The 288,358-nt window shown below is 42.9% G+C and overlaps 7 protein-coding genes across 11 annotated transcripts; 2 read left to right on the top strand and 5 right to left on the bottom strand.

Moving 5' to 3' along the window:
• Positions 1-1,363: 1,363 nt before the first annotated feature.
• LOC137262138 (small heat shock protein p36-like) lies at positions 1,364-22,014 on the bottom strand. 3 transcript variants are annotated; one of them, XR_010954891.1, is made up of 3 exons: positions 12,168-12,351; positions 2,553-5,144; positions 1,364-2,257 (listed from the first exon to the last, which is right to left on the bottom strand). XR_010954891.1 is itself a non-coding variant. In XM_067799917.1 (2 exons), the coding sequence occupies exon 2, from the start codon at positions 5,112-5,114 to the stop codon at positions 4,158-4,160; it is 957 nt and encodes a 318-aa protein (XP_067656018.1). In that variant the 5' UTR covers positions 5,115-5,144; positions 21,901-22,014; the 3' UTR covers positions 1,364-4,157. The 3 variants fall into 3 exon arrangements, 2 of the variants coding, with proteins under 2 accessions (XP_067656018.1, XP_067656017.1); XM_067799917.1 differs by lacking the exon at positions 12,168-12,351 and adding an exon at positions 21,901-22,014 and having other exon boundaries at positions 1,364-5,144; XM_067799916.1 differs by having other exon boundaries at positions 1,364-5,144; positions 12,168-12,378.
• A 20,753-nt stretch (positions 22,015-42,767) lies between these two features.
• On the bottom strand, positions 42,768-78,919 carry LOC137261873 (uncharacterized). Of its 2 annotated transcripts, none has more exons than XM_067799680.1 (2): positions 78,820-78,919; positions 42,768-45,348 (listed from the first exon to the last, which is right to left on the bottom strand). In XM_067799680.1, the coding sequence occupies exon 2, from the start codon at positions 45,321-45,323 to the stop codon at positions 43,992-43,994; it is 1,332 nt and encodes a 443-aa protein (XP_067655781.1). In that variant the 5' UTR covers positions 45,324-45,348; positions 78,820-78,919; the 3' UTR covers positions 42,768-43,991. The 2 variants fall into 2 exon arrangements, with proteins under 2 accessions (XP_067655781.1, XP_067655780.1); XM_067799679.1 differs by lacking the exon at positions 78,820-78,919 and adding an exon at positions 69,344-70,467.
• Positions 78,920-96,782: 17,863 nt separating this feature from the next.
• On the bottom strand, positions 96,783-98,949 carry LOC137261996 (uncharacterized). Its single transcript, XM_067799799.1, has one exon. It carries the CDS (start codon positions 98,604-98,606, stop codon positions 97,782-97,784), a length of 825 nt encoding a protein of 274 aa, XP_067655900.1. The 5' UTR covers positions 98,607-98,949; the 3' UTR covers positions 96,783-97,781.
• Positions 98,950-102,522: 3,573 nt separating this feature from the next.
• LOC137260903 (mucin-4-like) lies at positions 102,523-112,268 on the top strand. The gene is made up of 3 exons (XM_067798442.1): positions 102,523-102,563; positions 104,512-104,620; positions 108,942-112,268. The coding sequence occupies exons 1-3, from the start codon at positions 102,523-102,525 to the stop codon at positions 112,266-112,268; spliced, it is 3,477 nt and encodes a 1,158-aa protein (XP_067654543.1).
• Positions 112,269-113,326: 1,058 nt separating this feature from the next.
• Positions 113,327-241,943, bottom strand: LOC137261169 (low-density lipoprotein receptor-related protein 4-like). Its single transcript, XM_067798874.1, has 37 exons — positions 241,810-241,943; positions 179,888-180,028; positions 164,284-164,403; positions 157,249-157,362; positions 154,513-154,629; positions 148,942-149,067; positions 148,609-148,725; positions 148,125-148,256; positions 147,382-147,498; positions 146,460-146,585; positions 142,981-143,106; positions 142,609-142,839; positions 141,030-141,186; positions 140,566-140,783; positions 139,888-140,064; positions 139,395-139,520; positions 138,695-138,903; positions 137,825-138,012; positions 134,942-135,143; positions 134,358-134,547; positions 133,913-134,044; positions 133,607-133,744; positions 132,722-132,980; positions 128,914-129,076; positions 128,167-128,389; positions 127,614-127,745; positions 126,955-127,132; positions 126,305-126,523; positions 124,626-124,720; positions 124,081-124,229; positions 123,570-123,714; positions 121,254-121,364; positions 120,622-120,697; positions 120,366-120,433; positions 119,994-120,084; positions 118,600-118,747; positions 113,327-116,299 (listed from the first exon to the last, which is right to left on the bottom strand). The coding sequence occupies exons 1-37, from the start codon at positions 241,853-241,855 to the stop codon at positions 116,093-116,095; spliced, it is 5,514 nt and encodes a 1,837-aa protein (XP_067654975.1). The 5' UTR covers positions 241,856-241,943; the 3' UTR covers positions 113,327-116,092.
• Positions 241,944-242,248: 305 nt separating this feature from the next.
• LOC137261548 (centriolar satellite-associated tubulin polyglutamylase complex regulator 1-like) lies at positions 242,249-264,011 on the top strand. 2 transcript variants are annotated; one of them, XM_067799311.1, is made up of 10 exons: positions 242,280-242,703; positions 243,264-243,366; positions 243,971-244,101; positions 245,552-245,636; positions 250,535-250,620; positions 251,312-251,504; positions 251,829-251,938; positions 253,248-253,302; positions 256,085-256,141; positions 263,416-264,011. In XM_067799311.1, the coding sequence occupies exons 1-9, from the start codon at positions 242,655-242,657 to the stop codon at positions 256,122-256,124; spliced, it is 852 nt and encodes a 283-aa protein (XP_067655412.1). In that variant the 5' UTR covers positions 242,280-242,654; the 3' UTR covers positions 256,125-256,141; positions 263,416-264,011. The 2 variants fall into 2 exon arrangements, with proteins under 2 accessions (XP_067655411.1, XP_067655412.1); XM_067799310.1 differs by lacking the exon at positions 256,085-256,141 and having other exon boundaries at positions 242,249-242,703.
• Positions 264,012-264,666: 655 nt separating this feature from the next.
• On the bottom strand, positions 264,667-285,508 carry LOC137261547 (kinesin-like protein KIF18A). The gene is made up of 19 exons (XM_067799309.1): positions 285,438-285,508; positions 283,981-284,369; positions 281,497-281,654; positions 280,059-280,163; positions 279,577-279,687; positions 279,135-279,332; positions 273,959-274,056; positions 273,615-273,690; positions 273,222-273,296; positions 272,651-272,739; positions 272,009-272,168; positions 269,874-270,038; positions 269,540-269,661; positions 268,635-268,852; positions 268,403-268,474; positions 267,125-268,256; positions 266,720-266,841; positions 266,401-266,566; positions 264,667-265,891 (listed from the first exon to the last, which is right to left on the bottom strand). The coding sequence occupies exons 2-19, from the start codon at positions 284,339-284,341 to the stop codon at positions 265,831-265,833; spliced, it is 3,489 nt and encodes a 1,162-aa protein (XP_067655410.1). The 5' UTR covers positions 284,342-284,369; positions 285,438-285,508; the 3' UTR covers positions 264,667-265,830.
• Positions 285,509-288,358: the final 2,850 nt, after the last annotated feature.

Here is a 288,358-nt window from a genome sequence, read left to right as displayed (position 1 = left end):
TTGTGTTTGGCACCACAACACAATTCCACTAAAGTTGCTGGAAAGCCTCCCAAATTCACTAGAAAGCGTGAACGACATCGCAACACAATTAGCTCATCTTGCTGGAAAACCAAAAGAAGCAATGGCACTTATCTTGAGGTCACCCTCCCAAGGTCGCTGTGGAGGGGCAGCTGCGTTCCAGGCACCTGTGAGGGGGAGGGAAGGTGTGCAGTGCTTGTAGGGTTAGGAGCAGAGTTGGGGGTAGGGGCAGTTTACAGGGGTCGGACTGCTTCTAGGGATTGTCTCCGGCAAATTCACTTGGGAACATTTTCCACAAACAGATCCCATTCATGGTGACGTTATCGTTTTTTTCTCTACAAAACATAATTAGCGTTCTGAACACCCAGGTCTCTAAGCCTCCCTGAACACCCATCCCTTCCTTATACATTCTGTCTGGGAACACAGAGCGAGTTTTTCACACATTGGTACTCATACAATTCCCTGAGATCAAAGCCCTCACCAGCAATCGCCTCATGTGCTGTAGTTGTCTCAGCTCGCCCAGTGAGGCAGTTAGCATACCTGGCACTTCGGCCACAATTACATATCACGACATGGACAGCTATACCGGGAGATGTGGCGGCATAAATGACCCACGCAGTGCCTGTTCTGAAGGTGTGGGGCCACTTGGCTGTCGGCTGCACATGGAGTTTGGTCATGCGACGGTACACACATTGATACAACTGTCATTTCGGATGGAAATATTTGTTTTTAAACTAAACGCAGCATGGTGAAAACTGTATCACTTTCACATACAAGAGCTGACCATGGGCCTCTGGCATTATGAACTATGTAAAAACATTGAAATATTGGTGTGCAAATTAAAGATACATTCAAATGTCTCAGTCTTATACACTTTTATAGTCTGTTTGGCTCAAAAGTGGACCGATGAATTGCAATGTAACTAGAAAACAAATAAGCATACCATACTCAGTGAAACGCTGATCATAATCAAAACATCATACCAATTCTGTGAGGTTTTTTTTTGTCCTAATGATATATAAGGTGTTTAACAAACTGTCAATAAAATATTGACACAGTTCACTGTTTATTGCGAGGGAAGAGGGCAGAGAAAGGCACAACCAGGTGTTGGAGAAGCACGTGCACAATTGTCGAGAAAGTTATATATTCATTAACCTATGTTGTGCTGTCTCCATGCTCCCTCGCACGTCTGGCTGTCCCTTTCTCTGCATTCCTCCCTCAAATAGAGAACTGAATGAATATATCGCTCATACAGGGTCCGACTGACGTAAATTCCGGAATGTCGGAGATTTACTGCATGCCCCCGCACTGTAGATGTACATGCAGCCAACAAGAACGGAACACGAACCTGTTGAATCATTTATTAACATTTTACGAAGGAATATAATAGACGTAACGGAAGTGTAGGTTGACTTATCTCCCCTTGATGATATTATTGCCGATAGGATTTCAGTGTAACATCTTCCAGGTTGCCATACAACTGCAAGCTCTGTCACAGGTACACATTCGTCCTCAAGAGGTACAGACATGCGTACCGGGAATCAAAGGGAGATAACTCTCCGGATATAACGACAAGGAACGGAGTAACTGGTAATAAAGATGTAATTGACAACTATAACATGTTTTGTTTCAACGTATATAGTATTACACACCCAACCGTTTATCAACAACAAGACTGATACCTGAAACGACAACTTCCATGGAAGTGAAACAAACAGCGGAACCACGTGGACATCGAGATTGTAAGTAAATAGAACACAATATTCCAGAAAACAAATTAAGATTGAAAACTGTAGTATGGATTCTGCAGAACGGTGATAACAGACTACACAAGACAGCAACGATGATGGCAGTTGATAAAGCTGTTGGGGTCGTCCCCGATATAATACTGAAATGTGTTTAGGTAACCCACGTTATCAGATACTAAGACAGGTTATTAAGAAACCCGGACATCCATCGGAGAGTAAGATATATTGGGTAAGAGAACCAACGTGTACTGGGTACTAACAAAGGTTGTTAGGAAACCCACATCTGTGGACTATTAAGATCATTTATAACGAAGCCAGCTGTAATGTGCACTAAATTAGTGTATGGAAATCCTCCTAAGTTGGGTATTGACAGAAGAAATGAATAAATAACAATAGGTGTTTCAATCCTGATATTTTAAAATCAATCTTCACTCTGTATCCCGTGAACGAATTACGATGTACCTGTGACCTATATCTGAGCAGGGATCCGCCTATGCTGAGGGGAGGGGGTGCCTGCTGATTGTTGGTTGAGGCAGCTCATCACGTGAGTACCATTTTGATGTGTGTTGTTGATTTAGTCGATACTAATAAGTCGTGTACGGCAACATCTATATGTCAGGTGAAAGTAATAACAGACAGTAATCTGGAACGTCAGGATATAACGTTGACAGTTCTAATTTGACTGCATTTACAGTTGAAGTCTGACTGCAGTGACAGTCTGAGATAGGGACTGAGCTAGGTAGGGTGGAGTCGGGACAAGAGTGTCTGTCTAGTGGAATCCCCCGCTCATATACATATACACGGTGTCTGTTGGACGGACGCCCGCACCTGAAGTTCAAGATACATAATTATGCATATAGTGAATGATTAATTCCCAAGATATCCCCGACAGATGTTATGGGACAATCCCCCCACTCCTCACAAAAGTAGTGTTAGTCCTAACCCCCCCAAACATGCAAACCCCTATACATAACCGACACGCTCAACCGAAATAGATCATCTCTACGGCTCAGGTTGCCATGAGATAATAATATAATGCTTGAAAAGTTCAGTAAACTTGAAAGAGATTAATTCTATTTTGGCCCTGAGTTATCCATGTTTCATTCAGCGAGATTCCTGGCATGTCTGGAGAGGCACTAGTTACCAAGCTACAGAGGTTCCGTACCCGCCACGACAACCATTGTACCTCTATAATTGCTGTCACCAATCTGGTATAATGACTTCCAATGGTGTGTTTACTATGTGAGGTTATAAATTCGTCTGGGATTTCACTTAACAAGTGCTGATACTAATCACACACATTCGGATTTCTAATGTTTTTACGGATAATTTACCTAGTGACGAAGACCAATTCTGGGATAACCTCAGATCGAGGTTTGCCTGGACAAACGCAGCGAACACTCTGAACGAAACCTTCATACATCATGGCAGATGCTTGTCGACAGAAGGACGGACGGACAGACAGACGGACACTTACAGTGAGTGAGTCAGGGTAGTACACTTTCCCTGATGACATATAGTATACAGTTTGTATCATATTTATTGGCTATATTGCAAGCACCGCTGAAACCACTATACCTGTGTGCCTCAAATATACATAGACTAGAAACTATCACAGTTCTAATAATCAACAAAATATGTTTAAACAAGTTGAATAAATAGCCTATCTGTATATACATATCGAGTAAGTTACTGACGATGTCTAAAGCTAGAGCATTACCAACAGCTACATCACAAAACACTGAGGCGCAGCCATCTTGTTTTCATGTCAGAGGAAAGTATAGGCAAACTATCTTCATCTACATCCAGAAACGCTGTCGTATCACACGTATACGACTTGCTGTTGTTGCTGTTGCTGCTGCTGTTACCGGAAGCAGTACTCCTAAGTCACACTTGGAATTCTGGGAAATTCATTAGAATTGTGGATGTTACACTTATACAACGGTCAGGTGTCGTGACCATATTGTACGGGTCCACTCGGGGGCTCACACGGGACATAACTCGCACAAAAGCACATTGACTGCCCTTGGACACAGCGTGCACCCCTCCCTCTCTCTACTCGACGAATATATGCGCTCCATTTGCACATAATTGGCACGTTCCGTGGTCCGAGATATTTAATCACCGATACTGAAGGAATCGCTGTCATCGTATTGAATCGAAAAGCTTGTCTGGTGATATCAAACATGCATCGGAAGCAGTCGTGAACTTGTCAACAATATCTTCATGACATCTCGCGTGATGACATCACGTGATGAGGATGAAAGCGTCATGACGTCATCGCCCCTGGAAACATCTACACCTCCAGGGGTCTATAGACAATATATCCATAGCTTAACAGCAGAACCGTAAATGTGCAAGTTCATCAAAACATGCGGTCATGTGTCCCGCCTATCTCCTGTGCACGCTAATGGTCACCATTGGTCTGTCCTGGCTGTCCGTGATGGTGACGGCCGAATCCTTGGTAACAGACACTTTCCTTACATTAGAGCTCTGGGTGACGGCATACGACTTGCGCTGAGTCTGGAGGGGCTTGAGTGGGGCTTCTATCGTTAGCTGTTTGTCGTCTGCTATGTAGGCTGTGATGGTTGTAGGGTCGACACTGTCAGGAAGATCGTATTCTTTATTAAACTCCTTATGTAGTGTCCGGTTCGTCATCTTCTCTTGCCGCTCGGCGTGGACAATCAGCTTCTTGTCCATAGTTTTGACAACAATGTCCTCAGGACTGAACTCCCCGACGTCCACCTGGAGCCGAAGTCTCCTCGACCCGTCCGCTTCCGTTATGATGGGATTCTTGACGGGTGTGGCGACACCCAGTGGCTTTGACGTGGTGTCGCTCTGGATAGGAAGCATTACCTCCCTTTGCAGCAAGTTCTGCACTGGTCCCTCAATACTAAGTATGCCGTCCTTGCTGAGAAGACACTGAAGCTTATCTGGGTCGACCTGGCTAGGAATGTCCACCTGGCGGCTGTATTCTCGACTCACCGTCGAGTTGGAGGTCTTCTCCTCGTGGCGGGCATTCACAATAATCTTTGATTGCTGAACTTTGACCTGTATCTCTTCAGCCTTGAACTCGCTAACGTCAAATCTGACCTTGAACCTTTGTCGTCCCTCACTGTCCGTTTCAAACAACGTTTTGTTATTGTCCATTTGAATAATGCTAGCCCTCTTTTCTGAGGGTTTAAGAGTGAAGAAGTCATGGCGCATCTTCTCGAACTCATTTTCCCATTCTTTCCTCCGCTGTTCCATCCTGCTCTCCATGTCGGTCCACAGACTTATCTGACGGTCCTGGAAGTTTAGATCATCTCTCTTTATCGGAATGTGGAGCTCAGATCGGAATCTCGCCATCGTAGCTTGTAGGTGGAGGGGACGATGCGCCTGAAACAGAGGAAACAATTAAATCATGTTGCATAACGCCTCTACCAATATGACGTAAATATAATATATATAATGGAGTCTGCAACCACAACCCAGTGATTGATGGAATGGGCATAGGCAACTCTCGGTCGTCTTTTTTTAAATTTATTTTTTGTTTTGTTTGGTTGGTTGGTTGCTTTGGTTTGTTTGTTTTTTACTGTATACAGAGCCCAACCACAGTGGAGTCAGTCAGTGTGTAGCTTGCTGGATGGAAGGTAAATAAATTTAAATTTGAGTGAGTGAGTGAGTGAGTGAGTGAGTTTCCCTTTTCAGAAGATAAGGCGAACTTGATACCTAAGCATGTGGTACTGACGAGAAACATGTTTGATAGGATGTAAGGGTACGAATCAGACCGCCAGTCACACGTAGACCACTGACTCTCCCCCAACAGTACATCTGTCGTCCAGATAAGTACACGGTAAAATGACAGAAACATGAAACATATTTCTATACAAATATCGGTTGCTACTTCCTGTAACAGGGAACAGCCCTTTTTAAACAATTACATTTGTATTGAAACACGTCTCCACAACTACAGAGAGGATACAGTTCTTGAGTCTGGCAACTCAAACAGACATTGGATTAGTCAAACGCTTAACTCAAGTTTCCAGCTCATTCTTAAACTGACCATTTGCGACAAAAATGATACTTGCTCCATCAACGTCCTTGGTGACCTTGATCATCACAACCTCATTTCAACAACATCACTGGACGAGAGTGTTGCAGGTTACTGTAACCCAGCAATCCCTCATGGAATTCACTGCAGGGGAAATACTTAAACGCTCTCTTAATTTGCCAACTTGCCAACTTTGTGTACAAGCACCAGCAGTTTTCCATCGTTCTTTATCCTCGGGAGATCTCAGTCAGATGGTAAGATAATTGAATGCAGGCACGTTAGAAATGGATGTATCATGGGCGACCGTGTTTCCATCTGCTTTTACAGTGTAGTCGTTATCAGCATCAACATCGTGCACGGCTATTCAGCAGCTTATTTTCTAAATATTCCCCACCCGAAGGTAAATAAACAATGCATGAAGTATACGATAAATGTATCACAGGTAACGCCATGGGGCCATGTGACCGTTAATCTGCCATCTCCTTGTAGATCCTGTCATCCTGCACCTCCACACCTAATTGGGATAATTAATAAGGTTATAGGTTATGTTACAGCATTACAGGGTAGACAGGACCCCACAACCGAAGCATGCAGGCACCGACAACCTGTTTCTCTCCATGGCTGGTGCTCCTTTGTTATGGCGGCAAGTCCAGTGGGGTGACATGGGTACCTTGTGTGACGTCACCGGTCATATCCTTCACCGGTACATGGCTTCAATATTAGCTAACATGTAAAACCATAATCACTCACACTCGTTCTGCTGTCACTCTCTCACATACCAAATCGTGAGGTCTCCCGGGAAAAAGCAAGAAAAGAACCGACAGGTCTTAAAACACTTTACGTCTTCAAAGGACCTGTATAGTGACTTGTTGTCTGTGAGTTCGTTACTTTAGATCTGTGAGGAGTGTTGAATCGGGTACTGTAGATCAGTGTGTTGCTACTTCTGGAGGGCTTTGATGTAGATAGGTTACACCCTTCACACCCCGCCCCACTCAACCAGAATGGCGGGTCAAAACACAGGAAAGAAAGCTTCCCTTTGTACAGCAACAACCGTACAGATGATGGAACATCAGAAGCTTCTTCCCAAGAGGTCGACACTTGAGGATGTTCTTCAAGATACAGATGTACTGGGTTACTCCCTGTCTTCCCCCTCAAGCCGCCCCCCTACCCTCCCCTCAAGTCCTCCCCTCCTTGCAGTTCACTAAACAATATGGGAATGTAATCATATAGCGTCATACAGTGCCAACATTACTGTGTACAAATGGTTAACGTGTGTACACACGGTCACCGCAGCCTGACGGCATGTTGTACTTGTGGAGGAGCCAGCGTCCCCACGGGCCAGGGTTGTATACGCTGCCGTCTCCTCATGCCCCGTATGTTAGGTACGTTCAAGGGGAATATCAACAAGAAGGTGGTTTGCCGGCCTCCAGGAGGGATTCTTGGAACAAGTCGGATGAACTCGGCAAATGTCACGGATTCTCCATTGTATACACGGATTCCAGGCTCACAGAGACGAGAGTATTGATTTTCTAGTCTTCATCGGATTAGAATGTTGCATGACATAAGACACAAGACTGACATGTGGAGTAGGTGCATGACATTAGACACAAGACTGACATGTGGAGTAGGTGCATGACATTAGACACAAGACTGACATGTGGAGTAGGTGCATGACATTAGACACAAGACTGACATGTGGAGTAGGTGCATGACATTAGACACAAGACTGACATGTGGAGTAGGTGCATGACATTAGACACAAGACTGACATGTGGAGTAGGTGCATGACATTAGACACAAGACTGACATGTGGAGTAGGTGCATGACATTAGACACAAAACTGACATGTGGAGTAGGTGCATGACATTACACACAAGACTGACATGTCGAGTAGGTGCATGACATTAGACACAAGACTGACATGTCGAGTAGGTGCATGACCATTAGGTTCACCTGCAATCTTTTCAGAAATCAGTGCATACAAGGTAACCAATCCTGTTCAGAATTAGTACATTGAACACATCCTACTGTGTTTTCGGGGAATAAATTCCATTTCTTTGGTTGCCATCTTATCACAAATAGACGCTGATACTGAAATGTCTACAACGTCTATTTCTATCTTATTTCTTCAGGAAATTACGATGAAGTATTTTCCAAAGTTCCTGCGATATCGATTAAAGACCTCTAGACGTGATAAACCCTCTGAACTGAGGGTTTCGACCTACACATGGCAGTAAACACAGACACTGATGGGGGAAGCAGGTGTACTGTCTCCCAGGCCATAGGCAGTTGTGTGAAACTGTTAATACAAAATACGGCTTTGCACGCACACGTGAATTTGACGACTCTGATATGTCAGTGTAGTCATACTGTCTTCGTCTTCAGCGCACTGTCTTCGCTTTCATGAATACAGTCCAGTCTCACGATGGAAATCGTGTGCAACCGCAGGTGTACAGTGTATCGTGTGCAAGCCACACCTATAGACTGCATCGTGTGCAACCGCAGGTGTACAGTGTATTTACAGTGTCATGTGTGCACTCTACCTTGGTGTGAAACTACAGTCAAGGTGTTGTAAACAGTCAACGTACTATTGTAAACACAGTCAACGTACTGTTGTAAACAGTCAACGTCCTTTTGTAAACACAGTCAACGTACTGTTGTAAACAGTCAACGTACTATTGTAAACACAGTCAACGTACTGTTGTAAACAGTCAACGTACTTTTGTAAACACAGTCAACGTACTGTTGTACGGACACAGTCAACGTACTGTTGTAAACAGTCAACGTTCTGTAGTAAACAGTCAAAGTACTGTTGTAAACAGTCAACGTTCTGTAGTAAACACAGTCAACGTGCAGTCAGTCAACGTATACCATCACCAGGAACAGTTTTTCCCACATCATAAGCTAACATTACTTGGTTCTCGTCGAAGTTCAAGTTCGTTTGTAGTATCTGGGCTCCATTCCACAAAGCGAAGTATTAAAGTGATCGTAACTTCTTCATGGCGAGTGCTGTGGCTGGTGTGACGAACGGGCCTGCAACTCCGGCCCTCGTGTCTTGGCGAGCATTAGATAGTTTAAACTATATATAAAAAAAAGATTTAGATGACCTGTAGATGTAGAAATCTAAGACTGGCAATGTGTGAACTCCTGTATAAGCCTCAGACACAATGCAAGTCACAGTACCAGAATCTGTCGGTTGTAGTTTCACCAGAGTTTGAAAGGTTTCACCTTATTCACTTCGGTTCTGTCCATCGTTAAACTGACACCTTTTGATTTAACTGAAATACTGCTAAAACAGTGTCCATCCGAACTCAATCACGCTACCTCCTGGCAAACGCATGTGCCGCGATTAAAGGAGATCTGACATTTTAGACTGAGAACGACCAATCGGCAGAGGGTGAAACAACTGCACTAGTCGGCTTGAATTTCAGGATTGACCCGTGATGTGGTAAGACAGTCGTGCCGGAGAGGTGAGCTACGAGAGCTGACAACGAGAGGGAATTCCCCCTAATGCTACATGACAGGCCAGATCTGTTGAGCTGCAGAATGAGACGGGTGTTCGGCTATGCTATGCAGTACACACAGAATTAGAGTGGTAAGTGTTTCTGAGGTATTTTCAGGGCACGTATTGAAGCACTTGTCTATTTATGGTCCCGTAAAGTGGAAATGAGGTGAAAACAACTATCAGAACGCGAGTGAGAACCGTGTCAGAAATAGGAAGATTGTGCCCCGGATTGTAACCAGGTTATGTAATACACACCACGCTCTCATTAGTCTCTATACATATAAATACACATACAGACACACAGACGTACATGAATAGCGCGGCATCAATCCTCCTTGATGTAGAGTGTGTGAGGGACCATGGCTTGACGGTCAAGTTTAACAATGTCCCATCAACATCAAGAGGGGATGTACCTGTAGTTGGCTGTACACATTGTTGTACTCAGGTTAGGTTGTACAAGCTGTAGATATTTTCATCACAAAATTGAAAATAAAACATAGTTCGACGTACGCTTAATAACTTCACAAACTAGAATGTCATGACTGATATTCCATAGTTTGACTTTCACTAAATAGCTTTATAAACTAAAACGTCCCAACTGATCTGCCATAGTTCGACGTACGCTTAATAACTTCACAAACTAGAATGTCATGACTGATATTCCATAGTTTGACTTTCACTAAATAGCTTTATAAACTACACTTAATAACTTCACAAACTAGAATGTCATGACTGATATTCCATAGTTTGACTTTCACTAAATAGCTTTATAAACTAAAAAGTCCCAACTGATCTGCCATAGTTCGACGTACGCTTAATAACTTCACAAACTAGAATGTCATGGCTGATATTCCATAGTTTGACTTTCACTAAATAGCTTTATAAACTAAAAAGTCCCAACTGATCTGCCATAGTTCGGCGTACGCTTAATAACTTTACAAACTAGAATGTCACGGCTGATATTCCATAGTTTGACTTTCACTAAATAGCTTTATAAACTAAAGAATCCGAACTGATCTGTCATAGTTCGACGTAAGCTTAATACTAATTTCAAAAACTAAAATATTCCGGCTGATATCCCATTGTTCGACGTACGCGTAATATTTTCATAAACCAGAATATCTCGACAAATCTGACATAGTCCGACGTACACTTGATAATTTCATGAAGTAGAATGTCCCTACTGATCTCCCATAGTGAGACGTACATACACGTAATGTTTTAACCATGATGTCCCATCGAGTCTGCCATAATTATTCAATATGTTAACGTCCACTCCTTCATTGTCAACACGGTGAGTTCTCCGTCACCGTGCTTGCCTCAACAACATCGACTGCTGGAACAGCGTAATTAACATCGGCAAATACCCGTCACTGAACAAATGCGCCTCTAGTTTAACCGGAACACGACAAACAAAATCCCAGTAACAGCAGAGATTAGCAAGGGGGTACTACCGATCATTTCAGCGATCGGAATATTTCCTCCTTCACACAGTGCTTTAGGAAGTATTAAAGAACTTCTCAACCTGTACAGCAGCCCAATAATATTTTGGGCATTGTTTGTATTATCTGGAGCGCAGCTTCACTGTCAAGTGTTTTTCAAATACTTCCAAAGAGGCAGGAGAGCGTGATCCCACAACTAGGATGTTAAACTCGTATCTCCATGCAGCCAGTTGCCCCGCCGAGACGGATATTTTCCTCATTGATCAACACAGAAACACCTTTCCTTGTTATCAGTATGCATGTATGTGCTAACCAGCTGCAATAACAATCAATAACACCCCTTGTCAGTAGTTACTGGTGTTGTATGTACACAACCAAGTATGTTTGTCAATATCTACTGTTAAACCAGTATTAGAGACAGATCATGTGCCATGTGTCAGGCTCTTCATCGCATGGGCTGCTCAAGTCGCTCACAGCATAACTAGGGTTGATATTGTCAATGGACCACATTGTAAGGGTCACCTATATTCGTGGATGTGGGCGTTACAAATCGACCGTAAATAACCTCAACATTCCTGTATGCCTGCGTCAGATGTTGACATAGGACGTTGGTCAGATCTACTGTTGTAGTCTATATTGTGTAGTAAATCATTCACGCTAACGGTGCTATGCATAGTCACAATACGTACAAATATCTTCCTGTCATTGCAATGAAATTACATACTGTCAATAACATATGAATGTCACAACCATCGCGTCATGAAAACACAATAGTTTCATACACTGGCGACTATAATAGACCCTTATTCAACACTGAATCTCACCAAGGTCTGCATTGCAACAGGTAACGCCTCATGTGACACGTGCTATAGACTGTAACCAGTGACACATGCATCTATATCGATCACTGTGTTTATTCCCGACACGTCAACTAAAGTACGACGACACTGACGACCCAATAACTAAACATAAATATCGATGATATCACCCAGCATGATATTTATGATATGCCTTCAGTCGACTGGTACGTGGTTGAAAGCGAGGCATGATTGACATATAAGAGAGAGAAAGAAATTTGATTGACAGATATACACGTGGTGTCAATTTCTCCCTCCTGTCACTGATTTCGTAATTCAGGTGTTTGCTTCAACAAGAACGGTCCGTTTCCTGGTGTGACGTCATCACAACCCAGCCGAATATCATATAGTAAATAACTTCTGTCGTAAAACTCTTCAAATATAGTCTAAGGACCTAGTATTAGGCGATGTCATGTTGCATGTATGGCAGTATCGCTACATCTGGGGCGGCCCTTTCCCCACCCTCCCTGTCTAGGCTACCTGTAAACATTGTAATTAACGTACTCTAATCTACCGTTCGGTTTCTCGACTTATCAATATAATGAACAACAGTAAAACACTTACCCCCACCCAGCATGTTCCTGATACAAGAGACGCTATTCACCCTCATTATTGTATCCTGGTCCACTGACAGATGAAAGGACGCCGCCTATTGATGGTACCTGACAGGTAATCAGCAGGTAAGGCACACTCCAGGTGTGTGACGTGCCAGTAACGGCAGACACAGCCAACACCGCCCGAACCGACTTGGTCGGCGACCAGCTACGTCTATCCCAACCGCTCAGCCAACCTCGGGGACGGCACAGCATGGGGAGATTCCCTCAATATTAGACTTACTTCAGTCCCCGATACAATATATGTGCACCAGAGAAACAATCCCCATAAGACGGGAACATCTAGATAGGCCATGGGTCTGGATGGATGAGTGAGTGAGTGAGTGGGTGAGTGAGTGAGTGAGTGAACTAAAATAGGTTTTTAAAGACTGACAGTTCATTGAGGCTCATTTGTTCAGTTTTTGAAATTTGCCTGAGGAGAAACCCCAGGCGAATGAATGAGTTTAGTTTTACGCCGCACTCAGCAATATTCTAGCTATATGGCGGCGGTCTGTAAATAGTCGAGTTTGGACCAGACAATCCAGTGATCAACAGCATGAGCATCAATTTGACAAAACCGATGAGATGTGATGACATGTCAGCGAGCCTGATCATCCGATCCCGTTGGTCGCCTCTTACGACAAGCATAGTCGCATTTTATGGATAAGCCTGTATTTGTCAAGACCCGTTATACCCTGGATCAGGCACAGTAACCAAGGGAACTCGGAATCTGAGTGTGGGCTTCGAATTCTGTGATCAATGTTTGTTGGCACGACATAAAGACGCCTCAGATCCCTCCAACAACCTGACACCTTTCATCCATACTCTATCTCCACAGAAGCATGAACGTATCTGAGTCTGTAAGTGACCAGTCATGTCCCGGCCAATCTGCTAACAGAGCTACAGCACCGTGCAGTAAATGACCACACATCTGGTACCACGTTAGTCAACCAACACTAAACCCATGGAAACCGCAATTCGCTCTTCTCGGGGGAATCAGCAAAGCGTTATTTTACGTGGATTACAAAGTATGACATTCACAATGTATTATAGTTCTGGTGTATCCCCGAGGAGAGTCTACGCTCCCATGTAGCAAGTCTAAAACTACCCAAGCGATGCAGTTCAGTAATATGATTACAATGTGGAAATAATCACTTAATCTGTAACGGCCGAGAAACGAGCAATGTGGCAAGAACGTGGTGATTTATAAGCGATTCTCCAACCCCGTGACGGTGTTCTGGGGAGAGGTACCACAAGACACTCGCTTGATGGAATCGATAAGTCTTTACAGAACCATGTCTCTTAGTATAATACAGGCCATCTCAGCAGGCGCCTGCTGCGCTTATGAATAATCGGGCGTTGATGATACGCTGTTTTAACAACTTGCTGGTGATTAAAACGTGTTATGGCACGGTTCACCGCGGGAAACGATGGATTCGGGCTGTAATAAACCTGCTGAAAATCCCCCCCAAGTGGACCAATCGATGGAGTACCGCTCACATCCTTCTGATCACACCAAGACATAAACTACATATCTGTTTTGAGTGGGAAATGTTGGAAGTCTGTGGACTGTTGTGCCATGTCCGAGTTCTTCCCTGTGAAAGAGCACAAACATTGCCAACACCTGTTTTTCTCAAACTGAACCATTTGTGAGTCAGTCAATCAAAGACGTGCAATGATGACATACCTGTTTACACATGGATGATTAGCAAGTAGCTTAGTGGGTGAATATTGTTCCCTGCCGCTCTTTGCAATATTACATCAGATATGCGATTCACAAAGTGTACTCTTTCGAAGAATAGAATCTGCGTGGTGCAGTGGTAAGAGCGTCCACCCGGAGAGCGGAAAATCGTGGGTTCGATCCCCACCCGCGTCACACCAAAAGACTTTAAAGTATGGTATTTGCTGGCCCCTGCCTGGCGATCGGCATTAATGAGTACAACAAGGACTGGTGGGCCCCGAGTCAGTATAATGGGTCTGAGTAGGGTATTCATACATAACTGCAACATGGCATCTCAATGAGCTAGTACTATAAAACCAACTTTCTAAAAGTCCGGGTCAGTACTAGCAGTCACACATACACATGCATGCATGTCGTCGTATGAGTCACGTCAAACCCAGTTTCACTTCACCTCTCCTTTACCGCTATGTGTCTGTATATATAGACCTGTGTGTTCGGATGTGGAAACCTGCCAGGGTGTGATGTGGGGAGGGGGTGCAGCAATAGGTGGAAGCAATTGGAGGGAAGCTGTGGAGCCCTGGGGGTGTGAAATAGGCGTATTGAGGTGTGAGCACAGCGCAGTGAGGAGTACTGAGAAAGCTGTGAAAGATGTAGAAGACGCAGTGAGATGGAATTGCCTGGCGATGTTGGTTAACGTCCGGCGTATGTGGACGTGTGGAGGTCGTGCAAGGTGAACCCTGGGATGTCCGATGAACGTGTCCAGCGAGGCAATGTTGGCCAGGTGTGGTGTCCTGGTGTGACTGATCGGGAAACTCTTGTCTATATCACGCCTCGCCACTGTAAGGAGGACATAGCCGGCTATACCTACACATCAGCTGAAGGATATATGTCCGAGCTGGGCAACGTCCTTATACGCACTGTGGTAATGGGGTAGTCAAGTAGTTTAAAGCGACGGTTCGTCACGTCGAAGAGCAGGATTCTATTGCCCACACAATGAGTGAAGTCCATTTGTTGGCGTCATTTCGGTAGTCTCTAAGCCATATCGTGACGAGAATACAAAATGACCGGATATCGACACGTTGTTTCATTATGCAGGTATGACAACGGCTTTTAATATCGGTATGACCTTGGTATGGCGGCATGGTCATGTTTATTTCTGTTTATTTATGTCTGTGTCACCACTGTCTAGCTAGATTGGCGACTTCACAGATGGAGAAGGAGGAATGATTGAGTGTGTGTGTAGGGATATGGAGGCGATGTAAGGAGGCCATTTCCAGTGTGATGAGACCCGCCCTGGTCTTCCAGCTGCTGGTTGCCCCGACCTGTCCGTCTGACTACAGACCTTCTCCACTGAGCAAACACTTCCTCGTAATTCCAATATCAAATCAATGGCTCAATCAGATGTGTAAACACGAACGTTCTGCTGTGGGGCAATAGCTTAAGAATAAACGTCCTTCTCAAAAACCCGCATGTCGTAAATGTTCCGTCTCTTAATCCTGGCAATACGATAAATTCCAGAGCTAGGCAATCATGTTCAATCCATATGACAATCTGAGGGCCCGGCAATTTATCAGCTGACTGGTTACCCTACCAATAGAACCCCAATCTGACGGTAATACATCCCACCCCTGCAGCAGATCCTCTACCCTCTGTGCAACATCTCATGTTAAAAGTCTGGCGTTACGACATCGATTGGATATAAATACTGCAGAAAGTGGTAATACAGGCACGATTTAATGTGGCTGACCCTCTCTTAAAGCCAGAGACCTCTGTTTGGGCAGTTACAGCCTGGTGTTCCTGTCAAGACCTAACGCCCTGAGCAGGTCCTAGGTTGTCTGTGACTAAATAGTTTACATCAAAGCTCTGAGTCTGAGGAGGGGGGCTATGTCGTGTCGTGTGTGATGATGGTGAGTAATCGTGTAGACGTGATGACGTACAGGAAGGAGTGCCTACTGGAGAGGTTGGAGCCACTGAATTAACGTCGTCAAGTCTGTCTTGAAATTGGTAGGATTCTTCAAGGGCACTAAACCACTAAGTCAGTTCCTGTCAGTTATCCAATTCCATTAACAGCCACCTCAGTACCATGGCTGACGACCCCGCGGGGATGATATTCACCCCCCCCCCCCCCCCCCCCCCCCGGGGATGTAGAGGCCGCGGAGAATGGGGGAAGGCGCAGATGAGTTGTGATCAGTTGTTAGCAAGCCGGCGTAAGCATTACCACTGTGTCATGGCATCAAATCCGGATCCAAATAAGGTGACACAGACGAACACTCCAGCCACTAACTTACCCAACTACTCCGCCCTTCAACGGCTTCAAGAATCGGGCATGGTGGTATCTACTTAGCTGTTGTCTAACAGATCTAATCTTTATCTAATCTTATATCGCCCTGGGTATAAACACCACAAGTCTGTAAGATGTCATACCATCCCAACACCTGGCACATGTATGCGCTGAGGAAAGAAGCTGCTCCCTGGGGTACGCCTGTGGTTAACCTGTGTGACTCCACGATGGCGGATCTTACGGCGAATAACAGACCTTCCCAGCAGGTCAGAAATTTCGTCAATACTTGACATTTGCTGGTATTATACTGATAATATGTTGTGAATCCTGTTACAGAGTATTGCACAGGGTATTGGGAAAACAGGCCAAACAGTATTGCAGGTTGCGTATGACGGTCCAAACAGTACGGTTGCCGTGGCCCAAACTGTAAGAATAAGGACATCAACCAAGTCGTGCACTAATGTGGCTGTAATCTGACTATTTTGTATCACAAAAATCTGAGAAAAACACCAGCACGTTCTTTCAAGCATCAGTGCTGCATCACCCTGTAACTCCGGGTGTCTGTCCACATTCCAGTATGTGCAAGGTCACGAACAACCAATGCAGCATGATATGCCTCCACCAACACCAACAGCAATGTCTAGATATGAGACCTGCCTGAAAGAACGCACCCTCTGAAGATCCGAGTTTGAATTTGTCTTCAGTACCCCGTGCATGTCGTAAGAGGCGACTAACGGGATCAGGTGGTCACACTCGCTTACTTGGTAGACCCTGTCACCAAATTGCCCAGAACGATGCTCATGATGTCCATCACTGGATTGTCTGGTCGAGATTCGATTATTTACAGACCGCCGCAATATAGCTGGAATAACGCCGAGTGTGGCATTAAACAAAAACCAACAAACCTAAAGGTAGCAACCCAGAGAAGAAATTGTCACCGTGCTTAGAGAAAAGACCTTCTCTAAGGCACACATTCTTGTACTGACCCATCTTCCGTCCGCTATTCATGTACACGTCTGTCGGCGAGGGAAAGCCAATATCTCAGCGGATGCAGTGGATCAATGGGGACCGCCTTCATGGTCTGGGTTCCGTCGAATATTGCTTGAGCATGTATGTGACAACACGACGGTATTTAAGCTAGACGGGGTGGGTCGGGTGGACAGGGAGACGAGGAGGGTTTGTCACCGGTACTACAGACACGGCGAGTAGGACAAACGTGTCCATAGTAAAGAGTGACGTTCGGAAAAGAGGAAAGATCCTCTGGACGCTGTGATTCGCACTGCATAGGTGTTCCATAGTGAGAGTTGTAGGAGATAAAGATTCGACTCCTGATTTTGATACAAGTTTATTCTATACTTTAACCAGGTTCGTGGACTTTATCAAAATGGAAGCGTTTGCGATATAAATCACTTTCCTATATCCGCAATTCGTATAACCGCCCAACGCTGTCCCGTGTACAGACAGCGACACTGGCCGAGACGGAGACCTGGAGACTATGTTCGTACCAGACCGATGGTCGAAAGTTGTGAGCAGGTACAACTGTGGGTGTCTCCCGACTTTTCGTATTCCACCCGGGTACTAGTCAATGACCTTCCTGCACGGGTGGGTATCATCTGGACTTACAAAACCCTCCACATCTTGATTCGGTCACCAAATGACATTGAGACAAAACAGGTGAGACCCGTTGGAGGTACGTGCTCCATGTGTGACTGCTGCCTGCTGCTGTTGACTCCTGCTGCAACAGTCAGGGAACTCTAGGAACCAGACATGAACCATGTTTTGGTCGAGTACTCCACGTGCTCATACTGCAGGCTGCTCCTCACCTGCGGGTATGGCGTCAGAGGAAGGTACCTAGGTCACGTGGCTGAGACGACAGACATCCCACACCCACCTTGCACACCCTGACTGCGTCCTTGCCAATGGTTGAATCAGGATTACATGTGTCGGGCAATAATGTACCATACACCCATTCGTATACTAGATTTACTAGACGGGAGATAAATATATTCGACACCTTCAGTTCTGTAACTTTTATTCCTTTCTTATTATTTAATTGTTAATAACAAAAGAATGTGGTAATGTATTCGGGGGTTAGGATCTACTGCGCCACAGTTGACTGGACTAGCTTCACCAGACTAATCAGATAACTGTGTGTACGGGAGTTTCGTACACTATTGTCACTTACCATGTTTATGTCATTACGTCTATGTATAGTGACCCCCGCCTCATTCACTCATGTCTGTACAATCCAGTGTTAGTTTCCATGATGAATAAAAAAACGTCTAATGTGACGTACACGTACATGTCATCTTCCCATGTAACTTCAGTTCCTTAATCTAGTACGGCTGATCTAACATGACGTATCGCTCACCGTGTCAAACTAATGACGCAGTCCACCTCACTTCACAATCTTACGTGACATACCCTGCTGTATATCTATGACGGCGTGAGTCATTTCAACCTACCGTGACAGTTCACGTGCTAGTGACGGGAGGCACATCGTATGTTCTAATATACTTATGTCGGAACATGTATAATATGTACCCGTGCAGACAACCGTTCAGGACGTACCATGCGACTGAGCTAACGTATTTATAAGAGAGGTCATGTAGCGGGTCGTATACATATGTCAGACCGTCTCCTTACAGCCCCCCATGAGTTGAGTCGGGTGTTACTGCCTATAGGGGTTCCGTACAAATCTATCGTTTCCCGGTCAGTCAGACCGACATCGGCCTGGAAGTATACTCAGCCGTGTTTACTCAACCAACACTCCCTCCACCAGTGGCTGCCCATACTGCTTCAGTACAAAGGGAAGTCTTGAAATATTCTTATAAGATCTGAAGGAACCGTTTCCTATAAACTAGTTTTGAGGTAAAATATTTTTGATTGATTTTTGAATTCAAACCTTCCTGTAACTGGTAAATGAATCGTATGCAAGAGATGCTGTTGTTGGTTTGGGAGCAGTTTTATCGTCTTTATGGTAATTGGATAAAATCGAATTTGTGTAGAAAATATTCAAAACTACGGAGGCGTTTCGAACTCAATGGCATCATGAACAAAGAGAGCACCGAGCTCTCGTACTTGACTGAGAGCAATCAGTGGATCTTTCCCCATGTTTATGAGGGAGTAAAGCTAAGCTCAAACCATCAACGTTGAATATTTATTTGTGTATGTCCAGCTTATTTGCACGAGTTTCCACATGACCCCATCGGGCCACCGTACATTCCGCGAGTAATCAGGTACTCAACTCTCGTTAATATTTTCATTCAGCTAAGTCGGATAAACTATGTTCAAACAGACTACAAACTCCAGGGAACAGCAATCGACTGGGAACCGTCTAGAATAGCTAGCTGTGCTACGTTTTGGTGACAGTAGCCAATACTTTCATCTGATCACATTAACTAACAACCTGTTAGTGGCGAGACATGGACGCGGTGATTAACAGTATGGTGTTTTCGGATCTGGTGGAATCTAGACAAACACTTAGTCCCTGAATAGTCACCTATTACATGACTTTACTGGCCTGATACTTTACATGCACGATCCGCTGCACACGGAACTGACCAACTAACCGCCACCCCACCGACCTGGGTGCTGTTGTACAAAATGATCTTACCGTTACGGTGACCGTAACTCCCTTACTTCAACCGTCCTAGCGCTAAGGTTGCTTCGTACAATCCCAGCCTGAATCTGCCACCCTCATCCCTAGCTCCGTCCTACACCCAACCCCACCGCAGTGGCCTGATCCCCTTCCGCCCTGTACAACTCCCTATTTACTACCCACACTATCCTGAACACCTTCCTGGACAACCCGATCACTCCACCATCTCCGACCACAAAGTATTTCCGTACCACTGAAACTTCATTACTTTATACCTTCAACAACTCTCGGTAACTCCATCCCGCCAAATAAAGACTGAGGGTACGTCATCCCCTAGCCAGGAGACAGCGGCTCACAACAGGTGCGTGCGGGGAACAACATCACTACATCACTCCAACACCACGTGTACACAGTCGGCAGCATCTACTACCTCATTCACATCAGCCCATGTCCACAACTGCTTAACAAGACAAGCGTCGTCATCATAGTAACAGGTAATACACAAAGCAGATACATGTTCATCATCATTATGAATACACTGGAATGCGCGGTTGAGTGATGGAGGACACACATACTACTCAAAAGAGATTAAGAACACCTAATTCCTTCACGCTTCGATAGTTCATCTGTCATGTCCTGACGATTCTTCCATATTCCCGTATAGTTATTCTGTCATGACATGGAACAGTGTGAGTGAGTGAGTGAGTGACACCAGGAAAGGGCTTCACATATTGTTCTCATGTGGGGAATCGAACCTGGGTCTTCCGTTTGACAAGCGAACGCTACATGGAAAATAAAACATAATGATAAGAACATGGGGTTCCTTAAATTCTTATGTGTTATACTTTATCCACAAAACTATAAAAGATAGATGTTTTTTCACATTTAGCCGTGCATACGACTTAATCAATATTCTGCTCAGCAACCATCTACTAACGGAAGATCTTCCAAGGCCCCAAACATTCCAGTAATGTATATGGCCACTTAGTGCCAACTGTTCTACAGTAGATAGAGGCCAGAGATCAGCATTAGGTAATGGCAATTCCTTCGCCACGAGGGGGGTCCTATGTAGTCGTTTTGTTGCAAAGTCACATGAACCACAGACCAGGCACCGGCTAGCAAACTACATCAAGCTCTTAAACAGACGACCGACCTTGAAACTGACACATTCATCACTGATTTCAGATTTGTGTCACTATCCATTACAGAAATGAGGAATATAATTTATGCCATTTTCCTGGCGCTTTACTCCCGTGGAAATCACTCTAGAGTCCCGAGTAAGATAAAAAAAGTTAAACGTGAGATAAGTTGCTGCCGTCTACTCCTCCCCGGCCGTTATCACAGTAGGGGGCTGGTTCCGTGTGTGTCGACCACGCCCAGGAGCGATGGGAATAGATATCTCTCACTGACCCACTGCACAAGTCGAACAAAATCGCCCACAGCAGACAGAACAATGGAAACAACGCAGCGTATGTTCGTAGATATTGTCTTGGGAAATGTCACCACTGACAGAAACACTGCCTGTAAATATACTTCATGTACTGACACCGGAACACAGACACTGATACTGAAACAAGAATGAAAGTCTGTTGCCCTTCAAGAAATCAAGGGAAACCGGAATATTTATGCTACTTAGAGTTATTCTCTAGTACAGGAACAAAAACAAAACTGACATCACTCGGTAAACAAATATGACAGAGAGATTATATTTAGTATTTTTATAGCTCCTCCATGCGATATTGCGTCTCTAATTCTGCACTCGGCAAAGAATATTTTAGGCTAACTGATCTATTTACCGGCTGATTTGCAAATACATTCCAGTGCTACATTTATATTAAATAACCATTCCTGAGCACCCGTTTTATTGCTCAACAGTCCTACACGGTGTCACTCAGCCATCACTGCTGCATAAAAAGTGCAGTCAAACCATCGTCAACTCCCTCATCAAGCAACAGTCATGTCGTCCACCGACCTTAAAAACAGGGAATAAAAGCTCGTAACATCATGTCACGTGACAGCCGTCAAATCGATATCTGGATCTGATCGGAACCAGTGTGATGTGTTTGGCGTGAAATCAACGCCTTTCACCAGCGCTTGAATCGTGTCATTCAAAGACACCAAGGCAAGAGAACGGGGCTTACCTGGTAGGATTTCCTTGTCGGTGTCGATACAATCCAATGCGAGAAAAATCCAGTAAAATGTAAACCTGTTTGGAAGCTAGCAGACGACCGATTCCTACTCTTGTTTTACTGGGTGCAACCGCTAGCAGGGCCAGTCTATTTGTAGAAGTAGGGGGTGAGGGATGTGGTTTGGGATCCTCCCCACACGGAATCTGAGCAATGCTGAATAATTCTCGTGTTTTTGATATCTGTCACTACTCTCGGCCAAACAGCCGCTACAGCTGCACCCAGCCAAGATGGCGGTCGGCACGTGCGGGGGCAGACGATATGTGGGTAGAATCTGAACAAAATGCACAACCTGTACTGTTCGTGACGTCATAATAAAGGTAATTTGCATAAATGAATTAAACGAGTAATACTCGCGTGTAGAGAAATGTGTATTTAATTTATAAAATGTGTTTGTTGTGGTCGTTGAAGAATCTCCTGCTCAAACTCAGCACCGAAAACGTCCCAGTACAAATTCGGTGCCTGGCTAGAACAAAATGAATTAACAGTCGTTGAAGAATCTCCTGCTCAAATGGCATGAAAACTCAGCACCGAAAACGTCCCAGTACAAATTCGGTGCCTGGCTAGAACAAAATGAATTAACAGTCGTTGAAGAATCTCCTGCTCAAATGGCATGAAAACTCAGCACCGAAAACGTCCCAGTACAAATTCGGTGCCTGGCTAGAACAAAATGAATTAACATCAAAAATGGCGTCACTGTGAATGCTGACTGAAATGAACATTTCGTCTAAAGTACTTTTAGCTTTCATATGGTTGTTTCGAAAACAAATGTTTACAATACCAGATATAATTTATATATAAAACCGGAAAAAACAGAACACATTCTGGGAATATGTGATGAAAATGTCAGGGAAGTACAGTTCTGTTATCGAGTAGGCCTGGGAGGTATAGGTCCATGCATGTGTAGGCCAGGGAGGTATAGGTCCGTGAATGTGTAGACCAGGGAAGTACAGGTCCATGCATGTGTAGGTCAGGGAAGTATAGGTCAGTGGATGTGTAGGCCAGGGAAGTATAGGTCCATGCATGTGTAGGTCACGGAAGTATAGGTCCATGCATGTTTAGGCCAGGGAAGTACAGGTCCATGCATGTGTAGGCCAGGGAAGTATAGGTCCATGCATGTGTAGGTCAGGGAAGTATAGGTCCGTGGATGTGTAGACCAGGGAAGTATAGGTCCATGCATGTGTAGGCCAGGGAAGTATAGGTCCATGCATGTGTAGGCCAGGGAAGTACAGGTCCATGCATGTGTAGGCCAGGGAAGTATAGGTCCATGCATGTGTAGGTCAGGGAAGTATAGGTCCATGCATGTGTAGGTCAGGGAAGTACAGGTCCGTGGATGTGTAGGTCAGGGAAGTGTAGGTCCGTGGATGTGTAGACCAGGGAAGTATAGGTCCATGCATGTGTAGGTCAGGGAAGTATAGGTCCGTGGATGTGTAGACCAGGGAAGTATAGGTCCATGCATGTGTAGGCCAGGGAAGTATAGGTCCATGCATGTGTAGGCCAGGGAAGTACAGGTCCATGCATGTGTAGGCCAGGGAAGTACAGGTCCATGCATGTGTAGGCCAGGGAAGTATAGGTCCATGCATGTGTAGGTCAGGGAAGTACAGGTCCATGCATGTGTAGGTCAGGGAAGTATAGGTCCATGCATGTGTAGGTCAGGGAAGTATAGGTCCATGCATGTGTAGGCCAGGAAAGTATAGGTCCATGCATGTGTAGGCCAGGGAAGTACAGGACCGTGAATGTGTAGGCCAGGGAAGTACAGGTCCATGCATGTGTAGGCCAGGGAAGTACAGGTCCATGCATGTGTAGGCCAGGAAAGTATAGGTCCGTGGATGTGTAGGCCAGGGAAGTATAGGTCCGTGAATGTGTAGGTCAGGGAAGTATAGGTCCGTGAATGTGTAGACCAGGGAAGTACAGGTCCATGCATGTGTAGGTCAGGGAAGTATAGGTCCGTGGATGTGTAGGCCAGGGAAGTATAGGTCCGTGGATGTGTAGGTCAGGGAAGTATAGGTCCATGCATGTGTAGGTCAGGGAAGTATAGGTCCATGCATGTGTAGGCCAGGAAAGTATAGGTCCATGCATGTGTAGGCCAGGGAAGTACAGGACCGTGAATGTGTAGGCCAGGGAAGTACAGGTCCATGCATGTGTAGGCCAGGGAAGTACAGGTCCATGCATGTGTAGGCCAGGAAAGTATAGGTCCGTGGATGTGTAGGCCAGGGAAGTATAGGTCCGTGAATGTGTAGGTCAGGGAAGTATAGGTCCGTGAATGTGTAGACCAGGGAAGTACAGGTCCATGCATGTGTAGGTCAGGGAAGTATAGGTCCGTGGATGTGTAGGCCAGGGAAGTATAGGTCCGTGGATGTGTAGGTCAGGGAAGTATAGGTCCGTGGATGTGTAGGCCAGGGAAGTATAGGTCCATGCATGTGTAGGCCAGGGAAGTATAGGTCCATGCATGTGTAGGTCAGGGAAGTACAGGTCCATGCATGTGTAGGTCAGGGAAGTATAGGTCCGTGGATGTGTAGGCCAGGGAAGTATAGGTCCATGCATGTGTAGGTCAGGGAAGTACAGGTCCATGCATGTGTAGGTCAGGGAAGTACAGGTCCATGCATGTGTAGGCCAGGGAAGTATAGGTCCATGCATGTGTAGGCCAGGGAAGTATAGGTCCGTGCATGTGTAGGCCAGGGAAGTATAGGTCCATGCATGTGTAGGCCAGGGAAGTACAGGTCCATGCATGTGTAGGCCAGGGAAGTATAGGTCCATGCATGTGTAGGCCAGGGAAGTATAGGTCCGTGCATGTGTAGGCCAGGGAAGTATAGGTCCATGCATGTGTAGGCCAGGGAAGTATAGGTCCGTGCATGTGTAGGCCAGGGAAGTATAGGTCCATGCATGCGTAGGCCAGGGAAGTACAGGTCCATGCATGTGTAGGTCAGGGAAGTACAGGTCCATGCATGTGTAGGCCAGGGAAGTACAGGTCCATGCATGTGTAGGTCAGGGAAGTACAGGTCCATGCATGTGTAGGCCAGGGAAGTACAGGTCCATGCATGTGTAGGCCAGGGAAGTACAGGTCCATGCATGTGTAGGCCAGGGAAGTACAGGTCCATGCATGTGTAGGCCAGGGAAGTACAGGTCCATGCATGTGTAGGTCAGGGAAGTACAGGTCCATGCATGTGTAGGCCAGGGAAGTACAGGTCCATGCATGTGTAGGTCAGGGAAGTACAGGTCCATGCATGTGTAGGTCAGGGAAGTACAGGTCCATGCATGTGTAGGCCAGGGAAGTACAGGTCCATGCATGTGTAGGCCAGGGAAGTACAGGTCCATGCATGTGTAGGCCAGGGAAGTATAGGTCCATGCATGTGTAGGCCAGGGAAGTATAGGTCCATGCATGTGTAGGCCAGGGAAGTACAGGTCCGTGCATGTGTAGGCCAGGGAAGTACAGGTCCATGCATGTGTTGACCAGGGAAGTACAGGTCCGTGCATGTGTAGGTCAGGGAAGTATAGGTCCATGCATGTGTAGGTCAGGGAAGTATAGGTCCATGCATGTGTAGGCCAGGGAAGTACAGGTCCATACATGTTTAGGTCAGGGAAGTATAGGTCCATGCATGTGTAGGCCAGGGAAGTACAGGTCCATGCATGTTTAGGTCAGGGAAGTATAGGTCCATGCATGTGTAGGTCAGGGAAGTATAGGTCCATGCATGTGTAGGCCAGGGAAGTACAGGTCCATGCATGTGTAGGTCAGGGAAGTATAGGTCCATGCATGTGTAGGCCAGGGAAGTACAGGTCCATGCATGTTTAGGTCAGGGAAGTATAGGTCCATGCATGTGTAGGCCATTGAAGTATAGGTCCATGCATGTTTAGGTCAGGGAAGTATAGGTCCATGCATGTGTAGGCCAGGGAAGTACAGGTCCATACATGTTTAGGTCAGGGAAGTATAGGTCCATGCATGTGTAGGCCAGGGAAGTACAGGTCCATGCATGTTTAGGTCAGGGAAGTATAGGTCCATGCATGTGTAGGCCAGGGAAGTACAGGTCCATGCATGTGTAGGCCAGGGAAGTATAGGTCCATGCATGTTTAGGTCAGGGAAGTACAGGACCGTGAATGTGTAGGTCAGGGAAGTATAGGTCCATGCATGTGTAGGCCAGGGAAGTACAGGTCCATGCATGTGTAGGTCAGGGAAGTATAGGTCCATGCATGTGTAGGCCAGGGAAGTACAGGTCCATGCATGTTTAGGTCAGGGAAGTATAGGTCCATGCATGTGTAGGCCATTGAAGTATAGGTCCATGCATGTTTAGGTCAGGGAAGTATAGGTCCATGCATGTGTAGGCCAGGGAAGTATAGGTCCATGCATGTGTAGGTCAGGGAAGTACAGGTCCATGCATGTGTAGGTCAGGGAAGTATAGGTCCATGCATGTGTAGGTCAGGGAAGTACAGGTCCATGCATGTGTAGGCCAGGGAAGTATAGGTCCATGCATGTTTAGGTCAGGGAAGTACAGGTCCATGCATGTGTAGGCCAGGGAAGTACAGGTCCATGCATGTGTAGGTCAGGGAAGTACAGGTCCATGCATGTGTAGGTCAGGGAAGTACAGGTCCATGCATGTGTAGGCCAGGGAAGTACAGGTCCATGCATGTGTAGGCCAGGGAAGTATAGGTCCATGCATGTTTAGGTCAGGGAAGTACAGGTCCATGCATGTGTAGGCCAGGGAAGTACAGGTCCATGCATGTGTAGGCCAGGGAAGTACAGGTCCATGCATGTGTAGGTCAGGGAAGTACAGGTCCATGCATGTGTAGGCCAGGGAAGTATAGGTCCATGCATGTTTAGGTCAGGGAAGTACAGGTCCATGCATGTGTAGGCCAGGGAAGTATAGGTCCATGCATGTGTAGGTCAGGGAAGTACAGGTCCATGCATGTGTAGGCCAGGGAAGTACAGGTCCATGCATGTGTAGGCCAGGGAAGTACAGGTCCATGCATGTGTAGGCCAGGGAAGTACAGGTCCATGCATGTGTAGGCCAGGGAAGTACAGGTCCATGCATGTGTAGGCCAGGGAAGTACAGGTCCATGCATGTGTAGGTCAGGGAAGTACAGGTCCATGCATGTGTAGGTCAGGGAAGTATAGGTCCATGCATGTGTAGGCCAGGGAAGTACAGGTCCGTGCATGTGTAGGCCAGGAAAGTACAGGTCCGTGGATGTGTAGGTCAGGGAAGTGTAGGTCCATGCATGTGTAGGCCAGGGAAGTATAGGTCCATGCATGTGTAGGCCAGGGAAGTATAGGTCCATGCATGTGTAGGTCAGGGAAGTACAGGTCCATGCATGTGTAGGCCAGGGAAGTACAGGTCCATGCATGTGTAGGCCAGGGAAGTACAGGTCCATGCATGTGTAGGTCAGGGAAGTACAGGTCCATGCATGTGTAGGTCAGGGAAGTATAGGTCCATGCATGTGTAGGCCAGGGAAGTACAGGTCCGTGCATGTGTAGGTCAGGGAAGTATAGGTCCATGCATGTGTAGGCCATTGAAGTATAGGTCCATGCATGTTTAGGTCAGGGAAGTATAGGTCCATGCATGTGTAGGCCAGGAAAGTACAGGTCCGTGGATGTGTAGGTCAGGGAAGTGTAGGTCCATGCATGTGTAGGCCAGGGAAGTATAGGTCCATGCATGTGTAGGCCAGGGAAGTACAGGTCCATGCATGTGTAGGCCAGGGAAGTATAGGTCCATGCATGTTTAGGTCAGGGAAGTATAGGTCCATACATGTGTAGGCCAGGGAAGTACAGGTCCGTGGATGTGTAGGTCAGGGAAGTGTAGGTCCATGCATGTGTAGGTCAGGGAAGTACAGGTCCGTGGATGTGTAGGCCAGGGAAGTACAGGTCCATGCATGTGTAGGCCAGGGAAGTATAGGTCCATGCATGTGTAGGCCAGGGAAGTACAGGTCCGTGGATGTGTAGGTCAGGGAAGTATAGGTCCATGCATGTGTAGGTCAGGGAAGTATAGGTCCGTGCATGTGTAGGTCAGGGAAGTACAGGTCCATGCATGTGTAGGTCAGGGAAGTACAGGTCCATGCATGTGTAGGTCAGGGAAGTATAGGTCCGTGAATGTGTAGGTCAGGGAAGTATAGGTCCGTGAATGTGTAGGTCAGGGAAGTATAGGTCCATGCATGTGTAGGCCAGGGAAGTATAGGTCCATGCATGTGTAGGTCAGGGAAGTACAGGTCCATGCATGTGTAGGCCAGGGAAGTATAGGTCCGTGCATGTGTAGGCCAGGGAAGTATAGGTCCATGCATGTGTAGGCCAGGGAAGTACAGGTCCATGCATGTGTAGGTCAGGGAAGTATAGGTCCATGCATGTGTAGGCCAGGAAAGTACAGGTCCATGCATGTGTAGGCCAGGGAAGTACAGGTCCATGCATGTGTAGGCCAGGGAAGTACAGGTCCATGCATGTGTAGGCCAGGGAAGTATAGGTCCATGCATGTGTAGGCCAGGGAAGTACAGGTCCATGCATGTGTAGGCCAGGGAAGTATAGGTCCATGCATGTGTAGGTCAGGGAAGTATAGGTCCATGCATGTGTAGGCCAGGGAAGTACAGGTCCGTGAATGTGTAGGCCAGGGAAGTACAGGTCCATGCATGTGTAGGCCAGGGAAGTACAGGTCCATGCATGTGTAGGCCAGGGAAGTATAGGTCCATGCATGTGTAGGCCAGGGAAGTATAGGTCCATGCATGTGTAGGTCAGGGAAGTATAGGTCCATGCATGTGTAGGCCAGGGAAGTATAGGTCCATGCATGTGTAGGCCAGGGAAGTACAGGTCCATGCATGTGTAGGCCAGGGAAGTACAGGTCCATGCATGTGTAGGCCAGGGAAGTACAGGTCCATGCATGTGTAGGCCAGGGAAGTACAGGTCCGTGAATGTGTAGGCCAGGGAAGTACAGGTCCGTGAATGTGTAGGCCAGGGAAGTACAGGTCCATGCATGTGTAGGCCAGGGAAGTACAGGTCCATGCATGTGTAGGCCAGGGAAGTATAGGTCCATGCATGTGTAGGCCAGGGAAGTATAGGTCCATGCATGTGTAGGTCAGGGAAGTATAGGTCCATGCATGTGTAGGCCAGGGAAGTACAGGTCCGTGGATGTGTAGGTCAGGGAAGTACAGGTCCATGCATGTGTAGGCCAGGGAAGTACAGGTCCATGCATGTGTAGGCCAGGGAAGTACAGGTCCATGCATGTGTAGGCCAGGGAAGTATAGGTCCATGCATGTGTAGGTCAGGGAGGTAAAGGTCCATGCATGTGTAGGTCAGGGAAGTATAGGTCCATGCATGTGTAGGCCAGGAAAGTATAGGTCCGTGAATGTGTAGGCCAGGGAAGTACAGGTCCATGCATGTGTAGGCCAGGGAAGTATAGGTCCATGCATGTGTAGGCCAGGGAAGTACAGGTCCATGCATGTGTAGGCCAGGGAAGTATTGGTCCATGCATGTGTAGGTCAGGGAGGTAAAGGTCCATGCATGTGTAGGTCAGGGAAGTATAGGTCCATGCATGTGTAGGCCAGGAAAGTATAGGTCCGTGAATGTGTAGGCCAGGGAAGTACAGGTCCATGCATGTGTAGGCCAGGGAAGTACAGGTCCATGCATGTGTAGGCCAGGGAAGTACAGGTCCATGCATGTGTAGGCCAGGGAAGTATAGGTCCATGCATGTGTAGGTCAGGGAAGTATAGGTCCGTGAATGTGTAGGCCAGGGAAGTATAGGTCCATGCATGTGTAGGTCAGGGAAGTACAGGTCCATGCATGTGTAGGCCAGGGAAGTATAGGTCCATGCATGTGTAGGTCAGGGAAGTATAGGTCCATGCATGTGTAGGCCAGGGAAGTATAGGTCCATGCATGTGTAGGTCAGGGAAGTATTGGTCCATGCATGTGTAGGCCAGGGACGTACAGGTCCGTGAATGTGTAGGCCAGGGAAGTACAGGTCCATGCATGTGTAGGCCAGGGAAGTATAGATCCATGCATGTGTAGGCCAGGGAAGTACAGGTCCATGCATGTGTAGGTCAGGGAAGTATAGGTCCGTGAATGTGTTGACCAGGGAAGTATAGGTCCATGCATGTGTAGGCCAGGGAAGTATAGGTCCATGCATGTGTAGGTCAGGGAAGTATAGGTCACTGGGTGTGTAGCCCAGGGAAGTGTAGGTCCGTGGATGTGTAGGCCAGGAAAGTATGGGTCCGTGGATGTGTAGGCCAGGGAAGTATAGGTCCGTGCATGTGTAGGCCAGGGAAGTATAGGTCCATGCATGTGTAGGCCAGGGAAGTACAGGTCCATGCATGTGTAGGCCAGGGAAGTATAGGTCCATGCATGTGTAGGCCAGGGAAGTATAGGTCCGTGCATGTGTAGGTCAGGGAAGTATAGGTCCGTGAATGTGTAGGCCAAGGAAGTATAGGTCCATGCATGTGTAGGCCAGGGAAGTACAGGTCCATGCATGTGTAGGCCAGGGAAGTATAGGTCCATGCATGTGTAGGTCAGGGAAGTATAGGTCCGTGCATGTGTAGGTCAGGGAAGTATAGGTCCGTGAATGTGTAGGCCAGGGAAGTATAGGTCCATGCATGTGTAGGCCAGGGAAGTACAGGTCCATGCATGTGTAGGCCAGGGAAGTATAGGTCCATGCATGTGTAGGTCAGGGAAGTATAGGTCCGTGAATGTGTAGGCCAGGGAAGTATAGGTCCATGCATGTGTAGGCCAGGGAAGTATAGGTCCATGCATGTGTAGGTCAGGGAAGTATAGGTCACTGGGTGTGTAGCCCAGGGAAGTATAGGTCCGTGGATGTGTAGGCCAGGAAAGTGTGGGTCCGTGGATGTGTAGGCCAGGGAAGTATAGGTCCGTGGAAGTATAAGGAGAACATGTCCGGGACGAATGATAACGGGCTCAAACTAACCTTGTTTCCCTCAATTAATAGCCGATTTTAATGTGCTTTCCTACAGATTGGAGAGAAAAATTGTTGCATGGGGAACGGGAAGATGGACAGACGCGCAACAGTGAGGGGGAGGATGACGGAGTGCAGTGAGAGAGTGGAACAGAGGAGAGAGGGGTAGAAAGGATGTGAGTGATCTACAGGGAAATCTCAGCGTCCAGACCGATAACGCTCCCCCGACCGTCCCCTGCCACTGATAGTACCAGCCCTAGAGGAGGAAACGGTATGTTTCACAGACAACCATCAGTAGAGTTGGAAGACTCCGACCTTCCAGTCTGCCCTTGTGGAGAATTAATTGGGCGAGTGTGTTACAATGGTGATATCATCAAGGATTTATTAATCTCAGAAATGTAGAGAATTTCGTGTTTTATCTGGCTTGTAGAACGCCTCCACGAATACTTTACCACAGGTCGCTGGTCGTTAAATGCTAAGTGCTGCACCGGCTGATGTGGGTAATTGAAGCTTGTCCAATTTATATCATTATTTTAAGTGTCAAATGTGTTTCTATTGTTGCAAGGGGCCAAAGATGTGACACTTAATATACATATTAACTCGGGAAAACTGGACAAAGTTTTACCAATATTTTATAACTGTATGTGTTATTGAAAGCTGGAAATTTACAGACCAACTGACCACGTTCCTCAATGTTAAACCTGTCAAGGGTCACAGTGACAACAAACATCGGACTTAATCCGTGACCAGTATCTCGAAAGCTTACAGAGCCAAGGTGCAATGCATGTATCTGTCTTTATGGCTGTTTGTAGTTCACGCTGGTCAAATCACGTGCGTGCCACGTACACCTTCGTGGCATACTCGCGAGTAGCCATCGATGCCTTGGTCCTTCTAAATGACATAATCTCAAGCCCACAATAACAACGATAGCGAAAGTTTTGTCTGTAAACGCGACAATCTGCGATGGCTGTAGTAAGTGTATAATTCGGATGAATTACGTTGTGAACACTCTGCTGTAATATAACTGTGTACAGTATGCATTATATAAACGCTCTCTGGCTTGATGTGTAGAGTATTTAAAAAAGACATTACGTTGTATAATTTTGAATGGGCATCCTGGTTTATGTAGTATGTATAACGAATCTACGTATGATGTTTATGTTTTTCGAAAGCTGATTAATAACTATAACTGTGACATGTTATCATTGAATTATCATGTAAGATCATCCTGTGACTGATGTACATGAAACTGCTTGTTTATTTGCTCAGGTGTTGTGTTGTGTGTTGGTTGGTATAGTCAGACCTCTTGCCAAGCGAACCAAAAGCACCGGATCGGGAATATTTGAATGGGTCCCAACTTCCAAAGAATTTAACTATGGACAGTAATTGTCGACCCTGCCCCTAGATGGATGAGCGGCACCTGTTCTTTCGAATGTGAATGTGAATGAATGAGAACTCAATACCATCACACACGCACACACGCACACACGCACACACGCACACCTGATGTAGTGGAGGTGATTGTTGTGGTGATGTGTCATCCTCATTGTGTGTGAATGGACCTTATATTTGACGAAGTAGGACCTCGATCATCATTCTAGCCCAGCTCAATCAGTTAATGTCATCCCAAAACGGGTCATATGTATTATTGATATTGTTATTATTTGTGACAGTATGCATTTTTATTATCATTTTGGCAGAGAATCAAACAAAACGAACATTGGATTGGAAACAGCTAATAAATTGAGATATTTTTCTCTTAGGAAATTACTTAAAATGAGTTTCTCGATGTCCTGTCCCTGTGGATTACGGCGATTACTGGTCACTCCGAGACTTCAGAACTGGACGAAGCAAAGGTTGGATCCTCCCCGCGGTGTCCTGTTCAGCATAGGGTTGGGATAGTATCAGTACTCAGTGTTGATGGCCTACGCATCTGTCTCTTTAATCCACCACACAACTACCAAGGACAAACAACCAAGCATCAGTGAATACTGGGTTAAGTTAAAGTAGAAAAGCAGATATATGACCATGCTGATTGGAGGAATGCCAGGACGCCATTCTTGAGTAGACACAGCGCTGTCTGACCGAGATGAAACCATGAAGTTTCATGGGTGTAAAGAAACACGAGGACACGTGTGTAAAGGAAAACTGGTATCTGACGGAATAAAATGACACGCGTAGAACAGAAGACCTTGCATATGACGCGACGCAAGGACACGTGTGTAACAGAGGACCCTGCATGTAACGCGACGCAAGGACACGTGTGTAACAGAAAACCTGTATGTGACGGGTCAGAAGGACACGTTAGTGGAAGACTTGACACAAAGGTATGTGTGGGTAAATATATCTGAATATATGGATGCCGTCACTTGGTGCCACTGAAGTCAATGATAAGAAAATTTCGTGAATTGGGAACATGAAGAATGAGGTCTATGATTTATGGATATACAACTTCTTTTATTCAGTGAGTGCGACGTTTCGACATAGATACCATTTGCTTGACAACGACATTAGTATCCATGTCGAAACGTCACACTCACTGAATAAAATAAGTTGTATATCCATAAATCATAGTCCTCATTCTTCATCCACTCAACTTCTAGAATGCCCATCAAAGATGAATTTGGAACATGATACATTATACTCATCCATTCCAGTCGCCAGCAACACAGCTGGGCATACACCTAGAGTTATGACGACAGAAACGATAATGTTGAAAAACGTGCACTCACTGCGAAACAATTGCATGTCTCCTCTTTGATAAGAAGTGTACACGTGTTGTCATCAATTTCGTACCGTTAACGAGTTGTACAGGTGGCCATCACGTTGTACATATCTCATCATGTGGCTCATGTTGGTTAGGCCATATGTTGAATAGTGCTACCAGGGGTGACGCAGACTCGAGTAGTGCTACCAGGGGTGACGCAGACTCGAGTAGTGCCACCAGGGGTGACGCAGACTGGAGAAGTGCTACCAGGGGTGACGCAGACTCGAGCAGTGCTACCAGGGGTCACCTACACTCGAGTAGTGCTACCAGGGGTCACCTACACTCGAGTAGTGCTACCAGGGGTCACCCAGACTCGAGCAGTGCTACCAGGGGTCACCTACACTCGAGTAGTGCTACCAGGGGTCACCTACACTCGAGTAGTGCTACCAGGGGTCACCCAGACTCGAATAGTGCTACCAGGGGTCACCGAGACTCGAGTAGTGCTACCAGGGGTCACCCAGACTCGAATAGTGCTACCAGGGGTCACCGAGACTCGAGTAGTGCTACCAGGGGTCACCCAGACTCGAATAGTGCTACCAGGGGTCACCCAGACTCGAGTAGTGTCACCCAGTTTATACCAGCTCACTCATGGTGAAACGTCCAAACTGAGTTTGTGACAGCCAAAACCAGTGACTGATATCAAGACCAAATCCGTTTCAGGGCACGAAGACATGCACTATACTGAACCTGACTGCAGACAGACTCCATTCATGCATGGGGCAGTGTCAGAGTGAGCACGCGCAGTGTCATATACATAATAAACATTACTGCTCGTGAAGATGTCACGTGTTCAGACCCTAGTTCCTGATGTCTCACCTCAACTACCTACTTCGACCCGACAACCACCTCCATAACGATGCACTGCACCCTCCTCGTGCCAAATCCCGACTTCTAGCCTACACGGCATCCTCGACAACCTCCGTCGACCCACCCGGCCATGATATTGGTGTGGTCAGTGCGGTGTAGCCAGGGAAGTGTTTAAACGGTTAGTCGTACATTCCCATGTGGTCAGGCCACGTGGCATACACGTGCAGCAAAACCTCAGATGTACACAAAAATAGCGGAGTATGTATACACAGTACCATTACCTACACAGTTATTCCACGTGCAGATGATGTCGGGAAAAAGGGTCATGTGACGGTGACCATAGTAGAACAGGTTTTATCCCGAAAAGATGATGTGCACCCATGATTTTATTCATGGGTTGATATATACTGGCAATAGCCCATTTGCTCAACAGGACATAACAATGCAAAATGGCCATGTTTTTGTGGGAATTAGTCATGATACTATCACACGTACACAGACTCCCCGTGATGATTCAGAAAATGATCGTGTGTCTTCGTTATTGCATGGACCAAATACCAAGGATCATCACTCGTCTGCAGTCTGTTCCTACACAGAGTCGCTAAAATTGCTGAAGTGATGAAGCTTGTTGACAGCACAGCTTAATGTACGTTGTTAATGCAAATAAAGGCAATTGGAAAGCAATCGTGGAAACAGATCACAACATTGTTCAAGTTTTCTGCCTGTGCAAATGAAGCAAATGTAGCGACAGAGGAACACATTCCTTATGATATCTAAGACAAACTTGACCACTAGGAGCAGAACTGCCTCTCAGTGAGGCCATGACTGTCATGGCATCCTGAGTGTGGTTAGCATTGTCTTTGCCTGAAGTCATGACTGACATGTTGGATGTAGCTATATATGACTGACTCACTACTCTGTAACTACAGCCATTACACCATTCCCTTGGCACCAGCTGTTACTGTAGGTGTATCGTTACGCGTCCTGTAGAACAGTTAGGAACACAATCCTCGTGATAAGTGCCTCCCCCGTGCGGGAGATGTTCATGACCTCTGTTCACGTCGCACACCGACTCGCACACATCTCACGTGCATTATATAGCTGTGGTGATATGCACATCAAGATATCTACACGTGCAACATCTTCAGTACAGCCACGCGTGAGACTATCCGCTAACACGTCGCAACATCCACAAGGTGATGCAAGCCAAGCTTGCTTGTGGTCCCAGAAATAAATCTTATTTTCTGTCTTAAAGGAATAACAAAATATGAAAGGAGCCCGCAAAAAGTCTTTATTTTCCATCTTTGAGAAAGTCTGTGAATCAAGTGCTCAGTGGAAGGAAACATGATAAGGTTCAAGTGCTAAGGCAGACTACCAAGTTTACTGAACACAATGTTTAAGTCTGTAAACACCATATATAGTCTTAGTTACTAGTATGTATGTAGTATGTATTTGTGTCGGTCACTGCTGTTTACGTGGGCGTCAACGGCCGCGCCCTTGCACACTAGAGTGACTCGAGTGGAAGCCGAGCTCTCACTTCATCCCTCCGTCACCAACGCCACGCCAGTACTTATCATCCTGGTTTCCATGGTGACAACACGCAACTTTTGGCTACTCTCGGACAGGAAATTTGAACCGTGACGAATGACTACATCGTTGCAATGTTCTGAGCCAAGGAGAATGCCAACTCAAATCAGGGCTGACCTGACTTTCTTGCATCAGACAATTCCACCAGACGAGTTTTTCTGAATTTATAGATCATACATGGACTGCCACAATCAAGCATGTCTGTGCATCAAAGAATCAGGACACTCGCAGCGTACCGTCGGATCATAAACATATGGTATGGACAAGGGAAGTAGCACATGGTTTCTAGAAAACATTTAAACCCACTGCAGCTAACGCCACAGACTGATTTATTGACGCAAGGCGTTTGATGTGTCAGAACTAGCAAGATTTAATCTTCATCTCACTGGGGCAGAGTTGCACCTTCACAAACAACCTTCTTACTGCGGTGGTTGGGAGGGGTGACGGGGGGCGCCTCTGATCAGTACACCGAGGTACTCCACCTCGACCTGACATGGGTTCCGCCGCGGAGACTGAGTTTGTTGTTCTTTCACTTAAAAGATATCGCACACTAATATACATGGAGTTATCTCCCGTAGTTGACCTTTTGCAAGGGGCGTGGCGAGTCGGATGTTTACATTAATGATCACGACTTTACCGTCTGGTTAGAACTGGTGGTCATCGGATCCTGGTTTGACCTCTGACCTTAATTAAACTATTTCATTGATGGCCATGATGAGGTAGGTGTCATCTATTGTGACATAGTATATAGCCAGTAAAGACCGAGGGTATGTACGTCTTTAATCGGTTCTGAGGTTGTGATGGTGCATCGCTCCTGTGCATGTTTCCGCAGCATGGAGTTCCAGTGATGTGTTCCATGCCGATGCCCGGTTGGGTTTTGTTGAAGACATTATCTAACCACATACATGATAACACTTTATTCTGCCCCGAATTCCGCCTGCAGAATGATGGGGTTAAGCTCCCTACACCGCGCAGCTGGAACTCCGCACTGCACCTACAGTGCCTGTGTCTTGACTATCGCATCTCGACTTGCTCGCCACGTATCTTAGTGTTTAAGATAGATTTATCGGCAGAGGTGATACGAAAATAAACTTAATTGTCGAGATGTGTTGGCCAGATCTCTGTTTTTTGTTCACCAGACTGCGAACACATTTGTATATGTAGCAAAATTAGTTACAGAACTTTGGGACAGCCTCTTTCTAGATCTGAGCAGTAGCTCAGATTTATTAAATGTACCGCGACACCATCTGATACAGCATCACAAACATCACGGTACAGCATCATGGATGTACCTCATTATTTTGTTTTGACCCAGGTGTGAAATAGATCAAGACATCCAACAGTCAGATCGCACTTTACATGAATTAAACACCGACAACAGGTAGGGGTGGTCTAAGTTAACGCAGGTGCACATGTTTCACTGTTCCAACTACTGTGTTAAACCCCTTGTGATACAAAGTTAACGCAGGTGCACATGTTTGACTGTTCCAACTACTGTGTTAAACCCCTTGTGATACAAAGTTAACGCAGGCGCACGTTTCACTGTTCCAACTACTGTGTTAAACCCCTTGTGATACAAAGTTAACGCAGGTGCACATGTTTGACCGTTCCAACTACTGTGTTAAACCCCTTGTGATACAAAGTTAACGCAGGTGCACATGTTTGACTGTTCCAACTACTGTGTTAAACCCCTTGTGATACAAAGTTAACGCAGGTGCACATGTTTCACTGTTCCAACTACTGTGTTAAACCCCTTGTGATACAAAGTTAACGCAGGTGCACATGTTTGACTGTTCCAACTACTGCGTTAAACCCCTTGTGATACAAAGTTAACGCAGGTGCACATGTTTGACTGTTCCAACTAGTGCGTTAAACCCCTTGTGATACAAAGTTAACGCAGGTGCACATGTTTGACTGTTCCAACTACTGCGTTAAACCCCTTGTGATACAAAGTTAACGCAGGTGCACATGGTTGACTGTTCCAACTACTGTGTTAAACCCCTTGTGATACAAAGTTAACGCAGGTGCACATGTTTCACTGTTCCAACTACTGTGTTAAACCCCTTGTGATACAAAGTTAACGCAGGTGCACATGTTTGACTGTTCCAACTAGTGTGTTAAACCCCTTGTGATACAAAGTTAACGCAGGTGCACATGTTTGACTGTTCCGACTACTGTGTTAAACCCCTTGTGATACAAAGTTAACGCAGGCGCACATGTTTCACTGTTCCAACTACTGTACATGTGTTAAACCCCTTGTGATACAAAGTTAACGCAGGTGCACATGTTTCACTGTTCCAACTACTGTGTTAAACCCCTTGTGATACAAAGTTAACGCAGGTGCACATGTTTCACTGTTCCAACTACTGTGTTAAACCCCTTGTGATACAAAGTTAACGCAGGTGCACATGTTTCACTGTTCCAACTACTGCGTTAAACCCCTTGTGATACAAAGTTAACGCAGGTGCACATGTTTGACTGTTCCAACTAGTGCGTTAAACCCCTTGTGATACAAAGTTAACGCAGGTGCACATGTTTGACTGTTCCAACTACTGTGTTAAACCCCTTGTGATACAAAGTTAACGCAGGTGCACATGTTTGACTGTTCCAACTACTGTGTTAAACCCCTTGTGATACAAAGTTAACGCAGGTGCACATGTTTGACTGTTCCAACTACTGTGTTAAACCACTTGTGATACAAAGTTAACGCAGGTGCACATGTTTCACTGTTCCAACTACTGTGTTAAACCCCTTGTGATACAAAGTTAACGCAGGTGCACATGTTTCACTGTTCCAACTACTGTGTTAAACCCCTTGTGGTACAAAGTTAACGCAGGCGCACATGTTTCACTGTTCCAACTACTGTGTTAAACCCCTTGTGATACAAAGTTAACGCAGGTGCACATGTTTCACTGTTCCAACTACTGCGTTAAACCCCTTGTGATACAAAGTTAACGCAGGTGCACATGTTTGACTGTTCCAACTACTGTGTTAAACCCCTTGTTATACAAAGTTAACGCAGGTGCACATGTTTCACTGTTCCAACTACTGTGTTAAACCCCTTGTGATACAAAGTTAACGCAGGTGCACATGGTTGACTGTTCCAACTACTGTGTTAAACCCCTTGTGATACAAAGTTAACGTAGGTGCACATGTTTCACTGTTCCAACTACTGTGTTAAACCCCTTGTGATACAAAGTTAACGCAGGTGCACGTTTCACTGTTCCAACTACTGTGTTAAACCCCTTGTGATACAAAGTTAACGCAGGTGCACATGTTTCACTGTTCCAACTACTGTGTTAAACCCCTTGTGATACAAAGTTAACGCAGGTGCACATGTTTGACTGTTCCAACTACTGCGTTAAACCCCTTGTGATACAAAGCATTAATTGCTATTTGAAACTATGATCGTATGTTAAACAACCTAAACTGGATGAGTTTCTGATATTCAAATGTTGACGTTACAAGGTAGAATTATGGAGATTCGCATTCTTAATTTCACTTCATTGGTTTACTTTTCTGTTTAAAGCGGGGAGGGGTGGTTGGACGGTGTGACCACCCAATCACACAATGACCACATCATCCCCGAAACAGTGGCGCTGTAACAGGCAAACTACTCTCGCTGGGAACACATTACAGACGCGCACCTGCAGGCCACGCAAACACAGCTAGGTTTTGGAGACGAGTCCCTGAGTTTATAGCATTAGGCAATACACAACTAAACAAGCAGGGATTGCAGACTAAAGTCAACACCATTACCCCGACAATGTCGTCTGACAAACCTACAACAATTTCACTGTAACGCAGTTCTATGCGTGGCATTGTCGAGCAGCACTGGTACATCAAATGAATGGCATGGAACCCGCCCAGACCTGTCACTTGCAAACCTGTGGCTAATTAACGTGTGGATTTTCAACCTGCGACCCATCAACCTGTCACCGTGTCCTTTCAACCTATGGCCCACCATTATGTGGCTCTTCAACCTGTGGCTTTTCAGCCTGTGGCCCATCAACCCATGGTTCTTCAAGCCGTGACCCATCTACCTGTGGCTCTTCATCCTGTGACCCATCATCTTGTGGCTCTTCAAGCCGTGGGTCTTCAACCTGTCGTTTCCATTTCAACCTCAGGTATATTGGGAGATCTATTTTCGTAACCGTTTATGTTTTTTACGAACTTGCTCAAACTTTCCACTTCTGTTGGCAGCAGGACTTTTTGACTGAGGAAAAATGTATAAGAAGTGTTCCAGAGTGTTACATCCTGCGGTGAACGACGAGATCAGCTTCTGGTACGTCAATCACACTGTGTATACTGCATGTACTTCATTTGGGCTATATACTGCCTTATAGTTTTATAGTCTTGGATTTGGGTTTGCGAGACATGGCCCTGCTAACGAGGTGATCGTTGTGTACTACTGGGTTCCTCTAACCCTCGACCCGGCGTATGGCCATGACAGAAACAAGCGCAATGGTAACTGTTCAAGAGGTTCAGTGGTTGCAAGGTGTTGATCATTGCACGTTAGAGGTGTACGTAACTGCATATTCGTGTACGCGTAATTACGTCTACGTGTTCATTTAATTAAGTCTAATTGTAAGTACGCATCCCTGGAATGCGCCAACGTCTACATGTAAGGACGTCCACGTGTTCGTATAGGTACGTATATGTGTAAGTACGTCTACATGTAAGACCATCTACGTCTACTTGTAAGTACGTCAACATACAAGTACGTCAATGTATACGCGTAAGTGTACATCCACGACTCCGTATAAGTGCCTCAACATGTACGTAAGTCTGTATGTAAGATCATCTACCTCCACGTGCAAGTACGTCAACATCGATATGTAATTACGTCAACGTGTACGTGTAAGTACGTCAACATGGATCTGTAATTACGTCAACATCGATCTGTAATTACGTCAACGTGTACATATAAGTACATCTACGTCCCCGTGTAAATACGTCTACGTTTAAGTGAGTGAGTGAGTGAATGAGTTTAATTTTACGAGGCACTCAGCAATATTCCAGCTATATGGCGGCGGTCAGTAAATAATCGAGTCTGGACCAGACAATCCAGTGATCAACAACATGAGCATCGATCTGCGCATTTTAGGAACCGAGGACATAGACATGTGTCAACCAAGTCAGCAAGCCTGACCACCCGATCCCGTTAGTCGCCTCATACGACAAGCATAGTCGCCTTTTGTGGCACGCATGAGTTGCTGAAGGCCTATTCTACCCTGGGACCTTCACGGGTCTCTACGTTTAAGTGCATGCACAAGAGTGAGTGTAGGCATAATCAAAACTAGCACTAGTAGTATGAACACACAGTGTCTGTATACCACTGGGTGTTGTGCGTTACTGTTGTTAAGTTTGATATACCTAGGATTTCTACATTGTGTTTCATACCTCTTCATTAACGCGTGTAGTGTACATACACAAGTCTCTAGGAGGAGCCGACTGATTTTACGGACGCCACAAACACTTGCTTCGACAGATCGCCCCCAGCGGAACATGTTCGTAAGTTACATAAACGTCTGTAAAATCGTTTCCCTACTCTATATCGTCATTGTCCAAATTAACCAGTTAAAATCAACGCAGGTATTGTTGAGTTTTGTGTATGTATTCACGTGTGTTGTTAGTGTGACAAATGTCTGCTGAAGGTCCTACAGATCATACAAAGTAACGGCGAGCGGTGGCGGCGGTTTGCTAGCCTTGGACAGCGCCTCGTCTAACTAAAAAATGTTAAAAGCCATACTCGATCCAACCTCTTGGTGCTGTTCCCACATTCAGCTGACATGATGTGTGATACTTCCAGGCCGGCGTTAAACACACCTATGACTATTCTAGTTACACCTGGCACTGTTTTCGACTAGACATGACTAGACTCGCAACCTCTCAACCGGATATACTTGTATGTCGTCTCAGGTGGACAGTCAACCTCATATTTCATCGATTCGTGTTTCTACCATCAAAATGGCAGGTGACGATTTGAAAGCATGTTGTTTAAAGCAGATCAGGACAGAACTTGCCAAGAGTGAAGCGGCCATATTTGCTTTACAACAATTCTCTGTAGAGCTAGTGTCACGTCAATGGTGAAAGAAATGTTTCCCAGTCAGGACACCGATTCTTGTGTAGTCCAGGTTCAGGAAGTGGTATGCTCGTTGGTTAACCCCCTAATGTAATCTGATTGATTTCATATGGCAGTTTCCTGGGAGTCGCCTACGTCCGCTAGTCGTCTGCTGGTGATCTGTTGTTTGTAGATGGTCTGTCGTTTGTCGTCTGTCCTTTGTTAGTTGTCTGCTGTTGGTATGTCGTTTGTTGTCTGTTAGTGGTCTGTCGTCTGCCGATTGTATATCGTTTGTTGTCCGTTGGTGGTCTGTCGTCTGTCCATGATCTGTTGTTTGTCGCCTGCTAGTCTGGTGTGGACGGTGGTGAAGGCAGTAACAAGGGTTCAGGAAGTGGTCTGGTGGTTGATTAACTCACTAATCTGGAAATCCTCGTTAAAGCTGACAGATATTTCATATTTCTGTTCCCGGTCACAAATGTATTATGACGTAGTCCCTATCATGTAGATTTCATCCATCTGTCGGTCGTTTGTTTGCTTGTCGTCTGTTGGGGGTCTGCCGTCTGTCGTATACCATTGGTCTGGAGGCTGCTGGTGGTCTGTCGTCTGCTAGTGATTTGTCGTCTGCTGGTGATCTACCATCTATCGTATGCCAGTCGTCTGCTATTGGTCTGTCGTCTGTTGCCTGCTCGCTCCAGCTGCACAGTCTAACTCACAGAGACGTGACTCATGGAATACATACTTTATTTACAAAAGGTGACAATAAATGTATCAAATAATATAATAAAGGCATCTGCAGTTGGACGTAAACTAATAAACGAAATGCATAAGATATTGTCTGAGTGCTGCCTCCTCGTGCCAGCACCGAACATGTGACACCTTAGTTGCAGTCAACAATACTGCACCCAGTAAGCATCCAGCCATTAGACACAGATCTAATGTCCAGCTGGGCTAGGAACTAAATGAGAACAATTTCCGAATAACAGATCTACTCTTAAGTAGAAACAGATCTACTCCAATGCAGTAATGTCCAAGTCTACTTACAAGCAGTAACAGATCAAATCTCCGAACACCCAGCAGCGGCTGATTCTTCAAAAGAGATTTGGCAGTAACATGTCTATCAGCATATCTAACAAATCACACTAACATTCCTTGAAAGAATTTGCTAAAACATGAACTTACGTCTTATTCTCTGGCTAGATTAATATTTTCCTATAACAATTCCCAAATAACATTATGACCTTCAGAATATCTAGATTACGTCACGTGACTGAATGTCAAGTGATGTCCATGTGGACACGCGCACACTACACGTCACCAGCTCATCCTCCCGAGTCTAGGGCTACATTCAAGGGCTACGTACAGGTCTGACTAACACGGTGATAAATAGACACTGTTTAATACAAGACAAGAAGTCCATCATGATATTGCGTCCGAACCATGACGACTTAATACTTGGCTACTGATCACAGGAGGTCACTGACCCTTTGTGTTGTCTATGTGTAAATAAGTTATCGTATGTATTATTAATATGAACTCATGACAAGTGTTTAAAAAATACCAACAAAATATGACGAACGGTGCCAATAAAAAAATGTTCCATCAAGGGAGACTACTCTTGTAGGAACAGCATAAAGCAATGCACCACGGTACAACACTGACTACATCACTAATGGTCAAAGGGAAATAACTCGTGATTGCTTTGGTTATTCGGTTGCTTTAAAAATATCATCTGCAGTGAAAGTTATTGGTACCACATGATCAACAGGGCGATCTGGAATCTCTGAAACGATGATTGCACATACACCAGCACCAAGACACAAGAGTGGGCAATCCTGCCCCAAGTGTCCACACATCAACATCACCTCCTGGTTCAAACAGACAGAATGTTACCCACAAGTCATTCGTCCCTCGGAAAATAATATCCTTCTCTTCAACAAAGTTCACACGTCTACCTCCCTGTCATAGGCGAGCTGCAGTGGACTCCTCCGCCATTGGAGTACTGACCGGAAGTCGTCTGCCTGTACGGAGCCTCAAGGATAAGTTTCCCGCCCTCAGTGAAAAAGGCCTTGACGGTGTATGGGTCCACGTTGTCGGGGATAGCGAACTCTCGACTCATCTCGCGGGTTGACGTTCTGTTGCCCGACTTGACCTCTTTCCGAGCTGTGATAACGATCTTCTTGTCAAGGGTCTTGACAGTTAGATCTTCCGGGTTAAAGTCCTCGATATCAGCATCGATCTTGAACTTCTTCTCTGTGAAGCTCACGGGGGAAGCAGTGCGCTGCGTAGATGAGGAATTGAAGGCAGGTGCGTTGAAAGCTTGAGGCGTCTTAGAATAGCTCTGTCCTTGGTAGGGAGGAGCTTGGAACTGCCCAGAAGATCCCGTGTGCGACGGATATTGACCATACGATGAGCCAGATGTCTGTTGAAACTGACCTGAGGAAGGGGGAGACTGGAATTGCTGGGGTTGATTGACAGGTGAAGGTGTAAAATGTGCTTGGGTCTTATAAGGCGGTGTAGAAACCCTTTGTTGTGATTGTGGATGCTGGAACGATGCTGGTGAAGACGTTCCTGAATGATACGGGGAGTGAGAAGCGTTAGATGATTGGGTGATGCTAATCTTTGTTGGCGTACCCGAGGCGTCCCGCAAATAGTCGGGCGCTGGTACAGGTGCATCTCTCTGATAGTCGGGGGCTGGTACGGGCGCCTCCCTCTGATAGTCGGGAGCTGGTACGTGCGCCTCCCTCTGATAGTCGGGGAGCGGTACGGGGGCATCCTTCTGATAGTCGGGAACAGGGATTGGTGCTTCTACCGTCAGTTTTCCCTCGGGGGAGATGCTGCACTGCAGGGCAAGAGGATCGATCTCCTTCGGAATGTTGACCTCCCGGCAGTATTCCCGACTCACAGACGCTCCCCCGCTGTTTTCCTCATGCTTGGCTTGGACGATGATCTTATTGGCATCCATCTTGACACTGACCTCTTCCGGTTTGTAGTCCTTGACATTAAACCTGGCCTTGAACACGGGCTGACCATTCTCGTTCTTCTCAATGACGCTCTTTCCGTCGTCGTGGCTCTCGGCGATGCCGATCCTGTCCTGGATAGGGTCGAAGCTGCGTTGTGTCCGGTCTGGCCTCATGGAGAAGAAGTCGGAGGACATCTTCTCTATCTCATTCTCCCACTCCTTCCTCCTTCGCTCCATGTCATGTTCCATCTGTTGCCAGATGTCGTCTTGACGGTCTTCAAATCCAAAAGAGTCTTTAGTGATGGGTATGCGCGTTGCCATATCGCTGCACGGAGCTCGTCAGTACCTGAAACATGGAGGGACTACGTTAATACACCTTCTCTGTCAGGAGATATAACTGCCTAGACAGTAATTATATCAATAGATGTAGTTCTATGCGTTATCAATACACTTATCAACAAACTGTTTCCTATTACAGTCATTCCCCCAAGTCGCATTACAAACCTTAGCTAAATCTTGAGAACATAGAGCGTTTCTTTCAGTTTGATCTGAGGATTTCTCGGCGCTTCAACTAATTTGACGAAAACATCGAAAAGTGCAAAAGCAAGAAACTTCGTGTGCGTGATGTCCCTCTGTCGGTTTTGTTGAGAGTACAGTACCCTCGGACTGGTATGCTTGCTTCGTCTGTACGTTTATATCAACCCACCAGTACATGTCCTGAATGACACTCAATCTCCTTGCAACCCCTGTCCTCACACACCATTATACTGACTAAAACCCGCCCAGTCCGTTGTATGTACCCCTTTATACAGAGAAAACCAGGCAGGAACCAGCAAGTACCATAGTTTAACGTCTTTTGGTATGACGCAATCGGGGATCGAACCCGCTTTCCGGACGGACGCTCTGACTAATGTAGCACTGCGGAGTCCCTACATATGTTACAAATCACGTGATACGTGTCATATCACAATAATTAATCACTCGAAATGTCTCCCAGTCTGCATCGGTCTTCCTAGACGTGACCAGTTTACTTCAATGACCCAGACACATCCGGGTTTTTCATACCTTGCCATACTCCACATCAATATGGAGACTGACATGTTCATACAACTAAATGCCACAACAGTTGTATGTAATAAATAATTAATTCTAACAATGTCGGTCATTATCCCCGGGAAGATATATAACCTGAGGCGGTCATGCCTCTATATGCACGCGGTATGGTTGGATGTGAGTGAAATTCCCTTAAATACTACCACTTGTCAGATTTCATTAAAATCTGATGTGAAGTTCATATCCAATGTGTTTCGTGAAATTGAACGGCTTCTGTCACAAAGTACTGATCTAGAATTAAAACGGAACGCTGTTACTTTTCACATTCTGAAGTAAAATAAAGAACTGGTCACATTTTCAACTGGAATGAGATTCTGTCACAATTTCGAATTAGGATTAGGCACCGGTACCGGCACCGGATTAGGCACCTTTGAACTAAAATGTGACATTGGTCACACTTTTGAACTAGTATGTGACACTGGTCACACTTTGGAACTAGTATGTGACATTGGTCACACTTTGAAACTAGTATGTGACACTGGTCACACTTTTGAACTAAAATGTGACGTTGGTCACGCATGTGCACGAGTCGGGTGTGGCACCTATCCCGGAAGTCGGAAATGTCAGCTGTTGTGACTGCGTTAAGTACACTTACAGATGCAGGAGTGAATAAACGAAGGGTGTTCATTCGTGTGGCGGAAGGAACCGGTGTAAGTGATAGGTCAGATATTATTATCTCTGACAAACATCACATGCAATTCTGGATTAGACCCGCGGTGTACGCTCACCTTCATCGGTAGTAGGAAGGTCACAGCACGTGCACACGTGTATATCACTCCGCTCTGACCGCATCTCTCTTCTGCTATCAAACGCTGACGCCGCACTTAAAAATAGACCTGATCTAGCACGTGGACTAGGTATCTATGTATATATCAACTACAGTACTGCAACATGTGACTACCGTCCCTGTTTGTGAGCACAGTACCAACTCAGAAATATGTCAAATATTTAGACATATACAATTCTACTTACATGATGTTGCCACCATCTCCCACTGGACATATAAAGGTTACAATGTCTACATTCGTAATGCTTAATGCTTAGCAGCGCGTTTCTAAAAATACCGTCCACTTGACCCCCATGGCTTGTAGTGGTTCCGGTGGAGAGTTCCATGCATGTAAGATGCAGCCATGACAACAGGCAGGCTGAAGACCGGCTCTATCCTGGCTTACCCCGATAACACAATGTCGTGCATGTTTGCAGCAGGGACGTTGGGAACACCGTTAGACTAACGCTTAAGTCTCTTAATAAAATATTTATGATAGAAACAAGCAAACCCATATTAATTGAAAAGGCGCCTCAGGTAGAACCGGAGATTAGGAACTGCAGACTTTCTTCATTTAGTCAGTGCAGACAGGAACTGTGAGCCAGACAAAAACATCATACACACAATGTAACATGATCTTTGACAAACTTATACATGTAGTTACGAAATAAGAAGAGAAATAATTTCCTGTTCATCATGTCAGAGCGCTCGGGTCAAGGTTTGAAGACAAGAAATATTTTAGAAAGAGGCGGTTGGTTACTCGTGCGCCAGTGTTTGGTGTTACTGGGTTCTTTTGTTTCTCACTGTGTTTTCTCTATACCTTCTGCATGATCTCGCGATGTTTGTTCTCAACACCACATAAAACTTTACTGAAGCTATATAAAGAATGTACGTAAATATTCGAGTCTGGTTCAAACGCACACGTTACTGATATCATGGACCGCCATTTTAACAAGTGGCGTAAGATGACATACAGCAGGTCTGTCGGATCTTCATAACAATCTGCTAAATATTACTGAATACGTCCGCTCTCTCACTGCGTCAACCCAGGGCACACGAGTTGTTAATGCAGCACAGAGCCAGCGATGTTCAAATTCTATGGCCTAAGGCTGAAGTGCCAGATAATGGCAGCGTGACTCATGGCAGCAATAACCTCCATCTGCACCGCCCTGACCCTCATCTACACCAACTACAACAACACTACCTCATCTGCAGTGTTAAAGGGCGTCTGCTGTCATAGTGCTGCTGCATCCCACGATGTCATGGAAACTGTTTAAAAAGGGTTTATAGGGATCCCTTTTGAAGGGGGATTAGAGATACTACTCTGAAAGTATGAACACGCAAGATCAACAAATTTAAACATTCAGTTACTTTCTGGGTGTTTACGTTTCTTGTCCCCTGACTCCTCTGTCAGAAGTCGCCAGGTACTCCTCAAAAGGGTGAATCTATCACAAGACATAAGACAAACTGGCGTCTTGATGTAGTGTACCGCCTACATACACAATCCACAAGAACAGGGATGATTCAAAAAGCGGGACCATTCACATCAGTCTGAGTGGATAAGTGAGTAGAGAAGATCTGATTCGTACGGAATATACTACATACAACGCGAACAGTATTTTAACATGTCACATAATACTAAAGCGAATGATGTTGTTGGCACAGAGAACCTGCAGCGAACAGCATTGTAATGTCATAGAGCGCTTACAGAGAACAGAATTGTAATGTCAGTGAACACTAAAAGAGAACAGAATTGTAATGTCATTCAACACTAAAAGAGAACAACGTAATGTCACAGAGTACTTAAAGAGAAGAACATTGAATTTCATAGATCACTTACAGAGGACAACATTGTAATGTGACTGGGCACCAAAAGAGAACAGCATTGTAATGTCATAGAGCACTTACAGAGAACAGCCTTATAGAGCATTTAAAGCGCACCATTTACCAATGTCACTAAGCACATATTTTAAACACCACTGGAATGTCATAATTATTTACTGCGAACAGTATTGTAATATAAAGTAGCATCTGTAATGAACAATACAGTAATATAGATACCTGTATAGTCTGCGACACCGACGTGAGTAATTGCGGAAAGAAATATATCATTGTTCATATTTCTTATCACTCGAATCGTTTGACACCAGTGAAGGACTCACCTCGACAGCACCAATATAAGTAATTCAATAAATCTACAAGCTTCAGTATAAAGCCAGATATTTGTTCAGCCCATGAGATAATACACCTGTATATACCGAGTGACCTTCACCTCTCATCCAACAGCATACTATGTCCCACACCACAGTCCCGACCGCCTGACGGTTACTAAGCACAATAATAAGGAGTTATGAAAGTAGTACTTGGAGGTTGTCCCAGGTGTTCGTGCACTTGTGACTGCAGTAGCTTCAGGTATGGAAAGCCGTCCAATAGTGCAGGGCTGGGTGACTTCTGTAGGTTATGTTTGTGATGCGGAGCTCGGCTCAGCAGCTTATAAGTAGTACTATTATGCCTGGAACTAATTATAGATCAGTAATACGACTCTAAGTATCAGGTGCTTCACCTTACTACGATGGCGGCTAATCGGCCTGGGGATACCGTTCACTGATCCGATGAAGCGTGCAGGCCACACGAGGTGTGGTGGTAGGTTTATTTGGTGTGTAGTATTTAAGTATGAGGACTGGGGTGGCGTCCGGGGGGGGGGGGGGGGGGGGGGGGAGTCGCAGTGAAGTCCCGACCACACAATCCAGTGATTATATCATATTATGAGCACAGTCCAAAAATCGGGAGACCCTCACAGGTTGTTTTAACCATAAATTCCCAAAGACACCTTCTGGTGTTGTTGTAACCAGAACTCTCCACATAGGACCAGTACAGGTTGTTGTAGCCTTGGATCACCCAAGGGAAACAAGTACAGGTTGTTGTAGCCTTGGATCACCCAAGGGAAACCAGCAGAGGTTGTTGTAGCCTTGGATCACCCAAGGGAAACCAGCAGAGGTTGTTGTAAGCATGAATCCCCACTGGGAGACCACCACAGGTTTGCTGTTACCATGGATACCCATATAAACACAACCTCACGTTGCTGGAGATCTATTGTAATCAGAAATCCTCCTGAACGTGCAGTAGGGGGTGGACTGGGGATTTTGGGTGGCTGAACCAGCGCTGATCACAGATAACACAGCCAATCGTGTACCGACACTTCAGACGCCGTGCGTCCAGTTCTTCGTTGTCCCCAACAGTAGGGCTCCAGGTGTCCAGGGTGATCGACGTCACCGACTTCTGTCAAAGACTCTTACACGCTGTGTTCAGTTTCTCTTATTAAATATCATTGATTAGTCTTCAGTTGTTTTCGGCAGAACTAGCCATTAACTGATGCCTTAACGACGCAATTATTCAAACAAAAGGCCGTCATTATCGACTTACCGTTTAAGTATGTATACACATATCAGACAGAGCATCTCGGTAAAACATAATCACACATACATAGTCACACATGCGACTATGTGATAGCAATCACACAGGTAAATGACACGGCATACTTACATGTCTGCCTCTCGGTGGACGGGCAAAACCTAGCTGTGACTACATCTTGTGCAGCCTTTATACCCTCTGACATAAAAGCCCATGCAGCACAATACCTGTATGTTACGATGGTGAGTAGGTATGACGAGAGTCCTGACAGGGGTCAGTCACAGCCCCGCACCCTCTCGGGCCACTCAACATTACCGGCCAACATACATGCAGGAGTTGTTGATCAGTCATGTATAACCAACCCACTTTGTCGATCTATATAGTTAAAACACAATGAACACTTACATACCATCAGCATTTCACTGTACAGCAGCACATATATTATATTGCAATACAAGGTGTTTGTCCCGGCATTACACAGCGGTATAAAGAGGTCTGGGGTGCGTATACATTGTTGCACACAAGTCATCGAACTGAGTCAAAGTCGTATTGGAATTCAATCTGGCAGTATTTATCCAGGCATTATAACTCAGTAAACAAGTTAACAAGAGGGATATGAACAGTTATTATACCTCTACATACAATGCCGCTGACTTCAGTCATTCAGTCAGGGCGACAGAGGAAAGTATGAATATCTACTAATGTGCGTCTAAAGCTGATACTCTATCAACACTTTGGGTATGCTGCGTTGGACTCCAGAATTCAGTCATCTGTGACGAGCTGAGGGGGCGTCGTCGACAGTGAGGATGTTAACGCCATCTCAACCGCCACGTCATATCATTGCGTGTCTGTCGGAAGTGGTAGGAACGTTTGAAGTGAAGCAATTTTAGACGTCTACCAACGTCAATAAATATCACCACCATCTGCCTTGTGTTGGAAACATAACGAGCATCGGCCGGGATTCGAACCCTGGACATAGGTTTCTGACACGGCAACGGCAACACCAGTTGCAATGCTATTCGTGGTTACATTTCAGTTCTGTGACGTCAAAAACGCTGACGTGAACCTACACTAAACACTACACTAAAACCTAAAGGGGGATAACTCTACGGTCAGGAAGAAGTATCGCCACAAGACTTTCTAATGAAATGTTATGCTAAATACGCCTTCACTGGGTTCATCATAAACCGTAAATTGTTTAGAGAAAATATTATTCACTGAAACAGATACTTACTGTGTTGGGTGAGTGCAACACCAGATTAATACCACGTGCCTGTGTGTCGTTTCCAGATATATTTAGGCCACGGGCATCAGATGTGCACTAGGTTATCCCTGCCGTAAATAGACCCTAACATATCCACAGCATGGTTTATTTCTGAAACCTGTCATACGAATAACCGTGGACATGATGAACCAAGCGCACGCGGCCCTGTAATCTTTCTATAAGCCGTGCGTGTGCGTGTGCGTGTGCGTGTGCGTGTGCGTGTGCGTGTGCGTGTGCGTGCGTGCGTGCGTGCGTGCGTGAGTGCGCGCGTCGTTCTTGTCGCCGGGTCTGATTTTTATAGATCTGACATTCAGCTGAGATCAACACCGGCCGTATAAGTAGCCCATGGATACGGAGCTCTGTATACCGCTACAGACTAACACTGACAAATAGTCTAGTCTTTCAACTGTCAAAGGTCTACACGTCGGCTTGCACTGCCTGTTAAATTACGTTGCATCTATAATCGTCAGATTAAATCTTTCCTCTTCACTTGATCCTTCGGAGACTAAGTCGAAATATATGTTTCGATCCGAACTGATTTCCCAAATCCTAACAGCTGAATGCCAAATATTCAGAGTTAGTTGGTATACAATTAAAGACACAACATGACAAGGCCCTGTCTTTAACACGGATTAAAAGTAAGACAGCAAGCTCCAAGTGGTCACTTAATGACAACATGTTGCTCCCTGTCTGTCTGGTAGCGCATCAAACCAGATTACCCTCTGACAATGCAATCAATAACGCTTATTACGGCGGAGTAAAATGTACACCGTTTAACGCAATCCACTCAACACAGACACACAAGCATGTCGCCACAGACAGCAACATCGACGTGATATAGACACGTGCTGTCGCTCACTGCAGGCTGCTGTCAGTCACTGTCAGAGAGGAGAAGCAGGTAATTAATTTGCCCGAGAGGCAAATACCTTGAGATACCAGCTAGTATATGCACATGCACTTGATGTACTTAAGAAATAGTGATGATGCAGACTATGTTTATTCTGCTTGCCCCTTCTGGATCATTGAATTAATGAGAGTTATTAAACGACCTGCTTGATGGACATGCCAGCGAGAGACAGGGACAGTTGATTAACCTACCCATCACGTGACCGGTGTTAAACACAATGTGTGTTATCACTCACAGTTATGCACAGAAATGTATTAAACAGCAATTGTTGAAAAAGAAGAACAATCGTCGAAGCTGTTGTGTTATTGGCTGGCCCCGGATAGACTCACTAACTCACTCATTTGGGTGAAGATTCTGGTACGAATTGATCTTTATTACCCTATGCTTGTTGTAAGTAGCGACTAACAGGATCGAGTGGTCATGCTCCCTAACTTGGTTGAAACATGACATAGTATCCTAACTGCGCAGATCTCATGTTGTTGATCACTGGATTGCCTGGTCCAGACTCGACTGTTTACAGCCCGCTGGCATAGGGCTGGAATATTGCTGAGAGTGACGTTAAACAACAAACCATCACACCTACATTTTGCGTCAAAAAGGACTTTCAAAGAGATAAACGTCAAGCCGCTCTATATAACACTTATGGCCACTGATAAACTTCTGTATTTGGATTTCATGACATGCATACATATACAAACACATAAACTATATCATAAGTGGTTTGGAAACACGTGTAGCATTCTCATGTCGGCCGTGTGTGGCACGTGTATGTAAATATGCTGCCTTCCTGATAACTAATGTTAACACTTTCCACCCAGACACAGTCTCAGACATACTGAGAAGTAAGTGTTGTCATGATAACATTACAAAACATTAACCTGCGCCATATTATCTGTGGACTGAATACTCGAAGACCGTTACCACCACACAAACACGTCAGGCGTTTTACAACATGTGCAGTTGGAGATATTAATATCACATCGTGTGATATACCCGATATATCCGCTATACTGGAACACACTGTTTATATGACACTGCACGTGATGTGTAATACAACGTAACACTGTGTAACAAAATTAGTCTGTCGTACAGACCCTGAAGTATATATATCCAGGAAAGCAAACGCCAGTCTAGAAAATGTGGCAAATCTAGAAAATGGGGCAAGTCTAGAAAATGTTGCAAGTCTAGATTTCCATAGCTTCTGAAAATGAAAATGAAGAAAGTCTCAGGGCTCCATTTCATTATATTATATTTTTTACTAAGAATATTTTTTTCAGTAAAATATGTTCATTTCAGAGACTAGTTGTTAGTAACAAAATGTAACAAGTGTGTAACACAGTGTCGTCTGTCAACGAAAATGTCTGTCAACTAATGAAATATCAAATTACAACGGTGCACAACATTCTAGTCAGTTGCGTGGCATCTTGCGGCACCGCCTTAACGCTGGGAGAACGCCAACTGGGACTCAAACTGAAAACTTCGGGAAACATGAAGGGACCAAAACTGTGATCAAACTCACAACTAGCTAACTAACGCAGCTCCCCACACTGATAAAACCTATAAAACAGCACTTAGCATTATGCCAACGATCACTGACATGAGTATACATCTACACGCATTTCGTTTCAAGAAAATTCCATAACGATGACTCTTAGTAGATGCTAAAAAAGAAAGACATACCTTAAAGTGCAGAGCGACACATGAGTGAACATTTCCTGAAAGTAAAGTCTGGGTCTGATTTGAGGTGTTCTCACTCATGTGGTTTACAGATGGGAGCCGCCTCCCGCACATTGTCATGTACAAAGCCATGGTGAAACCAGGACAACCTGACACTGTCTGTGTAATGTACAAAGCCATGGTGAAAGCAGGACAACCTGACACTATCTGTGTAATGTACAAGGTTATGGTGAAACCAGGACAACCTGACCCTGTCTGTGTAATGTACAAAGCCATGGTGAAACCAGGACAACCTGACACTGTCTGTGTGATGTATAAAGCCATGGTGAAACCAAGACAACCTGACACTGTCTGTGTAATGTACAAAGCCATGGTGAAACCAAGACAACCTGACACTGTATGTGTGATATACAAGGTTGTGATGAAACCAGGACAACCTGACACTGTCTGTGTGATGTACAAAGCCATGGCGAAACCAGGACAACCTGACACTGTCTGTGTGATGTATAAAGCCATGGTGAAACCAAGACAACCTGACACTGTCTGTGTAATGTACAAAGCCATGGTGAAACCAAGACAACCTGACACTGTATGTGTGATATACAAGGTTGTGATGAAACCAGGACAACCTGACACTGTCTGTGTGATGTACAAAGCCATGGCGAAACCAGGACAACCTGACCCTGACTGTGTAATGTACAAAGCCATGGCGAAACTAGGACAACCTGACACTGTATGTGTGATATACAAGGTTATGATGAAACCAGGACAACCTGACACTGTATGTGTGATGTACGAGACTTGAAGGTCTCGGGGTAAAATTGTCTTCAGCACCCCATGCTTGCCATAAAGGCGACTATGCTTGTCGACGAATGGGCGAGGCGACTAACGGGATCGGGTGGTCAGGCTCGCTGACTTGGTTGGCACAGGCCATCGGTTCCCAAATGCGCAGATCGATGCTTATGTTGTTGGTAACTGGAATGTCTGGTCCAGACTCGATTATTTACAGGCCGTCACCATATAGCTGGAATATTGCTGAGTTCGGCGTAAAACTAAACTCACTCACTCAATGTGTGATGTACAAGGGTATGCTGAAACCAAAATAACATGACACTGTGTGATATACAAGGTTATGGTGAAACCAGGACAACCTGACACTGTCTGTGTGATGTACAAGGTCGTGGTGAAACCAGGTTAACGTGACACTGTCTGTGTGATGTACAAGGTTATGGTGAAATCAGGTTAACGTGACACTGTCTGTGTGATGTACAAGGTTATGGTGAAATCAGGTTAACGTGACACTGTCTGTGTGATGTACAAAGTTATGATGAAACCAGGGCAACGTGACGCTGTCTGTCAGTCTATTCTAAGCGCTCACAACGTCTCAGGTTATCACAGTTGGGAATCAGAAACCCCGAAATAAACCATGACGAGTAATTTCGTGTTAAATGTCAACAAAGAATAATTAAGATTTTTAAGGTATTGAATCTTGTTACATCAGAGATCTTATCACGTGGTCTAAATGTCTTCTGATTGGCTCGCCTGATGACCTCTGTGACGGTGTGAGGCGGTGAGCCTCGTTATCGCATCCCGGCAGCTGTGCCTCATTAGAAGCAGATGAAGATCTCAACACTGAACTCAAGTGTAAACCACGAATACCTTCAAATACTTCACTATCTCACGGGATAGGCACCTCTGTCTGCGAGATGAAATTCCTCTACAACTACATACATTGCATGTCGTGGAATGTTCATAGCATGGAAGACGTACCGCGGTTAAATATCAAATCTTGAATACCCTCAACATCAAACACACCGAGACATGGGGTAGTTTAATAATCAAGTTAAATGTTACGTATAAAAAGGCGTCTGGTAAATTTAACCTGTTAAAGGTTTCCAAACAGGCATCCGGTGCAGACGTATGTCCAGGTGTCCCCACTCTCCATTAGAACGAACAGACCACGTGCCGACGGCAGGATTTATAATAGGTATGCTACACAGACTTTGATGCCTGGCGAATTTTCTGAAAAGTAAATTTAATTCAAAGTCATGGAATGTTAACCCTACACTTTCACTTTCACTTCCACCCCACTCTCTTCAGGGCTAGTTTCCCTGTCCGAGGCAATACACTTGACTGACGGGCATTTGCTTGACACCGAAATCACTGACCACCTGGACCGCCTCCTCTAGCAGGTGATCTATTTCTACCAACAACCAGATACATTTCTCTGTATCAGAACCAGGCGGTGCTAAACTGTCTCAGTGTTTCAGATACGAGGCCTCATGTGACCAATACACACGGTGATAGCGATAGCCAGTATCACAGTCTGGATTGACATCAATGGGATACTTTGGCCATTATTGAAGACCCAGATAATAAAAACGATGTGGGCGAAGTTTGTCGACATAAGCGTTATTAAACCAAGAATCATTCAATAATCAGTAGAACCGCAACAAACGAGACAAGTGTGGACTCCTGGAGACAAACCCAGCACTGCGAGCCCAAGAAGAATGATGAACTGGAGACATGTTCTTAAGACCCCAACTGGACCGATGTAGAAACGTGGAAAATAAGAAATATCAGATGTCCACAGTTTGTACATGAGTATCTGTGACTAATGGAGACTTATTCCTGCCTTGATCAGGATGGAAGTTATCCACCAGTCTTACCGAGATTGAACGTAATCCTGTCAGTCACATGTCAGTAACAGAAACTGTTAACTAAAGGGGGTTAACGTGCATATCAAGAATCAGTAGCATACGTATACAGAAGGATGTGCATTCAGGTGTCAAACCCCGTTAACTCAAGACAGACGGCCTCCTCAACAACACACATCAGGCGTGGTGAAGTGGGAATTCTACCATGTTTATCTCACCGCCAATCAGTGCCCGACATTAAAATCTGCGTGTCTACTGGACGAGAGTTGATGCCTGAAAACGCCTTCAGTACTTCACAGAAAAGCTGGGTGGTCTCAAAGCCCCTTCGTACTTATTTGAAGGCTATGTGCACGTGCACACAGTGACGTCACGTGGTTGGGCAATACAGTAATAGCAACGCCATTACGAAAGTGTATATTGTGTAATAATGCTCTAGGGGTCGTTGGAAGTCGATGTGTACCACGGGTACGTTGCTGGATATAGAAATATACCCAGTCCAATACTAGAATACAGAAAGTTATCCCAGGACCATTCCATTCTGCATTGTATCGCCTTCCCTAGTTGGAAGTGTCATGGTGTTTGATGAGAAGTATTTAACTGCGTTATATAAGAAACGGGCCTTCACAATATCACTCGCGTGCAGTTGAATGAAAACAACTATAGACGGTTTGGAGGGATCCAGAATATGGACTCACCCGTCGTTTAGGGTGCCCATATTCTGCCGTACATACCTTGAAGCAAATATAACTAAGAAAGCCCATGCAAGTCTAGAAGTAGAAAATGTGGCAAGTCTAGATTACCCTTGCTTCATATGAAGAAAGTCTCAGGGCTCCGCTTCATTATATTATTTTTTTTTACTACAGCTTTTTCCATTAAAATAAGTTCATTTCAGAGACTAGTTGTTAATCTAGGGTGCACTTTGTTTTGGCTGCATTACTGCACACACAAGCCTAGTGGCTAAAGTGTTCGCTCGCCTCGCCGAAGACCCGGGTTCGATTCCCGACATGAATACAAGATTTGAAGCCCGTTTCTGGTGTCCCCCGCAGTGATATTCCAGGAATATTGATGAAAACAGCGTAAAACCATACTCACTCACTGTATACAGAAACGTACGTGATTTATCTGAAGTACATATGCCTACAAACCCCTTCAGCGACTATAAATCTATCTACTCTATCTGAAGAAGCATGCACAAATATGGCGCCATGACAGAACCATCTACACATTGACGACCCCAATTTAAAGGCAGCTAAGTTTAAGAAAACCCTCAGCAGATTTGATCTGCAGATCAGTGACAGGGCTGTAGCGGTTATAAACCTGTCCTTGGCGACAGCCCGGCGCTGTTAAAGGTTACCCTGCAGTTTACTATAGTCTGCTTGCCATGAAACCGTACCGATGAATTTCAGTTTAAACCAAAAAAAAAGTAAATCGAAGAAAGTGAAGTTAAGATGGAGAATCCTCATAATTTTACCTTACCAAATGCACATTTAAACCTCAGAATTTTATTCAACTTAGACCATCCTTACTTGTTCTCGGTGTTTCATTTAATGTGCATACCCCTTTGTAATACAAACTATAACAGTGATTTGAAACTATGATCGCTTGTTTAACAACTTCTATCCTAAGTGGAATAAAATTCTGAGATTAAATTGTGCAATGGGCAAGGTAAATTATGAGGATTCGCGAATTCAATTAGCAAGTCCACACTAAGTGAGTTGCCAAGGGACGTAACTCTGTAGTACTCATGAAAACCTGGTCCAATTTTGGGGGTCCTTGTGTTACGCGTTCTGGCTTTTTCCACGATGTATTTGGGTGAAAAACAACGACTGGTCCCTTCAGAAGATATTCCCGCGTTGGCGCCATTGGCAAAAAAGGTTGGTCTGCTCTGTTCTTTCATAGTTTTCCAACAATTTAAACTATTGCTGAACATTGAAATTTGTTTTATCAATCGATGGCACACTTTAGATTATTTTTATCATAAGCACACATCAATCCTCTCCATTATAAAACAAATTTTAACTTAATGTAACCAGGGATGCACATTTCAGATAGATTTGTGTGAGGGAGGGGTGTATTGCCAGGGGCAGACAACTCCATGTGTGAATCCAGCTAACAATGATCGTGTCATTAACTCATTCATTGAGTAATTTTATTTAACATGCTTAATATGTTTTAAAGTGTTCAAATGTGTGTACTTTGATTATTAAACAGGTAGGAAAGCATTATTTGTTTCAAATACCTTGCGCAATATGTATGTTATTTTCAGATTTACATGTATTTTCTGTCTGTATCCAAAAGTGACAGCCATAGAACACAAAATTGTGGCTAATAATAGTAATATTTGAAAACTGACAATATTTTATTGATCTTTTAATTTAAGCAGAATTCAGCATTATTCATTTGTGGATGTCATAGCACTTACATAAACACATGATGTAGATTTGGGTAGAGAGTGAGTATTTTTTGCACATTACAGCATCACAACACACGCGCAACATACACTGATATAATTCAGCATCAGATTTGCTTCAGGTTTGAAACATGGTATCTTCAGCACTGTCTTTAAAAGCACAGTGTAAATTGAATCTTCAACACTGGTGATACAGGTTTAAGATTAGAATATATGAAAACATGTTACAATCTTAAGTTCATCTTAACTGATTAAAAACAAAGGTAGCACTTCATAATCTTGACTCTAACTTGAATCTGTTTCAATAATTTAGTGTTTAGATACTGATTTTGCCAACATTGACACTGTACATCAGTCATGATGTTTAATGAACCGTTTCTTTCTTCTTCTGCAGACCTGAAACATACGTTGATTCGAAGTTCTAGGATGTTCAAAGAAGACGTATAATTCCAGATGAAACATTTTTCCTCTGGAAAGCACTGTGCTGATAGAAAAGACTATTAATATATTTGTGGTTCAACAACATTTACTTAAAATAGTTTGGTACTTGAAATAAATAGGTGTGACGTTTTTTTCACAAAAATGGAAATGTGGACATTTCTCAGAGTTGACAGTAGTTGACTTGATCACCTTGTTGATCAAGAACGGATGGACAGAATTTAATCAGGTAAAGTTTGTTGCAATGCTGATGTATCAACAAACCTTGGCAAAATAGTTTTAAAAATCTGAACCGTTGATCTAAAAATGGTGTGGACTTGCTAATTCAATTTCATTTTAATCGATTTTCCTGTTTGTTCAAAATGAAATTCATCGGTACGTTTTCACTGCAAACAGACTATACTAAGATTAACATAAGCCTTCTAGTAACGCACGCAAGCGCGCGCACACGTGGAATTAGTTTTCCCTGCAGCTGCCCCACACTGACATTCCGACGTTAACAGTTGTTACGGAAATAGTCAAATTCAGGTATTATTAACAGTTGTTGTTGGGGAAATAACATTCTGCTATCAGTGAAACAGGTGATCACTTATAAATGTGATGGAGCTTCATCTTGGCCCCGACGTTTTCCTACCTACTACCTCAGACTTGGACAATCTACACCAACACATGGAATGCAGTCAGATTATGGGGAACATGTGTTCTGAACGTAAGTCACTTTATGTGTTTGATAAACGAGGGAGCATTAGTCGTACGGATCTCTTAATCCTCAGAATAGCCCCATTCTTCCCGGCTTCAGCGGAGCTGGGTCTGTACACCCGATCCGTAGGTCGATTGTAAAGGTTATTAGGGATCCTTTCTAACACGGACTCCCTGATGTAAACACCATGCAAACGTCTGCTGCAGTTATGTGTACATGTATTCTACCCTGGACAGTAGAAGCAGATTATTCAGTCGACTCGTCAAGAGTCGAAACGTGATGTCCTGTCGACGCACTGGCCCTAACGTGATGTCCTGTCGACGCATTGGCCCTAACGTGATGTCCTGTCGACAAACTGGCCCTAACGTGATGTCCTGTCGACGCATTGGCCCTAACGTGATGTCCTGTCGACACACTGGCCCTAACGTGATGTCCTGTCGACACACTGGCCCTAGCGTAATGTTCTGTCGACACACTGGCCCTAACGTAATGTCCTGTCGACACACTGGCCCTAACGTGATATCCTGTCGACGCACTGGCCCTAACGTAATGTCCTGTCGACACACTGGCCCTAACGTAATGTACTGTCGACGCACTGGCCCTAACGTGATGTCCTGTCGACGCACTGGCCTTAACGTGATGTCCTGTCGACACACTGGCCCTAACGTGATGTCCTGTCGACGCACAGGCCCTAACGTGATGTCCTGTCGACGCACTGGCCCTAACGTAATGTCCTGTCGGCACACTGGCCCTAAGGTAAAAACAAGTAAAGTTACAACAAGTAAAGACAGACATAGACCCTAATGTGCTAAACATGCACAGCTCTATCGTGATGATCTGAGACACCCTACTCTTGACGTGAACACCAGAGACACAACAGTCCTATATATGATGTCACCGTGTGTCCTAGCTCTGTCTGCTGACCGAGATATCCATAACCGGTTGCTGTATCCATATATGCCAGAGAGGAGGACAGTAACATTGAACACATTAAACGGATATGGCCCATTTCTAACAGTCAAAACAGACCGATACCACATCCCTGACATCCTCAAACAAAACTATTAAAACCAATTCGTTTTATCACCAGATCGAATGTCGTCAATCAATAATCGATACAAGGGAACAGTTCATATTATATAACCGTTAATGTACAATGTCTTAAAGCCTGATACGGTTTTACACCCTGTGGACAGCGCCTGTCTGTGCACCAACCGTGCGTTGTTAAGTTGACAGATTTACAACCTATTTCAAGTTCTTCCACTTTATATCCACAGAACATGCACTCCACTTCACAATCAGGTGCGCTCCGCTATCCTTGCTGCGTAATGATCTGCTTTACGAGGCTTCGCACTACCGGAAGTTCCTCAACATCCACACGCTCTGCGTGGGACTAATCAATTATTCTACGAAATGTGCAACATACACAAGGAATGTCCACAGAGGCCTCGTTATGACGATGTAATCAATTGAACACAGACTAACGTCCGTAACATATCGACTTGTGTTACTCATGGATGACGGACTATTAACTATATGGCGCTTACAGCCGCCGAAAACTCGGCAAACAGTCGGAGATAGGCTTGTTATGTTTCTCTGTTTGGGACATTGATTTGTACAATCGCACGTCAGTGACAAGTGATGGATGTACTGCCAGCCTCTGGTAATGGCTGTATCGATAAATACATCTCAGGAGTACCAAATATAGACATGTAGTTTATGGCCAGATCTTTCAGTACAACATAGAGGGTTGCTCCCCGAAACAGCATTACAGGAAGGAGAAGTAAAATAGCAAGTCCGCTGTCGAAATGCGAACAATTGGTATAAAAAGCAAATAAAACTTGATTACATAACATTTTCTCTCCTTCTGCCATGGCAACCGACATGATGTATTTACACTTGCATACAGTCAACATACATAGTATCCGGCGTATCCAAGAGACCACGTGACATCATTTCATAACAACATAAGAATTCTATAACTGTTCGCCGACTTCAGGGACACAGGGGTACTTTAATGTCGGTATATTTATAGAGTCAGGAAAACGCTTAACCGTTTGTTCATTTTGTTGGCCGTGCTTAAACAAAACCTTTATTAAAATCCCATCTCTGCTACGCTGATCATGTACCTGCAAACCGTTATCTTCACGCGGGAGACACGCATCTGGTACGAGTGGAATGTAGACATGCGCAATTAATCATGAGAACCTTGCTTGACTGCTTTCAATCATTATGTTGATGTGCGCAGCTTTAAGCCAGAATGAGACCTTCACAGATTCAGGACTGTGGTTTGCATCTGTGTCGAAAGTCGGCGTAGTCCTCGTCAGAAGCTCAGGCTGCAGATCATCGGCCGGCCGGTAAGACGAAGTCACGTCTTCACATACCTCAATACATCATCCTTATACCTCATCATATGCATGGTAAGGAGAGAGCCTGTGCTAATATCATATATATGGTAAGGAGAGAGCCTGTGCTTATGTCATATGCATGGTAAGGAGAGAGCCTGTGCTTATGTCATATGCATGGTAAGGAGAGAGCCTGTGCTTATGCCATATGCATGGTAAGGAGAGAGCCTGTGCTTATGTCATATGCATGGTAAGGAGAGAGCCTGTGCTTATGTCATATGCATGGTAAGGAGAGAGCCTGTGCTTATGCCATATGCATGGTAAGGAGAGAGCCTGTGCTTATGTCATATGCATGGTAAGGAGAGAGCCTGTGCTTATGTCATATGCATGGTAAGGAGAGAGCCTGTGCTTATGCCATATGCATGGTAAGGAGAGAGCCTGTGCTTATGTCATATGCATGGTAAGGAGAGAGCCTGTGCTTATGTCATATGCATGGTAAGGAGAGAGCCTGTGCTTATGTCATATGCATGGTAAGGAGAGAGCCTGTGCTTATGTCATATGCATGGTAAGGAGAGAGCCTGTGCTTATGTCATATGCATGGTAAGGAGAGAGCCTGTGCTTATGTCATATGCATGGTAAGGAGAGAGCCTGTGCTAATATCATATATATGGTAAGGAGAGAGCCTGTGCTAATATCATATATATGGCAAGGAGAGAGCCTGTGCTAATGTCATATGCATGGTAAGGAGAGAGCCAGTGCTAATATCATATATATGGTAAGGAGAAAGCCTGTGCTTATGTCATATGCATGGTAAGGAGCAACTACTTGATGTTTCCTGTGTATAATGAGAATAAGTTGACATATCCGACCTCTGAACTCCATCCCAGCCCTGTGTGCTAATACAGGTAGAATGAGAACCATTATTTATAACAGGCTGATACATGCCCAGAAATAGATACTTTCCCCAAGAATTCACAGCCGATTTACATACACGGCTAATATGCGAGTGTGAGCCACTAGTGAACCACTTGTCACTCTCAAGGTATAAACAGCATGAAGATGGATAAGGGCAAATCCCCTGTTCCCCACCTCATTCATTCCTGCGTGACAACGATACAAAAATCTGTATCGAAATATCGCATCACCTGAATAAAAGAGTTGTTCATCCATAACATATGTCCTTATCCAACTCTCCAACTTAAAAAAATCCACTGAAAAAAATTGAAGATGCCCCTTGCCCCCAGGACCATCCCCACCACCCCGCCGAAGGTATAGTCACCAAATCGAGTCACTATCATTAAGAACTGACCCATCTGTTATTGTCCGTGATGTAACCGACCATCCGAGTGCCATGCCCTCAGTAGCTCCTTGCTCGTGATAAAATTTCAACCTCTGTATTAGCAGTCTAAGTACGAGCAACACAAGTACAGACATAAGATTTTCTGCAGGTAAAATACCTACCCACCCCTCCCGCTTCATCTCGTGTAGCCCCATCAGTCACCCCCCGTGAGATATGACCCACGTGATAACCCGTGTGCGATATGGTTGATGTTGCCCCGTGTGATAGCACCGGAAGTCGGCGTGAAGGTAGATACGATGACGTCATGCTGGGACGCCCCGTCGGGCACTAATAGCCCAGATTGACGGCTCGTGGCCACGCCTGGTTAGATGTCTATGAGAAGTCCGACACCAGATCCACGGGGAGGCGCATGTCCTTCACTAAACACGATACAGAAGCGAGACTATTTTCACAGACGTATCCACCATTCCGAACCAGATATTGCCGACCGGAAACAGGCTCCTTTGCATACAACATAGAGTGCATGTGTTCATAAACAACTATACTCAAGCTATAGACTAATGCTGCCTCAGAAAATATCTTTTAAAGAATTAACCGACTTCATTTAAATAGAAAAGAGCACTTGTGTGGACTCGAATTGTCATTTACTTAGGGACTGTTCATGATTCACGGCAAGGGGTGTGATGATTTTCATGTAGAAGCATGTACAATGTGAATGAATCCGTGAAAGTGACCTCCTTGCATGCCATGAACAAAATCAATCAAAATATCACACACACACATATCTAACCCTACGCCTCACTCCACTGCAGCTCTACACCTCAAACCACTGCAGCCTTACACCTCACTCCACTGCAGCTCTACACCTCACTCCACTGCAGCCCTACTCCTCACTCCAGGGCAGCCCTACACCTCACTCCACTGCAGCCTTACACCTCACTCCACTGCAGCCCTACACCTCACTCCACTGCGGCCCTACACCTCACTCCACTGCAGCAGTACACCTCACTCCACTGCAGCCCTACACCACTGCAGCCCTACACCTCACTCCACTGCAGCCCTACGCCTCACTCCACTGCAGCCCTACACCTCACTCCACTGCAGCCTTACACCTCACTCCAGACGCGTACCAAGCGCATCTGCTGCCCTGAAAACATACCTTCCACCAGCAGTTCACAATATTTACAGAAACAATATCAGCCTATCTGACAGGTGAATATCTGTTCCTTCTCGCGCTATGTTATCTGATGGTCAGAGTTGAGAGTTATCTCCACCTGACTGATTCAAGATGGCTGAGCTCCTTATCCCTGCCAAATCTCCTGTCTACTCGTGTGTGACACCAGCCTCTGTTTCTCTTCTCAGTGGGCACATCAGACTGACAGCAAAATAACACGAGTTACTTTCTCCTCCATTTACTAAACCAACAAACATCAATCAGAACACAAATAAGGTAAACATAAGTGAAGTATGCAGTAAAGGTGCAGTCCACAGAAAACAGTTGCCCAGCATTGATGATAAGAAGAATGAGTATACTGTATAGATAACAAGGATGTATGGTGCATGTTCAGCGTCAAGTTGGTTTTCTCACCTGATGTTAAGAACGTGTTCAGTGTGAAATGGTTCCCCTGTATTGGTGTAAATGGGTCTTACATGTTCAGTATCAAATGGCTTTCCTGCTGTCATCGTAGTTGCATTTTTTTTTTTTAATACATATCGAATGTGGTTGCTCTCCATTTGGATAGAAGTAGACAATAACAAGCTGTCGTCTATTGTCGGTGAGAATATGATAAATATATATTCCATATCAAATAGCTGTCCTCTATTCTCGGTGAGAATATGATAAACATATATTCCATATCAAATAGCTGTCCTCTATTCTCGGTGAGAATATGATATATGGTCAGCATGAAAAAGTTGTCGGTGAGAGTGTGATATATGTCCAGTACCAGATGGTTTCCATCCATTATTGGCGAGAATGTGATATATGATCAGTATCAAAAGGTTATGGTGTTGAAACAAAGGTTCAGACGTAAGTGTCAGGAACAGAAGAAATGAAACCCACCCATTCACTTAGCGTTAGCATTACTCCAGAGATTAAATGAAGCAGGGACAGTGACTGACAAACCAGCAGACGTCACCATCCACTGGAGATACCATCGGATATTTGTTACACAGCCTAGACTAACTAGATCGGGGTATTATCTCCCCAACCTAATGTTGATGTCTGTTCTAGACTTAATCTCTGAATATATAGAGGTTCAGAACCTGACTTGCTTCACTTAAGGCTTTAGCACCGAAGAGAAGGCAGTCAGCAAAATAATGTGGTTCAGGGACTGTGAGACAGACTAAATTCTGATCGTACACGGACTGGTTCAGACAATCGTGTATGGAGCACCTCATAACACTTCACTCTTCTCCCCACACGGACAGTCTGGTCTCTGTTGGCACGTGCCACAACATTCCAGCATCGTCTGCCAGCTGTGACGCCATCAACATGGCGGACAGCCTGGACTGATGGATCGGTCAAGTAATTACTGAATGGCCGCACTCTACTGGTGAAAGTTCAGTTACCCCGAGGGAAGGCAGGAAGTCCGTGCATGATCTGTAAATCAGGCTCCTCAAGCATTGCATTCTTCCCCACCTGACAGCAATATCATGAATGTACAGACACTCCCTTCACCGCGAGTAGCGCGTACAAGCAGCGCAGTCATTCATACCAAGTGTGCCGTTACCAGGTGAAAGGATCGCTCCCTATTCATCCCAGTCAGAGCTTTAAGACGTCCTCCTCCAGTAAACAAACCGCACAGTTGTCATTACACCCGTCATAGGACTCCATAGGCGTCTCACAGTCCCTGGTCACACCAAATAATGTTTCATATCACCATTAATAATGCCATGTACCTTAGTTCAGAATGTGCAGCTGGGTGTGCTTCCATTAAATGATACTGTTTGACGAGACTAGGCGTCAGATACCCCAGTGCCGACCCATCAACAGGTACTGCTTGACGAGATGTATGGCAGCTAATGTTCTGATTGAACACCTTGCCAGAAATACATAGCATATTTGAGACATGCGTAACATGTACGGCAGTGTTGGCGTGTTGCTGCCGTGTGTCATGTTACAGTCATATGCGAGTCCTCACAACGCTATCTCCAGAGCATCGTGTAAGTGGTGGTTAAAAGCAAGAAAGTTATACAAACGGAATGCTTCACAAAAACACCTGCAATTCCCTGGTCAGGAGATCCCCTTCCGTACATGACAGGGCTACTTTAGCGACGTGTTATGTATGTTTAAACATGAATGTGCTTGTCTAACATAACGTCACATACAAGGTATATCCACTTTTCCAAGATTGGTTAAAACAAAAACTGCAGGACAAATGTATTCCCTATTCTTTTGTCCACTATTAACAAATAAACGCCATCGTTCAATTTCACCGTCAGAGCGTTTCCCAACAGCACGTGTCAAGTGGATTGGTGAGTGAGAGTCTTCCAAATGCACGTGTCTAATGGGTTGGTGAGTGAAAATTCTCTACAGCACGTGTCTAATGGGTTTGTGAGTGAGAGTCTCCAAACAGCAGGTGTTCTAATGGGTAGGTGAGTAACAGTCTCTCAACAGCACTTGTCTGGGAGTTTAACCAGTGTATCTCCCAACAGCACGTGTCTAGGGTGGTGGTGAATGAGAGTCTCCCAACAGTACGTGTCTAGGAGGGTTGTGAGGGAGTCAGACAACACGTGTCTGGGGTGGTGGTGAATGAGAGTCTCCCAACAGTACGTGTCTAGGAGGGTTGTGAGGGAGTCAGACAACACGTGTCTGGGGTGGTGGTGAGTGAGAGTCTCCCAACAGTACGTGTCTAGGAGGGTTGTGAGGGAGTCAGACAGCACGTGTCTGGGGTGGTGGTGAGTGAGAGTCTCCCAACAGTACGTGTCTAGGAGGGTTGTGAGGGAGTCAGACAGCACGTGTCTAGGAGGGTTGTGAGGGAGTCAGACAGCACGTGTCTAGGAGGGTTGTGAGGGAGTCAGACAGCACGTCACTATCACCATCCCATGATCAGGTCTATCAGCCTGTACTCATCCATCCGCTGCTCTATGTATCAGCTCCAACAACCAATGTTTATCGCTTTCTAGTTCTAACTTAAAATATAGATACCTTTGCCCTCCTAAATACACAAGAGATCCAACAGACTCGCCTTTCTTTACTTTATACGTAACCACCACATTACATATTAGCCTGCCTTGCTCCTTACATCCCAGGACGGCTGTAGGAAGTGTCTGGGGGACGTGTATACTGTCGCCTGGTCAAGGCCAGCCGAGTACACTCAGTGTGATTGGAAACAATCGATAATCCAGTACACTGGTGGGGACGTGGCTGTCGGGAGGGTAGGGGGAAGCTTTGGTACACTGTAATGTAGGTAGGTTTGTGGGAAGGATCTGTCAGGGATGGTCTGTAGGTAGGATATGTTGGGAGGCAGTATAAGTCCGTAAGGGCGGGTCTGTAGGGACGGTCTGGAGTTTAGTTCTAGAGAGGGTGTGTTGGTCTGTCAGGGTGATGGTGAGGCAAATGGACTGTAGGAAGGGCTTGTTGCGGAAGGAATCCATTGTATACAACACGCGTCCCCTACAGTACAACAGTATACGCGGTAAAGGTTCAGAGTAACATTCACTCTCTTTAACAAACATGTTTCCGATTTGTTTGAAGAACATAACCTTAAATGTACACTGTAAAGATGTTAATTGAATGTTAACTGAAGGAATTTAGACATCATAAAAAACAACTTCATTTGAATGTTATTTTTCCAATTAGTTCTTTGAAATCATTTTCCGGGGTTAACGGGAGCATATAAACTGTTCAACTGAGCGACATGGACAACGTTAGTAGGGGCAACGCAGAAGACGACGAATGTTCGGAACTACACGACTATTAAAAAGTTCCACGAGTAGGTGAAATGTCATCATAACAATACAAGTAATGGCTGCGCCAGTGACGGGCCTGTTTGACAGACAGCAGCGAGCTGCACCCCTCTAGTTACATGATTAATACCAACAGAATGTTTTATGATGTGAGTAACGGCACTGAGGTCACAGAAAATATGTCCAGTAACAAACAGATATCAGACCCTTTGCTCTCTGCTAATTAACGTCTGTCGGTCAAAAACAAAGGTATTAAATTGAATACTTCACTCGTTCCCCTCCCTCCTCCCCACATCCCCTCCCTCCCTCCATCTGTCCACGAGGACGTGTACGACCCTTATCCCTCTCCCGTATACCGGCACCACGGACCAGCTACAAAGCACTCGGCTTCTGGATGTCGGTGGATCTGAGTTATCTGAGAGAATAACAACGTCCTACTTACGGTAGTTGTGTAGTATTCCCTGTACGTATCCAACTCCGAGAGGGTTGTGCCGTCTACTCGTCCTTTGTTTGTTTGTCAGCTGACTGATTCACACGCTGCTATATATCGAACGGAGGCCGGTCATAGAAAACTTCTAGAATGCAGCTTGTTGCTGGGAGATCCCACACCGTGGATGCTGGTGAGATAGTATTACAGATGCTTTAGACGTCTGCCTCAGTCAGTCGCAGATGGAGGCTGTGAGCAGACGATAGCTGTAGAAGCAGACGATATAATCGGGCGATAAATCCAGATTCCCGAACCTGTTCTCGGACTGGTCAGACCTGCATGATGTGAGTAACTGATGTCTCTTCTACATGGACGTAGCAGACGACAGATAAATGACGGTCGTCTCTCTCATGTGCATTGGTGAGTCAATGCCGACTCGAATGACACAGTTTTTCGTTAACAAGTGATTCTGCTGCTGTTGCGCTTTGCTAGGCATCGTGATCGATACCACGGCGATTTTAGCCTGGCAATGTTTCCATCTGTTAATAGACGAATAATGAGCGCCGTCTGGCGGGTCATTGACATCTGTGCTTGGGTGAGGCAGGCACCCATACGTGGTGGGCTACATCAGGTGATGTGTGCATCATCACGCCGGGGCCAGGTGAACCTGACATCTACCTCATTCCATCGTGGATAGAATATCCCCAGATATGTCATGGTCTACTGGAACAGTTCTCTGATCTGGATTTATCCTGGAATGCCAGTCTGCCCTCGACCTTTCCCTTCAAAGTGGGTAGAAACATGCACGACATTTCTTTTCTAAACTAGGGAACTTTTACCACCGCGTGGCTGCATAGCTGGTTATTCGGAATTGATGTGCATCATCGTTTACTTAGTCCCTGCAAACAATTGTGTGACAGGACCGTGATGATCCGGGGTAGAATTGGTCTTCACCATACGCATGGTTGTAAGAGTTGACTAACAGGACTGCAGTGTCAGTCTCGCTGACTTTGTTGACACGTCATCGTATCCCAGTTGCGTATGTCGATCAGCAGGATGTTGATCGCTGGACTATTTGGTCAAGACTTAATTATTTACAGACCGCCGCCACCAACTAAATCATATGACACACTAAAACATGTGCAGGCTACAGTCTGGTTGGCGAAATATGTGCATTAACAACGAGGAAGGAGATTTTTACTTCCTCCACTAGTTAGTCTTTCTCTTCAACTACAGATACTGAAAAAACTACATGGCACCAGAACGTCGTTGTTTCCAAACAGAATGAATTCCTTGGCAACAAACTCTTCATTAACTCCGAATGTAAAACACAGCCTTCTTGTCTGTATGCAGTCATTAAGATGCCACATTACTGAGGCCAGCAATTACGGGAGGGCGTGTTGTTGGTGAGCGAGTCTACTGAGAGGTCACATGATCTGTTACAGGGCGTTTACAGGGCTACATGGCTGTATGAGTGAGTGAGTGAGTGAGTGGGTTCAGTATCAACTGCGTATCATCACCACGTGGAAGTGTAATGTCGTGAAGCGAGCAAATTGACATTAGACGTAGGATTTAGACCCAACTTATGGGATCAGTCTGGTCAACCGTTTAAATATAATGCAGTATAAATATAATATTTCAAAATACAGAAAGCATTATTTTGGTCGTGGAACAGAACACTGCTGAGCGTGCACAAATACTTGACCTATGTCACTCACAACCAGCATGAATGGTAACAATGGCCCCACCTGCACACACCTCCATACATGACTGGATATGGCAAATGACAGTAACATAAATAAGATCAACATACATGGTGGAATACACAATGACTGTTGCAAAATTTGTTGTCATACATAAATGTTGGATTACGGCTAGTGAACATTGGTAGAGAAACCACCCCGACTGACTTTCGTCACGCGTAAACGCACGTCTGTCCCTACAACAGCCTGCTCATAAAAAGAGTGTGAGTGAGTGAGTTTAGTTTTACGTCGCACTTAGCAATATTCCAGCTATATGGCGACGGTCTGTAAATAATCGAGTCTGGACCAGACAATCCAGTGATCAATAACATGAGCATCGATCTGCGCAATGGGGAACCGATGACATGTGTCAACCAAGTCAGCTAATCTGACCACCCGATCCCGTTAGTCGCCTCTTACGACAAGCATAGTCACCTTTTATGGCAAGCATGGGTTGCTGAAGGCCTATTCTACCCCGAGACCTTCACGGGTCGCTCATAAAAAGAACATATACGAACTGATAATAGAGGAACGTAACCAAGGTTATTGTCAGAACAATCTTAGGTAAGGTGGGATGGATAGGGGGAGATAGGGGAAGAATCTCTGGGTGGGGATAAACAGTAACGCTGGGAAGCTGCAGTTAATGCAATGGTGCGGTGAGACGCCAGTTAGCGCAGTTCGGTGGGGCAGCAACTACACGTGCAGCACGTGTTCTACATCAGCCGCTGTTGCCACATCCGGTGAAGGAAGACATGCATCTCAGCAACGTCACCTGCACGTCTAGGTACATCAGTACTTAGAAATCATCACCTACACCTCTAGGTACACCAGTACTAATACGGCATCACCTGCACGTCTAGGTACATCAGTACTTAGAAATCATCACCTACACCTCCAGGTATACCAGTACTATTACAGCATCACCTGCACGTATAGGTACATCAGTACTTAGTCATTTGGAGATCCGGGTTCGATTCCCCACATGGGTGCAATGTGTGGTGCCCATTCCTGGTGTCCTCCGCCGTGGTATTGCTAAAAGCGGCTTATAACCATACTCGCATCAGTACTTAGAGATCATCACCTACACATCTAGGTACATCAGTACATCAGTTCAGATAAAACACCTTGTACAGTGCATGGTGCGGAGGCTGGTTCATGAGCGTGCATGGTGCGGAGGCTGGTTCATGACCGTGCATGGTGCGGAAGCTGTTTCATGAGCGTGCATGGTGTTGACGCTGTTTCATGAGCGTGCATGGTGCGGACACTGGTTCATGAGCGTGCATGGTGCGGACGCTGGTTCATGAGCGTGCATGGTGCTGACGCTGGTTCATGAGCGTGCATGGTGCGGACACTGGTTCATGAGCGTGCATGGTGCGGACGCTGGTTCATGAGCGTGCATGGTGTTGACGCTGGTTCATGAGCGTGCATGGTGCGGACGCTGGTTCATGAGCGTGCATGGTGCGGAGGCTGGTTCATGAGCGTGCATGGTGTTGACGCCGGTTCATGAGCGTGCATGGTGTTGACGCTGGTTCATGAGCGTGCATGGTGCGGACACTGGTTCATGAGCGTGCATGGTGCGGACGCTGGTTCATGAGCGTGCATGGTGTTGACGCTGGTTCATGAGCGTGCATGGTGCGGAGGCTGGTTCATGAGCGTGCATGGTGCGGACGCTGGTTCATGAGCGTGCATGGTGCTGACGCTGGTTCATGAGCGTGCATGGTACGGACACTGGTTCATGAGCGTGCATGGTGTTGACGCTGGTTCATGAGCGTGCATGGTACGGACACTGGTTCATGAGCGTGCATGGTGTTGACGCTGGTTCATGAGCGTGCATGGTGCGGACGCTGGTTCATGAGCGTGCATGGTGCTGATGCTGGTTCATGAGCGTGCATGGTGTTGACGCTGGTTCATGACCGTGCATGGTGCGGACGCTGGTTCATGAGCGTGCATGGTGCGGACGCTGGTTCATGAGCGTGCATGGTGCTGATGCTGGTTCATGAGCGTGCATGGTGCGGACGCTGGTTCATGAGCGTGCATGGTGCTGACGCTGGTTCATGAGCGTGCATGGTGCTGATGCTGGTTCATGAGCGTGCATGGTGCTGACGCTGGTTCATGAGCGTGCATGGTGCGGACGCTGGTTCATGAGCGTGCATGGTGCGGACGCTGGTTCATGAGCGTGCATGATGCTGACGCTGGTTCATGAGCGTGCATGGTGCTGATGCTGGTTCATGAGCGTGCATGGTGCTGACGCTGGTTCATGAGCGTGCATGGTGCTGACGCTGGTTCATGAGCGTGCATGGTACGGACACTGGTTCATGAGCGTGCATGGTGTTGACGCTGGTTCATGAGCGTGCATGGTACGGACACTGGTTCATGAGCGTGCATGGTGTTGACGCTGGTTCATGAGCGTGCATGGTGCGGACGCTGGTTCATGAGCGTGCATGGTGCTGATGCTGGTTCATGAGCGTGCATGGTGTTGACGCTGGTTCATGAGCGTGCATGGTGCGGACGCTGGTTCATGAGCGTGCATGGTGCGGACGCTGGTTCATGAGCGTGCATGGTGCGGAGGCTGGTTCATGAGCGTGCATGGTGTTGACGCCGGTTCATGAGCGTGCATGGTGCTGACGCTGGTTCATGAGCGTGCATGGTGTTGACGCTGGTTCATGAGCGTGTATGGTGCGGACGCTGGTTCATGAGCGTGCATGATGCTGACGCTGGTTCATGAGCGTGCATGGTGCTGATGCTGGTTCATGAGCGTGCATGGTGCTGACGCTGGTTCATGAGCGTGCATGGTGCTGACGCTGGTTCATGAGCGTGCATGGTGTTGACGCTGGTTCATGAGCGTGTATGGTACGGACACTGGTTCATGAGCGTGCATGGTGTTGACGCTGGTTCATGAGCGTGCATGGTACGGACACTGGTTCATGAGCGTGCATGGTACGGACACTGGTTCATGAGCGTGCATGGTGTTGACGCTGGTTCATGAGCGTGCATGGTGCGGACGCTGGTTCATGAGCGTGCATGGTGCGGACGCTGGTTCATGAGCGTGCATGGTGCGGACGCTGGTTCATGAGCGTGCATGGTGCTGATGCTGGTTCATGAGCGTGCATGGTGCGGACGCTGGTTCATGAGCGTGCATGGTGCTGACGCTGGTTCATGACCGTGCATGGTGCGGACGCTGGTTCATGAGCGTGCATGGTGCGGACGCTGGTTCATGAGCGTGCATGGTGTTGACGCTGGTTCATGAGCGTGCATGGTACGGACACTGGTTCATGAGCGTGCATGGTACGGACACTGGTTCATGAGCGTGCATGGTGTTGACGCTGGTTCATGAGCGTGCATGGTGCGGACGCTGGTTCATGAGCGTGCATGGTGCGGACGCTGGTTCATGAGCGTGCATGGTGCGGAGGCTGGTTCATGAGCGTGCATGGTGTTGACGCCGGTTCATGAGCGTGCATGGTGTTGACGCTGGTTCATGAGCGTGCATGGTGCGGACACTGGTTCATGAGCGTGCATGGTGCGGACGCTGGTTCATGAGCGTGCATGGTGTTGACGCTGGTTCATGAGCGTGCATGGTGCGGAGGCTGGTTCGTGAGCGTGCATGATGCTGACGCTGGTTCATGAGCGTGCATGGTGCTGATGCTGGTTCATGAGCGTGCATGGTGCTGACGCTGGTTCATGAGCGTGCATGGTGCTGACGCTGGTTCATGAGCGTGCATGGTGTTGACGCTGGTTCATGAGCGTGTATGGTACGGACACTGGTTCATGAGCGTGCATGGTGTTGACGCTGGTTCATGAGCGTGCATGGTACGGACACTGGTTCATGAGCGTGCATGGTGTTGACGCTGGTTCATGAGCGTGCATGGTACGGACACTGGTTCATGAGCGTGCATGGTGTTGACGCTGGTTCATGAGCGTGCATGGTGCGGACGCTGGTTCATGAGCGTGCATGGTGCGGACGCTGGTTCATGAGCGTGCATGGTGTTGACGCTGGTTCATGAGCGTGCATGGTGCTGATGCTGGTTCATGAGCGTGCATGGTGCGGACGCTGGTTCATGAGCGTGCATGGTGCTGACGCTGGTTCATGAGCGTGCATGGTGCTGATGCTGGTTCATGAGCGTGCATGGTGCTGACGCTGGTTCATGAGCGTGCATGGTGCGGACGCTGGTTCATGAGCGTGCATGGTGCGGACGCTGGTTCGTGAGCGTGCATGATGCTGACGCTGGTTCATGAGCGTGCATGGTGCTGATGCTGGTTCATGAGCGTGCATGGTGTTGACGCTGGTTCATGAGCGTGCATGGTGCTGACGCTGGTTCATGAGCGTGCATGGTACGGACACTGGTTCATGAGCGTGCATGGTGTTGACGCTGGTTCATGAGCGTGCATGGTACGGACACTGGTTCATGAGCGTGCATGGTGTTGACGCTGGTTCATGAGCGTGCATGGTACGGACGCTGGTTCATGAGCGTGCATGGTGCTGATGCTGGTTCATGAGCGTGCATGGTGTTGACGCTGGTTCATGACTGTGCATGGTGCGGACGCTGGTTCATGAGCGTGCATGGTGCGGACGCTGGTTCATGAGCGTGCATGGTGTTGACGCTGGTTCATGAGCGTGCATGGTGCTGATGCTGGTTCATGAGCGTGCATGGTGCTGACGCTGGTTCATGAGCGTGCATGGTGTTGACGCTGGTTCATGAGCGTGCATGGTGCGGAGGCTGGTTCGTGAGCGTGCATGATGCTGACGCTGGTTCATGAGCGTGCATGGTGCTGATGCTGGTTCATGAGCGTGCATGGTGCTGACGCTGGTTCATGAGCGTGCATGGTGCTGACGCTGGTTCATGAGCGTGCATGGTGTTGACGCTGGTTCATGAGCGTGTATGGTACGGACACTGGTTCATGAGCGTGCATGGTGTTGACGCTGGTTCATGAGCGTGCATTGTACGGACACTGGTTCATGAGCGTGCATGGTGTTGACGCTGGTTCATGAGCGTGCATGGTACGGACACTGGTTCATGAGCGTGCATGGTGTTGACGCTGGTTCATGAGCGTGCATGGTGCGGACGCTGGTTCATGAGCGTGCATGGTGCGGACGCTGGTTCATGAGCGTGCATGGTGTTGACGCTGGTTCATGAGCGTGCATGGTGCTGATGCTGGTTCATGAGCGTGCATGGTGCGGACGCTGGTTCATGAGCGTGCATGGTGCTGACGCTGGTTCATGAGCGTGCATGGTGCTGATGCTGGTTCATGAGCGTGCATGGTGCTGACGCTGGTTCATGAGCGTGCATGGTGCGGACGCTGGTTCATGAGCGTGCATGGTGCGGACGCTGGTTCGTGAGCGTGCATGATGCTGACGCTGGTTCATGAGCGTGCATGGTGCTGATGCTGGTTCATGAGCGTGCATGGTGCTGACGCTGGTTCATGAGCGTGCATGGTGCTGACGCTGGTTCATGAGCGTGCATGGTACGGACACTGGTTCATGAGCGTGCATGGTGTTGACGCTGGTTCATGAGCGTGCATGGTACGGACACTGGTTCATGAGCGTGCATGGTGTTGACGCTGGTTCATGAGCGTGCATGGTACGGACGCTGGTTCATGAGCGTGCATGGTGCTGATGCTGGTTCATGAGCGTGCATGGTGTTGACGCTGGTTCATGAGCGTGCATGGTGCGGACGTTGGTTCATGAGCGTGCATGGTACGGACACTGGTTCATGAGCGTGCATGGTGTTGACGCTGGTTCATGAGCGTGCATGGTGTTGACGCCGGTTCATGAGCGTGCATGGTGTTGACGCTGGTTCATGAGCGTGCATGGTACGGACGCTGGTTCATGAGCGTGCATGGTGCTGATGCTGGTTCATGAGCGTGCATGGTGTTGACGCTGGTTCATAAGCGTGCATGGTGCGGACGTTGGTTCATGAGCGTGCATGGTGCGGACGCTGGTTCATGAGCGTGCATGGTGCGGAGGCTGGTTCATGAGCGTGCATGGTGTTGACGCCGGTTCATGAGCGTGCATGGTGTTGACGCTGGTTCATGAGCGTGCATGGTGCGGACACTGGTTCATGAGCGTGCATGGTGCGGACGCTGGTTCATGAGCGTGCATGGTGTTGACGCTGGTTCATGAGCGTGCATGGTGTTGACGCTGGTTCATGACCGTGCATGGTGCGGACGCTGGTTCATGAGCGTGCATGGTGCTGACGCTGGTTCATGAGCGTGCATGGTGCTGACGCTGGTTCATGAGCGTGCATGGTGCTGATGCTGGTTCATGAGCGTGCATGGTGCTGACAGCACAAAAGATGACGAAATTGAAGAAATCGGGAGAAATCGGGATTCGAACCAAGTTCAAGTCACATTATTTATACATTGCATTACACCATCAGTCAGATCAGTGAGACCCATTTAACTTTTACAACATAAATCTGGGGTGGATACGTGTACAGCTTTTTGAGAAAGAGGTTGGGTGGGGGTAGAAGTGTGCACACTACTGAGAAAAGGGGTGGGTGCACACTTCATTTTCACCCGAGTTTCAATGGTCATTCAACAAAATTTGAGGACAAAGGGGGGAGTGCGCCCCCCTGCTCACATCCCACAAACCCCACTCTGGATGCGCCTATGTAAATCTGAACTGGCTAAAACCACATATGATAAGACCAGTTGAGCGTTGATGAATGACAGCAGTTCGTTAAGGGGCGGAGATGTTGTTATGTTACACCTTATTTATCAATAGCACATAGAGGCAGTGACAGCGTGTGTAGCAAACAGAAAATATGGACGCCATACTTGCCACAGACCAATGATCAACTTGCCTAGACCAGCTGCCTGCGACATCTGGTGTAGTGCCAAATCAAATCTTGTTTATTCCGGCTTTTAAGTCACCAGCGAGTGTATAAACCAGGACATCCCTAATACAGTGTAATAGCATCGATTCACAATACATACCCGTCACAGCTGTGGCAGTGGTAATAACGACTGCTAATGCTTCAACGCTTACTAAGCAGATGTTCAATAATTGTCTAATCTCCATGTACAATTGTCAATAACAAATCTCGTATCTTTGCTTGAAAACAGAAGTACAGGGTTCCACATCTTAGTCACAAACAGAGAAGCCTTCAGTTTATAAACCCCAGGATATACACTTCTTGTGCAGGATGATAATAGTTCTTTGCAGGGCAGTTACGTCATCAGATACACAAATATACGTCTGAGTGAGTTTCACAGTAACCAGCTCAGGTCAAGTGATCAGTAGTCCAGGTCCCCAACAGAAGTAGTTTCATATTCCTCTTCAAACGTCATCATGAGAAGTGAGAGAATGAAATAATTTACATCGTTTTATCATTATCCCAGCATTATTAAGTCTGTGGAATGAAATCCGATTCTCCAACGTGTTTAACTACGATGACGTAATAAAATGTCGAGTCGTGGGACAAACAATTCACCCATTCTTAATAAACTGAGGATCGAACCTGCTGTCAGAAGACACCTACCGAGCGTGCCCATTATCTTATGTCAAAGTTCCGCCATAAAAACAAGACTTCGATATAGAACACTTCTTGATCACCCTAGGTCATTGTTCTATACATTATAGCGTATGTGTTTTATTGTGTCTCACTATGTACCGGATATATGAATCGCATAGCTTCTAACTGCTATGATAAGGATCATCTATGTGTATTTGCATAACGTTGTACCTTTTATGTTTATATTTGTAGTTTATAGACTATTGCCAACGTCATGTAATATCGTATTTTATCTTACCTTATCTTATCGGTGAAAGGTGGTCAAGGCATGACGTCTTGCCATGTACAAAACCACCCCTACTATATGTTCAACATCTCTATGTTACAGACATGACACGCGAAACAGATGTTTTTAAATGTTTCAATAACTACTATCAAATATGGTGATTATGCCAACTGTTGTCACCAGGCAATGACTAACAATGAAGGCATCGCACAAACACAGCCAGGAATCTGTTGTATCGGGGGCGCCGATTGGCTGGTGACTCATCCCAGAATGCCACTGATCTGACGAGGGAGGGATTCCACAGGTGTTGCCAAGTTATTTATAGTATCTATGGTATAACGGGGGAATCCTCTCAGTGGATTTCAGTGATTTGTTTTTCTATCAGCTATGGATTACACATTAGTCAGACATAGTTTACATTACTCTCACATAGTGGACGATGTGATCAGTGTCAGAGAGTTCTTTACACGAACAACTACAGCGTGTAGTTCACTGCAGGCCGGCATACACCGGTACAGACAAGTGTTCTGATCAGCGCCGTGGGTGTGGAAGTGAGGCTGTGTGGATTATAGAGTATAGTGGACAGATTGTGTGAATTATTGGGGTGTAGTGGAGAGATTGTGTGAATTATGGGGGTGTAGTGGTGAGATTGTGTGAGTTATGGAGTGTAGTGGTGAGATTGTGTGGATTATGGGGTGTAGTAGAGAGCTTGTGTTGATTATGGGGTGTAGTGGGGAGATTGTGTGGATTATGGGGTGTAGTGGTGAACTTGTGTGGATTATGGGGTGTAGTGGTGAGACTGTGTGGATTATGGGGTGTAGTGGGGAGACTGTGTGGATTATGGGGTGTAGTGGGGTGATTGTGTGGAGAATGGGGAGTAGTGGGGAGATTGTGTGGATTAAGGGGTGTAGTGGGGAGACTGTGTGGATTGTGGGGTGTAGTGGGGAGATTGTGTGGATTATGGGGTGTAGTGGGGAGATTGTGTGGATTATGGGGTGTAGTGGTGAACTTGTGTGGATTATGGGGTGTAGGGGTGACACTGTGTGGATTAAAGGGTGTAGTGGGGAGATTGTGTGGATTGTGGGGTGTAGTAGAGAGCTTGTGTGGATTATGGAGTGTAGTGGGGAGATTGTGTGGATTATGGGGTGTAGTGGTGAAGTTGTGTGGATTATGGAGTGTAGTGGTGAGACTGTGTGGATTATGGGGTGTAGTGGGGAGATTGTGTGGAGTATGGGGAATAGTGGGGAGATTGTGTGGATTAAGGGGTGTAGTGGGGAGACTGTGTGGATTGTGGGGTGTAGTGGGGAGATTGTGTGGATTATGGGGTGTAGTGGTGAGACTGTGTGTATTATGGGGTGTAGTGGTGAGACTGTGTGGATTATGGAGTGTTAAAGTTAGGCTGTATGGATCATGGGGTGAGAGGTGGGGTGAGATTTTGTGGAGTGTTGGGATAAGGTTAAGTTGGATATTCCTCATGCGTGTATGAATAACGAATTTCATCACACAAACACCCCTAAACTGGATGTGGGTAACTCTCGAAATAAGCAACTGTGTATATTGCCACGGTTTCCTAAAGCTGTGGAGCTGACATGTTTTGGACTCCCATAATCTTCTCTTTCTCCACTCAGCATCCACTGAGAGACCATGGGTGCTTTGTAAGATAATGTTCTGCATATGTGAAGTTTGGATATTCACGTGCAGAGCGCGGCGTGCCAAAACTGACTGTGACGTCACAATGTCACGTTGTGTTGTTTACACTCGACTCCCGACAGGATGAAGTCTTCAGAAGATGTCGACGAACCTGATTCACAACATTGGACGTGACTTGTCACATCCCCTCCCTCACCCCCGGCGTTCCTGATTGATCGACTGTAGGGGATGGGAGAGATTCGGCCGCGTGGTGACACCGTGTTGTTTATTGCGGAGACAATGATCAGAGGAAGCGATTATGAAATGTACAAATATTTTGTTTTTGTTTGTGTGTAGGTGTAATGTCATAGTTGAATTCCTGAGATAGATTCCAGATTGACACATCTCACCACTCAGAACAGACCTTAGTGCCTCGTGATGTTTGTGATGTTTTATGTTGCTATAGCGACGATATCAGGGCTATATTTAGTACTGTATACTGTAGATTACAATTCGGTTTGTCATTAGTGTGAGACCATGTTTGTCAATACACCGATATATAATAGAACCAGCACTTAGCTCTCAGCGCCCCAGCCGGGATACAGCTGGAAATTTGCAAAAAGCGGCGTAAACCGCACTCACTCACTCACTCTGATCTAAAGGGCGATATCAATGTCAAGGTCTCACGCTGTCCCATTCAACGTAACGACGCTCGCCGTGTTCTCAATATTCGCATGGGAGTGTCTCAAGGGAGCGCGCGTGTGTGCGTGCGGGCGTACGTTTCTATGTGTCGTGATGTAATGGTAAGACTTAAAATTACCTGTCTTTTAACTTATGAAACTGAGAATAAACATACCTTTGTAAACAAACCCCGATATGTTTTTAGCCCCGTCAGTGTTGCGAGCTGAGTCCCCAGGACTTTCAACAGATCGATATCCAGGCGGAGCGTTGGTGAGTCACGCCCGTCTTCATAACTGATTTAAAACATTGGGGCAACACGACTGATTAAACACTCAACATGAGCCACCGACAGTAGCTGGTGTAATCAGCTTGACTCTCTCTCTCTCTCTCTCTCTCTCTCTCTCTCTCTCTCTCTCTCTCTCTCTCTCTCTCTCTCTCTCTCTCTCTCTCTCTCTCTCTCTCTCTCTCTCTCTCTCTCTCTCTCTCTCTCTCTCTCTCTCTCTCTCTCTCTCTCTCTCTCTCTCTCTCTCTCTCTCTCTCTCTCTGATATATTGTGGGCGACCAGACACAATATCATGTCCACATTGGAGACGTTGTTGGAGCACATGAAACATCGTCTCCCAGGTAACCCGTGTATAACTGAGAGAATCTGACACCACTGTTAGCACTATTTCAATATATCAGTACGGTGACACCAACAATAGGCTTCACAGTAAGCACTCATTTGGGGAATCGAACGCAAACCTTGGACGTGCCAAACTTCAATTGTGAAAGAGAAAAGGTTGTTGGACGCAATCTTCGTTAGATCCCGGGATCCTAAACGTATAATAAGTGTGTTGACAGCATCAACATTGTCTTGTGTCCTGTAATGTCCTTTTTCGGTATCCCAATATCTCACCCACCTAGGGTCCAAGATTTGAGTCCCAGTTTTCCAGTATCATAAAATCTCATCAACCTGGGGCACATGATTTAGGGTACAAGTTTCCTGGCATATTTTTTATCAGTGTTTTCCAGTATTCGTCACGCTCCAGAGCTCCAATATGTGTTGTACTGCAGCTTCGTGTACGACGCTGACTGATGCCACAGTGATGTGAAGGAAACCTGTGAAGATGGAGCTACAGATGTGTCTGACGTGTTCAACAGGTCCTGTCTGGAGATTATCAGGCACCTTGTGCATTCCTTGCATGTTCTGAAGCCTTTGAAGTGGCTGTAAAATATACCCAAAAACTCGAGCATCACAAGCAAGCATCACAAGCAGGCCCGATCCCGTCGCCGTCGTCCATAAGACATTGGGCCTCAACAAATAAAGGCATTGGACCTAGGAATCGAACCCAGGTCCTCGATGTGTGTGTCTGCAGCGATGTTCTTCCCCACGGATCTTTCACGTCATGTGAACATTGCAGTGTGTGCAGAATGTCTCAGTGTCTCAATGTTCGTGTCAGTGTGTACATCGGTTTAGTCTCATTGTTTAATTGTTAGTCTTAGCGTGTCATTTGTAATGTTATTGTTTAATTGTGTGTCTCAGAGTCTATTTGTGTGTCTCCGTGTCTAATTGTGTCTGTGTCTAATTGTGTCTCCGGGTCTAGTTGTGTGTCTCAGTGTCTAATTGTGTGTCCCACCGTATTGAAATATGTGTCATAGTGTCTTATTGTTTCCATCTGTGTCTCTGAGACAGGTGCTGTCATTGTACATGCCTGTTTCTTCTTTCGACGCTCCCGATCTGTCTGACAATCTACCTGCTATGCACCGTGTTACGTAGTCTGCGGTGAAGAGTGTTCCGATTAACCACGAGGTAACGCATTAATGGCCAGCCTCCTCTACCCCCTCCCCATATAGCCCGAGGTGAAGCACGTTCTCTCCCCTTACGGTACATTAGTGAAGTGGGTGAAGTTGTTAGATGTCTCTGTTGTCTACCTTTACAAGCCCCTACTGCTCGCTACAACACCTACAGCTAACTGATTGTATATACACATGCACTACCTTGTTGCCTCCACTTGCACCCAGCTCTCCCAACTCTAGAGGGTTAGTACAGTTAGGTGCGTTTTTGCAAGAACGATAGTTTATCACTTGTTCTTACTTTTTACTCATCAAGCCCCTGGCGTTTACCGCCATGTTTTTGAGCAATACTGCAAACCTAGCTAAGAATGAACCAGGCATAGACAGACAGGTGGACGTACAGTAGACGTACAGTAGACGTACATCTAGACAAGTAGACATGTAGATAGACGTACAGTTAGGCATGAAGACGGACAGACAGGCAGGTAAACGTACGGTTACACATCTAGACAAGGACGGACAGATAGGCATCTAGAAAGTAGACGGACAGGCAGGTAGATGTACAGTTAGGTACCTAGACAAGCAGATAGGACGGTAGACGTACAGTTAGGCAGCTAGACAAGTAGACAGACAGACAGGCAGGTAGACGTACAATAAGGCACCAATGCGAACAGGTTTACACTAAGTTTGGAAGGCAGGCGGACATGTAGAATCGAAAACTCAAACTGAAAACTTTAATAGAATGACCAGGCGCCTGACTATAAGTACACATGTTACTAGATAGATAGACTAGTACGTGCCTTTCCATAAGTATATGTGTCAATACCGAAAAACTACACCACAAAGCCTCGCTCAGACTTCTCGCTATACATCAATACATTCGTGTTAGACACAGGTAGGCGAGAGCAGCTTGACAGCACCTGTCAGTACTGTCAGTGAGGACATGTACAACTTCTAGTAGTGGCCACACAATACCAGCAGCCCTGCATTAACGGTACCCATCAGCAGCCATTAAGCAGTGGTCGGTAGCCATACGACAGTTATCACTAGCCATACAGCAGTCGCCGGTAGCCATACAACAGCTATAACTGGCCATACAGCAACCGCCGGTAGCCATACAACAGCTATAACTAGCCATACAGCAGCAGCCGGTAGCCATAACAGCTATCACTAGCCATAAAGCAACCGCCGGTAGCCATAACACAGCTATCACTAGCCATACAGCAGCCGCCGGTAGCCATACCACAGCTATCACTAGCCACACAGCAGCCGCCGGTAGCTACACAACAGCTATCAGTAGCCATACAGCAGCCACCGGTAGCCCTGCAGTATCCACACAGTAGCCACACAGCAGACATCAGTAGCCATACAATAGCCATCACTAGCCATACAGCAGCCATCAGTAGCCACACAGCAGCCAACATCTGCCATGCATATCCATACAGTTGCCACCAGTAGCCATACAGCAGCAAGACAGCAGCCGCCAGTAGCCGGACAGCAACAGCAGTAGCATGCAGTAGCCATACAATAGTACAAACCCCTGTGCCAGAGACCTGCAGTCTTCACCTGCTGGAGTACATATCCCAGCATTCCAGTGTAACATGACTAACATCCGAGATGTGCGTCAGATGGCGAGAGTGTTCCGAGTGTTTACCCGATCGCGATCTTCTAACTCACCGAGAGAACGCCTTGCTGCAGCCGTGAAGTGCACAATAGGAAAAAACTGATAGCAAACAGACGTTTAGAGAACTTCAAGTAAACACCTGATAGAAGATGCTTTCTCCGCGATGCTGAATAAACATTTCATTGGATGTTCAGATTAAGTGTCAACAAACCTGACTCATGATTTCTTCACAACAAAGGCCTTCAAAAATATATTCCACAACACCCAACGCCGCTGATATACGGGTGGTATTTTAACACAACATGGACGCTAAATACGCAATACCACAGTGGCAACAGTCAACGTCACAAGTGTGTTACAGTCAACTTAATCATGTTCAGGAAGATTGAAGAATGTGTTCAAGAACCATCTCACCGACAAGGATAATATATGAAGCATGTATGCACGGCAGCCGCACATTCACAGACTCGTGAAGTACGAACATTCTACAGTATGTGAAGTAATGTAATGTGTGAAGTATATAGCTGAGGTAGTACACGTCAACAGCGAAAGTACATCATTGTAGTATGTATGGATGGCACGTTGTTGAGTATGAACAGAGGGCAGTTTGAAGTACACATATGAAAAGACAGTAACGCACGGGCCAAAAATAAGCAAGTGTAGATAAGCCGATTAATGTTGAGCATAGATGAAGGGATATATGCATCGTTGTCATTGTCAGCATTAATTCAGTTCACTGTGACAATACTATAGGCAGTGTGAATGAACATACGGCAAGACTGAATGCTGTGACAATACTACTGGCGATACTACGGCAATACTGGATACGGTGGCAATACTACAGGCGGTGTGAATGCACGCACGGCAATACTGGATACGGTAACAATGCTACTGGCGGTGTGAATGAACACACGGCAACGATGGATGCTGTGACAATACCACAGGCGGTGTGAATGAACGTACGGTAATACAGAATACTGTGACAATACTATAGGTGGTGTGAATGAAAGTAGGGCATTACTGAATACTGTGACAATACTACAGTGGGGCGGGACTCATCACTCACAAGAACTATCCAATACTATTGGCGACTATACACTACAACTGGCAACTTTCAAGGAGCACATAATTCTAAATATTCCCGATATAATCTGTAGGTGACATTTTGGTGAGAGCTAGCCTCACCTACAAGTGTCTAAACATGTACTATGTCGCGACCATTCCCTGGTGAATACATCAATGATACCAGGTGCACGATGTATGTTGAGATCACAGCGCTCCAGAAGCGCGGATGTTTTAGTCAGTTAGTTTTAATTAAGGTTAAATATGTATATATGTGGGTAAACCAGTGGTTGATTGCGTAGGCACCGATCCAATTTTACCTATTTTTCTTCTATCCCTACCTCTCATCCTGCAGTGCCTCACCCAAATCTTCCCAAAGTACACTAACAGTGACCTGACCGTGATTCCAAGCCCACACTAATTCATTCTATCTGGCTTCGCCAATAAACTCAACAGGCAATACAGACTCACATTACATCCAATAACGATAAATTTGTACAATTTGTTAGAGCTGTTACTTCCTACATATGAGTAGCGCACTGATTGCCTGGTACATGTTCATCCCAAAATAAAACAAAGATTTAATCTCGTGAGACTACACCCCGACCAATCAACAGCAGCTCCCAAGAACTACACACCGACCCACATCTGGCAGCACCTCCCCATACAACACCCAGAGCCACATCTGGCAGGACCTCCCCACGTTGCACCCAGACCCACATCTGGCAGCACCTCCCCAAACTACATCCAGACCCACACCTAACAGCACCTCCCCACACTACACCCGGAGTCACATCTAAGAGCACCTCTCCACACTACACCTGGAACCACATCTAACAGCACCTCTCCACACTGCACCCGGGGCCACATCTAACAGCACCTCTCCACAATACAGCCCGACCAACGTTCAACACATCTACCCAGACTGCAATGAAATTACTTCCTTCACGGGGTCGGTCGACTGTAGAAGCAATGGATACCCTCTTTTGAAGGTAATACCTCGTGGCATCGCTCTGCAACCCAAGTTGGAGACGGTCTGCAGATTCATGCCATGCGGTCTGTGCAGAGATAACTGAAACGTAACTGACGTGGTTATTTAGCATTCCCGTGTCGGGTCCTGTGTAGTGACTGCATGAGCTAACTGCCGCACGTGAAGTACGACGAGTACGAAGACTAACGCAACACGTGAAGACGTAAAGTAATATCTCGGAAATATACTGAAGATCTAAACATGTTTTACAGAAATGATGTTCATAGACACTTCTCGGCTATGACAATTCATGTAAACAGGGATCAGCCATATAGTGACGAGAACAAGTCTGTATTCATAAACCTTTTAAATACAAAGTGCAAATGAGCTGTATTTTGAAAACGTGCATATTCATTGCATTATTTTTTAAAACAGATAATGTCGTAGCACCAAATTCAAAACCACGCAGTTTTTTATTCACATTATGTAGACATCTAGAAGTACATCATATGTATATTTGTAACAAGTTAATTACCTTGTGGACCGTCCTCTTCGTGATGATTTGCTTCTGGTGGTGTTTCAGTGAAGACAAACCTGTGTGTGATCGTTTTATGGTTTCAATGTCAGAGGTACAGTGTCTACTTTGTCTCTCGTCGTTGTATGGTCTCAGTGTCAAAGGTACAGTGTCTACTTTGTCTCTCGTCGTTGTATGGTCTCAGTGGCAGAGGTACAGTGTCTACTTTGTCTCTCGTCGTTGTATGGTCTCAGTGGCAGAGGTACAGTGTCTACTTTGTCTCTCGTCGTTGTATGGTCTCAGTGGCAGAGGCACAGTGTCTACTTTGTCTCTCGTCGTTGTATGGTCTCAGTGGCAGAGGTCCAGTGTCTACTTTGTCTTACGTCGTTGTATGGTCTCAGTGGCAGAGGTACAGTGTCTACTTTGTCTCTCGTCGTTGTATGCTTTCAGTGTCAGAGTGAAGAAGGGCAGTGACTGTATACAGCATGCCTGGGGAGGAACCAGGTTTGAAACTATATCTTAATACACCAAGTAAATGCATGTACTGAACTTTTGGATTATGTATGGTGGCGTGAATTATGTATGTGCAAAATGTAGGTCAGTATCCGTTATGCAGGTCAATGTGAATAAGTGAGTTAAGAATGTCGATGTGTATTTTAGGGAGATGCGAATTATGAATGTCAGTGTGTGTGTGTAATGCATGTCGATGTGAGTAGGTATCCTTTGTAGCTTTGTGTGAGTACGTAGATCTATGGGTAAAGTGTTCCGCCCGTACTGTCAAAAACGTTCCGCCCGTACTGTCAAAATCTAAACAAAGGGTAAGTAATCTCAGTGTTAGGATTAGGATTAGGGTTAGTGTGAAGAAACAAATCTATTCTTTGGCATAGAATGATAAAAAAACTGGGGTTACAAGCGCAAAACTTTCCAATCTCTGAGCGTGTTGTAGGTCGATGTGGGGTATGGTAATACATTCTAGTGAGCACTGCCCCCCTCGCTCCGCCGTGCGTTAGTGCGTCTGAAGAACGCATCCATAAAAACAAAGATTCCCATTTTTCAAGGACATCCGGCCAACATTACATTTTGGGTAAAAACAGAGGATAGTATTTTTTTCTGGAACATGTGTTTTCCCCTAATATCACGATGCCGGTACCATATGCTATTTCGGTTTTGAAAATGAAAGTAATACGTGCGCAATGGCGGCCTAGACACGAGGCGTATCTAGAAAACAGTGCCGGTAACTCATCACAAGCAGCGGTAAATGTAACAATGCGACTTCTTTTGTAGGAAAAAAATCCAGTGTGGCCTGCTGACCACAGAAAGTTGCATCTGTGAAGGCAGAATGCATGTGCGACGAAGCCCAGGTGCAATCATGCAGGACAAGCTTAACGATGTCAAATTTTTCGTTTCGCCAAAAAACCCAACACTACCATAACCACAAACAGCCAACTAAAATATTGCACCAGATAACAAAGCAGACAGGTGTTCCTTTTCACAGGCAATAATATGTGACCTTCAATTACGCCTAACAGAACAACCTATTAGACAACAACTAAGTACACTATTGTTCCTGACATGACAATTTAGCGGGCGTTCTTCATGATAAAGAACACAGTCGGAATGCACGTGTACGGCCATTATCCTTCTGCAGTACATTTGTTACTAAATGTTACAGACCGGCGCTACACAGCTGACATTCCCACACAACCCTCTCTCGCAACCCCTTACCACATGTAAAACTACACATATATGTTGTCAGCATCGCGTCGTTTATAGAAGTTACAGATCTGATGTCACTGACTATTTGGTTCTACTCGACTGTCGTCAATTGCTGGAGTTTCTGCCGTGATATTGTACAGCGATTAACCTGCCTACAGACGCACCGTACACCTGTTCCAACCGTCACTCTCACATACCAGCTTGATTCCATATCCTTTCAAAGACTTAACTTTCTCTAAATAACCAGTACCTCTTCTGACACGCTCGTAACGAACTGACGGATATAACGAACTGTTTGGGAATCCCGGGCTCTCATTTGGCCTGGGGTTGTGGGCTAGCCTAGTGGCTGAGGCGTTTGCTTGTCCGCCAAAGACACGGGTTCGATTCTCCATATGGATACAAAGCGTGAAGCCCATCCCTGGTGTCCCCTGCTGAGATATTGCTACAATACTACTTAAAGCGACGTAAAGCCCCAAATCACTCGCCCACTATTTCTTGGACTAATCCAAAAGACATTACCCACGAACTTTACCAGTCGTATTAGGACGAATTATATTAAAGATATTATAATACGCTTATACCGAACACGTTCATAACGAACTGACGGTTATAACGAACCGTGTGAAGCTGAAACATGCAAAACTGACTATAATTATAACCAGCAATATTAAGTTGTCCATTTGAGTTCGGTATATCCGTCGATTGTATGTTGAGGCTTGGACAAGAACATTTAATAACACATATCTGCTGTAGAGAGAGGTCGTTAGTGAAAGTTTCAGTTCCCAAGGCAACGGATTGACGGCCATCAATACACGACCACGAGCTGTTGACTGATAAAACAACATTGACCTTGACAGAGCAGATCAACATATTCATACAACTAGGTCTAATAAGACGAGACACGTTGGGGTTAACTTCTGTCCCACGCTAGATTTGTCACCCTAGCTTCCTTGCACTTGCTGTTAACCTGACGTTTTAAAATCCTTCATATATCACGAGACGTGAGATACAGAACAATATGAAGACACCCCGGGTCATCAACAGCAGAATCATGGGCCACTGACAGACAGGAACTGAAACAACACATCGGTTTTATTGGGGATTGGTAGAAATACGTGATCTAATTTATGAAACAAAATAAACATATACCACTAACTGACTCTGCGCCTGTCTGATTTCCTGACTCTCACTTGCCACTGAATACACTGCGAACAATGGCGATGCTTTCAGATTGCTTCAATCAGATAAAATGAGGTAACTCTTACTCCTGTCGCTACCTCTAACATCGGGATCCATTTCACTTAGCTACCTTCTATCAACGTTAAGCGCATATAATTCATCTAATTTATCAGGTATAATAAACAGGTAACCTCTGGTAAATAAACAGGTCCCCTTATCCGAGGTCGATGTTTCCCAAATGGCTGATCTCTCCAGGCAATCCGCCACACAGTATACCGATGTTTTCTGAATGTCGGATCACGTATGACGTCACATTGTTCTGTGGAAGCACCTCTGACATGAACTATTCTGGCTCCATTTCGCTAAGCGAGCTTCTATCAACACAATGTTTGTTTAATCTTTGTGTTGAATCTGCAGACATGCAGAACAGACATATATGGCGATATCACATTATCCAGATCCAATCAGACTGTTTGCCCTGGAACATCTACCGCTGCTGTACAGCATATCGTGTCAATGATGATATGTAAGTTCCTTGTGGTATAACACTATATAACCACTTTCCCATATGTTACATAGTTACCCTTTCGGTATAACAGTGTATCATACGCCTATGTTATATATCTGCCTTGTGCTACAACGCGATATAACGTGACAGAGGTGTATGACATCTTTGTGGTTTAACAAAATATAACAAAATACCCAGACTACATAGTTGTCATTTGTTATAGCGAGGAATATTGTGTCTAGGGTATATATCTTCTTGCTGTTATAACATTATATGATACGACCGTTTTATATAATTTCCGTAAATCAGTATATAACATCTCCAGGTTACAAGACTTCATAAGATATAATGCAATGTAACAATCCCGTGATATATAACTCCCCTGTGTTATAACAATCCATAACGTCATAATGAACATCATATATAACGTGTGGTCAACGCTACTGAGGAAACACATGACGCTGATGCTGGAATACATTCTGACTCTCATGGCCTTGATATTTCCCCAGCAATGGCAAGACGCCCAGGTAGACACAGCGTCTTATCTATCTCATTTCGGATTCGGGAGGCAGATGGCGTGTTTTTATGTCAGTGTGTTATCAGATATTCCAGTAACAAAAAATATGTAGACACATATACTTGTGTAATCAGTGATGAATGGTATGTTTAGGAAGGGATATGATCTTCCCAATTCTCATAGGCAACTGAACCCAAAACACACGGACAGTCCCTGATTTGACGGAAGGAGGCCCTTTACAAAGTGTGTATTTACTGTGGTGAGCAGTGACAAATTGAGAACATCTTCCGACACCGACTCAAGTGTCCACCAATTATTGTAGATTAACCCCGACCCCTACGAAGACCTCCAACAAACATTAGTTGTCTACACATCATCACGAACGCATCGCTTCTACCTGACTCCCTTAATGAAGCAAGAAATTGTAATCCTTTCTTGCCTTCTATTTCGGAGACAAACGATTCTGCCAGCTGCAGGTTGTAATAATATCTGATGTACCAGGGTAAACCCACTCTGCTGGACATGACATACAACAATACCATCTGGAACACGGCCTGAAACAGCTTGGATGCACTGCATACAGGATTCCTGCTGGTTCCAACATTCGCAAGTATTCCCGAGTATACCAGCGAGGTTAATGGACATCTTCGAGATAGATGGACATCGATAGGTTGATGGACACTGGCAAGGTTGGTGGACACTGGTGAGGTTTATGGACATCGGTGAGTTTGATGGATACCACCAACGTTGATACACACTGGCAAGTTTGATGGACACAGGCGGGGTTGATGGACACAGTGGAGGTTGATGGGCACTGGAGAGGCTGATGGACACAGCTGAGGTTGATGGGACACTAGTGAGGTTAATGGGACGCTGGGGAGATTAATGAACGCTGGGGAGGTTGATGGACGCTGATGAGGTCGATTGGACACTGGTGGGTTTGGTGTAACACGTTTGAGGTTGATGGACACTGGGTACTTTGATGGACACAGGGGAGGTTGATGGGTACTGGTGAGATTGATTGGACACTGGCGAGGTTGGTGTAACACCGATGTGGTTAATGGGACACTGGCGAGGTTGGTGTAACACCGGTGTGGTTAATGGGACACTGGCAAGGTTGACGTAACACCGGTGTGGTTAATGGGACACTGGCGAGGTTGGTGTGACACCGGTGTGGTTAATGGGACACTGGCGAGGTTGGTGTAACACCGGTGTGGTTAATGGGACACCGGCGAGGTTGGTGTAACACCGGTGTGGTTAATGGGACACTGGCAAGGTTGACGTAACACCGGTGTGGTTAATGGGACACTGGCGAGGTTGGTGTGACACCGGTGTGGTTAATGGGACACTGGCAAGGTTGGTGTAACACCGGTGTGGTTAATGGGACACTGGCGAGGTTGGTGTAACACCGGTGTGGTTAATGGGACACTGGCAAGGTTAACGTAACACCGGTGTGGTTAATGGGACACTGGCGAGACTGGCGTAACACCAGTGTGGTTAATGGGACACTGGCAAGGTTGGTGTAACACCGGTGTGGTTAATGGGACACTGGCGAGGTTGACGTAACACCGGTGTGGTTAATGGGACACTGGCGAGGTTGGTGTAACACCGGTGTGGTTAATGGGACACTGGCGAGGTTGACGTAACACCGGTGTGGTTAATGGGACACTGGCGAGGTTGACGTAACACCGGTGTGGTTAATGGGACACTGGCAAGGTTGGTGTAACACCGGTGTGGTTAATGGGACACTGGCGAGGTTGATGTAACACCGGTGTGGTTAATGGGACACTGGCAAGGTTGGTGTGACACCGGTGTGGTTAATGGGACACTGGCGAGGTTGGTGTAACACCGGTGTGGTTAATGGGACACTGGCGAGGTTGGTGTAACACCGGTGTGGTTAATGGGACACTGGCGAGGTTGGTGTAACACCGGTGTGGTTAATGGGACACTGGCGAGGTTGGTGTAACACCGGTGTGGTTAATGGGACACTGGCAAGGTTGGTGTAACACCGATGTGGTTAATGGGACACTGGCGAGGTTGGTGTAACACCAGTGTGGTTAATGGGACACTGGCGAGGTTGGTGTGACACCGGTGTGGTTAATGGGACACTGGCAAGGTTGGTGTAACACCGATGTGGTTAATGGGACACTGGCGAGGTTGGTGTAACACCGGTGTGGTTAATGGGACACTGGCGAGGTTGGTGTGACACCGGTGTGGTTAATGGGACACTGGCGAGGTTGGTGTAACACCGGTGTGGTTAATGGGACACTGGCAAGGTTGGTGTAACACCGATGTGGTTAATGGGACACTGGCGAGGTTGGTGTAACACCGGTGTGGTTAATGGGACACTGGCGAGGTTGGTGTGACACCGGTGTGGTTAATGGGACACTGGCGAGGTTGGTGTAACACCGGTGTGGTTAATGGGACACTGGCAAGGTTGACGGACGCTGGTGAGGTTGATGGACACAGCCGAGGCTGATAGACACTGATGAGGTTGGTGGACACTGGAGAAGGTGATGGACACAGGGGAGGTTGGTGGACACGTTTGAGGTTGATGGACACTGATGAGGTTGATGGACACTGGCAAGGTTGATGGATACTGGCGAGGTTGATGGACACTGGCGAGGTTGATGGACACTGGCAAGGTTGATGGCTACTGGCAAGGTTGATGGACACTGGCAAGGTTGATGGACACTGGCGAGGTTGAAGGATACTGGCGAGGTTGATGGATACTGGCGAGGTTGATGGACACTGATGAGGTTGGTGGACACTGATGAGGTTGATGGACACTGGCAAGGTTGATGGATACTGGCGAGGTTGATGGACACAGGGGAGGTTGATGGGACGCGGTGAGGTTTATGGACACTGGTGCAGTTGATGGCTACCATAAGGTTGACGAGCACTGGCGAGGTTGATGGACACAGGCGAGGTTGGTGGACACAGACGAGGTTCATGGGCACTGGTGAGGTTAATGGGACGCTGGTGATGTTGATGAACACAAGGGAGGTAGATGGACACTGGCCAGGTTAACTGATTACAGTAAGGTTGATAGTTACCGCTAGCTTGAGGGACACAGAGGAGGTTGATGGACATTTCGTGTCTACTGTGTTGTATCTAGAGTCTACTGCCTAGTATCTTCCATTCAATGCCTAGCATCTTCTGTCTACTGCCTAGCGTCTTCTGTCTACTGCCTAATACATGTATCGTTCGTCTTCTGCCTAGTACCTTCTGTCTACTGGCTAGTATCTAGCGCCGACTACATTGTATCTGCCGTCTACTCCTTAGTATCTAGTGTCAGCTGCCTAATATCCAGCATCGACTACATTGTAACTAGCGTATACTGCCTAGCATCTAGTGTCTACTGTGTAATGTCTAGCGTCTACTGCTTGCTCTCTGGCGTCTGCCTAATATATTCCGTCTAGTGCCTCATATCTTGCAGTATCACCGATGTGGGGGAAGAATGTACTTATAGGGTTGTGCAAGTGTTGTAGCAGCTCAGAGCAGGATGGGAGGGACTACAGTTTTATGCTAATTACGAAAGCCAGGAAGTAATTATATCAATGTCTGAACAATTGTGTGCGAGTTTTGTGAGAATATTCGTGGCATGTTATGGCTCACTGCCAAGTTGGAATCTTTAAGGATTCACGCATCTGTGTATAATGTAGTGGTTTACCAAGACGATAAAACTGTTTATGCACATCCCTTAATGACGACTGACACGATGGTGCCCCAGTGCTTGCTGGAGAGATTACAGTGCCCTGTGCGGGATAGGGTAGGATAGATTCCCATTACCCAGTGATGGAAGAGGTAGGATAGGTCCCCACTATCCAATTATTGAAGGGACAGGTTGATTGAAGGGACAGGGTAGATCACAAGGTAGATCCCTAGTACTCAGTGGTTATGGTGACAGGGTAGATCTACGGTACCAACTGATTGAAGGGACAGGGTAGATCTACGGTACCAACTGATTGAAGGGACAGGGTAGATCTCCGGTACCCAATGATTGAAGGGACAGAGTAGATCTCCGGTACCCAATGATTGAAGGGACAGGGTAGATCTACGGTACCCAATGATTGAAGAGACAAGGTAGATCCCTAGTACTCAATGGTTATAGTGACAGGGTAGATCTCCGGTACCAACTGATTGAAGGGACAGAGTAGATCTCCGGTACCCAACGATTGAAGGGACAGGGTAGATCTACGGTACCAACTGATTGAAGGGACAGGGTAGATCTACGGTACCAACTGATTGAAGGGACAGGGTAGATCCCAGTACCCGATGATTGAAGCGTAGATCCCAGTACCCGATGATTGAAGCGCATATCCCAGTACCCGATGATTGAAGCACATATCCCACTACCCGATGACTGAAGCGTAGATCCCTGTACCCGATGATTGAAGCGTAGATCCCACTACCCGATGATTGAAGCGCATATCCCAGTACCCGATGCTTCAACGTATAAAGTAAATGCCCCGTACGCAATGCTCGCATGGACAGGACAGATTCCCATTACCAAATGCTTGACGAGGGGGATACAAAGTCCAGGTGCTTCATGTTCATGGTATTGATCACTGGTTTTTCTACTGCCTCCAAAGTATAAAGGTAATACTGTGTACCGTCACTGAGCTGAATACCCGCCGATGTCCTGTCAGTGATAACAAATGAACCGATATTTTCGTCATACAACACAGACATCCATTAATATGGGGACCCTGTCACTACTAACTACTCTAACTATCAGCGGGGACCGCCCAAACACCGAACTTCCGGTCACGTGACACCTGCCGCAGCCATATGCCAACTGTCACGTTGTCCATCTGGCGACTAGACCTTGGTGCCCTGGAGTAGGCGACGTAACACATACAGGTCTGACAGAACCGACGTATGTTGCATTCACAAAAGGCAGCATCTTTCATACCATGGCACAGTGCAATGGGGAATTTGCATGACGATATAACCTGCACACATGGCCCGAAGAACCTTGAATCTGATACAGAGTTATGTCCAAGAGCCAGGCAGGATTTATTGGTAACACTCACCAGTTGTCTGTCTACCCTCCACTGCTCAAGTAAAGATGCAAGATTCATCCCGTTTTCGAGTTGAGCGACAGATCAAGGTACTAACTCACTCGCCTCACCTGGTCACGTGACACGCCTGAATAGTACTAGACCAACTGTCTTTAACACACACACCTGAAATGGCGGATCCTTTGACAATAAGGATGATAAGGAATAACGATTGCTACTCGTCTACGTTAGTCGTGTTATTTGTATTGTGCTCATGTGTTAGTTGGAATATTCTCTACTGTGATACTAAAGAATATGATCTCACTCACCCTGGTTTTATGAACGTGTGTCGTAACCCCCAAGGTACAGATCTTAGCTGAGCCTCTTTCATCACGGCAAGTCCTCCATAGCCTCGTTCTGACACAAAGTCCAAAATGGATCGACCGACTGAGTGGGAGTGCTTTGTTGAAGGATAATGCCAATAAATAGTCTTAAAATACTCGACAAACCTCGCAAATGTGGGTAAAAACAACGAGGAGACTTTCTTTGAAAGATAATACAGTTGATGGCAAATGGCCGTGTGATTACCCTACATCCACATGGTGGATCAGATAGCTCTCACCAAACAGTAGGCTTCCCGTTAAACCACAGTACTAGATTCATTGTAGAACAAGACACAAAGCCTTCACGAATGTCTAGCCCTCTGATCAACTAAGGCAGGCTGACGATACATGAATTGGAAATGAACGACTTTTCAGAATAAAAACATTCTATATAAAACAAAACGAGATCGTATCATTTGAACATTTATTGTTTAACAAAGGAAGTAGCAAAAACTGTACAAATACACACCTGTCAATCAATCTCTCAGTGTCAACAGCCACGCCCACTTGTCAGTATCTTAACAATGCACACATATCTTTACGTACTATAGACACACATGGAGCTCACTGTACCGTAGTTCCTGGGGTGCAAGCCTGCCATACATATCGGACGTCAGACACAGAAACAATGCTCCGGTAAATACGGGAAATATGGTAATTAGATTACTGACTAAAAGTAACCAACAATTTTAAAATACCTGGAAATATGCTTTCTTTGAATAAATATATACATTGATTAACATTATTTGGAAATGGCGTGATCAAAATATACCTGAGCATGTATCAGAGATGAAAACATTTCACAACCTTTGTGTGAACTTCTCGAACACTCTCTATTCTTAACTGACCATAGCTACCACAATGCTACACAAGCGTTCACTGAGATATATATCACACAACCGACTCCCAGGACATGGTTAGGTAAGGCTTGTTGCTTTTGTGTGGCTTGAGCAGAAGATATGTCGCGAGAAAATTAGACAATCCGAAGTTATGACAATATGATAATTATAATGTTTAGATATCACAGACATTCCATTTAAACATTTAAGCTACGAGACCAAGGAAATACATGTCATGATCAGGTGTTTAGGGAGGCTTGGTCAAGGCCCTACGGAGATGTTCGAAATAAACAGCTGTATTCGATACGGGGAGTCGGTTGTAAAATATTCTTTAAATAATTACATTTAATTTCTCTGAGTTACCAATACCTTTTCTCTGACTCAAAACAGCACATATATAATTGTCATGAGCAAAACATTAATTTCATGTGAACATTCACGCGCTACACTGGACTCTGAGCCCGACTACAAAACTGTAATACTTACAAATTGTGCACAAAAATGTTTCTAAAACAGGTCACATATCTCTTGGAAAAATGTCTTCTCACAACAACAATGACAACAGTTCTCTTACAACAAGCGCTGGATGGGCAGGATCTTCTCCCTGGGAGCTTCCACGGAGTCTGGGGCCGGGGCCTCTATGCTCAACACTCCGTCCTTGGACAAAACAGATGAGAGGGAGATGGGGTCAATCTTGACCGGAAGTATATACTGCTTGCTGAACTCTCTGTAAATCTTGCTAGTAGCGGTTTCTTCCAGATGCTTAGCTCCGATCATCAGACGATTGTCCACAGTCTTCAGCGAGATCTCTTCAGGCTTGAACTCACTCATGTCGAACTTGAGTGACAACTTCTTCTTGCCGTCCATGTCGGTGACGAAAGGCTGGTCGACCTTCAGCATGTATTTATCAATAGAGGAGGAGCTCTTGCTGGTCGTGTCAAGCGCAGTGCTACCGAACCCGGACCCAAAGCCAGCGTCCTTCAGAGCAGCGTCGATCTTGGAATCCATGGAGGATCCGAAACTTGTGTTCATTGATGAACCGAAACTGGATTCCAACGAAGACATAGGGTCGGCACCTCCTTTAGAAGATGTCATTTTGGTTGTCTTTGTTGTCGTCGTGGTTGTCTTCTTTGTCACCTTGGAGGAAGATGAAGACGATGAATCAAGAGACTTATCAAAGCCCGACCCGAGACTGGGCATCAGACTGGACCCGAAGTCGCCCATGTCCATAGGGGTCAGTTTAAACATGTCTCTCTTAATTCTATCCAGTTCCATGTCAAACGACTTCCATTCCTCGTCCATTTCTGAGTGCATTGAACTGAAAATCGAACGCTGTTTGTCGAAAAAGCTCCATTCTTCCCTCTTCATGGGTACAAGATGCTCAGAGAACGCCATTCTGTCGAATGTAAGGGACGGTAGGACAGTGGTCAAACAATCGTTGAGCAGAAGCAGTGGAATATAACCTTGACGGCTGCTCGTGTAAGTCACGTCTGCTGGTGGTATCGTCTGCTACAGCCGGTGTGTGCAGGAATATATATAGGCACTCACGTGGGGAGGGTCGAAAGAACGGGAATCTTCGCGGCACCACCAGATTCCGACCGGTTTAGTCAGGGACGGCGTAAACACCCCCTTTGGTGGGAATTCCTGCTCTCTGAGGCCACCTGGTGACGTCACGCCGATGTGCGCGCCATCCACAAACCCGTTATAGCGCGGTAGATATCAGTGTGCATGTGTAGATACCCCGGCGCTGGTTAGTGCAGCATCTGACCTGCGTGCACTTTAGATCCACGTAATGCAACCTGTTCTGCACTAGACAGGCAGACGGCGAGAGTGACCTCATCACATCCCCCGCTATTTACACGTGTTTACAATGAGGACAGACCCGCTGCCTTAATGCACTGGTAAAATCATATATCATCACATAGAAAACAAAAAGAGGCAACATTTACCAGGTGCACGTGGTTTTAACTACAGCCAAATAAGATATGCATTCTTTACAGGATTACACAAATTGTGCAGCTTTTAATTGGTTTAACTTGTTTTTGATTTCTCGGTGTAGTGTTATTAGCTGAAAGAGGTTTCAGAGTGTGTTCTGTGATGTCGATGCTGTCTGTATGCGTGTTGGTGTATGTACGTCGGTTTCGTGCCCGCCGCGGTCCCTGAAAGGTTATGATGATTATGTAAGGAGCTAGCGAAATGGCTTGTTGAGTCTGTTTTCATGTCTGTGGCCATGTATACAGATGTTTCTCATCTCGGAGTAAGCGGAGTCGGATATAGCATAGCCCTTGGTCATGTATAACAAAGTCCTAGCAATGTATAATATAGCTCCTGATCATGTATAACATATAGTTCCAGGACATGTATAACATAGTCTGGTCATGTATAACATATAGTTCCAGGACATGTATAACATAGTCTGGTCATGTATAACATATAGTTCCAGGACATGTATAACATAGTCTGGTCATGTATAACATATAGTTCCAGGACATGTATAACATAGTCTGGTCATGTATAACATCGTCCCCGTCATGTATAACAAAATTCCTGTCATGTATAACATATAGGCCCTGGTTGTGTATACCATAGTCCCTGGTTGTGTATACCATAGTCCCTGTCGTATATAACATACAGTCCCTATCATGTATAACATATAGTCCCTGGTTGTGTATACCATACAGTCCCAAGTTGTGTATAACATAGTCCTGTCATAGTTCATGTCTTGTATAATAGTGTCTTGTTATGTATAACATAATATTAAGTCATATATAACATAGCCTGTATTTCGAAGTGGGCTACAGTGGTCGCCCAAAGGGACTGTGCTCCAAGATATTAAAGCAGTGATGTGTTATATCACAGTGCCCGCCTGACCAGCGTCATATCTCCCTTGTGTCAGATGGAGTCACCTGAAGACCCCTTGAAGAACTTACTACTATCTAGTGTTACAGTAAAGGTGTAGCGATGTCTCTCATGAACAACATAGCCGCAGACTGGTGATGTTTGGAATCCACTGTCATTGCACCAGTACAACTTCCTCATACGTTCATGTGTGTCTACTAGTAAGCGTAGTGCAGTGAATACTTTTAAAAGCACATCGGCTTTCCTGCATCCATCAGACTAGCTACGAATTAGGAAAGGGAGTTTTCTGTTGACCGTTTAGCTGGTCATATTTTAGCTAACACATGTTTCCTCCAGTTAATTGAGGTGGACACTTTCTAGTATATTACACCTGAAAAGGAGCCGGCCTAACGCAACTCTAGTCTGTCGTACAGACCCTGAAGTATATATATTCAAGAAAGCCCACGCAAGTCTAGAAAATGTGGCAAGTCTAGCTTTCCTCAGATTCTGAAAATGAAAAAAGTCTCAGGGCTCCATTACATTATATTACATTTTTTCACTATGAACGTTTTTTCAGTAAAATATGTTGATTTCAGAGACTAGCTGTTAGTCTAACGCAACTCCTGCCGCGAGACCTACATTCACGTGACATGTCATGCCACAAATACATTGGAACTAATACGTTCATAGTCAGCATAGCGTGTGATTGTTTTATACCGCGTACATGCAGTGATATGTTAGTGTAGTCAATGTCTCAGGCAGTGTTGTGGTGTAACTCCCGTCGTGGTGACAGGAGGTATGTTAACACCGTGTAACTATCTTCACATAAAATCCCTCCTATTCCTACTATGACAAAACACAAGTAATCACAAGCAGCGAGAGCCTCGCAAGGACTGACTCCTAAACAGAGTGTTACTACATACAAACTAAACCTACAACGGTTGTAACGGTAATTTTCTACTATCTTTCAGCTATATCAATGTCGGAATCTTCTCTTCTTTGATACAAACGTTGTCCAAAGGCGGATCCAGAGTTGGTTTCAGAGCTGGGTATCGACACTGAACATATCTATGTTCACGCTGGTCTTGATGTAATATCAGATGAGAGAGGCATGTGCTGGCCCACTTGTATAGTTCCAGAAAGTTCTCTTCCATACTGATTAGGCTATAGTTGCTCTAGAAGATTACATTGGCCTAACACACCATCAAACTGTCATGACTTCGTGACGCTGATTATGTTTCTTAATAATTTATACCCGGCTACCTCCCCCATAAACTGGACTTTGGTAGCGACATTCATAGTTATCTTTTTAAGATTGTGTATCTTCAAGATATTAAGTAAATCCAAGTGCTAAATTTCTGGATTTAAGAACTATCTAGAGATACCCAATCTTTCTAGATTTAGGATGACTTCAACTTAATGAATTTTCTGCCTGGGGGGTTGAAGAATGCACACGTCAGTCGCCTGTGTATATGTATGTGTAACTTTAGATTCGCCTGAACCGCTTATTAGACCGTTTTGTACACAATAACTGATTGAGGACTGAAGAGTTAGTGACAATGTTTGCCACTCATCTGTGGACTCCTGTCAGTGATTCTGTAAATAACACCAGTACTTAAGTCAAATAACCAGTACCCTGTACCCCTTTCGTAGAACAGCCGACACTTCGCCGTAACTTTTCCTACACTGTCGACACGTTGCTGTATTCGTGTTTGTGTGGGTTTTTTTGTTGTTGTTGTTTTGTGTTTTTGTTTTGTTTTTTTTGTTTTGTTTTTTTTGGGTTTTTTTTTTCTTGTTTCGTGTTGTTAACGGCCATCGTAAGTAAATAGCGTGCCTGTGTAATCACCTGCCCCCGTTACGTCACGAGGCGCCCCCAGTAGACCTGGAGTGGGTCATATCTGCTGCAGACGGGTAAATCAACGGGCTCGGCGGTATGTGTGGGGCTGGTTCCAGTACATTCTGTGGAATGATGAGGAGAGGGTATATGTGATGTTAAACAATAGGCAGAGGTTTCCTGAATCTTGAATCAATTGCAACATATGTCATATTTGGGATTTCACTTTCTTAGTAAAGTACAAATTCTAGTACTTTTTTCGGTTGAGTCCCATCCGGGATTCGAACCCGCACCCTCAGAGTCAGGCACCTAATCGCCAGCACACAAAGTCAGCCGCCTAGCCCGCTCAGCCACCGCGACTTCCACAAAATGAAAGTCGGACAACTGGTAGTCTAGTCTTGAATCAATTGCACTACTTTCTCCCAGCAGACCTGAATCACCATTACCTGTTTACCCCGACAATCTACATATACTAGTACATTGAAATGTATTGATAACTGTATTTACCAACCCACTCGCCAATCCCCATCGGTGTTTCTACAGGCTATGGGCAAAACAACAATTCTCTGTAATCATGTAATACATCGTGTGTTCCGAGCACGGCAGTTCATAGTTCAGGTCACAACAAGATGCGAGACAATGTTTGAATATGAAAGACAGAATGAGAGACAGAAAGGATGGTGGGTGGGTATGGGGGTCTCTGTCTCTTGATCTCTAACTCTCTCTCATGGAGGTTATGTTAGGTTTATGGATGGTTTGTCAAGACGCCTGACGGACGGGAAACCAACCATGATTGTGTGGCTGTGGCTGATAGATACAGATGAGTGATGTGTACAACCACACGAATGATATGTAGACACTCAGATATTTCTCCCTGACAGGTGCCCGTCATCAGCTTCACGTACCGGAGAACTTACCCGGATGTAAGTCATACCTGTCTTCAGTACACTTATACTCCGAAATTTCAAATTTCAAATGATGATGATACCAAGTGTTTTGTGAAAAGATGAGCATATTTCAAACCACCTCCCCCTGGTCCCAACGTGGAACACATGGTGCAAGTCCAAGTAGGGAAAACGCATTTTTCTTGGCCTCTATTAAATAGTGAACATGGGTTTAAGCCCTAACCTGTTTATTTGCTCACAAACGGAGTTCTGTCATCTTCCTCATTAATGCACTCAATCTTGACAGGTCATATTAAAAGTGAAAAGCTAATTCTCGCAACACTTCATCATAGATCTTAGAGTTGGGGAAGTGTTGCGATAATTAGCTTCATATCATATATGTATTCATCATAAAACGTGATGTAAAATATACTCTTCAAAACAAAAAGTGACTTTCGGAAAATGTTTGACAGAAACCAATCCATGCTGAATCCCAACATGTCGGGGAATGGTTGCCGACGACAAAAAGTTTGAACAGAGAAACGTTGAACAAAACCTAGTACCCTCATGTGTCTAGAAAATGTGGCAAGTCTAGATTTCCATAGCTTCTGAAAATGAAAAAAGTCTCAGGGCTCCATTTCATTAGATTATCATTTTTTCACTATGAACGTTTTCTCAGTAAAATATGTTCATTTCAGAGACTAGCTGTTAGTCTGTGCGCGTCTCTGATAAGTGTTTATTGAAACAAGCATCAATGTCATGTTTGAATCATGTGGTATACACACATTAAGTAGTAAACTCCAAAACAACATATCAAGTTTCTTTTTGTTGTTGATCTTTTGTTTTGGGGTTTTTTTGTGTTGTTTTTTGTTGTTGTTGTTGTTGTTGTTGTTGTTGTTGTTGTTGTTGTTGTTTTGAAGAGTTAATATTGAACATTCATGTAAATACAATGATACGGTAGGATATGGCCACAATGTGAGCCACGAACAAAATGTGCAGCATTGCATGAACATGCTATGGTTTCATTCAAGTAATTTATTTATCTAGGAATTCACTAACAGACTTGTGACTTGAAATAGCAACTTAGCTTCACCATGGTGCTTAAACAAACTTTCTTTAAGTGTTGATCTTTATCTGAATATATTTATGTCTCTATAATCAAGATTGGCTGAAACCAACTGCAACTGAATAAAACAAATACCAGCGCATGTGTAAGTGAGTGAGTTGACCTTCACACCGCTTTTAGCAATATTCCACCGATATAACGAATGGGGACACCAGAAATGGGCTTCACACACTGTACTTATGTGTGAATCGAACCCGGGTCTTGGACGTGACGATTGAACGCTTTAACCATTAGGCTAGCCCGCCACATGCAGATGAAAGTGTTGAAAGGTTGGAATTAATATATACCAAGCACCGCGTAAATGTAGTATCATATTCATCATGGGCGTGTAGTCTACAAGACACGTTACATAATTATGGTAATATCGTTTTCTAGGACAGGTCTAATACATAATTTAGCAGTGAACATTCATCACGTATTGTAAGATATTCTCTGTGAGAAATATAACACAACAGAGAGGCGTGGGGCTACATCTACTGACTAAACGCGGAATTATCGCTATAATTCCACTTCCGAGAAAAACAAAAACATCGTGGAACATATTCTCCCCCGACATTCTCCATGCGTTATGTCACTGGGTCGATATCAATAGCACTGTTAGCACCCCTGCGTCGACAGTGACACCTGCATCTACTACACCACAGAACATCGGCGTCGGCACACCTCCTCAGCTGATAGGCGCTCCAACTCGCCTACAGCAGATTACTCTGGTGTACACAGCACAACGGTGAGACTTAACAGGGGTGTTTCGGCAAATACAACACTACATTTTGGGAATGTGTTATAAGATACTGTGGAAAAACAAGACTCCGTGTTTATCCTGCACAAAGAGGATATACAGAGTTGAAGTAAACATAAAGAATTCCAATTTCTCCCACTGGCCCAAATTAACTTATAGACAACCTTGTGATATTTACACAGAGAATCAAATCACGGAAAGCCATTCCGGGGTACACAACAACACGGTGTGCCGACACATGCCACCGACATACAGAGTCACGTGACTAGTGTGATAACATCTCGATTCCATAGGAATCTCAAAAACAGGAACAAACGTCCTGAATCTTGCATTTTGTTCCGAGTGAGTGAGTGAGTGAGTGAGTGAGTGTGAGTGAGTGAGTGAGTGAGTGAGTGAGTGAGTGAGTGAGTGAGTGTATGGTTTTGCGCTACCTTTAGCAATATTCCAACTATATGACGGCAGGGGACACCGGAAGTGGTACTTACACATTGTACCCATGTTCGGACTTTTCAAAGGTTACCCCAGAGTCCCTGCTGCTGCTGTTGAACTGCTGTGGTTCTGTAACTGGTATCAACAGCATAAACTGATTACAATCATACAGACGGAAACATGTTTAACTTACATTCCTGGGGTTCGTCAGAGATAGATCTCCTTGGTGTTGTAAGCCAAGCTACTGCTGTTTTTGAGACATACTGCAATTGAACATTCAGAACCAAGCTTTGACCCGTGACAGATATATTATATATTGTTTAAATAAGTTAGTTGATATGGTGTTCTGATGGTCATATCCCAGCACTATCTCGGTTACACATTGTATCACACGCGGACTCGAACACTGTTATACTGAGCGAACGCTTTATCCACTACCCTACCACATGAGACATGAATGAATGAATTCGTCGGGCTAGTCTACCACTTACGATATGAAGGAAGTTCGTCTAAGACTAGCCCACCACTTAAGATATGAAGGACTAGCCTGACACTTAAGATATGAAGGAAGTTCGTCTAAGACTAGCCCGCCACTTAAGATGTGTAGGAAGTTCGTCTAAGACTAGCCCGCCACTTAAGATGTGAAGGAAGTTCGTCTAAGACTAGCCTGACACTTAAGATGTGAAGGAAGTTCGTCTAAGACTAGCCCGCCACTTAAGATGTGAAGGAAGTTCGTCTAAGACTAGCCCGTCACTTAAGATGTGAAGGAAGTTCGTCTAAGACTAGCCTACCACTTAAGATACGAAGGAAGTTCGTCTAAGACTAGCCTGACACTTAAGATATGAAGGAAGTTCGTCTAAGACTAGCCCGCCACTTAAGATGTGTAGGAAGTTCGTCTAAGACTAGCCCGCCACGTAAGATGTGAAGGAAGTTCGTCTAAGACTAGCCTGACACTTAAGATGTGAAGGAAGTTCGTCTAAGACTAGCCTGACACTTAAGATACGAAGGAAGTTCGTCTAAGACTAGCCTGACACTTAAGATATGAAGGAAGTTCGTCTAAGACTAGCCTGACAGACTAGCCTGACACTTAAGATGTGAAGGAAGTTCGTCTAAGACTAGCCTGACACTTAAGATACGAAGGAAGTTCGTCTAAGACTAGCCTGACACTTAAGATACGAAGGAAGTTCGTCTAAGACTAGCCTGACACTTAAGATATGAAGGAAGTTCGTCTAAGACTAGCCCGCCACTTAAGATGTGAAGGAAGTTCGTCTAAGACTAGCCTGACACTTAAGATGTGAAGGAAGTTCGTCTAAGACTAGCCTACCACTTAAGATACGAAGGAAGTTCGTCTAAGACTAGCCCGCCACTTAAGTTGTGAAGGAAGTTCGTTTAAGACTAGCCTGCCACTCAAGATATCAAGGAGGTTCGTCTCAGGCTAGGAAAGTTATAGCCTCCAACGTCACCGTGGGAATTAACACATCTTCACACATTGTACTTATGAGAATGTAAGTATAATTCATATAAATGTTTTTTTATTAATACAGTTTTTATTACATTCTATTAAAATAACAGTCTATATGACGATGTCGTTTCGGAGACATGATCGGAGATTATAGAAATCATCGAGTGAAATCTTTATCATGTACCATTTATTACTCACATGGGGTAGGTTCACTCCGTGAGTGAGGGAGGGACTTCAGTTTTCTGTTGCATTTACAAATATATACAGCAATATCACAGCAGAGGACACCAGAAATGGACTTCACACATTATACCATGTTGGAAATCGAACCCGGGTCCCCGGGGTGACAAGAGAACGGTTTTACAGCCAAGCTCTCCGTCACAATTTAATATGGAATGATTAGGCATTTAGCACAATTAACACTAGATTTATTGCAGGTTTTCAGCGTGTCAGAAGTAGCGGATATATAAAGGCTTTGTTAACGCGATGACAAAGTGTATAAAACACAGTGTGACAAGGGATATGTAGATTAAGTCCGTTACTTAGGCTGAATTTGGGAGAAAAGCCCTAAACACTCATGTCGCGATTAGTTCCCACTTTTGTCTGTACTTCCAATCCCAGTCATGTACTAGGCAAACCAAGGATCGTCACAATCAGACTAATCCAGGCATTCAGCATTGATGCGAGAGTTAAACCGAGCACCCACCACTTACAATATTTACGGCTCGTCTGCGTCGGCAGCTGAAGGGGAAGGGAGGTAACTCTTCTCGTCCCCTGCCATTGAACACATCGACAGGGGGTGAAACCAACATCCACAGTAGGGAACGTTCAATATTGATTGCAACTAAGTAATTATGAAAAAATCAGTGCCAAAACTAACTTTCATAATATTTTATTATGAATCTATGTACAATGAGGAGGCATGATAATGTGACAACATGTTAAAGGAGCATTTGATGTAAAAGTTCTAAAACTCGAACAGAAAAATCCAGAATTGATCTTGTAAATAATTCAAGAGGAATCATATCAACAGTCATGAAGAGGTATGTAGAGCCTAACCATTCCATGAAGAATTGTAAATATTAATTGACAAATACATGAACAATAAGCCTGAAATGAGAACCCATCACGTATCTTGGCCATTTCTGTATCATTTGGCAGTCTCTCACTAACAGTGTAGCGGTAAATATTAGTTTTGACATGAAAATACAAACAATAAATTCATAAAACCTATACGTCTTGAAAATAACATCTAATCCTTTGGCATAATTTGTCATGAAAGTCCTCTGTAAGTGCTACTACCAATAACCACTTCATAAATCACTTCATAAGACCTTATAAAATTGCATAAAACACTTATAGTAAAAGTGAAACCTTAAATTACCAAATAAACCCAGAAGTATTGACAGTAAAGTGTAGAAAATACTGAATAAATCTGTAAGTCAAATACCAGCAAAACACTGTCAAACATTGTACAAACATTGCAGGGATATTTGTTTGTTGTTAAAACACAGACATTTTCAAACATCATCAGAATGCAGAAGGCAGATGCTGATTAAGAACTTCAGTGTAAAATTACAAACCCAAGAAGGCAGGATATCAATCTACAATTTCTCTTGATCTTAATGAAACTTGAAATATAAACATGAACCAACTAACTCGTTAAGTCAGAATGTCTGTAAAACACTGCTAGGAATATTAATTCGAGGGTCAGTAACTCATCGTGGCTGGTCATGCTTACCAGGGTGGAACTGTCCAACATCTGGGAGGTACACTATGTGACGGACAACTACTTGTATATAAAACAGTGGAGCTCATGGATATGTAGTTCTGAACACGACATTTCAAACACACAGAAAAAGAGAATTTAATCTTTCAGGTTTTCCGCTGGCAATTTGTCAGATGATTTCAGTTGCAAAGATACCTAAAAAACTGAACAAGGGAGATAATTCTACCAATCCACAACTTCTCTGGCACAACATGAATGTGTCAGTGTATACTATCACCATCATTATCAGGCAAGCAATGTGATCTAATGGTTGGATGTACTGTAACATACCAGCTGTATACCCACACAACTATAATCTCTGTCCATCACACAACCTTCTGACTGTAACCTGATGAAGTAAATAGCGTCATCCTGGGGATCAAAAGTTTCTCCTTAAAAAGAAAGACGTATTTTCCTTTTATTTAGTGAACCTGAAGATGATAAACTCCCTTACATCACATTGACAATGAAGATGGCTCAGTAACAACAATCTGTTCTAACCTGCCATTTCCTCCTTGTGAGTTCACATGGAGTTGTTCCAGAGATCCATCAACACAACCTCAATTCATTCGCTTCTATACAGGATACATGATTTCTTGGTTGAACAGAAATACAAATAGACATCCCAGGTGCTGCATATTACATCCCAGGTGCAGCATATTACATCCCAGCATGTTACGTCCCAGCATGTTACATCCCAGCATGTTACGTCCCAGCATTTTACGTCCCAGCATGTTACGTCCCAGCATGTTACGTCCCAGCATGTTACATCCCAGTGTGTTACATCCCAGCATGTTACGTCCCAGCATGTTACGTCCCAGCATGTTACGTCCCAGCATGTTACATCCCAGCATGTTACATCCCAGCATGTTACATCCCAGCATGTTACGTCCCAGCATGTTACATCCCAGCATGTTACATCCCAGCATTTTACGTCCCAGCATGTTACGTCCCAGCATGTTACATCCCAGCATGTTACGTCCCAGCATGTTACGTCCCAGCATGTTACGTCCCCGCATGTAACATCCCAGCATGTTACATCCCAGCATGTTACATCCCAGCATGTTACGTCCCAGCATGTTACATCCCAGCATGTTACATCCCAGCATGTTACATCCCAGCATGTTACGTCCCAGCATGTTACGTCCCTGCATGTTACGTCCCAGCATGTTACGTCCCAGCATGTTACATCCCAGCATGTTACGTCCCAGCATGTTACATCCCAGCATGTTACATCCCAGCATGTTACATCCCAGCATGTTACATCCCAGCATGTTACGTCCCTGCATGTTACGTCCCTGCATGTTACGTCCCAGCATGTTACGTCCCAGCATGTTACGTCCCTGCATGTTACGTCCCAGCATGTTACATCCCAGCATGTTACGTCCCAGCATGTTACATCCCAGCATGTTACATCCCAGCATGTTACATCCCAGCATGTTACATCCCAGCATGTTACATCCCAGCATGTTACGTCCCAGCATGTTACGTCCCAGCATGTTACGTCCCAGCATGTTACATCCCAGCATGTTACGTCCCAGCATGTTACATCCCAGCATGTTACATCCCAGCATGTTACATCCCAGCATGTTACGTCCCTGCATGTTACGTCCCAGCATGTTACATCCCAGTGTGTTACATCCCAGCATGTTACGTCCCAGCATGTTACGTCCCAGCATGTTACGTCCCAGCATGTTACATCCCAGCATATTACATCCCAGCATGTTACATGCCAGCATGTTACGTCCCAGTGCGTTACATCCCAGCATGTTACGTCCCAGCATGTTACATCCCAGCATGTTACGTCCCTGCATGTTACGTCCCAGCATGTTACGTCCCAGCATGTTACATCCCAGCGTGTTACGTCCCTGCATGTTACGTCCCAGCATGTTACGTCCCAGCATGTTACATCCCAGCGTGTTACGTCCCAGCGTGTTACATCCCAGCATGTTACGTCCCAGCATGTTACATCCCAGCATGTTACGTCCCAGCATGTTACGTCCCAGCATGTTACGTCCCAGCATGTTACGTCCCAGCATGTTACATCCCAGTGTGTTACATCCCAGCATGTTACGTCCCAGCATGTTACGTCCCAGCATGTTACGTCCCAGCATGTTACATCCCAGCATGTTACATCCCAGCATGTTACGTCCCAGCATGTTACATCCCAGCATGTTACATCCCAGCATTTTACGTCCCAGCATGTTACGTCCCAGCATGTTACATCCCAGCATGTTACGTCCCAGCATGTTACATCCCAGCATGTTACGTCCCAGCATGTTACGTCCCCGCATGTAACATCCCAGCATGTTACATCCCAGCATGTTACATCCCAGCATGTTACGTCCCAGCATGTTACATCCCAGCATGTTACATCCCAGCATGTTACATCCCAGCATGTTACGTCCCAGCATGTTACGTCCCTGCATGTTACGTCCCAGCATGTTACGTCCCAGCATGTTACATCCCAGCATGTTACGTCCCAGCATGTTACATCCCAGCATGTTACATCCCAGCATGTTACATCCCAGCATGTTACATCCCAGCATGTTACGTCCCTGCATGTTACGTCCCTGCATGTTACGTCCCAGCATGTTACGTCCCAGCATGTTACGTCCCTGCATGTTACGTCCCAGCATGTTACATCCCAGCATGTTACGTCCCAGCATGTTACATCCCAGCATGTTACATCCCAGCATGTTACATCCCAGCATGTTACATCCCAGCATGTTACATCCCAGCATGTTACGTCCCAGCATGTTACGTCCCAGCATGTTACGTCCCAGCATGTTACATCCCAGCATGTTACGTCCCAGCATGTTACATCCCAGCATGTTACATCCCAGCATGTTACATCCCAGCATGTTACGTCCCTGCATGTTACGTCCCAGCATGTTACATCCCAGTGTGTTACATCCCAGCATGTTACGTCCCAGCATGTTACGTCCCAGCATGTTACGTCCCAGCATGTTACATCCCAGCATATTACATCCCAGCATGTTACATGCCAGCATGTTACGTCCCAGTGCGTTACATCCCAGCATGTTACGTCCCAGCATGTTACATCCCAGCATGTTACGTCCCTGCATGTTACGTCCCAGCATGTTACGTCCCAGCATGTTACATCCCAGCGTGTTACGTCCCAGCGTGTTACATCCCAGCATGTTACGTCCCAGCATGTTACATCCCAGCATGTTACGTCCCAGCATGTTACATCCCAGCATGTTACGTCCCAGCATGTTACGTCCCAGCATGTTACGTCCCAGCATGTTACATCCCAGGATGTTACGTCCCAGCATGTTACGTCCCAGTGTGTTACATCCCAGCATGTTACGTCCCTGCATGTTACGTCCCAGCATGTTACATCCCAGCATGTTACGTCCCAGCATGTTACGTCCCAGTGTGTTACATCCCAGCATGTTACGTCCCAGCATGTTACATCCCAGCATGTTACGTCCCAGCATTTTACGTCCCAGTGTGTTACATCCCAGCATGTTACGTCCCAGCATATTACATCCCAGCATGTTACATGCCAGCATGTTACGTCCCAGTGCGTTACATCCCAGCATGTTACGTCCCAGCATGTTACATCCCAGCATGTTACGTCCCTGCATGTTACGTCCCAGCATGTTACGTCCCAGCATGTTACATCCCAGCGTGTTACATCCCAGCGTGTTACATCCCAGCATGTTACGTCCCAGCATGTTACATCCCAGCATGTTACGTCCCAGCATGTTACATCCCAGCATGTTACGTCCCTGCATGTTACGTCCCAGCATGTTACGTCCCAGCATGTTACATCCCAGCGTGTTACGTCCCAGCATGTTACATCCCAGCATGTTACGTCCCAGCATGTTACGTCCCAGCATGTTACATCCCAGCATGTTATCTCCCAGGTGCCGCATGTTACATCCCAGCATGTTACATCAAAGGTCCCACACAATACATCCCAGCACGTTACATCCCAGATGCAATAGGTGTTTGGATCCCCTCCAGTTGTCACAGTCAATAAGTTAATACAGAGATCTGCATAGAATAGCGATACAAGAGATATCAGAGACCATATTCACATAGCTCGCATGTACAATGTCTATACATCCTCTAAAAACAAGTACAACTATATATGTCACACACAGTTCCTCCATTAAGAGGTTGGGCCCTCAACTGTAGTTTAAATCTGATCACCTTGACAGTTTATTCTTCTAAATTTCTTCTCAAACATTACAAAACATGTTCCTTGAAGTAACTAATGGAGATGCCTTAACATATACAAATACTCTCCTCCAGTCTTTGTCATTACTAAAACTGTCCCCCATTGTTATTAACACTCAGACTCTGCCACTAATTACCTCTTTACACAATTACTGCTGCTTTTCTCTATTGTTTCTTTCCCTTACACCCTGTCTTTAGATACACTGAGAGCAAGTCATTGTATCCCCACAACCTGAACCATGATTTAATCCCAGTCTCTGTAACGCCATCCTTAGTGGAGGAAATATGTGTAATACACATACATAAGTACAGCCAGTAGATACATTTACACAGAGACCGATATATGGTCTGATTTACAAGATCCTGGAGGCCGATATGCACACTGTACAAGTTCCAGTCAGCCAATATACACAATATACAACTTAATTCAGCAGAAACTAACAGTATGGCGCAGAGATCCAAGAAATCATTAGCTCATGTGATTATTACAGCAGCTAAATAACACTGCAGCTTCATGATCACATGACTGAGGTGTGGGCTATGATTGGTTAAAGTCAGAGACATTATGATCGGCAAGTCAAGGCAGTCACGTGTGATCAGCAAACCAACATTCAGCTTTGAGCAGAGATCAATGTCAGTCGTGTTTCCATTGTCATATGTTAAGCAGCAGCATTCAAGATTAATGAATTAGAAAATTAGAACATCATCTCATACAGCAAAGTAATTCTGCTATCCCTACTCTAGGGTAGCTGTACAGAATAAGGGAGATAATCCATCATCACCTCCCCTCCCCCCGACCCCTTCCCCTTAGAAAGCAGACTGCCATTTTGTACTGAGAACAGCTAGAAGTCTTTGTACAACCTAGTGGTCATGTCATAGTGTCATGTGTTGCATAAAACATAAGTGCTTGTTGTAATATACATATATAAAATAACATCTAAAAGAAAATCCACAATGGTATTTCCTGATACTTGCCTGTAAAAATAATGTATTGATGCTGACCATGAACTAAATGGCCTGACTCTGTCATGAAAACTATCCATGTGACCACCAGGAGGTTTGAGATGGTCACGCAGTAGGAAGGGGAGAAACTTTCTCCTCAGTTGTGTCTGTGTATCCATGGAATATAACAAGGAAACTGACAGCACAGATATGATATCACTACCATACAGCACGGCCATGTGATATTATTACCGTACAGCACACAGATGTGATATCATTACCATACAGCACAGCCATGTGATATTATTACTGTACAGCATACAGATGTGATATCAGACCCATACAGCTCATGATGTGATATCACTACCATACAGCACAGCCATGTGATATTATTACAATACAGCATACAGATGTGATATCAGACCCATACAGCTCATGATGTGATATCACTACCATACAGCACAGCCATGTGATATTATTACCATACAGCATACAGATGTGATATCAGACCCATACAGCTCATGATGTGATATCACTACCATACAGCACAGCCATGTGATATTACAGCATACAGATGTGATATCACTACCATACAGCACAGCCATGTGATATTATTACCGTACAGCATACAGATGTGATATCACTACCATACAGCACGGCCATGTGATATTATTACCGTACAGCATACAGATGTGATATCACTACCATACAGCACGGCCATGTGGTATTATTACCATACAGCATACAGATGTGATATCACTACCATACAGCACGGCCATGTGATATTATTACCATGCAGCATACAGATGTGATATCATTACCATACTGCACAGCCATGTGATATTACAGCATACAGATGTGATATCACTACCATACAACACAGCCATGTGATATTATTACCGTACAGCATACAGATGTGATATCACTACCATACAGCACAGCCATGTGATATTATTACCGTGCAGCATACAGATGTGATATCACTACCATACAGCACAGCCATGTGATATTATTACCGTACAGCATACAGATGTGATATCACTACCATACAGCTCATAATATAATATCTTTACCATATAGCAGACGCATGTCACAGTAGTGCAGTTCAATGATATGTACGGTATACTGTAGACATGTCATATCATAACATATACATGAAACGGTATTGGAACAGTTCCTTATTTTGTTAGGTGTACACTTTTACTGAGGTTGATACAGGTTCCTTGTTTCATGGTGAGTATACACAGATATATTTCTGGTTAAAATACCTGACAATCATCCTGTTGAAATTCTTCATGTCAGAACGGAATCATTAAGGTTGTAAAATTCTGAGTTGAGCTCAAAATCTCCCCCACGAAGAAGCATCCTTGTAGCATAGATAATCATTATCCCTGAAACAAAACATATAATTTATCCCATGCCATTTCCTGGTACATAAGGCTAGAAGATGCATGATGACAACATTTGGCACACGAGTTATACATGATCATTAGCATGATAAAATAAGTATACACTGTCAGTATAAAGTATATAAGTAGAAGATTCACAGCGTGGGATGGGAGATACGTTGTCAGTTGTATGTAAGTGGAACATTCATGGATACACTTTGTTCACCACCATGAACTCTGCCATATTATCAGTCAGTGATATACAAGAAAGCCAGGGTATAGCCTCATGCCATCCAAAAGACTGTAGTGCATCATCAGATAAATCAATACTTGAGTATTGGGCAGTGATTCCAGTACAGCTATGAAAGCTACAGTGAGGTATGATGCTACAGTGATATGTCTAACACAACCGTGAAGTAATACAATTAGGCCGTGTCTTCTGGCCCAAAAATACACCTTTCACAAACGATAGATCCAAAATATATACTCATTGATACATTTGATAATATTTGTCCAAATTCCGTCCTGATAAAAATATGTCATCTTGTCATAGCAATTATTTAATTTGAAGCATTAGATTTGCAGATTTGCACCCTATATAAGACTGATTCAGAGACTATTACTGGGGTTTGTCAGTTGTTTCAGTTGAGATTCAGAACACTACAGCTCCATCTCTGAATCGTCTGTTTCATGTTGAAGAAGTTCCTGGCTGTGGTCTGATTGGAAGCACGTTGTCACACTTGAGTCGGGAACAGCCACAGGGAACTTGAATACAACACTCAGCGGATAGATGTTCCCAGCAGAAGACTATCACAAAACTTGACTTAATCATATATGTCTTGAGTTACTCACAGAACACATTCTCACAAGCATTCACCACAATATCCACTTGAAATCTGTCAGTAACCTCTGTCACATAAGTTTTAAGGACAACACTGTCATTTTGAGGTATTCTCATAATCAGTTGTATGGAATAGATCCTCTGGTCAATGGGATGTTCAGGTGTATCAACAGATAATCAGACAATCAGATCCATAAAGAAAAATATCCATGGTGACACCAGTTGAGTGGGAAACAGAAAGTCTGTGGTACAGACATAATCAGTGGTATGGAATATATTATCAACTGAACACAGAATCACATCCACTTGAGTCAGATCAGCACTTGGTTTGGTGGGACTTTTCATGAGTTACTCTTTGGATGGGTACTCCCACAACAAGCTTGCACCAATGTATCACAGGTTAGGTGCTCTCACTCACTCACGTGTCCACAGGTTTATATGGGATATTCAGTTTTGATGTTTCAGTTGTATATTTTGTATTATTTTTAAAGATATTTTTAGTGATACAGGAATCTTCTGAAGCATCACCCTGTGGGGAGTTGCTGGTCTCCATCTGCTGTACAAGGGCAGCACGCTCCATGTTGTTCAGTTTGTCGCTGTCCACTGGAACCATGCTAAGCCGCTCCTGTCAACAACAGAACATCACTTAAACATTCAGTCAACAGCAGAAAATCACTTAAATATATCCCCACACTCAAACGAGGCAGCACCTATCTATTTGTCTGTTTGTCTGTCTGTACTACGGTCTGTCTGTCTGTCCTGCTCCAACAAACTGAGTATGGTTTTATTCAATTAATAGCGATAGTACTGCAATATCACAGTGAGGGATGACACAAATGGGCCTTGAGAAAAAGCAAACCGTTAACCATTAAGCTACCCTACTCCAATAAACATCACTGAAATATCTTATAATATTCATAACAGCATCACAATGTACTGACTGTATACTCACACCAGGTGGGATGTTATTAACTGTATACTCACACCAGATGGGATGTTATTAACTGTATACTCACACCAGATGGGATGTTATTAACTGTATACTCACAGCCAGTGGGATGTTATTAACTGTATACTCACACCAGATGGGATGTTATTAACTGTATACTCACACCAGATGGGATGTTATTAACTGTATACTCACACCAGATGGGATGTTATTAACTGTATACTCACACCAGATGGGATGTTATTAACTGTATACTCACAGCAGGTGGGATGTTATTAACTGTATACTCACAGCAGGTGGGATGTTATTAACTGTATACTCACAGCAGGTGGGATGTTATTAACTGTATACTCACACCAGGTGGGATGTTATTAACTGTATACTCACACCAGGTGGGATGTTATTAACTGTATACTCACACCAGGTGGGATGTTATTAACTGTATACTCACACCAGGTGGGATGTTATTAACTGTATACTCACACCAGGTGGGATGTTATTAACTGTATACTCACACCAGGTGGGATGTTATTAACTGTATACTCACACCAGGTGGGATGTTATTAACTGTATACTCACAGCCGGTGGGATGTTATTAACTGTATACTCACACCAGATGGGATGTTATTAACTGTATACTCACACCAGATGGGATGTTATTAACTGTATACTCACACCAGATGGGATGTTATTAACTGTATACTCACAGCCGGTGGGATGTTATTTACTGTATACTCACACCAGATGGGATGTTATTAACTGTATACTCACACCAGATGGGATGTTATTAACTGTACACTCACCAGATGGGATGTTATTAACTGTATACTCACACCAGATGGGATGTTATTAACTGTATACTCACACCAGATGGGATGTTATTAACTGTATACTCACACCAGGTGGGATGTTATTAACTGTATACTCACACCAGATGGGATGTTATTAACTGTATACTCACACCAGATGGGATGTTATTAACTGTATACTCACACCAGATGGGATGTTGTTAACTGTATACTCACACCAGGTGGGATGTTATTAACTGTACACTCACAGCAGGTGGGATGTTATTAACTGTATACTCACACCAGGTGGGATGTTATTAACTGTATACTCACACCAGATGGGATGTTATTAACTGTATACTCACACCAGATGGGATGTTATTAACTGTATACTCACACCAGATGGGATGTTATTAACTGTATACTCACAGCCGGTGGGATGTTATTAACTGTATACTCACACCAGATGGGATGTTATTAACTGTATACTCACAGCCGGTGGGATGTTATTAACTGTATACTCACACCAGATGGGATGTTATTAACTGTATACTCACAGCCGGTGGGATGTTATTAACTGTATACTCACACCAGATGGGATGTTATTAACTGTATACTCACACCAGGTGGGATGTTATTAACTGTACACTCACAGCAGGTGGGATGTTATTAACTGTATACTCACACCAGGTGGGATGTTATTAACTGTATACTCACACCAGATGGGATGTTATTAACTGTATATTCACACCAGATGGGATGTTATTAACTGTATACTCACACCAGATGGGATGTTATTAACTGTATACTCACAGCCGGTGGGATGTTATTAACTGTATACTCACACCAGATGGGATGTTATTAACTGTATACTCACACCAGATGGGATGTTATTAACTGTATACTCACAGCCGGTGGGATGTTATTAACTGTATACTCACACCAGATGGGATGTTATTAACTGTATACTCACACCAGATGGGATGTTATTAACTGTATACTCACACCAGATGGGATGTTATTAACTGTATACTCACACCAGGTGGGATGTTATTAACTGTATACTCACAGCCGGTGGGATGTTGTTAACTGTATACTCACACCAGATGGGATGTTACTATCTGTATCTCACTGCAGGTGGCATGTTAACTGTTCATGTAAAGTGGAGGCTATCAGGAACATACTTACATCTCGTTTATGATATCGGAACCTCTGCCAGGGTCTCACAGAACGGCCATGATCAGAATTGATGGTCTCAGAACTGGCTTTTTGATACGTTGGGTTAGCGTAGGTCAGTGTTGTAAACTCTTCCACATTGTACTGACGACGCTTTTGTCTGAAATGTACAGTTACCTGGATAAAAGACCTGAAAACTATATACAAAAAGATTCATGATGATAAACGTGATATATCAAACATAAGTTTAAGATGAATCCCAGATCAGCAATATTCAAGCCAGAGCAGCCTGGGAATAGCAGTCCAGTAACTAACTGTGACTTGTGTGTTACCTGATCTTATTACTCAACCGTGAAAGATACCACACAGTACTGATTTCACAGCAATATCATTCTATAGTAATATCTAGCGTAATATACTTGTGTAATATTGCTGGATATATGATGTCATAAAGGGTTCCAGGAATGACTTTACAATGATAATACCTCTGTCACAATGGTATTAGACCTTGCTTACGTCAAGGAAGCTGAGTGTCATCACACTACAGGAAGTTTCCATAAACTTATGTTAAAGAGTAGTGAAAAGAATACTAAATGCGCTTCCATAAAATACCACTTTTTAAACTCATGAAAGATTTACTATCAACCAAGCAAAACAAATCATTAGCTTGTTACAAGTGTGTATTTTCTGTATATGTTTGTTATTAATTCACTAATAATTATTATTTGGTCACAACATTTAGTGTTTTGAATACTAAATATGATGGGTCACAATTCGTTTTAATAGCTGGTCAACACTTTTAGCATTCTGGCTTTCTGGAATTTATCTGCTCCTGGTTTTCTATGTGTTTACTTATTCGAGGGCATTCTACAGTGTTGACGATAGTTATGTGTGCCCGAACTTTCGGGAAATAACTTAGAATATATAAAAAGGCTGGTTGCAGTGTTGAGGGCAACACTCATTCATATTAAGTGGAATATACATCACTGCCAACGTTTGATCATCAAAACCCGTAAACGCCTGACTTACATTATCCGCTGTCAGACCTATCACTGTGTTTACATTCTGCGATAGTTGATTCTCTCTCGCACTAAGACTTTGGTGAGTTTACAAAATACATTTTGTGTCCCACTGACTTAGACTCTTGAATTGTATTTGTAATCAACATTGTGACTATTGACTTGTGAGTTTGTATACCTTGCTCTCGTTGCAAAATAATACATAATTTGAACGTTTATGACTTGCCTTTGTTCTGTTTTGCTGGTTCACAAGGGGATTTCTTACATCGTTTGTCACGGTAAATCTTTAACCATAACACGCTCATTTAACAAAAATGGAATTAAATGGAAGGTTGTTTATTATCCTGTATAAATGTAACTGTTGTTTTCTGTATACTTGACACCTACCTTTTCCACAGGACAAAAAACACAATGAAGCCAATGAGGACGATGACGGTGATGATGCCAAGGATGATGTACGCTGTGCTGATCCTCTGAGCTGAACACAACATTAGATAAACATTATGTCATGGTGACCTCATACAGAATACATTCTCAGGACCCCCTTAGCAATGGAAGGAATTACGGCAAATTTGAAGGAATTGCATCTCAAATGTAAACAAACACAGCCCACTCATGAAACAATTGCAGCGATATCGGTAGTTTAGCAGTAATAACATAAACATAACGCCCCTATTGGAAGCAATGTCAGTAATACTTGAAACACACTCGGCCATCTTCGGAGATTTCTTATAAACCTCTCAACATCAACACACTCACCATGGCTTGACACTGCTAGCGTGTCTTTGCTGCAGAGTCCAGTCTCAGAATCCTCATCCGAACATTCCCTGTAACAAGAAGCATGATGTCTGACTTGGATATTACTCAATGAGCCAGCAGATAAAAACATAATGGCAGGTCAAGAGGTGAACCAAAGATGACTTAAAACAATTTGACAAGTTTCACAGTCAAGTTATTCAGCAGACTTATGCAATGGAAAGGCTGGATGGATGGAGATTCAAGGGAGACAACTCACTCATTTGGTTCCATGTGGGAGTTGATGTCAATATTGGGGATGTCTGGGTTGTGAGGAAGGTTGGCTGCCCGTGGAACTGAAACATATAACTCTTGCATTGTTACCTGCCAATTATGGAGCACAAGATTGTGTCTTGCAACATGACACGTTGTTGCAGACGATAGCAACTGTAAGATATGCTGTCTGTCAGGGGTGCAACATATAGCCTGGCAGAAAATGTTTCAGGATGGTGTTTGGTAACTTTCCTTTAAAACTGTAAGTGCTATCCGTTTCCAGTTTGGTATGAGGCTTTATTATTCTTCTACCACTGAGGATTTTAATTGTCATAATTTATCACTCCATAATAAGAAAGTTGTCTATGAGAGCTGTCATTATTTCAAGTCCCAACAACACCTCACATGTCAAGGGTGTTGAGCTACTTCCTGTAACAGCGACCCGGTCATGCAAATAGGCAGGTCACATGTCAAATCCTTACATTATGCTCGGCAGATCCATCCTTAAACATTTTCTGCCAGATTATACAGTGACTCTCACCTGCCATACAGGGCTGTCTGTCAGGGGTGTAACATACAGTGACTCTCACCTGCCATACAGGGCTGTCCGTCAGGGGTGTAACACACAGTGACACTCACCTGCCATACAAGGTTGTCCATCAGGTTTGTTGGGACACTCACACACATAGCCATCAGGTCTGGCCAGACACAGGTGAGTGCAGCCTCCATTCTGGCTGCAGCCATTGGAACCTGGGGAGGAAACATGAATACATCTATGTAGCTCCACTATGTACAACCACTGCCTTTCCTGATGAACAAACACCCTTTCAGGTTCCCAGTACAGATCACAACCACTCACCAATGCTAGTACACGTCATTCTGCTGTATGTCCCACTGTTCCTCTGTCTCTCTGGTGCTACCATGTGGATCTCCATCAAACCCCTCTCCTGTATGACCAACCCTCACTGTAAGACCACACCAACTCCGACTCTTCCCACTGTACCTGTCTGTCTCTCTGGTGCTACCATGTGGATCTAAATCAAACCCCTCTCCTGTATGACCAACCCTCACTGTAAGACCACACCCACTAGGACACTTCCCACTGTACCTGTCTGTCTCTCTGGTGCTACCATGTGGATCTAAATCAAACCCCTCCCCTGTATGACCAACCCTCACTGTAAGACCACACCAACTCCGACTCTTCCCACTGTACCTGTCTCTCTGGTGCTACCATGTGGATCTAAATCAAACCCCTCTCCTGTATGACCAACCCTCACTGTAAGACCACACCAACTCCGACTCTTCCCACTGTACCTGTCTCTCTGGTGCTACCATGTGGATCTAAATCAAACCCCTCTCCTGTATGACCAACCCTCACTGTAAGACCACACCCACTAGGACACTTCCCACTGTACCTGTCTGTCTCTCTGGTGCTACCATGTGGATCTAAATCAAACCCCTCCCCTGTATGACCAACCCTCACTGTAAGACCACACCAACTCCGACTCTTCCCACTGTACCTGTCTCTCTGGTGCTACCATGTGGATCTAAATCAAACCCCTCCCCTGTATGACCAACCCTCACTGTAAGACCACACCCACTCCGACACTTCCCACTGTACCTGTCTGTCTCTGGTGCTACCATGTGGATGTCCATCAAACCCCTCCCCTGTATGACAACCCCTCACTGTAAGACCACACCCACTAGGACACTTCCCACTGTACCTGTCTGTCTCTCTGGTGCTACCATGTGGATGTCCATCAAACCCCTCCCCTGTATGACCAACCCTCACTGTAAGACCACACCCACTAGGACACTTCCCACTGTACCTGTCTGTCTCTCTGGTGCTACCATGTGGATCTAAATCAAACCCCTCCCCTGTATGACCAACCCTCACTGTAAGACCACACCAACTCCGACTCTTCCCACTGTACCTGTCTCTCTGGTGCTACCATGTGGATCTAACTCAAACCCCTCTCCTGTATGACCAACCCTCACTGTAAGACCACACCCACTAGGACACTTCCCACTGTACCTGTCTGTCTCTCTGGTGCTACCATGTGGATCTAAATCAAACCCCTAACCTGTATGACCAACCCTCACTGTAAGACCACACCCACTAGGACACTTCCCACTGTACCTGTCTGTCTCTCTGGTGCTACCATTTGGATCTAAATCAAACCCCTCCCCTGTATGACCAACCCTCACTGTAAGACCACACCCACTAGGACACTTCCCACTGTACCTGTCTGTCTCTCTGGTGCTACCATGTGGATCTAAATCAAACCCCTCCCCTTTTTGACTACCGCTCACTGCAAGACCACATCTGCTTGGACTCTACTCGGTGCTACCATATGGATGTCCATCAGCCCCTTGACATGTGTGACCACCCCTCAGTGTAAGACAAAACCCACTGTACCTGTCTGTCTCTCTGGTGCCACCATATTGATGTCCATCAGCCCCTTGACATGTGTGACCACCCCTCAGTGTAAGACAAAACCCACTGTACCTGTCTGTCTCTCTGGTGCCACCATATTGATGTCCATCAGCCCCTTGACATGTGTGACCACCCCTCAGTGTAAGACAAAACCCACTGTACCTGTCTGTCTCTCTGGTGCCACCATATTGATGTCCATCAGCCCCTTGACATGTGTGACCACCCCTCAGTGTAAGACAAAACCCACTGTACCTGTCTGTCTCTCTGGTGCCACCATATTGATGTCCATCAGCCCCTTGACATGTGTGACCACCCCTCAGTGTAAGACAAAACCCACTGTACCTGTCTCTCTGGTGCCACCATATTGATGTCCATCAGCCCCTTGACATGTGTGACCACCCCTCAGTGTAAGACCATACCCACTGTACCTGTCTGTCTCTCTGGTGCCACCATATTGATGTCCATCAGCCCCTTGACATGTGTGACCACCCCTCAGTGTAAGACCATACCCACTGTACCTGTCTGTCTCTCTGGTGCCACCATGTGGATGTCCATCAGACCCTCAAGTCGACTCTGTATGATTGTACGATCCTTGCCATCATGTTTGCTGGCTCGCTCGATGTTCTCTGTCTGCCAGTCAGACCAGTAGATGTAATCTTGATACTGAAACATGACACAGGTAAAGGTCAGCAGGTACCACATACTGACAACTCTGGTGCATCCACTTGTATAGCCACAGCATTCCAGGGAACAGTCCAGGGAATGACACAGAGACCAGTGAATACAGAGTGTAAGGTCAATGACACTCTATCAACAAGACACAGACCTAACTGTACGGAGGAAATAGGGGAGATCAGCCACTCTGTTCATGACTGTTAGCATGATTGATATGTTAAATGTTTCATATGTTTGATGCTTGAAATGTTTGATGGCTGATATATTTGATAGATGATACTTGAAATGTTTGATGCCTAATATGTTTTATGTCTAATGTGTTTCATGTGGGTGATGTTTCTTTCTGGTGCCTACCACTGTGAGGCCAAATGGATGAGGTATCTTCTCCAACAGAGTCGCTCGATTCTTGCCATTGAAATCAGATGTTTCGATTTTGTCAAACTTTGCATCCACCCAGTATAAGCGTTTGGCATGGTAGTCCACCGACAGACCATTGGGGAAACCTGCAACACCAGGAGGTTCAGTGAGGGCAATAGAGTGAACACTCTATGTCAGTCAACATTCTGTCAGAGGGCAAAACCTGTCTTTATCTCTGACAAGATATCTCAATCTGTGTCTGTCTCCACTTGCCTGTTTATGTGTATCGCTTTTCCATCTGTTAATATCTATCTGCCTGTCTGTTCATTTATCAATACACGTCTGATGTTGTATTAGTAACTGTAGTGACCAAAAGAACATTCACAAAAACATTACTCTGAAAACAATTTGCCCTGAATCACCATAAGTGGTCTGCACATAGCAGTAACTAACAATGAAATACACAGTACTCAGTAACAACAAATGGGGGCAATCATTACACAAAAGTTTCTTGTCATGCAATCAACAGAACATCTGCTCACCAAGGTTGCTGTGGACAATAACTTTCCTCTGTTCTCCATCCAGATATGCTCGTTCGATCTTTGGCTGTGCTCCCCAATCAGTCCAAAACATCAGTCTGAAGAAAATATAACACATTTTCCAACACATGAGAGAAAGATCTGAATGAATGGACAGGAACAAGAGAGAGAGGACAAACATTTATCTCAAATGTGTAAATGACCAAGAGTCATCTATCCTTTCTATGGGAAGAATGCAATAGTCCAAGAGTTACCTACCCTTTCTTAAAGGTCACATGCAACAAAAAAATCAAACATAATTAAAACACATTTATCACTTATTCATGGCATATAATATGCATTGCTGCTTTTCAAAATACAAATAAACAAAATTATAAGCTTACAATCATGATTCAAAAGTGCAATATTTTGTACTTGGGCTTACTTCCCTCAAAATGAAGCCCTCGGGAGACCGAACCCAGTCATAGCGGGTGGATGTGCACTAAAGTGTAACGATGGCTTCTGACTGGCTGTTTCATTGCTGATATGCTGAGGGTTCATTATGTGTACAAAAAGATGATCTGTTTGAAGGGCATTTTAGAAGTATAGCGAGTCACAAGAAAGTAAGATTCTTTATGGGTAACAACTTCTTTTTGTGGGCTTGATGCGTCGTTTCAGTATGGATTCATATACTGTTGTCAAACAAAATCATATACACTAAAAGAAGTCGTTATCCATGAATGTATATAGAGATGTTGGGTTTGGAAAATACATGTTCTCTGAATTTGCGCTCGATCCAATCAAAAATCATGTCAGTGGAGATGGTAAACTACTGCATGGCTGGTATCAGTCATTCGTCCAAGTACAAAGCAGGACTTGAAACTGACAAGAGTTTGCACCAGTTTCCGTCAGATCCAGTCATCCAAAAAAATGAATGTAGTTTGTTTGCAAAACCCGGACATAAAAACATGTCATGTGTATCACACGTGCCTAATTACATAATGTGGCAGAGACGGCACTCGGGTGCACGAGTCATAAATCAACTTATTTTCTTTATGTTGTATAGTCTGATAGGTGTTAAGTTCAAATTGCACGTGGTCAGTGATTCAAGCTGTGTACTGCATGTTGTCTTTAGCAGACAGGCAGACATATAAGTGTGAATAAAGGAGACACTGAGCTTTCTCTGTAACAGAGACTGCTTACCACAATCAACAAGATAATTTTCTTGCTTGTGTACACAACCAAGATTAGACTAAGGTTCACGACCTCAGACGCTGGGCATGCATACTGTTTCAAGCTCCGCGAACCTATTCACAGCACATGAGTTATGGACGCAGCACAGCACAGCTGTTGAAACCAGTTTTCCTCCCAGCGCTGGGGGGAATTTAGAGAAATGTTTGAACTCCGATTTCGCAGGCTTTTTTCTCATAGTGTTTTTTTTCAACTATCTAGGTTGAATTGGCATTTTTTATGATTTGTTTCGGTAAGTGCATACCGAAAGGTACCAGAATCTGCAAAGTTGTGTTTTACGTTGCATGTGACCTTTAAGGAAGAGCATAATAGTCCAAGACTTACCTACCCCTTCTTAGGGAAAAGAGCAATAGTCTAACTGTTACCTACCCTTTTTAAAGGAAGAATGCAAACAGTCCAAGAGCTATCTACTCTTTCTTAGGGAAGAGTGCAAAAGTCCAAGAGTTACCTACCCTTTCTTCGGGAAGAGTGCAATGGCCCTGGGTTCATCCAGCCGAGCTGTGATGAGAGTTTTCCTGCAGGTGCCATCCAGTTTGGCTACCTCGATGACATCGCGGCCAGTATCAGTCCAGTAGATGTTCCTGCCAATCCAGTCTACAGCCAAGCCATCGGTTGTTGACAACTGCTTCTCAACCACATTCTTGGTTGCACTGCCATTGAGGTCAGCTTGTCTGTCACAATAAAAAGTTTTCTTTAAAGTGTATTGACTAATGTACAGCCCTCTCAATCATGTTCTGAATAAATGTCTTAGGCTGATACCACAATTAAATTAGAAATTACAAGCATGAAGAACACTTGAAATCCAGTAGGTCACTTTATCATATACGTCATAGATTTTATCTCATAGCTTGTCTAATAACATGAGCCAGCTTATCCTTGCAACATCACCACTATACTCTGAACAGGGTTAAGGTTAGTGAACCAGCTCACCACTGCAACATCATCACTATACTCCGAACAGGGTTAGGGCTAGTGAACCCTGAACAGGGAGTCAGGTCAGAAGACATGCAGTAAGTGGAGACCAGTACATCTGTACTCCAATAATGGTTTGTCTCTGTCAATGTCAGTCCCTAGTAACTGTCTGTACTAGTGTATCCCCTACCTGATGACATCAAGGTAGACATCAGAGTAGAACACCTTCTTCTCCTTGAAGTCAAAGTCGATGGCGACAACATTGTGCAGGTCAGGGATAGGGAGGTAGACATCTGTGTGGTCATAGCTGTCCAATGAAATGCGACGAATGCTGCCGCGACTTGCAAACAGGAGATATGTCTGGGGAACTGAAGACACACAGATGATCGTAAACAAGACATAGAAAAAATGTATAACAATACAGACAGTATAGGCTAAACAAGCTAAACCTAGACTTCAAATAATAGTGCACTCAAATGGGGAAATAAACTTGGTTTTCAGCATATTGTGCATGCTTCACTAAGCTCGCTCACTACTGTGTACTTCATCTCAGTGTAACCCCCAACTTCCAATCTTCACAGGTCCCTCTCAGTGTAGCCCCCAACTAACAATCTTCACAGGTCCCTCTCAGTGTAGCCCCCAACTAACAATCTTCACAGGTCCCTCTCAGTGTAGCCCCCTACTTACAATCTTCACAGGTCCCTCTCAGTGTAACCCCCAACTTACAGTCTTCACAGGTCCCCTTCAGTGTAACCCCCAACCCCAACTTAAAACCTTCATAGGTCCCCCTCAGTGCAACCCCAATTGACAATCTTCACATGACCATCACAGTGGGAAACCCCAACTTACAATCTTCACAGGTCCGTCCATCTTCCTTTAGCAGGAGCCCCGACGGACAGGCACAAGTGATCCCCTGGGGGCGGGGCAAGCACAAATGTGAACATCCTCCATTCTTTTCTCCGCACCGATTCACGTGAGTCTCTGGGAAACGGAAACATTGTTGATCACAAATATAAAAAGCACACCTGATCAACATTCCAACCCCCCTCCCCCACCACATATATAACCCTACTTCCACACCTTGTCTGATCCAGTCTATTACTAGTCATCCTACCCCCTATCCAATCATCCACCTAGTCAATCTGCTCTATACTACCCCCTGCCACCACTATCTAAACATCACAACCATCCACCCAGCCCATTCATCAACACATCCACCACTCCCATCATTACCCCCTGAAGCTTCCTCGCAACTTCCTGACATTCACCCACCGCCAATACTAGCTGACCTGCTGGACTGACAACCCATTCCCACCAAACCATATACATTACCAACCTGTCAATCCACCCAATCTAAATACCCTGCTGATGTACCCACCCTGCCACTGGCTCATCCACCCACCTTGCCTGTTGACCTGCACAGCATGCATGTCCATGATGCCAGGCAGATTCTCCCTGATCTTGGTTGGGTTAGAGCCGGTGTTCTTGTTGGCCTTGTGCACTGCGGTGGCCTGCCAGTCTGTCCAGTAGACGTAGTTGCCAGCCACCGTCAGGCCATAGGGGTGGGCCACATGGTCCACGAGTTTCCGCCGCCGATGGCCGTTCAGGTCAGAGCACTCAATCAACTGAGGAGGTATTACAAGATGCATTGACAAGAGATGATAGGACAATGTGACTATTACAACTGTTTAACTCTACTTAGAGTATATTTCCATGTGACAGTCTGATATTGACAACATAAGCAGTGCCATCTATTTATGGTTCTTAATTGTCCATAACATGTGGTAGCATCTAATAATTTGTTTCTAAATTTTAAAAGGCTTCATGTCTGTAGGGGTAAGCATGCCTAAAAACTGAATTGACCTTAGACACATATCTAAAAAAGTCTTTTCAAAAGATGACCCATATCCAAAAGATAAACATGTAACAGATCAGGTGAAAGTTGATATTTTAGAGCTATTTCTTTTCTTACAGCCTTGACCTTTGATCTTTTCAAAGATTCTGCTGAGAGAATTCACAGAACCATTGAGAATAAGCCCATGGAAGGACACTGACTGCTGTCAGTCACCTCTGCACAGGACATAAATGAAGCATGTCACTGGCCGGCAGATTTTAGCTGAATGTCTCTGAAGAAACTTTAATTACCCACCTCAGTTCGAGCATCTGCCCAGATGATGCGAGATGTTGGGATGTCAATCACCAGGCCATTAGGCCAGGCCAAGTTCTCCCCAATGATGAGATGGCGGTTGTTGCCATCCATGTCAGCACGTTCAATACGAGGAATCTTGCCCCAGTCTGTCCAATACATATACCTGTGGAAAAAACAAACACAGTTGTACAAAAGAAAGACATGGACATATAACTAAAGACATAGCTACCAACCAGCAGCATAATGTTGGACCATAACAGTGAACACTCAACATACCCAGCAGCATAATGTTGGACCATAACAGTGAACACTCAACATACCCAGCAGCATAATGTTGGACCATAACAGTAGCACTCAATATACCCAGCAGCATAATGTTGGACCATAACAGTGAACACTCAACATACCCAGCAGCATAATGTTGGACCAAAACAGTAGCACTCAACATACCCAGCAGCATAATGTTGGACCATAACAGTAGCACCCAACATACCCAGCAGCATAATGTTGGACCATAACAGTGAACACTCAACATACCCAGCAACATAATGTTGGACCATAACAGTGAACATTCAACATACCCAGCAGCATAATGTTGGACCATAACAGTAGCACTCAATATACCCAGCAGCATAATGTTGGACCATAACAGTAGCACTCAATATACCCAGCAGCATAACGTTGGACCATAACAGTGAACACTCAACATACCCAGCAGCATAATGTTGGACCATAACAGTAGCACTCAATATACCCAGCAGCATAATGTTGGACCATAACAGTGAACACTCAACATACCCAGCAACATAATGTTGGACCATAACAGTAGCACTCAATATACCCAGCAGCATAACGTTGGACCATAACAGTGAACACTCAACATACCCAGCAGCATAATGTTGGACCATAACAGTAGCACTCAATATACCCAGCAGCATAATGTTGGACCATAACAGTGAACACTCAACATACCCAGCAGCATAATGTTGGACCATAACAGTAGCACTCAATATACCCAGCAGCAAAACGTTGGACCATAACAGTGAACACTCAACATACCCAGCAGCATAACGTTGGACCATAACAGTGAACACTCAACATACCCAGCAGCATAACGTTGGACCATAACAGTGAACACTCAACATACCCAGCAGCATAATGTTGGACCATAACAGTGAACACTCAACATACCCAGCAGCATAATGTTGGACCATAACAGTGAACACTCAACATACCCAGCAGCATAATGTTGGACCATAACAGTGAACACTCAACATACCCAGCAGCATAATGTTGGACCATAACAGTAGCACTCAATATACCCAGCAGCATAATGTTGGACCATAGCAGTGAACACTCAACATACCCAGCAGCATAATGTTGGACCACAACAGTAGCACTCAACATACCCAACAGCATAATGTTGGACCATAACAGTGAACACTCAACATACCCAGCAGCATAATGTTGGACCATAACAGTGAACACTCAACATACCCAGCAACATAATGTTGGACCATAACAGTGAACACTCAACATACCCAGCAGCATAATGTTGGACCATAACAGTAGCACTCAATATACCCAGCAGCATAATGTTGGACCATAACAGTGAACACTCAACATACCCAGCAGCATAACGTTGGACCATAACAGTGAACACTCAACATACCCAGCAGCATAATGTTGGACCATAACAGTAGCACTCAATATACCCAGCAGCATAATGTTGGACCATAACAGTGAACACTCAACATACCCAGCAGCATAACGTTGGACCATAACAGTGAACACTCAACATACCCAGCAGCATAATGTTGGACCATAACAGTAGCACTCAATATACCCAGCAGCATAATGTTGGACCATAACAGTGAACACTCAACATACCCAGCAGCATAACGTTGGACCATAACAGTGAACACTCAATATACCCAGCAGCATAATGTTGGACCATAACAGTAGCACTCAATATACCCAGCAGCATAATGTTGGACCATAACAGTGAACACTCAACATAGCCAGCAGCATAACGTTGGACCATAACAGTAGCACTCAATATACCCAGCAGCATAATGTTGGACCATAACAGTGAACACTCAACATACCCAGCAGCATAATGTTGGACCATAACAGCAGCACTCAATATACCCAGCAGCATAATGTTGGACCATAACAGTGAACACTCAACATACCCAGCAGCATAATGTTGGACCATAACAGTAGCACTCAACATACCCAGCAGCATAATGTTGGACCATAACAGTAGCACTCAATATACCCAGCAGCAAAATGTTGGACCACAACAGTGAACACTCAACATACCCAGCAGCATAATGTTGGACCATAACAGTAGCACTCAATATACCCAGCAGCATAATGTTGGACCATAACAGTGAACACTCAACATACCCAGCAGCATAATGTTGGACCATAACAGTAGCACTCAATATACCCAGCAGCATAACGTTGGACCATAACAGTGAACACTCAACATACCCAGCAGCATAATGTTGGACCATAACAGTAGCACTCAATATACCCAGCAGCATAATGTTGGACCATAACAGTGAACACTCAACATACCCAGCAGCATAATGTTGGACCATAACAGTGAACACTCAACATACCCAGCAGCATAATGTTGGACCATAACAGTAGCACTCAATATACCCAGCAGCAAAACGTTGGACCATAACAGTGAACACTCAACATACCCAGCAGCATAACGTTGGACCATAACAGTGAACACTCAACATACCCAGCAGCATAACGTTGGACCATAGCAGTGAACACTCAACATACCCAGCAGCATAACGTTGGACCATAACAGTAGCACTCAATATACCCAGCAGCATAATGTTGGACCATAACAGTGAACACTCAACATACCCAGCAGCATAATGTTGGACCATAACAGTAGCACTCAATATACCCAGCAGCATAACGTTGGACCATAACAGTAGCACTCAATATACCCAGCAGCATAATGTTGGACCATAACAGTGAACACTCAACATACCCAGCAGCATAACGTTGGACCATAACAGTGAACACTCAACATACCCAGCAGCATAATGTTGGACCATAACAGTGAACACTCAACATACCCAGCAGCATAACGTTGGACCATAACAGTGAACACTCAACATACCCAGCAGCATAATGTTGGACCATAACAGTGAACACTCAACATACCCAGCAGCATAACGTTGGACCATAACAGTGAACACTCAACATACCCAGCAGCATAACGTTGGACCATAACAGTAGCACTCAATATACCCAGCAGCATAATGTTGGACCATAACAGTGAACACTCAACATACCCTGCAGCATAATGTTGGACCATAACAGTAGCACTCAACATACCCAGCAGCATAATGTTGGACCATAACAGTGAACACTCAACATACCCAGCAGCATAATGTTGGACCATAACAGTAGCACTCAATATACCCAGCAGCATAACGTTGGACCATAACAGTGAACACTCAACATACCCAGCAGCATAATGTTGGACCATAACAGTGAACACTCAACATACCCAGCAGCATAATGTTGGACCATAACAGTAGCACTCAACATACCCAGCAGCATAATGTTGAACCATAACAGTGAACACTCAACATACCCAGCAGCATAATGTTGGACCATAACAGTGAACACTCAACATACCCAGCAGCATAATGTTGGACCATAACAGTGAACACTCAACATACCCAGCAGCATAATGTTGGACCATAACAGTAGCACTCAACATACCCAGCAGCATAATGTTGGACCATAGCAGTAGCACTCAACATACCCAGCATCATAATGGAGAGCTATAGCTCGGGGCTTATCCAGGTCGTCCCAGATCAACACTTTCCTCATCTTGCCGTTCAGACTGGCAACTTCAATTCGGTTGCGGCCATCATCAGTCCAGTAGATCTTTCCCCCGACGGCATCAACAGCAAGCCCGTCAGCTGTGTGGAGACCCTGGCTGATCACAACTTCATATTCAGACCCGTCCAGGTTGGACCGAGCAATGTGATCCAGCACTGTGTCCGTCCAGTACATCTTACCTGAAACACACAATTGGGAGTTGGTCACCTGACAAACGTGTGACTGATATAAGGTCCTCCTGACCTTTGCCTAATTTTAGTGCAGTCTTGTATGCATCTTAATGCTAACGGAACAGCAATATTCAAGATGATTGGTTCAGTGAGAATTTCCTGCAATCAGTTACAACAGAGGCAAAGACACTCAGGTCCTGATATCATGAAACACCTAAGTTTTTACTCAAATTTCAAACTGATTTTGGCAATTTGAAACAGCTGAAATCTTAAATCAACTACATTTTTCCACTAAAAAGACCAAACAAGTTTAGTAGTCTATCAACCAAACTCAAAATGTCTACTATGCTTGAGTTTAATATCGATTTCAGTTCATTCTGGAAAATGCATTTTCTTGCATTTTCTCAAATTTGAGTAAAAACACTACTTACATCTAAACTTAAGTCTCAACTCAGGCATTTGTGTTTTGAGAATCAGAGTCTGAAGAGCTTAAATATTAAAGTATTCATGAAGAGAGAGTCCACACTCTACTCTTCAATACACACAGTTAATGTTCAACTTCAACATTGTCGACTTTGATGGTGTTGTATTAGGTCTCTGACAGGATCATGTCATGACATCGAATTGACATTTACCTTCAACACCATCAACATCGATGGCGATGGCGTTCTTCAGCTCTCCAACAGGTATCACAACATCAGCATAGTAGTCAACATCCAGTGAGATCTTGCGAATGTCGGTGCGACGTGTGAAGATGAGGAAGTCTGTCATCTCTGGATAAGCGTAAACACAAGCAGATAATGAATGAATGCTGTTATATTCCACAGTCAAAAATAATTAAATGATTCTCAAAAATACCAACAGTGAAATTAAATTAAATTGAGGTTTAAAGGATCACTGCAAACAGTGCAGTACAATGTACACAGCTATCCCCAACTCACCTGCAGCACATGTTTTCTGGTCGTCCTTCAAGAGTATTCCCGTGGGGCAGGCACATGCATGACCTCGAGGTAGTGGTGCCAGCAGACACAGATGACTGCAGCCGCCGTTGTTGGTGCTGCACATGGTGTGGACTGAAGGGAGGAGACATACATATAGTAGATACAGTACTCTAGACATTGCACCGATCTGATCTCACACTGTACCTTTTACTCCAGTTATCATGCAGCAATTTACCTCTTTCTGATACATGCTACATGGATCAGCACCTAGCTGGATGGCATCTTTTCACCACAGTTTCATACATAGATCAACATATCCCACTTCTAGGTCACAGAATCTATCAACAGCATCAAAGTCTTAAGCTAGTCCATGACAGATCCAGCTCATCAAACCCTGTGTAATTTCAAGGTCAGAGTTACTTTTGTCCAAAGGTCTTGGTCTCACCTTCATCACGTGACCTGTGGAAGACATGGATGTCCATCAGATGGCCAAGGTCCCACATGAGGACGCCCCGCTCCGACCCAGTGTACTTGTTGGCATAGTGTATGCTCTGTGTTTCCCAGTCCGTCCAGTACATGAGGGAACCCTTCAGTGCCAGGCCGAATGGGTGGTGTAGACCAAGGGCAATCACACTCTGCGGACACAAAAACATGGAATGAATCCTGCCACTGACCCTTACTGTAATGTATATCTAAAGTCTTCCATACAAAATATATAAAAAAACAGAATGCAAGATTCCAGATAGTAACAAACTAACACAATTACGCACCAATGCCTAGTCAATAATCACTCTCACCAACCACTCAACCATACACATGCATACTCGTTAAAGCTAGCCTTCAGTAAACACTTTCTTCAGAGAAGCAACCCTCAATCCTCAACAAACATTCTTCACAACTGAAACCCTCAACAGATTCTCCATAAATATGACCCTCAACAAACAGACACTTGTGTATTCTGAGACCTATCACAGACCCTTCATAAAGCTGGCCCTCAACAAACAGGCTTCTGTGTATTCTGGGACCTACCTTCCTCTCTGCTCCATGCAGAGAACATGATTCGATAGTTTTCTCTCCTGCATCTGTCCAGTACAACCGACTCTTGTCATAGTCGATGGCCAGACCATTGGGCCAGGTAAGGTTCTTGTTGATGAGGATGATGCGCCCACTACCATCCATCCCTGACCGCTCAATCTTTGGCTTCTTGCCCCAGTCCGTCCAGTACATAAACCTGGGGGTCCAGGTCAAAGTGATATTACTCCCACCAAGAAACACAACTTTATTTCATGTAAATAAAAAAAAAATGTGTTGACAGAGCATTTCTTACCAATACAAGTCGAAATCCCAGTAAATCAGACATGGAAGCTGAGATCATACTTTGTGAAACTGTTGGCATGTATGACCTAATGAATACACGCTCAGCTAAAATAGACAGTTTGGGACATTCTACAGTGTACCATACTGCAAGCTCTATTTCCACAGACCTCAAAATATTATTCATACTATTGACACATATTTTAAACATGCTTCATTCTGTACTGATACTTGACACAAGATGGTTTCCCCTACAAGAGTACTTAAAGGGGCACTGATGCAGAGTGAATAATGCTTCTTGCCAACGGTCTAATTACGAAAGCAGACCACAAATTGGTCAGCGCCCACTCCTTCGACCGTGACGGACAAAGGAACTGGGCTCCTGTCCATATTAGCAGAATTTCTTCACCTAAGCAGTCAGGAGGCCGGATGCCCATCACATGCCATTTGTTTAAAAATATCCATGGTATTCCTTGTCTGATCGTAACCATATATCCCAGCAGTGTAGTTCTTTTCGGATGCTTGGATGGTATACTTACTGATCCAATTTGATCCTATTTCTGTGTTTTTAACCTCGATATTTAATCATGTTACATCAAAATATGATGTCTACAGGCACGTAGCAAGCCATTTGTTTCAGTACGGAAGATTGCAAAGCTTTATATTTAGGTAGTTTTGAGTGTTGGTTGAGCTGTGATAGCAAATAGCATACGTAAATTTTGGTAGCTATGGTAGCTACAATGGTTTATTATTTATGATAATAATAACACACAGTTGATGTATTTGAATTCGTAAACCAAAAAACGATGACTTTGCCTTTGGTAGAGAAATCTGAAAATTGTCTTACGTAAAAAAAACCTTATTTCACCTATTTACCCAAAGTACACAGCAAATGCCTGTGTGTATTCCTTATGTAACGAAATTCCGTTGGTATCCTCAAAACAGTTTCGGCCCATAAGTGTTTTCAGGCTGCATGCGACACAGAGATTACATCTTCCTTGCTGTAACTCGCGTTTGATGGTGTAAACCTACACGTGTTATTTGTCATCATTCTCTGGATGGTCAATTCATGAATTTATAACAGGTATAATTAGTAGCAACACCACTTCGGTTACTCAACAAAGGTTCCCATTTGGCATTTCTCCTGTCTGGAGTAAATACTCAACATTATAAATTAAGGTCTGTAATGGCAAATGTATTGTATGTTATGTAATATGTGCATGTAAGTGATGCAAGAGGGTTTATCAGCTGAGTTACAAAAACAAACATCGATCAAAGGATTAACCGATAACACACTGATTGATTAATTACTTTTATCTTCTAGCGGATTTGTCAAAAGGCAATGTGTGTAGATGACTACACCCTGTCGTAAAGTGTGAGTGCAAAAACAACATCCTCCCTTCAGAGAATTAACCACCCTTGCGTTGATTGATTGATAGCTCATTATTGGTTAACTAAATTACTTAGAATAGTGGACATCATACAATTAGTTGCCAGGTGTACTATCTTGGGAGACCAATGAGAGGTTTATCTGGTTTTCACCAATGAAAGACGTGAAATGAAGTGTTACTTTTTCGCAAATGAGACAGTTGTAAGACACGCGACACAGAGCAGGATTATTTACCAGCTGCAGATGAATGGAATACGATTTCTTTTACGTGGATATTGATGGATACATTCCTGAACAAGGTAGTAGCCTGACATTGTTGCTATAAAATTAGTCTGTTTTACATTCATTGTTTGCATTTTGTTTTAATTTATTTGTTGTAGCATTCAGCAGAATCTGTATGACAGAAAACACACACTAGATCGCGTATGTGTGTGAAATAGGAACCACATTGGCAATCTATACAATGTATAAATGTTGCTGTTATGTTAGAAATTTACTATGAGTATGAGCAAATCGTGTGTTATTTTATTAATTTTCAGAATCATACAAATATGACAGTAAACTAATTAGGGTTATGAGACAAAATATAGAGACGTACATTGGCTTCGTTATTTTTCCGTCCTAATAGTTTTTTACCATTTCTACCACTGGCAGATGATTAACCTTCAAAGTGTTTCATTTGTTTTCATAATACATTTGTAATGAAGTACAAATGACTTCACCTCAGTTGATCTGTCTATAATTAAACTATCAATTGCGCTTACGGACTGCGCAGCAGAGGTCACGAACCAGTCACGAATTCTGGGATATCATCCGGGTACTCACGGGAGAAAAACAATAACAAAAGTTTACACCAGTCCACGGAAACTGCTCCGCATCAGTGCCCCTTTAACGATACCCCACATGCTGGATGACACATGGTGGCACATTGTGGTCCTGTACATACAGCTCAGGTCACAAATCAATTGAAGTTGACCAAGTTCATGTAGGAGAGTCCTTGAATGGGTGACCGTGTTTGGCAGGTTGACTCCTAGGACTTCTGCTCCACGACGAAGCACATGTGATACATGTGGTCTCACCTATGGCAAGCGAGTTTGTACCTGATGGGATAATTCATGTGACAATAACCTTCAAGTGCCTAAAAGGCACTTGGTGTATGGAATCTGGGGCTATAGAAGTAAACACATTATTATTATATTACTACTGACCCTGCCCTGGGATCTACAACGATGTCCCGTGGATGGTCGAAGTTCTCCCACAGTAGCACAGTCCTCATAGAGCCGTCCAAGTTGGCAACTTCAATGCGGTCATTCCCAGCATCTGTCCAGTAGATTTTCCTGCCCACCCAGTCCAATGCCAGACCGGCTGGACTGTCCAGACTCGACCCTACAATGTGCTACAACAACAGAGCTCTGGTCAAAGGGAGAAAACTTAAGACATGTTAAATGTGTTGAAGAGACAGTTCTTTACCTAACAGGGGCAGTACCTGCATCTGAACACTACAGGTTCCACTACACTATACCAAAATCACATGCTAGCCGAGTGAGGAAACAACTCAAACAGACAGAGGCCTGTGACAGCTGTGATTGGATGAAACAGTGTAAGATGTTTATGTGTTTTGAGCACATCCATCCAGTAATTAAAACTGACCACAATTTTAAGTATTTAGTGCTGTCATCTTTATCACCATCACTTATGCTTATGTGTGCACCGATATTTTCAAGTAGGTAACATTTGGTACGGAATGGAGGGTTGATGTGTTCCACTTCCTGTGCCGGGAAAACTCACTGGACAAGTCAGACAGAATTTGTGTTTCATTTTAGTATAAAGGCCAGACTGTACACCTATGTACATGGATTGGCTGTTGATAGCCTGGATATTTTTTTTTAAATATGAGGTTACTATAGAAGTCTATGGAAAATATTTGGTGTCGTGTAACCAACAATGATTAGCAAGGAAAGGTCAAGGGTAGGTAACTCTGTTTGGGTTAGTCACAAGAACAGACATCAGTGCCTGATGTAAGTGTTAAAACCAAGTATTTGATGGTAGTACAGTAGACAGTAGCCTATACCCCTCACCTCATCTCCAGTCCCATCCCATCGGGCACGCCCAATTACATCTGAACCAACATCAGACCAGAAGATGGAGTCAGTCTCACTGTCCCACTCCACACCCACTGCACGTGAGATGCCTGAGAGTGGAATAACGACATCAGTCAGGTCAGGGGTGTCCAGAGTCACACGGCGAATGTCAGACTGGGTTGAGAACAGCAGGAATGAGTCAATATCTGCAAAAGAAGACTATATTGAAGAACAAAAACAAATCTGTCTGTCTGCAAACACATGAATGATGAATGCGTAATGTTTATTATTGCAGAAAGACAGACGTACTCACTCTTGCAGACGGAAAGATTTACTCTCTATAGCAGACAGACATACATACTCACTTTTTCACACTGATGGAGAGACAGACAGACAGACAGATGTACTTACTATTTCACACAGACAGATGTACTTACTATTTCAGACAGACAGATGTACTTGCTATTTCAGACAAACAGTTATACTCACTATTGCTGCAGACAGATGTATCCACTATTTCAGATAGACAGACCTACTCACTATTTCAGACAGACATATGTACTCACTATTTCAGACAGACATATGTACTCACTTTTCCACACAGACAGATGTACTTACTATTTCACAGGCAGATGTACTTACTATTTCACACACACAGACAAATGTACTTACTATTTCACACAGACAGATTACTCACTCTTGCTGCACTTCTTCCTGTCAGCCTGGAGCTGGAGTCCTGTAGGACACGCACACGAGAAGCTCTTCTCATTCGGGAGGCACAGATGGCTGCAGCGGCCATTGTTGTTTCGACAGTGGTTCCGGGCTGCAAGTATTCCAGTAAAGTTAAATATGTGATGAGTGAGAGCTTCATCACTGAGAAAACTGATGGCTTGATGATTGAAACAAATTTCACATGTTGCCAAAACTGGCAGAAGAAGCAATAGTCTCCTGGGATTCTTTCTTACGTCTTTTGCCTGCTTTGCCAATATGTGACATTTGTTTTAAAATACCACTGATGTGGCTATGAGAAAACTCATGGTGGCAAATTCTGTCAGAATTGATAAACAATAGACAAACACGTTCAACAATTATGAGGCCTCAGATTGAGGCAGTTTAATTTACTGTATTTATCAAATGGTGCTGCACATTACTTTAATCCAGGTGGTTGAAGACGTGAAGGCAGTACTCACTCGGTGGCTGTCTCTGAGGGTGGAACGTGTGGATATCCATCGGGTAATGGAGACGGTTCCGGATTGTCTCCACTTCATTACCATTGAACTTGTTGGCTTTGTTGATGCTCTTTGTGTGCCAGTCTGTCCAGTACAGCTCATCCTCAAACATCGTCAGAGCAAACGGGTGAGGCAGACCTGTTGACAAGGAGATAGCAATTCTGCCAACAACATCCACAATCATCAATAGCCCACACCCTCCCCTGCCCACATTACAAAAGTGTTGACAAAAATAACACCATGGTTTCATATTACCACACATACACTTGGCAAATCCTCTCCACCGTCATATGATACTGTCCACCAAAAAAAAGAGGAAAAATTGATATAATTTATTCAAATGCTCTTGGCCTTTACTTGACACATATTTCCATGCATCCAGAGGTTGTAGTTGTGTCTTAAAAGTAACTGGGATCACTTTCTGCCCCCTCATCAGGTTAGTGCTCCGCAGGTGTATGTGAGATACTTCCTCGATACCTACAGACATATTTACAGATAACATTTATTTGGATGCGGAACAGTCTCACACAGTGATACTTGTCTGGTTGTTATCCATAAAGATCCATCCTTTTCCTAATGTCTCCATTTACAACTAAAACCTTAGGACATGTCTTTGTGTGATTCTATGTTGGACAATACCTTCACTGATGACAGTCCGCCGGTTCTTGCCCATGAGGTCAGAGCACTCAATGACATGGTGTTTGGCATCAGCCCAGTAGATGCGCTCAGCAGCGTAGTCAACAGTCAGGCCATTGGGCCAGAAAAGTGATGTGTTGGCTAGCAGCATCCTCTCGCTACCATCCATGCTGGCACGTTCAATCTTAGGCGTGCTTCCCCAGTCGGTCCAAAAGATGGCCCTGAGAGATAAACAACAAACGTCACAACCATCACAAACTACCTGCATGTATAACACATGGTCACATCATCTTGATATATTTGCAGTGTCACAAAACGTGATATATGATGTGTATTAGGATATGTGACAATATATAATATATCCCAGGATACATAATAATAGGACAAGTCTTTGTCTAGAAATGGGTGGATAGAGGGCCATTACAAATGTTGATCAGAGCCAGGACATCACCATACTGCTGACTTACCCTCGTTTGGGATGGGCTGCGATGGCACGAGGTTTCTCCAGGTTCTCCCAAATAAGGACTTTACGATGGTTGCCTTCCAGGTCAGCGACTTCAATACGTGACGTGCCAGCATCAGTCCAGAACAGCATGTTGTGCACCCAGTCTACTGCAAGACCACCTGGTGGGGAGACAAGTCACTTGGCTGTAGTCAGATACTGACACACCATCACACAAAGTCACATACCTTCTCCTACAGTCACATCGTCAGATACAGTGACACCATCACACACAGACACATACCTTCATCTACAGTCACACCATCACACACACATACCTTCACCTACAGTCACACCATCACACACAGACACATACCTTCATCTACAGTCACACACATACATAACTTACATACATAATATCCCTTACAGTCCATTTTGCTTCTAAAGTGCTGTGATATTCTAAACGGTTTAACTGTCCCATGTTGACAGGTTTCCACAATTTTCATCTATTTACCAATTGTTTCAGTCACAACATGGCTGAAATATTGCTGAATCACTTCCGTCTACACAGTCACATGTAGTGTTATACAGTCACATGTAGTGTTATACAGTCACATATAGTCAAATACAGTCACATATAGTGTTATACAGTCACATGTAGTCAAATACAGTGTTATACAGTCACATATAGTGTTTTACAGTCACATACAGTGTTATACAGTCACATACAGTCAAATACAGTGTTATACAGTCACATATAGTGTTTTACAGTCACATACAGTGTTATACAGTCACATACAGTCAAATACAGTGTTATACAGTCACATATAGTCTTATACATCCACATATAGTCAAATACAGTGTTATACAGTCACATATAGTCTTATACAGTCACATATAGTCAAATACAGTGTTATACAGTCACATATAGTCTTATACAGTCACATATAGTCTTATACAGTCACATATAGTCAAATACAGTCACATATAGTCTTATACAGTCACTGGTAGTCTTATACAGTGACATACAGTGTTTTACAGTCACATACAGTGTTATACAGTCACATGCAGTCAACTACAGCCACATATAGTCAACTACAGTCACATATAGTCAAATACAGTTACATATGCTCTTATATAGTCACATATAGTGCTATACAGTCACATATAGTGTTATACAGCCACACACAGTCAAATACAGTTACATATAGTCTTATACAGTCACATATGGTCTTATATAGTCACATATAGTGCTATACAGCCACATATAGTGGTATACAGCCACACACAGTCAAATACAGTTACATATAGTCTTATACAGTCACATATAGTCTTAAACAGCCACACACAGTCAAATACAGTTACATTTGGTCTTATACAGTCACATATAGTCTTATACAGCCACATATAGCGTTATACAGGCGTGTATAGTCTTATATAGCCATACAGTCTTACAGTGAAGATACTGCCACATAGCTTCACTATCTAAGTACTCCTAACAGTGCAGGCACCATCAACATCCCCACCAACAGACAAGAACCAGCACAACCAGCACCAGCATGGCAGTTAACGTATTCTCCTGCTATCAAGACTCCATGACTTACTTGGACTCTCCAAACCATCTGCTACAATTTCTTTGATCTTGCTGCCATTGAGGTAAGCCCGCTTTATCTTGTCCAGGGTGATGTCTGACCAGAAGACTAGCCCCTTCTCGTGGTGAAAGTCCAGTGCAATGGCATTGCGCAGCCCTTCTAAGATGGACGTGTACTCAGACCGGTCAGTTGTCACTCTTCGGATGTCCACACGGTTGGCAAATATCAGATACGCCTCTCCCCCTGCAAGTGAGTGAATAATGATTGGTTCAGAAGTTCCTGAATAGCGTAGACAAAACTGTTCAAGACTAGCCTGATGTTCACACCGGATGGAAAAGAATACACTGAACAGTGAGTCTTCGAACTCCTGTTTGACATACTCACCGAGCGCCTTGCAGCCACGGCCGTCTGGCTTGAGTCGGTAGCCGCTGACACATGAGCACTTGTACGAACCCCGTGTGTTCTCACACATCTGACTGCAGGTTCCATCGAAACCACACTCATCGAAGTCTGTAACAGTATCACAACACTATTTCTGTAATACTAAAACAGAGTCAAATAGTTCGTCCCTTTAAATGCCTACAACTTGATGGTGCATCTCATGTTAGGATCACTGTGTAGTTGTTGCCATTTGCAATCATAGTCAATAAAAACGTGACACTTGTTATGATAGGTTGATCGACAGTTTCTGTTGTTTGTAATCAGTAGGGGTTAGCCACTGTTTTATGTGCAGAGGAACATAAGGTTACCAGAGTGTTTGTTTCACTAAGCACGGCTCTAGTAATCAGCACAACCTTCATTTTGGTCTAAGGGGGAGGAAAGTACCATCTTTCTTTCTAAAGAATACACTTATGTGTACACATGAGGGAACTGCTTATTTGGTTACAAACAACACTGAAGACAAAATACATATAAGAATGTGTAAGTACAAGCGCTCTTCTATTCTTTTCCAGAATTTCACCCACAGTAGAATATATAGTTTGAAAAGAAACCTGAAAAAGTATAAAGGAACACATTCATGTGTTCTCTTGACTCTATACATGTGATGATGTAAGATTCAATTCATCAGCTTTGCACTTATCAAGGAAAACACTGATGCAGAGTGCCCACTGGTAAACGTTTTTTGTAATGTCTTTGTTATTTAGCTTCACATGCAGTATATGTCATCAGTGTTGGTCCAGAATGCTTGCTTAGAGCTTTAGACATATATTACTAGCTCTTCCAGCAAACAAGAACAGTACATGACTGCTACATTCTGCCCGATGTGCAGGTGATTGCAAGGCAGCACACATAAAATCTCCCTCCTCCCTCAGCCACTGGATCACTAGAGAGTCAGGAATTCCAAGTTGACTTACTTGTGTAACACAACAGGGACAGGGACTGGCAAACAATTATTCAAAATGCCAATTTGGCAAGTAAATATTTGAGATGGAAAGGAATCACAATTTTTCTGCAGTTAATAACATCAAAAGTAATGGCTAGACATCACCAACACAATGGATTGACTGCCTACACAGACATCAAATAGGATGTCCAGACATCTCTAACTCAATGGATAGACTGCCTACACAGATATCAAACATGATGGCTAGATATCACCAACACAATGGATTGATTGCCTACACAGACATCAAATCAAATGTGATGGCTAGATATCGCCAACATAATGGATCAGATAAGAATGAAGATTTTATGGATATCAACTTCTTTATGAGAGAACACAACGTTTCGGAGTTAATGCTTACTCCTTCATCAGGTGATAGAGAAAGGGATACAGAGGTGTATTTATATGTACAGGTAAAACAATAACAAAGTAACAAGTGGAATGAGTTAACGAAAGCTAGTATAAACAAGCACTGATAGGAAGCCGATAGTTAAGATAACAATGATGGAAGCCAACGGTAATGCATTACAGTTGATTGGATATGTTTACATAACATGATTGGGGATAAGGATGGAAGCCAATGGTGATACATTACGCATGATAGGATGATGTACATAACACACGATGGGGGGTGAGCATGTATACATGAGGGTTGGTGATGTACAAACACAAGTATGTACTCGGGTAGATAGGCTATACATGAATTACATAGATAGAATGTACACAGGTAGATGAGATTAATTTATCAATAAGTCCCAGGCACTTGGTAGGTACACTCCTTGGTCGCGGTTGATGGCTGGTTTCTGTCTCCGGATCTCGATGGCCTCTTGCAGTTTCCTTTGGCGCCAGTTGTTGTTGTTGGTAGATAGTATCCTAGTGTCCTCCCATCGAATTGAGTGTTCAGGGTTCTTGAGAATATGTTCAGAGATGGCCGATTTCTGGTCGAGTTTCCTGACTGAGGTCTGATGTTCCTTCATTCTGGTGTTGATTGGTCTCAGCGTTTCTCCAATGTATAGGTCGCCACAGTTGCAAGGGATCTGGTAGATGCATCCTCTCGGGTTAGGGTGTTCACAGCTGGGTCCTTTACCGTTGGCTTTTAGGTAGGTCTTGATGGTCTTGCCACTGGAGAAGGTGACATCGATGCTGGCTTTGGTCTTGATGAGGCGTGATATTTGATGACTGATGGGGCCAAAGTAGGGTATGGTTACTCTGATGGGTGATGGAGAAGGTTTGGGGCGGGGTTCTCGGTCCTTAAGGGTCTTGTTGATGGTGGCTGTGACGAGCTGGGGAGGGTACCCGTTGAGTGTGGTGAATGTCATCAAGACCTACCTAAAAGCCAACGGTAAAGGACCCAGCTGTGAACACCCTAACCCGAGAGGATGCATCTACCAGATCCCTTGCAACTGTGGCGACCTATACATTGGAGAAACGCTGAGACCAATCAACACCAGAATGAAGGAACATCAGACCTCAGTCAGGAAACTCGACCAGAAATCGGCCATCTCTGAACATATTCTCAAGAACCCTGAACACTCAATTCGATGGGAGGACACTAGGATACTATCTACCAACAACAACAACTGGCGCCAAAGGAAACTGCAAGAGGCCATCGAGATCCGGAGACAGAAACCAGCCATCAACCGCGACCAAGGAGTGTACCTACCAAGTGCCTGGGACTTATTGATAAATTAATCTCATCTACCTGTGTACATTCTATCTATGTAATTCATGTATAGCCTATCTACCCGAGTACATACTTGTGTTTGTACATCACCAACCCTCATGTATACATGCTCACCCCCTATCGTGTGTTATGTACATCATCCTATCATGCGTAATGTATCACCATTGGCTTCCATCCTTATCCCCAATCATGTTATGTAAACATATCCAATCAACTGTAATGCATTACCGTTGGCTTCCATCATTGTTATCTTAACTATCGGCTTCCTATCAGTGCTTGTTTATACTAGCTTTCGTTAACTCATTCCACTTGTTACTTTGTTATTGTTTTACCTGTACATATAAATACACCTCTGTATCCCTTTCTCTATCACCTGATGAAGGAGTAAGCATTAACTCCGAAACGTTGTGTTCTCTCATAAAGAAGTTGATATCCATAAAATCTTCATTCTTATGTATTTACACTTCTAAATGACATTCAAAGACTTGATAATGGATCAGCTGTCTACAAAGACATCAAACGTGATGGCTAGACATCGTCAACATCAAACATGATGGCTAGACATCTCCAACATAATGGATCGACTGCCTACACAGACATCAAACGTGATGGCTAGACATCGTCAACTTCAAACATGATGGCTAGACATCTCCAACATAATGGATCGACTACCTACACAGACATCAAACGTGATGGCTAGACATCTCCAACATCATACATGATGGCTGGTTATCACAAACATGGCCGTGAAATATTATGGTTAGTTATAACCAACAAAATGTGGGAACTGTCTACCTTCACAGGTTCTCTTGTCTTTAGCCAGCTGGTAGCCGACTGGACACGTACACTTGGCCCCAATACTTGTCTGCACGCACATGTGGGAACAGTTGCCTTGGTTACTGCCACAGGATGTCGGCAAGCCTGCACAGAAAACAGAACTTAATCTTCAACCCCACTTAGAGCAGGATGTTTGAGAGGCAACTAGGAAATCTTAAGAATAACATAAAGCTTCAATGGCTGATCTGGCTGGCATTTGAACACATAACAAAACTCAGAAGGACCAAGCAGGATGGTTCTGGCTTGACAAAGCAAGATGGTCTGGAGAAAGACTTGTGTTATTGTCAGAGAAGGACTAGGCAAGATCATTAGTGCAGGACTAAGCAAGACTATCAGAGCAGGACTGGGCAAAAACAGCCAGAGTAGGACTGAGCAAGATCATCAGATCAGGACTAAGCCAAATCATCACAGCAGAACTAAAGATCATCAAAGCAGGACTAAGCAAAATAGTCAGAGGAAGACTAAGCAAGATCATCACAGGACTAAGCAAGATCATCAAAGCAGGACTAAGCAAGATCATCAAAGCAGGACTAAGCAAGATCATCTAAGCAGCACTAAGCAAGATCATCAAAGCAGGACTAAGCAAGATCATCAAAGCAGGACTAAGCAAGATCATCAAAGCAGGACTAAGCAAGATCATCAAAGCAGGACTAAGCAAGATCATCAAAGCAGGACTAAGCAAGATCATCACAGCAGGACTAAGCAAGATCATCAAAGCAGGACTAAGCAAGATCATCAAAGCAGGACTAAGCAACATCATCAAAGCAGGACTAAGCAGGATCATCAAAGCAGGACTAAGCAAAATGGTCAGAGGAAGACTGAGCTAGATCATCACAGCAGCACTAAGCAAGATGACCTGAGACAGAAGGTGAGTACTTACTGCAGTTCTGTTCATCAGAGTTGTCCTGACACTCATCAATGCCATTGCAGACCTTCTGGAGGCCAATACACCTGTTGTTCTGACATCGGAACTGCCCTTGACTACATTGCTTCACTTCTGGAATAACAGGAACCAAAACAACATCACCCTGAGTAACAACTGCTCCACTGCCAGCAATGTTCCAGTTATATGACTACAAGATGGACAAGGTCCTGGATAGAACTAGACATAGTCACTGCATGCCGGTTGTCAATAACTGTCACATGTCAGTCACTCAACTGTTTGCTCCAGACCAAATATGGTACAGGCCACCATCTTGAGTGAGTGAGTGAGTGAGTCAGGGTCAGGGGAGGAAACAACCCATTGCCCAACGTCCCAGTCTAGTGGTTATTTCTGTCGGGCAAACTAATTTATATCTCACGCTATACCGGTGGTCCAATGGACTTTCAATTGTTATTTATTTAAATAATCAACAAGAAAATCTGCTAGTATGGTGGAAAACTTATCAGGGCAAGTGATTTTACAAGTGCCACTGTACCGTGGTACATTAGCAATTCAAGAATTATTTCCATCCCTGATGATAGATTGTAAATAATCAAGTCTGGACCAAATAATCCAGTGATCACCAGCATGAGCATTGATTTGTGCAAATGGGAACTGATGACAAGTGTCAATCAAGTCAGCAAGCCTAACCACCCAAGCCTTTTAGTTGCCTCTTACAACTGATAGTGAATGCTACTTACTGCAGTGTTCTTCATCACTATTGTCAGAGCAGTCAATGTTGCCATCACAGCGCTGTGTTTTGTTGATGCAGGGTCCATTGCTGCAGCTGAACTGATCTTTCCTACACTTGCCCACAGCTGTTGTCACTTTGGCTGCAGAACAAAAATACGAGAATAGGTAAAAATGTCTGCACTGTACAATTCTTCTAAAGACACAACTTGTTTAGGAAACTGACCAACTGGCAAAAAAATTGGTTTAACTTACTGACAGTAAGAACTTCAACAAATCAGTGAACAACAGTTTGGTGGGTGGGTTGAGTGAGTGAATGAGTATACTTTTATGCTGCTTTTAGCAATAATCCAGCAATATTATGATGATTGAACACTTTAATCACTTGATATTCCTATACCCCTGGTGAATGAAATAGGGATTACTGAGATAGAGTTGTCTGTGGGTTCTGCCATTAGCCTCCAGTCACAGAGCGATTATACCAATAGTACTCACTGCAGTTGTGTTCATCAGAACCATCTTCACAGTCCCAGTCTCCATCACAACGCCAGTTGTCATGGATACAGACGCCATTCGTGCAGTTGAACTCCCCGGAGTTGCAGTAGTTTGTGCCTGAGGAAACAGTGAGAAATTGCACAGTGCATCCCTGTTCAACAGATGGCCCACAAGCCCAAACAAACATAACCTTTAGCAGTATCACATAATTTTGAAATTTTGACTCATGTATTTGGCCTCCTTGATCCCCTATATTCAGAGAATGGATTCATCCATCAACACATACAGCAACTATAAAAAGGAAACTCTACTATGAGAGAGGTAGGTACTGACCACACTGGAGTTCATCTTCCCAGTCTCCACAGTCGTCCTCGCCATCGCACTGGTACACCTTAAGGATGCAGTATTCGTTCCTCGTACATCGGAATTCATCCTTCCGACAACGCAGTTTGTATTGCTCTGGAAACACAAGAACACCATCAAAAGCACAGAATATCGGTAGTAACTACTCTCAACATTTGCAAATGCAAGTTTGTTTCCTGCCCAAAGGCTTACTTCTGTGCTATTATTCTTCAGACTAAAAGATCCTAAATCAGCAAGAGATTCTGTATATCAATGAACACAATGTGCTCTCTAGCTTAAAATAACAAAGAAGTCATGTAGATTACATGCTACAAAAGGCTCTATAGCTTACATAGGACAGGAGGCTGTATACCTTGAAAGGACAGGATTCTCTGCAGCCTATGTAGGACAAGAGGTGTGTATATTACATAGGACAAGAGGTTCTGTACCTAACAAAGGACATGAGGCTCTGTAGCTTACATAGGACAAAATGCTCTAACTTACATAGGGCAAGATGCTCTATATCTTAGATATGAGAAAAGGCTCTGTAGCTTACACAGGGCAAGATGCTCTGCAGCTTACACTGAGCAAGATCCTCTGTAGCCTACATACATCAAGAGGCCCTATAGCTTACACGGGACAAGACTCTCTGTAGCTGACATGAGACAAGATTCTCTATAGCTCACGAAGGACAAGACTCTCTATAGCTTACAAAGGACAAGATTCTCTATAGCTCATGAAGGACAAGATTCTCTATAGCTTACATGCGACAAGATTCTCTATAGCTCAAAAAGGACAAGATTCTCTGTAGTTTACATAGGACAAGATTCTCTATAGCTCATGAAGGACAAGATTCTCTATAGCTCACAAAGGACAAGATTCTCTATAGCTCAAGAAGGACAAGATTCTCTATAGCTCATGAAGGACAAGATTCTCTATAGCTCACGAAGGACAAGATTCTCTGTAGTTTACATAGGACAAGATTCTCTATAGCTCAAAAAGGACAAGATTCTCTGTAGTTTACATAGGACAAGATTCTCTATAGCTCATGAAGGACAAGATTCTCTATAGCTCACAAAGGACAAGATTCTCTATAGCTCACGAAGGACAAGATTCTCTATAGCTTTCATATGACAAGATTCTCTATAGCTCAAAAAGGACAAGATTCTCTGTGGCTTACATAGAACAAGAGGCCATGGAGAAGTTTAACTGAGCTTCCTTTTCACTATTCATATCAGTTGAAAAGTTGTAAGACAGATGCCAATGCATGAGAAATAGACACATCACAGGAACGGCAGTTGTACATGTCAAGTTTACACATATCAGCATAACCATGCAAGACAAACTTCAAGAGATAATGCCAAATTAGATCTCCCACAATCAGCACTTCACAGACTGAGTCATTTACAAGAACATTCAAGCCTTAAAAAGAAGAAAAAAAATACCAAGGGGAAATTACAGGAATCTTTTGAACAAAGTGATAGACCAAGATAAACACAATAAAACACCAACCAAAGGACATATACACTTTCCACAAGACATATTCTATTAAATTTTATGTAGCCCTAGTCGTAAAACCCTGACAATGTTGACGGTCAATATTGACAAAAACATAACATCCCTGAGGAAAGGCAAGCTGAGGTAGAGAGGTGGGGGCACACAGTGTAAATCTGCACGACTGGAGAGCGAATCAATAAATGTCTAAGGATACATGAGATAAACTCTACCCTGCTCTCTTATTCTCACACAAAACTTCTATCAACTGAATCAATTTTACCAGCAAAACGATGTTCTGAACTTCAGCAAACCTAGCTCAATGCAATAAGTTTTGCAACAAAAAATTGAAAATAAATGAGTTGATATAAATTGCGTGTCATGATATGAATAGATTTGGTTTACAAACTGCAATCTTGGAGAATAATCTAATTTCAAGGGGTTTATAACCGAGCTGTCTATGTAACTAGCACCATGTGATGCAAGAGAAAAAAGGGATTAAAAAGGTTTAGATGTACGTCTACAACAGAATCAAAGCAAAGGTTAAGACTTGCTCTCAGTCAGTTTATTTGAACGTTGTATCACTTTCTTTGTTCAAACAAGACAAAAATTGAATTTTCCCTTAAATTAAAGGCTTGCTAGATCCTGAAGTGCAATCAGAGAGAGACAAGCTGCCATTCCCTTTAATTACGCAACCAAATTTGTTCAGAGTTTTCGCAACTTGTCTTCTCCAAATCAAAAAGTTTTCTGTATTATCTGTGGGACATTTTAAGTTAAGAGTCACTGTGAAGTTCTCCATGAGAAAAAGAAACACCGACACAGGCGCAGAAAATCTCATTCCTCTGATGACCAAAGACCGGTTTTCAGTGCAAGGAAATGTTACAGTTCCATGTCTACAATAGACGTCTATCAATCCTTAGATCTGCATTGAACACCAGAAATGTTAACATTTGAAATGTCTTGTAAAAAAACACTTTGTGAAGTGGTAACTGTATATTTGACATTATCTGTACATGGGGCCATAAAGATTTACATATATCAGACACTATTTACCACAACTACTCTTAACTAGACAGACATAGACAAGATATTATTTACCACAGCTACTCTCATCTGGATACACAGAGACCATAGTCACAGTACTTTGTCCAACTGCCTGTTGCTGTACCCACAACGAGATGTTTGTAAATATTATCAACAAATTTGTTGGTTCTTTTAAGTGTACATGGTTGTGTACTGTACAGTAGTTGTGGTATGTAGTATATGGTCTATGTGTATCCAGATGAGAGTAGTTGTGAAAAGCAGTATATGGTCTATGTGTATCCAGATGAGAGTAGTTGTGAAAAGCAGCATATGGTCTATGTGTATCCAGATGAGAGTAGTTGTGAAAAGCAGTATATGCTCTATGTGTATCCAGATGAGAGGAGTTGCGAAAAGCAGTATATGGTCTCTGTGTCCCAGTCCACTAACTCAATAGGACGAGAAAGCCACATTAACCTTGGTGTGCCAAGTGGCAGCAAAAGTTGTATATTCCCATGGGAGTTGAGATTGACATCCAATGATTGAGGGGAAAAAGTACCAGCGCCTTGAGCAAGTGCTAGTTGCATAGATATGTGGGCAATACAAATACCCTGTAATAACAAATAATACTCTCAACTGGATGGACATAGACCATACACTACTGACCACATCTACTCTCATCTTAATTGTAATACTGACAGAGTTTTGCTGAGTGCAGCATTAAATATCAACCAACCGGCCCAATCAATTGTTATATGTTATATGTTACTACTTATAACATCTGAAAAATTGTAAATTGTAAACCACTTATCACAACCAGACTCATCTGAATCATAGGTTATATACTACTTATCACAACCAGACTCATCTGAATCATAGGTTATATACCACTTATCACAACCAGACTCATCTGAATCATAGGTTATATACTCCTTACCACAACCAGACTCATCTGAATCATTGTAGATAATGTACTACTTACCACAACAACTCTCATCTGAATCATTGTAGATAATGTACTACTTACCACAACAACTCTCATCTGAATCATTGTAGATAATGTACTACTTACCACAACAACTCTCATCTGAATCATTGTAGATAATATACTACTTACCACAACAACTCTCATCTGAATCATTGTAGATAATGTACTACTTACCACAACAACACTCATCTGAATCATAGTAGATAATGTACTACTTACCACAACAACTCTCATCTGAATCATTGTAGATAATGTACTACTTACCACAACAACTCTCATCTGAATCATTGTAGATAGTATACTACTTACCACAACAACTCTCATCTGAATCATTGAAGATAATATACTACTTACCACACCTAGACTCATCTGAATCATTGTAGATAATGTACTACTTACCACAACAACTCTCATCTGAATCACTGTAGATAATGTACTACTTACCACAACAACTCTCATCTGAATCACTGTAGATAATGTACTACTTACCACAACAACTCTCATCTGAATCATTGTAGATATTATTCTACTTACCACAACAACTCTCATCTGAATCATTGTAGATATTATACTACTTACCACAACAACTCTCATCTGAATCATTGTAGATAATGTACTACTTACCACAACAACTCTCATCTGAATCATTGTAGATAATGTACTACTTACCACAACAAATCTCATCTGAATCATTGTAGATAATGTACTACTTACCACAACAACTCTCATCTGAATCATTGTAGATAATATACTACTTACCACAACAACTCTCATCTGAATCATTGTAGATAATGTACTACTTACCACAACAACACTCATCTGAATCATAGTAGATAATGTACTACTTACCACAACAACTCTCATCTGAATCATTGTAGATAATGTACTACTTACCACAACAACTCTCATCTGAATCATTGTAGATAGTATACTACTTACCACAACAACTCTCATCTGAATCATTGAAGATAATATACTACTTACCACACCTAGACTCATCTGAATCATTGTAGATAATGTACTACTTACCACAACAACTCTCATCTGAATCACTGTAGATAATGTACTACTTACCACAACAACTCTCATCTGAATCACTGTAGATAATGTACTACTTACCACAACAACTCTCATCTGAATCATTGTAGATATTATTCTACTTACCACAACAACTCTCATCTGAATCATTGTAGATATTATACTACTTACCACAACAACTCTCATCTGAATCATTGTAGATAATGTACTACTTACCACAACAACTCTCATCTGAATCATTGTAGATAATGTACTACTTACCACAACAAATCTCATCTGAATCATTGTAGATAATGTACTACTTACCACAACAACTCTCATCTGAATCATTGTAGATAATATACTACTTACCACAACAACTCTCATCTGAATCATTGTAGATAATGTACTACTTACCACAACAAATCTCATCTGAATCATTGTAGATAATGTACTACTTACCACAACAACTCTCATCTGAATCATTGTAGATAATCTACTTACCACAACAACTCTCATCTGAATCATTGTAGATATTATACTACTTACCACAACAACTCTCATCTGAATCATTGTAGATAATGTACTACTTACCACAACAACTCTCATCTGAATCATTGTAGATAATGTACTACTTACCACAACAACTCTCATCTGAATCATTGTAGATAATGTACTACTTACCACAACAACTCTCATCTGAATCATTGTAGATAATGTACTACTTACCACAACAAATCTCATCTGAATCATTGTAGATATTATTCTACTTACCACAACAACTCTCATCTGAATCATTGTAGATATTATACTACTTACCACAACAACTCTCATCTGAATCATTGTAGATAATGTACTACTTACCACAACAAATCTCATCTGAATCATTGTAGATAATGTACTACTTACCACAACAACTCTCATCTGAATCATTGTAGATAATATACTACTTACCACAACAACTCTCATCTGAATCATTGTAGATAATGTACTACTTACCACAACAACTCTCATCTGAATCATTGTAGATATATACTACTTACCACAGCTAGACTCATCTGAACTGTCCCCACAATCAATGTCTTTGTCACACAGCCATGATTTCATGATGCATGTTCCGTCTCCACACTGAAACTCATCCGGTTTGCACTGACGCTTTTCTGAAACACAAACATGGAGTCTGCTGAGCCTATGATGACCTGGTCACATAAACTGGACCTATTCCCCCAGGTCCCCAGCACTTTGATCTCACACCAGTGCCTCCTTGTGGAAGGGCACAAGTTAAAGTCCCTTGTTTCACCTTCATCTACTTCGAGGTGTTCAAAGCCTCCATGACTCTACTCACATCCTGTCTATACTTATGCATCATGTAGAAGATCTCACACATATAAAACCTATATATACTGGTCATAGCAGCGGCTTTCACTCAGTTCTCTGAAGGATGTGGAACTCTTCAAGTCAGCCCACAATCAATATCCATAATGATGGCAATAGTCTTGACCTTAAAGTGACGCCTTGTAACACTATATACCACTGGTTCTAAGAAGGAGGTGAACAGGTATGACAAAGCTTAATGGATGCTGATGTTGGACGTCGTTGGGGTGTTGTTTTGTGTTGTTGGGGTTAATGGATGTTGATATTGGATGTTGTTGATATTGGATGTTGTTGAGTATTGTTGGGTGTTTAATGAGTGCTGGTTGTTATTGGGTGTTGTTCTGGGTTATTGGATGCTCTTGATGGATGTCTTGGAGTGTTGTGATACAGTATAGGGTGTTGTTCCGTGTTGTTGATAGATGCTGTTGGGTGTTGTTAGAAGGTATAGGGTGTTGTTCTGTGTTGTTGACAGATGTTGTTGGGTGTTGTTAGAAGTTATAGGGTGTTGTTCTGTGTTGTTGATGGTCATGACTGGGTGTTGCTGATGACAGTTAGAGTTTGTCCTTGGGTCTTGCAAGATTCTGTTTAGTGATGTTGGGCGTTGTCAGTAATTAAGTGTACATGAGCTTGACAAATGCAAAATACTATTAAGTGTGAGTGAGTGAGTGATGTACTACATCAGTTACACACCACAATAGGAGTCATCCCTTATGAGGCCGCTGAATGTCCCATGTACTAAACCATCCAACATCCTTGCAATCAGTGAGTTTGCCAATTAAACACATGGAACTGTCTCACCCACAAGTACTAATTTGTCTATTCTAGCTGCTTCGTTTAATTAGTCCTCTATTATCAGCCATGCTATTCCTGCTTTTCCTGATGAATGTCGGCAGCCATGGCAAATTTTATTTCTATCAACAGAAATCATTGACTGATCATTCATTGTAGAATGCTGATGATTAAAGTTTGGACTAAACTCCAGCTCCAGTGAAAGGCCTGTTGACATTTCAGAGAAAGGATAAAGGATCAATTGTGGATCACTTCTGCTCAAGTGCGTTAGAGGGAACTGTGAGCCAATCATCAGCAGTTGGCCCATTCCCTTCAGGACCGCCACTGCAAAGAGCTATCTACACATCCATTACAATTACAGCCAGATTCAACAAGATGAGAACTCCATTCAGTGCCAAAGAATATACACAGAATGTATTCCCAAGTTGAATCTGATGATAGTTAGGATGAAGTAGACATTGCTGTTGTTATGGTGAGAGGGGAAGGAGGGTCAGATATCTCAGTGAGACCATCCAGTACTGTGGTGCAGTGGATCTTCATCATACCAAATGACTGGGTTTGAATCCCGACAATATATAAGGCTCATTATCGATAACTATACCCACGCACACATACACTCACATGACACACTGACTCACACACTCACTCATATAACCCACTCACGCACTCACATAACACATTCACACACATAATACACTCACACACTCACATAACACACTCACTCACACACTCACACAACACATAACACACTCACTCATACACCCACACACTCACATAACACTCACTCACACACTCATATAACACACTCATTCACACACTCATATCTGACTCACACTCACATAACACTCACACACATAACCCACGCACTCACACACTCACATAACACACACACTCACATAACACACTCACTCACACACACATTCACATAACCTACGTTTACACTCACATAGCACACTCACACACATAACACACACACACTCACATAACACACTCACACACTCACATAACACAATCACTCATACACTCACATAACATTTTAACTCTCTCACACACTCACACACATACTCACATAACACACTCACTCACACATAACCTATGCACACACTTACATAACACTCACATAACACACTCACTCACACACTCATATAACACACTCTCACACTCACGTAACACACACTCTCACACACTCACATAACACACTCTCTCACACTCACATAACACACTCTCACATACTCACATAACACACTCTCTCACACTCATACACTCACTCACTCACTCACACTCACATAACACACTCACACACAACCTACGCACACACTCACATAACACACTCACACTCACATAACACACACTCTCACACTCACATAACACATTCTCTCACACTCACATAACACACTCACACACTCACACAACACACTCACACACATAACACACACACTCACTCACATAACACTCACTCTCACACACTCACACTCACATAACACACACTCTCTCTCACATAACACACTCACTCACACACTCACACACTCACACAACACACTTACACACTCACTCTGTCAAACACCAAGTAGTTTGAAGATGTTGCTCAGGCTGTTATAACAGAGCTGATAACTTACGGCAGTTTTCATCTGACAAGTCTCCGCAGTCATCATCTCCATCACACTTCCATTCCTTTGGGATGCAGTTTGTGTTCCGGCAACGGAACTCATCAGTTGTGCAGTTCCGTGGAGCTGAAACAAACAGCACTGGGTAACAAAGGTGGCAGGGAACACAGGTTGACAAACATCACAAAGATATTGAAGGTGATTATCAGAGAGAAAACCCAAGCAAGGAAACCCAGACCCACTCATAATACTCATAAGTTGGTCTCATGTACTGCACAATTCATACTGATTAACACAATGTGGACAAGCTGACTCCACGACTTCTAGATATACAGAGAAGAACATGTCAGGAAGCAACTGTTCCACTCAAAAAAATCCTTGTCATCAGGGGCCCCAGCCATATTCCAGCAATATCCCACCTACATGACACACACATCAGTAATATCCCACCTATATGACACACACATAAGTAATATCCCACCTACATGACACACATCTCAGCAATATCCCACGTACATGACACACATCAGCAATATCCCACCTACATGACACACATCAGTAATATCCCACCTACATGACACATATCAGTAATATCCCATCTACATGACACACATCAGTAATATCCCACCTACATGACACACATCAGCAATATCCCACCTACATGACACACACATCAGTAGTATCCCACCTACATGACACATACATCAGTAATATCCCACCTACATGACACATACCTCAGTAATATCCCACCTACATGACACATACCTCAGCAATATCCCACCTACATGACACACCTCAGTAATATCCCACCTACATGACACACACCTCAGCAATATCCCACCTACATGACACACACATCAGCAATATCCCACCTACATGACACACACCTCAGTAATATCCCACCTACATGACAAACATCAGCAATATCCCACCTACATGACACACACATCAGCAATATCCCACCTACATGACACACATCAGTAATATCCCACCTACATGACACACACCTCAGTAATATCCCACCTACATGACACACACCTCAGTAATATCCCACCTACATGACACACACATCAGCAATATTCCACCTATATGATATGTAACTCAGCAGTATTCCACTGTTTATGACAGACCTCAGTAATATTCCACCAATATGACATGTACTCCAGCAATATTCCACTGATATGACAGGGACCTAAGCAATATTCCACCTATATGATAGGGACCTCAGCAATATTCCACCAATATGAAAGGGACCTCAGCAATATTCTACCAATATTACATGTACCTCAGCAATATTCCACTAACATGACACACACCTCAGCAATATCCCACCTACATGACACACACCTCAGCAATATTCCACCAATATGACAGGGACCTCAGCAGTATTCCACCTAAATGACAGGGACCTCAGCAATATTCCACTAATATGACACACACCTCAGCAATATTCCACTAATATGACAGGGACCTCAGCAGTATTTCACCTAAATGACAGGGACCTCAGCAATATTCCACTAATATGCCAGGGACCTCAGCAATATTCCACTAATATGCCAGGGACCTCAGCAATATTCCACTAATATGCCAGGGACCTCAGCAATATTCCACCTATATGACAGTGACCTCAGCAATATTCCACCTATATGACATGTACCTCAACAGTAGTCCACCTATATGACACATACCTCCACAATGTTTCACCAATTTGAAGGACCTCAGCAACATGCCATCTATTTGACACAAACCTCAGCAATACTTCACTGACATGGCAAGTACCTCAGCAGTTTTCCACCTATATGACAGGGTTTTCGGCATGATGAGTGAATACTTTAATCACTAGCCTATCACCATCATCCCAAATTCACAAGAAAATTACCCTTCTGTTGATATCTGTTACCATTCCATCAACTCAATCATTTTTCCCAACCCACCTGAAACGAGGTAACCCAGGCATTTTAGAAACTGAATACCACAGACAGAGTTTGACAGCACCAATGTCTTTAATGTAAGACAGTACCAGTTCTCCAACAACCATGTTCACCTGACACTGACAGCAAACAGCACTCACATACATATGACACTTCACACAATCCTTGGTTTATCAAACACTGGGAATGCAATTACATTAATATTTTAAGTTCAAGTTCCACCATGAGTGATGCTGTTTTATCACAGTGCTGAATCAGCAACCTAACATTTAACACTGCATCCATAAACCCAAGCTGTCAGTGGTGATGTCAGAAACCTGCTATCACTGGATTCACATCTTGGGAAATGTCGCCAGCTTGATCTTCAATAGTACAAGCCATGGAAAAATCCATTAGCAAGAGCATTATGAGATGAAATTGATTATTCAAACTGAGTGCAGCATGACTGTTTAATCCACTGCATATCTGTCCTTGCTCCTTGATGATACCGATTAATGCACAGACAACTCCGTCATCAAGTGTGATAAGAAACATATCACACACTGAAGATATATGCAGTTCTGAAAATATCCTACAAGAGAGGCATGTTACAGCACTTGCATACATCAGACACGTGTGTTATATCACTTATCACACAGTGCAGACATGCTAAATCATATATCACACAACAGAGACGTTACAGCACTTATCACACAACAGAGACATGTTACAACATATATCACACAACAGAGACATGTTACAACATATATCACACAACAGAGACATGTTACAACATATATCACACAACAGAGACATGTTACAACATATATCACACAACAGACAGACAATAGAGACTTATGTTACTGGACCTCTCAAACAACAGAGACATGTGTTACTAGACCTCTCAAACAGACACATGTTACTGGACGTCTAAAACAATAGAGACACATATTACTGGATGTCTCAAACATCAGAGACCTACATTACTGGATATCTCAAACAACAGACCTATGTTACTGGACGTTTCAAAAACAGACCTATGTTACTGGACGTCTCAAACAACAGAGACCTATGTTACTGGACGTCTCAAACAACAGAGACATAAAGACACATGTTTTGGCACATAATGCCCCTAAGATCTGTTACTGAACACACAACAAACCATAACATATGTTAACTGTGGTATATGTCCCCTTGTTTGTGGACCTCAGTGTATATATTCTCTGTAAGCAGACTGTGTTGCCATATACAGACCAGACAATCACAACATCATAACAAAAATGCTCCATAAACAGATGAATTGTTTTTAACCTGAGAACAGACCACTTGTTGCTCCAGCCTCATAACATCTGAGGCAGACACAACCATCTCCTACAACGTATCTCCAGGCCGAGTGCACGGCAGGACCAGGAATTACTGAATCAATACCTGTGTGGCAGACAATCCAAGCCAGGCAAAACAGATGGAATAGATTCCAATGTTGCCATTAATCTTGTCTAATATGACAAGTGTCAGAAGTCAAGCCTCTAATCAGGATTTGATTACAGTTTCACTCTCACCTTTAAGCATAATGGCCATGTACACGTGAACATCTCTCATCACAGGCAACATGTCTAAAACCGAAACACAATCTACTGCCACCTTGCTGATTTGTGACAACATTCATCAATAAAGGAATAACACAATACTGCCGACAAACACATGCAGGTATTCGATGTGAATATATGGATGTATCATTCCTACTGGGGTTGTGTAAGACGTACATCCACCTCTAAGATGTATCATTCCTACTGGGGTTGTGTAAGACGTACATCCACCTCTAAGATGTATCATTCCTACTGGGGTTGTGTAAGACGTACATCCACCTCTAAGATGTATCATTCCTACTGGGGTTGTGTAAGACGTACATCCACCTCTAAGATGTATCATTCCTACTGGGGTTGTGTAAGACGTACATCCACCTCTAAGATGTATCATTCCTACTGGGGTTGTGTAAGACGTACATCCACCTCTAAGATGTATCATTCCTACTGGGGTTGTGTAAGACGTACATCCACCTCTAAGATGTATCATTCCTACTGGGGTTGTGTAAGACGTACATCCACCTCTAAGATGTATCATTCCTACTGGGGTTGTGTAAGACGTACATCCACCTCTAAGATGTATCATTCCTACTGGGGTTGTGTAAGACGTACATCCACCTCTAAGATGTATCATTCCTACTGGGGTTGTGTAAGACGTACATCCACCTCTAAGATGTATCATCCATAAGGACATATCACAATACCTTCATTAGGATATATCACATTAATATCCTCTAACTATATCATACACACATCCATCATGATTGACACACACATATCTACATGTAGAATGATGACAATTTTTCAGTGAAGAAGTCATATCTGGATGTGTCATAATACATACACACGTATGCACACGCACGCACACACTCACACACGCACGCACACACATACACGCACACGCACATGCACTACTTTGAAACTTCCTATACTACCGACAAGAAATAAGGGAACTAATGAAATAATAGCGAATTTGAAACTGCTTTAAATATCCACTAAATCAATTTTAGACGTCAAGTTCAATATCTGGCGTGTCCACCATGTTGGGCAACACATTCACGGCACCTTGATGGCATGCTGTTAATCAATTTCCGGATGGTTGCCCGTGGTATTGCCCTCCATTCCTCTTGGAGAGCTGCACCAAGCTGGGCCAGGTTGGCGGGTCCTGGGTCCCTGGCGTACAAGACCAAGAACATCCCAGAGATGTTCAATTGGGGACAGGTCTGGGGACTTAGAGGGCCAGTCCAATGTCTGGATACCTTCTTGTCGGAGATAAGCGGAGACAATTCGGGCCCGATGTGGTCTGGCATTATCATCTTGGAATACAAAATTTCGGCCGATAACTCTAGCCAATGGAGCCACAACAGGACGCAATATTTGGTCAACGTATCGCTGACCAGTCATGGCTCCGTTAATGATGACCAAATCTGATCGTCTGTCATGTGTAATCCCACCCCACACCATGACACTACTACCTCCATATCGATCATGGTCAAGAATTGCTGCTCTGGCATATCGCTCCTCGCTCCAAACTCCGACGCCAACAACGTTTTCTGCCATCTGTGAATCGTAGGCAAAACCTTGACTCATCAGAGAACATGGTGTAACGCCAGTGGTGCATAGCCCGTCCCTGATGCTGCCTAGACCATGCCAATCTTTGACGCTTATGGTGAGCTGAAAGGGTGACACCCTTAAAAGGCCGTCTTGCTTTCAGACGAGCTTGATACAGTCAGTTTTTAACAGTTGAGGTTGAAATGCGTCTTCCAGTGAGTGTGCGGAATTCTCTATTGATGGCAGGGGCCGATTTAAACCTATCGCATAGAGCAATTAACGTAATGAGACGATCCTGTCGTGGTGTCATTGATTTTGGTCTACCACACCCAGGTCTCGTTGCAACCCCACCCGTTTGACGGTACTTATCCCACAGGCGTGAAATTACACTTTTTGATTTACCCATCTGCCAGGCAACTTCACATAATGATGTCCCCCCCCCTTCTATCATCCCCACAATTCTCCATTTTGTTGCTTCACCGAGATACTGCCTCAGAGGCATTTCTATCAGTAAGTGTCAATCTCTATTGCATTAGTGATTGCGACTTCTCCAGTACATTTACAGGAGTTAACTTCTGTATGCACGTGTAGCACGTGCTCGGCATGCATTATGCAAAATTCCATTGTCATTGGATGTTGCGTTTGGGAGATACGGACGATAACGGACCCTGTCACAGTCAAAGTCATCTACATTCAATTTCTTGGTTCCCTTATTTTCTGTCGGTAGTATACTTTATAAGTTTATGCACATGCACACACATGCACACCAGCACACTGCACACACCAGTACATTGCACACACCAGCACACTGCACACAGCAGGTTATTTCCTGTCTCTGTCAGTTTAACATACTTCTTTTAAATATGTCTGCATAAATCCATAACTGCCACGGCTTGTCAGACAAGATGTTGACACCTATCACCACCTCCATCACGTCTGTTAGTCATCTGACAAAGTCATAAATCTTCAACCCAACTAAGTGGTCTTGTCTACATAGTTGCCCAATATAGGGCTGTCATCAGAGGTTTTCTGTCACTGACAAGTAGTTGTGAAAACAACATCATGCCCCTATGTGCCGCTAACACAGCTCTCTGTCTGTTAGAGATGTCCCTGGCAGTAACTATCTCCGCTTCACTATCATCATGTCAAGAAACACAAACTGATGCATTATCTTTGTGGCCGCAAATAGAAAATAGGCCAACTTACAGTTTGTTTATCAAAAGTTTGTAATCATTTGTTTTCTAGATAACTTGGTTTGAGAATTATTTGGAATAGCATTACCCCAGAAATCAATACATATCCATGGTCCTAAATGAAGACAGAAAACTGGAATAATGCCTCAACACATGAGACAGTATTCCTTAATCTGGATCCAGTTTTACAAAAACATAGTTATCCTGTAAAACTTTTCACTATTACATCTCAGACCAACATCATCACCACATCTGATTTAAGTCATCACATCCCGGACCAACATGATCACCACATCCAAATGAGGTCATCATATTGATGACCAACATCACTACATCCAGCTAATATCATCACATGCCTGACCAACACATGATCACCTTATGCAACTGTCATCAAATCCCTGACCAGTGTCATCACTACATCCAGCTAATATCATCACATCCCAGACTAACACATGATCACCTTATCCAACTGTCATCACATCCCTGACCAATGTCATCACTACATCCTACTGTCATCACATCCTTGACCAACATTATCACCACATCTATCTAAAGTCATCAAATCCCTGACCAACACCATCACCACATTCAAATAATGTCATCACAAGACCTCTTTCATCACACCCCTACCTATTGACCTCATAAGCCTAGAAATTGTCATCACACCTCTGACCAGTGCCATCCCATCTCTAGGCAAATGTCATCACACTCCTACTTTATGTCATCACATCAATTGCCGTTTGCAGCTGAAACCAATGATCTTGGGAACATCTGGCAATGTTTTGTATGTAACAAAAGACTCCAACTTACGACATCCAAGTTCATCGCTGTCATCACCACAGTCATTGTCACCATCACACAGCCATTCCTTGTTGATACAGCGGCTGTTTTCACATGTGAAGTCATTGCCTGGACATGTGGGGACTTCACCTGCAACAACAAAAACAACACTGTCAGGACAACAATACTTTAATTGCCACACAGAAATGTACAACATATCTGGCCAAATAACGTGGTAATCTTGATATCAATTCCCCACTACTCATCAACACAGCAGCACAGGATTGTTCAAACTTCTTGTCACCAAGATAACTATAAAACTACCCAGATATCTCAGTTCTCCACATCATTCTGTTCAAGAGGTCAGCAAATTTAAACTTATTCAGGAAAATCAAGAACCAAATTATTTCCATCAATGTGTGAGGGACGACCGACTGTTAGAAGTAAGTATAATTGTTAAGACAACTCATTGGCCTTAAGTAAGATCTCTGCATGTTGTTTAATAAACACACAATATTCCAGCTTTATGATGGAGCTCTCCGCTACATCCTGTCAATGACATCATGAGCAACAATCTTAGCAGCTGGGACATGACAACGTGCATCAACAACTCAAGTTACTTATAGAATGGTGTCCTCAAGACTAATTTAACTGGATCTTCACTTCGAGATAGGAACACTAGAAAGGTTTGATGAAGACCAATTGTAAGTCAGATCTTTACTGGGAGACAGGGAAACTAGCATGGATTCCGGAAGACCAGTGGTGACTCAGATCTTTACTGGGAGACAGGGAAACTAGCATGGATTCCTGAAGACCAGTGGTAACTCAGATCTTTACTGGGAGACAAGGAAACAAGCATGGATTCCTGAAGACCAGTGGTAACTCAGATTCCTGAAGACCAGTGGTAACTCAGATCTTTACTGGGAGACAGGGAAACTAGCATGGATTCCTGAAGACCAGTGGTAACTCAGATCTTTACTGGGAGACAGAGAAACTAGCATGGATTCCTGAAGACCAGTGGTAACTCAGATTCCTGAAGACCAGTGGTAACTCAGATCTTTACTGGGAGACAGGGAAACTAGCATGGATTCCTGAAGACCAGTGGTAACTCAGATCTTTACTGGGAGACAGGGAAACTAGCATGGATTCCAGAAGACCAGTGGTAACTCAGATCTTTACTGGGAGACAGGGAAACTAGCATGGATTCCTGAAGACCAGTGGTAACTTAGATCTTCACTGGGAGACAGAGAAACTAGCATGGATTCCTGAAGACCAGTGGTAACTTAGATCTTCACTGGCAGGCAGGGAAACTAGCATGGATTCCTGAAGACCAGTGGTAACTTAGATCTTCACTGGGAGACAGAGAAACTAGCATGGATTCCTGAAGACCAGTGGTACTTAGATCTTCACTGGGAGACAGGGAAACTAGCATGGATTCCTGAAGACCAGTGGTAACTCAGATCTTTACTGGGAGACAGGGAAACTAGCATGGATTCATGAAGACCACTGGTCAGATCTTCACTAGGAGACAGGGAGATAAAAATGATTTGCTGTAGAGCAAATCACAGATTATTACTTAAAACATATCTTGAAGCGTCTACTACCACGGAAGACACATCAGAGGGGTCCATTACAACTTAGTAATATATCAACAGAAATTATGTGTGATACTTCAGACAAATGATATTTGTGTCTGGAACAAACTTCATGAGCTACAAGCAGCATTTGAGTTATGAAGAGCTCACATATCTGGCATATACCATAATATTAACACTAGCTTACCTCCTGCTAGTCGGCCAGGAAATACATTGGGGTATTTGTTTATTGTTTTCACAATCTGTTTCTAGTAATGCTTCTGACAACCATCCCTGCAGAGTTCCACATAACATTGCAGAATAACCACAAAACTGTCTTGAAATCTTCACAGAACATCAAATAATCTATACAATGTGTGATATGTCACAGACACTTAACATTGGCAAGACCTGTCACGCGACACAAGCAGTAAACCAAAAACAAAATTTGGCTTTTTCAGCAAAAACTTCGAAGGAATTTCAAGTTCTAAAACCATAAACTTCCTAGTTGCAACAATTGGTTAAAAATTTCAACTTTTATGATGATGGAGCATACGTCAAAACAATTTCTTGACTCGAAGCAAAAAACAGAAGAGTAAAATTCTATAGCAACCAGTTCAGGTCAGTTAGAGGTGATTTTTTTTTATGAAATGCAAGTAACATAATACCATGACTGCTGCAGGCAGATTGACACACCAGTCAAGATCAAAGTTGGTCCCATTTTTTTGTTTTTTCTTCATTAGTTCTAGATTCTCCCAAGGCCCCTTGGTACTTAGTGACCTGCAAGATGGCGTCTGCTGCCACCTGTGTCCCACTAGGCAGAGTGGGAGGTCATTGCAGGCTGTACCTTAATCTACACTCGATTATGTTGGGCTTCTTTTTTCTTTGCTTCTAAAAGAACATAATTTTTCCGCAATTCCTAGGGCATCTCCAACTAATGTATTTGCTGAAGACTGCTGCAACCAGTCAATGGGCTGTTCAACATACAACATGTGCGTGTGTGGCGGTGGAAAGCGGGTGGGGAAGAGGGAGGGAGGAGAAGGAAGAGGCAGTTTAGGTAATAAAATACAACAGTCAGCACTGTTCAGTCACACTCAAAGAAGGTTGCCAACAATATTGAAAACTGAAGTGGTTACATATATATGTATATGCAGGGACATGTCCCACAAAGACACAAAGTATCTAGGTGTAGGCTCTGTGATACATCTAACTTGGACCTTCAGAAGGTGGTGACTCTGTCCTGCATCTAACTCCAACCTACAGAAGGTGGAGGCTGTGTCCTGCATCGAACTCAGACCTATATAAGATGCAGGCTCTGACCTTAATCTAACTCGGACCTACAGAAGGTGGAGACTGTGTCCTGCATCTAACTCGGACCTACAGAAGGTGGAGGCTGTGTCCTGCATCTAACTCCGACCTACAGAAGGTAAAGGCTGTGTCCTGCATCTAACTCGGACCTACAGAAGGTGGAGGCTGTGTCCTGCATCTAACTCGGACCTACAGAAGGTAAAGGCTGTGTCCTGCATCTAACTCAGACCTACAGAAGGTGGAGGGTGCGTCCTGCATCTAACTCGGACCTACAGAAGGTGGAGGCTGTGTCCTGCATCTAACTCGGGCCTATAAAAGGTGGAGGCTGTGTCCTCCATCTAACTCCGACCTACAGAAGGTGGAGGCTCTGTCCTGCATCTAACTCAGACCTACAGAAGGTGGAGGGTGCGTCCTGCATCTAACTCGGACCTACAGAAGGTGGAGGCTGTGTCCTGCATCTAACTCGGACCTACAGAAGGTGGAGACTGAGTCCTGCATCTAACTCGGACCTACAGAAGGTGGAGGCTGTGTCCTGCATCTAACTCAGACCTACAGAAGGTGGAGGGTGCGTCCTGCATCTAACTCGGACCTACAGAAGGTGGAGGCTGTGTCCTGCATCTAACTCGGGCCTATAAAAGGTGGAGGCTGTGTCCTGCATCTAACTCCGACCTACAGAAGGTGGAGACTGTGTCCTGCATCTAACTCCGACCTACAGAAGGTAAAGGCTGTGTCCTGCATCTAACTCAGACCTACAGAAGGTGGAGGGTGCGTCCTGCATCTAACTCGGACCTACAGAAGGTGGAGGCTGTGTCCTGCATCTAACTCGGACCTACAGAAGGTGGAGGCTGTGTCCTGCATCTAACTCCGACCTACAGAAGGTGGAGGCTCTGTCCTGCATCTAACTCCGACCTACTGAACACAGCTACACACACATCTCAAGGACACATGCAAAACAACATTTTATCCAACTGTTAAACATGCTCAAATGTTGACTTGCAGGTTCTAAATACTGTTAAATGGACTTAAACATTAACATGCAACAGATGGCTTTGTGTATTCCTAGCTTCTGTAATGGGTCTCAGTCATGCCAGTTTCAACTTGTTGGCAGAGTACACATTTCTGTGGCAGCCGCAGTGGCTAAGTGGGATAGATCACAGACTTTGTGTACTGCGATTAGGTGCCTCACTCTGAAAGTGTAGGTTCAAATCACAGACGGGACTCAACCCTAAAAGTATTAGAATCTGTACATCACTAAGAAAGTGTAATCCCAGTTGCAACAGACACTGCATTTGATTACTCTCTAAAAGGCACTGCATAATGACAACAGTAGCATGGACAAGCAATTTGTTCCAGGACTGTTGCCAAGGGAGACGATGATAAAGACAGCAGTTCTCCTTGACAACTGTGTTTAGATGCTGTCTGTGCACCTGACTTGTTCACTGCCAGTTGTCCCCTAGCTCCATCACACTCTGCTAAATCTGTCCACTTGTGACCGCTCCTAGTCAAATACTCTTGTATGTCCCATGTTTCAGACACAGAAAGTGTGTAATAAGTGCTGAAGTGAGACAACTAGTTCTTGACGATGAATACTGCATTAGGTTTCGCTATTGCCTTTAGTAGCTGTCGACCCTGAGCACTTGGAGAAAGTATTCAATTGTTTAATAAATTAAGTCCAGATATTACGACTATTTTCTCAACACCTAATCAACCTATGTGCCCTCCATTAAACACACTTATCAGTAAAATGACATCTCCTCCCACTTACTGTCCTCCATTCTGGGAATGTTGAAAGGTTAAACATCACTTTCACTGAACAGATATCAAAATAACTAAACAACTTTAGGTCAGCAGGAAGGTTGTTGCTAAGCTAAGGCATCCTAGGCATTTCCCTTCCCCACTTCTAACCTACCAACTGACACACACTATCCCTCTCCCCGCCTTTCCCTTCCCCACTTCCAACCTACCAACTGACACACACTATCCCTCTCCCTGCCTTTCCCTTCCCCACTTCCAACCTACCAACTGACACACACTATCCCTCTCCCTGCCTTTCCCTTCCCCACTTCCAACCTATCAACTGACACACACTATCCCTCTCCCTGCCTTTCCCTTCCCCACTTCCAGCCTACCAACTGACACACACTATCCCTCTCCCTGCCTTTCCCTTCCCCACTTCCAACCTACCAACTGACACACACTATCCCTCTCCCTGCCTTTCCCTCCCCACTTCCAACCTACCAACTGACACACACTATCCCTCTCCCTGCCTTTCCCTTCCCCACTTCCAACCTACCAACTGACACACACTATCCCTCTCCCTGCCTTTCCCTTCCCCACTTCCAGCCTACCAACTGACACACACTATCCCTCTCCCCGCCTTTCCCTTCCCCACTTCCAGCCTACCAACTGACACACATTATCCCTCTCCCTGCCTTTCCCTTCCCCACTTCCAACCTACCAACTGACACATACTATCCCTCTCCCCGCCTTTCCCTTCCCCACTTCCAACCTACCAACTGACACACACTATCCCTCTCCCCACCTTTCCCTTCCCCACTTCCAACCTATCCACTGACACACACTATCCCTCTCTATCCCCTTTCCCCCTTCTCCTCCACAAATACATCGGTGCACAATGCATCTTGTTCCCGGTGTAAATCACCAATATCACCAAATCCATGTCATTTGTCCTGTAAACACATCCATGTTACATTCAACAACCACATCTAAAAAACTATCTTGTATAATCAGTGTAGCAAACAATTACCCAAAAACCATCAGCTCCTTCCTACAGCTGTTTACACAGCAGCCCCAGCTCTGCATGTCATCTCATCATGTGACAATAATTCAAACTGGCAAACATGCACAACACGAGACAATATGAGATGGGAAAGTTAGAATATATTAGATAAAATCAAGACATAGTCCATTTTTTAGTGACAACCCACTCTACTGGTCGTGATCCAGTGGAGAAACACTGACAGAATGCATTATTCAACTGACTTTTTACAATATTCAACATGAGTTTTTAATGAAGCTGGAGATACGAAGGGTTAAATAAACTGATCTCCAGGAAGATACTCATAAAGAGCTTTCAAACAGTGGTGACACTATATCAATCACTTCATTTATTCTGGGAGCAAACCAAAAGGCATCTGATCTTCATCAGAGAATCTTTCTGTCACACATCAGCAATTATGTGAGGTTATGGTTGCTGCATGAATGGCTGTTAGCCTTGACGAGTCGGGGCACCAGTGGTTTCACTTGTACATGTACATCTCCTGATGAAACATACACTGAGTTAACCCTCCTTACTCTAACTTAAACACAGAACACAATCCGTTACATTTTCCATCAACTGCTGTCTCTGGTAATTAGGGCATATTTAAGTTACCATAGTTTGTGTCCACCTGTGACATTACTTATTACCACAACAATGAGGATGAATTGGGTAGTGTGCAGCTGAGGGGTTAATAGTGACAGAAATGCATGATTTCATCACTGAAGCATCTTGAAAGAAAAAGTTACAAAATTCAGATTGAATCTAATCAATAATGAATGTGTTCAGAGTTGACTCAGAAAACAGAAGCTGGAAATGTGTCATGTCACTTTATACATGGTAATCATGTTCCTAGAAAACTAAACACACTGTACTGTACATAGGAATGGGATCCTATTGAACCTGTCTAAGAATGCTGAATGAGTGAGTGAGTGAGTGAGTGAGTGTGTGAGTGAGACCTCTTTATCTTATGAGCTGGGACACCTCCATCTGGTAAGAGAGTGAGTAGATGAGTGAGTGGGTTGATGAGTGAGTGAGTGAGTGAGTGAATGAGACCTCTCTATCTTGTCAGTTTCGGACACTTCCATCTGGTAAGAAAGTGAGTGGGTTGATGAGTGAGTGAGTAAGTAAGACCTCTCTATCTTGTTAGTTTCAGCCACTTTTATCTGGTAAGAGTGAGTGAGTGAGTGAGTATCGGATACCTCCATCTGGTGAGTGGGTGGGTGAGTTAGTGAGTGGGTTGGTGAGTGAGTGAATGGGTGAGCGAATGAACGAGACCTCTGTACCTAGTAAGTTTCGGACACCTCCATCTGGTAAGTGAGCAAGTGAGAGTGAGTGAGTGAGTGAGTGAGTGAGTGAGACTTGTGAGTATCGGATATCTCCATCTGGTGAGTGGATGGGTGAGTTAGTGAGTAGATTGGTGAGTGAGTGAGTGAGTGAATGAGTGAGCGAATGAACAAGACCTCCTTACCTAGTAAGTTTCGGACACCTCCATCTGGTAAGTGAGCAAGTGAGATCTCTTACTGATGAGTGAGTGTGTGAGTGAGTGCATGACTATGTCACTAACATAAGTAAGACAGAGCTGTGACAAGCGAATGAGTGTTGACTGAAAGCAGGTTGCCAGCTGACCCAGGACCGTGTCAGTCAGCCAGGGAGAGCCGCACCATGATTAATGTACAGTAATTACAATGACACATTTTTTCCCCAAATACAATCAGCAGTCTGTCTTGGAGAGCAGCAGTTTTTGTCAGAGCCTCCTGCATACAGACAGCATGTTTATTGGTGGCTTTGAAGACCCCGCCATGTTTACAAGCAGAATTTGCTGGCTCTTCCTGCGCAATAAACACACCCATATTGGATAATACACTAGTCACGGATCCACCTGGGAATCTGGGCAGATGGTTGGTGATGTAGGGAGGGGTTTGTGTCATGGTGTGGGATGCTTGAATTGTGTGGTGCTGGGGATGGATGAAGTAGGGGTGCTGAACCTACTGAAACAACCGAGGAAAGGACAGTGTATCACATAATTAACAAACATAAGAGTCAAGAACTACATTTTAGAATCAGTGAAGCCTGATGACATCATCATTAGAGCGTGGAATCTGGCATAAGACTCAGAGACAGAAACCTTGAGTGAAAACACAGTTGTAGGAAAAATCATACATGTCCTGTTGACAGCCACCTTCCATATCACCATCAAAGAATGCCTCCAAAAGTTTCACTAGTTCGCACAACCTGACAAGATTACACACGGTAAGGCCCATCCCCTAACACTAGCAGGTTTGGGTGGAGAAGGAGAGAAGGGGGAGGCAGGAAGAGATAGGAGAGAGAGATGATGTGAGAGACATGAAGTGTGTATGTCAGTCTCTGCTACGGCTGACTGCCTCTGTGGGGCCGAGCATCACTAATCTCCAGCCTCCACAATACTTCTCCCTCAATGAACTCTCCCAGATGAAAGAGCCGGAATCAATGACAGAACTGATGGGTTATCTTGTTGGTCTGTTATCACCACAGTTTAAGCTGATCTTCATCAGTATCTCCAGCAAACACACTGCTCTGTCCACACCAGAGCACACCACTCATCACTGAGTCCTCCCTGCCTGCACTGCCTCTCATCTCTACATGGTCCATATACCTGGCACAACAAAGTATCATTCTCTCTACTTACACTGGAGCTGTTGACCAAGTACAACTAATAAACATTCCCTCGCTGTCAGCACAGACTGCATCACACTAATGCTAAACCCCTTGTTATGTCCCTGTCATATAGCCCATGTCATGTCCCCTCTTATATCCCATTAAATGATGTTATATAGTCATTGTTGTGTCCATCTCATTACATAAAAGTGTCTCCTGTTACATCCAGTTATATCACCTGTTATATCATTGTTATATCCAATATCCTCTGATACATCCCACTTGCATCCTGATACCCTGTATTATATCCCCTGTTATATACCATCATATTCTGTTATATAGCCCTTTTTATGTCCCATTGTATCTCCTGTCATATCCCACTTATATCTTGATATATCCCACTATATCCCCAGTAATACCCCTCATTATATCCCCTGTAATACTCCAAGTTATATCTCCCACAAGATCCCAAGTTATATCCCCTGTAATACCTGAGTTATATCCCAGTTAAGTCTGTGTTATATCCCTGTTATAGTTCTCTGATGTGCTTGCTATATCCCTGTTATGACCCTGTTTCATCAAGGGCCACTGTGACCAGGCGACATCCTACAGATTACACCCACATCTGACCATCACTCATAAATGGGCAGCCCACAAAATGTGATATTTCCCTCATGGCTCATTAAAATGCAAATTACATCATTTTCATAAAGAGATGACGTTTTCAAAGACAAGAGACCAGCAATGGTCCTGTTATTTCATTACATGGCCATCTGTCCTCTTCTACATCAACAGTATCTCATGTACAACCAGTTCTAACTACCAAGCTTATCATGGGTGATAATCCCCCACCCGACAGATGAGACAGATTACAACAAACATAGTCTGGTGCTACCAGACAACAGCAATTTAAACAGTTCTGTAACTGCTCGGATCTGCTGGTCCCCGGGGGATTTCCTAGATTTTTAACATGATCTGTGAACTATTTAGCAGAACAGAGATGTTAAACATCTCAGGAAATTATCAAGGATTCTAAAATAACCCTCATTCTGGAGAAAAACATGTCTACGTTCTTCCAACACTGTCCTTCTTATTCTATTTTCCTATATTCAGGTATATAATACTGTTTTTCATGGGATTGTTTTAATCTTTACATGCTTTACAAAACTAATTCTTAATATAAGCAGCAGATTTGAACGGTACAACATAAATAAGTATGTAGGTAGTTTGTAAGAATTGCCGTTTCTACTTTGTCATATCTCATCTTTATAACATTAGTTCCAACTATAGTAACATGATATTTGAATGTTTTTACTGACATTTGCTTCAGGCTTGAGATCAGTCAGTCATACAAACCCTGAAACACATTTATCTAAGATTAGTAAGAAAGCCCATGCAAGTCTAGAATACATTGCAAGTCTAGATTTCTACAGTTTCCAGAAAATGAAGAAAGTCTAAGGGCTCCTTCTAATAGCATTTTATGATTATAATTTGGGAACTGTTTGGGTTTTTTCTGTAAAATATGTTAATTTCAGAGATATACCTGATAGTCTAGCATGGGATCAAATGCTCAGAGCCGGTCCAGATATCTGCATCTATATCTGCAACTTCAACAGTCTATCACAGTAGGATAAACTTGAATTTTGGCTTTAATCCCCAACCCACTCACTAACCACTTCAACCATGGCTATCTCAAGCCAACAAAGGGGGACAAGGAGGGAGACTTTCCAGAATATAAATTTTTGCTCTGTTGATCAGATTTACAGCTACACCATATACTTGACAACCCCAGTTCTTGAAGATACACATCAAACGGTAACAGCAGCTACAGCTTCATCACAACAGTCCACTGGACAGGCACAACATCAACCACTGGCTTCCCACCCCGTGTCCTCCATCCCTCTATCCATCATTCAGGTAGATGCTCACATCACAACAGTCTACTAGACAGGCACATCATCAACCACTGGCTTCCAACACAACAGTCCACTAGACAGGCACAACATCAACCACTGACTTCACACCCCGTGTCCTCCCTCCCTCTATCCATCAGTCAGGGAGATGCTCACATCACAACAGTCCACTAGACAGGCACAACATCAACCACTGGCTTCCCACCCCGTGTCCTCCCTCCCTCTATCCATCAGTCAGGGAGATGCTCACATCACAACAGTCCACTAGACAGGCACAACATCAACCACTGGCTTCCCACCCCATGTCCTCCCTCCCTCTATCCATCAGTCAGGGAGATGCTCACATCACAACAGTCCACTGGACAGGCACAACATCAACCACTGACTTCCCACCCCGTGTCCTCCCTCCCTCTATCCACCAGTCAGAGATGCTCACATCACACCCCTACAATATGCCACATCCTGAAAGAAACAAACTATCATTTACCACAAGAATTGTAATCAACTGCCAACATCAAATATATTGATGATGACAACAATCCAGTAAAAGTATTGCAACCTACTCTAAAGGTGAAAGTTTTTACCATCTACACCCTGAAAGTGAAACTGTCATCCTCTCCCCAGCCCACACTTGTCTGACCAGAATTAGCACCTGCTCTGCTTTACTGGCAACTAAGCTATGCATCCCCTCTTGTAGTGTAAGTGGTAACATGCCTAGAACTGGTCATGAAAATCTTAAAGATGCCTCTGAATCTGTAAGAAATAAATAAAACGCACCAGTGAATCAGTGATGATCTAAAGGAGCCCTAGTCATGACAATCTGTAACATGCTACAGAATCCTCATGTATACTGAACAGCAAAAGAAACACAATTTGTGAAAAAAAAAAGAACTTTCAAAAGCCGACATTCATGTTTATGTCTTCTGTTTAAAACCTTGTCAAAATACCAAAGTTGTATTTTTTTTGCTGTTCAGTATGAAAAATACTTCCCATTGAATCAAAATATTCGTGAGAAGTATCAAAGATGATTCATCACTATCTTGTACCAATACACATTACATACCAGCCTCCACTCACTCACTCACCCACCGGTTAAAGCAACTAGTGCATCACCCAGCCAGCAACAAGTGCATCTCCTGAACCACTGGCATGACTGGCATGCTGTCAGTGTTGATTAATGTACTCCATGTCCTATAGTAACATTCCTGCTGGAAACATCCTCCATAATCAGATGCAATGTAAACTTGGATGAACAAAACGGTAAATATCATCCTTCATTCAAATGCCCGAAAAATGTACCCTGACACAATGGAAATAACTTCAGCCACATACTCAGAAAGTTAAGTAATAGAGGGAATTAAGTTCATGTTTATTGTCAACATTATTGCAAATATATTACAGCGAACAGGGACCAGGTGATTATTTATTTGATGCACCTGGGAAGGTTCAAACTTAACACAGCCTATACGCATCCCATCCTCAACTCCAACAGCCTGTACTCATCCCATTCTAAACTCAAACAGTCTGTACTCATCCCATCCTTAACTCCAACAGTCTGTACTCATCCCATTCTAAACTCAAACAGTCTGTACTCATCCCATCCTCAACTCCAACAGCCTGTACTCATCCCATTCTAAACTCAAACAGTCTGTACTCATCCCATCCTCAACTCCAACAGCCTGTACTCATCCCATTCTAAACTCAAACAGTCTGTAGTCATCCCATTCTAAACTCCAACAGTCTGTACTCATCCCATTCTAAACTCAAACAGTCTGTACTCATCCCATCCTTAACTCCAACAGTCTGTACTCATCCCATTCTAAACTCCAACAGTCTATACTCATCCCATCCTCAACTCCAACAGCCTGTACTCATCCCATTCTAAACTCAAACAGTCTGTAGTCATCCCATTCTAAACTCAAACAGCCTGTACTCATCCCATTCTAAACTCCAACAGCCTGTACTCATCCCATTCTTAAATCAAACAGTCTGTAGTCATCCCATTCTAAACTCAAACAGTCTGTACTCATCCCATCCTCAACTCCAACAGCCTGTACTCATCCCATTCTAAACTCCAACAGCCTGTACTCATCCCATTCTAAACTCAAACAGTCTGTACTCATCCCAGTCTCAACTCCAACAGCCTGTACTCATCCCATTCTAAACTCCAACAGTCTGTACTCATCCAATCTTCAACCCCAAGAGCCTGTACTCATCCCATTCTAAACTTAAACAGCCTGTACTCATCCCATCTTCAACTCAAACAGCCTATACTCATCCCATCCTCAACTCCAACAGTCTGTACTCATCCCATTCTTAAATCAAACAGTCTGTAATCATCCCATCCTCAACTCCAACAGCCTGTACTCATCCCATTCTAAACTCAAACAGCCTGTACTCATCCCAGTCTCAACTCAAACAGTCTGTACTCATCCCAGTCTCAACTCCAACAGCCTGTACTCATCCCATTCTAAACTCCAACAGTCTGTACTCATCCAATCTTCAACCCCAAGAGCCTGTACTCATCCCATTCTAAACTTAAACAGCCTGTACTCATCCCATCTTCAACTCAAACAGCCTATACTCATCCCATCCTCAACTCCAACAGTCTGTACTCATCCCATTCTTAAATCAAACAGTCTGTACTCATCCCATTCTAAACTCAAACAGTCTGTACTCATCCCAGTCTCAACTCCAACAGCCTGTACTCATCCCATTCTAAACTCAAACAGTCTGTACTCACCCCATCTTCAACTCCAAGAGCCTGTACTCATCCCATTCTCAACTTAAACAGCCTGTACTCATCCCATCTTCAACTCCAACAGCCTATACTCATCCCATCCTCAACTCCAACAGTCTGTACTCATCCCATTCTTAAATCAAACAGTCTGTACTCATCCCATTCTAAACTCAAACAGTCTGTACTCATCCCAGTCTCAACTCAGTCTGTAGTCATCCCATTCTAAACTCCAACAGTCTGTACTCATCCCATCCTCAACTCAAACAGTCTGTACTCATCCCATCCTCAACTCCAACAGTCTGTACTCATCCCAGTCTCAACTCCAACAGCCTGTACTCATCCCATCTTCAACTCCAACAGCCTGTACTCATCCCATTCTAAACTCAAACAGCCTGTACTCATCCCATCTTCAACTCAAACAGCCTATACTCATCCCATCCTCAACTCCAACAGTCTGTACTCATCCCATTCTAAACTCCAACAGTGTGTACTCATCCCATCTTCAACTCCAAGAGCCTGTACTCATCCCATTCTAAACTCAAACAGCCTGTACTCATCCCATCTTCAACTCAAACAGCCTATACTCATCCCATCCTCAACTCCAACAGTCTGTACTCATCCCATTCTAAACTCCAACAGCCTATACTCATCCCAGTCTCAACTCCAACAGTCTGTACTCATCCCATCCTCAACTCCAACAGTCTATACTCATCCCATTCTAAACTCCAACAGTCTGTACTCATCCCATTCTAAACTCAAACAGTCTCTACTGATCCCATTCTCAGCTCGATCAGATTCCTAAATGCACAGTCACACACAGTTTTATGTTTCATTAAGTGTATATACATTTTCACATGGCTATATGAGGAGTTCCACCATGGCTGCAATGGCGATGAATCAACAGAATGCAGCAGTTGGCACTTTCCACCTGCCCTGCCCTGCTGGCTGCCATGGCGACAACGAGTCACATCTGCTGCCCACTCTAAACACACCTCACAGATTTAATTCAATTTTTGAGAAGCTGGAGTGCTGGAGAATTTCACATTTTTTAGATGAAAGGACTCAACTCTGTCCAAGACTCATCAAATATTCACCAATTTGGTATATGTTTTGAAGGATAGTTGTGGAGATGAGAGGTGCACACTGGCTGCTACTGTGCCGTCACAGACACCGCACTGGGCTGGCCTAAACCCATGTACACTTCCAAAACATAAGAAACTTCGTAAAAGGATTAAATCACAGCCCCATTACCTAACTCTATTTCAAATAGTACAATCTTCTATTGTCTAAAAAAGCCATTTATTAACATATGATTTTGAAACAAACATATTTCTCAAAACACAAGTTCTTCCCAGCTGCACATACCAGCTACAGACATTCACAGTGCCAGCATAGATCTGGTGGATGGCCATTTGTCAAAGACACCACTGAGTAGAGTTGTGTCCTCATGGGGGCTTCCATCTAATGTACGCAACTAATAAGCCCATTTCTGCCATGCATAATTTTCTCAGATTTTGTACCATCACCATGACATCTTAAAGGTTGTAGCATGTCACAGATCTGTTTCAGTCAGGACCACATTTCACAAAGCTCTCGTAAGCCTAAGATCTCCTAACGTTTCTCGTAACATTCGTACCTCCTATATTGTAACTGTTGACTTACGATATATGTAGCGCTACGAGAGCTTTGTGCAACAGTGCCCTGGTTTTTAACTCTTAAAAGCTGTCACTGAGCTGCAGGTTTAAATGTCAATATAAATATCAAATAGAATATACAACTGAGCTTTTTATCACAACAGCTGAAAACCATGATTAACAATTCCCTCACAAAGTAAGCCTAACATAGATACAAGACAACAGCCAAGTACCTGAACCAAAACAGCATTAATACATCAATGACATGTTTCAGGACATTAGAACATTAAACTTTTATGGATAACAATAAAGAAGTTGTTATCGAAGATGGTTACATCTTCTCATATAACTTTGCTGCTTCTGTAGCAAACGTATTACTCAGCATTAGAACAAGAAAGAGATGCTTCTTGTGGCATGGTGGATTTCAGCAGATGATCTCCAATCTACATCCAAGACTTGGCAGTTGTCAACATGATTGAATCAACTGTCCCAGGATTCGGCAGTGTCATACATCTACTCCAGCTTCTCATCAATCTAAAAAAAACTTTTTTTTCTGGTATGACATTTTCAGCTTTGCCACAAATGGTCTTTCCACAATCATCACTGACAGTTACAAAAAGTCAGATTACAAGATTAAGTTTCCAGTAGGAACTGATGTAGTTGGTTATTTCCATAACTGTGTGACTGGCGAGTTTCCTAATTACAGTTAAAAAGTTGGTGTGAGGGACACACTGAAGCCAGTAGTGCACCATCAGTCTTCTTGTCTGGGTGGAGACGATAATGCTGCGTGATAATGCTGCGTCACGTGTGTGGTGGACGACATTCTTATAGTCAATTGTTCCTTTGTCACGCCGAAGACCCAGGTTCAATGTTTGAGGCTCATTTCTGGTATTCTGCATTGATATTGCTGAAATGTTGCTAAAAGCAGCAAAAAACTAAACTCACTCACACACTCACTTGTGGCTGAAAAAAATCACATGACATGGGTCGCCACATACAAACAATGAAAATATCTACCAACTATGATATTCAGCCTAAGAGAAACATACCACATTTTGCCTCATCTTGACTCTTCTCACAGTCGTCATCGCCGTCGCACACCCATTGGTGTGGGATGCAGATACAGTTGCCACATGAGAACAGGTGCTTGGGGCACATACAAGCCGGTTCTTCCAACGCTGCAGCAGCCACTGAAAACACAAAAACAACTTGTAACTACAGGTTTGGAGGGAGATTCACAATATCATGGAACAGTCACTTCCATACAAGGGGAATTATTTCAGATCAGAAAAACAACCATGCCACATAATAATCATATCAGTTCAGAGGGCTTCAGAATAGGCCTACAGCAGTCATGACACAGCCTGGAGCATTTTGATGCTGACTTATGCAGTCTTTATACAACAGTTGTGACAATACAGCTATAGGTGTTGAAGTATTCTGATACAGACTTACAATGGTTGTAGCACTACAACAGGTGTGGTAACAGGGCTGTGAGTGTTGAAGCATTCTGACACAAACTTACGATGACTGTAGTAGGTGACACTCCCATAACAGACTTACAGCTAGCCTGTCTCACAGACTCTGAACCATATCATTTTCCCTGTAGCCCAGCCCTCCCTGCAGTGTAGCCTGTCTCACAGACCCTGAACCATATTATTTTCCCTGTAGCCCAGCCCTCCCTGCAGTGTAGCCTGTCTCACAGACCCTGAACCATATTATTTTCCCTGTAGCCCAGCCCTCCCTGCAGTGTAGCCTGTCTCACAGACCCTGAACCATATTATTTTCCCTGTAGCCCAGCCCTCCCTGCAGTGTAGCCTGTCTCACAGACCCTGAACCATATTATTTTCCCTGTAGCCCAGCCCTCCCTGCAGTGTAGCCTGTCTCACAGACCCTGAACCATATTATTTTCCCTGTAGCCCAGCCCTCCCTGCAGTGTAGCCTGTCTCACAGACCCTGAACCACATTATCTTCCCTATGTCATAGCCCTCCCTGCAGTGTAGCCTCTCTCACAGACCCTGAACCACATTATTTTCCCTATGGCATAGCCCTCCCTGCAGTGTAGCCTGTCTCACAGACCCTGAACCACATTATCTTCCCTATGTCATAGCCCTCCCTGAATATTGTCTCACAGACCCTGAACCACATTATTTTCCCTATGGCATAGCCCTCCCTGCAGTGTAGCCTGTCTCACAGACCCTGAACCACATTACCTTCCCTATGTCATAGCCCTCCCTGAATATTGTCTCGCAGACCCTGAACCACATTATTTTCCCTATGGCATAGCCCTCCCTGCAGTGTAGCCTGTCTCACAGACCCTGAACCACATTATCTTCCCTATGGCATAGCCCTCCCTGCAGTGTAGCCTGTCTCACAGACCCTGAACCACATTATTTTCCCTATGGCATAGCCCTCCCTGCAGTGTAGCCTGTCTCACAGACCCTGAACCACATTATTTTCCCTATGGCATAGCCCTCCCTGCAGTGTAGCCTGTCTCACAGACCCTGAACCACATTATTTTCCCTATGGCATAGCCCTCCCTGCAGTGTAGCCTGTCTCACAGACCCTGAACCACATTATTTTCCCTATGGCATAGCCCTCCCTGAATATTGTCTCACAGACCCTGAACCACATTATTTTCCCTATGGCATAGCCCTCCCTGCAGTGTAGCCTGTCTCACAGACCCTGAACCACATTACCTTCCCTATGTCATAGCCCTCCCTGTATATTGTCTCGCAGACCCTGAACCACATTATCTTCCCTATGGCATAGCCCTCCCTGCAGTGTAGCCTGTCTCACAGACTCTGAACCACATTATTTTCCCTATGGCATAGCCCTCCCTGCAGTGTAGCCTGTCTCACAGACCCTGAACCACATTATTTTCCCTATGTCATAGCCCTCCCTGAATATTGTCTCACAGACCCTGAACCACATTATTTTCCCTATGGCCCAGCCCTCCCTGCAGTGTAGCCTGTCTCACAGACTCTGAACCACATTATTTTCCCTATGGCATAGCCCTCCCTGCAGTGTAGCCTGTCTCACAGACCCTGAACCACATTATTTTCTCCATGGCATAGCCCTCTCTCCAATGTGAAAGCCTCAAATGAAGTAAGTCTAGATTGGAATATCTGGTTTCATAGGAGCTTCTTTTCAGTTTAAATGAGTTTATTTGTTACAATCAAAATTACATATGTTCAGAAACAAAGCATAAGTCAACATACAATACACACAGCACAACCAAAACATGTGACCCTCCTACGGCCACACAAGTTGTAACACTGGGGGAATGTCTGACAGAGATATACAGTTAAATGCTTCCATTAAACTACTTGTCATCACAGGACTGAAGGTGGTGTAACATTTTCTTCAGGCTCAGCTTCGGTCTGACCTTGAGGCTACGGCCATTGATCTTCCTTATTCCAGCAGAAGTGACAGATAGACATGTCACAGCAAACCCTTGTTTGGGGTAACCTGCTCCTGACACATAACTTTCCTCTCGTTTACAGTCTGTTTGTGACTACAGTTTCTCTGAATATTGACCCCGCCAACAAACTGTCCGTCTTGCAAGGCAAGTTACAGGCAAGATGCTGACAACATCTCACTAATGTAATATATATGTGCATTGTATGCTTGGGTTTTATGCCACTTTGAAATTATGATACATAATTATAGGCTGTCAACAACGCAGTGGAACTCTTGTGTTTGACAGTGGCCAGCACAGGACATTCACAGAATGCTAAGGCTGACATATCCATTTCGCCATCATACAATAGCAAATATTCCAATGTGGATCATTTGTTTCTCAAGGTCATTGTTGGGAGACAAGGTCAGTACACATTTATTGTTGAATACATCATGGCTACATGTCATATCGTCTCACATTTCATGAATCTATCCTAGTTCTTATATAAGATCCCTCCATTAGTCAGGTATGCAGCAAAATGTTTCCTGATGGGCAAAAGCTCCACAAATTCCCAATAAATGATACGATCACATAATTTATTAATCAGGTTTCTGTGTCTAACTATGATCATCAATTTTTATTAATCAGGTTTGTGTGTCTAACTATTTATTTCTTAAACTTTACCATAAAAGTGCTATCTTACAATCACACTAACATGTTGTAATATTTCCTTAATAAAGAAAAAACAATACAACTTCAACAAATGTTAGTAATATTGTTACATATGAGTTTGCATCTTCTCCACAGACACTAGTATGCTGTTTTGGTGTGAGTCCTATCTGGGATTCGAACCCACACTCTTAGTGTGTGGCAACTACTAGCCAGTTTAATAAGTCAGCCATTTACCCCACTTACCCACTCTGGCTTCCACATAAACGGAAGTGTAACATATGGTAGACCCACACAGGGGATTACGTCACTAGTCTTGCACGCTGGTGACTTTCCAAAAGGCACTGTGTATTTACTTGATTATTTTTTTTGTAACAATTTACTTAAGCATTTTCTTCAAGTGTACACCCCAGCTCCTTGGATGACTGACAGAGTAAAGGGTCGGAAGTTCATCAGAATAATACAAAACAGATACTTGTTTTCAGAGAGAAACATTCCATCAATGCTTGAACCAAATTTAATCATTGCATTAATGTTTTTTCTAATGCTAGACAATTACACAGTTTTTATACACCTGCCTTTTCTGTCAAGAAATTCCAACTTTCTATTTTATGTGTCTAATACAGTATTTCCTTTTTGTGCCTGCTTGGATCTGAAAATTAGGATTATGTATGACCAATATCCATTAGTATGTCACAAGTTTAAATCAAGATGCACAAAACATATTTTCACTATCTTTCGTTATTTTACATCAACAAGTAGTCTTGGAGCTATACACTAGTTGGATGAAAAAACCAAGGGTGCATACCACAGTGAACTCCTCCTTCGAACTGTTAAAAAACTTATCAGGTCAACAGTCACAAAACATTTACAATGTAAAAGCCTTTCTGACAATCTGACTTTCTTAAAGAACTTTGAAACCATCCAACATATCTAAAAGATACTATTCACCCTCCCATATATTTCAGTTGCACCCCATAGCCTTCTCCTTTCCCTCCTCCATTGTCTATAGTGCTATTTTCATGACAACTATCTGACAGGGTTATCTCTCAGCTTACAGACAAGAGCTCTTGTCATTTGTTAGGATCCTGACCACAACAAGCGTCTTCGGCTGCCCCCATATATGTATAGTCATGCCAGAATAAAGCAGAATAAAGCTATCGTCTGATGACTAGCCCTCGGGTCAACAGACATGCTGGTATCAGACACTGTCTTGTCTACACAAACTCATCTAAATCGGATTCATCTAACCAGACAAACTGTAATTCTAAATTGATTTGTCAACATTACTGTCAAGTGAGCTAAAGTTCACTTCCATCAATGTTTTCAAAGGATCAATCCTTCAGTCCCCGCTGATAGCAATCTGCATGCTAACAATCTGTATGCTAACAAAATCTGTACACCAACTGATTAGGTCCTTATTCCCTTGATGTTATATGCAGGTTAAGAAGAAGTCTGTAACTCATGAAAAAAGTCATGAATATAGAAGTTAGAGATCACTCAAGGTGAACTTGTCACAGCAATTACAAATGAACAACAGCAGTATGAAAAAGTTTTAAAATTTAGGTTTTGCTTAATTTCCTTTGAGTTATATATATCCATCACTTCTGTGATGAAATAGAAGACAAAGAATATGTGAATAATTTCAAAAGTAATGTATGGTTCAATTAGGACAGGGAAGTAGTATGTAATTACAATACAAAAATAGACAGCAAGAAATGTATCACTTAACAAAGAAGGGAAATAGTATGTCACTCAATCCAAGATGAAGAAGGAAAGTAGTGTGCCACTTGATTAAGACGATGGGAAGTAGTATGCTGTTGGTTTAAAAATGCAAGGAAATTAGTACATGAAGCGCATGCACAGAATATCAACTAAAGCCAACAGAGACATCATATTGTTGTTTAATCACGTCACCTGCCAAGTAACAATAGAATAGTTAACATTCCCCCCGGATGGGTTTACAAATGGCACCACACGATCCTCCCAAGTTCATTCTTTCTCACCTGAAACTCAACACTCTTAGCTGCCCTGATTAATTTAGAAGGACAGGGGTAGGATCTGCTTATTACATTTTTCATCATGTTAAGAAATCATTTGAGTTGTCCATGCCGACTTGATTGTGCATATAGCTGTCAGTCACATGCCCTCCCTATCATGAGCATTAAACCATAACCCTTCACTGGCTAAGTAATGTTGATTTCACACATCACCATGGAAACAAATGATAACAACACCACGTGGCTTTTCAAACTGAAACATGTTTTCACTGCATCATGTCTCATTTGATTTTACTGAACTTCTACAGGGAAGATTTGAGGTAGATTTGAGGAAATGTGGTTAGGACATGAATGATTAAGGAGCACAACATGTCTAGCATGGGACGTGGTCTCCAAAAGGAGACTAAGTACTTACACAGACAAAGAGGAAAGAGAGGGCCATGACAGAAAAGACCCTTGGGAGTCGCGATGGCCATAATCGTCCAACTGTGTTGACAAGAAATACTTGGTCCTCTGATGCGAGACTTCCACACAAAGCAATATGGAAGCATTGGCTGAAACTGTAGACTGTCAGACAGGAGATAAGACGTGTGACTGATCTTATCAACCAGAGGTATTGAAAGGTTCAAAATCACCTGGATCACAACTTGAACTAATGCCACCCCCAATTTTAAGTGACGGGCATTCAGTTCCTACCTACTACATTCTGCCCACCAACTTTCAAACCTCACCCCAAATTCTCCAGCCTCACCCATCAACTCTCCAGGCACAGTGAACACAGTGTATGACAGTGAACCAGATGACCACACATACACATTTTATCTAATTTCACATTTACCACATCAGTAGAAATAAATCTGGCTGGCTTAGATGTAAGGATTGATAGATTTGAAACACATTAACTGAACTCATAAACAGAAGTTTACTGAGGTTTCATGTTACTTTGAAGGCAACAGAAATAGACAAGATAATTACTGGTGATATCTTCACCAGTCTTCATTACATGGTACAAGCCCAGAGAAACCAGGACACACACACACCATAGGCTGATGGTGTCTAAACCACTCACTTAACTATGTAACATGGATGCTGTTTCAAACAATAGCCAACCAAATCATCAGTTCATTCATGGATCACAGATAAACCTAAATATCCTGTGATTACACGATGCCATCCCTGGCAAGGATGTTGTAGTGTACACACTGGACATAGGTGATCAATTTCTAACATTTTTAAATCAGTATTGTCAGCTGTGCTGAAGATTATTTAATTAACATCTATGACATCACAGATTATTTCATCAACCAACAACTGACTCACTGACTGATATCCTACATGAAATCATGTATATAATCATTTTCTGTAAGTGCCAAGGCCATGGGTACAGAAGAATAAACTCACTACTAGGAACCAAAGCTTATCTAATAATGTCCACCTGACTAGAGTCGGAATTTGATCAGTTAATTCTCTTGTGACCAGTATTTCTCACTTCTCAACAGATCATGGTAACATTACCCCCGAAACAATGGCTGACTGTAATTAATTAAGTCCTGATGAAACAATCCTGTGATTTCTCCAACTACCATGATGACATTCCTTCAACCATCTGACCATCTGGTCAACTCTCATGGTTTGACACGGACAACCCTGGGGGGTTAGACAAAGGACCTCGCTTTTCATGTCTCACTGACTTCCACAATGATGATATACCACTTTGTTTTGTTGATCACCATGATGGCACCGGTCACTTCAAAGTCACAATATCAACACATCACTATGTTGATTAGAAGGCATGCAGTATAGTATTGTTATTGACTGGTGTTGATATATTAGCTAGCTGATTCCCCACTGTGTGGAGGAGTATAACACAGGACAGTACCTCCATTATGTCTATATATCAACTATCTACATATATATGAAAATTATACAAGGGAAAAAGTGGAATTATTGCATTATTTTTTTGAGAGATTGACAGTCTATGATATCATCAAGGTGTTTGTGGAATTATTTTATACCTACCTTCTTGTTGTGACACAAATTAATTTGTTTGACTTTTAGAGAGAAACATATAAGTTAAAAAAAAGATTTTGACAAGTGTTAACAGATCAAACATAAAATGAGAAATAGTGAACTACGTGTTATAACATTGTAATAGAAAACTCAATGTGCAATAAACTTATAGTAGTATCCTTAATCACTTGTTTTCTGTAGGGGTATAATCTGGGCTGGGGGTTATACTAAGACCTAGTCCAGACTATATCCCTCGATATAAACCAGGCTAGCCAGGTATAGTTTGGGCTAGCCCAGTTCAACCATGGGCATAGTCTGGGGCAGGGTTATACTCTGGCCTGTTACACCCTGTTTACATGAACCAATGAGCTCCCTTACTGAACAGCACCGTTTACCCAGATATGGATCTCCCATCCTGAACAGCACCATTTACCCAGACAGACACCCCCATAAGCTCCATTTACCCACACAGAAAGCTCCAATGCTGAACAGGACTGTTTACTCAGACACAGATCTCCCATACCGAACAGTGTTGTTTACCCACACACAGATCTCCCATACTGAACAGGACTGTTTACCCAGACACAGATTCCCCATAAGCTCCATTTACCCACACAGAGAGCTCCAATGCTGAACAGGACTGTTTACCCACACACAGATCTCCCATATGAACAGTGCTATTTACCCAGACACAGATCTCCCACACCAAACAGTGCTGTTTACCCACACACAGATCTCCCATACTGAACAGCGCTGTTTACCCTGACACAGATCTCCCATACCAAATAGTGCTGTTTACCCACACACAGATCTCCCATACTAAACAGCACTGTTTACCCAGACACAGATCTCCCATACCGAACAGCACTGTTTACCCAGACACAGATCTCCCATACCAAATAGTGCTGTTTACCAAGACACAGATCTCCCATACCGAACAGCACTGTTTACCAAGACACAGATCTCCCATATGAACAGAGCTATTTACCCAGACACAGATCTCCCATACCGAACAGCACTGTTTACCCAGACACAGATCTCCCATACCAAACAGCACTGTTTACCCAGACACAGATCTCCAGTGGATGCTACTTCACATGCCACCTATACCATAACTGTGTAGAAAACAAGAACATTAATCACTTCTGGATATTTTAGGATGAATTGTGATGGCTGAGATTTTCTTATCTATATGGAAATATTTACACTTAAACTTTTCTGCTAGATATCACGGCTGATACCCAAAAATATCCACAGACTGCCAAATGTTTATCAGGTATCTGCAAAATGCTGGCAATGAACAGACACTTCCTGTGTAGGCAGATGTCTCCAGATATTCCATACCTTTCATATACACCATAATCTGCATAATCTACACCACTGGGACCAAGTTACCAGGAATATTTCTATGCATCGGCCCACATAGGAACATACATGTATTCCCATCTATACAACTCACACTGTGGCAAAGTGGAGACTCTATAACATTCCATATCTCCTGTCTAGAACTGTTATCTCTTTCCCATATCTCCTGTCTAGAACTGTTATCTCTTTCCCATATCTCCTGTCTAGAACTGTCATCTCTTTCCCATATCTCCTGTCTAGAACTGTTATCTCTTTCCCATATCTCCTGTCTAGAACTGTCATCTCTTTCCCATTGTTGGGGCTTGAACTGCTATTTATTCAGCATATCTCTTGGTGCATAACTTGGCTAGAACTGCTATCTGTTTCACATATCTCCTGGCTAGAACTGTTATCTATTTCCCATATCTCCTGACTAGAACTGTTATCTATTTCCCATATATCTTGGCACATCTCCTTTCTGTAACTGTTATCTATTTCCCATATCTCCTTGTGAAACTGCATAGAACTGTTATCTACTTCGTCATCTCCCGTGTGAAAGTGCTATATCTTCCTTCACATGGTCCTTCCCCACCCTACTGCAGATCCATCTTCCCTGCAGAACCCAGAGTCAAAGAGTCAAGTACACTCGGCCAAGAACCGATGAATAATTTGATGATCCTATCATAAAAATTCCGGAGCTGGCAGTTGGTCAATAGAGAAGTTATATCTCTGTTTGAGGCAGGCTGGCTCGGTACCGTGCTTTAACTACGTGTAATGTTGTCACTGATTAGAAAATTTGAGTAGAATCTTCAATGAATGTGCAGGTCGCTCTTCACGGAAATTGAGGTGCTAAATATACTCCACTGATGGTTACAAGCAATTTCTTGACTCATTCACAAACACTGAGCCATACATAGCAATGTGTTGGAAGAATTTCATTGAACAAAGCAATGAATGTACAAGAACTACATGAACTTTCTCCAAACAAAAAACTACATGTCGTGGTTGGAGAGGGTCAGATTCTAAAAGCAAACAAAGCCATTTTCCCGAGACTCCAGATTCTCCACGATCCTATGCCAGACTTAAGTCATCCTACACAAAGAGAAAAACGATCTCATTTTTTTTTTCCAGCTACAGCCTTGTAAGATGTCTTCTTACTCCATACCCAGAAATACACCAAAATCTGCAAGAGAAAAATGATCTTATGGCACAGTTGGTCCACTCAAGTGTTCCAAGGCTCTGGATGTTGAGAGTTACTTCCCATTGGCATGCCAGGAGTCTGACTGTTACTGATTCATAAGTACAAGGTTTGACAGCACTCCACCAGTGCCTGTGTTCACCAAAGCAGTAAATATGAGAGCTGCAACACTTCAGGGTTACCCCCTCCTTCAGCTGAAATGCGAGTGAGTGAGTGAGTGAGTGAGTGAGTGAGTGAGTGAGTGAGTGAGTGAGTGAGTGAGTGAGTGAGTGAGTGAGTATGGTTTTACGCTGGTTTTAGCAATATTCCAGCAATATCACTACAGGGGACACCAGAAATGTGCTTCACACACTGTACCCATGTAGGAAAGTGAACTTGGGTCTTCGGTGTGACAAGTGAATGCTTTGACACTTAAACCCCAGCTATGACTTGAACTGAATGATGTTCAAGGATGGCTGTCATCCTGTTGTAAAACATCACACAAATGGACAGAACTCATGTGGAGATCTTTGCTACTGAATGTGGTTGTTGAATGTTCTTGATGAGTGTAATATGAAGTTTTTGAAGGTTGTTGTTGAATGTTATTGGGTGTTGTCATCTGTAGATGAGAGTTAAGACACTTGTGAAGTACAAATACTGTTAAGTAAACCAGCTATATAGACATGAGTGAGTGAGTGAGTGAGTGAGTGAGTGAGTGAGTGAGTGATTGAGTGAGTGAGTGAGTGAGTGAGTGAGTGAGTGAGTGAGTGAGTGAGTGAGTGAGTGAGTGTGCCATACTTCACAACAATTGCAGTTTTGCTCCCATTGCACTTTGTGTCCAGCCAGCAGGTGGTGCTGGTGAGTCACAGTTATAATCAGCTAAAGCTGGCCCATTCTCTCCATGTATAATGAGCTTGCCACACTTGTACTTAGTCTTCCCTGTAACCACACGCAGTTGTTAGGTTCACTCACTGTCACAATCATCACAATTGCTTGTCCAAGAAGCCCTAGTCGGAGTCCTTCACATAAACGCTGTACATTATTCAACTGTTTCAGACTGATTAGTGTGTGCACAAATACGATTACAAGTGGCATTGGCTCCGACTGCAGAGGTATCAAGGGATTGCAGTCTCGAATGGTTATAGTTGTATAGAATTGTCGATTCAGAGCAATTCACACCAGTGCAACATGATTCACAGCTAGCACTCTGAATAAAATCTTCAGATTTCTAGTCATTAATTAAGTTTGAGTTTGGCTTCATTAGGACGTGCTATATTGGATGGGCCATAAATCTTCGTGTGGATTTCCAAAATGGCCAAAACCTGAATTGAAAATGCCTTTCATAATCGAACCCATCATCACAGATTTATTACAATTACATCTGAACAAAAGCTGTTTAGGAGTCCCGCTGTTTATTATGTTTCTGGGAAGTATTCAAAGTATGGGGCTCACTAACGGTGTGTAAATATTCTGTATGTTCATACCACCCTTTAATCTCCTAAACTGACCAGCACAACAAACTAAAGATATCTGTATTAAAGCTTGGGATCATGAATATGGTTTGTATCTGCAAAAGACACAAAAGTGACAAATGTAGAACTATATGAAAGTCAGGCCACGGGACCACATCACAGATTACAGATAGGCAAGAGTACAGTACCAGGGCAGTAGGATTATACCACACGCCCTGCAATCATACCACAAATAGCAACAGAACTCTACCTAAGGCTCTCAATGAGGTCCATATCACAAGCCCTGAGATCATACCACAGATAGGCAACAGAACTCTAATTAAGGTTTTCAATAAGGTCCATACCATAAGCCCTGAGATCATACCACTATTGTGGATAGTAGATCTGTGACAATATATTGTAGTATCAATAATCGTGATACTTTAGCAGACAATAAATATATCAATACTTTTTTTAGTATCATTTCATTGATCTTAAAATTGTTATTTGTAACTTGAAATTGGTGGTTACATCCAAATTTACACTGTTACTTGATATCAAAATAAAAGAAAAGAAAAGAACTAAAGGTAGCATATCGTCATGTGTATCGAATTCTATCATATCATTCCAAGATATCATGACACGTATTGTATCATGAATTTTCTGCATTGTCATACCTATAGTGGATAGATACTGGGGCCTTAGTCTCTCTCAGGCACAAGGTCTACACCACAGTTGGGCACTGGGACCATACCACAGTTAGGCACTCATGGTCCAGCCTTTTCTGCTTTTTTTGTGAATATATTGTTTTGTTGGCAATACTGAAGCGAGTGAGTTTAGTTTCATGCCGCTTTTTAGCAATATTCCAGCAATATCATGGCAGGAGACACCAGGAAATATGCTTCACACATAGTACTTATATTGGGAATCAAACCCGGGTCTTTGGCGTGACGAGCGAACGCTTTAACCACTAGGCTACCCAACCACCCCAGCAATGGTGGAATACCTCTGTAGTTGTCATATGTGACCACATGTTCACCGCAAACAATAGTGATTGGACAAATTCAAGCACAATCAAATCACAGAAATAGATGTTTGTGGGCAATTTCTGAATTTATATATGGTCAAATGATGTCTTTTCTTGACATTTTTAGCAGGAAATCACAGCCTATGTTAAAATACAGAAGTTCATGAACATATGGCAGAAGGTCATGACCTTTCATAGAAATGTCACAAGGTTATTTTCTAACACTGAACATCTCATTTCCAAGCACTGACGTGACAAATGATATGTGATTTGACTTCCATAAAACAGTCATACAATAAGACTGATACAGTAACTCATGTGCAACTGTGCCAAGTGCTAGAAATATATTTGCTGATTTTATCTATTACCTAATGGAGAAGTTGTCAAAGCCTCCATCTGAGAATTACGCCTGTAACACTGTGGAAATAGGTCATTCATTTCAAAACAATCAGTAATACTGATATGAAACATGCAATACTAAACACAGCAATATATTAAATGAATGATATGACTTGCAGGAAAAATTCATAAAATTATCTGTTACTCGGACTGCGGCTTGACAGTTTTCCTTTGCCTACAGCGCTAGGGGACTGATGACACTAGGACCTGCGGAATGCAGAGAGTTTAGACCAGTTTATACCTGTTTGGATTATACATCTGAAAAGACATGTGAGAAGTGACTGGATCTAGTCTTTAGGCTGACACTACCCAGATTACAAGTGCCTCACCCTGACAGACGTACAAGTCAGGTGAAACCTCTCGTGACACTTCTCCATTTAAACCAAGATGTTGATGACACTGCTCTTGTTTCAGACAAAGCAGAAGACTTATTGTACTCCATGTTTCCTTGGATGATACATTAGCATGATAAGCCTACACACGATCCCCGCAACACAAGACTGTTGAACAACACCCTCAATACCCGCATGGTAACCACACATGAAGACAATGAAATGCCAGTACTCAGTACTACATACCTGTTCCAAAATTCATCCTAAACCAATAATTTGTTTCCTGGGATGTTTAACTACAGACTATATCTTCAGTATACAACATTTGTTAGAATGGAAACTTGAGGGCAGTTTAGGTCCCGAAAGTCTGTGTTACAGACTATGAAGCAAATATATCCAAAAAGGCCACACAATTCCAGAAAAAGTCTAGATTTCCACAGCTTCTGAAAGTGAAGAAAGTCTCAGGGCTTCTTTTCATTTATTCTATAATTGTATAAGGCCCCCAGTACCCAATGTGCTTTCCACTATGGAGATTGATGGCTTCATTAGACCTCTCTGGTCCCCACTACCACAGTGCTTGTGTCACTCTAGTTCTCCATTCCACAATGTAACCATTTGTGTGAGACCTGCTACATTGTTGTGCTGTTCTACCCGTCTCTTGTTAAGTCAACTGTTGTACTCAGGACTTGTTACGTCTTCTGTTGTGCTGCTGTAACCAGCCTTATTTAAGCCTGCTGTTCTTGTGCTGTTGTAACCAGCCTTATTTAAGCCTGCTGTTCTTGTGCTGCTGTAACCAGCCTTATTTAAGCCTGCTGTTCTTGTGCTGTTGTAACCAGCCTTATTTAAGCCTGCTGTTCTTGTGCTGTTGTAACCAGCCTTATTTAAGCCTGCTGTTCTTGTGCTGTTGTACCCAGCCTTATTTAAAGGGGAATATGAAAGAATTTCCATAATTTGCTGGGTGAAAGATAAAGTTATCAAAAACATATACCCAAAGTTTCAAGTACAAATTATGAATATTTACGTCTTAAACAGTTTCTGTTTTCTCAGCTTCGGTCATTATGCATATTCCGCTGGAAGTCACGTGACCTTTCCACTCGTGATGTCAAATGTGACTAGCTTCCAAAGACCAAGCGCTCCAGTAAGACAAGTCGTGTTGTTTCTGTCGTTTTAGCAAAGGGTACAATAGTTTATTCAGTTGCCTGGGGATGCATGGAATCATTGCACTGCCTTGGGTAAAGTAAATTCATTGAGAACATTGTACTAATGAAAGCATTCCTGTATGCACTATGTATGTATGTTGTATTAATCTAGGAGTTCTCGAAGATGAGTACCATGTATTATTTGTATGTGAAAGGTATGCGCATCTCGGAACAAAATAATTACATAGTATCAGTTTCAAAAGTCTGTTCTCGGTACATAAAATACTCAAACCATAACTTCTGTCGCTATTTTCATAAAACATGTGTTTTCCTTTTCATGAAGATGTAGATATGTTCTTCCTGTCACGTGTTATGGCTATGTCATCACAATCAATTGTACTTTGGGTCACATGGCCAAACTACTGAATAAATAAATTGAACTGAAATGAATCCAATTGGTGCCTCCGTTTCGATGGATTCTTCCTCTTCATCTTCATCGGAAGTTTCTGCTGCACGACGTAAAATCAGCTGGTATTTGGTATACAACCAAAGAGGATGCCACCGGCTATAGTCACATTTGATGTCATGTCACGTTACACCGCCTCTGCTCATTAACTGTGGGGTGTTTCCGTAATAAGCGGAAATCCGAGGTCGTTTTTCACGTTTTTGAGACGTTTTGATACGTAAAGTGATTTTTAGGATGCCCTTTTCCATATATAAAGAAATAGTTTTACGTAAGTATTCTCCTTTAAGCCTGCTGTTGTTGTGCTGTTGTACCCAGGATTTGTTAAATCATCTGTTGTTCTGCTATTGTACCCAGCCTTTGTTAAATCTGCTGTTGTACCCATTATCTGTTAAATATGCTGTTGTACCCAGGATTTGTTAAATCTGCTGCTGCTGTGCTGTTGTAAATCTGCCTGTGTGTTGTTCCCCTTCCATTAAAGGATACCCTTAATCTCAAGTACCCACCAGGCACAAAATGGCAACTCATAATATCATCTGAAAACACAGGAAAGTGGTATGTCTGCCTGACACCACCAACATGGGGCTGGAATGTAATTACTCTCATGCTGTGGTCGTCCACTTGATCAGATCCTTCAAGCACGAAGCTCCCAGCTTTCCACAAAATACCTCCATTAGAGAAAATTGCTATCTACGCTTAGTCCCAAACCATTTTCACCCACAGAAACACACACAGACCAGTAGAGGGCAGCACCTCCCTGACACATAGACCAATAGACAGCTGTTAGTGAGTGAGTGAGGCAACCATTCAAGGGTTAGGAACAATAATCTACTACCCATTTGAGGAATCAAGCATGTCTTCATTGTGATGGGACGGTGGGGTAGTCCAGTGGCTAAAGCTTCCATTCATCACACTGAAGATCTGGGTTTGATTCCCCATATGGGTACAATGTGTGCAGCCTGTTTCTGGTGCCTCCTTCCATGATATTGCCAAGCTGGAACTTGGCACAATAGAGTCAAGTCTCGTTATTCCAATTGTCAGATTAATGAGGAAGTCAGACTAAATACTTGAGACTATATTATATTTATTTAATTTGTTACCGACAAAAACATCTCATAAAGCTGACTGTCACATAAACGGAGGTAAGATTAACAAGACATGACTGTAAATAGATCGTAAATAAAATATAATGAAAAGCTAAATATGGCAATAAGTGGGTACACCTTAACTCATACACTCTTCATAGTGACAAGCCTTCACCTCTACCACAGTACCCAAGGTGCAATAGATAAGATTCACAAAGGAGCCAGGCAGCCACTGGACAGTGGCCAGGAAGGCAAGAAACACAAAGAAAGCTGTTTATACCCCACACTGGACCTAAACTGGTTGTTCAGTAATTCCACCTTTTTTCAGTGGCTGGTATCTCCTGAAACAGAATTCCTCGCCGCCTTGAATTCCATTACACTTTATCACAAAATGGTTTTAGAATTTAGATATCAACTTATTTAAAGATATCTTCCTAGCAAATGCCAGTAGATAAAAGTGTGTCTGGCAGTCAGGCCACAGAGGAACAAGCTGAATATTTCATGGGCTATTTGAACTCTGGTTTCAGATGCACAGATTAGGGCTGATCAATTCCTTCAGCATCTGTTACAAATACTGGCTCATCCTTGCTCAGAAAATAAACAGTTGATAGACTCTCCATAAAACAACAAGCTTAAAATATGGTTTGTACTAGATGACCTCCAGTAGACACATAGGAGGAAGCAGAAACACTGATAACTTGTGTTTTTGTTCTACAACAAATAAACCAGAACAGTCGCAGGTTGTGTCCACCATGTGTAGTATTCTCAACTGGTCAAACCCACTTTCCCATGCAAGTTCCGCTGACATCAATAATCGTATGAACTTGGATCTGACTAACTGGACAAGTCAAATCCAGTATTTTGTTTCGCTCGTCTGTCACATGTATCCAAAAGAACCACAAAATTCATCTCATGACAAACAGTTAAACTTCACTTTTTCAAACATTTCCCCTGACCATAGGACTGCCAGACATATTTAACAGACTGTCCTTCACAAAAATAGACCATCAAGGACAGTGGGGCAGGCAATATTTAATACACTGGTATTTTCTGTTCGAAGTATCCAACATAAAGACACAATTCACCTGATGACATAAACAGTTCAAAATACATCAGTGTAACATCTACACTTACTGAAGATCCAAACTTTCAACCCTCTTCGTGTGAATGAAAATTCAATATCATCATTACATAAAAACAACGCTTTCCCACATACACCACTATCCAATGAAGCTGAAGCACTCTTACATCTGATAACGTTATAAACAGCAGCATCCAAGCAACAGAAGTGGTCTTATGTAACTGCCAACAAGTAAAATAGAGGTCAAGCATGTCTATGAATCTGTAATTCAAGTCATAACTGCAACAATGCCAGTCGAAATAGGGACACTGAATTAATGTTTTTGACGAAAACTTCACTTACTCAATTTAATAGAATATCTAGAACTATTAGTAGATGGTTAGGACAATGAAGGACATCTTTCATTTACCTATATTGACCTATTCAGTATTTGACACAAGGAGTTTCTTGTTGCTGAAGAATATCTTTAGGCATGAGATTGTTTTGACTAGTTTATAAATACGTACTTATCGTTCTTCTAATGATTTTTTTCAGGGTGAAAATCACATTGAAAAAAATCCTACTTAGATCACACTGTAGTGTCTTGAGTAAATTCTGTTGTGGCACTATGTGATTTGAGGTATAACTGGGCAGTGTCTTGAGTAAATTCTGTTGTGGCACTATGCGATTTGAGGTATAACTGGGCAGTGTCTTGAGTAAATTCTGTTGTGGCACTATGCGATTTGAGGTATAACTGGGCAGTGTCTTGAGTAAATTCTGTTGTGGCACTATGCGATTTGAGGTATAACTGGGCAGATATTCCCATCTGAAGTCTCAGCTATAACTGAGCTTTCACCCCTCACAAGCAAAAGCTTTAACATCTTGTGACAAGTTTAACATCTCATGATAAGCTGAGTGTTTTATGTAAATGATTGTTGAGGTTGCCTTGAAGACAAGACAATTCCAACAGCAAGGAATGTCTTATGGGTGACAGTTGGATAAAGGCTTGTATTGCTCTTTAAGAACAGAGACCACGTATAAATACTACTACCCAGGAAACTGTTCTTCAACACAAATTTCAGAATAAGTACAAACAGGCTCACATTTCTTATCTGCCGATCTGCAGAAAATACCCATGTTATCTACAGGAAAACCACACATACACAAGCAGCCATCTCTGACCTTTTTCTAACTTCATAGGAACAAGTTTGACAAAGACACTCCTCTCAGACAGAGAAAGTTGATTCTATCAATAAGTCTCCTGGCAGGAAGAAGGGAAATTCACATATTCTGTCGTCTATGATCAGGGTTGACTCACACACAGAAACAGTGTATTACAAATCTAAACTGAAAGCCTAGTGTCAGCTGACATCGTAGACCAATGACAGCATCTCTGGGGAAAAGGCTACGATCTCTCTCTACAGTTCAGACATACAGAACAAACTGCTGGGTTAAATAAAAAAAACTCTGATAGCAATATTTGCACTGTTCAGTGATATACGATGATCTGATTGCAAAGGGCGTATGTCAAAAATATGACACACCTCTGCACTTCTGGCAAGAGTGGAGCAATATTTTATGACTGATAAAGAATTGATGGTATATCTGAATCTATTGATTCATGGCAAGCATCCATGGACCAGGAGATTGTTGATGAAGGTAAAGACGATGATACTGGTGATGATGGTAAAAATGATGTTACTGCTGTTGTTGCTAATTATGATGATGATGATGATGATGATGATGAGGAGGAGGAGGAGGAGGAGGAGGGGGAGGAGGAGGAGGAGGGGGAGGAGGAGGAGGGGGAGGGGGAGGAGGAGGAGGAGGGGGAGGAGGGGGAGGATACAGATGTAGATGAAGCCATTTACTTTAACAATGCTGTTGCTGCTAAATATGGAAGCAAAGCTGCTGCTGCTGCTGCTGCTGCTGCTGCTGCTGCTGATGATGATAACGATAATGATCTACTCCAACAATTCAGCTGCTGCTACTACTGGTGTTGCTGCTGCTGCTGTTGCTGTTGCTGCTGCTGCTGCTGCTGCTGCTGATGATGATAACGATAATGATCTACTCCAACAATTCAGCTGCTGCTACTACTGGTGTTGCTGCTGCTGCTGTTGCTGTTGCTGCTGCTACTACTGCTGCTGCTGCTGCTGCTGATGATGATAACGATAATGATCTACTCCAACAATTCAGCTGCTGCTACTACTGGTGTTGCTGCTGCTGCTGTTGCTGTTGCTGCTGCTACTACTGGTGTTGCTGCTGCTGCTGTTGCTGCTGCTGCTGATGATGATAACGATAATGATCTACTCCAACAATTCAGCTGCTGCTACTACTGATGCTGATGCTGCTGTTGCTGTTGCTGCTGCTGCTGATGAAGATGATGCTGCTGCTGCTGATGATGATGATGATGATCTACAATTCAGCTGCTGCTATTACTGGTGCTGGTGGTGATGATGGAAGATGGCAGCTGATCCCGATGCTCCACATCTCCCCAACAACTCTGGGTTTCTTTGCATTGATTTACTTCCCATCAACTGCAATTTGCTCCGACATAAATATCACAAATAATGAGTGACTTTCATAAACATTTACACTTAATGTAGAAAGCTCCGCATGTTTTTACAGAGATAAAGCTATCAACAAAGAAAGAGTATGTACAGAAGAACTGCTCACGGCATGACAGGATTGAATGCACTGACATGACTCTCTCAGAATAGACGAAGCTTTCATCTCATCCCTCAGAAAATTGTGCATTAATACATTCTTCATAAGTAATGAGGGATGTATGGGTTTCTTGTTCGACTCAGACAACTGACTGACTCTACAAACTCTCTATGGAGATGAAAACACTATGTCAGCAGAAGTTTGAAAGACTGAAACATTGACACTTGAGAACAAACAGGGAATGCATTCATTCCATGCATCTTGTTGAAATTCCACATTTTAAGTCACCCCCAGCACTCTTTCCTAGTCAGAAAGGTGTCTTGATGGACAAGATGGATGACATTTATATTCATCAATAACATTAATGTCATCCCACCAGCTGGTCATCACAGAGTCACTCACTAATACAAAGTGATCATGTTAACATCTGTGTTGTTGAACCTGTGTTGAAGCTGATCCCGAGCCAAAGAAATTCTGGACATTTCAAATTGTCACCAGATTTAACACTAGCTCACTGGGCAAAATTATGGAGAAAAAATACATCACTCACCACATGGCACAAGTCAAGAAAATCATAAATCTGTTGAATACGATAGAAAATTCAACTTGCTGAAAATATTTCCAAAATTAACTCTTCCTAAAGATTTCTGCACTTCAGAAATCCCTCAGACAACCTGCAGAGAGCAGCCTTCATTGTATCATCAATCTAGACTATGCCAAGACAAAATGCTCTTCGCTCCCAAAACACAACCATGGTCATGCCTTCAAGTTGTGGTCTCCATAACAGGTAGCCCAGGTGTAGTGAAGCTTCCAAACAGAAGACAAACATACCTATTTCAGAAGCAGATTAAACACATTTCAACTACCCATACATGGAGACGATATGATATAATCAAGTTGTAAAAGAGACTGAACACTGACCTTGACCTTTGCCTAAGCCATGGTCAACATATTTCAATAGTATGTCCCATCCTAAAGAAGGTATACACCAAGTTTCAAGACAACTGCATCAATACTTTAGCAACTATTAACTAGAAATGTTTACCACCTTGAATGACCTTGACCTTTAATCTAATTTCATTATCAAGTTCCATTCGGAAGAAGCACTGTCAAGTACTGTTGGGTCAACAAATACGATTTTGTACTTTGGTGTTATTTTCAGTAAATATCAGTAATGGTAAATAGACTACAGTCCATTTGAGTCAGAAACGGACCGATGAATTGCAAATTTGATCAATGTACAAAACTGACACATAAATATAAATAGTACACATGTTTGTCATTTACTAATTTGAAAATGCAAAAGTTGTTATCTGCCGCTGCAGGGTGCAACCGCAAAAACGAAATAGCCACTATCTCGTCATGCACGGGATATACATGCCTGATGAAAAATGAAGTTCAATGCTGACGTGAAACTGTTGATGACACCAAAAGCTTTAGGAATATCAGCAAGGGTATTGACAAATGTTCTGGAACACAAACATTGTGAGGGTGATGCAAAGCAGGTAGGGGTCGTGTCAAAAATCACACAATTCAAAACAATCAACAAGCTCTATTCTGAAAACTAATACATGTCGCTAAAATTTTTTAAAAAAGCATTTGAAACAAGAACAAAACCTCGGAGTATCAAAGTACACACTCTGGCAACTCTTAAACTCTTTCGGGTATCGTTATAAGAAAATGTCAGCGGAGAATAGGTCAGTACTCTGTGAACACCCTGATATCGTTCTCTTGAGAAATAAGTTTCTCAGTGTAATAAAGAAGAAGTGCGAGGAAGGGTTCGAGCCAGTGTACCTAGATGAGACCAGTGGGTCAATGTCTCACACACTGCCAGCAGTCACTGGGTACCCAATGGGGGTGATAAGGGGTCATGTAGAAAGCTGACTCTAGGGAAAGGAGAGAGACTAATCATTCTCCATGCTGGTTGCTCCAGGAAAGGCTTTCTCCCAGGCTGCGACTTGGTATTCAGGGCAAAGTCCACAGATAACAGAGAATACCATTCCGAGATGAATGGTGCGGTTTTCTACGATTAGGTTAAAAACAAGTTGGTACCAGCTCTACCAGAGGTCTTTTATCACTATGGACAATGCCCCATACCACAGCGTGCAGGGTCCCAAAAGTAAAGCCCCGACATCGAACAGCGGAAAAGGTGATATGATATCATGGCCTGACAAATTTCAGATGCCACAGCCTTCAAAGGCATGAAGCCTCAGCTTTGTGAGATCATAAAAACCCACAAAGGTGAACCTTCTACAAAGTTGACTCTTACATAAAAAGTAAGGGCCACGATATTCTGCGACTTCCACTCTATCACTGTGACCTTAGCCCCATTTAAATGATATGGGGTATTGTCAAAGGAGATGTTGCTAGATCAAACACAACTTCCAGATTACAAGATGTAGAGCTTTTTGGTTAAGGAATCCTTTAACAAGATCACAATTGAAACTTGGAAAAACTGTGTCAACAAGGTAGCTAACGTCATTGAACAAGGATACTGGTCTCGGGATGGCTTGCTACAAGCAACTACGTCACCACATGTCATCCCTTTAAGTTGTGACTATGACACTACGACAGACGAGGAACCAACAGGTCTCCGAGAATAGATTTTGATATGTCCCCTCCCTCCCTGCCATGACTGGCTGTTCCATTTCTGCAGTTTCACCCCACCGCAACAGATAAAAAAACCAGATGTTTTCAACGATGATAGTTTCTTAAACAAATTTTTTGGTGGAGTCCAGAAAATTTTCAAATATAAGAAAGCTGTTGTGCATTAGTAAATGATAAACATGTGTACTATATATATTTATGTGGCAATTTTGTACAATAGTAAAATTTGCAATTGATCGGTCTGTTTCTGACTCCAACGTACAGTAGTACAGTGGTCTTCACAGACTGGGACTTTGGAATAGTGGCTACACTCACAGACTTAAGAAGTCCATAGAAAAACATTTCTGTACTGGATAAAATCTTCACATCTTGACTTATCATTATATCCATGGTGCTGGCAGTTAAATTTCAAGAATTTATTGTGCATAGAACAGCTAATAACAAGTGCTACATACAAGATGGCATATACACAAGTCGGAAGCATAAAGCATACAAAATGTATGTCTAATGTCAGTCAACACTGAAGCAAATTACAATCTACTATAAATCAAAACGTCAGATAAGAACAACAGCCAGGCAACAAGTTCAACATATTCCCGTCTCATGTCAATGTTCACATTCACAAAATCAGATTGCAAAACGAAAGTTGTTACCAGACAAATAAATCATGAACTAGTCCAACTTTCTCCACAAAACAAAATCCAGTCCTCTGACCCCACTAATTCCTCGGACACAACCATCACAACTGCAGATACAGGTTTGAGTGAAATACAGAAATGAGTTCTGCATAGTTATTATCTTGACTTAACGGAACATAAATCCCTGCTTTCTATCAGACAAGTTGCTCCTATTCCATGATGGAGTACAGAGAGGTGATAAAGACAAACGCATTAGCGAATGAGATATTATACTCTAGTCTTTCCAATAAAGGGGATAGATTACTTTTCTGATTGATGTGATTGTTGACTTGCAGTTAGGATTGTGTGTCCACCATTGACAGATCCATGACAATATACAGACAGACTATCTGCTGCAGCTGCAATAACAATACTCCATGTCTCCCATCACTAAGGCTGCAGAGTGAACGAGTTTAGTTTTATGTCGCTTTTAGCAATATTCCAGCAATATCACCAGATATGGGTTTCACACATTATACCAAGTAGGGAATCAAACCCGTGTCTTCAGCATAATGAGCAAACGCTTTAAACACTAGGCCAGCCCACCACCCCAGAAAGGCAACAGAAGCTGAACATGTTGATGTAGTGTATCAGAGTCCAAGGTAGTAATAATAACAAGTCATCTTCTATAGCGCACAGTCTCTAAACACCAAGCGACTGTACACAGCTCTTAATCAGAATCTGATTATTATTACCGCAGATAACCCAAGCTGCCTGTTATGCGCTAGAAAGTAAATAATCACATGACTTTATCGTACCGGGTACCCATTTTCTACTGCATGAACAGAGTAAATTTTGAACACACTCGTTTGCCTAAGGTGAGACTACATGTGGGACAGGACTGATGTCCTTGAAACTCCTAGTAGTAAAGCTGACAAACAAAGTCACCCTTTAACTTCAACTGATTTGTGACCAGAGCTCTGTGCATTGAACTTAACGGCACCACCACCAGGTGCAGTGTTGTTTACTGTCTCAGTCATGTGAGACATGTGACAGGATCATGGCAATATCTATGCAGTACAATTTATTCTGTAATAAAATTTAAGCCTCCTGCCGCATGCATAAATGTGCAACACAACCTGTGAAGTTATGCATAATACACTTTGATTCAGATGGCTGCACACACACACCACAGTTTTCAAGCATATTAATACTGAGACACAAATGCTAAGTTTAATTAATACAAACAAATACACTAACATTTATGCTTTAATTTCACTTTTGCATTTCCAGATTTACAGCATTATTCCAACATGTTACCCTTCTGACACGTTCACATGTATAGTTATAAATTGTCCCAAGCCTTCTTTACCACTTCACACTTTGGAACAAAGTCCATGTTTGCCGTCTGTTAAGAAATTTAGGACAAGCAATCATAATTGGAAATTTTACTGCAAGTTTCTGCTGTGAGATTAATGATGTTGTCTTCGCAGTTTGGTGAAAATCTCAAACATATCATTCTCCATATGACAGATACAAAACACTGTCTGAGTGCATCATGTGAGAAGACAAATATTGCACTTGAGGATTGTGTGATGGAGAAATTTACAGGAGCTTGCAACATAAGACAGGAGAGAATAAAGGGATGGAATCATATATCAATGTTTTTTTGTGCACGGTTGTATGATTTGAAATAAATCAATCCATTTCCAGGATGTTCAACCTGCATGATTCCCCATATTGGAGCATCGTCAGGGACTTTGTCAGTAGTTACTGCCACCTCTCGGCCACCTCTAGGCCACCTTACTCACGGTGAGCTAGGAACTTCACAATGCTTTCAGCTATTCATTTACATCAGGTAATATAATTTATCCGGAAGTGACTTCCCTGATCTGAACAAGTAGCAGGTAGCCTCCAACAGACCCCAGAAGCAGAGAGTCTCCATTTGTGTACTATAATTAGACTGTTGTGTTATTATGTTCTGGGTAGATTTTGTAATACAGAAACCCTGGGTACATAACTTAGTCCATCACATATGATCAACCCTTCCACATTAGTTGTTACTAGATGACAAGAATTAATTCCACACAAAACACTTTACCATTTAATTATTAAACTGACATCCCCTCATTTCATGCTTGAAATCTGAAAATACTTCTGGCGAATCAACAACAAATCCAATATTAGGTCATCTAATGGCAGGGAGTTCCACTTGCTGCCTCTGTGAGTACTGACAAAATGCTGACAGATTTTAACCCTCCACTTTATGACTCACTGTAAAAACAGAAAGTGTCTGTTCCTTTCAATACATGAAAATCTTTATCATACAGCACAACTCAATGCCATAAGCCAGTGTGTTAGGTCCACCTCATGTGACAAACAGAGGATCAGCAATATTCAGGCAATATAACGGTTAACACAGCCAAGACTGACTTCAGCTATTGCACCCATGTGGGAAAACAAACTGAGGTCACAAGCTTAAAGAGCAAATAACTTAACAATTATTCCCCAACTAGTTGTAACACAAAAAACTATCAACTGTAATTAGAATTTTAAAATGTCTTAGAACATTCTCAAAATTGTCCTAGAAGTAGTCACACTGAAAACATGACAAATGACAAATGACAAATGACAAATGACAGATAAAATGTCTGTTGTCCAACCGAAGGTTCCAGACTTTACATATTCTCAGCCATCACTCCACTAATATTTTCACAATTTTCTGAATATTTCAAAACTTTACAAACAATTTTTGTGTGAAGTAAACTCTTGCCAATTTTTGTGTGGCTTGTTGTTATCAGCCATATCTCTACCACCCTGATAACCTTACAGTCAACTTCTTCCTTGAGTTAATCTGCCAATTTAACAAGTCATAAGTGCAACATGAACTCCATAGAACCTTTACATTTTGTGTATTAAACATTTTTTCCCATGGGGCAATGAATCCAAATTATGTGAAATACACCCAAATTGCAAAACCATACGACCTCAGTGATATTTATTCGACAGTGGAATGTGTATGCCTTCCACAGCTGCAAGGGTCTCATTGGTATCCACACCGACCTGGGACACTCCACTGGCGCTGACAGCTGGTATCCACACCGACCTGGGACACTCCACTGGCGCTGACAGCTGTGGGATATATGTCCGACTGCCTCACAACATGGATCAAATATTAATACCATCAATTGTAGTGTTTTCTATAAATCATAGGCGAACGACAATCTTGTGTGAGTTCATTAACAATTAACATAAACTTCAGAGAGAAAGTTCAGACAGATGGAATAAAGTTTTAAGTTGGACAATCGATGGGTTAGAATTAGCAAGAGCATCTGTGAGAAAAAAGTCAAGTACTGTTTAGGGTTAAGATCAATACATTTCGTTGATTATAATTAAAACTGATACATTTCTCTGATCATAACTAAATTCCATAAACTTCTCTTAACTCGTGCAGAAACAACAACAACATGTCAAGTGTTGTTTCAGTTGTGTTATTTCAGTAAATTGTTTTTCAGTCACTTTAGCAGCCATCTCACTTTGTTTCTTCAATCCTTCACAATGAAATACTAGTATCACAATGTCAGTTGATACACCAGTTTCAGATTGCTACCATACAGTGGCTAACACATGGCCATGGCACTTTGTTTCTTCAGTCCTTCACAATGAAATACTAGTATCACTACGTCAGTTAACACACAAGTTTCAGATTGCTACCATACAGTGGCTAACACATGGCCATCTCACTTTGTTTCTTCAGTCCTTCACAATGAAATACTAGTATCACTACGTCAGTTGATACACCAGTTTCAGATTGCTAAAATACAGTGGCTAACACATGGCCATCTCACTTTGTTTCTTCAGTCCTTCACAATGAAATACTAGTATCAATACGTCAGTTGACACACCAGTTTCAGATTGCTACCATACAGTGGCTAACACATGGCCATCTCACTTTGTTTCTTCAGTCCTTCACAATGAAATACTAGTATCACTACGTCAGTTGACACACCAGTTTCAGATTGCTACCATACAGTGGCTAACACATGGCCATGGCACTTTGTTTCTTCAGTCCTTCACAATGAAATACTAGTATCACTACGTCAGTTGATACACCAGTTTCAGATTGCTACCATACAGTGGCTAACACATGGCCATCTCACTTTGTTTCTTCAGTCCTTCACAATGAAATACTAGTATCAATACGTCAGTTGACACACCAGTTTCAGATTGCTACCATACAGTGGCTAACACATGGCCATGGCACTTTGTTTCTTCAGTCCTTCACAATGAAATACTAGTATCACTATGTCAGTTGACACACCAGTTTCAGATTGCTACCATACAGTGGCTAACACATGGCCATGGCACTTTGTTTCTTCAGTCCTTCACAATGAAATACTAGTATCACTACGTCAGTTGATACACCAGTTTCAGATTGCTACCATACAGTGGCTAACACATGGCCATGGCACTTTGTTTCTTCAGTCCTTCACAATGAAATACTAGTATCACTACGTCAGTTGACACACCAGTTTCAGATTGCTACCATACAGTGGCTAACACATGGTTCAGTCCTTCACAATGAAATACTAGTATCACTACGTCAGTTGACAAACCAGTTTCAGATTGCTACCATACAGTGGCTAACACATGGCATCTCACTTTGTTTCTTCAGTCCTTCACAATGAAATACTAGTATCACTACGTCAGTTGATACACCAGTTTCAGATTGCTACCATACAGTGGCTAACACATGGCCATCTCACTTTGTTTCTTCAGTCCTTCACAATGAAATACTAGTATCACTACGTCAGTTGATACACCAGTTTCAGATTGCTACCATACAGTGGCTAACACATGGCCATGGCACTTTGTTTCTTCAGTCCTTCACAATGAAATACTAGTATCACTACGTCAGTTGATACACCAGTTTCAGATTGCTACCATACAGTGGCTAACACATGGCCATGGCACTTTGTTTCTTCAGTCCTTCACAATGAAATACTAGTATCACTACGTCAGTTGATACACCAGTTTCAGATTGCTACCATACAGTGGCTAACACATGGCCATGGCACTTTGTTTCTTCAGTCCTTCACGATGAAATACTAGTATCACTACGTCAGTTGATACACCAGTTTCAGATTGCTACCATACAGTGGCTAACACATGGCCATCTCACTTTGTTTCTTCAGTCCTTCACAATGAAATACTAATATCACTACGTCAGTTGATACACCAGTTTCAGATTGCTACCATACAGTGGCTAACACATTGCCATCTCACTTTGTTTCTTCAGTCCTTCACAATGAAATACTAGTATCACTACGTCAGTTGATACACCAGTTTCAGATTGCTACCATACAGTGGCTAACGCATGGCCATGGCACTTTGTTTCTTCAGTCCTTCACAGTGAAATACTAGTATCACTACGTCAGTTGATACACCAGTTTCAGATTGCTACCATACAGTGGCTAACACATGGCCATGGCACTTTGTTTCTTCAGTCCTTCACAGTGAAATACTTGTATCACTACGTCAGTTGATACACCAGTTTCAGATTGCTACCATACAGTGGCTAACACATGGCCATCTCACTTTGTTTCTTCAGTCCTTCACAATGAAATACTAGTATCACTACGTCAGTTGATACACCAGTTTCAGATTGCTACCATACAGTGGCTAACACATGGTTCAGTCCTTCACAATGAAATACTAGTATCACTACGTCAGTTGACACACCAGTTTCAGATTGCTACCATACAGTGGCTAACACATTGCCATCTCACTTTGTTTCTTCAGTCCTTCACAATGAAATACTAGTATCACTACATCAGTTGATACACCAGTTTCAGATTGCTACCATACAGTGGCTAACACATGGCCATCTCACTTTGTTTCTTCAGTCCTTCACAATGAAATACTAGTATCACTACGTCAGTTGATACACCAGTTTCAGATTGCTACCATACAGTGGCTAACACATGGCCATGGCAACCTGGTGTTTCCTTCACTGGGTGTACAACTAGTGCTATGTTAGTCTACATGTGGCCTTTGTCCACCAGTACAGTTCTCTCCCTTGATCCAGTCTAAGTAACCCCATGGCAATCCTATGTCTTTATTAATGACTCGTAAAGATCCAAGTTAGAATTGGTCTTCAGTAGCCCATGCTTGTCTACAACTGTGAAGATCTGAGTTAGAATTGGACTTCAGTACCCCATGCTTGTCTACACCTGTGAAGATCTGAGTTAGAATTGGTCTTCAGTAGCCCATGCTTGTCTACACCCGTAAAGATCAGAGTCAGAACTGGTCTTCAGTACCCCATGCTTGTCTACGTCTGTGAAGATCTGAGTTAGAATTGGACTTCAGTAGCCCATGCTTATTCTAAGAGGTGACTAATGGGATCGGATGGTCAGGTTAGCTGACGTGGCAGACACGTCATCGTATCCCAGTTGTGTTGGTTGATGCTCATGCTGGTGATCGATTTATTCACTTACAGACAACCACCATATAGCTAGATTATTCGGCATAAAACCAGACTCACTCACTCTCACTCTCTCTTTAATCAAGACAAAGTAATCTTTGTGCATCAGGCTGTTTCTTGTTCAGGTCGGTCACTCACTGCCATCAAGTGAGTGACTTAAGTCAAGCATCACTTATAGTATTAGGCTAGTAATCAAGTGTAATTTCACAGCAAGGGACAGCTACAATGGGCTCCACACACTGTACCCATATGGGGAATCGAACCCAGAGTTTTGGCGTGACAAGTGAACTAGGCAACCCCACCATCTTGACTGCTATAAATTTTCATAATGATATGTGCAAGGATGCTGTTTCAAAAGTCCGTAATATTACTGAATCAAGCTCCATTCACAGGAATCTATGGTGTCTTCTCTCTCAAAAACCATCGGTGATAGCAGAGAGCACCAACATGCATACAGTTAAACCTTGATATGCACAAAACAATTATCCATATTCCTTCATCTCCATTCCCAGGTAAAACAATTATGGTTTCTTTGATACATGAAGGTTGAAAAACAGAACAATAACTTAGTACTTAAGGAACTATATGTTATTTCAGAGAAACGAGGCTATATTCAATTAATTATTAGATTTTCATCCCTTTCTGCCCCTCTACAAACATCTGCCAAACACCCAGAACTCTCTGCTTGATGAAGTAAAAGTTATACAGAGCCCATCTAAACACTCCAGCTTTTTCTGAACATCATCCCTCAGCAATCATACACAGATGTGTTGGAACCACATGTTTTGTTTGTTGTCTGACACAGCACTGAACAATATTCCAGCCATATGGTGTGGATGGTAAAAAAAATCTAAATAATCAAGTCTGTACCAAATATTCCAGTAACTGATACCTAACTGGGTGCCTTGGTGTGCACATCACATAGAGATGTACACACCCTTACCATCGTCATGCTTCTGAAGAACTAACCCAATCACCACAGAAAAACAACATACACAACTGAAATGCCAACCCTACATTATTTACGAAAAGGATGAAAATAAATTCACTGTCGCCTTACCTCTTATTTACAGAGAATGAGAGCATCTGGTTTTAGCAATATTCCAGTAATATCACGGTAAAGGACACCAGTAATGGGCTTCATTGTAGCTGTGTGGAGAATCGAACCCGGTCTTTAGCATGATAAGCAAATGTTTTAACCACTAGGCTACCCCAACAACCCAATATCATTTACATTAAGGATGAAAATTAATTTATCATTGCTTTACTTCTCAGACATGTCCTCCATTATGTCCTTAATAATGTTCTTTCACAACCTACTCAAAGGAAGTTACACGCAGTAGAAAGGAATACAAACATAACATACATCAAGCAACACATTCCAATAATGGCAATATGACTCAAGCCTACTTCCTTATCATTTTTGTCAAAATGACACTAGTGTACTGAAAAACATATCTGACTACTAACTCACATAAAGAACATTAGGAAAAGATGTAATAATAAATAATCACTTCCAAATTCATCTGAAAAGGAGGTCAATATTTTCCTTGCTAGATGGTATCAGCAGTAAAACCATAGACGCAAAAACAATAAATTCCGTGAATGATTCCACAGTGAGTAGCACCAGTAACAGTGGTCACTGTGAGCAGCCACTTGTATGCCAGGCAGCGACTCAGTGACCATCTCCTCATAATCACTGATTACAGTGAATGCAAGATCAGCATGATCAGGACTTATCCAGCCATTCCTGGCACCATTCAACCAGCACTCAGATCACCACGGCGCCAATGGTCCAGACAGAACAAACACATAAATACCCAAAATGAAGTATTACCAATTCATAGAAAACTTCCAAAGAAGCATTAACCATTTAATATAGAAACTGTCAAACTGCTAACTTGGGTTTAAAAATACATTCTGAGAAAAGGCTGTTTGTTTTCCATTTCTGACACAAAATCAATACAATGTTGCTAATTTGGTCATCAGTGTTGAAATGCTCAACCTTCAGCAGATGCCAAGCGACATTATGAACAACAATTGCTTTTACACATTCTAATGATGGTTTTTGTTATTATTCATATTAATCTCACACGCAGCCATATTTCTTGCCTCAATTTTTTAACATTCCAATACCAGAGTACAATGAATGCTGTGGGAAAACAGTCCTGAATGCCAGAGCCGAGAACCAGGAAGACAGTGAAACAGAAGGCAGTATACACAATATAACACACAGGAAGATTTCTGCTGCAGATGAGAAATAGCAGACCAGTGTACATCTTGGAATAGCTGACATATCTGTATCTCTATGCATCATGTGACTGCATCACTATGTAGCAGAACACAATAATCGCTCAAGCAACATTCCGAAGCAGAGTAACTATTTCAAGAACACTACAGAGCTTAATTAATTAATCACAACAGAAGCACTACTGTTACAAGAACATTACAGTGCACGATTGCCACAAGAACATTACAGTGCACATGACTGCCACTAGAACATTACAGCACACATGATTGCCACAAGAACATTACAGCACACATGATTGCCACAAGAACATTACAGCACACATGATTGCCACAAGAACATTACAGCACACATGATTGCCACAAGAACATTACTGTGCTCATGACTGCCACAAGAACATTAAAGTACACACCTGCCACAAGAACATTATTGTGCACATCATTGCCACAAGAACACTATAGTGCACATGACTGCCGCAAGACCATTTAAGTACATATCATTGCCACAAGACCATTACAATAAACATGACAGCCACAAGAGCATTATTGTACATGTGGTTGCCATGAGACCATTATTGTGCACATGACTGCCACAAGACCATTACAGTACACATCAGTGCCACAAGAACAATACTATGCACATGATTTCCAACAGACATTACAGTGCACAAATGCCACAAGAACAATACTATGCACATGATTGCCACAAGACATTACAGTGCACAAATGCCACAAGAACATTACTATGCACATGATTGCCACAAGACCATTACAGTACACATCACTCCCACTAGAATATTACATCACTGTTACAAGATTGTTACAACAATTCTCCTCCAGTCAGTGCTTCGATCACAATGGCAGCTCCAGCTCTCTCACACATGCTGATAAAACTGTTGACACAGATTAGTAAAGATCACTTTCTCGTACCGATGTGTTGACACTAGAATTAACGTCATGCACAACCCACAACAAACACTCACCTGTGTCAATGTAACAGAGTCTCCAGGTGATAATCAAATTAATATAGGATCAACAGATGTCAAACGTGTCAGGACAGTACTCGGGGAAACAGTACAAAGTACCTGAGTTGATACATAGAGTAGTTGACAGGAATACAGCTAGAAGAACCTTACAGTTGGTGACATAATACCCAGCAAGTTCCAAAGAAAACAACATGCAACAGAATCTGCCAATATGACTTATACCAAATTCAATGCCTTTGTTTTTTCAGTACCTTTCAGTATTTCATTTAAAATACCATTTTCTTAATTATTTCCTGTGGCTTTAAACATACGTCGAGGTTCATACTCCAACAGCAACCCTAATCCAAATGTTCTGGCAGCAGTTCTCAAACACAGGTGTAAATGTAAAACAAAATATTTGAAAAAACATGCATCCCATCTACTATGATCCACCCTAATTTGAAAGGAATTGAGATCATATTAATCAGAAAACAACACTACATTTCAAAGTAGACACAGTTTTACCACAGATTTCCAAATGATCCACTGAAGTTTGATAGATACCTGAAGCCAACAATGATACAGACAGCTGAACAGGTATCAGTTTGTTTACTCTGTATCATGGCAATGTGAGATTTATGGTGAAGAATGTTTCCAAACCACTCTACCCAGTTTCACAAAGTTCTTGGAAGCCTAAGATCTCGTAACTTACCTCGTAGCATTCATACTTCCTATGTCATGATATACGAGGTATGTACGCTATGAGGAAATATTTTTCACAAAAAGTGTTTTGGGCTTTACAAAACTCAGAGAGAGATAAATCAGTGATGATATATTGTGTATTGAGACACTTTCAAGTTTATGGAAAGACCTCTGTTGACAGAACATCTAGCACATCAATGCTGGTCTTTTCATTAAACAACTGTTGAGTCGCGATTTACAGCAGCCATTGGTACAGAGATTTAACAGAGTTACAGCAGTCATTGGTACAGAGATTTAAAAGAGTTACAGCAGTCATTGGTACAGAGATTTAACAGAGTTACAGCAGTCATTGGTGCAGAGATTTAAAAGAGTTACAGCAGTCATTGGTACAGAGATTTAACAGAGTTAGAGATTTATGACATACACATTATATAGTAACATAGTCAAAGAGACGTACGACAATCGTTTGTACATATGCTCATCACTCTTCAAATCTGTTGAACCAAGGATATCTCAACAATTACACACTGACATAGATAGTCTCAGCAGCACAGGCTTATGACAGTCACAGCATAGGTTTACAAAAGTCTTGGATGTATGACAGTCATAGTGACACAGATTTACAATAGTTGTGGCTACGTTCTCTTTATGAAATGTAAATATAATTCAACATGATAATATCCACTACAAAAACCCATGAAAAGAGTGGCCATGATGTTGGCAACCTCTTAACTCTGATGACTTTGCAAGAACTCATGGAATATAAGTACTACTTTGTATTGACACAACATCTTAGTCCATCTTCAAACATAATCAGCTATTTCAACAACATACTCAACATTATCACAAATGCATATTGAATAAATATTCTTAGGTATTTTAGGAATAAGTCACAAAGGCCACTAATCACATCGATTTCAATTTCTGGATTTAATGTAACTTCCACCAAACCAGGGAATTTCTCATCCTTATAATCTTTAGTGGTTCTAGCTTGCGTTGTTTCAGCCTCATAAAGACGGCATAATCAGGCAGCTGATTACTGCAAGCCACATATAGGTTGGAGCATTATGCTCTTTAATACTACAGAATATCAAACATACAAAAACACTGCTCGATCTAGTGCAGGTGCTTCTATGGAAATACCAGAATAAGCTGTTTCTATGGAAACCATTTATTCTAGTATTGAAACATTGTTGTTTGTCCTCTACTGTACTGATGAAGGGTTTTTGAAGATGAGGTATGGATCTATTGTTAAACTGGATATCATAAAGAACCACTCCTAATGTATGTTCACAGAATGTATCTGTTACCCCATATGAACTAAAGTTACAATCTCAGCTCCCTTGGTGACATCGAAGGTCACAATTTCATTACATCCCACTGGTTACCCATTCTCTGCTTGGGGAACCATCCCATGCCCAAGCAGACACTAGAGGTGACATGTTTCCATGTGAGGCACATTGTGCTATGTTGCAAATCAAAACGATGCTCATTCAAAAAGTGTCTAGGAAAAATATAACAATAAATTTCAAAGTTTCTTCCATTTACGTGATTGATGATTACCAGGCATGAATTACACCCCGAGATATTGGGATGAATGTCTTGTGTATGTAATCAATGTGCTTATCATCAGTAAATATCTTGTTTACAAGACAGTGGACAGTGTGCTGCCGTGGTAATGTTTCTTCAGTCCAAACACAATAAGTAAACCAGTTGCCTTGTCAATAAGCCATCAAAAGTGACCATCCAGATAGATCTTACATCTACTGCACTATCAGCATTGTCCAGATCTTATATCTACCACACTAGCAATACTGTCCAGATCTTATATCTACCACACTAGCAATACTGTCAAGATCTTACATCTACTACACTAGCAATACTGTCCAGATCTTATATCTACTACACTAGCAATACTGTCCAGATCTTATATCTACCACACTAGCAATACTGTCCAGATCTTATATCTACCACACTAGCAATACTGTCAAGATCTTACATCTACTAAACTAGCAATATTGTCCAGATCTTATATCTACCACACTAGCAATACTGTCCAGATCTTATATCTACTACACTAGCAATATTGTCCAGATCTTATATCTACCACACTAGCAATATTGTCCAGATCTTATATCTACTACACTAGCAATACTGTCCAGATCTTATATCTACTACACTAGCAATACTGTCAAGATCTTATATCTACTACACTAGCAATACTGTCCAGATCTTATATCTACCACACTAGCAATACTGTCCAGATCTTATATCTACTACACTAGCAATACTGTCCAAATCTTATATCTACCACACCAGCAATATTGTCCAGATCTTATATCTACCACACTAGCAATACTGTCCAGATATTATATCTACCACACTAGCAATATTGTCCACATCTTATATCTACTACACTAGCAATACTGTCCAGATCTTATATCTACTACACTAGCAATACTGTCCAGATCTTACATCTACTACACTAGCAATACTGTCCAGATCTTATATCTACTACACTAGCAATACTCTCCAGATCTTATATCTACCACACTAGCATAATACTGTCCAATCTTACATCTACTACACGAACAATATTGTCCAGATCTTACATCTACTACATGAACAATATTGTCCAGATCTTACATCTACTGCACTTACAATATTGTCCGGATCTTATATCCACTATACTATCAGTATTTTCCAGATCTTACATCTGCTACACTATCAATATTGTCCAGATCTTATATCTACTACACTAGCAATATTGTCCAGATCTTATATCTACTACACTAGCATAATACTGTCCAGATCTTATATCTACTACACTAGCAATATTGTCCAGATCTTATATCTACTACACTAGCAATACTGTCCAGATCTTATATCTACCACACTAGCAATATTGTCCAGATCTTATATCTACCACACTAGCAATATTGTCCAGATCTTATATCTACTACACTAGCAATACTGTCCAGATCTTATATCTACTACACTAGAAATACTGTCAAGATCTTATATCTACTACACTAGCAATACTGTCCAGATCTTATATCTACCACACTAGCAATACTGTCCAGATCTTATATCTACTACACTAGCAATACTGTCCAGATCTTATATCTACCACACTAGCAATATTGTCCAGATCTTATATCTACCACACTAGCAATACTGTCCAGATCTTATATCTACTACACTAGCAATACTGTCCAGATCTTACATCTACTACACTAGCAATATTGTCCAGATCTTATATCTACTACACTAGCAATACTGTCCAGATCTTATATCTACCACACTAGCATCATACTGTCCAATCTTACATCTACTACATGAACAATATTGTCCAGATCTTACATCTACTACATGAACAATATTGTCCAGATCTTATATCTACTGCACTTACAATATTGTCCGGATCTTATATCCACTATACTATCAGTATTTTCCAGATCTTACATCTGCTACACTATCAATATTGTCCAGATCTTATATCTACTACACTAGCAATACTGTCCAGATCTTACATCTACTACACTAGCATAATACTGTCCAGATCTTATATCTACTACACTAGCAATATTGTCCAGATCTTATATCTACTACACTAGCAATACTGTCCAGATCTTATATCTACTACACTAGCAATACTGTCCAGATCTTATATCTACTACACTAGCAATACAGTCCAATCTTACATCTACCACACTAGCAATACTGTCAAGATCTTACATCTACTAAACTAGCAATATTGTCCAGATCTTATATCTACCACACTAGCAATACTGTCCAGATCTTATATCTACTACACTAGCAATATTGTCCAGATCTTATATCTACCACACTAGCAATACTGTCCAGATCTTATATCTACTACACTAGCAATACTGTCCAGATCTTATATCTACCACACTAGCAATACTGTCCAGATCTTATATCTACCACACTAGCAATACTGTCAAGATCTTACATCTACTAAACTAGCAATATTGTCCAGATCTTATATCTACCACACTAGCAATACTGTCCAGATCTTATATCTACTACACTAGCAATATTGTCCAGATCTTATATCTACCACACTAGCAATATTGTCCAGATCTTATATCTACTACACTAGCAATACTGTCAAGATCTTATATCTACTACACTAGCAATACTGTCCAGATCTTATATCTACCACACTAGCAATACTGTCCAGATCTTATATCTACTACACTAGCAATACTGTCCAAATCTTATATCTACCACACCAGCAATATTGTCCAGATCTTATATCTACCACACTAGCAATACTGTCCAGATATTATATCTACTACACTAGCAATACTCTCCAGATCTTATATCTACCACACTAGCATAATACTGTCCAATCTTACATCTACTACACGAACAATATTGTCCAGATCTTACATCTACTACATGAACAATATTGTCCAGATCTTACATCTACTGCACTTACAATATTGTCCGGATCTTATATCCACTATACTATCAGTATTTTCCAGATCTTACATCTGCTACACTATCAATATTGTCCAGATCTTATATCTACTACACTAGCAATATTGTCCAGATCTTATATCTACTACACTAGCATAATACTGTCCAGATCTTATATCTACTACACTAGCAATATTGTCCAGATCTTATATCTACTACACTAGCAATACTGTCCAGATCTTATATCTACCACACTAGCAATATTGTCCAGATCTTATATCTACCACACTAGCAATATTGTCCAGATCTTATATCTACTACACTAGCAATACTGTCCAGATCTTATATCTACTACACTAGAAATACTGTCAAGATCTTATATCTACTACACTAGCAATACTGTCCAGATCTTATATCTACCACACTAGCAATACTGTCCAGATCTTATATCTACTACACTAGCAATACTGTCCAGATCTTATATCTACCACACTAGCAATATTGTCCAGATCTTATATCTACCACACTAGCAATACTGTCCAGATCTTATATCTACTACACTAGCAATACTGTCCAGATCTTACATCTACTACACTAGCAATATTGTCCAGATCTTATATCTACTACACTAGCAATACTGTCCAGATCTTATATCTACCACACTAGCATCATACTGTCCAATCTTACATCTACTACATGAACAATATTGTCCAGATCTTACATCTACTACATGAACAATATTGTCCAGATCTTATATCTACTGCACTTACAATATTGTCCGGATCTTATATCCACTATACTATCAGTATTTTCCAGATCTTACATCTGCTACACTATCAATATTGTCCAGATCTTATATCTACTACACTAGCAATACTGTCCAGATCTTACATCTACTACACTAGCATAATACTGTCCAGATCTTATATCTACTACACTAGCAATATTGTCCAGATCTTATATCTACTACACTAGCAATACTGTCCAGATCTTATATCTACTACACTAGCAATACTGTCCAGATCTTATATCTACTACACTAGCAATACAGTCCAATCTTACATCTACCACACTAGCAATACTGTCAAGATCTTACATCTACTAAACTAGCAATATTGTCCAGATCTTATATCTACCACACTAGCAATACTGTCCAGATCTTATATCTACTACACTAGCAATATTGTCCAGATCTTATATCTACCACACTAGCAATACTGTCCAGATCTTATATCTACTACACTAGCAATACTGTCCAGATCTTATATCTACCACACTAGCAATACTGTCCAGATCTTATATCTACCACACTAGCAATACTGTCAAGATCTTACATCTACTAAACTAGCAATATTGTCCAGATCTTATATCTACCACACTAGCAATACTGTCCAGATCTTATATCTACTACACTAGCAATATTGTCCAGATCTTATATCTACCACACTAGCAATATTGTCCAGATCTTATATCTACTACACTAGCAATACTGTCAAGATCTTATATCTACTACACTAGCAATACTGTCCAGATCTTATATCTACCACACTAGCAATACTGTCCAGATCTTATATCTACTACACTAGCAATACTGTCCAAATCTTATATCTACCACACCAGCAATATTGTCCAGATCTTATATCTACCACACTAGCAATACTGTCCAGATATTATATCTACCACACTAGCAATATTGTCCACATCTTATATCTACTACACTAGCAATACTGTCCAGATCTTATATCTACCACACTAGCAATACTGTCAAGATCTTACATCTACTAAACTAGCAATATTGTCCAGATCTTATATCTACCACACTAGCAATACTGTCCAGATCTTATATCTACTACACTAGCAATATTGTCCAGATCTTATATCTACCACACTAGCAATATTGTCCAGATCTTATATCTACTACACTAGCAATACTGTCCAGATCTTATATCTACTACACTAGCAATACTGTCAAGATCTTATATCTACTACACTAGCAATACTGTCCAGATCTTATATCTACCACACTAGCAATACTGTCCAGATCTTATATCTACTACACTAGCAATACTGTCCAAATCTTATATCTACCACACCAGCAATATTGTCCAGATCTTATATCTACCACACTAGCAATACTGTCCAGATATTATATCTACCACACTAGCAATATTGTCCACATCTTATATCTACTACACTAGCAATACTGTCCAGATCTTATATCTACTACACTAGCAATACTGTCCAGATCTTACATCTACTACACTAGCAATACTGTCCAGATCTTATATCTACTACACTAGCAATACTCTCCAGATCTTATATCTACCACACTAGCATAATACTGTCCAATCTTACATCTACTACACGAACAATATTGTCCAGATCTTACATCTACTACATGAACAATATTGTCCAGATCTTACATCTACTGCACTTACAATATTGTCCGGATCTTATATCCACTATACTATCAGTATTTTCCAGATCTTACATCTGCTACACTATCAATATTGTCCAGATCTTATATCTACTACACTAGCAATATTGTCCAGATCTTATATCTACTACACTAGCATAATACTGTCCAGATCTTATATCTACTACACTAGCAATATTGTCCAGATCTTATATCTACTACACTAGCAATACTGTCCAGATCTTATATCTACCACACTAGCAATATTGTCCAGATCTTATATCTACCACACTAGCAATATTGTCCAGATCTTATATCTACTACACTAGCAATACTGTCCAGATCTTATATCTACTACACTAGAAATACTGTCAAGATCTTATATCTACTACACTAGCAATACTGTCCAGATCTTATATCTACCACACTAGCAATACTGTCCAGATCTTATATCTACTACACTAGCAATACTGTCCAGATCTTATATCTACCACACTAGCAATATTGTCCAGATCTTATATCTACCACACTAGCAATACTGTCCAGATCTTATATCTACTACACTAGCAATACTGTCCAGATCTTACATCTACTACACTAGCAATATTGTCCAGATCTTATATCTACTACACTAGCAATACTGTCCAGATCTTATATCTACCACACTAGCATCATACTGTCCAATCTTACATCTACTACATGAACAATATTGTCCAGATCTTACATCTACTACATGAACAATATTGTCCAGATCTTATATCTACTGCACTTACAATATTGTCCGGATCTTATATCCACTATACTATCTGTATTTTCCAGATCTTACATCTGCTACACTATCAATATTGTCCAGATCTTATATCTACTACACTAGCAATACTGTCCAGATCTTACATCTACTACACTAGCATAATACTGTCCAGATCTTATATCTACTACACTAGCAATATTGTCCAGATCTTATATCTACTACACTAGCAATACTGTCCAGATCTTATATCTACTACACTAGCAATACTGTCCAGATCTTATATCTACTACACTAGCAATACAGTCCAATCTTACATCTACTACATGAACAATATTGTCCAGATCTTACATCTACTACACGAACAATATTGTCCAGATCTTATATCTACTGCACTTACAATATTGGGCGGATCTTACATCCACTATACTATCAGTATTTTCCAGATCTTACATCTGCTACACTATCAATATTGTCCAGATCTTATATCTACTACACTAGTAATATTGTCCAGATCTTATATCTACTACACTAGCATAATACTGTCCAGATCTTATATCTACTACACTAGTAATATTGTCCAGATCTTATATCTACTACACTAGCAATACTGTCCAGATCTTATATCTACTACACTAGCAATACTGTCCAGATCTTATATCTACTACACTAGCATCATACTGTCCAATCTTACATCTACTACATGAACAATATTGTCCAGATCTTACATCTACTACATGAACAATATTGTCCAGATCTTATATCTACTGCACTTACAATATTGTCCGGATCTTACATCCACTATACTATCAGTATTTTCCAGATCTTAGACATCTACTACACTATCAATATTGTCCAGATTGTACAAAGACTACACTATCAATAGTTTCCAGATCTTATATCTACTACACTAGCAATACTGTCAAGATCTTACATCTGCTACACTAGCAATATTGTCCAGATCTTATATCTACTACACTAGCAATATTGTCCAGATCTTATATCTACTGCACTTACAATATTGTCCGGATCTTACATCCACTATACTTTCAGTATTTTCCAGATCTTACATGTCCTACACTATCAATATTGTCCAGATCTTATATCTACTGCACATACAATATTGTCAGGATCTTACATCCACTATACTATCAGTATTTTCCAGATCTTACATCTGCTACACTATCAATATTGTCCAGATCTTAGACATCTACTACACCATCAATATTGTCCAGATTGTACAAAGACTACACTATCAATAGTTTCCAGATCTTATATCTACTACACTAGCAATATTATCGAGATTGTACAAAGACTACACTGTCAATATTGTCCAGATCTCAGACATCTACTACACTATCAATATTGTCCACATCTTACGGGGACTAATATTAATCACTGTCTCCACGAGCCATGACACCCTCTGAAAAACGTTTTTGTTGCATTTCAAATAATAATTGTCATTGAGATAATTTAATCTCTGCTGACAATGACAGACATCTTTAGGCAGTGAGGCAAACCTAGTTGAAGCCATTATACAAGGTATCTTTATAGTGCCCACTCGAGTGGAACATTCACGAAGCATGGTGGGCACAAGAGGGTCTTCACGCCATGCACTCCACTATACAAGGAGGGGTTTTTCATGCTATGGACTCCACGATACAGAGAGGGAGGTCTTCACCCTACACATTCCACTACACAGGGAGGGGGGGCTCTTGAAGCACTCTGCTATACAGGGAGGGGGAGTCTTCACGCCATGCACTCCACTATACAGGGAGGGGGATCTTCAAGCACTCCTCTATACAGGGAAGGGGATCTTCCAGCACTCCACTATACAGGGAGGGGGGTCTTCAAGCACTCCACTTATACAGGGAGGGGGGTCTTCACGCCATGTACACCATTAAAAAGAGTGTTGTTTTTTCAAGCCACTGACACTCCTGGACACACATGCTAGACTAATGCTTTTACCCTGAATATGTATAATTTTGAGAGTAGCAAAACAAACCCATTTAAATTGAAAAGGAGCCCCAGAGAGTTGGTCACGATTCTGGGGTAATCTAGACTTGCTACAATCAGGGCTTCAGCAATGCAGGGAGGGCTAGGCTGCAGGGAAAAGAATGTGGTTCAAGGACTGTGAGAAAGAACTGCTAACAATTCTAGCACACTGACTTCTGAAGGTCTTACAACATTTTGAGAATTTTAACTATATGCAATCAAAATGGTCCAAGAAGCCAGCCTAGTCTCTGAATATATATATATATAAGTTTAATAGAAACAAATATCTTATATATGCTGAAAAGAAGCCCTGTGGCATCCTCAATTATGTACTGATATATAGAATCATGTGCCAATATACACAATCATGTTCTGATGTAAACAAGCATGTGCCAATATACACAATCATGTTCTGATGTAAACAAGCATGTGCCAATATACACAATCATGTTCTGATGTAAACAAGCATGTGCCAATATACACAATCATGTTCTGATGTAAACAAGCATGTGCCAATATACACAATCATGTTCTGATGTAAACAAGCATGTGCCAATATACACAATCATGTTCTGATGTAAACAAGCATGTTCTGATGTAAACAAGCATGTGCTGATGTAAACAATCATGTTCTGATGTAAACAAGCATGTTCTGATGTAAACAAGCATGTGCTGATGTAAACAATCATGTTCTGATGTAAACAAGCATGTTCTGATGTAAACAAGCATGTTCTGATGTAAACAAGCATGTGCCAATATACACAATCATGTTCTGATGTAAACAAGCATGTTCTGATGTAAACAAGCATGTTCTGATACCCATAATCATGTACTCACATATGCAATCATGTGCTGATGACTGACCAATGACTGTCCAATCAAACACGAGATGGTTAAATAGATTTAACCAATCATACAATGGCTACTATTTAGGGATCGGAGGGACTTTCAAAATATTCACGTCACTGACAGAGATCTCTCCATAAACAAAAATCCGCATATAACACAGTTATTTGACCTGCAGTATATACACTTTGGGGTTTCTGTTCACATGGTTACCATTAGCTAATATTTCCGCAAGATAACATCCTTGAATATTGCCAAAACCACTATTTTCAGTGACTGTTTACTCACCATTGTCATGGCTGTACATACGCCGTGTGCATCACCCAGAAGCGAGCGTACGCTAAATAGCACACGGAATCGTTCGGGTACAAAACCTTTTCGAGATTAAAAGTTCAAAAGGTATGAGCGAATGTGCACTTTTGAGATTTGGTAAGCTTTGTTCTGATTGGTCAATCTCAAAGACTACCTGACACGACCTCCCATAAGGTTTTGTTAGACTCAGTAGTGGAGTGTAATGAAAAGTACTGAGGATAAGTTTAATTAGACTGGCATGTGCCTATACCCACAATCATGTGCTGATGTCTACAATCATGTGCCAACATCCACAATAATGTGCTGATGTATACAATCATGTGCTGGTGTTTACAAGCATGTGCTGATATCCACAATAATGTGCTGACCTATACCATCACATGCTGATGTCTACAAGTATGTGACGATACCCACAATCATGTGCTGATGCCTACAAGCATGTGCCGATACCAATAATTATGTGCTCACATATGGAATCATGTGTTGAAATCTACAAGCATGTGCCGATACCCACAGTCATGTGCTGTCATATACAATCATGTGATGTCTACAAGCATGTGTTAATACCCACAATCATATGCTGATGCCTACAAGCATGTGCCAATACCTACAATTATGTGCTCACATATGGAATCATGTGTTGAAATCTACAAGCATGTGCTGATATCTATGACCATGCGCTGACATCCACAATCATGTGTTATCAGTGCTGTCACATCAGCCCACATTTCTTCCACTCTACACAAACAAAGGTACCCGTTCCCCACAGACTCTTGACGTTAGAGGGTTAGAGATTATATCAGGGCTACCCACCACGATTAATGACAAAGTTATTACGCAGTTGATGTTCCCTGGACGCTAACCAAACACCAGGACCAAATGGCTCGACTTCTCAAACAGATCTCTTTGTTGGGTCAACACACTCCCAACATCAAAATGAAGTTAAATATCATGTTTCGTCTGATTAGATTCTTAAAAAGCGTCTGTGCCACTCTAATGACAAATAGAACTCGGCTGAACTGAGTTATCTTGAATAACGGATCTCACAGACTCGACCCATGAAGGCAGTTTGATACAAAAACCTTTTCTTACCCTTTGGAAATCAGGTGATTCAAAATATACTGAGAGTGTTCTGATTTAAATCTGTGTTGATTTTCAAAACAGAACTGATTCCTGTCCCTCCATTGCTGCCCTGCCGATACAGGGACAAACGGGAAGTATTCCTCAACTGTTTACCCAGTTTATTTCATTCATCTGAAACTTGACATGCAACAAAATGGTGTCTTATTAACATCAAATTATACAAAACTGTAGATGATCTGAGATGCATATCAAACCCAGAATGTTGTGATGTGCGTAACTTTCTCTGCTTAGACACATGCCATCACATTCCCTCAGCATATTACATCAGTGTTAGCACTAGGGTGGTTCTGTGGATCAAGCTGTTCATGTGGTGTCTGGTTCTGTTCTGACACTGGTTTGTCTCGTCCAGGTTGTTGACATGAAACAGATGTTGCAGGGTCGAAACTAGTACTATAACATGTCATCGACAATATCAATGCTCCATCATCAACAACCCATTGATACAAAACACATTCAGGCAATATATCAGAATATCTATCAGGGTCCATGATACATTGACGTATCGCCATGAGAGATGATATATCCCCATACAACTTAAATACTATTTGAAGTTGTAAAGAGTATTGCATTAGGTATAGGCAGAAAATCTCTTTGAATTTTAAAACATTTTGCAATTTAAGAATTTGTTTGCATCTGTCACATCTTTTGTGCATGAACTTTTCATTACAATCCGGAATCATTTCATAATTTCTTGTTCTAAGCTATTTCATAAATTATGCACATCAGAATCTATGCAATCAAAACTTTAATGGAAAATAATTCTAGCATGTTTTTATTAATTTTTTGCATGAAAAATGCAGGTCTCTGCATTAACATGAACAATGAACTGTTATCGGGATATATCGTCTCACCACTTTGGCCATGATACAAAGCTCCAGTCTGAACCAATCTCCAACTCAATCACCCACTCACTCACCAACCCACCCTCTCACCAAAACCTTCTCACTCACCCCACTCACTCAATCACTCAACCACCTTACTCATCCACTCACTCACCAACCCACCCTCTCACCAAAACCCTCTCACTCTCCCCACTCACTCAATCACTCAACCACCTTACTCATCCACTCACTCACCAACCCACCCTCTCACCAAAACCCTCTCACTCACCCCACTCACTCAATCACTCAACCACCTTACTCATCCACTTACTCACCAACCCACCCTCTCACCAAAACCCTCTCACTCACCCCACTCACTCAATCACTCAACCACCTTACTCATCCACTTACTCACCAAACCCTCTCACTTATCCCCATTAACCCACAAACTACATGCTCACTCACTCACCCAACCACTTACCCAATACTCTCACTCATTCCCACTCATCCACAAACTACATGCTCACTCACTCACCCACCCACTTACCCAATACTCTCACCCATACCCACTCACTCACTCACCCACTCACTCAACCAACCTTACTCACCCAACCCCTTCACTTACTCACTTACTCACTCACTCACTCACCCTCTTACTCACAAACCCTCTCACTAACCTACTTACTCACTTGCCCCAACACTCATCCACTCAGTTGCTCACACCCTCCTTTCACTCACTCACTCACTCACTCACTCACTCACTCAATGTCCAACCTCAATGGCCCCTATTAGAGTCACACTGTTCAATGAACTCAATCAATACCTAAAAACCAATTTGCGGTTGAACACCCTCTCAACTGAGCACACACAGAAAGATTCTATTCCCAGATTAAAATGGCTACTCGAGCCTGTCAGAAACAGCCATCAACTCTAGATGCAGACCACAGGAGTCTCAGCTCTACATGGAGAAGTTCATTTATATCTCAAGTATTTTATTATTGCTATCCAGTTGCAGCCACGGCAGATATGTGGATATTTCGACATGATTTCAATGATGCTGTGTAATTATCCCTGATCTCCACAGCTGCATTTAGCCCATGACTTAAAATAGAAGCTGTTCTAAATCAGAACATTTGTGAAGTTCAGAAATTTGCTGTTGATGTGCTAATTTTGTCCTATCAAACAGTGTACACTGAGAAAAAGTCTGACATATGAGTGAGTGAGTGAGTGAGTGAGTGAGTGAGTGAGTGAGTGAGTGAGTGAGTGAGTGAGTGAGTGAGTGAGTGAGTGAGAGAGTGAGTGAGTTATACAGCATGGAAAAGTGCATTGCTCCTGAAGACCTTTTGACACTTAGAAACAGCACAGAAAAACTGTCTCCAGTAATAGATCAGCATTGGAAATCCAGTGACTATCAACCACATGCCTTCCAGCTGCCACAGACTTGAGAGATGGTGGAGGAGCCTAGTAGTTCGTGTTCACTTATGACTCCAAAGACTCAGGTTTGATTCTCCATATGGGTACAAAGTGTGAAGCCCATTTCTGGTGTTCAGTGCCTTGATATTGCTGGAATATTTTTAAAAGCGATGTAAAACCCAACTCACTCACAGATTTGATTAGATGAAACCTGCCCTCCACCCAAAACTAGCAGAAGCTTGCATGGTACACCACTAAACAGGAGGTACAGAACCAATTCAAATCCTGCCCATACACTGTAAACATCACAAGCTGTAACTCATTAACCAGAAAAAGCAATTTCAAGTAACTGAACCAGGTAAAGACTGGTAAAGACTGAATTCCCTGGCAGCCAACCCATGTCACCATTCATGCAGCTTCACACCACCACCCCCTTCTCCTACTCCCTACCCCCCCCCCCTCCACCCCCACCCTTCAGTCTCTGCATCAACAATTCCCCTCACTACTCATGCAAATCAAAATCCTAAAATGTAAATATTTCATTATCTTGATGGGGTAAACACCTACATCAGAAGATATTGTTAAGAGAAAGATACACCCTCGTGTCAGTGAATAGAAGACTTCAAGCATCTTCTAAAGACAGCACTTATTCTAAGACAGGTGCTTCACAGGGAACATTCTTCCATTGTTAACAGTGAAACTTTGTACCCTCTGACCCTCAAGAATGAAGGTGTTTTCTTTGCTTGGCTGCCCTACACGAGGCCCCACGCTGGGAAGCACTCAGCCATTGCCAGTCTTAAACATATTACAACTGTCAAGACTGGCGAAGCTGTGGTACATTTCTGCATAAACCTGCATCTATGTAACAGTGCTGGAAATATGGGGGTCTGGGAGGAGGGTGATGTCAAGACCGGCAAAGCTGTGGTACATTTCTGTATAAATCTGCATCTATGTAACAGTACTGGAAATATGGGGGGCTGGGAGGAGGGTAAATTGTCAGGACTGTGTGGTATCCAGTATTATCATGTTTGCTGAAGTCACTGTTTATTCAAAATGGAAAATGATATAACTCACTATAAGACAGTCCATCTACAGTTTTAAAAAGAAACCATGGCAACTGAATTTAAGCTGACTCAAGATCAAACTCAGTATAGCTACATCAGTAATGCCTCAGAATAAACCCAGCAATAATCCATACTGTAGGAACCTGGATGATGCATTTAACTATCTTAGACACACGTGATATATGCACCTGGTTATAGCATAACTGTGCTGTTATAGACACACATGAGATTTACATCTTAGACTCACAACGTAAAGATAATCACACTGATGCTTCAATGTGAGTACAGCCGACATATCGTGTACAGCGTGAACTATCCTGTATTATGTTGTCATCCTGCATACACACAGCACATGTTGCAGTGTTTTTGCTGGAATGTTTTGAATATACCACTGAACCTAGATACAACTAAACACACACTTCACAAGCTCAGTCAACAGGTAGATACGTCAAGTTGACGTTCTTGTGCTTCAAACATAAACAGGCATAATATTACGTGGAGTTGACATTCTTGTACCGCAAACATAAACAGGCAGATAACTGAATTTAACATTCTGATACCTCAAATAAAAACAATCAGCTGATATACCAAGGTGCAATAGAAACCACTTTATTACAATGAGAAGTGTCTACGGTACCAAAACTCTGCCCACTAGCTAGCACTTGTACAAGGACATAATAATCTCACGTGAATATCCAGATATTCTCACAAGCTGGCCTGAATACTCCCTCTTACTAACCCACATAAACCATAAAACCCATTCACCACACACCACACCACACCACACCACACCACACCACACCACACCACACCACACCACACCACACCACACCACACCACACCACACCACACCCACACCCACACCCACACCCACACCCAAACCACACATCAAGACTGGCCAGACTATGGAGATAGCTGAAGAACCGAGTAGTAGCTACAAATGGAGACAACAACACCATGCTTCAGCTTCACTCCACTCACATCTCGTTTGATGTCTGTATACCTATTTGATATCAAAATACAACAGACATACATACTGGAGCAAACATTTCCGTCATATGACACAAACTGACCTATCACAGATGTCCTCAAACAACAATTTGTAAAATAAACTGGTTACAACAGATACTGCCCTCCAATTACTTCACAGCTGAAGCAGAAATATGCTGAAAGCTATATAAATCTTGTCCACACTATGCTTGCAATGTAATCCTCCCAGCTTCAAAGTGATATTTATTGCTAATAAACCCTGAACTCCCTATTATATGCATAATCCATTTGTCATCAAGTGTCTCCTCTTTTGATCAAGATGCTGGTGGTGCTACAATCTGAAAGTACTTTTTCAAAAAGCTCTGGTAAGCCTAGTCTCATAACTTTCCTTGTAGCATTCTTAGTACTTACCTCCCATACAGTAAAACAGCAGGTTCATGTGCTACAAGAAATGTTACCTATGCTTACAAGAGCCTTGTGACACTGTAAGAATGGTCGTCTAGAACCCAGGCTTGTAAGAGTGGTCATCTAGAACCCAAGCTGTAAGAGTGGTCGTCTAGAACCCAGGCTTGTAAGAGTGGTCATCTAGAATCCTGGCTGTAAGAGTGGTCATCTAGAACCCAGGCTGTAAGAGTGGTCGTCTAGAACCCTGGCTGTAAGAGTGGTCATCTAGAACCCTGGCTGTAAGAGTGGTCATCTAGAACCCAAGCTGTAAGAGTGGTCGTCTAGAACCCAGGCTGTAAGAGTGGTCGTCTAGAACCCTGGCTGTAAGAGTGGTCATCTAGAACCCAGGCTGTAAGAGTGGTCGTCTAGAACCCTGGCTGTAAGAGTGGTCATCTAGAACCCTGGCTGTAAGAGTGGTCATCTAGAACCCTGGCTGTAAGAGTGGTCGTCTAGAACCCAAGCTGTAAGAGTGGTCGTCTAGAACCCTGGCTGTAAGAGTGGTCGTCTAGAACCCAAGCTGTAAGAGTGGTCGTCTAGAACCCAAGCTGTAAGAGTGGTCGTCTAGAACCGTGGCTGTAAGAGTGGTCGTCTAGAACCCTGGCTGTAAGAGTGGTCATCTAGAACCCTGGCTGTAAGAGTGGTCGTCTAGAACCCTGGCTGTAAGAGTGGTCACCTAGAACCCTGGCTGTAAGAGTGGTCGTCTAGAACCCAAGCTGTAAGAGTGGTCGTCTAGAACCCTGGCTGTAAGAGTGGTCATCTAGAACCCAGGCTGTAAGAGTGGTCATCTAGAACCCAGGCTGTAAGAGTGGTCATTTAGAACCCTGGCTGTAAGAGTGGTCATCTAGAACCCAGGCTGTAAGAGTGGTCATCTAGAACCCTGGCTGTAAGAGTGGTCATCTAGAACCCTGGCTGTAAGAGTGGTCATCTAGAACCCAGACTGTCCACAGAAACAGTTACAGATTTACATCATTGCCAGTAACATTCTTTTTAAAATGTAAAGTGAATAAACAGAATGACAGAATGAACAACAACAAACCCTGAATATGTCTGATCAGCATGTTCCTGTTCAAGTACTAAAAGACATTACATGGGCCTTGTCAATGTTGAGGCTAGACTATGTATATATAGGCTACTGGGTTACAGACACATTCACCAACCTTCACCAACAACTCAACTATTGTATGTTAAACAACCTGTGAGATTAACACCTTGAGCCCCATGCCACGTAGTTACCTCAAACACTAACAAAAACTATAAAAGTCTTTATTGTAAGATAATTTATCGAAAGGTTGTCATGTTGGACTTCACTCACAAATTCCTCATAAATGAATTCAACAAGTTTTTCACAAGACATTACTTGCACAACTTAACATGTGTATCATTACCCTAAAACATTTAATTATTCATGAGACCCCCATCCTTGAAACTATGTGTCACCCTAGTCATGACATTGAACACATGTTTCCTATAATCCAATATGGCTGACACACAATGAACTGCAACCCTCGCCATCAGTACACTGCTGCATCCAAGAAGTCACTGAAGACAAAGACTGACATACATACTAATGCACCTTTAGCTCAGGGAAGTCACACACAGACTACACTATAATTTACACTCAAGCAAGACCAAAGTATGATTTCAATTTAACGATTGTAAAACACTTAATTCCTACTCTCAGTGAAGTAAGTGAAGCCATCAGTGAGTCCAACCCTTGCCTCAAGGTGACATACCACATGTTCGCACAATAGAGAATGCCAAGCAAGCAAGACATTTTACAATATTTGGCATTTGGTTGCCGTGGCAATCAGGTTATCTGTGTCCACACTTGACATCAGCTACAAGTGTGCCCTGTCTGTGGAAACGGGTCAGGCTGTAGAGCCAAAAGTTGAGTTCTCAATCACAGCAACCCCTATCAAACTAAACAGTCAGTATTCCCCCATATTCCTTCATTCTGACATCCTCGCAGGTTCTGATGTTCAATCTGAACCTATTATAGGTCCTTGGTGGGTTTACATCACCCTTCATCACCATACAAGGTTTTAACAAAATGTTAGCTTTCATTGCTAGACTTTGCCTTGATTCACCAGACATGGGCATAACTTATGCAAAGTGTGCATTTGCGCAAAAACAAATTTGTCCATCTAAAATTTTTCATGAAGAATTTAATATAAAACATATTTTTTGTTACTATTTCCACCCTGATACGCAAAAGACTTTCCACAAGGCCTGTTACTTGCTCAACAAAAATCAACTGACATCTTTGGCTTTGTTTCATATTCAACGTGACTTTGAATTTGACATCTGTTTTGAGTTAAAGGATGATTCACATTTCAACATCATTTCAGTCTCTGCACATTCTGATGCTGTTTTTCAATTTCTATTGAAAGCATATCACTAATCGTACAATTTGCTTTTAGGGATGAATACTGAGATAAAACAGGATATACTTAGTAAGTGTCAGTCAAATAAAATGTCAGGAAAAATACCCAGAGCATCTTAAATTATTTACAGAGACACCCTAAACTATATATTGGTTTAAAAAAATTTGTTGTAGATAATGCTAATTTGCTCTTGAAAATATCGCTAATTTACTTCCTCAACCCCTGTAGCAGGCTCAAGCACTACGAGACTTAACTGTTGTTAATGTTATTTGCATACAATTCGTTTTCCTTAATTATGCCCATCCTGGACTAGACACTAGACTGGACTTCATCACTGTACATTAGCCTTCATCAGTATACAGTCTTCATCATCATTCAATATCCCTTATCACTATACATTAATCTACATCACTACATGTAACTCTTTATCACTCTATGTTAGCATCCATCATTGCGCATAAGCCATCATCACCATACAGCCTTCATCACTACACTGCCTTCATCACTGTACATTAGAATTCATCACCCTAAATTAGCCTTTATCATTACATAAGACATCACCACTATACAGACTTCATCACTGTACATTAGCCTTCATCACTATACAGATTTCATCCCTGTACATTAGCCTACATCACCCTAAATTAGCCTTTATCATTACATAAGACATCATCACTATACAGACTTCATCACTGTACATTAGCCTTCATCACTATAAATTAGCCTTTATCATTTCATAAGACATCATCACTATACAGACTTCATCACTGTACATTAGCCTTCATCACTATAAATTAGCCTTTATCATTAAATAAGACATCATCACTATACAGCCTTCATCACTGTACATTAGCTTTAATCACTATACAGACTTCATCACTGAACATTAGCCTTCATCACCATAAATTAGCCTTTATCATTACATAAGACATCACAACTATACAGACTTCATCACTGTACATTAGCCTTCATCACTGAACATTAGCCTTCATCACTGTACATTAGTTTTCATCACTATACAGACTTCATCACTGTACATTAGCCTTCGTCACCATAAATTAGCCTTTATCATTACATAAGACATCATCACTATACAGACTTCATCACTGTACATTAGCCTTCATCACCATAAATTAGCCTTTATCATTACATAAGACATCATCACTATACAGACTTCATCACTGTACATTAGCCTTCATCACTATAAATTAGCCTTTATCATTACATAAGACATCATCACTATACAGACTTCATCACTGTACATTAGCCATCATCACTATAAACTAGCCTTCATCGGTACACATAAGCCTTTATCACTATACAGACTTCATCACTGTACATTAGCCTTCATCACTATAAATTAGCCTTTATCATTAAATAAGACATCATCACTATACAGCCTTCATCACTGTACATTAGCTTTAATCACTATACAGACTTCATCACTGAACATTAGCCTTCATCACCATAAATTAGCCTTTATCATTACATAAGACATCACAACTATACAGACTTCATCACTGTACATTAGCCTTCATCACTGAACATTAGCCTTCATCACTGTACATTAGCTTTCATCACTATACAGACTTCATCACTGTACATTAGCCTTCGTCACCATAAATTAGCCTTTATCATTACATAAGACATCATCACTATACAGACTTCATCACTGTACATTAGCCTTCATCACCATAAATTAGCCTTTATCATTACATAAGACATCATCACTATACAGACTTCATCACTGTACATTAGCCTTCATCACTATAAATTAGCCTTTATCATTACATAAGACATCATCACTATACAGACTTCATCACTGTACATTAGCCATCATCACTATAAACTAGCCTTCATCGGTACACATAAGCCTTTATCACTATATTGTGCATTAGGTTCCATCACCATACATTAGCCTACATTAACTTTCATCACCTGTACTCCAAACATTTTGGTCATTATGTGCTACACCTTCCCATCCGACACAGAGAACACACACACACACAGAATACACACACACACACCAACAGCAGAGATGAAAGCTGATCCATGTATTTCCTCTTCAGTTTCCTCTCCCATAAGCTGATGTGTGTCATCCTAGTGCAAGATGGCTCCATACCATACATACATATCATTTCATCTACATGACATTCCGAGAGACATCCTGTAATCATCAATCAAACTACGATCAGATTTAGTCATTGAGGACTACCTCTCAAGTTTTATACTTGATCTCAAAACTATCAGTAACTGAAACGGGTTTTTTTTATGTTGTTTCAAGGCCCTAGGACTTAAGTTCGCACAAGCGTTTTAGATCTGCAGTGAGAGAGAATGAAAGGTGGAGTCTATTGTCATTTTCAGCATAAAGTATATCATGGACCACTACCTATGGCAGAAGAACTGAAAAACAGACTCAGAGAAGTCACAAGTCTGGCGTGGCCTGGACTGAAATGTAATCAGACATTCACAGATATATTATGAGATAAGGTCAGCCAAGAATGTTTTTCTAAAAAATGCTGCCCTGTGCAAAATGCACATAATTCTTCAACCAGTACAAACTTTGTATAATTCATACACAAGTGTAGGGTTTATATAATCCTTTGTCCAATGTACACTTCATATAATCCTTTGGCCAACTCAAACCTGTTGTATGATCTTGGCATGAACAAACTTCATAAATTTTTCTGCCAAGTGTAAACTCTCTCTTACTGCAAAGTCAGGATTTACTTTAACTAATAAATGGATCAGCATAACATTTACCCAGCCGTACAGACAGACTGAACTGGCCTGCAATGCAGTGGACATTTGTAAGTGTTTGTCACAAGCTGCAGACGTCTTTTAACAGTTCTGTCAAGGATCAAGTTGCAGAGTCTGCTCTGATCTTTCCACTGGTGAGACCAGACACACTGTACACCAAAGAAACTGTAAAACTCACTTTCCAAGAAGATACGCCCATGAACTCTGCCATATTTTTTACATAAAATCAGACTGAATTAAACAAATGGGGCTACAAAAATACCAGAGAACAAAACCATGGTGATAAAAAAAACAATGAACTGAGTCTTTGTATAGCAGAAAAACTCAAACCTTTGTCAAAAAATGTATTCTTTTGGGGGAAAACAATTCAAGAGGGAAAAATAAAATCTCAATTTACACAGAAATCGTATCTTCCTATTCAAGGATGGAGAAATTCTTAACCTATCCCAAAATGTCAAAAACATGCATTGCTGCACAAGATGCTTGATTCGACATTCCTCTTCAACAGACGGGCCTGCATTACTTCCCACCATGCATAGCATCTCTGATGGAATGTACAGCAGATAGGGCAACCTACTGCATGTATACATTTTATTTCATTTTAGACAACCCACTTAATGTATTACAGATTATTTCTTTAAAGACAACCTACTGCATGTATACAGATTATGTCATTAAAGATTTATTCAGAGTCAACACTACTCTTAGGACACAAAGATTTAGAACTATTTCTTGGCCTCAACAATTAGTTTGTTATCTTTCATTCATCATGCAAGGACTAACACAAACCTAAATTCTCTTCCACTTCCACAGTATTTTAAGAGCACTTAAAATGCCAGGGCAGGTGAAACAAAGCGATATTTCACAGTCTGCCAAAACAAAAAATGTCACATGTTTTTTCAACATTACAAAAATAATTGGACCAACAGTTCCAGTCAAAGAAGAGTTGTTCCTGGAGATTAAATGGTCAGTCATGACCACCATTATAATCAAGAGCAGACGTCAAAGAGTCCTTTTTATCAACCTGACATATTTCGAAGACTACATTTGAAAGCTGGACAACCTTTCATTTTGATCCCTGCCAACACATGGCCAGACTGAAGTAGGACTTTCAGTCATAAAAATAGTGTACATAAATATAATATGAGCTCTTCTACAGACTTGTAGCAGTATCTCATCTCTAAGGTAACCATTCTTCCAGGTACTATATGGTGAACAACTACCTCAGACTGCAATACACAGACTTACATAAGCAGGAACATTCCACAGTCAGAAGACAGCTACATGATTTATGCGAACAAAAAAACAGATTCAAACACAGATTTACTTTTCTGGCAGCCATTGATAAAAAGTTGATGTAACATGCCATTTTCCTTAAACAAACAAATTCTTGGAGGCTGAAAATAACATGGTTATGTTGTCTGTGTAGGGCACAATGTTGGCAATCTCGACAGGTGTCTAACCATTTGTTGTGTGATGCAACACAAACATCTAACCCCATACACAACTGGCTGGAAGCTGACAGAAATATGAGCTTCCTGAAATAGTCTCCTCTTGCTGGCTACACCCCAAACTCAACACCGGAGGACAGCTTCACTGGGAAATTCCGACAAATGCATCAATGAAATACTGCATTGAGAGACACCACAAGACAGACGCCAATAATCTTAGTCGAACTCTTCACTTGAAGGCTGAATCGGCTGTTGACAAATTGGCCAACTAACTTCAAAGAAAGCAGACGTTTTCTTGCACATAAAGTTAATTTTCTTTTGGCAAATGTTATTGACCACATGAGAACAAACACCAAGGGGAATAACAGGCAATTATCTGTTATATATCTCCCCACTAACCGAGAAGGAATATGCACTGTGTTATCCCATGTAATCTTCCATAAATCTCCTCACTATAAGGGAAGGAATATACATCATGTTATCGGATATACCTCTACCCACTACAAGCAAGGGAATATACATCATGTTATCCAACACACCTCTACCCACTACAAGCAAGGGAATATACATCATGTTATCCAACACACCTCTACCCACTACAAGCAAGGGAATATACATCATGTTATCCAACACACCTCTATCCACTAAAAGCGATGGAAAATACATCATCTTATCGGATGCACCTCTACCCACCATAAGGGAAGGAATATATGTCATGTTATCCAACACACCTTCTATCCACTACAAGCAAAGGAATATACGTCATGTAATCAGTGTTCACGTTAATGCAGAAACATGCATTTTTCACACAAAAAAAGTATTTTGCGCACATGTTTTGGATGCATAGATTCTGATCGACATAATTTTTAAAAGTACCTTAAAACCTCAACATATATTGTCCAAAAGATTTGGACTACATATTTATAATTTTATTTCTGCACGCACTCGTACAAAACCTACAATGACTACTGGTTATCTCATAAACCTCTACTCATCATAACTGGCATAAGGGAAGGAATATACATCTTGTTATCCAACACACCTCTACCCACTACAAGTGAGGGAATATACATCATGTTATCCAACACACCTCTACCCACTACAAGCAAGGGAATATACATCTTGTTATCCAACACACCTCTACCCACTACAAGTGAGGGAATATACATCATGTTATCCAACACACCTCTACCCACTACAAGCGAGGGAATATACATCTTGTTATCCAACACACCTCTACCCACTACAAGTGAGGGAATATACATCATGTTATCCAACACACCTCTATCCACTACAAGTGAGGGAATATACATCATGTTATCCAACACACCTCTACCCACTACAAGCAAGGGAATATACATCATGTTATCCAACACACCTCTACCCACTACAAGTGAGGGAATATACATCATGTTATCCAACACACCTCTACCCACTACAAGCAAGGGAATATACATCTTGTTATCCAACACACCTCTACCCACTACAAGTGAGGGAATATACATCATGTTATCCAACACACCTCTACCCACTACAAGCAAGGGAATATACATCTTGTTATCCAACACACCTCTACCCACTACAAGTGAGGGAATATACATCATGTTATCCAACACACCTCTACCCACTACAAGCAAGGGAATATACATCTTGTTATCCAACACACCTCTACCCACTACAAGTGAGGGAATATACATCATGTTATCCAACACACCTCTACCCACTACAAGCGAGGGAATATACATCTTGTTATCCAACACACCTCTACCCACTACAAGTGAGGGAATATACATCATGTTATCCAACACACCTCTACCCACTACAAGCAAGGGAATATACATCTTGTTATCCAACACACCTCTACCCACTACAAGTGAGGGAATATACATCATGTTATCCAACACACCTCTACCCACTACAAGCGAGGGAATATACATCTTGTTATCCAACACACCTCTACCCACTACAAGTGAGGGAATATACATCATGTTATCCAACACACCTCTATCCACTACAAGTGAGGGAATATACATCATGTTATCCAACACACCTCTACCCACTACAAGCAAGGGAATATACATCATGTTATCCAACACACCTCTACCCACTACAAGTGAGGGAATATACATCATGTTATCCAACACACCTCTACCCACTACAAGCAAGGGAATATACATCTTGTTATCCAACACACCTCTACCCACTACAAGTGAGGGAATATACATCATGTTATCCAACACACCTCTACCCACTACAAGCAAGGGAATATACATCTTGTTATCCAACACACCTCTACCCACTACAAGTGAGGGAATATACATCATGTTATCCAACACACCTCTACCCACTACAAGCAAGGGAATATACATCTTGTTATCCAACACACCTCTACCCACTACAAGTGAGGGAATATACATCATGTTATCCAACACACCTCTACCCACTACAAGTGAGGGAATATACATCATGTTATCCAACACACCTCTACCCACTACAAGTGAGGGAATATACATCATGTTATCGGATGTACCTTAACTCACCATAAGGGAAGGAATATACGTCATGTTATCCAACACACCTCTACCCACTACAAGTGAGGGAATATACATCATGTTATCGGATGTACCTCAACCCACCATAAGGGAAGGAATATACTTCATATTATCCAACACACCTTTACCCACTACAAGCAAAGGAATATACGTCATGTTATCTGATATACATCTCCCTACTATAAGGGAAGGAATATACATCATGCTATCTGATATACATGTCCTTACTATAAGGGAAGGAATATACATCATGCTATCTGATATACATGTCCTTACTATAAGGGAAGGAATATACATCATGCTATCTGATATACAACTCCCTACTATAAGGGAAGGAATATACATCATGTTATCTGATATACATCTCCCTACTATAAGGGAAGGAATATACATCATGCTATCTGATATACATATCCTTACTATAAGGGAAGGAATACACATCACCTTTAACATGATCTCTTATACATCACCTTACTGTAGGGGAAGAAATAGAAATCATGTTTTCACATGCTATCCAAGATATATCTCATAACCAGAGTCAGATTTTCCCCAATATAGCAACCAGTTTATCATGCTATTATATTACAATGCCACTATGAAGAATATTTATTCACTATAACAATCACACAATCAATGATATATCACATGGAACGACAAGACAATAATTGAATTCTGAGATTTACAACCGTTGACGTCTGTGTATCTGGTATAAGACTTATTAACCCTAATGTTCTATAAATTTTATGTACAAAGGTTTTTATCAGACTTCACAAGAACATACATCAATCATGACATGCTCGGGCAGGAATTTCAAAGTTTGCTCATGTGCTATTTTCTTCTCCATAAAATATGTCCAAGGATTGTATCCACACAGAGTCTTCTGTTGCTGTCTCTAAGGGCTTATTTACCATAATACATATATAACATAATATCATTCTGTTGAGGAGTAGAAAATACTTATTTACATTTGGACTGACAAAACCACCCAATTCTGCCAGTGATACATCTTCTATGTACATATGTATACAGTTAGCCTGCTGATCTCTGTATAACAGGAACATAGTTGAGTGCAGTGCACCATACTAAAACACTGTGAAGAATATTTGCCTATAGTACCACAAGATACATCACATGTGAAATGATTATAACTATTTGCTATTGATAGTTGGACTTAATGTTCAGATGAAACAAGGGACCACAGTGTACAGAATCACAAGCCCAACAGTGAGAAGTATGAACATAATTTTGAAGCTTATTACAACAAGTGGTTGGTGCGCTACATTTTGATATCAAACTTTCAAGGTTTGAAAAAATAGATATTATTTACAAAAGTCTGTTTGTCTCCCCATGCTGCCATGTTTGACGTTTTTTTGTAGCATTTTTGGATGCCACAAAGGCCGTTTTGAATGTTTGGTGACCATTTTCGGGCTCTCTTGTAGTTTTGTTTACATTTCAAACAATTAGTTTTCCTTTCAAGATGCACTTGTTTCAGTTTTAGAGGAAAACGTTGCAGTTTTGGAGATTTATTTTCCTATTTGCGTGAGTTTTGTTCTGTTTTGGTGTGTAAGAGTTCAGTGTTGAGGATTTTTTCACCGTTTGTATGGCAGGCATGATGTTGACCCAGACACATTATAGTTTTATGCTACTGTTCAGATATTTTACCAGGAGGGGTCACCACAGTCTGACACCTTGTACCCATGTGGGCAACCCTTGACCTTCCTTCACTGTGACAGTGTGAGGAGGGGATGGTCCCCTAATTCGGGTAGTTCAGTCTAGCAGCCACACTTGTAACACCTTCATAGGACGGTATGGTGACAAGTGATGTAACACTGAGTCGTTACTTTCATCAATAAATGTTGTAAAAACTTGAGCAGAGAATAAAGATATTAAAAAGGACCTCTCGGATATGCTGTTTTAGGATGTTTGTTATCTGCAGACCACGTAACTCGTTTCACCCTTGACTTCCATGTTTATTGTTCAGTGCAACCAAGGAATAATACTGACTCTGGGATTCAAACTCATGCTGACAAAATCCTGGCACACCTAAGGGCCACAAATCAGTAATTATGGCATCTATGAAGACATTAGAGAACTTAAGACAATGGGGCATAGTGACATGGGAAGGCATTTCTTCGAGTTTAAACCACCTCTTGAATTAAAAAAAAAAAATGACTTGTCCGCGATGAATTATCAAAATACAGAACAAGTTCAACAGTAGTTATATCTCCACTTGTGTCAATAAAGTGAAAATCAATAGTTAATCCTTGATACAGTCCCTTAAACAGACATGTAAATAATACAAGCACATCTGTAACTGTTTGACATTCTGTAGGTTTTCATGCTCCCTAAATATATTTTCAAGTCCAGAGGACAATTTCATCAACTCTTTATGGAAGTGTGATAATGCATTAAAAATCTCAACTCTGCATGCAGTATAAGAATTAAATCAATTCTTGATTTTCTAAGGGAATTATGCTAATAAATGTGTAAACATGAACTAAGTTTCGGCATGTCTTTCAACACTTCAACAGACAGTGCTATATTCCCTTTATGACACAGCAGCCCGGAAGGCAATATATGATGCATGCATGTCTCAATACACACATCAATGTAATTATCAAGTTACAGGCCAATAAACAGGAGCAGGGAGTTTATAAACAATCACTTCAAAGAGATTATGCAACAAAAACTACAATGATTAATTGAGCATGGAGGGATCATCTCAAAAACTGAAAACAATTGAACAAAATCCACACATATAATTGACCATCTATATGAGATTTGATATCACTCTTTCACAAATAAGCTATCTCAGAATCATGGGTTCTTCGGTAGACAATTCTTGCGTTAAGCCACATGTGGAATGAAAAAAAATAACGTTCTGGCAACAAATATTTCTTTGTTATCTCATAAAATTTAATTAGTTTTCATTTCTACCAATGGAAATTCATATAACATTATGATAACAATCGCAACATTATTCAGGCAAAGCTGTGTCCACCTCTGTAGATTTTAGTCTCATGAAAACAGGTTTATTTACAAAAACGCTTTAACACGTTAGTGGAGCTCACTAAATACATGGTAAAATCACGCATGCTGTTTATCAAAATAAACTTGTGACGTGAAAAAATACATTATCACAAAGCATTCAAAAAGACCAGTGTTCCCCGGGTCAGCTGGCCTCTGGATTGGGCAGGAGATTTGGGGAACCTGACGTTTGTTTAGAGGAGAGGGTCAAATGTGTAACTTGCTTCGCCGACCGACTTGGTTGAAGCGCAAAGCCAAAATATTCCAATATTCACAGACTTCTGCATCCAGAATCTTAGAAAGTAACTTACCGAAGCAAATGGCTAGCAGCGTCAAGGCTGCAGTAATAGCCTTCATCCTCAGTGCATCGAGCGGTACATAAGTTAGTTTCCACAGTACTCCGTGTTTACACTGAATGAGGTCAGTTGTTGCGGTAAGTCTAAAGCTTCTGTTATTTGCAGTGATTGACAGATGACCTCGCATGTGCTCGATGGTTTCCGTACATTTAACGGGACCGCAGTCGTCCAATCACAAAGCTAGTAACACGAAGCGTACAATGCTGTAGTTCGAGCGGAAATGACCGAAACTTGACGAGAGGTCAGGTGCGTGAATTATTTGGAACTCCAATTTTAAGCCCTAGTTATAGATGTCACAAACGAGATTTTTCACTTTCCATGCAGAAATACACAACGTGCAGTGTATACTGTTTCAGAAATAAGATATGAATAATTGCAGTGCGAATTGTGTAATGTGGCCTAGCTCTGTATAACATGGTTGCCCCATGAAAACTTCCGGTTTCGCTGCAAAGGAAATACTAACAATGTTAGTCTATTCATCTCCATTTACTTCCAAATAAGATGAAATCACGCCCGTTTGCAACGTCATCCGTCTCAACCTACACGAACAGAGCCCGTTTCCATGACTGTAGAGTGTCCCTGCTGAATATTAAGGATGCACCTGAATCTAACAAATATTTTATGATTTGATTTGCCACGGTCTCAGACTCAGTCAATGTCTGTAAATATACACTGGTGTACGAAAATAACATTCATATTTTGTGTTGAGTTTATACATTCGGCATTTATTTTCCAAGTAGTAACAAGCATTAGGAATCGATTATTCCAACCAGAAGGGCAAAAATATTTTGTCAGAAAAAATGGCAATGAACGAAGACCGATTCTCCACGACATCAGAACGATATCTTGGTAAGTTATGAGGTATGCTGTAGACATTCATGCAGTATAGGGACACATTCATGCAGTATAGGGACACATTCATGCAGTATAGGGACACATTCATACAGTAGAGAGACCATATACATTTATGCAGTTTAGCTAGACATGCTTCTCTGTACAAAACTCAGTTGATGCAGGGACATGCTATAGACATCTGCAATTAGATTCAGTCAATTAATGTAGAAAGTCTGAGCCCAACGACATCCATGTACAGTATTCTTGTGTCACGTCATCCATAATAACATGGGCTAATGGTCGTCACCAAGTCTAGACAACATGGGTTTCTCTGGACCAGTCAGAATCTACACCAAAATGTTGCTCTCACAGCATTAAAGCTGCTGTTAATCCATATATAGTTATCCTTCCTTACTGCCCCAACTTCAAAATACCTCTCAACGAAGCTAATTATACAAAGGCGGTCTTGATATGTCTAGGACATTGCTGTTTGGTGTTAAACTGACTCAGCGTTTTCAGCAAAGTACAAAGTGTATTGCAGTTTGGTGTTAAACTGACTGAATTGATGTTTTCAGCAAAGCACAATGTGCTGGTGTATCTGGAGGATGGAATCTCCCAGCTCCTCGAACACCGAGAAGACAACCCCAAAGTCAACGCCGTCAAGTTCATCAGTGATTAGTAAGTGACTCTGTCTCCATTACCCTAGCTAATATCTTCAACATCACATAACATGATGTAACATGAATATGTGCAGTGAATGTTATTCCAGGTCTGTTAATAGCTAGTTCAATATTTCTGCAAACAATTACAATGGCAGTACGAAGTACCATGCCATCGCAGTTACATAAAAAAATAGCAGGGGGTTAGCATTAGGTCAGTATTAAGGACGCTCACAAGACAGCAGTCCAGCTTCCCAAATAGGCATCGGTTCGCGCCACAGGGTCATATGGCTTTGCCACAAGTGCTGATCTTCATGTTATGGTAGAACTCAACAGAACCAGCCTACCCGTTGTTTATATGGTCAAGCTTCTGGAAAGTCTGGATTGATACGTGCTGTAGATGGTAGCTTCCAGTGTACTTTTTATTCGCTGTTGAGAGAAATTAACCAGCGCACAACTGCTTTGTCCTGATTCGTTAAAAAAACAAAACTCAACCAAAGTAATGTAGTGCAGTTGTAACATAGTTCTTCAAAGACTTACACTGCCATATCATGTCATGAAAGTATGTAGGATTGTTGGCCTTATGTTATGTGATATGGTTTTGATTGCTGTTTTTTTTTCAGCTTTGCAAGTCTGCGTGATGGCAATCACACTATGTTCCGCGAGTACGCCTTTGTTCGCTCCACACCACATAATCGGGCTTCATTTGTTAAACTTTTCTGGAAGTGCTACAAACAAATTGGTAAAAAGGGAGGTGAGATGTATATGTTTTTTAAATGCCCATTAAGCATCCTAACATATTGTGTCACATGAGGGGAAATTGATCAGTTAGTCATTGTGCAGCATGTGTTTCAGATCTGCTGAGTATCCAGGAGTACCATTCTCTACTGGGGCTACTGTTTGTCATTGTGGAGTGTGTGTTTCAGATCTGCTGAGTATCCAGGAGTACCACTCTCTACTGGGGCTATTGTTTGTCATTGTGGAGTGTGTGTTTCAGATCTGCTGAGTATCCAGGAGTACCATTCTCTACTGGGGCTACTGTTTGTCATTGTGGAGTGTGTGTTTCAGATCTGCTGAGTATCCAGGAGTACCACTCTCTACTGGGGCTACTGTTTGTCATTGTGGAGTGTGTGTTTCAGATCTGCTGAGTATCCAGGAGTACCATTCTCTACTGCGGCTACTGTTTGTCATCGTGGAGTGTGTGTTTCAGATCTGCTGAGTATCCAGGAGTACCACTCTCTACTGGGGCTACTGTTTGTCATTGTGCAGCATGTGTTTCAGATCTGCTGAGTATCCAGGAGTACCATTCTCTACTGGGGCTACTGTTTGTCATTGTGGAGTGTGTGTTTCAGATCTGCTGAGTATCCAGGAGTACCATTCTCTACTGGGGCTACTGTTTGTCATTGTGGAGTGTGTGTTTCAGATCTGCTGAGTATCCAGGAGTACCATTCTCTACTGGGGCTACTGTTTGTCATTGTGGAGTGTGTGTTTCAGATCTGCTGAGTATCCAAGAGTACCATTCTCAACTGGGGCTACTGTTTGTCATTGTGGAGTGTGTGTTTCAGATCTGCTGAGTATCCAGGAGTACCATTCTCTACTGGGGCTACTGTTTGTCATTGTGGAGTGTGTGTTTCAGATCTGCTGAGTATCCAGGAGTACCATTCTCTACTGGGGCTACTGTTTGTCATTGTGGAGTGTGTGTTTCAGATCTGCTGAGTATCCAGGAGTACCATTCTCTACTGGGGCTACTGTTTGTCATTGTGGAGTGTGTGTTTCAGATCTTCTGAGTATCCAGGAGTACCATTCTCTACTGGGGCTACTGTTTGTCATTGTGGAGTGTGTGTTTCAGATCTGCTGAGTATCCAGGAGTACCACTCTCTACTGGGGCTATTGTTTGTCATTGTGGAGTGTGTGTTTCAGATCTGCTGAGTATCCAGGAGTACCGCTCTCTACTGGGGCTACTGTTTGTCATTGTGGAGTGTGTGTTTCAGATCTGTTGAGTATCCAGGAGTACCATTCTCTACTGGGGCTACTGTTTGTCATTGTGGAGTGTGTGTTTCAGATCTGCTGAGTATCCAGGAGTACCATTCTCTACTGGGGCTACTGTTTGTCATTGTGGAGTGTGTGTTTCAGATCTGCTGAGTATCCAGGAGTACCGCTCTCTACTGGGGCTACTGTTTGTCATTGTGGAGTGTGTGTTTCAGATCTGTTGAGTATCCAGGAGTACCACTCTCTACTGGGGCTACTGTGTTCAGATTTCCCATTCAGCATGGTGCAGAAGACAGCCAGGTAGCCTAGACACATACACAGACACAGACACACACACAGAGATAAATTCTGACACAGACTGCACACATGCATGCATGCATGCATACATACATACATATGATGAGGTTGGATTGTGGACAGAATGTAGTAAAGCATCTCTCAGCTAAATTCTGCATAACAAAGTAGATTTGTCCTTATCCTGACTCATGCTTAATTGCTTTTCTCCTCGTCCCTGGCGAAGGTAGTGGAATACCTAAAGTCCCTTGAAGTTCCCTTCTAAAATACACTCACCCACCGATAGCCTCCCTTTTCACACCTAATCGGTCACATGACTGACCATGCTTGTCACTCTCTCTCCTCATTTGCCCAACGAGGGCGGCTAGAGGCACCTGGGGTCCCAGATACGGCAATAAGTCTTTCAGTTATTCCGGCCCTGTGAATCATTTAATGTTGTATGCGGTATTTGGATTATGTATATGAAGCATAAATTGTTAAATTTGTGATTATTGTGTGTTTGTTTAGCAGGACTTAGTCACAGTTGATGAAATCATGTTTGCAGTGTAGATTACGACTGTCAGTGGTTGACCCGCACTTAATTTGTCAGGCGTGTAAGCCCTTATGTTCTACTATTCATTGTAAATTTTGCAGAAATTTATCCGATTCAGAATTTACTTTATATATTCAGTCAGTTAACAGACATGCGAGGGACATGGAGCGTCGTTTGAAGAAGAACGAAGACTGCAATCTTCAACTATGTCGACGGCTGCTCCATGTGGGCACTCAACTAGATCTGCACTCACACCAGAGGATGAAGAGGAGGTGTATGCACGCACCTGCTCGAGAAGATCGTCACCGTCGTCCTTGTCATTCCGTTGCAGTCCACCCATGTCGAGTGAGTGCACCTGCATGGGTGAGTGCGCTTACGTGAGTAATTACGCTCGTGTGAGTGAGGACGCTTGCTCTGGTGAGTGCACTCACAGGTCTGCTCGTCAATGCAGAGGATCTTCATCAGTCTCCCTAGCTCGTAGAAGATGCCACCAGCACTCGTCGTCCCCTTCAGACCTGGACTTACATAAGAGGGATCGTCGGCATCCATCGTATGTGTCACACTCACGGATGGATGAAGACAGATACTACCAATCGTCATCTTCTCGGACTCTGAAGTCACGTCATGGATCACATATGGTCTGGACTTAGTCTCGCCATCCAAGGGCTCCAACGAAGCCAACACTTATAGGTTGAAGAATGAGGACATCAACACCATACCATTTATCAGATATCTATGATTCCTGAGATGTTATCTACGGCATTCAAGTCAGCAACCAAGTTTCAGCAACGTCGTATGCCACCTTTCAATGCTCGTCGTTTCCCTCTTCATCATATGGAGCCCTTCATCAGAGCACAGATGTAGACGAAGCATGCAAGGTCATCAGTTCTGTTCGCAACAGATCCTACAAGATAGACGACAAGCATCTTGCTCAGCTGGACACCACTACGAGACGCACCTTCTTCAGACTAGCTAGATCTAGAGCCATCAATGAGACTCTCATCTCAAAGTTCAGCAATCTTGCCAACGAGGAAGAGAGAATGATCCTGTCAGCACTCGTCACACAGAAGAAAGATCAACAGTTTATGTCCGAACACCGCGCCTCTACTACTGTGGGCCTGAATCTACATCGTCGACAAGGTCTCTAATGTCTGCCTGATCATGGAGTGAGAACTTCATCAAGCCCCTGGTCAGCGCCTACAGTATTTGATGGGAAGATTGAAGAGGTAGCAAGGACGGTTGCCTAAGACTCCAGAGAAGTCATGATGATCAAGTCCATCGACACCTTGACATCAGTGCTCAAGCAGACAAGTCAACACTACACTAACAAGTCCAAGTTCTCCAGAGTGCAGAGAGCGAGAGATAAGTTTAATTCTCAAGGCGACAAGTTATCTTCTTTTCATCACTCCTACAGAGGAAATAGGCGCCGTCAGACATCAGGCAGTTCGTCCAAGGACGGAAGAGGAGGAGGTAAACATTGAAGATCAGGGTTGGAACAGCTGGAGTCTTCCACCCCCAGCCATTCCTGTACAACCGTCTCAAGTGGGTGGACATCTTCAACTCTACTGGAAGAATTGGGGAATTCTCAACGACAAATACGTCATGAAGATTGTTCTAGACGACTACAAGATACCAGTGCAAATTACACCTCCAATCACAAGAGATGACGGTATTATCTTTGGTGGAAAAATTCCGACATGTCTATCTGGAGGACAGTCTGAATACATCAGCTTTAAGCGGCTGCTACACGTCTATTATCTGATTGGTTCCCGAGAGACAACACCCTGCACAGAATGTGGTGTTATTGTTTCAGTCGTCAACATTTGCTTGCATGGAAAGGTGTCGATTACACACTAGATTAGCAGTTTACAGCGTCATTTGATTCTTCAGGAGGCATCGAGGTCTTCTAGCAGCAGATTCAACGTTGCCTATCAGGAGACTTGCAGCAGTGAATGACAGTTTCTGATCAGACAGGCAGCCAGCTATAAATAGACTTCCTTTGAATGTCAACTTGCTCATAATGTACAGTGTTGACAATCTGAAGAGGATGAATGATGCATCTTCACGGCATACAAGCTCATCATGAGAGAAGTCAACTCAGTCTACAGTTGGACTGCACTATCAGACTACTAACTCAGCTCGGATGTCCCAGAGGATTGGTGGGTCAAAGTTCAAGCCGATGTTAGAACAAGTCCTGCTCTCTCCATTACCACTATGACAGTGACAATGTCTACTCGTGTTACCTCAGGATATGACCAGACGAAGACGCATACAACTACGTCTATGACAGCGGTTCCTGAGTCACGCTCTCCCATCCTGACCAGTTTACTATGCTGGAGATCTTGAGACCATACCCGCTATGGTGGACTCGCCAGTTGAATGTTTGCACCGGAACTTCTATGTTAGAATCAGGATTCAACAACCATCTCTACACAGACGCGTGTCTCCAAGGATGGGGTGCCCATCTAAATGAGTTTGCAGCAGGAATCTGGAAGAAGGAAGATTGAGCTCTTCACATCAACCAGGTGCAGATGAAAGCGGTGATTCATTCTATCCATCACTGGTCGACAACACTGAGTGACAAGCTACTGATGATCCACACAGACATCTATCTCAACAGTGGCCTTCTACATAAACAAACAAGGGTCAACAAGATCTCCATCTCTACTACAACTGACGTTTCTAATTTTTGACATGGTCGACAGTCTGAATCTCCAAATAAATCTTGTCATATACCAGGAGCTTACAACATCATGGCAGACGCTTTACCTTGGCCTCTTCGTCCATCACCACCAGAGTGGATGCTTCATCGGGAGGTGTTTCAACCAATCAGCCAGACATTCGGATCCCCACAAATAGACTTATTTGCAACAAGTTTCAACAAACAGACAAGAACCTTTGTATCACCGGTACTAGATCCGTAACCCTGGGCTACAGATGTTCTCAGCATCCTGTGGGAAGGATTAAATGCTTTTGCGTTACCAAAGGTCATCAAGAAAATCAAACAGACGAAGCTGCTACAACTGATTCTGGTCATGCCTTACTGTCCGACGAGACATCGGTACCCAATACTTACAGAAGAATCGGGACAGCCAGCGCTAAAACTACCAGATTGGAAGAATATTCTTGTCCATCCTCACATCAGATAGGTGCAAGACAGTCCATCAGCGTTCCGACTTCATGTATGGACTGTATTAAAGCCCGTTCAAAGCACATACTTGGCGGCCCTCAGCTTGGTTATCACCATGAAAACAGGGATCAAGCTGACTGAAGTACCTGAGCTACTCGCCTTATTACACTCCTTCAAGTTGGAAGATCACCAACGCTTGTTTAGAGTTCCCATTTGGGACTTGAACATCGTACTCCAACATCTCACAAGTGATGTCTACGAGCAGCTAGACCGGACATCATTTGAACTGCTGACTCAGAAGACGCTGCTTTTACTTGCCTTGGCTACAGCGGCACGAATGTCATCAAGAAACAGTACATCTTGGTCTAAGATGGGATTTTATTGTGAAGAATCAACAGCCAGGTCAACCGGATAGACAATTTCACATACTGGCATTATCTTCAATCCTAGGACCTCATGATACTCAAGACTTATCATTAGGTCCAGTCAGAACGCTGAAGATATATCTCGCTCATACCAAGTCTAGAAGACAACGTTTCAAACTCTTTTTTTATCTCTATATCTACTGAGACACCTACGGAAGTATGCCGCAACACTATCTCAGTGTGGATCAGAGCTGTTATACTGAGGGCCTCCAAAGCAGGCCTGGAACCTCCGCAAGCCTCCAACCCACATGAAGTCAGAGCCTTGGCCTCTACACTAGCACTACATCATGCTCGCCATCTGCTATAATGGAGGGCTGCTTTTGGAAATCAAACACAGTGTTTGCCAACCATTATCTACGAGTCATAGCCATGGAAGACGTCACTGGCATTCATCAGTTCGGGCCTCTCATCGTTGCTCAGCAACTAACAGTTCCTCAAAGGTGCTGAGATTACTCACCCATTTATCACATGACTTGTGGAGAATAGACGCTCTGCCTTTGCCAGGGAGGAGGAGAAAAGCAATTAAGCAAGAGTCAGGATAATTATAAAATATCAATGTTATTCAGAAAATTACATTTTTATGAAATTAATTAAAACTAACATTCAGTGTGTATGATGGACCGAGACCAAATTGTCGTCTGGTGATATGTTGATACCATGAGGTACACTCACACACAGGGTACATCAGAGCATATTCCCCTACAACTTATAGAATCAAAACATCGGTGAGAGTCTTTGATACACTGGTCATCGTATGGTCAATATTGCTTGTGGTCGTGTGGTTTTATCAGTAACTGTGTCACATTTCTCCCTTCAGGATCATCCTGATCGACGACGCCCTTGACTGTCTGATCTGCTTCTCCGACTTCATCTACGCATTACAAGTGCAGTTCTATTATGAAGGTGAGAAAGTTCAGTGTCCTGTGGTATTCATAAGTTTATGGCCCATGTTAATCACATTAAATAATGGTGCAATACAATCTCCTTTCTCCTTGTCTAATATAAATTTTACATCAAGTATGCAGCCGAACTAACTTTCAGTATGACACAATCCCAGAAGTAAGGCTCTGATTTGCTGGCGTCAATAAAGTAAAGGTGATAAATGAACTGTGAAGATATCTTGTGACATAAGTGTAATTCAGAGTCATTTAACCAGCTTGCGATACCATTGCAAATTCACTTATATTGTAACTGAAACACACTTTTGTAGAATTCATCTGCTCAGTTGTTCTGACAGACCCTGATGTTGGGTTTACCTCATAGATTGTTGTTACTGTCAATCTGCAGTCAGTATCACGTTAATTCGTGTTCTTAACTAGGGGCCTGTTGGGTCAGGAGCATGCAGTGGAAACTCACTGATGTTTCCTTATATGGTAAAACACTGGTCTGAATGATCAGACATGATGCATCAGTGTATATTCATGCAAGAAACTCCTTTGGGATTTTGCCAAGGAATGTTCAAGTGGAACCCCATCAGGGCATGGAACCAAAGTGTCCAGTGGAAATCTTGTATATAATGAAACATCCCGTAAAGGGGAACTGTAGTCTTTATAGAACTATACCGTTGGCTAAAAGAGGATACAATACCCTGCAGAGTTCCTGGAGAAGAGTGGGGAGATCTACCAGTCAATCCTCCAGACACAGCGAAGTCCCCGTGACCCTGTGGTGGTGCCCTCCGCCAGCACCGGAACCAAGATCCTCCAGCAGAACCACCAGCCTGCCGATGGCATTGATGCCATGCAGTTCTTCCGATCACTGTATCCTCTCTGTGAGAGGGTCAACTTCAGGTGAGATGGCCAAGTAGGTCATGGTTTGCTGCAGAACACTGGGTTTGAGACTACACCAATGTTGTGTGTATCCAGGTGTGTCATGGCTTGCTTATCCTGCAGGACTGTGGGTTCAGATCTTCAAATGGTTGATGTATATAGCCATGTGGGTCATGACTTGCTTATCCTGGTGAATACTGGGTTCAAATCTTCAAAGGGGTTAATGGGTGTAATGTGATGTCAATACCATCCCCAATGGTTCATAGTGGTCATAGATTTTTTAGACGTTTCAGGGATTGTTCTGCGACGATGATATGATGATTACTGGACAATGTTTCTCCACAGCACCCCACCTGTCTCAGCCCTGAAGGAGATTCTCTTCACAGTTCCTCGGGTGTCCTTCTATGGCTTTCTAATGGCCATTGCCAAGAGTGAGTCCATCAATGAGCACATAGGTAAGATACTCATCTAGGCTTTTCTACATCATCTGCATCTGATCTATATCTGTTCCAGTGTCTGCAATCATCTACACTTGACCATGCGTCTTTGATCATCTGTCCATTCCTGTATCTGTGATCTTTGATACTGTAAATCACGAATTTTTTGCGTCATGATATTTTTGTGAGTGGCGGCCAACAGACGTTTTTACATCACAATATTTTTGCGACTTGCCTAGTTATCAACACATAGTTAAGTTTGACAGTTTCGAAGCTTACTTGCATCTGAAAGTTTTATCTGAAGTAAATCCAATCACATATTAAAGTTTGCCGCTAACCTTGAACACCATTCAGTGGAGTACTTCCGCATGTATGCAATCAGTGATGTTTTCCTAAAAGCAAGACTTACTGCATAGGCCAGATAAACTTTAAACAGTTCAAAGGGATTAAATTAAATGACTCTATGACTCTAATAAATTGGCACTGATGAAGGACCAGTTTAGTCAGTGTCGGCGAAGCTGTTGATCTCCAGATAAGTGTCATGAAACCTATCCACGCCCGCTGGATGGTCTCTACCTTTCAAACAGTTTTTAAGAAATGTGTGTTGCGTGGTTGGTGCCTGTCTGGACTATCGGACGTACTGATTGAGTGACTTTTGTTCAGGTATCCATTGTTTGACATGTGACAGGTGAGTACAAGTAATGCTAGTAATTAGTCATTCTTCACGTTGTTGTCATTGCTTAATATATGTATTGTCTAGATCTGTTGTTAATTATATGAACTGGTGAATAATAAAGTGACAATAGGACAGGTTGTTTGCTGATTATTCATTGCATTCTACCACCAAATTGCGTCATGATATTTTTGCGAGCTCAAGTCATTCACAATTTTCGCAAAAATATCATGCTCACAAAAATTTAATGATTTACAGTATTTGATCCTGTATCTGTGATCGTCTGTATCTTATCCTGTATATGTGATCTTCTATATTCTGATCCTGTGGCTTTGATCATCTGTATCTGATCCTGTATCCGTGATCATATATGTCTGATCCTGCATATGTGATCATCTATATCTGATTCTGTTTCTATGGTCTTCTATATCTGATCTTTTATCTGTGATTATCTACTGCTGATTCTGTATATGTAATCATCTGTATCTGATCCTGTATTTGTGATCATCTATATCTGATCCTGTATCTGTGATCATCTATATCTTATCCTGTATCTGTGATCATCTATATCTGATCCTGTGGCTTTGATGATCTACATCTGATCCTATATCTGTGTAGGTTCACAATCCATCTGATCCTGGTGTTATTCCGCAGGTCGACTGCCAGCTAAGACAGAGCTCCTGGACACCGGGGAGGCGGAGATTTCATCGTAAGCATGTGTTGTAGTGGCACCTCTCACTGTGCATGTGGCACTGTGTCGATCTCATTGATTCATAACACGTTCATTATGGTTTTGTTTTATGATTCCCTAACCATTGGTGCTCCAGGACAGTCTACTCACACTTGTCAATACACTACTGATCATGTGTATGTAAGCCATTGGGCATTTGTACCTGCACCAAGGGTACGTTTATGAACATATGACATGCTATTCACTTGAGTGGGTGAGTGTTTCCACATTTTCATATGTTTTACATTTTTTATGCAACAGGAATTTTGGCATATCAGTGAGATTCTGATATCAGTGATATAATGTGGCTAACAGGTGTTGAATTTTTCCCTTGGTCCCTGATATAATGTGACTGATAACAGATGTTGATATCTTACCCTTGGCCCTGATACAACGTAGCTGATAACCGGTGTTCATATCTTTCTCTTGGCCCCTGATATAATGTGGCTGACAACAGGTCTTGATATCCACCCTTGGTCCCCGAAACATCAGATCTCACTGGAAATTGAATTTTTGTCCTTGCTGCTGTTGGCAACAACGATGTTTTGAGACATCAGATGTTGAACAGACATTCATTTTAGGGCATATTTTGATTTACATACTGGCTGCTTTTAATATCGGTAATTCTGGAGGCCATAATCTAACCTGTGAAGTAGTATTGGTTGTCGTTGAGTCACAAACTAGAAGAAACCTTCAACCTCTTTTGGATCTAGATCTAGGTAATGACATCTTTTGATGTTCTATCTCAAATTTCATATCCTCTGTGGGGTAGGGTAGGGGTTAAAGTGTTCTCTCATCATGCCAAAGACCCATGTTCAATTCCCCTCATGAGTACAGTGTGTGAAGCCCATTTCTGGTGTCCCCAGCCATGATATTGCTAGAATATTGCTAACAGTGACATAACACTGAACTCACTCACTCACTCACTCAAATTTCCTATATATTTTTATCAGTTTCATTGATACATATTTGTAATACCTGAATGTTTGGGGGGATTATTTGCGTGTAAAATTCTGAATGACCTTGAAGGGGATGCATTATACAGGGGTGCACATTATATTCAAAAACTAAATGAAATTTAAATCCAGTTTGTTTAAAGATATCATTGGCGGGAAAAATGAAACATGCTAAAATGTTTTCACAGTTCCACACTCATAGAAGATATGTACATTATTGTACTTATCACATGGCCTACTTTTACCTACAAGCATTTTGTCAGGGAAAGAGTGAACAAGCTGTTTCTTGCATGACATCTCTCTGTTACCTCATTAGTGTATACATACATTGAACAGTTAGATAACATGTCAGGGGTCTTTCTTTGTTGAATTGTATATATTATGAATAAATGAATATTTTCTTATTTTTGAAATTTTGCATGTGTTCTTTCTTTGAGGTAACACATATAATTATACTAATTACACCTAACAATGCGTTCAATGCCTTCAAGCAATTTTATTTTAATGAAGTTCTGTATTTCATTTACACTTTGTTGTTTTATATGTAAGTTTTCTAACTGTTGTGTCTTGTGTAGCAGTTGGTAACACTTTGTTACCCTCAAGGTGGAATACATATTGTTGATGTATACACATCAGTTATAGTCCATTTGAGATATATGTTGTATACATACACATCTATTACAGTCAATGGTGGATATATGTTGTATATATACACACATCTGTTACTGTCAATGGTGGATATATGTTGTATATATACACACATCTATTACAGTCAATGGTGGATATATGTTGTATATATACACACATCTGTTACTGTCAATGTGGGATATATGTTGTATATATACACACATCTATTACAGTCAATGGTGGATATATGTTGTATATATACACACATCTGTTACTGTCAATGTGGGATATATGTTGTATATATACACACATCTATTACAGTCAATGGTGGATATATGTTGTATATATACACACATCTGTTACTGTCAATGTGGGATATATGTTGTATATATACACACATCTATTACAGTCAATGGTGGATATATGTTGTATATATACACACATCTGTTACTGTCAATGTGGGATATATATTGTATATATACACACATCTATTACAGTCAATGGTGGATATATGTTGTATATATACACACATCTGTTACTGTCAATGTGGGATATATGTTGTATATATACACACATCTTTTACTGTCAGTGTGGGATATATGCTGTATATATAGGCATCTGTTACAATGTGGGATATATGCTGTATATATAGGCATCTGTTACACTGCATGTGAGATACGTGCTGTATGTATAGACAGCTGTAGGTCCATGTGGGATATATGGTGTGTATATAAATATGTTTTACAGACAATGTGGGATATACATGTATGCTATATACAGACATCTGTTACAGTCAGTATGGGATATATGTTGTGTATGGACATCTTTTATAGTCCATGTGGGATGTATGTTGTGTATTTGAGATCACATGTATACATGTATGTGCAGAGATGACGTCCAGTCAGTGGCAGTCTGTAGCATGTTTGTCCTACAACCGTGGTCTTACAAACATGATATACTTGTCTATGTGGGATATATCCTATATACATGTATATGGTGCCATACTTTTGTTACAGTGGTATGTGTGTGTGTGTGTGTATATATATATATAGCTATAGCAGTATATATATATATATACACACACACACAAACATCTGCTATCATATGTAAATATATACTGTGTCTATATATAGACACTGGTTGTATAACAATGTCGTGTTTCTTCCTCCGTGCTGCAGTCGGATGCCTGTTTATGATCTGTATGTGATGAACAAGTAGCACCCCCTGGTGAATAGGTATAATTGATGTTGTCATTTTTAGATGTTCTCTCTCAAGTCAGTGTTGTGTCAGTGTTGTGTCAGTGTTGTGTCAGTGTTGTCATGTGTCATCTCAAAGGTGCAATTTTCTGTACATGTTGCTGCTCAACGCTTGCTATGGATTGAAGAAAACTGCTAGTTTGTAACAGATCAGATGAGGTCCTCGGTACCTCATGCTTGTCTGCTTGTCTCTGTGTAGGCATGAAGGATCAGATTAGGTCCCAAGTACCTCAGGCTTGTCTTCTTGTCTCTGTGTAGGCATGAAGGATCAGATTATATCTCCAGTACCTTATGCTTGTCTGTTTGTCCCTTCTAGCCATCAGGGATCCAAAGTGGTCTAACTCTACCATGTAGAGGGTGAGGACCATGTATTGCATGTGGACTATCTAAGGAAACAGGGAGGGGGTTGTCAGTGTAGGGCGTATGTGCCATGTCAGGGGTGAGGACCATGAGGGCATCTTAGCTATGCTGGGTCTGGGCCGATGGGACATGAAAGGGCACCATGCAGGGAGACTGGGCTGTAGGGCACCATGCAGGGAGACTGGGCTGTAGGGCGCCATGCAGGGAGACTGGGCTGTAGGGGGGCCATGCAGGGAGACTGGGCTGTAGGGGGCCATGCAGGGAGACTGGGCCGTAGGGGACCATGCAGGAGTCGGATGGTCTTTTGATCCCTATTTGAGTGTCAGAATGACTACATAGCTGATATCCTTAGTTTAGGGTTGAGCTATGTGGTTGTAACTTGATAAACACAGTAAATGAGGACAAAGCAAAAGTGGATGTTTTCTCTCCCAAGCATTAGCTGTTCTTGTTGTTGTCCATGGGGTAAGTCTGATCTGTAGATGTTTGTTAATGTCTAGTGAGCTTCCATCCCAGCACTAACATGTCACCATAGCTGTAGCTACTTAGGTTAACAAGTCTGACTTGATGAACAAATCTTGTGGTGTGTGGATGAATTTTGTGAATATTACAGTGTTTGATCTGAATCCCATCAGGACTAAATTCTGCAGGGTTTTCTAGTCCAACACAAGTTAGAATCTAGAGCTAATTCATGTGTGATGATTAACAGTTTTCCCAAGCTACAGTGTTGTGTCCAACCAAACATGTCTACCTCTAGAGGATAATCAGTCTAGTCATTGTTTTATTAATCAGCAGCAGAAGTAAATTTTCAGAACTGATTGCAAAATTTTAGATTTCAAGTATGTTATGATAATTTCAGATTACTGAATGGTTCTGCGTTGATCTTGTAATTTGTTTACCTTCTCTGCATGCAGATTGTTCTTTGCATTTCACATTCAGCATCATGTAGATGAACCCATCTCTCCATTAAACACTGGAGGGCAACTTTCAACAAGCTGATGTACATGCACAACATCATTCTTGTTTACACATTGTTTTGTTGCACACAGGTGCTCCCTACTGCTCGGGATGGTCGGGGAGTCTAATGGTTCAGGCCTAAGAGCTGTCTTTGATTCCCACTTAGGCAGTGCCCTGTGAAGATACAGGGTGGGGTAGAATAGGTCTTCAGCAACCCATGCTTGCCATACAAGACAACTATGCTTGTCGTAAGAGGCAACTAGTGGGATCAAGGGTCGGGCTCGCTGACTTGGTTGATACATGTCATGGGTTCCCTCCTTCACAGATCGATGCTCATGCTGTTTCTCACTGGATTGTCTGGTCCAGACTTGATTATTTACAAGCCACTGCCATGTAGCTGGAATATTGCTTTGTGTGGCGTAAAACTAAACTCACTCACCCAGATCGTGCAATAGATGATGTCACCTCTTTGTTTCTCATCTGTCAGGAAAACTAGGTCCCTTTTTGTCCATAGATGTTAGAATCAGTTAGGAATATATGGTGTGTTATAACCAGGCCAGTTGAGTCCATCCCTACTTATATTAGTGAAAATAGATTCAGCACAGCTGTATAACACAGCACTGTGGGGGGCCCTTGCCATAGATACAGACCAGCATTTCTGGGGCCCTTCCTTAACATTGACCAGGGCCTAGATGTTTGAAGCTCTCTTGGTGCTAAGATAGTACCATACATTAACATTAATTTACGACTATCTTAGCGCGAAGAGAGCTTAAAGGTCACATGCAATGTAAAACACAACTTGGCAGATTCTGATACCTTTCTGTATGCACTTACCGAAAGAAATCATCAAAAATGCCAATTCAACCTGTAAAGTTGAAAAAAATGCAATGAAGAAAAGAACCCGCGAAAACAGAGTTCAAACAATTCACTAAATTTCCTTGAGCGCTGGGGGAAAAAGTGGTTTCAACAGCTGGGCTGCGTGGCACGCATGACGCATGTGCAGTGAATAGGTTCACGGAGCTTGAAACATGAACAGTAGTCTAATCTTGGTTGTGTAAACAAACAAGTAAATAATCTACTTGTTACATAAAACTTGTTGATTGTGGTAAGCAGCCTCTGTCACAGAGAAAGCTCAATGTCCGGTTTATTGACACCTATATGTCTGCCTGCCTGTCTGCTAAAGACAGTATGCAATACACAGCTTCAATCATTGACCACATGCAATTTGAACTTAACACCTATTAGACTGTATGCCATAAACAAAATAAAATGATTTATGACTCGTGCCCCCGAGTCCTGTCTCTGCCACATTATGTAATTAGGCAGGTGTGATACTTGTACAGATGACATGCTTTTATGGATGAATGACAGTTTCCAGCCACGCAGTAGTTCACCATCTCTACTGAGATGATTTTTTATTGGATTGAACACAAATTCAGAGAATATGTATTTACAAAACAACTATTTACAACTATTTCAACTACAAAACATGTATTTACAAGGATAACAACTTCTCCTAGTGTTTTTGAATCGATACTGAGGCTGGTCAGGCTTGTCTTCTTGTCTCTGTGTAGGCATGAAGGATCAGATTAGGTCCCAAGTACCTCATGCTTGTCTTCTTGTCTCTGTATAGGCATGAAGGATCAGATTAGGTCCCAAGGACCTCATGCTTGTCTTCTTGTCTCTGTGTAGGCATGAAGGATCAGATTAGGTCCCAAGTACCTCAGGCTTGTCTTCTTGTCTCTGTGTAGGCATGAAGGATCAGATTAGGTCCCAAGTACCTCATGCTTGTCTTCTTGTCTCTGTGTAGGCATGAAGGATCAGATTAGGTCCCAAGGACCTCATGCTTGTCTTCTTGTCTCTGTGTAGGCATGAAGGATCAGATCAGGTCCCAAGTACCTCAGGCTTGTCTGCTTGTCTCTGTGTAGGCATGCAGGATCAGATTATATCTCCAGTACTTCATGCTTGTCTGTTTGTCCCTTCTAGCCATCAGGGATCCAAAGTGGTCTGAGTCTACCATGTAGGGGGTGAGGAGGTTGTTAATGTAGGGCCTATGAGCCATGTCAGGGGTGAGGACCATGTATTGCATGTGGACTATCTATGGAAACAGGGAGGGGGTTGTCAATGTAGGGCGTATGTGCCACGTCAGGGGTGAGGACCATGTATTGCATGTGGACTATCTATGGAAACAGGGAGGGGGTTGTCAATGTAGGGCCTATGTGCCATGTAGGGGGTGAGGACCATGAGGGCATCTTAGCTATGCTAGGTCTGGGCCATGCTGAAACGACGCATTAAGCACAAGAAGTTGTTATCCATAAAGGATCTTACTTTATTGTGACTTGCCATACTTCTAAAATGCCCTTCAAACAGATCATCTTTCTGAATACACAATGAGCCCACAGCGTATCAGCAAATGACCCAGCCAATCGGAAGCCGTCATTACACTTGAGTGCACGCCCACCTGCTATGACTGGGTTCGGTCTCCCGAGTGCTTCGTTTCGTGGGAAGTAAGCCCAAGTACAAAATATTGCATTTTCGAATCGCTATTGTACGCTTATAATTTTGTTTATTTGTTATTTTACAAGCAATGTATATTATGTGTCATGAATAAGTGATAATTGTGTTTTAATTATGTTTGATTGTGTGATTGCATGTGACCTTTAAAAATTCTGTGGGGACCCTTCCCAGATATGGACCAGCACTGAAGGGACCCTTCTCAGACATAGACCAGGACTGAAGGAGCCCTTCTCAAACATAGACCAGCACTGAAAGGACCCTTCTCAGACATAGACCAGCACTGTGGGGACCCTTCTCAGACATAGACCAGGACTGAAGGAGCCCTTCTCAAACATAGACCAGCACTGAAGGGACCCTTCTCAGACATAGACCAGGACTGTGGGGACCCTTCTCAAACATAGACCAGGACTGAAGGAGCCCTTCTCAAACACAGACCAGCACTGAAAGGACCCTTCTCAGACATAGACCAGGACTGAAGGAGCCCTTCTCAAACACAGACCAGCACTGAAGGGACCCTTCTCAAACATAGACCAGGACTGAAGGAGCCCTTCTCAAACACAGACCAGCACTGAAGGGACCCTTCTCAAACATAGACCAGGACTGAAGGAGCCCTTCTCAAACATAGACCAGCACTGTGGGGACCCTTCTCAGACATTGACCAGCACTGTGGGGACCCTGACATAGACCTGCACTGTGGGGACCCTTCTCAAACATAGACCAGGACTGAAGGAGCCCTTCTCAAACACAGACCAGCACTGAAAGGACCCTTCTCAGACATAGACCAGCACTGTGGGGACCCTTCTCAGACATAGACCAGCACTGTGGGGACCCTTCTCAGACATAGACCAGCACTGTGGGGACCCTGACATAGACCAGCACTGAAGGGACCCTTCTCAAACATAGACCAGCACTGTGGGGACCCTTCTCAGACATAGACCAGCACTGTGGGGACCCTGACATAGACCAGCACTGAAGGGACCCTTCTCAAACATAGACCAGGACTGAAGGAGCCCTTCTCAAACACAGACCAGCACTGAAAGGACCCTTCTCAGACATAGACCAGCACTGTGGGAACCCTGACATAGACCAGCACTGTGGGGACCCTTCTCAGACATAGACCAGGACTGTGGGGACCCTTCTCAAACATAGACCAGGACTGAAGGAGCCCTTCTCAAACACAGACCAGCACTGAAAGGACCCTTCTCAGACATAGACCAGGACTGAAGGAGCCCTTCTCAGATATAGACCAGCACTGAAGGGACTCTTCTCAGACATAGACCAGGGCCCACTTGCACAAAACGATCTTAGAGCTACAATTATTGTAAATCCTTAAGATCGCGATCTTAGGCTTCGGCTACAATCGCCATCCACTTGCACAAAGCGATTGTAGGCTAAGATCATTGTAAGTTACAATCAAAACTTACAACTGGTAGGAACCAATTGTAAGGAGCTAAGATCATTGTAGTCAGTAGCAAAATGGCGTCCAAGTTGGTGTCAATTTCACGCAAATAATTAGCTTTGCGTTTGGGGATTGCTTTCATATTGCATAAAACTGTATGATTCGCCTTGACACTTCAGCGACACAGAGAATGCAACATCGATTTAACGTCAGAAATATCGTTATTTGCGGTAGTGAACAACATCATTATCGAGTCGATATCATAGAGTACAATTCTCACCCGGTTCAGTGTTGGGAAAAGTATGAACACTATACCTTTTTGATAAACAAAGAAAGGATAGTAGATCTAACGAAAGGGGTCTGCATGCGATTAGCAGTGGCCATGACCTTTTCAATAACTCAAGGGCAGCTAATTTTAGTTTTTACGCAAGATGGGAGTGGTTTCCCTTTGTAGATTATGCCGTTGCCGTAACATCTGCCATGCCCAAATACAATGCATGTTCTGTAGTGACAGAACAGATATCCACATATTTCTTTTCGGTTAATGATTTTGTCTTAGTTTATCACTGAAATAATCTACAGTTGGATAAAGTACAAAATTATGTTTTTTTCAACTTGTAAAAATTGAATCTGACGAGAGACAAGAGTTTTAATCTATGTATTTTAAATATAATACAAGTATTTTTCAAACGGAAAAATACACTAGCTAGGGTATGTGAATTTTTTTTTAACAAAGCGAAAAAATAATTATCAAGAAACACTCCCACAGTCATGTCACACTTTCATATCTTTACAAATCTAATGGTTGTGGGATATATATGGGATTTTACTCCAAATGACATCGATGCCAAACTATGTTCAACTGACAGTCACTGACAAATCATGGTACATTTAGGTGTTATGTCATAAGGAAATTTTATTTATGTGTTATCTTTTAATTTCATGATTATTAGGTCAATAACTCAAGACCCAGTTTGTTAATGTATTTGTTTGTATTTCAGTATTTGCATAAAACATGATATTTCTGTGGTTGCAGTATCACATGTTTAGTTCATAAAAAAATTAGAATGTAGAAAAAAAAGAGAATAACCCTTGAGGTACGAGTGATTATACATGTTACCTTCTACGTTATCGCTTCCTTCAACGTTATCATTTACTTCAAAGATTTGTGGGTTGGGGTTGTTTGGGTTTTTCTTTTGTTTGTTTTTTTTATATTTGTTGTCATGACAAATCTGCAAGGTGCGATTAAAGAAGGAATGTCATCTGTGTGCAGTAAACAGTTCCACGTTGTATTTGCGCTGCATGCTATGCGCACTTGAAGACAACTGTAGACAGGAGTCGAGTTTAAGACATTTCTACGTCCAACATTGAAGAGTTCGATCTTAATTAAGATCGCGATCTTAAATCCATGATGTCTTAAGATCGTCTTTGTGCAAGTGGATTAGGGCAATTGTATGGTGATTGTAAAGTTGATTGTAGGGGCCTAAGATTGATTGTAACTAAGATTGCTCTGTGCAAGCGGGCCCTGGACTGAAGGAGCCCTTCTCAGACATAGACCAGCACTGAAGGGGCCCTTCTCAAACATAGACCAGCACTGCGGGGGCCCTTCTCAGACACAGACCAGCACTGTGGGTTCCCTTCTCATAGACCAGTGCTGTAGGGGCCCTTCATGAACATACACCAGCACTGTAGATACCTTTCTTTAACACAGCATAGCATTCTAAGGGCGTTTCCTAAACATAGACTTGGGTCCTGATCCACAAAGCATTTGTATAGTTCCAAGTTATTGCTTGTCATAGACTTAGGAATGACAGAGCTACGAATGCTCTCTGGATTGGGCCCCCACATCATAGGGGCCTCTCCCAAACATAGACCAGCTTTGTAGGGGCCTCTCCCAGAATAAAGATAGAGTGAAATAGAAGGCTTTTTCAAGGTCTGCATTCAGATAGCACTTGTCTCAAATCCTAAAATTATTATAGAAATGCCCCATGATTTTAACAGAACATATATGTACTGTTTTCAGAATCCCTCCAATCAAGACTCCCACAAGTGTTTCTAACAAAGGTAACAAATCTCGGTCCTCTGGGGCCGTCAGTCACCGTGAATCAGGCTCAAGAGTATCACACAGCTCCTCAACGTCATCCAGTCACAGGTCTAGGTCGACCATTGGCCTGGTTAAACACCAGAAACGTTCAGCAGGAGACATATCTGTGGCTGACACAAGTTCCGAAACCGATTCGTCATCTGAATCCTCAGACACTAACTAGACAACCAAGATGTCAGCGTGCAAAACATACTTAGAATTACGACTATCATAAGTCTGCGTTAAGGTATGGGAGTTACTGTCACAATAGGGCTAAGTTTGCTGTGTGGTACAGTCTACTGTTGTGACAGTCTACCCATTTCTCGAAAAGAGATGACATTTTTTCTAAAGGACTGGCATTCCTCTGTTCTTGGTACTTCTAGGGTATTGTTGCTGCAAGGGCATGAAGTGACTGATTGATGCTGTGTTGTTAAATTTGTTTGTTGGTGAATGTCTTGTGTTGAATGTCATGTGTTGGGGTTTCTGAAAAACTCAGATATGATTTTCCGTATCCACGTATAAAGCATCTTCACTGACTTGAAAGTGGTTATGTATTTTCTGTGATGGTAATTTGCACACCAATCATGAACATGTGGATTTGTTCATGATCATTGATATTCAGGTTTCCACTGATGGCTTGCCTGTAAATGCCTGAGAAATGAATAATTGGTTGTCACACAGCTACACTTTAAGAAAGGCGCCCATCATGAAGACTTTTAACAGTCATTGATTCATGGGTGCTGCACCAGTGTAAGTAGATGAACATTTTACAGACTCGTGGAATTTCTTTTTATTTTTGCCCAAAAACATGGTAATATGCCTTGCATGTGTTGGTTTGTAAATATATTGAACAGCTCAATTCATATTATGTGGCATAAAATCTGAGTGGTCTACCTAAGAAGATCCATGGTGAAATTGGTCCATGGATGGTCAGAATCACTGACATGGTTAGTGTATGAAATCTTATACCAATTTAGTGTGTGACACTCATGATGTGAATCACAAGGTTGTCTGATCCAGTCTTGATTATTCATACACCACCATTATGTAGCTGGAATATGGCGGAGTACGGTGTGAGACAGACACTACACAGTGGTCTGATATTTTGTTCAGTATTTTCTGTAGACATTGTGACTGCTCAATCCTCATTCAGTCATAATTCTCCTAGACTTATACAAGACAGACTCAATATTGTATATTTTATATTTATTCTTAAGGCAACAGCAGGCAGGCATTTGGTTAAGAGGGAAATATTGTACTGTGTACTTGGTTACAATCTGACATGCAAGTCATTTTTTTGAAGGACAAGAAAATGCACAATAACAAAGACTGCCAGTCAGGTGACAGGTGGAAATTGCTGAAAGCTATGCAATGGCTTCTGAAAAAATGTATGTCATATGCAAAAGACTGAATGAACCACTGTCTTTGTGACAGCGCAATCCTTGTAAACAAGAAACAGCTGCTTCATTAAATACCAAACTACTTCCCTCAACACACCTTCACCCTGTCATAGTTAGCTCATCACAGATCACACACACATTCTTACCATCAGTCTATATACACATATATACAGAATCTCAATAAAGATTGATATCATTTCATAAAACAAAACTTATCAAAATAGCTATGCTACATTTTTGTGTGAGACAAGGTATAACATATACTGAGCCTTCAGGTGAGTGAATATTGCTGGATGACATATTCACAGAACTGCAGCTATTCACAGCTACTTTTGTTGTTTACAGCACCCAATTCTCAAGATGCTATATATCAGTATTTACACAAGGAATGAACAGGAATTTGTTACATCTGGACATCCTTTCACAAAGCACCAAGGTGATCGTAAGTCATGAATGTAACCCTTGTGCAATGTTAAAGAATAGGAGTTGAGCTTAACATTTTGCTTCGTGAAAGGACCATCTGACCTTCTGTCCCACTAAAGAGATTTGTAGAGAAGACTGAGCAACTCCCAGGTGGAAATTAGACATGTTGTCACACCTTGTGCCATTATGCCTGAGGCATCACATCCAGTACGTAAGTCAATGTATGGGTGATACTAATGACAAGATATAGACGTAGCTGAGTATCTTTATCTACTGCAAGAAATGAGAGATGGAAGGTCACCTGGCCAAATGGTCCGTGTGATAGAATGAAAGGTGATATCTACTGGATATTGCAATCTGCCCATCACCTTACTGATACAAATGGTTTCATGTTGACAGAGACCGATAGTTAAATGATACACATATAACAGTGAAATGATACAGATGTGATGCAATGAAGGGGAATGATACAAAAGCAGTAAATAAGTTAATGTTGATGGATGTTGGGGCTTCCGATGCTGGTGTGATGGAGCTAGTGCTGCCACCTGTTACGCCCACTGAGACTGGACATGGACTTGCTCCTCATACGGGACCTGCCAACAGTCACAAGAATATCACACAATCAACTGAAGTTCCCTTGAACACTATTTCATTTACAGGTCAGCATGTCAGCTTGATGTGATGGTGACATGATACAGACTAGTCAACACTAAGGAGAAGACCATACACATGAGTGCTAACAGACCAACAATCAGGCTGAACATTTGAACAGTACAATCTGCATGTACTATTTTGACTCAAGAGCTGTATTTTGGGGTCTGAGAAGATAATGGTTACTGTGCAAGGGATTGTGAGAAATGGTTTAATAATGGAAATAAATAGGTTTTGCAACATGACTGCTATGGTAGCCAAATTTGAAATCAAACCTCTTTTGATGGGAACTACATTTACATATGAAGGTAAAGCTTCACTGACCAAGATCTTTCTGAGGAGATATATAGCGTGGACCACTGACAAACAGGTCATGATGTTAGCTCACCAGATTTCAGTCAAGATGAAAAAGATCACCATGTCTTGCAATGAAAGGATAGATGTTACTCACAGTGACTTGTTTGTTGCAGTAGACTGTGTGTGGGTGTCTGGGGCTGCGACTCTCCTAGGGGGAGCAGTGGTCGGATTGGGGGCTTCATCCTTCACACGACCAAACAGATGCCGACTTCTCTGGGTGGCAGCTTTCGTTGACCTCATGTAGCTGGGCTTTGATGGTCCTGTAGAAACACAATGATAGTCTGACATCTAACTGGGCTTAAATGGTCTTGCAGAAACACAGGGATAATCTGACGCTGATGAGACTATATATCATCACTAGCTAGATGTTCATGCAAGTCTATCTGTAGACCCAGTGCCTCCCTCCTACTTACTTGGTGCAGAACGGTTGGCGACTGATGGCAGACCAAACTGACTGAGGTTCCTGGCTGTTTCCTCAGACTTGTGGGTAGCCTTGCATACCCCAGTGTTTGGTGCTAAGTAGCCTGGCACACTCCTGCAATTGAAGGAATCAATATCAGGTTGTCTATGAATATATAGAACCTACTTCATTTCAGTGCTGGAATGTTATACTTAAGCTGATATAAAAGCTGAAGCTGTAATAAAAGTGAATGATATAGCTCACCTGGCAATTGTCTCTTACAGAGATGCAGGTGTATTAATAACAAATGACACAGCTCACCTGGCAATTGTCTCTTACAGAAATACAAGTGTAGTAAAAAGAACATAGCTCACCTAGAGTACAGAGATACAGGTGGATTAACAAGAACATAGCTCACCTGGCAGTTGGCAAGTATGGGGATGACACCAGTGTGTTGCTGTCAAGGGTCTTCAGCTTGAGTCTGACAGGCGAAGGAGTCTTCAGAACTTCAGCATAACTCTTCATCTCTGACCTTTCTGGTGTCTGTTGGCACTCTCCACCAAATGTAATCGACCGGACCACACTATTCTTCCTGTGATCACTGTTTTCCTTGTCCGTGTGTTCTGCTGGCGTACTCTTGGTCACTGTGCTGGAACCACTGAGACGCACACCCTGGGATTTGGTGATCGTGGCAGAACCATAGAGATTCGTCTGACATTTTGTTATTGTGCTTGACCCTTTCAGATTTATAGGGTTATTCTTTGTGACCATGTTGCACTGGGTGGAGCTCTGTGTTTCTACAACAGCACCAAGCTGAGGTTCGGATGACTCTGAGGGTTGAGAGCTCAGATAGGCTTGCACAGATGGTGGAACTGGGAGGGGGGACGCACAGAGAGTAGGAACAGGGGAGGGTTTCCGTGGGAGACATGATGTCCTCCGGAAGGGGCTGCTCTGGTCCAAAGAGTCCACAGTCTGCCTGACCACAGAACTACGGCTCAGAGGACTCTGACACACATACTCAAAGTCAATCTTTGGCACATATGATTGCGAGCTGGACACCTGACTAGGATTAGATGAAGAAACAGCTTCTGATTTTACAGCACACAGATCTGACGGCACGCGGATGGGCATGTGTGACGTTTGCAATGTGAATGTTCCATTCATGATGTCAGAGTTGACAGACTCGGATGAAGAAATGTAGGATCCTGACACAGGCTGTCCTTCAGTTGTAACCGGGTTATGGGCAAATGTATCATTCAAATGTTGCCATTTTTCTGCCACTGACAGAGGTGAACTAATTGTTTCACTGGCATTCAGAGATGAACTGCCATCTGTATGTAAAGTAGCAAACTTCTTACAGGCAGGAGTGTGACCAGCATTGACAGACTGGGATGACATGCTGGGGTCTTGGCTGGGGTCTTTCTCTGTTGGGGATATCGGATGTGAAGGTACTGAGCCAGGAAGTCCTTCCACTACCTGACCTGCTTGTTTAGCTGCTGCAGCTGCAGTTTCCACTGTAGAGTTGCCAGACATCACCCTCTGGGCTCCTCCTGCAACACATTGAGAGGAGGATGTAACAACAGTTGTGTCATATAGGACTTGCTCGCTTCTTTAGATTAACTATGTACCCACACACAGAAACTGTTTAGACATAGCAACACCTATGTCACATTAACACAAAGATATATTGACCCACCAGTGTTTGCCAATTCCAACTTCCCCGGGTCCCCTGACGTGTGTCTCTGTCTTAGGTGAGAGCCAGATGAGTCTGAAGCAAGAAGATGTTAGAATACAACAGATGTAATGCAGAAGCAACTACACCGTTGACATACATACAACTAATGATGTGACAAGTTTGTGACGAGTTCTGAATGAAACACTATTGGAACATTACTCCTACAGTGTAAGAAAGGGGACTTTAGACTTACCTCCATCTAACACTGATTTTAGTAGTGGAAGTGAGATGATGTCGTTGATGGGAACACTGGTGCCATCGCTGGGCGTCTCGTCATCCCACGTCACCTCTCGACCATCCACTGACTGCGATATCACATCAAACTCCTCCAAGAGGTCAGTTGTGGCAAGGTTGTGTCCCTTCAGTATATAATGTTGCTTGCGTACAAGAGCAAGCAGGTTGGTCACCAGTCTAAATGGGAGAGACATAATGATGTGACAAACATTATGGTGGATGGTGGATGACGGATGATAGATGGAGGATGGGTGAATGGATGGGTGATAGAAGATGAGTGGGAGATGAGTGAATGAGTAGTTTATATTATATTCCAGTTATATAGCAGCAGTCTGAGAATAATCAAGTCTGGACCTGACAAGATGGATGGAAGATGGGTGGGGATGGATGAATGATGGAATGGGTGGATGGATGGATGCAGATGGAAGATGGGTGACTGGATTGATGACAGATGGAAGATGGGTGGGTGGATGGAATGGATGGATGGATAATGGGTGGGTGGATGGATGGTTGATGGAAGATGGGTGAGTGGATGGAAGATGGGTGGGTGAATTTATAATACATGGAAGATGTGTGTGTGGATGGATGACAGATGAAAGATGGGTGAGTGGGTGGATGAATGGATGGAATTGGTGGGTGGATGGATGATGGATGGGTAGATGATGTGTGGGTGGATGATGGATGGATGTGACGTTGTGTGACGTTTCATATCACCACTAAAAACAAAACAATGAAAAGTAGTACCAGTAATATTCAAACGGAATTATTTATTGAAAAACTAATTCCCAAAGACCATTACAAGACACCCTCTATCGTGGCTTCCATGAACATTGTTACTCTAGAACCATGTGAATGTGCACATACCGGTCAGTGGCAGATGTTTCCTTCTCCTGGGAGCGTATCAGCTTCTGCAGGTGCTTGGTGTGATGTCTTCCGTCACTCACCTCTACCTCCAGGTTGTGCATCCTAAGACTCACAGACAGCAGCTGAACACAGCAGAACATTATGTAGAACACAAGTCACTGTCACATGGCAGAATATTATGTAGAACACTGCCACATAAAACATTATGCAGAACACTGCCACACAACAGAACATTATGCAGAACAAAGCCACACAACAGAACATTATGCAGAACAATGCCATGGAGCAGAACATTATGCAGAACACTGTAACACTGAGCAACATGGGGGCCTACCTCTGGCATGGTGTTGTCTCCCCCTGCCAGGCACATCTCTGAATGGACTCTATTCAGCCAGTCTTGGTTGGCAGCCAGCTTCACTTCAGCCGCATCTCGTTTCTTGCTAACTGCTTCAAGTTTACCCTGGAGGGACTTGAGACTGCGCTCCACTCGTTCACACACCTGCAACACACACCATCAAGTGTACTATCAACCATCAGCAACACTTTCAACTGTACTATCAACCATTATAGCTAAAATGGATAGAATTATCATTAAAACGCTCGCACATTATCAGAAATGAGTGGTCCACTGTAACTCGATAATGCCCGCAAAATGCCTGACGACGGGCCATTATCAAGCCCTTTGTTAGGTGACATCACAAGTAGCTCAGCTGTTGAAGTTTAATCACCTACGGCTCGTTTGAACAAGGGTTCATTTTTTACCATATATCTGGCTCACATTCGTCACATGTACCTGTGCCATTATGCACTTTCCTGCCAGTGCCATCCATAACAATTGTACCATAAATTACAACATACAGCAATGAAAATATCAACTTGAAGTCTAAAATTGTTGATCACTGAAAACAATGGCGGCTGGTAGTATGAGCAAAGGTCAGGGTCGAATGTCGTCACTCTCAATACTGACATCATCTGTTGTTCTATGACGTGACTATATTTGTAAAATGCGTGTCAGTGACCTCCGTCGTTTTGTTGTTGGCAGTAAATGCTTCTAAACCGAAGCCACTGTTTTTATTCATATTTGATTAAAAATTCTATTCATTTTAGCTATAATAACGGTAACACTATTTTTCAGGGTATTATCATTTGCAGAAGCCCTCGGTCTTTTCCTTCGTCGGGCAGTTAATGAAAGACCTCATTAACTGCCCGACGAAGGAAAAGACCGAGGGCTTCTGCAAATGATAATACCCTGAAAAATAGCGTTACCCTTATATCAGCAACACCTTCAAGTGCACAATCAACCATCAGCATCATGACATTCATCAGCAACAGCATCTGGTGTACAATCAACCATCAGCATCATGACATTCATCAGCAACAGCTTATGGTGTACAATCAACCATCAGCATCATGATGATTTTATCAACCATCAGCATCATGACAATCATCAGCCACAGCGTCTGGTGTACAATCAACCATCAGCACCATGACAATCATCAGCCACAGCGTCTGGTGTACAATCAACCATCAGCACCATGACAATCATCAGCCACAGCGTCTGGTGTACAATCAACCATCAGCACCATGACAATCATCAGCCACAGCTTCTGGTGTACAATCAACCATCAGCATCATGACAATCATCAGCCACAGCGTCTGGTGTACAATCAACCATCAGCACCATGACAATCATCAGCCACAGCTTCTGGTGTACAATCAACCATCAGCATCATGACAATCATCAGCCACAGCGTCTGGTGTACAATCAACCATCAGCACCATGACAATCATCAGCCACAGCGTCTGGTGTACAATCAACCATCAGCATCATGACAATCATCAGCCACAGCTTCTGGTGTACAATCAACCATCAGCATCATGACAATCATCAACAACATCGTCTGGTGTACAATCAACCATCAGCACCATGACAATCATCAGCCACAGCGTCTGGTGTACAATCAACCATCAGCACCATGACAATCATCAGCCACAGCGTCTGGTGTACAATCATCAGCAACAGCTTCTGATCTACACATAACATGAAATGTCGCCTGCCACCTGGGTCTAGTGAATGAGTGAGTGAGTGAATGTTTAACCCTGAAATCTCAATCAGTACATCAGACTCACTGACTTGTGGTATGAGGCAGTGCTGTATACCCTGATCAACAATGTTTCAGCTGTCATACACTGTACTTGCACAATAAGGACTTTATTGTTGTAATCACTTGCTCTTGTGTTGTATTACCTTTGTATTGATTTGATCTTCTTTTAAAAATACAAAGGGTAGTTACAGTACATTTCTTTATTCTTTGATGTATTCACATCTTTCTTCTGATTGATTTCTGCTTAACTTTATAGATTCAACAAATCACCCAGTCTGACCATGCATTGGACAAGCATAGTGTACTGTTGACATGTTCTTGGTACCAAGAAAGAACAACATCCTTTCAGTATAGAACCACCCACCTGACCCTGTGAAGCACTGGAGATGATGCGCAGTCGATGAAGACATCTCTGTTTGCGTCCAATCTTCCATAGCAGGTCCCGATATACACACTCCACCTGTAGTTGTTCACGTCGCACATCTAGCCGAGCCTCGAAGATGTTCTCCAGGATTGCACTCAGTCTGTTTGAGATGCAAGTTATAGCTCAACATCCAAAACAACACAAAGAATGCAAGCCAACACTTTACAACTACCTGTACTTACCATCATGTACAGATCACAATCTCCACAAACAATACACTGTACAAACTGTATACCTATCAGTTGTACAGACCAGTTGCACATCTATAATCTTAGTTACAAGGTGTATCAAAACCATATGGCACAATAAACTGTGTACTTACTTAGTTGTTTGTTTTTCACTAAGTGTGGGCAATTCAGCCAACATGAGTGAAAAGGAAATTCTTCTACCTTTCTATCTTTAATCCTACTGTTTAAATCTTTTGCTATCTCTTAGCATGACAATAGAGAGCTTGCATAAGTTGTGTAAATGTTGTCAAAAGAGAATGTGATACGTACTTGTTGTATGATGTTTTTTTTAGCAAGTACACCAGATCCCAACTTTATCAGTGAAAACAAATAGAGAATCCAAATAAATGTTCACCTATGTTCCTCATTGACAGATGACTGTCGCCGTGACGACCCAATCTTCCCTTCATCATATAGCTGTAGCCTTGACTTCAACTCCCCGATCTGTGAGTAGCCAACAAAAAACATTAGTATAACACAGCCAGAGCTGTGATAATCACTTTGTCAGACCATAGATGCTGCACAGGGTCATTGGAAATGTTTTTCATGCAGATGGAAACAGGTTTTTGATGCCAGGGTATATTCTTATGTAATATTGTATGTTAATGACAAAGTCCCCTTGTCTTTTGCTCATCACAGCCACTTGCCTAGGAAAAATAGATGATCTTCATTTCTGGGCATAGAGTGATGGACACAAAGCTTGTGGAATGATTCACAAGTATTCAATCAAACTGAATTCATTAATCAGCAACAAAGAACATATTTCAGCAGCTATTCTTGCTGAAAAGTTTGATACAGGAGTGGACTTTCACTTTGGTGAACACATGGTTGTTGCACCAACAAACTGGGGATCGTAGTTGAGACAGTCAGCGGATCCTGTTACACCAAAAGGAGGCAGCTCTACATTGATACAGGTATTCTCTTACCTCTTTACGCAGATCCTCCACAATCTGGCCGTACCGGGACACATGGAAGTCAACATTTAGGATGTTCTTCTTCAGCTGGGGACAGACAGACAAATGATGACTGCTTAATGTACAGTGGACAATGTGCAGTAAACAATGTGTAGCAAGTGCTGCAATATACTTTAAGATTGGTATCTCCTCGAGGGTCATATAAACATGAACAAGTGGCATTTAGTGAGTGAATGAGCTGGGTTTGTAGCACTATTTCAGCCATGAGGAAACACCTAGATGCACCAAGAATGGGTGTCACACTGGTCGGGAATGGTACCATGAGTTCAACGTGACAAGCTGACGCTTTAACCACAATTCCAACATCCCAGGTAACATGTATTAGATGTATGTTGGTCAACTCACCGTGGCACGGATATGCTTGGCCCTATCTGCGTACTTGAGGGTGTTGTAAGTGTCTTCATACGACATGCTGGAAGGACTGGCAACACAGAAGCAATATGTCAACAAGATATCACAGTAATTTTCTCCCCGTCACATTCTGGACACTCAGATGATCCTCACATTCATATACATCCTTTCATTGAACAGTAATAGTTACAGTCACATGAATTGTTCCAATGTGGGAAATGTTAAACACAATCTATTAGTGTTGTGAAAGTAGTGAAGGACCAGACTTGTCATAACATGAAAGGTGGACCAGGGGGTGTCTACTCTCCCTGGAACTAGTGCAAGGGTGTTATCCTTACCTGACTGCTGCTATCATGACAGTCCGACAGTTGCCTCCAAGCGAGTCCTTCAGGAGTCGGGTCAACTTGCTGTCTCGGTAAGGAATGTGACCTTTATTCTGGAAGGAATGAGTCACATAATGTTTAATCATATACGTAATAAAGAATAACTGATGGAGTGATGACAAGTAAGGGAACCAGTTCACTGATACAGGGTCATTCCACAAGCTGCTTCGGCTGAGCGAGTTAGATGGCTGACTTTATGTGCTGGTGATTAGGTATCTAACTCTGAAAGTGTGTCTTTGAATAGCCAATGGGACTGAACCTAACAAACATACTAGAACCTGTACTTTACTTTACTGACGAACTGTAATCCCAAATAAAACGTTTTACACCGCACCCAGCAATATTTATACAAACCTGTAGAGGTTATGAATTCTTTGAAGAATGTCCTCCTTGGGGTACATATATAGCAGTAAAATGTCCATTTTAAAATGCCTACGACAGTTGTAACAATATTGAATAAATATTTTACAAAACAAAAAACTCGTTTTTGTCTTGTGAGACCACCCCTGCAGGGCCCCTACCTGGGCCCTTGACAGCCAAGAGCAGGTAACTCCCGCTGCGAACCTCGCACCTCACTTTTCATGCTGAACTCGTCAGACAGAATGTGGGGAGGTGGGTGGCCTTACCCCAAGGAGGACATTCTTCAAAGAATTCATAACCTCTACAGGTTTGTATAATTCTTTTTCAGAAGAAGTCCTCCTTGGGGTACATATATAGCATAAAACAGACTCCCAACGAACGTGAGTCGGGAGAGGCATTCTGTCTGCTAACATATACCCTTCACACACTCTCATACACTGCCGAAGCTGCGAGAGATAAAAGAAACACTTACCCAAACACCGAGACCGCTGATGTCAATCAGGCGGGTGCGGGGCAAATGTGGGGTATAGCCAATGAACGGCTGAGCTCAGGACTGATGGACATTAGTCCACGCCCCAAAAACTCTACACTGTATGGTACATTCCCCAAACCAGCGAACAGTGCCGGGAACAACAGTGCATAATAAACAACGACGCTATAAGAAAGTGCCATTGTCTTTTTGGTTCTTTTTATATATATATCAGGGGAGAGAACTGTTTGACCAAACCGAGCACGCTCCCTTGAGTGTTTGTCCAACTGATAGTGTCGGATGAACGTGCTCGGCCGGCTCCAAATAGCCGCTGAGCAGATCTCCTCAATGGGCAGTGCCGCTGCGTAAGCTTGTGATGTAGCCACTGCCCTAACCGAATGAGCTTTCAGCCCTTGGGGTATAGTTAACCCCTTATGGGTGTAAGCCATACAAATGGCAGAGACAAGCCACCTAGAAATGATTTGCTTGTTCGCCGGCAGACCAGCTCTCACCCCGCCATAACAGCAAAACAACTGTTTATCCTTACGGATATCAGCAGTTCGTTTGCTATAAGATCTGAGAGTTTTACAGCTGGAGAGAAAGAGATGATAGCTCGTAAAAAAGAGGACCGGACAGCCAATCAAGAACAATTGACAAGTCCCACAGGGGACAAATCCGCCGGATAGTCGGACGGATCCTATCCACGCCTGCTAGAAAGCGCTGCACAAGAGGGTGCTGCCCCAAGAGAGCACCGTCGACAGGAATATGGAAAGCCGAAATAGCTGTGGAATAGCCCCGGATAGTAGATGCGGCAAGGCCGTTCTCTAGCCGGGACTGTAAAAATTCCAGTATTTCAACTAAAGTTGAAGAAAAGGGATCAAGAATCAACCCGTTGGCACAACAGCAAGCATAACAGGCCCATCTATCCTCATATTGAACGTTTGTCGAATCCCTCCGTGAGGCCAGAATTGTGTCTACAACTGGTGCAGGAATTCTGCTCGCCTGGAGGCGATCCCTGACAGTGGCCGAGCCACCCATTGAATCCTGGGATTCGGGTGCGGCGCTCTGTTCTGGGATAGCAAGTCCGGTCGAAAGGGTAACAGGATAGGAGGCAGTGCCAGAAATCTGAGTAACACCAGAAACCAGCTTTGAGACGACCAAAGAGGAGCAAGAAGCACTAATAGTCGAGCTGGTTGGATGGCAAGCTGCGAGAGGACCCTGGGAATCAGTGGTAGAGGTGGGAACGCCCACAATACCCTGTCCGTCCAATCGAGCTGGAGGCATCCTGGGCGATGGCTCTTGGATCCGGTATCCGAGAGCAAAACACCGGAATCTGGTTCGTCCCCCCAGAGGCAAACAGATCCACCTGGAACGACCCGGACAACTGGGAGATAGTCTCGAATATCTCCCGATGTAACATCCACTCGTGTGGGGCCAGAACACGTCAAGAGAGCGCGTCTGCTCGAACATTGTCCACCCCCGGGAGATACACAGGACACACCCGCATGTTGAACTGGTCGCACCAAAGTAGAAACTGCCACGCCTCCTGAAGGAGAGACGGAGACACCGTACCGCCTTGTTTCAGGATATACGTCATTGCCATCTGGTTGTCCATCTCTAGACGCACCACACAGCCGCTGACCATCTCCCGAAAGTGTCGGAACACCAGCCAGACAGCTCTCAATTCTAGCACATTGATGTGCAGGTGCGTCTCTTTCTGCGACCACTGGCCCGAGACTGATTGACTGCCCAGTACACCCCCCCCACCCTGTGAGGGAGGCGTCTGTCTGAATTGAGAGATCTGGGAAGGGAGCATGGATAGATTCCCTACCACTGTCCACCACCGTAAATGAGGAAGTAACCATCCCGGAGCATGGAGCATAGTCTCGTAGCTCTGGGAATGAGACCACATCCGAGCCAGGGCGTATTGAATTGTCCACTGTCGCCGCCATGTTGCCTAGCAACTGGAGCCAAGTCCGAGCTGTGGCCGAGGGGGACTCAAGAAATTGTAAAACAACTCTCTGAACTTTGGAGATTCGATCCGGAGATAGGGAGACCAAGCCTCGTGCTGTCTCGAATCGTGCGCCTAAGAAGATCAGATCCTGTGTGGGAACGAGTTCTGATTTCTTTAGATTGATAATCCAACCCAACTTGGTGAGAATACACATGACTGCAAACGCATCTTCACTCAAGTGAGCGGCAAGTGCCCGAAGGAGCCAGTCTTCCAGGTACGGATGGCAACACCTGCCCTGTGACCTGGCCACTTGCGCTGGGATTAGCATAAGCTTGGTGAACACCCTCGGAGCCGTAGCGATGCCGAAGGGAAGCACCCGAAACTGATAGCATGCCCTGTTGAAGGAAAACCGGAGGTACTTCCTGAACTGGGGATGCATGGGAATGTGCAGGTACACATCCTTGAGATCGATGGACGTAAGCCAATCGCCTCTTTCTACAGATGAGATCACCAACCTCAGTGTCTCCATCTTGAATGAAGGGACCTGCAACAATTTGTTCAGGCCTTTTAGATTTAGAATAGGTCTGAACCCTCTGTCCTTTTTGGGAACTAGGAAATAAGTGGAATAAAATCCCTCCTGTTCCTGTCCCCTTGGAACCACCTCGATGGCCGCCTTGACCAGTAATGACTGGACCTCGGCGCGGAGCACCTAGGCTTTCTCCGGAACAGCCGGCACTGGCGTGCAACGGATTCCAGAAAAGAGAGGCGGGTCTCGCTTCCACTGTGGTAAGTGGCCGTCCCTGAGTGTGGATAGGACCCAGGGATTGGATGTGACCTTTTCCCATTCCGGTAGGAAGAGAGAAAGGCGGACTCTGACTTGAGAGACAGCTCCGGAAGGTCGGTCGAGGGAACATCGGAGAGTGAGAGAGGCTCGAGAAGAGCCGAGCGGCTCGACGTCATAGACCCGACCGAGACCGAGTCCGTGTGGTGAATAGCCGGCACCGCTTCCCTAGGAACACCGACAGAGGTCGTCCCCGAGAGACCGGCTACCGAAGTTGCTAACGGCACCGGTTCACTCAATAAGGGTGTCCCCACACCAATACCAGAGGTTTGGCTGGAGACCCCTTGGGACGCCATATTAGGAGCCACACCCCCATCTGGACGGACGCCAATTTCCTGACGGAGACCAGACATCGCGTCCGAAATGAGCGTGTGGACCGAAGCCATTTGCTGCTGTAAAAGACTTGTTAAAACATCAAAGGTTAAGGGTTGTGAAAGTTGTGACGGAGGTGCACTGGATGAAGTGGAAGTCACCGCCATGGGGGGGGAGAAAACGACTGTACACTTCGCTGATTTCCCTGGAAAAAACAGAACCAAGCTATGATAGTAGCAAGGTCCGTAAATCCACTAAGCACACATAATTTTTACAGAGAAAATTAAAACGCACGGGCGATATCTAATCTGTAAAAAATAAAAGCTATTATACTGAACTGTATGAAGAGCCCAATGTGCCTAAGTAGAGAAGCCATAAAGGATACTGTACTAAAACATACCAATTTGCAAGCAAAGGAAAATTCCTTTATCACCCCATAGCAATAGAATCCACGCCTAATAATTAACAAGGCTGGAAACATTAACCATGCGAAACGTGCTGACCGCCATCTTGCCAGCCACATGGCTGAAAGACGCGGACACCACGTAAAGTTACAACATTTCATGAATGAAAAGGTCTAACCTATGAATTCCTAATAGCGCCCATGCATAAAAAAGGAACCATACATACAGAGTTAGAAGTCTTCTCACTCATAACTAGCCGTAAGCTTGACAGTACTTAAGAGTTGTCTGTGGACGCCTGTCTCATATGACGACAGTATGAAAAGTGAGGTGCAAGGTTCGCGGCGGGAGTTACCTGCTCTTGGCTGTCAAGGGGCCCAGGTAGGGGCCCTGTAGGGGTGGTCTCACAAGACAAAAACGAGTTTTTTGTTTTGTAAAATATTTATTCAATAACTGTCATAGGCATTTTAAAATGGACATTTTAATGCTATATATGTACCCCAAGGAGGACTTCTTCTGAAAAAGAATCAAGCTATATGGCAGCAGTGTGTAAATAATCAAGTCTGGATCAGACAAACCAGTGATCTGCGCAGTTGAGAACCGATGTGTCAACCAAGTCAGCGACCCTAACCAACAGATCCTGTTTGTCGCCTCTTACAACGAGCATAGTCGCCTTTTATGGAAAGCATGGGTTGCTGAAGGCCTATTCTATGCTGGACCTTCATGGGTCAGGCTACTATTGAATCATCACATCAATGATAAAGCTTTCAGCCACTGACACCTCTTGGACTAACCTTGTTCTCAGCAAGAGCATTGATGACATTCCCTAATGCCAGAAGAGATCTGTTGATGTTCGCCCCCTCTCTGAATCTTGCCCCTCGATTCTTCGTGACCGTAGCTCTCTCTGACCCTGCCAGGTCAACTAGACACATTTTGGCAACCTTCACCTCAGTAGAAATATTGGCTGTGCGATCCTTTTGTCGAACAAAAACCTGCCCATAAAAGATTGGAACTCTGTCAAAGTCACTGACTCTATACGAACCTGAATGTTGACAGGACTGTGTATCTATGTTCATTTCCAATGTTATATACAGTAATAATTGTTGAAATTACCATGAAACAAACTCGATGTGGCTTGATATCACTGGTATGCACTATGCATTACCATCTATAGTATTTACAAATACTTAGTATACAGCAATGCAACTGCTCAAAGTCTATATTGACTACACTCACCTGGAAGACGGCATGAGACCGTGATGACTCGGCGTTGGCGTCAGTTGGGTGCTGGGATCTGTTCTTGTTGCCAAACTGGAGCATGTACAGCAGCTCCTCCGCGTTCTTCGGCTGAAAGCAGATCATAGAATATTGTCAACAATCGCCAGCATATTGTCACAACAGAGAAACGTCACATGTCAAATTACTAGCATATTGTCGCAACAGAGAACTGTCACATGTCAAATCACCAGCATATTTTCACAACAGGGAACTGTCATTTGTCAAATCACCAGCATATTGTCATAAAAGGGAGCTGTCACAAGTCACACCACCCTCAAATTGTCAAGTGTGTGTCACAGAATGGAATACAACCTGTATGGTCACAAATGTTTCACATAAACAGCAAGCTGGCAAACATGTGGGGAACTGTTACATCATTGTAAAAGTCACATGTTACATCTTGGTAACTATCACATCTCTATCATCACAGGAAATATTACCTTGTGCAGCGACAGTCCCGGCACAATTACCCCACTCTTAGGATCTTCCCTGATCGGCAGACTCCCCCTGGGTAGCAGCAGGTCTTGGATCTGCTCATTGTACACCTGTTATCAAACAGTATATGCTTAGTTCACATGTACAGTCAAATGTAACATGCTGCAGCAGGATCATCAACAATGAAGCAGTGCAGGAAGGTTGTAGATATGCTTCCTTGGCACCTTCAAGAATACACAAAGTAGATTCTACATCAAAACCTGTTAGAACATAGCAGATGTAAAACATACATGTAACACAGACACAGGCAGGAAGACAGAACATGTTGCATCAACACCTGTAAAAACATGGCTCATGAAGATCTGCATGAATACACTATATCCTTTGCTAATACTTGCAGAAAAAAGGCACATGCTGCTCAGCTGTAAATAAAGCAAAAGCTGGGTCCTCATTCTTGAAACATTCGTAGCCCTAAGAATTCTAAACTTTGATTGTAGTTGTACTTACTAGCCAGGAGCTAGATTTTCGAAGCTCTCTTAGAGGTAAGATAGTCATAAATACATTAACATTAATTTACATCTGTCTTAGCACAAACATTAACATTAATTTACAACTGTCTCAGCACAAACATTAACATTAATTTACAACTGTCTCAGCACAAACATTAACATTAATTTACAACTGTCTCAGCACAAACATTAACATTAATTTACAACTGTCTTAGCACAAACACTGACATTAATTTACAACTGTCTCAGCACAAACACTGACATTAATTTACAACTGTCTCAGCACAAACACTGACATTAATTTACGACTGTCTCAGCACAAACATTAACATTAATTTACAACTGTCTCAGCACAAACATTAACATTAATTTACAACTGTCTCAGCACAAACATTAACATTAATTTACAACTGTCTCAGCACAAACATTAACATTAATTTACAACTGTCTCAGCACAAACACTGACATTAATTTACAACTGTCTCAGCACAAACACTGACATTAATTTACGACTGTCTTAGCACAAACATTAACATTAATTTACAACTGTCTCAGCACAAACACTGACATTAATTTACGACTGTCTTAGCACAAACACCGACATTAATTTATGACTGTCTCAGCACAAACACTGACATTAATTTACGACTGTCTTAGCACAAAGAGAGCTTCCTAGGTCCTGTTTCACGAAACTCTCGTGTACCTGATATCTCGTAACTTTTCTCATAGCATTCGCATCTCCTATGCTACAATATAAGAGGTACAAATGCTACGAGAAACGTTACGAGACATCAGGCTTACGAAAGTTTTGTGAAACAGGACCCTGGTTAGTAAATTTATTTGCGGGAAGGCACAGAACTTGTCCTCAAACAAAAATCTAAAAATTAACAAAACACAATAAAACTTCAGCAAGTGCTGATATGCAGCTCCATACCTCAAGATAGGAGATGGCCACATCACATGTCTTCTCATCCTTGAGGTTGGCAATCCTCTCATACAGGTCAATCATTGTGTGGTACATGACCCCAGGATGGGTCTCACTCCCCAGCATGGTGTGTGTCTTACCAGCCCCTGTAGCCCCATAGGCAAACACTGAAACACACCAACATACATGACACCAGGGTATAGTACATGACCCCAGGATGGGTCTCACTCCCCAGCATAGTGTGTGTCTTACTAGCACCTGTAGCCCCATACGCTGAGACACACCAACATACATGACACCAGGGTGTAGTACATGACCCCAGGATGGGTCTCATTCCCCAGCATGGTGTGTGTCTTACCAGCACCTGTAGCCTATAGGCAAACACTGAAACACACCAACAACCAACATACATGACACCAGGATGTGGTACATGACCCCAGGATGGGTCTCACTCCCCAGCATGGTGTGTGTCTTACTAGCACCTGTAGCCCCATACGTTGAGACACACCAACATACATGACACCAGGGTGTAGTACATGACCCCAGGATGGGTCTCACTCCCCAGCATGGTGTGTGTCTTACTAGCACCTGTAGCCCCATAGGCAAACACTGAAACACACCAACATACATGACACCAGGATGTGGTACATGACCCCAGGATGGGTCTCACTCCCCAGCATAGTGTGTCTTACCAGCCCCTGCAGCCCCATCCGCTGAGACACACCAACATACATGACACCAGGGTGTAGTACATGACCCCAGGATGGGTCTCACTCCCCAGCATGGTGTGTGTCTTACCAGCCCCTGTAGTCCCATCGGCTGAGACACACCAACATACATGACACCAGGGTGTAGTACATGACCCCCGGATGGGTCTCACTCCCCAGCATGGTGTGTGTCTTACTAGCACCTGTAGCCCCATCGGCTAAGACACACCAACATACATGACACCAGGGTGTAGTACATGACCCCAGGATGGGTCTCACTCCCCAGCATGGTGTGTGTCTTACCAGCCCCTGTAGCCCCATCGGCTGAGACACACCAACATACATGACACCAGGGTGTAGTACATGACCCCAGGATGGGTCTCACTCCCCAGCATGGTGTGTGTTTTACCAGCACCTGTAGCCCCATCGGCTGAGACACACCAACATACATGACACCAGGGTGTAGTACATGACCCCAGGATGGGTCTCACTCCCCAGCATGGTGTGTGTCTTACTAGCACCTGCAGCCCATAGGCAAACACTGAAACACACCAACAACCAACATACATGACACCAGGGTGTAGTACATGACCCCAGGATGGGTCTCACTCCCCAGCATGGTGTGTGTTTTACCAGCACCTGTAGCCCCATCGGCTGAGACACACCAACATACATGACACCAGGGTGTAGTACATGACCCCAGGATGGGTCTCACTCCCCAGCATGGTGTGTGTCTTACCAGCACCTGTAGCCCCATCGGCTAAGACACACCAACATACATGACACCAGGGTGTAGTACATGACCCCAGGATGGGTCTCACTCCCCAGCATGGTGTGTGTCTTACCAGCCCCTGTAGCCCCATCGGCTGAGACACACCAACATACATGACACCAGGGTGTAGTACATGACCCCAGGATGGGTCTCACTCCCCAGCATGGTGTGTGTTTTACCAGCACCTGTAGCCCCATACGCTGAGACACACCAACATACATGACACCAGGATGTGGTGCATGACCCCAGGATGGGTCTCACTCCCCAGCATGGTGTGTGTCTTACTAGCACCTGTAGCCCCATACGCTGAGACACACCAACATACATGACACCAGGATGTGGTACACGACCCCCGGATGGGTCTCACTCCCCAGCATGGTGTGTGTCTTACTAGCACCTGTAGCCCCATAGGCAAACACTGAAACACACCAACATACATGACACTAGGGTGGTACATAAGTCCATCATGGGTTTCACTCTCCAGCACGTTGTGTGTCTTACCAGCCCCTGTAGCCCCATAGGCTGAAACACACCAACATCAGACCCACCATAGTGTTCCCCCTAGGGTTCAGGAAGGGCAGGGTAAATTCATGGAAAAGGGCACTTCATAACCTCAAAGGGCATGTTGGTGAGGATTATCTAAAAAACAAAATGAATCGAAAGTCAAATTCGTTTTTACTCTTCTCAGTTTGCATTTTAAGATTAGAATTTGAAAAAAAGCATTTCAAACCTGGAAAATACACACTTGTCATAGTAAACGACTGCGATTGAGGCGAAAAAGGGCAGGGCACAAAATAAAAAGGGCAGGGCGCAAAAGTCAAAGGGTAGGGCGCTGCACCCTCCTAAATGTGCTTAGGGGGGAACACTACACCACTCATAACAAACACAGAAACCAGGGAGTCTCATGGACCACAAAATAGCGGTACATAATATTGGCTCACCTTGGGAACGTTGGACATTATTTATGTGATAATTTGAATATGAAAGTATAGTAATGCAAGTAAAGGTGTCTACCTGAACAGTTGTAACCCTCCAGGAGGCCGTCCAGGATGCCCTTGGTAGTGTGCTTGTACACCTCTGCATTAGTTGCACATGGTCCAAACACAAAGTCAAAGGCAAATTTGAGATCTTTATTACGACGTTTCCGAATATCTCTTGGTTGTCTGCGGAATCCACGCACAGGTGAGTTGCTCTCCTTGGGATCAAAGGCTAACACATGTTCATTCATGTCCCTAACAACCACCTCAAAAGGTCCTGCCTTCTCTGCAGCATTTTCTGGCCTAACTCTCACAACAACCTTGACATTGCTGGACTTTGTACCACTACTGTTAGGTCCTGCCATACTTGAGTCACTCCGAGGGTGACCCACTGTCATCCTTTCGTGTGTCCTCTATGGCTGCAAACTGAAGATATCATCAATGAAAAAATATCTCTCCCTTTTTCTTGAACACAGCCTGATTGTTATCATGGTTGCAAGTCTCATTTGTGAAGAGCAAAAACATTCAGTATGGCCTAAATGGTACTAATGTCACCATAGAATAACAACAATACTATTGTCCTACATTATCAGGAAATATGAGGTAGCTAAGTGATAAATCGAGCAAAAAATCAAAGCCAGTCAACGTAAGCTACATTTCATGATATTGATAAACTTCATTAAGTTCATAAAATATTGTTCCCTCATGCTAATTGATATCATTATCATAACCGTTTGAAATTCACCTATCACCACCTGTCGTTTGAGAAGTTCATTACATAGGAGAATTTGGCTAATTAGCTGATAGACAAATGTTAAATTGGTACAGTAACATTTATAATCCTTCACTAATCCTCTCCGAAAAACAAAGATACAGCGCGAAGCAGTCACTCGGTCGTGACAACAAACATGATAAATATTTACATGACAAAGTTAACAAGACTGACAATTCGTAATTTATAGCAAGCATGATGAGCACGCGTGTATTTTGGCCAGTTTTTTTTCTTAAATCAAAATGTACAAGAGATACTCATAAAGAGGAATATGTTGAAACAGCGTCTATTGTTTCTTGGAATTTGGAGCAAATTACCAAGCTGCAACTCGAGATCGATGCCTATGCCAAGCCTTGGCCCAAGGTTATACCAGCTGGGAGTGTATTTACAGTATAAAATTATTACTTGTACTGATTACATGATGGCAGTTTGCAGAATACTTGGGTTTGCAGAAACTGTGAGATGCCTATGCTCTCTGAAACATACACCATCCTCTTTGGAATATACCAACATACATAACACTTTCAGAATGACTCGATCATTCAATGAATCCATTTCATTCATTGATAGATCACACCTTGGAGGTCGCTGAACCACGATTTTGTCTTTTTTCATGATTCTGAACGATCACTACTGTTTTCACAACAATCATAATAATAACAAAAAATATGCCCTCTATGCAGACTTGCTAACGATACGTACAAAACATAAAAATAACTTACATGATGTAGGGTAAAAACGTCAACATTTCAGTTTGAAATACCCACTTTCAATAGATGAAGCCATTTCATTGGTCGGAAAAAATCAGCGCCTTCTGCTGGGCGTTTTCGAAAAAAACAAGAGTTACGTCCCTTTTATCACGTTTGTCTTATATATTTCAAAATTGTTACCAAATGTTTGTTAGTTAGGACTTTATTCCCGATAGTTTAATTTACCGTTCTTACACTTTGTATCACCAACTATGTGAAAGTAATGTTATATGTGTTCTTAAGCCGTTGTGCTGTGTTTACTATTGAAACTGAAAGGTTGGCTATATTGTTACTGAAAGAAATATAGGGCTGCACTGCAGTATTGTGACTGTCACATAGGATGTGTGGAAGACGATTGTCCGTTTCTCTATATATGACCCTCTTACAGCCAGCTACATGAAAGGTTTACTATCCACAAAGTATTACTTATATCCTTCTAAATCTAAGTTCAATATCCTTACGTCAACCCGCGTTTGCACCCCCTACAACTATAAGATTTAAACTACAGTACATTGGCCATAAGTGAGTCTTCATTCGTGAATTTTCATTAGACTTACATGTTAATTAACTGCTGCAAGAATAATTTTCATAATAGAAGTCATTTTATTTTCATATTTTGCAAACATCTCGGAAATCATCTTCAGCTACGTTTACATAATTTTCTTTCATCTTTCGGTTTATTAGTTATAGAATGACTCCTGATTAAGCACCATGTATAACCACAACTTTTTATCTATCCCATAACATAATCATAACTGGTATGTCTAACATATAAATAGTTTAAATAGTTGCAATTTTCTTTAAAATCATCGGAAAATTGAATTGAAATTATGTGCATGTATAACTGAGATGATTCCCAGCTGATAGATCGGTATCGACAGTTAGTCGACCGAAACCAAATTTGTTACAGTTATTCTCACAAGAGTTAATTACCTTACAAGTCTATCGAATTTCACTAACGATGACTCACTATGGCCCACAACTGTAGCAGTGTATGTCGACGGTTAACGTTTATGTACATGTGATAGAGATCGAAGTGGTGTATATGACATTGAAGTTTGTGTTATACGCAATGACATTGCAAGATGGACATACACTGCTACAGTTGTGGGCCATTGTGCACTTAAGGGCACCACATACGTATGCGTTTGCAATGGCCTACACCAAGCAAACAACGATTCTTATTTATTTCAGTTCCATCGAACGAATGTGGTCTCTCGTGTTCCATGGAAAAAAGAGATGGCATGTCACGCGCTCCGCCGTGTGGCAGAACTTCAGTCCTAGGAACGATGAGTTAACAAAGGTCACTCATGGTTCAAGCAGGGGTTGGCTCCGAGGTGCCGGGATTGCGCTAGCCACACACCACCAACACACAATACGTCTCTCACGAGGAAAACTGCATGTATTCCAATATCTATCATAATAATAAAAGTGCATATATAATGCAGACATTACGGAAAAGGTCAATGGGCGAGAGTGCACTTCAACTCGAGCTGCCCCTAGGCGCTTGAAGGTAAGCAGTCATATATAGCCACCTCATCCTGTCGGGTATCCAGTAACTGCTGGGTGAACAGAGGAAATATCAAACAAACTCACTGTTCAAAGTTGGACCAAGTATGTGACATGTGCTTCGTTGCTGAGTGCGAACTAGTTATTTTGCTAGCTAGGTGGGCTAAAAGTTACTAGACCACAAAATAATTAACTAGCCCGAACTGTGAATGTAGACACATTAAGCTGCTGAAACACTTTCATCATAATTTGGTATTATTCAAAAGTGTGTTATAACTTAATAGGCCGGAGAGAGGGATATATTTACACAATGGCCCCTTGAAAATTCACCAGCCAGTTGGGCCAGTGACTGTTTTTACTGGCCGGATTGGATTTTCACTAAAAAACGGATTGCGGGACAGAGGCTATTTCGTACACTGCTTCGTTGTGGTGTAGAGCTGAAGTCAAAGAAGTCCTAGGAATCGAGCTGTCATTATCCAAGGACTCTGCGACCAAGCTTGGCCACCTCCACCGACCACACATCACGACACCATATACAAAAAGACAAAAACAAAAATGCCAACAAAACCTAACGCGTGCTTTTGAAAACTATCCATTTTGTTGGCGATAAAAATCATCATTGAGGTCTGATCACGTGGTTATGACCCAGGAAAGGGTCGACTGTCTGATGTCTGCGAGCGGTTACACTCACCCCGTGGTCAGTGGGTAAATATGGAACTAGCTCAACAGCGCTTTTAAAATATGTACATATACATGATCGCTTTCTTTTGACAAACACTGCTAAATATAACTGATGGATGTCACAAAACGCAATGTGTAAATGTGTAAAGCCAATGAGATCATCGCTCCTTATTACTAGATGCTGTATTTTCCAAGTGCATATTGGAAAACAGAGATCTCAGTGGAATATTTTGTATTTATTTGAGGTTGTCAGTTACATGGCGAGGAGAGATACGTTGCTGTGCAACGACTTCAAGAAAGCCAAACTTATCTGGACATTCCCATATATGTCCACATGCCTCCAGGTTATCGCTAAGTGGAACCAGTGTGCATCACAAATGACCACACAGCCGAGTGGTAGAGTATGATTTATTCTGTAAAGTCAAGTATCACAAGCACTACACTCGCGAACGCCTCATTTATGACACAAGATGGTCGAGATAGGCCTCTGGGGTGTCATGCAAGATCTGGACGGCGATCCATCGTTGCTTGTGTCACCCGAGTTTGTTTGGATGTCGTGGTAAGTGACGTTTTATTTCATCCCATTGTCGACGATTACAGTCAAACAGCAGACCATGGATTATGCTCGGATGTCCAATAACGAAGTCTGTGACCACATCTGTTACATGGAATTGCATAGATTGGTGTTCATGCTCTTGACCACT

The sequence above is a fragment of the Haliotis asinina genome, chromosome 14, assembly GCF_037392515.1.
Source record: "Haliotis asinina isolate JCU_RB_2024 chromosome 14, JCU_Hal_asi_v2, whole genome shotgun sequence".
In the NCBI taxonomy this organism is placed as follows: domain Eukaryota; kingdom Metazoa; phylum Mollusca; class Gastropoda; order Lepetellida; family Haliotidae; genus Haliotis; species Haliotis asinina.
This window is presented reverse-complemented; position numbering and strand designations above follow the sequence as displayed.

What these genes read in the sequence shown, in the direction of transcription:
- LOC137262138 (XM_067799917.1), bottom strand. Translation starts at nt 5,114, where the DNA reads ATGGCGAGATTCCGATCTGAGCTCCACATTCCGATAAAGAGAGATGAT.
- LOC137261873 (XM_067799680.1), bottom strand. Translation starts at nt 45,323, where the DNA reads ATGGCAACGCGCATACCCATCACTAAAGACTCTTTTGGATTTGAAGAC.
- LOC137261996 (XM_067799799.1), bottom strand. Translation starts at nt 98,606, where the DNA reads ATGGCGTTCTCTGAGCATCTTGTACCCATGAAGAGGGAAGAATGGAGC.
- LOC137260903 (XM_067798442.1), top strand. Translation starts at nt 102,523, where the DNA reads ATGTTTGAATATGAAAGACAGAATGAGAGACAGAAAGGATG. An exon ending in AATGAGAGACAGAAAGGATG is followed by an intron (nt 102,564 to 104,511) that starts GTGGGTGGGTAT and finishes CTGCGTCGACAG; the next exon opens with TGACACCTGCATCTACTACA. An exon ending in CTGGTGTACACAGCACAACG is followed by an intron (nt 104,621 to 108,941) that starts GTGAGACTTAAC and finishes ATTACATCCCAG; the next exon opens with GTGCAGCATATTACATCCCA.
- LOC137261169 (XM_067798874.1), bottom strand. Translation starts at nt 241,855, where the DNA reads ATGAAGGCTATTACTGCAGCCTTGACGCTGCTAGCCATTTGCTTCG. An exon ending in CGATGTTGATGGTGTTGAAG is followed by an intron (nt 132,981 to 133,606) that starts GTAAATGTCAAT and finishes TGTGTGTTTCAG; the next exon opens with GTAAGATGTACTGGACGGAC. An exon ending in TGTGCAGGTCAACAGGCAAG is followed by an intron (nt 127,746 to 128,166) that starts GTGGGTGGATGA and finishes TCCGTTTCCCAG; the next exon opens with AGACTCACGTGAATCGGTGC.
- LOC137261548 (XM_067799310.1), top strand. Translation starts at nt 242,655, where the DNA reads ATGGCAATGAACGAAGACCGATTCTCCACGACATCAGAACGATATCTT. An exon ending in AGTGCAGTTCTATTATGAAG is followed by an intron (nt 250,621 to 251,311) that starts GTGAGAAAGTTC and finishes AATACCCTGCAG; the next exon opens with AGTTCCTGGAGAAGAGTGGG. An exon ending in GTCCATCAATGAGCACATAG is followed by an intron (nt 251,939 to 253,247) that starts GTAAGATACTCA and finishes GTTATTCCGCAG; the next exon opens with GTCGACTGCCAGCTAAGACA.
- LOC137261547 (XM_067799309.1), bottom strand. Translation starts at nt 284,341, where the DNA reads ATGACAGTGGGTCACCCTCGGAGTGACTCAAGTATGGCAGGACCTAAC. An exon ending in GGTCTCATGCCGTCTTCCAG is followed by an intron (nt 279,333 to 279,576) that starts GTGAGTGTAGTC and finishes TTTTATGGGCAG; the next exon opens with GTTTTTGTTCGACAAAAGGA. An exon ending in TCTGTCAATGAGGAACATAG is followed by an intron (nt 272,169 to 272,650) that starts GTGAACATTTAT and finishes CATCTCAAACAG; the next exon opens with ACTGAGTGCAATCCTGGAGA.